The 288358-nt window shown below is 38.4% G+C and overlaps 2 protein-coding genes across 4 annotated transcripts; both read right to left on the bottom strand.

Annotated features, from left to right (window-relative positions):
* Positions 1-64796: 64796 nt before the first annotated feature.
* On the bottom strand, positions 64797-69126 carry LOC131060231 (putative disease resistance protein At5g47280). The gene is made up of 6 exons (XM_057993406.2): positions 68982-69126; positions 67760-68820; positions 66957-67366; positions 66499-66854; positions 65904-66112; positions 64797-65747 (listed from the first exon to the last, which is right to left on the bottom strand). Exons 2-6 carry the CDS (start codon positions 68634-68636, stop codon positions 64969-64971), a joined length of 2631 nt encoding a protein of 876 aa, XP_057849389.2. The 5' UTR covers positions 68637-68820; positions 68982-69126; the 3' UTR covers positions 64797-64968.
* A 60201-nt stretch (positions 69127-129327) lies between these two features.
* On the bottom strand, positions 129328-271776 carry LOC131060230 (kinesin-like protein KIN-7L). Of its 3 annotated transcripts, none has more exons than XM_057993403.2 (20): positions 271205-271776; positions 270896-270985; positions 253133-253251; positions 252926-253039; positions 252737-252818; positions 252525-252592; positions 252320-252397; positions 252052-252197; positions 251824-251926; positions 251663-251743; positions 213782-213850; positions 213634-213693; positions 213390-213542; positions 213177-213233; positions 212353-212646; positions 199586-199675; positions 181026-181163; positions 131208-131495; positions 130374-131060; positions 129328-130176 (listed from the first exon to the last, which is right to left on the bottom strand). In XM_057993403.2, the coding sequence occupies exons 1-20, from the start codon at positions 271347-271349 to the stop codon at positions 129820-129822; spliced, it is 3219 nt and encodes a 1072-aa protein (XP_057849386.2). In that variant the 5' UTR covers positions 271350-271776; the 3' UTR covers positions 129328-129819. The 3 variants fall into 3 exon arrangements, with proteins under 3 accessions (XP_057849386.2, XP_057849387.2, XP_057849388.2); XM_057993404.2 differs by having other exon boundaries at positions 130407-131060; XM_057993405.2 differs by lacking the exons at positions 253133-253251; positions 270896-270985; positions 271205-271776 and having other exon boundaries at positions 252737-252799.
* Between the last annotated feature and the right edge of the window lie 16582 nt (positions 271777-288358).

Genomic DNA, 288358 nt, shown 5'->3' with positions numbered 1-288358 from the left:
AGTTTCATCCATAGGAATAGGTTGGTAATCCTCCTTAGGAGGAAGATTAGTTTGATCCATCAAGGGAAGAACCTCATCTTCAAGAAGGATGGGAATATCAATTGTTGGAGTTCTAGGTTGGCTTAAGGATGGGATCATATCTTTCTTTCACTTTTGATAAGATTGAAAGAGAGCATCGCTTCTCAGTGGACGAGATTGAAATTGTTGAGGCCAAAAGAAATCGGTAGGAACACCTGGGCTTCTTTCGCTTGCTCGAAATAAGCTATGATTAATAATTATGATTTATCCCTTGTGGGGAAATTTCAAACACTTATGGATTGGAGAAGCAATAGCCTTCGGGTAAGTGCACCAAGATGGTGAAAAAAAAGAGGGGTATAAGTGGCCACTTTTTTTCTGAAAACAGGTAAACCTGAACTTCAAAGAGATATTTGAAGGTCACGCACTCAAAACTAGGAGTTAAGAAAAGAATAAGAATTGTAGTACTCTAAATCTAGTTTCTAAACTACTAAAGTTTTTTAAAATTGGATAAGATTAAGAGGGACAAACCTCTCTCGCATGAAAAATTGTTCTTGATTTTTTCAGAAAAACATAACATAGCTGTTTTTCGTGCGTTGCACAAAATATATAATTCGATTTAGTATTTTGCAAAACCCTTTGGTAGGATGATAGGTAAGATTGAGATCTAGAAGTTGTGTATTTTTTTGTAATTTTTCGTTGAGTATTTTTTTTTTATGATTTTTTGAAGTGACCGCATCCTGAAAATTTGGTACCTATTCGTGCACTGGGCATAACTTGCATCAAAATAATCGAAAATAAAAACTTTTTTTTTAATTGTATAGACTATAGTGTAGAACAATAATATGTAATTTATTTTGAATTTTGTCAAGTATATCAAAAGTTATTAAAAAAAATGGTAGACATATGTCTGTGAGGACTGTCAAGGCACTGTTAAAGAAAATTAAAGTTTACTATGCTAATAGTGTCTAAAAATAGAAAAAATTATATGGTCAGAAAGATGAGAAGATGTGTGAGATTATGGTGGTAATTTTAAAGATACCCACTTGATTATTTGTAAACCTGATGATGATAAAGTCAAGAAATCACGTTGGAAGATGAAAAAATGTGTAAAGGGACAAAAATGGAGGGAAAATGGGCTTGCAAGCCTTAGGGTCATTTTCCAACCCTCTTACCAAGCCAAAACCCGCACGGGTTCTGATGTGCAAGATAACCTGCTCAAGTTTTGAAAAACAAAAAGTACCATTCATAGTTCTACATAACCCGTACGGGTTATGTAGAACTAAAAACCATCATTTTGAATTTCACAAAACCTGTACGGGTTATGAAAAACCATAATTTTGAGTTTCACAAAACCAGTACGGGTTATGAAAAACATCATTTTGAGTTTCACAAAACCCGTACAGGTTATGAAAAACCATTATTTTGTTTTTCACAAAACCAGTACGGGTTATGAAAAATATCATTTTGAGTTTCACAAAACCCGTACGGGTTATGAAGACATCAAAATGTATGCTTGTAAACTTAGCATATACTACACATATGTATAGACATACATATATAATATGTGTTTATGTATGTATATATGCATATATATAGTTATATATACATATATTTATATAGATATATGTATATATGTTTGTATACATGCATGTCACTCTCTTTTCCTCTCTCTCATCTTCCTTCCCCCATCACCATCTCTGTCTATTTCGAGCCCTAATTATCCTCCTTGAGTTCTATCTCATCTCTCTCCCCCTCACACTTCTCTCTATGTCGAGTGTCTCACCCTCTTCTCCTTCTCGTTCTCTCTCTACCTCATGTCTCTCACCCTCTCCTCCTTCTCCTACTCTCTCCTACTCTCTCCTACTCTCTCTCTCTCTCTCTCTCTCTCTCTCTCTCTCTCTCTCTCTCTCTCTCTCGCTCTCTCATTATCCTATCCTATTATCACCCTCTCCCCCTTATCTCTCTTTCTCTCCCCCCTCCCCCTTCCCCTCCCCCTCCCCCTCTCATTATCTTATCTTATTCTCTCTCCTCCTCTCCCTCTCTTGACCCTATTCTCTCTCTCTCTCTCTCTCTCTCTCTCTCTCTCTCTCTCTCTCTCTCTCTCTCCCCATCTCCACCCTCTCTCCCTCTCCCTCTCTCCCAATCTCCTCTCTTCCCCTCTCTCTCCCTCCCCCTCTCCTTATCATATTCTCTCCCTCTCTTTTTATCCCCTATTCTCTATCTTACCCCCTCTCCCCCTACTCTCTTTCTAACTACCTTTCTCACCCCCTCTCCTTATCCTATTCTCTCCCTCTCTTCCTATCCCCTTCTCTCTCTCTCAATCATATTCTCACCCTCTCCCTTCTCTTTCTTTCCCTATCTCTCTCTCTCTCTCTTCATATCCCTCTCTCTCTCTCTCTCTAACTCTCTCTCCCTCCCCCTCTCCTTATCCTATTATATTGCTCTCTTCCTACCCCCTACTCTCTCTCTCTCTCTCTCTCTCTCTCTCTCTCTCTCTCTCTCTCTCTCTCTCTCTCTCTCTCCCCCCACTTCTTCTTTGGTTCCTATTTCTCCATAACCCGTACGGGTTATGCAGAACTAAGGCCAAAACTTCATTTTTTGCATAACCAGTACGGGTTATGAGAAATTTTGTATGGGTTTTGAGGAACTTTTTGTTTTTTCTTATTATTGAAGAGGGAAAAAGAGTGGAAGGTAGATTGGATTGTTAATATGCAAATCAAAAACATAAAAACATATGAAACCAAAAAGCATAAATCAAATCACATAAAAAAACATGAAGACAAATGCTTATACCTTACAACCTTTACCTTCTCCTTCGGATGGAGCTTGGATGGAGTTGAAGTGCACCCAAATGCCTCCAACGTGATGTCGATTTTGCTCCTAGATTGCTTGATGTGGTTGGCTCTCCAACATTGTGCACAAATGGATAAAATGGATTTTGAGGGATGAGATGGATAATTTTGGCATGGTGAGGATGCAAATGTGATTTTCTAGGCTCAAACTAACAGCATGAACTTGCTAAAATTGGAGATGATAAGTGAGGGGATGGAGTCCTCAATTTATAGGAAGAGGAGATGGAAAATGGAGGGCTAGGATTGACCCAAGATGGAGGGTCAGGATTTCTTGTGAGCTCACACAAGACCCAAGAGGAGGTGTGGAGACCAAGAGATATGCCTTAAAGGCATTTCTTGAGTCCACACTCCTCAAGGTACACTAGGAAGACTTCCCAATGTGCCTTGAGAAGAGCAAGGGATGGGACATTTCTTGAAGAATGGAGAGGAAGAATTAGAAATTCTTCAAAAAGGGATGATCATGGGGATTGGAGGAATAAGAAGGAATTAAAAATTCCTTGGAAGATGAGATGCCTAGAGCACCTAGGAAAAGGGCATTTAAGGAGAGTGGTTGGATGGAAGGGACAAGGAGTTGACTTTGTGGCTAATCACGATGATTAGCCACTAGCAACTCATTATGAGGGAGATTAGAGGAAAGGTTAGGTGGGATTAGGATAGATAAGATTTGTAGGAGGATTTGACTAGGAGACAGAATGAGTGGAGGGAATTAAAAATTAGAAGAATAATACTAAGTGAGCTTAGAGAGTTTCTAGAAGAATTTATTAAGTTAATGATGGATTAGGAAAAGATGATTTGTAGGAATCACTTAGGTTAACTAATTAATTGAAATTAATTAGTTAAGAAGAGGATTTTGAGAGGATTTAATATTGAAGATTTTTAGAAGAATAAAAGGGGGTTGATTTATTAAATAAATCAATCACAGACTATAGTGACAATATTAATTATAATTAATTAATATTGAGGAGAATTAAAATTGGCATAATTAATAAATTAATTATGTCAGAAATTAAAAAATAATTAAAATAATTATTTTTAAGTGTACATTTTGCCCCTCTTTTACGCAGCAGCAAATTTGGCGATGGGTAGAAGATAGAAGAAGAAGAAACGGATGCCCCAGCGTAAAGCGTTGGAGGTCTATGCCCCCTCAAGAATTTTGTAGAAGAAAATTGATGAAAAATTCTCGAAAACAAAGAAAGAAGAATTTAGTGGAGGAGATAAGTGAGGAAGAAATATGAAGTAGATGCAGAAAATCTAGAAGGAAGAATAGAAGATGCGAGACCGCGGAGGGAAGGGGCCCTCGCAGGGGCCCATATAAGCCACAAAGGGCCCAATGAGGAGTCATTATTACACACAAGCCTTGGAGCCACTCAGAGCGTATAAGAAGAGAAGGAGAGATGGAGCGCATTCCCACCCGTGATCATCGCGCCAAGAGGATCCAATGGTTCGACAAACCCACTAGCTATGGACCACCGATATGTAGGACCATCCCATCTTTTGGAATTTTTAGGTTAGGGGTAGAATTAGGGCTAATTTTAGGGCCTGGAATTAGCGAGGCGCATGCGTTGATCGTTGTTTCAGCGTGCACGCCCCTGGGTTAGCGCGAGCGCTAGCGAATAGCGCAGGCGCTCGCTGGGAGGGTCGAGTAGAACAAGATTTTGGGGGGATGGGGGGGATTAGCGCGGTTTCTCGCACTTTGGCATGGGCGCTCGCGCTTTGGTGCAATCGCCCAAGGGTTTACGTGGGCACTCGCACTGGTGCGCGGGCGCTCACGTTGATGGGGTTGGAAGGAGGGCTAGGGAGGTAGGCTTTTATTTGTTAGCGCGAGTGCCACAGTTTTGGCGCAAGCGCTGGATAAATCAACGCGTGCGCTCAGGAGGGGGGAGGTTAGGTTTAAGTTTAGAATTTTTGGGATAGGGTCAGGGTATGGTTGGTTCTGGCAGGTAGAAGGAAGTTTGTGGACATGGAAGTAATGATTTGATTTGCTGGATGCAGGCGAAGATGGGGTCATTGGCTTCGAGGGAGCATTGGCCTGCTACGATGAGCTTATATCGGGAGTTAGGCCATGATGAGCTGGAGGTGCTAGCCGCTTTTGGATTACATTATGTGGGCAGGTGGCCGAGGATACGGGCGCATACTGCGATGATGACAGCGTTAGTGGAGAGGTGGGACAGTAGGTATAACACCTTCCATCTTCCTACTGGGGAGGCGACAGTGACTCTTTTGGATGTATGGAGGATCTTGAAGATCCCCATTCGTGGTCTCATCCCAGAGTATCAGTTGGATGCAGCGGATTTCTACCTTCGGGAGATTTGTGAGTATGAGACCCCACCGATGCTAGACAGGAGCAAGATGCATTTGGGTAGGGCGATGGGTATTCGACGGATTCCTCAGGTGGTATTGGTCATTTATGGATTTTTGAGCGGGTGGATTATTCATGATTTGAGCATGCATGGATTTCCTACGGGATGGAGCAGGTGCCTATATTTCATGGTCCATGATGGTGTGCAATATACGTGGGGAGCAGCGATGCTAGCTCAGTTATATCATGATATGCATCTGGTAGTGTATAGGGAGTATGCCAGTTTGTCTGAAGGAGTGACACTTCTTCACATTTGGGCTTGGGAGCACATTGCAGTTACTCGACCAGTGGGGGTACAGGACAAGCAGGGTTGACAACCATATGTGGATAGATACAGGGCATTGTTGCATTATACGCAGATAGGGTTTGTATGGTTTTGCCGGAGGATTCTAGATGAGCTTATGAAGTTTACATGGCGGCCATTTTTGGGTTGTGAGAGATGGAGGGATGACTGGCAGCTGCACTAGGATGGGGTAGAGATGTGGATGTTTGGTAGGTCCGTGTATATTATGGAGTATTATGTACCATTCAGAGTGGCCAGACAGCTCGGGAAGGTACAGGATATAGTGGGGGACATCCCAGTGTATCCTCGGATTACACAGGAGGAGAGATATTGGGGCCTGACGATGAGTCCCTTGGAGGGCAGGACCAGTTTCCAGACAGCATTTCATTTGGTCTAGGATGAGCGGATGGGAGAAGGTGAGGATCCAGGTACTACAAGTGGATACAGGAGCTGGTGGGAGGGGCACTTGTCAGAACACCTTACCATTCCTGAGGTTTTGGAGGAGGAGGAGTTGCAGTCAGGGGTAGATCAGGTGGTCGGTGGTGAGGATGATGGCCCAGGGGAGAGAGTTGTGATTGGTGTAGGGCGTGGTGCGAGCAGACAACAGAGGAGAGTCTGGGTAGTATGGAGGAGGGATCCAAAGGAGGGAGAGGGAGAGGATGCCCCCATAGGAGAGGCCGCAGAGGCCGTGGTTGGTAAGGGAGAGGAGGTTGTAGCTATGGATGCTCCTGAGGCACAGGTGGAGGAGAGGGGAGGGGTGTCATAGGATGACTTTGACAGAGTATGGTGCGGGATACTACTCAGGTGAGGCTCCATTCTCTTGAGGATGAGCTACAGATAGAGAGGGCTGGGAGGGAGAGTATGGGGGCAGAGGTGGAGCGGCTGATGCGGGAGATATCTGATTTGACGGAGAGCCTCCATACTGTGAGAACAGAGGTAGATGCCTTGAGGCAAGAGAGGGAGGAGTCAGAGAGGATGATAGAGGAGGCTCGGACAGAGACAACTATAGCGGGTCTTCAGGATGTTATACGTCGACAGGGTGCCGAGCTAGAGGGGCTCCAAGCCAGAGTACAGAGGGAAAAGGCAGATGTCACACAGCTGTGGGGGAGAGGGATGCAGCCCGCGAGGTGTTGGTTCCTGTAAGGATTGGGCAGATTTGTGCTGATATTATGCAATAGCGGGATAGGGCGGAGAGGGCAGCTCGAGAGGCAGAGTATTATAGGGGTCTATATCACGGAGCAGTACCTGCAGCACAACGAGCGGCCTCGTACATTGAGAGTGTGCGATCTCACCGGACCTAGAGTCAGCAGACAGGTGGATCGATGGGTTTTTGGCCACCGAGAGGAGGGGAGGCAGGAGGATCAGGTGGAGGAGGTACAATAGAGGGGGGTGGAGAGACAGGAGGGGAGGGTTAGCTGCATTTTTGGCTTGTGTACCATATTTTGACCCTTCGGGGCAATCATTGTATTATGACAGACATCTTCATCTCTTTAGATATATATATGATTTTGTGATGATGGATGATGTGTGTACCTTTTATCATGATGAATTCTCTTTATTTTTCTTGTGATGTAATGTATGGATGCAATAATGGATATGTTGTGTTGACCTATTTGTGATGCAGTGTGGATGCTTATATATGTATGCCTATGATATGTTGCTGACACGTTTTTGGATGCAAGATGAGTGATTATGCTTTTTGATGTGTATATATGCAGATGTATGATGGATATGTAGATGTAAAATGATTTGTGATGCAATCTAAATGAATGTAATGTTACATGGATGAATTAATGTCGTTTATTTATGTGATGAAATCTAAGTACAACCTATGTGATGTGAGTAGTGTAATGAAATGAATAAGTAATGCAATCTATATGAATAATATGACCTAAATGAATAATACAAAGAGGGAATATGTCAATAATAACACAATGATCTTAGATAGAAAATAGAAGAATATGGAATAGATGGGGAATGGAGGAAATTGAGAACTCCATGGGGTTATTAGAATTAGGATTTTATGGAATGGTGGTGAAAATTGTGCACAAAAAAATGTGGAGAGCCAACCTAGTTTGATATTGCCTTGGGTGACTTGCACCACTTATTATAGGAATCAAGATGCCATGAGAAACCGAAGGCGTGGACTGACTCATAGACAAATGGGAATTCCTTACACACAGCTATGCAAGTGTTGAGAAACACTAATACAAAGTTGTGGGTACGTGCAAGGAAACCCTCAAACACATCGATACCTTTTGTACACGAGAGGGTAAGTGTTGATAAACACTAGTACCAGGTCGCCAGTTTATACAAGAGAGATCCAAAACATGCCATGCTATGAAAATATGCCCCAGTATGCACCTATTGTAAACATACCTAGATATGGAAAATCCAGGAAGTCGTAGATAGATGCAGTCGTAGGGCAAAAGATGCAAGTCTAAATGAAAAATCCAAGAAGTCAAACAAGTTATTCATTCATGACCAACTGACACCTCTTGCCAAGAGTAGGATTAGGGTGGAGGATCAAGTTGCCAGGTGAGGGAAGGAGTCATCCCTAGGGCAAAGTGGACTTTTGGATTAGGCAAGTGATCATATGGCTTTGAAGATTAACTTGTGGACTTAGGACTATTCTCAAGACTTCATGAAGCTCACACAGAGGCACACAAGCTCATTTTGATGGGACATTCCTTATTCATGATTTAGGCGAAGACTCATCATCATATGCGCGATTTTTTGGAAGGTGGAAGGGAAGGAATGTTGTGATGGGTGGACTGGATGGGTGGGTGTTTGCAGTATCGACCTGATAGACAATGGATCCAGTTTTTATTTACCTTGGCGCCTGGATAGAGGTTTTCACCAAGGTACTTGTCCATAGCACCACAAAGTGGTTTTCGCTAATCGACGAATTTTTTTATTTTTTTTTTATTTTTTTTTTGTGTCACAGTGTGCCTGTTTACCAATTTTTCACCAAAGTGACGATTTTTTTAGGATCTTTTCTCATTTTTTTATGTATTTTTCTTGATTTTTTTTTTTTTTTTGACAATTTAAGACTTCTTGAGGACTAGGCATAAAATCTTTTGAGGTGCATGATATTCATTGGATCATCCAAAGGATCGCCTTCAAGAGTAGTCAACTGATTAGCTCCTAATCCATATTTTGTTGTGATTACATATGGTCCAAGCCAATTAGGCTCGAACTTGCCTTTCTTTTCTCTTTCTTGAAGGTTTTTCTGATTCTCCATGAGGACAAGATCACCAATTTGGAATTCCCGGGTTCTGACTTTCTTGTGATAACTCATGCGTAGATGGTTCTGATATACCGGGATATGGTTCAAGGCCTTGAGGCACTTTTCATCTAACAATTCTAGCTCTTGTAAGCGAGCAATTTTGTATTCTTCATCTGGTAGGATATTTTGTAGCGATACCCTTAGAGAGGGGATCTCGATCTCAAGGGGAAGGATGGCGTCGGAGCCAAAGACCAGGGAATAAGGGGTGGCGCCTGTGGGGGTGCGGATGGAGGTGCGGTAGGCCCACAAAGCAAGATGGAGTTGGAAGTGCCAATCACGACTAGCTTCATTGACTGTCTTTTTTAGGATTTTGATTAGGGTTTTATTAGAAGCCTCAGCTTGACCATTGCCTTGGGAGTAATATGGGGTGCAGAAGCGATGTTGGATGTTGAATTTTTGGCAGAGTTCTTTGACATCCTCGTTTTTAAATTGTTTGCCATTATCTGTAATGATAACTCTTGGAATGTCATATCGACAAATCAGGTAGTTGAGGATGAATTTGGATATCTGCTTACTAGTGGTAAAAGTAAGAGGGATAGCCTCTACACACTTAGTGAAATACTCGGTGGTGGTGATAATGAATTTATGTCCGTTGGAGGAAGAAGGGTGGATTTTCCCAATGAGATCGAGCCCCCACTATGATAAGGGCTAGGGTGTAATGAATGGCTGCAATTATTGTGATGGTGCATGAATCTTGTCGCCATGTTGCTATCAAGGGATGCATTTATTCACATAATTATATGCATCTACTTCCATTTTAGGCCAATAATATCTTGTTCTCAAAAGATTTTTAGCCAAGGTGAGCCCACTTGGTGTGCCCCACAGATGCCCTCGTGTACTTCGCGTAATACCTATTCCACCTCTTGTTTATCTAAACACCTTAGGAGGGAACCATCAAAATGCCTTCTGAATAGGGTGTCTCCAAGGATGGTGTAATGAGCACATTGGCGAATGAAGGTTTGTTGTTGGGTTTTGGTGAGGTGTGGGGGAATGGTGTTGTCTTTTAGGAAAGCGAAGGTTTCTTGGTACTAAGGAGACTTGGGACCAACGAGTACACACACTATTTCAGACTCTGGTAGGTTATATGCCGGTATAAATAGTTTCTCAACCAAGAACTCACACTTCTTACTGTGTGTTGGCATCTGAAGGAGGGAGCCGATGGTGACCATTGCATCTGCAGCCCTATTGTTTGTTCATGGGACTTGATCAAACTTGATTGTCGTGAAGTGTTTCTTAAGATCTTCAACCATGGTACGGTAGGGAAGGAGTTTGTCATCTTTTGTTTGGTATTCATCATTGACTTGTTTTATGACAAGTTGGGAATCACCATAGACTTGTAATTCCCTTATTTTCCAGTGGATAGCCAAGCGCAATCCTGTAATGAGTGCCTCATATTCTGCGATGTTGTTGGTACATGTAAAAGCTATCTTTTACAATTTTGGGATGCCATCTCCTTGAGGTGTGATCAGTAATATTCCTACCCCCAATCCATTTTGGGTGCAAGAGCCATCAAAGTATAATTGCCATGTGGAGGATGTGGTAACAGTCATAATGAATTCATCCCGTAATTCTGTGATAATAGGATGGTCACCTGGAAGTGGAGCGTCCGCCAACTGGTCTGCGATGACTTGTCCCTTGATTGCCTTTTTGTCTACATATTCAATGTCAAAATTGCTTAAGAGCATGACCCATTTAGCGGTTCTGCCAGTGAGGGCGGCTTTTGACAAGAGATATTTAAGCGGGTCAATCTTAGCAATTAGTTTTGTTTTGTTGTTCAGCATATAGTGTCGGAGTTTCTGTGTGCTAAACACCAATGCCAAACATGCTCTTTCAATGGGGGTATAATTGAGTTCATACCCTACTAGTGTCCGACTGATGTAGTAAATGGCATGTTCCTTCCCTTGATCATCTGTTTGTGCCAGCAATGCCCCCAATACCACCGCAGTAGCACATATGTACAAAATAAGAGGTTTTCCAGGAGTAGGAGGCATCAGCACTGGAGGTGATGCCAGATATTCTTTTAGTTTTTCAAAGTACTTTTGACACAAGCAGTCCCATTTGAATTTTGTGTCTTTGCGCAACAGGTGTGCAAATGGATGGCACTTATCTGCCAGTTGTGAAATAAAACGTCTAACAGATTGGAGTTTCCCCTAGAGACTGCATAGCTATCTGAGAGTTTTTGGTGGAGGCATTTCCATGATGGCTTTTACCTTTGCAGGATCAACCTCGATGCCTCTGTGGGAAACAATGAAACCTAATAGTTTTCCCGATGTGACCCCAAAAACACACTTCTTGGGATTTAGGCGCAATTTGTATTTTTCCAATCTTTCAAAGATTTGTCTTAGGATAGGGATGTGTTCATGTCTTGTCTTGGATTTGCCTAGCAAATCATCCACATAGTCCTCCAAAATTTTATGCAAGAGGTCATGAAAAATTATTGTCATGGCACGCTGATATGTAGCTCCAGCATTTTTGAGGCCAAAAGGCATGACCCGGTAACAGAAAGTCCCCCATGGTGTCATGAATGCACTTTTATGTTGATCTTCGTCTGCAATCCTGATTTGGTTATATCCAGAAAATCCATCCATAAGTGACAGCAGCTCATGTCCTACTATAAGATCCACAATCATATCTATGTTGGGGAGTGGGAAATCATCTTTAGGACAAGCCCTATTTAGATCTCGGAAATCAGTGCAGATGCAGATTCTCTCGATGGGTTTGCCGACAGGTAAAATGTTAGAGACCCATTCAACGTAGTCTATTGGTTTGATGAATTTTGCATCCAACATCTTTTGGAGTTCTGCCTTGACCAGGAGTGCAATATGCGGGTGCATTTTGCGCAATTTCTATTTTACAGGTTTTGCATCTGGGCAGACAGCGAGATTGTGAACCACCAAGGCAGGATCCAAACCTGGCATATCGGCATAGGACCATGCGAAATTGATTTTTACCTCTTTAAGGAAGTTAATGAAGTCTTGTTTCTCTTTTTTTGTGAGGGACTTGGCAATGGGCACATTTTTCGGAATGACTTTGATTCCCATGTTGATACTGTTTGTTTCTTCTATAAGCAAATTTGATTTGTCTTGTGGAACGTAACCAATGGTAGGGAGGTCAAGTCCCTCATCGTCAAGTGCCTTTTTTAGGTTTTCACTTTTGGATACACCCTTTGTTTCTATTTTTTCTCATCCAAAGGTGCCTCGGAGAGGTTTTCACCTAGGGAATCATGTTTTTTGCTTTGATTATCCTTTTTGCAACTAAGGGCATTGACCTGTCTACCAAAGTATCTATTTTTCATGTAGTTGAATACCATCTACTCTGTTACAATCTTCCAAATTTTGCACAATGAGGAGAGTAATGACAGCATTATCATCGACGCAAATATCTAAAGTGGGTTTGTCTCGTTGGCCCCAGTCTATGAGTTCAGGATGGACAAGATGTAGCTCGTGTGAAGAGGGAGTGGTTATGGGGGTGATGGCATTGACGTGAGTGTCAAAGAAGATATCATTTTCATATTCATAAGGCATTTCGTGGAACTCCTCTTCGTCAGTGCTTTCGATATCCAAAGAAGGACTTGAAGGGCACTAGCGATAGTAATCTTAGGCACTGGGGTGTACCCCAAGCCTCTATTGTATTTGTAGGAGATAGTATTTATGGGTGTTTTTCTTCCTTTTTCCTCTGGTCCCAAGCTGTGTCCTTTGTAACCCATTTTTTCGACTATAAATGATGCTTTTGGGTACATCTTTTTGGATATTTTTGTTGGGTCTTCATCTTCTTCCCAGTACAACCATGAAGAGACATCTATGTCGAGGCTTTCCTCATCAAGTGGGCCCCATTGCTGGAAGGTGGTCTGGTTTTTTTTTAGCTCTTTTGGTTTGCCAAATGATTTAGGAGACAGGGGGAGGTTGCATATTAATAAGACATCCTCCAATTTGTATTCTCCATAGCCATTATCCAAGATCTTGATTTGTGTGTCTGGTTGGGACGAGGTGGAGGCAAAATTTGATGTGTCAGATGGAGGCGTTGGCAAGGGTCTATTTAGTGGGCAATGATATGGATGTTTCTCCTCTAAGAGTTTGCAATATTGAAAAGGTTGTGGATCACCTTTGATAGTGATCTCTCTTCCATTGAAGGGGAATTTGATGCATTGGTGATAAGTGGAGGGTACAGCTTGCAAGGAGTGAATCCATGGCCGACCGAGGAGAATGTTGTAGGGGAGATCAAGATCTAGTACTTGGTAAGGGGTTTCAATTGTAATAGGGCCCACTTGAAGAGGTAAGGTGATCATGCCCTTCGAAACTCTTTTCGCATCATCATATGCTTTTATTGTGATCCTTCCTGATGTGTCTATCAGGTCCTCAAAAAGTCCCAATTGTTTTATTAACTTGTATGTACACAGATTGAGTCCGGATCCACCGTTTATCAAAATATGTTTGACCTTGTGCTTCTAGATAAGGGCTTCGATGTGCAAAGGTTTATTGTGGTCTTCATCTGTAGGAGCATCATTGGAGGTGAATACAAGGTGTTGCTGAGCAGCAAGGTTTCCAATGAGAGCTTGGAATTTGGTAGCATTGATATTATCAGGAACACGAGACTCAAGGAGGGCTTGTTCCAAAATTTCTCTATGGACAGGGGAAGTCTTGAGAAGTTCTAGAATGGAGATCTGTGCAGGGGTCTTCCCAAGTTGGTCAAGGAGGTCATATCGGTGGGTGGAAGACATGGGTGGGGGGTTTGGTGGGGGAGGAGCTCCTTGGATGGTAACTTTACCTCAGCGCATGGTTACATTGCAGTCATTCTGGGAGTAGGGGGTGGAAGGTGTAGCACCTTGAATGACTATCCTAGCAGGATTAGGTCTACTTTGGGAAGGGGGAGGATTAACCCCTTGGATAGTTATGACATTAACATGATTGTCTGCGAGCTCAATGCGACCTACTAAAGAGTCAAAGTCGGTTATCTGATTAGTGTAGTCATATTTCACTATGTTAGATGATGAGCCTTTTCCTTTATCATGTTTCGGGAAGGGTTCTTGGTACATTTTGAGTTTGTCATTGTTATTACCAGGTTTTGCATTCGCTACTTCAATTTCACCCCTATCAATGAGATCTTGTATGTAGATTTTAAACTTCATGTATTTTCATGTATCATGTCCCTTGATACAATGATACTCACAATATTCATTCTCATTATACCACCTAGGTTTAGGTTGATTGGGATCAAACGGGTGAGTGACCGGAAAAACCACTACGTCTACTTGGATCATTTTTTGAAACACCACTTCAATAGGCTCAGCAAGAGGAGTGAAGTCTCTTGGAGTCCTGTTATTGGATCGGGGTGGTCATCCCTGGACTGAGACATTGTTGTGAGGCTTTTGGCATTGATTTTGATTGTTTTGATTGTTGAATTGATGATTAGTGGTGATGGGTTTTGGGGGAGTGGCCAAGGTCTGGACCCGTTTTGCATCAGTTACACCGTCATTGACTACGTTTTTGTTTTTAGACCTTAATTTTGGTTTATCATTATGATAAGAGGAAGAAATGTGAGTCAGTCTTTGGTAATGTTTCAAGGTTCCTTCCTCCAGCAAGACACATTCGAGGGCGAGGCCCTTATCAGTCAATTTTTGGAAGGATTTAATACATTGAGATGTAAGAGGTTTTGAAAGTTCAGGCACCAAGTTCTTTTGAAATAATTCAATTTGATGTTGTTCTGGCATGTCCCATTGGAATTTCTTGATAAGATGTCACCATGTTTGCAAGATGTTGGCGAAAGTCTCTCCAGGCCTTTTCTTTGTTTTACACAGGTCCATCATGGAAACATCATTAGCCATGTTGTAGGCATAGTGAGCTACAAACTTCTCTGCCAAGTCTGGAAAGGAGACAATGGAACCTCATGGTAGAGATGAGAACCATGTCAAGCATCTCCTGTGAGACTCTTGGGGAAGATTCTTCGAAGGTATAGGTCACTATAGGAGACTTCTTGGCATAAGATGTGAAATTCCCGGACATGGTCGCGGGGGTCTCCTTTGCCTTCATACTTGGTGAATTTAGGGATCTCAAATCCTGGGGGGTAGGGTGCAACTGATATAGACGGGTCGTAAGGACAAGGACAAAATTCCTCAAACGAGTAAGGTTTCCTCTTATTAGTCCCTTCTTTCATGTCCTTGATGATATTTTTCATGTCTTGTATTTCCTTAATGAGGTCTTGTTATGGATTCTGGTAATGATGGATTGTATTTGCCCCTAGAATCAGATGAGTCAAGGAAGGTGCACCACCACTAATGTATTGACATAATGAGGAGGCGGGAATGTGAGATGTGATGACCGATGTTGCAGGGATTTGAGTGATAGTTGGTTGCGGCCCACAAACTGTTGTGACGGGATTGAGTGTGCCCCGGATAAGATTTGCAACATTGTTGACAGGAAGTGAAGTTTGTGGAATAGAAATATGAGGTTGAATGGAAGAAGATGGTATAGAGGCATGTTGGAGAATAGATGAGATTGGATTTGATAGTGGTATAGATGGTAATGAGGAAGAAGGTGGGATGGAGACCACGGGGGGAGGTGTCGCGGGTGGCATTGATTGAGTTTGGATGATTGGTGGGGCTGTAATTGATTGAGTTTGAATAACAGGTGCAACATTCTACGTGGGAGAGAGGTCTCCTTGTGGTTGTTGGCCAAGAGTGGATTTATCAAAATTAAGTGGAAGTTGAGCTCCATTTTCAAGGAGGGTCTTTAGAAGTGTAGTAGGATTGTGCTGGATAAATTTTTCAATCATCTCTTGGTTACAAGAATCTGCTAGGAAAGTTTGCACTTCCGGAGAGAGTTCATCTTCGTTAACCATATTAGGATTTTGGGTTTGATCTTGATTGCTAGGTTTCACACTTTGTGTAGGATCTTGCGTAGGATCTTCATATAGGAAACTAATGTCTGGCATGCCATATTGTTGGTCAGCCATCTTTTTCTTTTGAGATCAAGTTGTGACCATACAAGAATAACCTTAGAAAAGCTTGGAGGAAGAAATTTTTTATGAGGGGACTTAGCAAGACTTTTAAATTCTTTGGATTTTGTCTTTGATGACAACGGATTTTGCTGATTGGCAGGGTCCTTGGATTAGAACCCGGATTTGATTAGGATTTGACACCTTAGTCCTTGGATGAGGATCTTAGGTGGTATACGAAACCGCAAGCAAGGTAATGACCAAGTTGGGTAGAATTTATACCTTGGAATGATGATTAAGGAGCCTCTTTTCCACCAAGGGTTGACTAATGACCCTAAGCAAAGCAAAGGCACAAATCAAGAGTCTTGATCGACTCAAAGGATGAGGCAAAAGGTACTTGGAGAGGATTCTTCTTCAAGCACAAAAGCCAAGTGATTAATGATGAGGTCTAAATGGAACTTCACAAGGCATGCAATGTTAATGTGAGGTTAAATTATATTAAAGGATGGTTGGATTTGGATTTTGAGAATTGACTTGATAATGGAGGGAGATTGATTTTGTGATTGATTGATGTGCTAATTCTTTCGGAAATTGAGGATGATTGATTGAGGAGGGATGATAGTGATGATTAGAAGAAATTTGGTGACTAGGTTATTCTTGGCATGAACATGACTCAATAGATGATTGGTTCGGATGGCAAGTTGTATGAAGGGACACGACCACCCCAATTTTGACGATAGTTGGTGTTAAAAGACAAACCTAAACCTTGATGGAGGGCACAGACTCTTAGTTCATCACTAGAATCAAACTCATTGCTATGACCATGGACGTAATCGTGGTAATGGTGCAAGAATGTCCTATGTTTGAGCAAGAATTTATGGTTGGTATACCAAAACTTTCAACGCCTAATGAGTTGTGCTTGTGTGAGCTTCTTCTTCTTGGTAGGTCGGTGAATTGACTTCTTAGGATGTTTATACAACTTAGGCTTATGAAACATGAGACGGATGGAGTTTTGACGCAATTTGGAGTTTGTGTGGGTAATGACTTGGATGATTGTTTGCTTTTGGACAAATGTTTTTTGCAAAAGTGTTTGAGAATAATGATGTGTTTTTAGTCTACTCTTGGCAAGCAAGTATCAAGCAAAGAAAACACAATGATCAAATGAATTTTAACTCAAAGACACTCATGCTCTTGTACAACATTCTTAAGGTTGGCAAGGACAATATTCATTGGATCCCAATTGGTTTCCTAGCTACGCTTACCCAAAGTGGACACTTACATGCTTGACCCCACTAGCTCCCATCCACGACACTCACATCTCTGGGGCAGCCAAGTATCAATTCCCATGAAAACTCCTCATGGCGAACTTTGTGTCTCTACTAAGGGTCATAAAAATATGGGCGGCTTCGGAGGTCCGACCTCCTGCACCAATGACTAGAAGGTTTTTGGCCACTATGCACAAGGTGTTTAATATGGCTTCCTATTAGGAGCTACTCTTCGCAGTTACGCAAGCGCAATTGAGGCCTATAGCCCAATGAAGCACCAAGAACTTAGTAGTCACGCAAGCGTGATTGAGATCTCTAGGATCCTACCAAGCACCCAATGTGAGAGTGAACTCTCATATAGCCCCAACCATTGACCCTTTCATCATCAATGGCCTATTTATTATAGTGAGTTGGGAACCCCAGGTCCGAGTGTACTCACTTGGGTCATTCCCCTCTTACCTTCTCAAAGAGCAAATTGGGAGGGCAGGCCCGCTAAGGGTAAGCATGCAGCAAACATGAAAAACTTGGAGGGTCTGGATTTCTGATCGTCTAGCTAGACGAGAGTATACTCTCCTACCTTTACGCTTTTCACAAAACCCACAAGACAATAGTTCATTTACCCTTTAATTAAATCTAAGTGCCTAGTTAAAAAAAACAAGACACAATATTTGGTTGGAACTCCTAGGCAACCTGAAAAATAGTTCACATTAGTAGTTTTTTCTGTTTTCTAGGTCTTGGACGATCGAGAAAAGCTGCAACACTAAAAAAAGAAATTAGTACTCACTGGTCTGCACATACAGCGCACACGTTGAAGAGCCTGCGCAAGAGCCAAAACGCCTGCGTACGCGCTGCAGATAATAGAAACAACAACAAAAAAAATAACTTAACGTAGACCAAACTGGGATTTTATACCTCTCTGTCACGCTGCTCTAGATCGGTCGTGCTGAAACACTTGCGCTCGCGCTGAAACGCCTGCGCCCGCACTAAAATCCTGAAAAACAAAGACATAACAAGTTAGTGAGTTAAATTTTGAAATTTAAATTTAAAAACCAAATTTTTGTTGAGGGCAAGAGTTTTTGAAAAATGGTTGCGCTGGTTAGAGTTCGCTCCCGTCGAAACGCGTCCGCCCGCACTGATGCACCTGTGCATGCGTCAAACAGACAGACAAAGAGTAAAAATTTTAAATTAAAATAGAAGGAATTTTTTTAAAAAAATTTTAAACAGTCATGCTGATGTGTTTGTGCTTGCGTTGATGCGCCTGCGCATGCGCCGAAGGAGTCTATCTGTCGCGTAGAACCCGAATCACTCGCGTTGATTTGCAGTCTCTTGCGTTGTTCCGATACCTGCATCTTACAAATTCACAAAAACAAAAAAAAACATTAATTTTTAGGGACGTGGATCCCACCGGGCATGCCAGAATGAAGAGGGGAAAAGAGTGGAAGGTAGATTGGATTGTTAATTTGCAAATCAAAAACATAAAAACATATGAAACCAAAAAGCATAAATCAAATCACATAAAAAACATGAAGACAAATGCTTATACCTTAAAACCTTTACCTTCTCCTTCAGATGGAGTTTGGATGGAGTTGAAGTGCGCCCAAATGCCTCCAACGGATGTCGATTTTGCTCCTAGATTGCTTGATGTGGTTGGCTCTCCAACATTGTGCACAAATGGATAAAATGGATTTTGAGGGATGAGATGGATAATATGACTAAGTATGGATGAAGGATAATTTTGGCATGGTGAGGATGCAAATGTGATTTTCTAGGCTCAAACTAACAACATGAACTTGCTAAAATTGGAGATGATAAGTGAGGGGATGGAGTCTTCAATTTATAGGAAGAGGAGAGGAAAAATGGAGGGCTAGGATTGACCCAAGATGGAGGGTTAGGATTTCTTGTGAACTCACACAAGACCCAAGAGGAGGTGTGGAGACCAAGAGATATGCCTTAAAGGCATTTCTTATCTCCACACTCCTCAAGGTACATTGGGAATACTTCCCAATGTGCCTTGAGAAGAGCAAGGGATGGAACATTTCTTGAAGAATGGAGAGGAAGAATTAAAAATTCTTCAAAAAGGGATGATCGTGGGGATTGGAGAAATAAGAAGGAATTAAAAATTCCTTGGAAGATGAGATGCCTAGAGGAATGTGAGATTTTGAAAATCTCACATTCACCTAGGAAAAGGGTATTTAAGGAGAGTGGTTGGATGGAAGGGACAAGGAGTTGACATTGTGGCTAATCATGATGATTAGCCACTAGCAACTCATTAGGAGATGGATTAGAGAAAAGGTTAGGTGGGATTAGGATAGATAATATTTGTAGGAGGATTTGACTAGGAGAGAAAATGAGTGAAGGGAATTAAAAATTAGAACAATAATACTAAGTGAGCTTAGGGAGTTTCTAGAAGAATTTATTAGGTTAATGATGGATTAGGAAAAGATGATTTGTAGGAATCACTTAGGTTAACTAATTGTATATGGTGAAAATGGATACAATAATAACAATATTGAAAGGCTAAATGAATCCAACCACAAAACCCTAGCCTAACAACAACAAAGATCCACCATAACATATGAAGATTACCTAAGACAATGCAAATCAAATGAAATCACAAAGATTATACCATCACATGTCCAATAGGGTTTTGATCTCCATTCTTCCTATCTCCATTGATCTTGCTTGATATATTTGCTCTCAGATTTTATGTGCACAAGAGCTCAACAAATAATGGAATGTGGTTGCAAGTAGGATCGTAGTGTAGTCAATTGCATGAGTTGATTAGAATGCATAGAACGATTAGGGTTGATAATGAAGGAAGCATCTCCTTATATAAGAGACACTATATGAAATGGAGGGATAAGATTGAGAGGTGTAAAAGGAGGTCGGCTATGATTAGAGGGTAGGTAAAAGAATTAATAAAATAATGAAAGGGGTAGGTAGTGTATGAATTAAGAGATGAATGACATGTGTCATAGGTAGAAAAGGTTAATGAATTAATTAAATAAATAAATATTTATTTAATTAATAGAAGAAGTGGGATCAATTAAATAAATAAGATATTTATTTAATTTAGGAAAAGGATAATTTAAATAAATAAATGAATAATTTAAATGAGAAATAAGGCTAGAAGAGGATAAATGAATTAATTAAATAAATAAAGATTTATTTAATTAATAGAAGAATTAAGCCTAGATAATTAAATAAATAAAGTATTTATTTAATTAGACATGACAATTTTGGGTGTCTACATTTTGCCCCTCTTTGAGACAATGTGGCTTGTCGCGTTGTTTCAAAGAAGATAAGATGAACTGATACAGAGTTGCCCTAGGATGGGAATGATATGCCCCTTTGAGAGATTGGATGAAAATGTCTGAAAAGATCGCAGACAATCTCTCGATAAGAAAGAAAGGCTAGAATGGACTGACCGGATAAAGTGACAAAGTCACAGGATAAAGAAGACTGACTCGGGAAACGAAGGCGAGGGCTAGGAGTAGTCTATAAGATAGACCGCGGGGGAAAATACATCCTCATTGTCATCTACACATCCACGAGAGCAGATTGCAGAGCGAAAATAGAGCAGCAACAGTCAGCAGTGATGGCCTTCACTCATAGATTCGACCGCGTTCGCCGATTCCAGAGGCCAGTAGAGGCAGGAGAGCCGATAAGTACCACCAAACCTCCTCGTACTTTGACGCATTTAATTTTGTCATTAATGCATGCTAGATACGGTCATAAATGCACTTAGACTAGGGTCCAAAAAGTGTCAAAAACGTCCAGGCGCGTCTGCGTTGGTGCCAGGTGCGTCTGTGCTCGCGAGGCGCGTCTATGTTTGTGCCACGCGCGTCTACGTTGGAACCCGCGTCTGTGTCAAATGTGACTGCGTCTGTGAAGTGCAAGCGCGTTTGTGCCAAGAAGGCACGTCTGTGTCACCCAGGCATGTCTGTGTAGAGCATAGGCACGTCTGTGTCAATCAGGCGCGTCTGTGTTGTTCAAGCGCGTCTGTGCAGTCTGAAAGCTCGTTTATGTCAGGTAAGCGCGTTTGCGTTTGAAAAGTATGAATTTGCATCTTCTAGGTCAAATCGACAGTTCTGTGATGAACATACGCTGTCGATTGGATAAGCTGCTGAGAGGATACACTCAAGCAGGTCCTCTAGGAAGATTAGGATAGATCAAGGCACTTTGTGATGAACAGTGAGTACCAAGATAGAGTACTTTGTGATGAACAGGGAGTACTAGAGTATAAGCAGCACTTTGTGATGAACAGGGAGTGCAAATGTGAGTAACACTTTGCGATGAACAGTGAGTGTCACACACGTAGTACTTTGTGATGAACAGGGAGTACCACTAGGATAGAAGCAACACTTTGTGATGAATAGTGAGTGTCACTAGGATAAATAGCCATATGCATTTAGATAAAAAGTAGCATTTTGTGATAAACAGGGAATGCCACTATGACTGACATGAGTTATTTGCTTGACTGCAGGAGTATTTGCCAATGCTAGAGTCACGGGAGAGATTCCTGTCTACTCAGAGGTTGCGACCTGAGTTGATAGCCGAGGAGTGAGCTGCTATTGAGAAGATGGGACTGAGACATGTTCTGTATGTGCCTGAGTTTCGGGCGAACATGGGACTGCTGACTGCATTAGCTGAGAGATGGCACTCTGAGACGTGCACATTCCATTTGTCGATGGGTGAGATGACAGTCACCCTAGAGGATGTATACAGGATATTGAGGATACCGATCGATGGGGAGCTAATCCCATACGATCGAGATGGAGACAGGGAAGCCCTGAGATGGGTATTCCAGGACCCAGGACTGGAGATGAGGGTAGGACACGTGGCATGGGACACCATGATAGCCACAGGATTAGCATTGCCGGCAGTGGTAGGAGGAGCTATCAGTGGGTTCCTGTGTCCGGATAGGGCGACACGGGGTTTGGCTATGGGCTGGGGAGGAGCACTGGAGACGCTGATGACGCAGCACACCAGATATGCCTGGGGACCATGTGTGCTGGCCCATTTGTATTATGAGCTTCATCAGTTTGTTTATCATGGATCAGTGGGATTGGGCTGCGGAGTTACATTGCTGCAGGTATGGGCCTATGAGCATCTGTCGGTGACCCGACCGATACACTTCAGGGGCAGAGGACATGGATGCAGCTTTGTTCATCTGTATGATATGATCACATCGCAGCCACGGATTGGTAGGCTGGAGTATTGGCGGCGAGTGATAGACGATATTGATGAGGTCATATGGAGACCATATCTGGGCTGCGAGCAGTGGGAGGATGACGCAGTTGAGTTGTCGTACACCTTCCGAAGCAGGTACCTGATTGGGCGGACGCCCTATGTGCTAGAGAGGCAGCTAGTAGACAGGATTGGCCGACAATTTGGCCGGATTCAGAGGATGCCCCGAGGCTCAGGCATGTATGCCCGTATAGTTAGAGATCAGGCACAGTTTGGGCCCTTGCTGTCGTATGATCAGGCAGTGACACAGCTGATAGAGATGATACCTCTATCCTGGGACATGTGGCTAGAGATCGAGGACGTCGGCATGGATGCCGAGTACACAGCTTATTGGGCAGAGCATCCGTTCCCATGGTTGACAGATCTAGGAGAGGCATTGGAGGGAGATGGGGGGGAGATGATGAGGAGGGTGGAGGTGATGGGGGCAGAGGCCGACAGAGGAGGAGGGGAGTAGTTGGAGAGAGGCGGGTTGCACCTCAGAGGGAGGGTGGAGAGGAGAGGCAGGCTCGGGTGGTGAGAGGTCGCGGTGGATTGCCGCTACAGGTGCCAGCAGCACAGGGTCCCAGACAGATACAGATACAAGGACAGGGACAGAGACAGGTACCTGTACAGGCACCAGTACAGGTATAGGTACAGGCACAGGGGCAGGCACCCATACAGGGGGAGCCACAGGTAGAGGCAGAGGGGGTTGACCCAGTGGAGGATGAGCTGCTAGATCTGAGGGAGATCTGCCAGGGCCAGGCAGATGAGATCCAGGAGCTAGAGAGGGAGAGGGATCGGCTCAGGACGAGGCTCAGAGATACTGAGCGGGAGCGGGATCAGGCTATCCAGTGCTATACAAAGGCTGAGACAGCGCTGAGGGCAGGGAGACAGGCAGCGGAGGACACAGGGGCAGGGTATGCTTATGTCCTGCGGGTAGGGGAGGAGATAGCCTACTGGAGAGACCTCTACTATGGTGCAGTGCCAGCAGATTAGCGGGCGAGGAGCTTCCATAGACCGTCGCGTACAGCGACAGCTACGGGAGGGAGCCGAAGGAGACAGGCATCGAGTGGTGGGGTTATGGGTCCTCCACCACCACCAGATAGAGGGGATAGGAGGGATGATCCTGGGGTGAGTCCTTCAGGGGCTCAGATTCCATTGAGGCTAGAAGGCTCCGAGGGAGGGAGTTCATCATAGCCATAGAGGGCTCCCTTTGTATCATTTTTGTATCATTTTTGTATTGTAGACACCTGCGGGTGCTTTGTAGCCATATGATTTTGACATCATTGTATCATGACACTTTTATGATTATATATATGAGATGATTCATCTTTGCGGCAGCTATATGCATGTGTACCTATGTGATGAGATGCTCTTATGTGATGTTTGTTTATGAAATGGATGCAAATATGTATATGATGCAATGCAGTATTTTTGTTCTTTTATGTTTTATCTATGTATGCATGATGCAAATGTGAATGTATGTAATGCAGATGAATATGATAATGCAAATGTAAATTGTACTAACAGGTATTGTGTGCAGGATGTGATGCAATTGTGATATATATATGTATGTATGAAATGCGTATATGTGGTAATGCAGGTGCAACTACGTGAAATGCAAATATTTTTGGTGTGTCATTATACTCAGTCATGTGATAGCAGGCTACGTGAACTCGAGAAGGACGATGGAAGTCAATCAAGAAAGGGGGATGAAAGACAGAAGATATGAAACTGAAAGAGCTTCTTGTGCGTTATCATCATTGAGCTTTATTATGGCAAGTAGGTTATGACAATCGAGGCATATGTTCGACCCAGAAAGTCATTGTACCTATTTGCATGGAGATAAGACAGTCACAAACAAGGAATTCCCCAGTTCACACTAGACTCACAATGTCCTCATATCCTTGGACAAGTCATAGCATTACTAAGAGACAATCCACAGACAGCAAAGAAAGATAGGTGATGATACCCCATCCTCGCCTTTCTAGTCAAAGACATCCTGGAGATATAATCTCTAGTCAAAGACATCCCGGAAAAGCTAAAAGACATGTCACCAAAAGATAAAATCAAAAGATAACCAAGACTCGACACCAACATCCACTGTAGTCCTCAAGTTTAGTGTCTCTTGTCACTTGTATAAGTCTTATTTGATTGTGGTCACAATGTTTACTTTCACAGAAAGGATAGATAGCACTGAACCATATGTTGTCTGAGTCTGTTGAAAGATTTGATTTGTTGAAGCCCCTTGTTGCTACTGTGTCTCATCTGAAACTGACTGACTCCATGAAACTGATACTTTATTGTGGAGAAGATGAAACTTTATTGTGAATCTGTGATGCAAATGTTGCTTTATTGCGGATTGTGCGCGGATAGACTGAAGGAAGCTGGAAGAAACTGTACTCCTCGAAACATGTGATGTTCTCAGTTCCACACCCGTTACTAGATGTAGGATTTGCCTTAGCCACAGATAGGATCTGATTTATTATGGATGGAAAGGGAGGTGTATTATGAATGGCTAACCAATCTTAGGTAGATCAATAACAAGCCATGATGGGAATGGGTAAGTTTATTATGAACGAATAGGTTGTGAGTGTGTGCAAAGTGAAAGGATGAAAGTGAATCTCGATGGAGGGAGGAGCAATGTCTCTACGCATGGCGCTAGTGACCCAGTTTTCACCATGGTACTTGCCCAGGGCGCCACCGAAGTGGTTTTCACCGTTGGACGAAATTATTTCTCTTTACTTTTTTGATTTTTCAATGTTTTTGTTTTTTTGTGTCACAAGGCGCCTGTTTGCCAGGTTTTCACCAAGTAACGATTTTTTTGTTTTATAATTTTTTTTTATTTTTGAAATTTTTTAATTTTTTTTTTGTATTTTTGAATTAGGATATTCCAAAGAGCTATGTGTAAAACCTGCGAAGGTGCATGCTGTTGATAGGATCCTCCAAAGGTTCACCTTCTGTAGTTGAGAGCTGATATGCACCAGATCCATATGCTGCTGTAATGATGTAAGGACCAAGCCAATCTGGTTCGAACTTGCCCTTCTTCTCTCTGTCTTGTTGATTTTTAGGATTTTCTCTGAGAACTAAGTCACCTACCTCAAATGTGCGAGGCTTGACCTTGTGATTGTAGCTGCGACTCATTCGTTGTTGGTAAGCCTTGAGATGATTAAAAGTAGTTTGTCTTCGTTCATCCAGTAGTTCCAGCTCTTGTAAGCGAGAGACCCTATAGTCTTCATCACTGATGATGTTTTGCAAAGAGACCCGTAAAGAGGGTAGCTCGACCTCAATAGGTAAGATAGCTTCAGCGCCATAGACAAGTGAATAGGGTGTAGCTCCTGTAGGTGTGCGGACACTTGTGCGGTAGGCCCAAAGTGCAAGATTAAGTTGGATATGCCAATTACGACCAGCATCGTCGACTGTCTTCTTTAGGATTTTAAGGATTGTTTTGTTAGACGCCTCAGCTTGGCCATTACCTTGGGGGTAATATGGTGTGGAGAAACGATGGGAAATATGGAAGCGGTCACAGAGTTCACGAACATCCTGATTTTTGAAGGGATGCCCATTATCAGTGATAATGGTAACAGGAATACCGTATCGGCAAATGATATAGTTGAGGATGAATGTAGCAATCTGTTTTCCAGTGACTTGTGTGAGAGGCACGGCTTCAATCCATTTTGTAAAATACTCTGTGGCAGTGATAATGAATTTGTGACCATTGGAAGAAGGAGGGTGAATCTTGCCTATGAGATCGAGTCCCCACTGACAAAAGGGCCAAGGAGACGCAAGTGGTTGAAGTTCTTGTGCTGGCCCATGTATGAGGTCTTCATGAATTTGACATTGCTTACATTTCTTGACAAACTGATATGAGTCTTTCTCCATATTGGGCCAATAATATCCAGTCCTAATGAGTTTCTTGGCCAAGGTAGGACCACTAGCATGTGGACCACATATCCCTTCATGTACTTCCCGTAATGCAATCTGAGCTTCGTCGCTTTCTAAACATCTAAGAAGAGTGCCATCTAGACCTCGTCGGTATAGGATATCAGCTAAAATGACATATCGAGAGGATTGGCGAATGAAAGTGCGACATTGGTTATTTGATAGATCAGGAGGTAAAGTATTGTCACGTAGGTATGTGAAAATGGAACCACATAACTAGGATTCGGGACCAACAACACATAGCGTCTCAGTAGGCATGATCTCATATGAAGGGACCAAAAGGTTATCCACCAAGAACTCATAGCGGGTCTCGTGTAGAGGTAGATCGATCAGTGAAGCAATTGTAGCCATGGCATCTGCGGCGCAATTCTGCTCCCTTGGTATCTGCTCAAAGTCTATCTTTGTGAAGTGTTGTTTCAGATCATCCACCAGTTGTTTATAAGGCATTAACTTTTCATCTTTTGTTTGGTAATCATCAGTTGCTTGATGGATGACAAGTTGGGAGTCCCCAAAAACATGAAGTTCCTAGATCTTCCATTGAACTGCAATTCGTAATCCTGTTGTTAATGCCTCATATTTCGCTATATTGTTAGTGCAAGGAAATGATAAGCGGTATGATTTTGGTATAGAATCCCCTTGAGGAGTTATGAAGAGGATGCCCGCTCCTGCCCCATGCTGTGTGTATGAGCCATCGAAGTACAGTTGCCATGGCTTTGCATGTGACATTGTCAAAATGGATTCATCTGGAAATTCTGAACTTAGAGGAACATCATCTATCATGGGAGCATCTGCTAATTGATCTACAATGGCTTGTCTTTTTATTGCTTTTCTGTCCACATACTCGATGTCAAATTCGCTCAGGATCATTACCCATTTGGCCAGTCGCCCAGTAAGTGTTGCTTTATTGAGAAGGTTTTTCAATGGGTCTATCCGTGCAACTAACTTAGTCTTATGAGTGAGCATGTAATGTCGTAATTTCTGCGAAGCAAAGACCATGGCGAGACATGCACGCTCAATTGGTGTGTAGTTTAGCTCGTATCCCACCAGTGTGCGACTGATATAATATACTTCTTTTTCCTTGCCTTCAGCAATTTGTTGTGCTAAGAGTGCCCCCAGTGCTGTTGGAGTAGCTGATATGTATAGTAACAGAGGCTGATCTGGAACTGGTGGCATCAGAACTGGCGGATTTAGAAGATAATCTTTGAGCGTCTGAAAAGCCTATTGACAGTTGTCATCCCATTTGAATTTGATGTTTTTATATAGCAGGTGCTGAAAAGGATTACACTTATCTGCCAGTTGTGCTATAAATCTTCGGATGGACTGGAGTCTGCCTTGTAAGGATCGAAGTTGACTGATATTTATTGGTGGTTGCATCTCCAAGATGGCCTTGACTTTTGCTGGATCAACTTCAATTCCCCTTTTGGATACAATGAATCCTAGGAGCTTCCCGGAGGTTACTCCAAAGACACATTTCTTGGGGTTTAATCTTACTTTGTATTTTTCCAACCAATCAAAGCCGACTGAAAGTATGTCTAAATGTGTATTTTTGTCTATTGATTTGACCAAGAGGTCATCGACATAGTCTTCTACAGTTACGTGCATGAGATCATGAAAGATAGTAGTCATGGCTCTTTGATATGTAGCACCTGCATTCTTTAGCCCAAAAGGCATGACATTCCAGCAGAAAGTTCCCCATGGACAAGTAAAGGATGTTTTGTGTTGATCCTCGGGTGCGATCCTTATTTGATTATAACCAGAGAATCCATCCATCAATGATAACATTTCATGACCTGTTGTGAGATCAACAATCAAGTCAATATTTGGTAATGGGAAGTCATCCTTTGGACAAGCTTTGTTGATGTCTCTGAAATCTGTGCAAATTCTGAGACTGCGATCTGGTTTACTAACAGGTACCAAGTTGGAAATCCATTCAGGATAATCAATTGGGTGTATGAATCTGACATCGAGTAATTTCTCAAGTTCTGCCTTGACTAGTAATGCCACTTGTGGATGCATTTTTCTTAGTTTCTGTTTTACTGGTTTTGCCCCCGGTTTGACTGTCAAATGATGCATTACCAAATCCGGATCCAATCCAGGCATATCAGCGTATGACCAGGCAAACTTGATTTGTCGTTCTTTGAAGAAATTTATGAATTTTCACCTTTCAGACTCTGTCAGTGATTGAGCTAGGAATATGTTGTGTGGAACCTCTTCTGTACCAATGTTTGTTTTGATAGTCTCCTCTACCAACATGGATGACTTTTCCTCATATGATGCTGGGAGAATGTCGAACCTTCCATCTTCAGGTGCCTCAGAGAGGTTTTCGCCCTCAGATACGTCCTTTCTTTTTACTTTTTTGGGGTCAGATAGCGCCACAATGTGGTTTTCGCCATAAGACCCTTGATTTGTTCTTATTTTCATATTTTTGCGACTGGAAGGTCCGACACCCTCACCAAAATATGCCACGCTATTGAGTTCTATAGTATATCCCGCTTTATGGTCTCCAAGGGTAAGATCATCTCTTATGCCCAGATAGTTCTATAAAAGCTTTATCATTTTGGAATGTATCAAACTGTGCAGGTCCTTCATGATCCCAGTCAATGAGTTGGTGGTGAACAAGGGGAAGGTCGTTAATGTCTTCGAAGTTAGCGGGGCTAAGAGTGAAGATGTGGTTATATTCGGATATGTCAAGGTAATTATTGAGGTCATCGATGGCACTCTCCTCATCAGTCTCGATCACGAGCGAATCCAAATTATCATCACTAGTAGCGCACTCTGGGATAGGTGTTCTCATCCTATGTGATTTCAACCTAGAACCTTGAGACAAGGACTGTGTAGACTCCTCATGGGTTGTTTCTTGACCAACTCTGAACTTGTTATAAAATTCCTCTTCTTCTGTGGGTTCATCTGGCTCTCTGAATGTCTCAGTGAGTTCGTAGTCACTAGAAGACTTGTCGGAACCCCATTCCCATTCGTTGGAATCTGTGGAGTAGCGATCCTCTTGTTGCATTTTGGCAACTTTGATTTGTAAGGCTTCTTCTGTCCTTTTGGTGTGGACCTTGGAAGTTGAGAAACCAAGTCCTTTCGAGCGTTCCTTCTTGAAAGTCAATTCAGGTTGTAAAGGTTCAATGATGCCTTCCTTTCGTAACCCCAGAGGGCTTTTTCCATCATACCCAAATTTTTGTAGAATTTTGAAGCCATATTTCTCACATGGTAGATTGATGTGATTTTGTGTTTCCCCTTCATTGTCTCTGAAGAGCATTTGGTATAAATCTTCCTCTTCTAGTTCACCCCATCTTTGAAAGGTAGTAGGGTCCCATTTAAGCATCATGATGGAGATTTGTTTGTTAGGATGTGGTCTTCCATATTCTTTTGGGGAACTCATGACTTGTCGTAAGTACATGGTCTGATTGAAAGTATATTCCCCCATGCCTTTGTCCTGAAACTTGCCTTTAAGCTCACCTTGTTTTGATGTCGAAGGTTTTAATGACTCAGGATCAATGTATGCCGAGGAAGGAACAGCCTCACGATTACTGGGAATGATGGTCTCAGTCTTTGATTTCAGGTTATTGCAATATATGAATGGATTAGGGTCCCCGTTAACTGTTACTTCCACTCCATTATGAGGAAATTTAATGCATTGGTGATATGTGGATGGGACTGCCCTCATTTCATGAATCCAAGGACGTCCTAGCAATATGTTATAAGCAAGATTTAAATCCAGGACTTGACAAACCACATCCTTTGTAACTGGCCCAACTCTGAGAGGTAAGATGACTGTGCCCTTGGATGAACGCTCTTCATCATCATATGCTTTAATGGTGATTTTGTTTGTAGAATTCACAGCTTTATCAAAATATCCCAATTGTGTAATAGTGCTTAATGTGCAAATGTTTAGACCTGCTCCTCCATCTATCAGGACTCTTTTTATTCGATGTTTGGGTATGAAGGCTTCAATATGTAGTGGTGCATTATGTGGCTGACTTACGGAGGTGTCATCGGCTTTTGTGAAAGTAAGTGAATGTGGAATGGAAAGGTATCCCACCATGGCTTGAAACTGGTCCACGTTTAGATCAGTAGGAACAGCAGTATCTCTCAAGATTTTATCAAGAATGGCTTTATGTGCGGGAGATATGCGTAGGAGCTCAAGGATTGAAATGAGCACGGGTGTCTTCCCTAGCTATTCTACAAGGTCATACTCAGGTTTGGTTGATGAGGAAGCGATGTTTTTAGTTGGAGCACCTTGCAAAGTGATTTTACCTTGACGGGTTGTAACATGACATTCAGAGGTAGGTTCAGAAGAAGATCCAACACCTTTTAGGACAATCCTGGGTCTCTGGGTAGAATTCTCAGACGCTTTGTCCTTGATGATAATGGTAGAGACATAATTGTCCATTGAAATGTGATTGATGGTTGAATCATAATTGTAAGATGCTCTGGTATAGTTGGTTTGATCCTCTGTGGCTTTAGCTTTTCCCTTGTCATGTTTTGGGAATGGTTCCTTAAACATCTCATGTTCTTGATTAGACGAATGTCCCTCAATCTCAATGTCACCTCTATCAATGAGATCTTGTATGATGTTCTTCAGTCGATGACAATTTCCTGTCTTATGACCTTTGCTCTTATGAAATTCACAATATTCATCATCATTCCACCAATTTGGTTTAACCTTTGGTTCATATGGAGGAAAATCTAGAACTGTGATTACCTTGTTTGCCACCAGCTTCTTGAAAACTGACTCAAGTGGTTCTCCCAATGGAGTGTACTTCCTTCGTGATCTAGAAGTTGTTTGAGTATTCACTTGATTGTTTGTAGAACTTGATCCTGAAAAGATGACTTTGGGTCGCACTGTGTTGGCATCCACAACACCATCATTGACTGTGTTCTTGTTTTTATTCCAAAATCTTGGCTTGTCTTTTCCTTTAAAGTCATCTTTGTTTTCCTTGAATATCTTAATGACTCCTTGTTCAATTAGGACCTTTTCTGTCGCTAAGCCTTTTTCAATAACGTCCTTGAAGGTGGACAAACAAGCTTTTCTTAGATCATAGCCAATGTCTTTGTTAACATTTTGGGTGAACATTTCTACCATTTGTTTTTGTGGAATTTCACAAGAGCATCTGCTGGCTAGATTTCTCCATCTTTGTAAGAATGATGCAAAAGACTCTCCCTCTTTTTGCTTGGTGTTGCACAAAGTAGTGACTGATATGTCTGTCTCTATGTTGTAGGAGAAATGTTGAATAAATGCCTCTGCTAAGTCACCCCATGACTTAATTCCAGGTGGAAGTTGGGAGAACCATTCCATAGCTTGATCACCTAAGCTTTGTGGGAATAATCTCATCAAATATGTCTCTTCTGCTGCTACCTCAATGCAAGCTGTGAAAAACTGTCTTATGTGTGCCTTAGGATCCCCTTTTCCTCTATACTTATCAAATTTAGGCGTCACAAAGTGTGTAGGAAAAGGAGGCATTGGAATGCTCTTGTCAAATGGATAAGGACATATGTCTCTCATTGTGTATGTTGGCTTTGGTGCATTTATGTCCTCCATTTTCTTTTGTAATTCCCTGATTTGTTGTTCCAAATTGCTCTTAGGTGGAGATCGACTTCTTGGACCATACCCCATGCTTGAGGCACCAATTGGAGGAGGAACATGTTGCATATATGGATGACATTGATCGTACACATGTTCATATGGAGGAGGTCTGTAATGATGTTGCGTATATGGACCACTTGGTATAGACTCATGTTGAGGAACACCATATCTATTTTGCGCATGTATACCATACTCTACAAGCATGTCATGTTCTATTGTATTGCCCCCAAATTTGACACGAGGTTTCCTTGTGTCCAAATTTTGAGCATGCCTTTGAATATCCCATTGCTTTAGTGGTTGATCCTTAGCATTGACATGTGATTCAACATATTTCTCTCCATAAGACTTCCATAATGGTCTGCGAAGGTGAGTATCATATGTTTGACCATGTGTATGTGGGACTTCTGGTTTTTGAAGCAAAGCTGATGGTGATTCGGGTACCATATGTGGTCCTCTATTTCCTCCACTATTAGGTCTCCTTTGATCCATGTTGGAGTGAGGTTGTTGTAAAGGTTGATTTTCCATTATTTGAGACATGTCGAAATCATGAGGTATCTTGGCTCCACTTTGTGCCATCATTTGTAAAAAGTATTGTCTATCCCTTCTCATTATTTCCTCAACCAATCGATTGAAATGGGGATTCATAATGGATTCTTCCACATCTGCTGAATGTACTGAAAAGTTGTCCATATTGTCATTATGTGTAGCATTGTTGTTTGTAATGTCCATGTTCTCAACATTTGGAATGTTTCTATAGGCATCCATGTTAGGTAATGTAGTATGATCAAAATTGAAAAATATCTCATTGTCATACTCATAAGAACTCATGTTTGCGGACTCTTGAGCCTCTTTAGTTTCTCTCCTAGATTTTTGAAGATGGGTTTCAACCATGAACTAGGTATTGACCAAGATGTGTGAGACTAGATGAAAAATGGAAAGAGTATGGAAGACCAAGAGTTGGATGAAATGTAAATGAATTTGAGGTGTACTTGCAATGTCCAAAGTGTAAGACCAAGTATGTATGTAGTAGAGTAGGTGTGACTTCCAAAGAGAGGATAGTTTCTCTTGATGAGGTAAGTTGACCTTGACTCTAAGTAAGACCAAATGAGACCCAAAGGTAAGAAACCTTGATGAGGGACCACTTAGCAAAGTGTTGTTGTATGTAGTAGGTTGACAAAGTATGATGAGGACAAGCAAGTGACCTTTTGACTCAAGTTTAGACAATTGTGAATGTAAAATGAGATGTGAAGCAATGATGGATTTTGTGAGACCCAAGGACAGGTTGAATGCTAGATGAAACCCTGGAGAAATGACCTAGGAAGCTCAAGAATTCCGAAATTGACTGTGTTTGTTTGCTGGACTGTAACAGTTTTTCAATTTTGGACACAGACGCGCCTTTATACTTCACAGACGTGGTTTCCTGACGCAGACACGGCTCTGTTTAACACAGACGCGTTTCTGAGATTTTTTGCAAAGTGTAATGTTGACTGTTGGAACACAGACGTGATTCTGCCCTTCACAGAAGCGGTTTCCTGATGCAGACGCTATTATGACCGACACAGATGCGGTTTCCTGACACAGACGCTATTATGTCCAACACAGACGCGTTTCTGTAAAATTTGTGCAATTTTTTCCAATCTGTGAAGTCGTTTTGTTGTGACCAAATCTGACTGTTTGACTATTTTTCGTGACAAGAGGACACAGTGTTGATGAAGACCCAATGTTTGCAAGTGTCTAGACTCAAGATGACTCCAAGAAAAGTGTGTTGTTTGATTGAAAAAAAATGTTTTGCATACACTTGAAGACACAAAAGACACAATGTTTTGTTGTTTGGTCTTGAATGTTTTGAATGTTTAACATAAGTCAAGCACAATTCTTATGGCTGGCCAAGACAATAGTTGTTGATCCCACATGGGGTTTTACCCCCGAGGCTACGTTATTCAGAGCGGATACTTAGATGCTTGACCTCACTGGCTCCACCCTCGGCACTCACTTCTCGGGTCAGCCAAGCATCAGTCCCCACGAAAACTCCCCGTGGTGAACTTTGTATCTCTACTAAGAACCGTATGTGTGTGGGCTGCTACCAGAGGTCCGACCTCCTGCCCCAACAACTAGAAGGATTTGGGCCTCTAAAACAAAATGGTGCTAGTAAGGGCATCCGCTCGTGTGGCTATACATGCGGCACTTTCAGCTCTGTAAATACAGAAGGCTCCTAGCCGGTAGGGGTTACACCCTACAACTGATCAAATAAATTTGATCAAACAGGTTTATGGGGAGACATAGTGTCGGTATGAACTAATCGGCACACGTTATTCATAGTTTTCACCATGAATACATTTGTTTATAGTGGTTCGGATGAGGTGGGTTTTCCTCGCTACCACTTGGGTCGTTCTCTTCTCACTAGTAGTCCTAATGACCACACGGGAAGACAGACCCTCTAAAGATTAAACAAAAAGAGCCTATTGCTCAAGACACAAAAGACAATGATTCAATTTTAGTGCACCAATTGAAGTGTTAGCTAGTCTATGAAAACAAGGCACACAATAAAAATCCAAAAACCCTTGCCAAGGACCTGCAACAAAGATTTGTTAGTAGTTTGGGTTGTTTCAAATAATCACCCCTTCCTGCAAGCACACAAGTTAGGTAAATTTTAAACCCAAAAGACTTTGTGAAAATAGGGGCCTTCAACCAAACGATTTAGCCTTCAAGACAAGCTGCACCAATTTTGTTAGCTAGATTTGAAAATGTTAGCTCAAAATAAACCAGATCTGAAACCCTAAATGCCAAATCCAAAAAACTGAATCAATGAAAATCCAAAATTTGAAATGGGCGAGCACAAACGCGGTTACCCTCAACGCAGACGCGACTGTATAACACAGACGTTGTTCTGTGAGACATAGACGCGGTTCTATGAGACACAGACGCGGCTACATATCACAGACGCGCTTCCGTGACACAGACGCGGGTTAAAACGACACAGACGCGACTTCACAACACAGACGCGCCTTCCTGAAACCTGCAAAATAAAATATTGCCAAAACACAGACGTGGATCCAGATGTTGCAGACGCGCCAGAAAATCAAAAACGCGATCCGAAAGTATGCAGACGCGGAAATAATAAAATGCTGCCGAAAACGTCGGATCTGCAACTTCACATTACAAAATCTGCAACAAGGATGTTAAATGCAAAAGGGACAAGAGTCCCACAAGGCGTGCCAAAATGTATATGGTGAAAATGGATACAATAATAACAATATTGAAAGACTAAATGAATCCAACCACAAAACCCTAGCCTAACAACAACAAAGATCCACCATAACATATGAAGATTACCTAAGACAATGCAAATCAAATGAAATCACAAAAATTATACCATCACATGTCCAATAGGGTTTTGATCTCCATTCTTCCTATCTCCATTGATCTTGCTTGATATATTTGCTCTCAGATTTTATGTGCACAAGAGCTCAACAAAGAACGGAATGTGGTTGCAAGTAGGATCGTAGTGTAGTCAATTGCATGAGTTGATTAGAATGCATAGAACGATTAGGGTTGATAATGAAGGAAGCATCTCCTTATATAAGAGACACTATATGAAATGGAGGGATAAGATTGAGAGGTGTAAAAGGAGGTCGGCTATGATTAGAGGGTAGGTAAAAGAAATAATAAAATAATGAAAGGGGTAGGTAGTGTATGAATTAAGAGATGAATGACATGTGTCATGGGTAGAAAAGGTTAATGAATTAATTAAATAAATAAAGATTTATTTAGTTAATAGAAGAAGTGGGATCAATTAAATAAATAAGATATTTATTTAATTTAGGAAAAGGATAATTTAAATAAATAAATGAATTTATTTAAATGAGAAATAAGGCTAGAAGAGGATAAATGAATTAATTAAATAAATAAAGATTTATTTAATTAATAGAAGAATTAAGCCTAGATAATTAAATAAATAAAGTATTTATTTAATTAGACATGACAATTTTGGGTGTCTACACTAATTAATTGAAATTAATCAATTAAGAAGAGGATTTTGAGAGGATTTAATATTGAAGATTTTTAGAAGAATAAAAGGGGGTTGATTTATTAAATAAATCAATCACAGACTATAGTGACAATATTAATTATAATTAATTAATATTGAGGAGAATTAAAATTGGCATAATTAATAAATTAATTTTGTCAGGAATTAAAAATAATTAAAATAATTATTTTTAAGTGTCTACAATTATTTTTGGCTAGACACCAAGCCTAGCACATTTTTGAATTTCATAGAACACGCACGGGTTATGAGAAATTTCATTTTTTTTTGCATGTGGCCACTTTTTTGTTCACCATCTTGGTGCACTTACCCCTTCATGGAATATAGCCAAGGGTAGCCCAACTTCACACGGAATTGCTCAGAGGAAGGAATGATAACAAAGTTGACATCCATAGATTTAGTGTGAACCTCAATAGGAAGTGTGATAGAACCAATGGTAGGACAAGAGAATCCATGAAATAACTTAACAACCATATTAGTGCTATCATACATTGGTTTATGCAAACGTAATGTGAAAAGATACTCCTCAATGATGACATTAACCATGCAAGAGGGATCGATAAGCACACCACGACAAGGTATTTCCTAAATCTTCACAACTATGTATAGAGGTCCATCAGGTGCTCTAATGATCTCACTAGGGTCAAATGTGATACATAGATCCTTAGGTTTTCTTTGTTTCTCTACCATATTCACCAAATTTTGAACCGTGGTAGTCACATCAATAGGAGAGAAAGAGGTATGAGAAGGGAAAGGATCAGTAAAAATCTTAAGATTTTGATTAGGAGGAGTTGTTGATTTGTTTCCCTTATCATTCACACCTGCCACAGATATAGTATTATTATCAATCAAATCTTGAATATTACTTTTTAATGCAAAACATTTCTCAGTATCATGACCAGGTTGATGATGAAATTGACAAAAAGAATTATTATCAAAGTAAGGTGAGGTTGCCTTAGAAGGGTCAACTAGTTTTATTGGAGGAAGTTTGATAACATTCATTTGTAACAACTAAGACATAATGCTATGTAAAGATTCATTCAAAGGAGTAAATTGTCTTTCTCTTTTGAAAAATTTAGAAATAGGAGGCACACCTGTTGTAGCATTCACATTGTTGTTGTTGATGGTGTCATTGAATTTGATGAATCCTTTGCTTGGTTTGAACTTCACCAACTGTTGTTGATCACTGTCACCCTTATCACTCGGAGCTATAGGAGTGGATTGCTCTAGTTGACTCACAGTCAGTTGATAATTGTGAAGTGTTGCGCACAACTGCGAAAAGGAAGTAAACTCAGAAAGGAGAATTTTTTCTCTAATATCTTTTTGCAAATTAGAAATGAAAATTATTTGAATATCATTATCAGGCACTTGAAAAGAGATTTGAGAACACAAATGCTTATATCTACCAATGAAATCAGTCACTTTTTTTTTAACGCCTTGTTTACAATGCATTAAATTAGTCAAAGTGATTTTAGGACCTATGTTGTTTTGAAATTGTTGAATAAAAGAATTTTCTAATTGTTGAAAAGAAGTAAAAGAATAAGAAGGCAAAGAGAAATACCATTGTAAAGCCTTATCTCTCAATGTTCTAGTAAATAATTTGGCAAGCAATCTCTAATCATAAGCAAAGTCAGTACACAAAGTTTGAAATGTCTTGACATGTGTTAAAGGATCACCTTTTCCATTATAGAATTCCAATTGAGGGACTTCAACGTGTTTAGGAGGGACAACTCTAACAATATCAAGAGAAAATGGGCTCACAACATCAAACGTGGGCACACTAAACTTGGATTGACTCATAGAAGTGATTTGTTGTTGCAATGATGACATAGTTTGAGAAAGATTATTAATGGTTTCTTCGGTTGAAGATTTTATGTTAGACATGTTTGATTGAGAAGGTGGTGTGATGTTTTTGAAAGAAGGCATTGATTGAGAATAAGGTGGAGGAACACTATGGTAAGTAGGCATAGCAGATGATTGAGTAGGAAATGGTATACTAAAAGGAGGAATAGAATGATTGGATGAATTGCCCCCTTGTGTTACATTGATTGGGTGAGAGACAAGGGGAATATTTATTGAAGGCATAGGTAAGGATAAAGGGTTTATTGACGAAGAGGGATTTCCCCCATGACTAATGGTTGTAGGTATGATAAGTTGAGTTGATGTAGCCATAATATTTGAAGTGAAAGTAGGGATACTATCCATCGGAGTTATCAGAGGAATAGAATGATTGATTTGTGTAGAAGTTTGTTAATAACCTAAGTTCTCAGCACAACTCTTTATAGGCATGACATTAGAATCGACAATATGAGCAATGCCACACAATATATAAATTCCATTCTTATCACTTTGAATAATGCGCTTTAGGCCTTCAATTAATGGAAGAGATTCACTATTAGGGCATTCTTGGGACATCCATTGTTGAAAGTTGTCAAATTGATTATCCAATTTTGAAAGTTGATCTATGGAAACTCTAGTCAAAGCTTCTTCTTCATCATTAGAATCATCAATTGGGTAAATAGAGATGTTATTAGGATGGGAAGAATTAGCATTATCCTCATTGAAAAAGTCACCCAAATTAGGCTCCATCTCCTCAACAATTAAACCTTGGGAAGCCTTAATTCTATTGCTTCGTCTAACGGGGATAGTGTAGGTAGGGCTAACAGTGGTAAAACTCATGCACTAGAGGGAAAATTTGAATTTTGAAATTTAGGAACAAAGTTTGCAAAATTGATTAATGCAAAATTCACACAATTTGAAATTTGTTGAAAGGAGAATTGACACAATTTCCAAAATAATTTAAGAAATTGAGATTTTAAAATTAGGGCTAATGGAATACCACTTAATTTCAAAATTAAATTTGCCAAAATTTGAATTTTTAAAATCGGGGCAAAATATAATGAACCACTTAATTTCAAATTTTTCTTTGAAAGTTGTGAGACTAAAATTGGGAAGTATTTTTTATTTTACAGAGAGCACAATTTGAGAAAATCAGCCAATTTTTTGGATTTAAGCAATTAAATACAGTCATAACAGTCTCCCGAAATTTTGATAAAAAAGCCAAGGACCGTGTTGAAAGTGCACATGGTCCTCCCAACTTTTTCAGAAATTTTCAAGGATGAAAGTTACGATGATTTTAAAGCTAACCCCAAAAAATTTGTTGATTTTACGAAGTTTAGATAGGCAAAATTGAGGTTTGAATGTGAAAATAGAACCCTATTAAGGTTTTGAAAAAGACAAGAAATTGAATTGCAAATTTGAAAAAGGTCAAACCTAATGGATAAAGCCACCTTAAATAATGTTAAGAAAACTGAAATTGATTGAAATTTGCACAAAATCCAATTAAATTTGAAAATTAGGGTTTTAGGACCTAACCACTTAATTTTAAAATTTTGAATTTTGGAAAAGGGAGAGAAATTGAAAATTTGAATTGTAGGCAAGAAGACAAATCTGAAAATAGTTCCAAATCTGAAAATTAAATGTGAATTCAAGTTTTGCACAATTTCAAATTGGTTTTTAAAAATTAGGGTTTAGACAATTAACCACTTAATTTTGTAAATTTGATTTGCAATTTCAACAAGACAGTGATGAAATTGAATTTGACAAGCAATGCAATTTTCAGATCTAAAACAATAGATAACAATTTTTACAAGACACGAGTTCAATTCCATTTTTTGAAAACTAGGGTTTTGATTGAATTAACCACTAAGTTTTGTAAATTTGCAAGAAAATTAAACTTGTAAATGAAAAATATGCAATGATTTGAAATGTCAAGCATGCAAGACATTGGGTTCACCAAAATGTAATGGGGTGAAAAAGGGTGATGGCGAGATCAAGAGGAAAGGTTTTCTCTCCTCAAGAAAAGGAGTGAAAGTTTCACAAGAGATTCCCTTCAGCCTCTCATGCACATTACATTTAAAAGAGGGGGCAAGAATTCACTAGATCCAATCTCAATAGAAAGAGATTGAATGCTAAGTGAATTGACAATGAATTTGGAAACTGAAAATAACCCCTCTTTTAGAATGGATAAGTTGAATTATGCGATTTAAGACTAAGTGTAAATGTGACAAAGAAATGATTATAACTTGAGATAGAAATGTGGGATGAATTTGTGCACCTAGAATTAGTAGTAAAAGGCCGAGATGAAGCTCCCTTGCAAATTTGGGAGAAAGTTGTTGGAACCGTGTTGAAAGTGCACACGGTCCTTCAAAAAATCCATGCCCCGAAAAGGGTTTTTTTGCCTCTAAAAATGAAGTCCAAATCTATAAATATAGTTGTGCACCTGCAACCTACACACAGAAAAGAGAGAAAATGTTGTTGGGATTGGGGGTTTGCCTTCAGGTCAAACCTCGGTTATGGAATTAACCAAGTGATGAAAAGTACTTGCAAGTAATGAAAGTAAATGACTAAAATGGAATTCACCTCAAGAGAGGATGCAATTGAAATGTTGATAGAGTTGTTTGAAAGGATATGTAGAATTGAATGTCAAGAGAGATATCCTCTTCAATGGTTGAATCCTTCACTTGAATGCAACACCTAGCCTTGAAAGGAGACTTGAGAATGCTCAATTATTGAATGTTTGATTTCGCTTAGGATCGCAATTTCCACTTATTGAACTCATATCAACTTATCCAAATAGGAGAGAGGAATGCATCTTATATATTCGTCAATTAGGATTAATTGACTGATTTTTTGTTATAGGCCGACATAGGGAAACTTTTCCCGCTTCAAAGTTGCAAAGCTCAATGCAAGATTTGAGTGGAAGGGGCCAAAAATAGGACAAGGACAGGGGTACATTAGAGCACCTAATGGCCCTTTATACATAGTTGCGAAGGTTAAGGATATCCCTTGCCGTGGTGCCCTTATTGATCCCTCTTGCATGATTAATGTCATAACTGAAGAGTATCTTTTCACTTTACAATTGCATAAACCAATATATGATGCTTCTAATGTGGTGGTGAAGTTATTTGATGGCTTCTCTTGTCCTACCATTGGTTATATCACCCTTCTTGTTGAAGTTCATACTAAATCCATCAATGTTGACTTTGTTATCATACCATCTTCTGAGCAATTCCGTGTGAAGTTGGGTTATCCTTGGCTATCTTCCATGAAGGCTATTGCTTCTCCAATCCACAAGTGTATGAAATTTCCTCACAATGGAGAAATCATAACCCTGAACCATAGCTTATTTCATCCATCTGAAAGAAGCCCCGGTGTTCCTATTGATCTCTCTTGGCCTAAACAATTTCAATCTCTTCCATCAAGGAACGATGCTCTTTTTCAATCTTATCAAAAATGGAAGAACGATATGATCTTATCCTTAAGTCAACCTAGATCTCCAACACTAGAAATTCATATTATTCTTCAAGATGAGGTTCTTCCCCTAACAGATAGAACTAATCTCCCGCCTAAGGACGATCGTCAACCTATACCTATGGATGTGACTTTACCTTCTCTTAAGGAGAACAACAATATTCTTCCTAAGGTTAGACCTATACCTCCTCCTCATGATGGACCTGGTCTCCTTCCTACACCTAATATTCCTCTTTCTATGGTGCAATTCCACCTCCTTCCTCTTATCGAGATAAGAGGCTTGCTTCTCCTATTGTTCAACCAAAAAGAGCTCAACCTAAACCTTCCACTATCAAGGAGAGAAATATTCCTACTTTTTCAAGTGTTCCTCCTTCTCAGCCTTCCACTAAGACTCGACGGAATCGTTGTGCGAGAGAATGCTAACGATGACGTCTTGTTTGAGCTCGTGAAGCTATCCCTCAAAATACTGAATCTCCTCAGACTCTGATAGTTGACATGATTCTCTTTTCTCCCAAGCAAGATGTTAAACCTACATCTCCAAATCATAAGTTGCACAAAACATGTGATGGTTTTACTCCTATTCGTTTTCTTGCTCCTCTTTCTCTAAACTTTGATGAAGAAATGGGTGAAATGTTATTCATAATGGCAATACAACTCCTAATGCTTCTGCTAGTGAGTATGAGTATGTTGATGTGGACAAGCATTTATTAGCTGAGTTTTCACAAACCCTAATCCTAGCTCCTAGAATCAAACGAAGTGACTTACAACATGAGCATAGTCATTGTTTGGATCTTGTGATAGCTCCATCTACAATGCTCGATGTCGCTCCTCTGGCATGTTGTTCGCCTTCCGGAAATAGTGATCAGCAAGATCGGGAGGTGGATGTCATGCTAGATTACCAATATTAGCACTCCAGATCTTTCTCCCTCTCCTTTCTTTCTCTTTTGTGACTATTCTTCTATATGTATCCATGTTCTTCTATTGTTCCCTTAATGTCTACTTGGGGATGATGCAAGGCATTGAGATCTTTTCTTGGTCTCTTTCATGTTGACTCAAAAGACATCCTCTCTTCCCTTTCTTCTAAGGTAGTGTCCTTCTTTGGGGAATGAAGATGATTATATGCATATACATACATGATATACATGAGTTATCATACAACATACTAACCCTAAGGAAAGTGACACTACCTCGTGTTTTGTGTTCATTATCCTTGGGTTTATTCCTCGATTGGGGGCTAAATCCTTGCGATAGCGTACTCCCTCCTTCTCTTTCTCTTGGGTGTATCCTACCTTAAATCAATCGCTCTCGATAAGGTGCATGCGATCACTGTAACGTGGGGGCATACACTCCACTCATATTTTCCTTCTTTGATACTTAGAATTACTTAGTGAACTTTGTTTTTCTTTGTAATATTTGGTATCCTTACTTTCATGACTCATAGTGAAGGGAACTTTGCTACTTGCAGTCATGGTTCTCCCCTTCTCGATCTTCCCTTTTACTTTTTCAATCGAAGTCATAAGATCCTAAGTCCACTGGAGGCTTGGCACATATTGCCTCCTTGACGTGGTAAAAGTATTTCAATCTTATTTCCTTGAACTTTACGCTTATACTCCCGCTAAAGTGGGGGATAAATGTAGTGTCATAAAATTGTGACCCTAGCAATTTTTGACTGCATTAGGGTCCTCATGCACGCCTTAGAAATAGCTTTTTTCTTGGCCTCTGCATCACCTCGTCTACACTTTGCCCTGGAGAAAGGGGTAGGACAGGGGTGCGGCGCCACTATCCCCCCTTTGATAGGGGCATGGAACCCTTGTCCTCCTAGGATAGGGGCGTGGCGCCCCTGTCCCTGCCCTATTTTGGGGCAGGACCCTTCCTAGGGTTGCATTGTTGGTTGTGCATTGGGCGGAAAACTCCCCTGATGTCGACCTGTGACGAAAATCAAATCCACTAACATGTATTTAAGGGGAACTCATCCTCTCAATTGCATAAGTTGAAGTTCAATAAGTTGGATAAGTTCAAGTTGCATGAGAGATCGAGCATTCAATAGCATTCAAGCATTCTTTTCCAGCATTGAACATTCTCAATTCTCCCTTCAAGGCTAGGTGTTGCATTCAAGTCAAGGATTCAACCATTGAAGAGGATATTGATTCCAACATTCAATTCCACACAAGCATTTCTATAAACATTGCTATCACAACCTCCCTTGAGGTAATTTACAATTCAATCTTTCATTTACAGCTACTTGCAAGTACTTTCTTTCATTACTTGGTTAATTCCAAAACTGGGGTTTGACCTAAAGGAAAACCCCCAATTCCAACCCATTTTCCTCTCTTTTCTGTTTGTAGGCTGCAGGTGCACAGCTGTACTTTTGTATTTGGGCTCTATTTATGAAGGCGGAAAAACCATTTTTGTTTCACAGATTTTTCAGAGGACCGTGTACATTCCCGCCACGGTCCAAGCAACTTTTCCTCAAATTCACAGGACAACTTTGTCTTGACATATTACTGCCAAATCCAGGTGCACAACTTCATCCCATATTGCGATCTCAAGTTATAATCAGTTCTTTGTCACTTTTGCACTACATAATTCAATCAATTCCTTTCCATTTCAAATAAGGAAGAGGGGATCAACTTATCATTCCCATTTCATTCAAAATTCAATCTTCATCTTTGAAGGTTGAATCTAGTGAATTCTCCTCTCCTCTTCCAAATGTAAATTGGTGAAAAGTGTTTGAAGGGTAATCAATAGTGAAACTCTCATCTCTCCTTGGAGGGAAATGGTATTTTTCCTCTTAATCTCATCATTCACCATTTTTCCACATTACAGCTAGAGGATGTGGAAATGGAAAGAGAAGGAGATGATTTGTTAATGAGGATTGCAGTAGTGGAGGTAGAGTGGAATGCATTGGTTGCAAGTCAAAGAGATGGTGTGGTTGCATGTCTTGTTGAAGGCGTGAAAGAAAAGAACAAAGTTGAATTTATAGCAGAGGTTGATCAAGGACCTAATGAAGATGACTTGTTGTGTGGAGAAGAGATCGCTTCAAATGAAGAGAATGAGAAAGAAAATGACTTACCTGACAAATTTGTAGTCACATTAAGAGGTGATGAAGAAGAAGTTGCAGTAGAAGAGGTAAATCTTTAAGAATTTCATAATAAATAATTTGAGAGGGATTTGTGTGTTGAAGTGACTGAGAAAAAGGATGGTCTAGTGACAAGGTAGAATACAAAAGTTGATTTTTTGTATGTGGAAGTTGTGAAAGGTTGTTCAAGTGAAACTTGGTGGAGGTGGTTGATTCATGGTGGATTGAAATCCACAAAGGAGAAGAAGAGAGGAGAGAGAAATTGGTGGAAGAGGATGGTACATGGTGGATGCTAATCCACAAGAGGAGCGAAGATTGGTAAGCAATTTTTTGAGACAAGGGTGATAGTTGTTCCAATGATATGCTTGAAGAAGAGGAAAAAGAAATAGTTTCACGTGCAATTGTCACAGCAATGGACTTTTTGTAGATTATTTGCAATATCGAAGGGTGATTCTATCACTCAACTCCACCTTGTGAGCCTATGATCTCAAAATTTCTACCAAGTGTGTCTGGTGCAAGAGCATCTAGCAAACAAGGTATGGTCATCCATCGATTTATAGAGAATTTTGTCAGAATATGTGCAAAATGGATGCAAATCATTATCCTCCTATTGGTAACTATTTCTTTTAGGAAGAATATTATGTCCACAATCAATGAAGGATAAAATACCATTCATCAATAACCACAAGGAAATTGTCTCCAACCGAGTAAGAGAGTAAAAAATCTCTTCAGTTATTATGCCACCTATTGAGCTTAAGAGAGAATGGGTGGAACATGGACTATTTGATGAGATGCCTCAAAGAAAATTAGCATCATGGAATGCAATCTTGGCTCCATTAGAAAGGCATTGGAAAATTTTAGACAAATGCATTTGACAAGTGCTACCTTCTTAAACACCATCGTTCAACTATGAATAGGATCGATAGTGAATGGGAATGAAATGCCTTTCATTGATTAAGAATTTAAAAATACGTAGAGGAAGAATGTGAATTTATGCAAAGTGTGTGATCCACCCATTATATAGAGGGGGGCATTAATCATGATGTGGTATAGGTACCAAGGAAGAAGCAACCCAAGAAAGTGTTCACAAAAGTTGGTAAGGATGGTGCAAGGCAAATGCAATGGTTTTTGGGTTGCACGTAAGGGGGAGAGGGGTCCAAGATAAGTGGAAGGTTTCATAGAAAATCTTGGAAAAGATGACATCGATTTTGGGTATTGTCTGAAGAGTAATGTGTGGGCATTGACCAAAAGAAACAAAGGAGGACGTTATAGGAAATAAAAGTTGCAGTGAAGGAAATGTGAGGTGGGTTGCAATACAAGAGAAATAAGGGTTGCATAGATATAGAGGAGAGGAATATGGATTTGGGTAAGGAGATTAGAAGAAAGAACATGTGTGTATTAATAGAGGATGAATTGCAAAACCAAAAGATGGAAACTGAGTATTTTTGTGGTAATGTATAGCAAGAAAGGTCATTGATAGGCCATAACAATTAAAGTTAATCTTGCAGAACTGATGTGTTAGTCTATGAATTTTATTTGAATAATATTTAATTTTCTTTGTTGCAATATTTGTGTTGATCTAAAATCAAAGAATCTCTACATATCTACTTATGTTGGGTTAAGTTTTGGAGTTGCAAGTAATTTATTTCCCTACATCAATGATACTTATACCCTATACCCTAAACTCCATCCCTTGACCCTCAGCCCTAAAGCATGTACGATAACCCCCAATAGTGTACACTTAATTCCATACCCACAACTAATATATACCTTATACCCTCAACCCTAAACCATTTGTTGTACAATGGCAACCCTAAAACATATACCCTATATTGTCAACCCTATACCTTGTGCATTAAACCCTAAAACCAAATGTTAATAATTTAACAAGATAAAACCTAAATAATTACATTTATACCTTAAACCCTCAATTCCCAATCCTCCACCATAAACTAACAACTGTAAACCATAATCCACGTGCCTTACATGCAATATTGTGAACAATTAATAGATAAAGGGAGAGATGGAAGAGAGATAGAGAGAGGTGAGATAAAGAGAAGAGAGATGGAGAAAGAGAGAGATATATGAGATAGAAAGAACAAGAGAGAGGGGTAAGGAGGGAAGGAGAGGCAAACAAGGAAGGATGAAGGGAGAGGTAGAAAAGAAAGAGAGAGATAGAAATTTGACATAAAGAGAGAGAGAGGTAGATAAAGGATGTGGAGAGGTAATATAGAGTAAGGTAAATTGTAGGCAAGACATGTATGTGAGATAGAGAATAGTGGAGAGAGAGAGATAGGGAGAAAGAGGTAGGAAGGGGAGATATATGATATGAGAGATAAATATGATAGGTAAACCCTCAACCTTCCATCATCAACTATAACTCCTATAGCCTAAAAATTAGGAGATGCACCTTGAACCCTATACACTAACCCTAAACCTAATATTAATAATTTAACATTAAAGCCTATACGCTCAACCCTAAACGATATACTCTCAACCCTTAATCCTAAACCTTAAACCCTCAACTTTAAACCTCGTATCATCAACCCTTGACCCTAGACCCTATAGCATCAACCCTAACCTGTGTATAGGCTCAACCTAAAGGCTATACTCTCAAACCTTAACCCTAAATATTTTACTCTTAACCCTCAACCCTAAATGCCAACTACTCTCAAAACTTATCACTAAATGCTATACTCTTAACCATCAACCCTAAACTCCAAATTCTCAATTCTTAACCCTAAATACTATACTCTCAAATCTCAACCCTAAATAATATATACTATTAAACCTTAACCCTAAATGTTATACCATCAACCCTAAACCCTTGGTACTAGAGAGAGATAGATATCTAAAGAGGAATTAAGATAGAGAGGGGGGGGGATAGAGAGAGATAGAGGGAAAGAGAGAGGAGGAAGGGAGGGAAATTAGGGATAGAGAGAGGATGAAGGGAATGAAATATAGAAAGGGTATATGCAACAAGTTGTGGTACCAAAAGGGGGTCTTAAGATGCCACTTTATTTTTTCTAAAATTAGCAAAATTTGTACTTTGATGAGAAACAGAAGATAATTACACTCAAAATTTTAAGATGTGTTCAAGAACAATAACTACAGTGCTCTAAAAATGGTGGAGATTAAGGGTCACACAAAGTGGTCCTATTTTTATTAAAAATACATAACCTAATATTTGTTGTGGTCCCCCTAAAAAAAAATTTTTTTAGAATTTCAAAAATTGCTCTAATGAGAAATTAGCTAACAAAAGTATATTGACCATGTGGGATTTGTTAATGTACTTCTACAGTTGTTTAATGTATTTTTGGACCTGAATTGCCAAAGAAATTGTGACTTCTTTAGCATTCGCCTACCAGTTGATTGCCCTCGATGATATTATCATGGAATTCTTTCAATTTTTATTGTGATGACTTTGATAACAATGCCAAAATCAAATCACATATATCTTGGATGGTTAGCAAAAAAATCTTCATAATTTCTTCAATTTTTTATAAGTAGACAATTGAAAACATGATATAGATACACACACATTTTGTGAGCCCCTGGTAAGGCAACTTCCAAAACAACTCCCCTAACCATCTCCATCATTGTGAAATTGATTTACAACCAACAAAAGATGAGATGACAGGTTAATAGCAAGTGCAGGTAAATGTCATAGAAATGAGGGAAAGTAAACTTATAAGTTACGCCAAACTTGCTTATTTCATTACAATAACTTATTAATCGAGGTGTGAAAGTACAGAGAACTTATAATGAAAGTAACAATAATATTGGGTATCGTGTCTCTTTACTCTAGTATAAATCTATCCTCTACCTTTTTTAGCATTAGGAAAATCATATCATTGATACTTTTTACATAATATTATGAGAGAAAAGCATATATTCAAGTCTGCAAAATAATCATATATAAATATCAACGATGTACTATAATATAACACAAGATATATCTTGTTGGCTGAAAATTTTGTAAACTACAAAGGTTTACAAAATGTGGGTTTCAATCACAGTGTGTGAGATTAAATCTCTCCTCACAAAGGGGAGGTTGCCTTCTTATTGGCTCTCCACTGAGGAACTAGTATCTATTTTAAAATCAACTATCTATTATATCCAAGGGTGTTACAATCATTCAATTATCTATTTTAGAATGAATATTTTCTTATTCTCTTTTTTAAGAATAAGGGGGATCTATTTCTCTAAATACTCGGAACCTTCAAGACACTATTATGAGAAATAATAACCGATAAGAGTTAAGCTGAATGAAAGAACAACCTAACAATGTACCAATACAATTTACACAATTTAGAAACTTGTGTAGCACAAAGACTTCCACAATTTCTTATCTAACTTCAACAACAAAGATAACAATATATTGAAGCACAAAGACTTTCAGATATAATATTACCTAAAACATACGAGAGAAAATTTGTAGCTCAAAGACTTATCAGAATTTTCTATCTCTTGACTTTGACTTCTAACTTTCAAACTTGATATTGCAGCTCAAAGACTTGTAAATATAAAATTCAAACTTCTTTTAAAACTCACAACAATAATACTTCAAATAAATTCAAGGTCATATAATTGCATTGACATAAGAACACTACACTCATATGAAATAATGCTTCAACACAAAGTTTGAAGGCACAACTACTCCTTTATTCACTAGAAAAATTTGTATGTGTGTGTGTGTGTGTGTGTGTGTGTGTGTGTGTGTGTGTGTGTGTGTGTGTGTGTGTGTGTGTGTGTGTGTGTGTACATGTACATGTATATGTATATGTATATGTATATGTATATGTATATGTATATGTATATGTATATGTATATTTGTATATGTATATATATACATATACAAATATAAAAATATACATATATACATATATACATATACAAATATACATATATACATACATATATGTATACATATACATATATATACATACATACATACATACATACATACATACATACATATATGTATATATATGTACATATATATACATATATATATATACATATATATACATACATATATATATGTATACATATACATATATACATACATATTTACATATATATATATATATATATATACATATATATATATATATATGTGTATATACATATACATATACATATATATATATATATGTGTATATACATATACATACACATATATACATATATATATGTACATACATGTATGTACATACATATATATGTATATATGTATATATGTATGTATATACATGTATGTATATATACATATATACATATATACGTATATATATGTATATATGTATATATGTATATATATATACGTATATACATATAGGTATATATGTATATACATATATGTATATACGTATATATATACATGTATGTATGTATGTATGTATGTCTGTATGTGTGTATGTATTTGTGTGTGTGTGTGTGTGTATGTGATGGGATATGAGAAAAATTAGGAAAAAGTACAACTAACTATGACTAAGTCAAAAGCAAAGTCCTATTTGACTTAGGAGTTGTATAATCACACATGCAAAAATATAAGTGTTGATTACCATCTACAAATTTGCACCTACAGCTACAAAGTATGAGAAATGACTAAGTGTCATCAGACACTACATTTTGATCTTGTTTTGAGAACTCTGCAAATTTCTGCAGAGCAATCTTCATTTGGGACTTATTGAGACCTTGAGTATTACCGATGATGACCTTGACCCGAGTAATAGAATCTCCCAAACCAATATAACATTTAGTATGTTTCTTCAGGAGAGATCCTAAATTATCTAGAATGACTTGAAGGTCTACTAGTTTGTCAATTGAGGATATGGAAAAATATTCTTTATCAACATCTACACTGACTAGAAAATGGAATTCCTTGATGATTTCATCCACATGAATAATCTCTTGGTTTTCATCTAGGAATGTGCATAGAAATTATGTTATCTTCTTTACAATTTATTTTCCCTTGTCTTCACATTCCTTCTATGTTTTATGCATATCTTTGATGAGTCGTTCTAGGGTGTTCATCTGATGTTCCAGCACTTCCCATTGTTCGGTGTACATGTCCCAAGTGGGGAGCACTCTGTTGTCAACCAATATTTGCAAATCAAAGTCTTATAGATTTAACCAAGCATCGAAGTCCTTTTCCTGTGTTTCCAACTCATGTGAGCTAAGAAGATCGAGTGTTTTGTCCACTTCAGACTTTACACTTTCTAGATTGTTAATTAATGTAACTACAAAGCTCAAAAGATGTATTCCTTCACTTATCATTATATCCATACATTCACTTACATCCCTACCTCATGAAGTGATCCACTCAGCTTGCTTTATCACATGCTCATCAACTAATGAAGTTATTGGATTAATTATTTCTAAAGATTTTGTTATCTTTATCGGCACAGTGGTGAGTCATTCCACTTCTGCCTTAATCTTATCCTTCTTGATCTTATCTTCATCATATCTTGTCACAAGGGTATCAAAATCCTCCTGGGATTCTTCTATAGTACCATCATGAGTTTGTTTTCCTAGTTTAATTATGTTGATGACAATCTGCAGGTTGAATTTTATTAATGTTTGTGTCTGGAGGAGGTACAACAATCTCAACATGCTTGTTCTTGGACTTGTCCACCTTGACTCAAGAAAGAGTCTTGTCCCTCTTTGGAGTCTTAGGCTTAACAAGAACTAAATGGCTAAAGTTGAATTCATCTGGGGAGATGGCTTGTTTCTTCCTCTTAGGAGTATTTGAGAGTAACCAAGGAGGTAGGGAAGAATCATCTTCAACCCCTACAACCAATGTTTGTGGAAGAGTTTCCTATCCTTGCATGGCAGTGGTTATAGTAGGATTGGGTGGGATTTCTATGATGGAAACGTTTAGATTGTGTGGCATCTCTAACATGAATTTATCAAAGTCAACAAGCATGTAGTAGATACTTCAAACAAGTTTGGGAGGGAAGAAAATACAGTTTTGATGTTTTCCTGAGGAGTATCTAAGGTTGACTCACTGGTGGTAGAAGGAATAGTATGGACAATCACACTAGTAGCTATCGGGGTATATGAGATGGTGGACCTAAAAGGCATAGACTCAGAAGTAGAAAAATATGGAGGAGTTGTAGCTAGAACAAGATTTGTTACCTGAGGAATAGACTCCTGGTTATCTTCATGTTGAGGAACTTCAAGAGTTCGTGGGAATGTTTCCTCGTCATATTCTTCTTCTTGTTCCTAAGACCTAGTAGTCTTTCTTCCTCAGATTGCTTCATCAACAGGTTCATATTCTAATTAGCTTTCTTCTAGCTCCCTTTCTTATTGAACAACTTAAGTAGAAGGCTCACCTTGATCTTTGCCTTTAATCTTTCCCATAGTAAATTTTTATTTTGGAGCCTTTTATGGAGTTGTAGGATCTTGCCTATTCTTAGATCTAGGATTTTTTTCTTGCAAATAGGTCTAGAACAATATCATCTCCTGACCTCGTCTTGAATGTCAATTGAATCCCATTTTGTAATAGCCAAACATTGGTGTTTGTGAGGATGTTATGGAATATGGCTCTTATGGAAGACTCTTCCTTCTAGGACCATTGAATGAGTGGAAATGGTGTTTCTACAATATTTTTGTCCACATACACTACATTTAGGACATTTCCATCATCCTTCAGCCCTTCAAGGATGTCTACAAGATTAAGATTTTCAATCTGCTCCAGAATAAGATGACAGAAGTGTCAAGGATCTTGATATCTTCTTTAGTTCTACAATCTACCTAGATATGCTCTATGCAGTGCACATGAGTGTAGCTCTTTCTCAGTTTGTTCTTCATTCCCCTATAATCAAAATCTCTCTTGGCTTTGAAAATTTTCATTGTGACTCTTCTCACTTATTCATCCTTTGCCTTGTCTTTGTAGATGGAAGAAATAGAATACCTCCAAATGGTCAAGGTGAATTTGAAACTAGCTTTATGGGAACTTGATTGATGTTCATGAACTACAACCATCTATCAAGCCAACTCCATGAGAACAATTTTATTGGAAGGATATGTCGGAAGCATGAAGAGTTGATCATCAAAACATCCTACCCTGAGGTAGGTGAAAGTAGGAAACTATAGATACATACACCCATATTGGTTGGCCACATCCCAGGCCTCATCTAATACTCTCTTCTTTTGAATGTCTTTTTCAAACATACATATGTAATGATAGAATAAATCATCATTGACTGTCCTAAAATGATTCAAGTTGTTCTTTAAAAGAAGTTGGGAGTAGTACTCATGAACTGGAACCTATCTTCTATCTCCCTTTGTGGACAAACATGGAAAGTGTCTCATTGATGTTACAGCATACACCAAGTAAGAAATCATATAAAACTTCAAAGTGGTCGGTACCTTGACTGTAAGCTAGTCACATAGTGCATCACTTATCTATTTTCCCTAGTATATCTTTCCCTTGTTCTGCCCAATGACATGTATGTATTGATACATCCACTCATGGTATGTGTCTGAAATAGGAAGTCATTTTACTCTACTGAGAAGAGTAACCAAATAATTTACCTCCTCAATGAAGTCACTATGATGAAAGGTCTTAGGCCATCTAGCAATGGTGAGTCTTCAAGCCTTCAACCAATTATCATTCATATTTGTTTGGTACTTATCCAAGTGTTTCTCATAATAATATTGGGGATTTTGTATGTCTATATTAGCATATCTATCAATGTTAAGACATTTGAAGATAGTGCCAAAGAAGTCTTCATCCAGCCTAATGATCTTTTTACCATTTGTATCTCTAACACTTTTTTCAGGAACAAAATGGTTGGCCATTGCGAGCACAAATTTTGGATTTTATGTAGACATAGGAAAGGATTAAACCAAGTGGATATTGTTGTTAATGGTTGACTCCATTTTATAGTACTGAGGTAGCTCCTTGACTCTTTTGAGATATTCCTCCAAGTCCACATGACCTATTTCAGTGTCTCTTATATTATCAATATTAGACGACACTGAAGAACAATGAGGATCTTGCTTTTTGAATTTCATGTTTCTCTTTCTACGAGATGGCTCTATCATTTGTTAGGAAGATGAAACTACAACATTTGGTAGAACAAGTCTTCTAGAGTTAGATAGAAACCACCATCATGCCTTGAAAAGAAGCTCATAAGAAACATTCTTCATTTGGAACAACTGGCTTGAAGAAGATCATTCATGAAAAAATTGAGTTCAAAAACCCCAATTTCACTTTGGAAATACAGTGGTGGAAATAAGGTTTACAACCCTGATTTACACTTAAGAAAAATTAGAATTACAAAATGTATTGGTGTAGGTCGGGGTTATAAACCTGAGCTACACTGGATTATGAATAACAAGTTTTGGTTTATTTTGGATTTATAAACTTGAACTACACTTGACTACAAGTGAAAATGGTTAGTGTAGTTCTTAAGTGTGGTTCGAGATTATAACCCCAAACTACACCTCTATGATATTTCGGGAGTTTGGTGTAGTTCGGGGTTGTAATCCCGAACCACGCCAATTTAAAACAATGCAATATGTTCAGTATAAGTCGGGGTTACAACCCCAAACTACACCCAAAGGGAAGGACCCCGGTGTAATTCAGGGTTGTAACCCCAAAGTACATTGTTTGATACAACTTCGACAAACATGAAGGTCAGTGTAGTTCGGGGTTATAACCTCAAACTACACTAAAAGGCATTAATTAAAACAAGAAACAAACATAATATGCAATTCGACGTTTGCAAGTCCAAACTACATGTTATGTATTGTGTAGTTTGGGCTTACAAACACTGAACTACACTTGGTATTTGGAGTGCATGAAACAAGTGTTGTTCGGGCTTGTAAGCCCAAACTTCATCTAAACTATAATAAAACATCACTTGGATGTGGTTCGGACTTATGGGCTCAAACAAAATCTCTTGAGGGGTCATCCAAGAAAAAGAAAATGACAATCAACACAAATTTACATGAACATAGAAAACCCTAGAAACAAAACTAGGGCATGACATGCGACCATTATCAATATGAATGAAAAACAAAAGAAAGGAAACCATGACTTACTCGATAAACAAGATGCAGAGAAATTTGTTTGAAAGAGTATTTGATCTTTCTCCAAATCACACAGGGCTAGTGTATGCTTAGACAAGAAGGCACGAATGAAGAAGAATGTAAAAAAAGGAAAGGAAAAAGATAAAATTGAAAGAGAGAAACTAATTATAATACAAAAACTTAACATTTAATGCAATTTGTACCACATAAAGGTGCATTTCGAGGTTATAAACCCAAAATGCACTAAGATGTGTATTTCAAGTTTATAACCCTGAAATGTACCTTAGACACATAAACAGGTGTAAAATCGAAGTTACTCTGAAAATACAATTAAAAATAAAAACTAACTCTTTTAAAGAGCACTTTGTCAATTTTTTGAATTGACAACTTAGACTCAAATTGAGGAATTTTTACGAGGATTGAAATGTTGACAAGGGGAGTGAAAGTTCACCTTGATTTTCGTGCTTAGAGCACATGGGCTACAAATTTCAAAAAAAAATTGTAGGGGTTATCCCATGTTTGCGCAATAGCTGAAAATGGGGATAACATATCTCAAGAAAAAATTTAGGAGAAAAAAATTCAGCCTTTAAAAACATCCATCCTAATATATTATCTCATCAACAAGGATTGTAATACATCTTTGTAGTCTCAATGAATTCTCTAGAGCATCTAGCTATCCACATGCACACCATGTGAACAAGCAAATAAGAATGATGTAACCACACGTCCCAATCCATGCTTTCTCTTTTCACATGTGAAACCTACAAGAAATGCTCAAACAAACCAACAAACCCAAATAGATAACCTCAACCACTATACATGTGCTTGCATTTATAGAATCAAGCTCACACAAATACAACTAAGTGGTAAGGTAAAACCATGTGCCTCAAAACCATAAGTACACAAAACTATTGATTCCGCTTTTTTGTACTATGTTTTTCAAATATTAAATTTTTTCTCATGTGTAACTCACACATAAAATATGTAATCAATGTTACAAACAACTTTACAAGTGGATGCAAATAAATATTTAATGTGTCTATACACATCTAATGATGCACCGCAAACAATAACTAAAATAATTTATTCTGAGGTCAAGTGTATAACACCATTTTTTCTAATGATTTTCCACTTTTATGCATTGCATAAGAGTCCATCAATGAAATATATCATCATAGCCATCAACAAAACCACATGAATCTACAACATGCTCTATCAAGGAAACTACATTAACATTCAAGATCTCCACCATATCAAGAACTCATCTCATTCTCCAAAGTGTCACCTATGGAAAAAAAAGAGCAAGCCAAGGTTTAGATGCATTAATCCAAAGAACATCAAGAATCAAATTTAAGTGATAATAAAATATCCAAGCTATTGTGAAATGATGAAAACATTCACATGTTTGAAAATAACAACCATACCAAATGCTAATCCATCCAATCATTCATGGCTTATTTAGGTATATAAACATCGGTAGAACTCATGCCAACAACATATTCATCTTAAAAACCATAATCATGAGCTCCCTATATAAAATATGTTCATACACATTCAAAAACTCCCAATGCATCTGTGATGTCAAATCTGAAAATCTATCGTTCTACATACCAAGTGTACCAATCAACACTCATATCATAGTGTGTCTTATATTCAAAACTATGCAGTACCGAGAACAATGACATTTTTTTATCCACACGTGTAACCAAAACCATCATATAATCTCCCTCAACATGTCACTGTAACTATTTCAAATCATATTAAAATTGAACCCCCAAAAAGTAGCTCTAGAATAAAGAGAGAAAGGTTATAAATCATATCCCATAACATGTCCTACCAATGCCTCAAATTGCTAAGTTGTTTAAAGTAAGATCTCTTTCACAAATTGAAATTAAAGGCCTAAACAACACCCAATTGTTCAATCTCCAATATCAAACAAACTATATATGTATATCATAATACCAACATGGATGCAAATCTCTCTAACCAAGAAAGATCAAACTCAAATTCATTCTCTAATAAGGAATAATCTGAGTAACATCTCCTAAACTCATCATAAATGGATAACATCATAGACAAAATCATATGTATAATGAGATAATCATGCCACACATACCTCAAATGAACCCTCCTAAACTAGCAAGTACAGCTCAAGATACATATCCTTGAGATGGGGCAAAGGGGAGAGAGATATATACCTACATAGTTTCAAAGACAACCAAAAGTATCACTACTTGTGGCTTAACATGGGTAACTTTTGCATCATATTTGGAGCTCCTTGGTATCATCAATTTTATTTTATTTCCCCCCAAATGTATGATGTAGGATCCTTGACTCAAAGTAGTCTATGCAAAATCACTATCTACTTTGCCAAAGATGTAGCTTATTTTTGGGAATGTTTGGGAAACATACTCATAAGGTTATCTATTTATTTTTACGAGCTCATCATGCCTTTTCAAAGAGTGGCCTAAATAGCCCAATGAACTTTTTTTGCTTGCATCTTAAGGCTCACAAATGTTGGAGTTATTAGAGCCAAATGGGTGGGGTCTTGCGATTTTTATCTAAGCATGTTATGGAACGATATTGGCCAAAGAGGGTGGTTGGAGAATTGCTTAAAAAAAGTTCAATCAAACCACTACTATTTTCAATTCCTTGTGACATTTGTGATTCTTCTTATTCTTCTTTGACCATGTTCGTAATTACAATGAAAACTCATCTCGGAATGTTGCTTGTTTTGTAACTAGATTTCACAAAGTTGTGCTCTTCATCCCAAAGTTTTTCTTAAGTTCCATTAGTATGAACTTTTTGTAGCTATGTTCTAGTTGAAATTTCTCTTGCCTATATTTTCAATAGGTTGTAATCTCATCTTCACTTTAATCCATGTTTCTTATGTCTTTTAGATGTCTTGTTTCATGATTTTTATAGGGTTAAAGATGTAAAGAGGTGTGTAAAAATCTTCCTGAGGAGGAAGCTATTGGAAACTTGGAGAATGTTGCCTATGATCCGTTGTGTTGTAATTCATGTCAAACTTGTATGGTTGTTTGTCACAGTTAGTTGTAAGTGGAAATGAAGTTGTTTTAGATGTTCAATAGTGTACATAGTGTTGGAAACTTGGAGTTGTTGGCAATATATGTTGGACATCATTGATGTCAACCTAATGTCTGACAATGTTTGTTGTCTATGATTAATGTTGTTGATGAGCTTGTATTGGTATTGCATTGTCATTATTAGTAGCATGTAGTAGTGCAAAAGTTGTAGTAGATTGTTGTAGATGTTCGGGTGAAGTATAGTATTCGGATTAGTGTGATCAGATGGTATCATGTTTGATGTTTTCTTATTGGTATCTCAATTAGAAGTAATGCTAAAATGTTGAGGTAAAGAATTGACAATAGTAGTTGTTGTTGTCCAATAATGTGCAGAAGGGAAGACGGAGTGAAGAGACTATTGATTAGTTGTATGGATGAGATATATTGTCAAGCAATGTGTAGTCAAATGTTGTGCATACATGTGGTGTTTCTAGAAGGTTAGCATAACAGAAGTCTCAATATGCAAGAAAGAGTATTTAATGTCTCAATGGAAGAATGTTTTATATTCCTCCAAATTGTGAAGAGTATGTTATGCGGATTTGGATACAATGTTAATGTTTTGTCAGTGGTGTACTATTATATTGTAGGTCCTCTAATTTCTCAAATGATGAGATTAGTTATTGTTCCTTTCTGACAATAAGACTACCTGTCAGACTAATCCAAAATATTCTTGGTGGCTTTCGAATATGTGAATTCAAGTGTTGCAGTTTTGACAACATGTTTATTTGTTTTTTGTAGTATTCCAGTTCAATTCTCTAGTGGTGTTTCTATTATGTAAGTGAGTTATGTCAGTTTGTGCTTGGTATGTTTCAATTGTGTTATGTTTTCAGCATGCCCGATTGGATTATCTTGTTTGGATCTTGCTTTTTGGTTCAGATATGCATTGGAGGTTGAGTTAGAATATTGTCATGGGTCTCACCATGGTGTGTTGAGATCCACATTAAGTAATTTGTATTGGAAGATATTTTGGGTTGACTGGTTACAGAGTTTTATTGTTTATCTACACATTATGTTTAGTGTCGACTTTGGAGGATGTGTCAGTGTGTGTGATTCATTGGATTCAACTTGGAAGAATGTGTTGTGATTGATTTGGGTCCCCTCTATCTCTTGGAGTGGACTTCATTGGGTGGACTTCATTGGGTGTTTTTGGTCTAGGTGGCCTATTTTATGTGATATTGTATACTTTGTTTGTGGCTTACCCTCAATTAGGTTTTTGATTATCTAACTTGTATTTAAGGAGTGTGGATGTATGAGTTGAGTATGAAAGGAGACTGAATTGATGTGATGTGAATTCAAATTATGTGCAAGCAAATTTGGTACCACAGATGTGTGAAAGTCTGTTTGTGAAGAGCTTTGATCATGATATATTCAGTGTGATAGTGTTTTAAGACAATGGTTGGTGTTAGATGTGTTTTCCATGATATCGATCACTCGACACAATGGTTCAAGGATAATTTTATGATCGGGATATTCTTTTCATTTCAATTCTACTATTCTTTATGTCATCAGAAGATAGTGAGTCTCTTGGAATCTCTTTGTATCTTGCCCTGAAGTAGTGAGTTTCAGTTGTGCAAGTCAATGTATCTTGCCCTAATGTTGTGCACCTTAGCCTTGAAAGTTCATCAGGTGCATTTTGCTCCTTTGCAATGAGCCTAAAACATTGTAATCAATTTTATTCATATTGTGAGTGCGATTCTCACCGTGGTTTTTACTAGTTGGATTTTTCATGTATATCTAGTGTTCATGTGTTAATGGTTGATGTTTTCACTATTGTTGTAAAATAGTTAAATGTTGGTTAAATTTTGATAGATTAGTAATTTAAAAGATCCAGAATGATTCACCCCCCTCTTAGTTGTCATGGGTTCAACAGAAGCAACTTAGTTGAGAGCTCATATATCTCCACATATGAATTAAGAAATTATTTTGCCAATTTTTTCATCATTTCTATACCTAGCCTACCTAGATGGATGAATCTATATTTATATTAAGATTATTTAAGTAATGAGCCATAAATCTATTTGTCTCATAACTCCAAAAATCATCAATAAACTCCATTCCAAGATCTGATTATTTGAACTCCTTGATTTTATAAGAAACTCTTATATGTATTGTCACTCTTTCAAAGGAGAATAAGATGTCATAGAAGGCTCTCTCTTTTTCTCCTTATGCGCCATTCAAATTTGATGACATCTAGCTTGAAAATATCCAATACCAATATTCTATTAGCAATAATTATTGGGAGTTTGAATACCTCCCTTTTAAAGCCATATAGCCTAAGGGTATGTGCACCAACATTGGGAACCAAAAAAGGGTCTTAAGATGCCACTTTTTTTCTCTAAAATCAGCAAAGTCTAAACTTCAACGAGAAATTGAAGATAAGTACACTCAAAATTTGAAGATGCAACAAGAACAACAGTTGAAGTGCTTTGAATCTACTTTCTAAACTACTAATTTGTTTTGAAAATGGTGGAGATTAAGGGTTTCAAAAAGGGGCACCACAATTATTGGTTCTATTTTTTTCAGAAAAACTTAACATAGCACGAAATGTGGTGCCCCTAAAATGTCAACCTTTTTTAGAATTTTACAAATCACTCTGCTGAGAAAGTAGCTAAGACATTGAAGTTTATGCCGAATTTTTCGGCTAATTGTTTTATGAATATTTGATTTTTTACGAATTTTCGAAGTGGACAGATCCTGGAAAACAAAAATTCAAGCTTGCTCCCCCAAAAAATTTGTGAAAACTAATCAAAAATCAGATTTTTTTTTTAAATTGTGTAGAATGGAGTCTAGTTTCTAAAAAAGTATTTTTTTTCGAAATTCAATAAACGGGTAAAAAATCTATGGCTGAAATATGACATGTTGGTTTTTGACAAAAAGCGGACACACTAACAAAATAAATTATCAATGAAGACCTTAACATTATCAAAATTTGAAAAGAATTATGTGGCTAGATAGCTAAGAGAGAGCTTGATGATTGTATGGTGTATTTTTTTGTTTGCATAGAAACACGTGCAAACATGACAAAGAGAACGAACAAAAAAGTTAGAACATTTTCAATGTTTTTTGGAAAACACGTCTTAGGCCTAAGAAGGGCGTCCAAGCCTTTGGGTTGGATGCCCAAGGAAAATCCAACCCTTTGGCTTGGTTTTTTCCAAGGCAACAAGTTTGGTGCATGCCTAGTGCCAAATGAAAAAAAATTCAAAAACCCATTTGGCATGCGGCTTATTTGGTGTGCGCCAAATGTATTCCATAGCAATTTTTCATCTTTGAAAGCACAAAGTGTTCTATCTCTTAGAATATATACATAAAATATAACATTTATGTATAAGTTCTTATACTTTAAGTTATATTTTATGTATATATTGTCAGGATGTTTGAGAGTGGTTCCATATCTCTAGGAGTTATAATGTAGATTCTAATTTTTAGATTATTCATATAAATTTCAAACTTAGTCAAATTTCAATAATCAGTATGCTCATATTAGCATATCTCTCTGGTCTCTTTCTTGTATTCCACTACTTCTCTCTCTTACGTCTCTCCCTCTCTACTTTCCCTCTCTTAGGTATCCCCCATCTCTTTCCCATCTCCCTCATCCACTCTCTCTCTCTTTGGTATATTCCTCTCTTTCCCTCTTGCACTTGGGCTTTCTCTCCCTCTCTGAAGTATCTCTCTCTCACTCTCTCCCCCTCTCTTAGGTCTCTCTCTATCCTCTATCTCTCTCTCTCTCCCTCCCACTCCCTTTCTCTTTCTCTCAAGTCTCTCTCCCTCTCTCTCTCCCTCTCACCCTTAATCTCTCTATCTCTCTCTCCTCTCTCAGGTGTCTCTCTCTCCCATTCTTTCTCTCTCTTTCCTTTGTTTCCCTCTCCCCATCCCATTCCCTCTCACCCTCTCTCTCTCTCTAACTCTATTTCCCTCTCTTTCTCTCCCATTCTTTCTTGAAGAACACAAATGGACACTGAGAGAGGGGGTGAATCAATGTATTTCAAAAACTTTTTAACTTTAAGTGCTAATACTACTACTACAAATTAATTGAGAACGCACACACAAGAGCATATCACATAACACCAGATGTACGAGGAAAATCCAATGTGGTAAAAAAACTCGAACCTCACAATGGATAACACATTACAATGTTTAGGGCACCAACCCAAGGAGCACCAACCCCTAGTTTTATGAGCACCTACTTAAAGGAGCACCTACCCCAACTCTGAGCACCCACTCAGAGATTTACAATGATTGATCAAGTTTACAATACAATGACAAAGCCTTGTTACAAATGGATTTTGTAACACTTACAAGTTTCTCATATCATGAGAATGACTTTCTTTGCCTGCTGAAGGTTTTCCTCTGTTTCTCCTTCTTCCTCTGTCTAGTTAACTTCTTCTCTTTGCTACAACATTACTTTCCAGAATCCTCTGTTCTTGCTTTGTTTTCTCTTGGCAGCAACACACACTCTCTCTCTTTCAATACTCACTCCACTCTTGGCAGCCACACATTCTGTCCTTCATCACTCTGTTTCTGCAACTGCACTCTATCTAACTCTCTCTATCTATCTTATTCAGCAGTGCACTTTTCTTCAGCACGTAACATCTCTCTACATCAAGAGATGTCTTTAGTTTCACTAATATCTCTTTCTCATCTACTCCCATCGAATCATAGCATATTGCTATGCCTACTGTCAGCTCTCTTTTTCAACAAGATCTTATTCTCTATCTACATAATGATTTGAGACTGGTTGCATACAATAAATGTGTTTCATTTATCTTCAAGTCGATGAGTACATAGATTACTAAACTTAGTAATCTTAATCTTCTCTTCAAGGAAACGGTCTGCAGTAGATTGGATTTCCTTCTTAGAATCGATCACATGCATTGAATGACCCTGCTATGTTTTCTTCTTTTTGGTCTCTATATTGTTCACCTTCTGCACTAGGTTGCTATTTTTAGCAAACTTGATCTGCCCAGCAGATCTGATCCAACCATTGTTGATCATCTTGAGCCCATCAATAGACAATAATAGGTTCGCCATTAATGCGTCCTTCATCCTCTAGCAACCTACTCTAAAAAGATCAACACCAACTTCTATCATCACCGACTTCTGCATATCGGATTTCATTATCAACCACTTGGGGATCACTTGTCTTCATTTTCTGCATCCACATCACTTGGTCAATGTCGATCAGCTGCCACATAAGCCTCTACATCTATCGACATGCATCTGTGGCATCAAATTTGTCGTTCAACATTTCTGGTCACACTTGGTTGACTACCATGTGGATAATCGAGCTCTTCATACTGTGGCCGATCTTCGTGTTATACACCTCAAGTGATAAGATTTGTCTTTTGCCTCGACAAGCAATTCGTTATCCCGTAGCCCTTTCCTTATCCCCACAGAGATGCTCGGCATAAGGAAGCCTTTCTTTTTCCCTTATACTCTTATCCCGCAAGCATTTTCTTACTGTTGTGAACCCTCATGGGATAAGGGTTTTCTTAGTATTCTACGCTTTTTCTTGTCCCATGGGAACATCGCCTTGTCCTACTTAACGTCGCGGGATAGCGGGATAATGTCTTCTTCGTGGCATGCTTCGCTTGTTAGCTCGCGCAATAATTTGTGTGCATCTTAGCCCATGCGAGATAAGGGAAACAACAATCTTCCCTTAAGTTCCTTATCCTACGTGACTTTTGTTAGTCACTCTTGACATCACGGGATAAGAGAGAGCATCTCTCTGCTTTGACCTCCTTTGACTATCATTATCCCACAAGGCCATAAGTCCTTGTTCATTACGCCACGGGATAGTGAGAGGTCTTTGACCTCCATGAAACTCTTGTGACTTGTCCCGCACGACTTTCAACACTCAACCAACATGTTGCAGGATAAGGGAAACACCATCTCCTTTACATAGGAGTTATCACGCACGATCACTCCCCTACTCATGAACACACTGCGGGACCCACACAAACATACTCTCAGCATGAGTAAGCCACTGAGTTGCCAACACATGCACATATGTGTACACCTAGATGGATGGGGACCACACGAATCCAACTCTGCCATACCAGTCAAATGCAATACTTTGAAGAGTGACATAGGCTGTCGAATCGAACCGCCATACTGATCGAACTGCCATGAATCAACATATTTGAATCTGTAATCCCCATGAATCAAACCCGATTGGTCCAACGCACAATATGGTATATATAGATCAGCACCAACGCTGACTTGTACTCTGTAACCCATGTTCGTCTGCAATCTACAACATTTGTGTAGTTGTATAGCATAACCTGCGTGTTATGCACATTACTTTCTACCTGCTTCTTTGCAACCTCTTGACATCCCTGTAACACTGATTAACATCAATGACAATAATACTAACATTTCTCTCATAAGTTTCTCTCCCTCACAGCCTCTATCTCTCTATCTCACTCTCCTCCTCTCTCAAGTGTATCTCTCTCGCATTTTCTCCCTCTCTCCCTTTCTCATTATCTCTCTTTCTCACTCTCTCTCTCTCTCTCTCTCTCTCTCTCTCTCTCTCACTCTCACACACACACACATTATGTCCATCTCCCTCCCCATCACTTTCTCTTTCTCTCTCAAGTCTCTCTCTCTCAAGTCTCTCTCTCTCTCTCTTTCCCTCTCTCCCTCTCAATCCCCTTCTCCCTCTCATATAACCATTTATCATTAAGATGTGATGAGACAAATAGATGTTTAGTTGGTGGTGTAACATCTAAGGAAATAAAAATGTGTTTTAGGATTAATCTATTAGAAGTTAATATTTCTTATAAACTTATGTTTGAAATTAAAATTAAAATTCCTTTGAGGAATTTTAAAATCAACAAAAATGGTTGAGATTTCAAAAGAAGAAAAAAAAGCCTTTAGAAAAGGTGAAGTGAAAACATGCAAAATAGGTAGAAAAATATAGTACACATATACAATGGAGATGGAACTTCCACCTTACTCATAGTGCTTGAAATATATCCCATTGACCAAGACATTAGGGATCACACCACCACTATTAATGAGGTCAAAATAATTATACTCTTTCCATGCTGCAATGGTGTAGGGACTGTTCCAAAGAGAGTCAAGCTTAGAACGGCAACCGAATTCGGCCACTCTTTCATCCTATTTAAGGTCTAAAATGTTTAAAATTGGGTTTCAAGGAGAGCTTGTTAATGCTGGTCAATCAAGTCCGTAGCAATTTTCCTTTCCTCTTCCAGTTCAAATAACTCTGTTGTCCTTAATTTCATAGCTCTATCTTCCTCTATTATCATTTGTTTGATCATCTGAAATGCTAAGAAATCTAGTGAAATTAGGAGGATCACTTCCTTGACAAAAAAACAAAGTGCATGAGGATGTCCTAATTATTTTCTTAGGAGTGATCTGATCATCCCACAAGGATAATTTCAAGTCTTGACGCTGTTCTTTCTGCTGACTACTTCCATATTATAAAATTCAAGCCATCTAGAACTCCAGAGGAAAATGCATTGACTACTAGTGATATTAGAAATCAACTTCAATCACTGACAAATGGTGAACATGGCAATAACTATAAAAGCCAACTAAAGGAATCTATATTGCAACACCCTAACCTTTTGCAAAATAGATGCAATGTACATTTGGAATGATTTATCTATGGTGTACATATCAAAACTCTAATTTCCTCCCTTCCCAATCCAGCCAATCCAAATTGGGTTCTTTCTCCTCAACAGCTTGAACTTTAAGATCGGTCCTGGAGCTTCTTTTGAACAGCCACTCATTCTTCTTATCACAAATCACCCGTTTAAGGGATGGCAGTTTGGCTACTTTTTGAAGAATCTCCCTCAATTCGCACCCCTTGTTCACCTTCAAATGTATGCACGATGAGATGTCAAGGAGTTTTAGCTTTTTAAGACTGCAGATGGAGGATGGCAGTGCTTCCAAGCCTAGAGATTCACACAATCTTATTTCCTTAACTGATTCAAGCTTATCCAGCTCATCAGGTAGCTTTTCAAGGCGATGACAATGAGTAACTGACAATGTTTTCAGGGAAGTTGAAGAACAAAGTCCTGCTGGCAACTCCTCAAGATCAATGCAGTAGTTCACATTAAATTCCAAAAGCCCAGGAAAGTTGAACGTTTTATCCCTACCAAGGCCCTCACACAAACTCATGTATATTTTCTCCGAACTCTTCAAGAACTTGCATTCCTCAGGAACTATCAGCTTTTCAAGATGCAGAGCTTTAAGTTGAGAAATTTCTTTAAAACCAACCACTCCACTGAGCTTACTTCGTTTCGCTCCGTCATTATTGTGAATTATCAGAACCTTGAGATTTTTCATTGTGTGCAAAAATGTTGGAATGCAATATTCACTTGCAGTGAAATATAAAACCAAAGCTACCACCTCAGGGAACTCCATTTCGGGCCAGTCTGTGTCCTTCATTGCCCCTAAATATTCCCAACAAACATGGAAGTCAAAGCTATGCTATGAATAATTTTATTTTAAATAAATCTATTTGTTATAAATTTTCAATATTTTGGTGTAGGAAGCAAAATAACAGGCAAACTTGAATTACAATCTAAAAGACCAGCTGTAGCAGCTACCCGTGTAAATGGAAACAATCTGGGCTTTAGATGAAAGAACTCTATTTGCTTCCCACTCGAGAGGAAAGCAACTTTCCATTTTAGGCATAAATAGCCTCCTACACTGAGTGCTATTGTCCTGGTTCGCCAAATACAGGGCCAAATCTCTCATTACATCATGTTGGGAAAAGGAATATACATCCATGCAGTCATCTGTATCCTCTGCGGTCCTGGCATGACATGCCAGGGAAACGTTTTATTAAGAAATTCTGCTATCAGAAACGAAAAAAATTGATTATCACAACATGTTTCAGCTAGTAACAAGGTTTAAATAAAAAATAATCTGGCGAAGGTTACAAAGGACTCTAGTTGATTTCCTCCAAATGAAGATATGTTCTTCCACTCAAATTGAAGTCCCAATTTCTGTGCAATTCAATAATCCTAAACTCCCAGATCTTAAAATAAATTTATACCTAAACCATTCAAGAAGTTTCGAGCTTGTCTATGGTGAGGCCAAACTTCTCATTTCGAAGTTGGTCTGAGAACCCCTTCCTCTAAGCACAAAGAGACATAATGAAGATAGAATACAGTTTTTTATAAGTAGAATGCTTCTTACCCCGGATTCTTCTTCAAATCTAATAGATGGCGTTCTGCAAACTTCCATAAGAGCATATCGGCTTTGTCCGAATTCATTTTACGAACATAAACCCAAATATCTAGCAATGCCTTTGCAGGAATGGCTTTTCTTTGTGGGAATGCACCCAGATCTAAGAAGCACCGCTTTTCATTTTCATCGAGCACATCGATGCTTGTTTTCAATGTATTAAGAACGAAATCCTTGTGATCATCCTTAAAAGGTTCTCCAGCTGAAAGCCTTTCCTCAGCTCGTTCCCAAACAGAGTCGGACTCACCATACAGAGAGCTACCAATTACTTTAAGAGCCAATGGCAGACCATTACATTCTTGTTGCACCTGCGCGTGAATACAAGTAAATAAAGAATTCAGACCTGGCGAAAACAGTTGAAGAGAGCAAGTAAATGAAGAGCGGATGAGGTATTGTAAGTAGGAGGCCACCTTTATAACCAGTTCTTTATCACGATCAATTGGAATGAAAGGTTTGCCAAAGGCACAGTGACAGAAGAGCGACAGAGCATACTCCGGTTGCAGCGACGGTAGGTCATAAATCTGTGTCTTCGGCCCCTTTGGGATCACGTATTTATCTCTTGTGGTTACCAAAGTCTTGTAATGCTTCTCTTCAAACAGCAGTTCCTTCAGGTGGAGCTTCGACCAAATGTCATCCAAGACCACCAGAGTTCGTTTCTTTAGCGACTTTATTTGCAATTCCAATTTGTTATGTGCATCCTCAACATTTGTAAAATGAGGTTCTGAGCCACCAACAATATTTCTCCACATTTCTTTCAGGATACTTAGTAGATCTGGTCTTTCTGAAGCGACAATGTATATTACTCTCTGCTTGAAGTACTCTGCAAATCATGGGAAAGCTTAGAAAGATTCCTTTTCCTCTTTGGGAGTTACAACTTTAGGGTAAAACTGAAAGGGCTTAAATCCAATTTGTGCTGGGTCAACAGAGTCACATTTTGTCACTGCTAAGTGCTCAACTGATTGGGTGTCAAATTAATAAAAGCTTTACTTTTAAGCACAAATCTGATACAAATGATCGATCTATGACAAATGTAATGAGAATGAGATACTCACCAAGATTGACTATGATGATTTCATGTTCTCCAAATAAGCATTCATCAAACTAGTTATATACCAATTCAGTAATGGAAAAATGCCATTCAAACATTTTATCAAACAGTTGGATTATGTAAAAAAATTGTGCAAATTGTAAAGAGCGCAAAAGCTGCCGTTACCTTTGATATCATTGTCTTTACAAACGGCCTTTGCAAGTGTTGATTTGCCCGCACCACCCATGGCTGTAACTCCAACCACATTCATTCCATCCTCCACAAAATACTTCTTCAATGCCATTATGTGTTTCTCAAAACCTAGGAATTCGCTCGGCGTGTCTGGGGTACCACAAAGGCTCTCATCCTGCTGTGATTTCTCAATATGTTGTTCCTCAATTTTACACATTAAATTCTTTACCTCCTGATGCACAGATTCCACCGCTTGATGCAGAGTTCGCACCCCCGTTTGCACCCCATCACGCACAGTTTCCACCGCTTCACCCACACTTTCCACCGCTTTACACATAGTTTCCACTTTTCCGCGGACAACTTCCACTCCCTTACGGACAGCTTCTACTCCTTCATTCACAGATTCCACTTCGGCGGAGAGAGAAACCTGCGCATTCAGCATGACGTCCTGAAGGTAGCGCACAGTTTCCAGTCGGCTCGAGAGATAAGCCTGCGCATGCACCATGACGACCTGAAGGTCATTTTGAATGAATTTGTTAATAGACTTATCCAGCTTCTTAACGCGTTCATTGATCTGGATTTTCCGGAAGGGATTGCGACTTTTTCTGTGCTCGTCTACCAGCTGATTGCCCTCGGCAAGTTTGTCGCGAAATTTTGGGAATTTTTGCAGCGATGAATTCGGTAACGATTCCGATTTCGAATTGCATATCTCTATGACAATCGGGGATAAACTATTCACAATTTGTTCGAGTTTCTTACAATCCGAACCGTTCAAACCCTTATAAATGAATACACCTGCTTTCCAAATCCCTTTCAAGCCAAACTCCATGCCAAGCTGCATGGCAGCTCCCACGGCAGCCATCTCGGCCATTGTTGTTAATTTACCTCTTTACCACCAATTGTAGGTTATAGGATATATAGCAGCTGAAGCAGGGCAAGTACAGGGAGATATCAATCCCTTGGAACCATCTCACAATGGCAAGGAAGATTCTCAGAAATTATGCACGACTTTTCGCTTTCTCATTACAATAATTTAAAGTCTTTTGAGAGTGAACCTGCAAAGAAAGTCATAGGAATAGGAAGAAACATACAAGTTACGCAGAATTTGCACTGCATCATAATAAATTCAAAGTCTTCGAGAGAGGACCCACAGAAATCATAAGTCAATTCTGGGGAGATTGGAGATGAAGGAACGTAGAAGTTGCGCAGAACTTACGATTGATTGGAACAACCGAGAGTGTTGTCAGCTGTGTTTCTTCCGCGAAATCTTTGGAACGACGGAATCGCCACGTACTTAAATTCATAATATCCATTTCTTCCTATTTTCTTTACAAAATAGCATGTCCATCACGATACAAGTTTCACCATTCTAAACAGTATGTGACAGACAAAAAGTGGGATCCAGCAGACGATGACGGAGAAAATGCAAGACACGGCAATGTTGACATTTAACCGTGAACATTTTTTTAATTTGCTACGTACAATTTTCTTTAAATCGTTGTCCCTCCCCTCCAACATTTTAGTCTTTTTAAATCCGGCCCAACACTTTCAAAAGGCTTTCCATTCCAAGTGGTTGGACGACTTTGATTGATGCAAGGTTGTGGGATCAGCCACGGTTGGAAAAAAATTCAATCCACCTTCTCCTCACAACAATGCTTCTCAAACCCCCCTTTTGTTCTTCGCTATTCGACAACTACCCTAGAGATTTGTCTTTGACAATTTTTCTTTCTTGTGATAGAGAGGAGTATTTATAGGATCATGCCCTTATATGCATATTTATGAAGGTATGGCCAAAATTATGTGATCTCCATTCTTGGATAAGTTTGAATTGGGAAGAATATTTGAAGGAAGAAATCAATATTTATCCTTGTGTAAAGGGGTTTTTCATCTTAGAATTTGAATCTATGGAAGACAAAGAATTAATGCTCAATATTGGGTTGTGGTTCTTCTAGGAAGATTTCTTATGCATGAAAACTTTGTTACCTTCATTTGACAAGAAAAAAATTTAGTGGTGAATAATCGTCAATTGGCGAATATTTGGTATCAAAACATTTCAAAAATGGTGAAGAAGTTGGACCAATTGAGGTGGCCGGATTGCCCCGACTGTATAAATTTTTGGTCAAAGGCATTTCAATTCGCCTTCATTTTCCTTAATTATTTGTGACGATTTAAAGATTTCGCCAATAAAGTCTACGTTTTCACAACGGTCTATTTAATATTTTCACCTACATTTTCGGAAATGTGCCTTAATGTACCGGCCTAATTCACCAATAGCCATCAATAGTTCAATTTACATGAGGACCCAATTCGCCCAACATTTTCAAAAGAGTGTCTTAATTCTCTCCAATATTCGCCAATACCATTAGTCGTTCAATATTGTGGGAGGATTGATTTCGCCAATTCTGTTATAAGTCCATCCCAATGGATGGTCCATAATCGCCTAGTAAATTACAACGTATATGTTTTGTCAATGTTTCATTCGCCCTATGTTTCCATAAGACATGTTAGAATTAAGTCGGATTCACCAAATTTTTTGTATACCATTTAAAATTCCTGCAATATTTGCCAAATATGGATTGGTATAAGATTGTATGAAAGATCAAATTTATTTTTACACAATTTGGTCGGTACTCGGTTTAGAGCTCTCAAATCGGATCAATAGCCTAGTTACAGACAGGAACAACCATTGTTGCATTGTTGTGTACTAGTGCTCTGTGAAACTTTCTGAGAATCTAAAGGTAAGTGATCATTTCTTTGAAGTGTTATAATATTATTCATCTTGATCTGTTAGCAATTTTTAGATCATTCTTATTGAGCAGGGAGACCTTAGACATCTAGATTCTAGGCCCTAGGGACAATGAATCTTATAGTCTATTATTGCTTCTTAAACAAGTAGATAATTTTTTTGCAACCTTTATTTCATCTGAGATGTCGAACAGGAAGAAGGGTAAGACTCTTGAATGTGGTGAAGGGCAAGAGAGGGCAGCAAAACGTAGAACCTTCAATTCATAATTTAGCAATGTTTGTGGTCAAATAGATGATCATGAAGGTACATCATCACAACTACCACAACCACATTCACAACTTACACTGAATATTGAAGAAGGTGGCAAATGCGATATCTCAGATGACAATGAAGAAAAAGATCCAGTAGATACCCAAGGTAGCGGGAATATGATAATCGACTTGGTTGACAATGTCATAGGTAATGATGATGCAGGAGAGGGGAAAAAAAATCCAAATAAAAAATGGGTCAAGAGTGGGATATGGCGAGGCATTTTCAAATTGAGTGGGTGTCAAAGTATCCATTCATTGAACCAGTGGAGAATCTAAACAAAGGTGACCCTCTAATAGAATGCAGGTGTAATATTTGTAGTTGGAAATATAAAAAGGAGAAGAGGTTGCAGTTGAAACTTGACATCATTGAAAAGCATATCAGCAAAGTTTACGAAAAGAAAATCATAGATGGAATTGAAAAATCAATGATAAGATGGAAAACAAAGGAGCAATGTCAGCATGTTAGTGTGCCTTAGAATATGATGTGCATTTGAAAAGACGGGAAAAGCTTGATGAATCTGGAGGTTCTCTTGAAACTATTTTTGGAAAGGCAATGGTAGTAGCACAACTGGGAAAAATTGTTCAGTTAAGTGTTGTTTTTCATATTTTGACCACAGGGCATCATATGACTGACTATCCATAAATTAGTACTTTATTATACTTTTTGGGCGTTCCTAACTTTCCTAATAGTCATTGGTCAGTAAACAGTGGTTGGGAATGGGCAAGTTGTTTTGTTGAGGTTGAAAAACAAGATATAAAGGAAATAATTAGAGAGTCAAACTTTATTGCACTGTCTTTGGATGAAGTTACAACAATAGATAATATGTCTTGGGTATGTATGCATGTTTATACCATAAAGAATCATGTCTGCCAACCTCATCTACTATGTGTTTCTAAACTGAAGGAGAGTGTGACAACGGAAACTCTCTTTCAACTAGTGAAGAATTCATTAATTGAATATAGAGGTATGGATGACTTGATAATTGCAAAAAAGTTGGTATGTGTAGGAGCGGATGGAGCTTCAGTAATGCAAGATCATAAGAACGGTCTTTGCAAAAAGCTACAAATTTCTTATTTGTCCTACATGACTTCCATTCACTACATGGCCCACAGAATGAATCTGGCTTTTAAATTTGTGAGAAATTCTCCTGTAGTAACAAATGTTGAAGATTTAATCAAAGAGCTCTACTCATACTTTTGTTCAAGTCTCAAACGGTTTTTGGAATTTCAAAATTTTGTTGATGGAATAACCAATGGGAATAAGCTTCTTAAGAAAGTCGATACCAAATGGATCTCCTTGCATGGTCCAGTTCATCGAGTTTATTCAGAATATCGATCCTTGATTAGAGTAATGTACAAACATCACCACACAGTAGACAAAGCTCCTGATCTACTTTGTAGGTTATGTGATATAGACACAATCCTAACTTTAGTAGGTCTTCTCCCCATGCTAGAGGAAATGAACCATCTTGTGAAAAAATCCCAAGAAAGAGCTGTGTATTGCAAAATATGCTAAGCTACGTAAAATGACATGCATGACTCTTGATAATCTTTATCAATAATAAGAAACATTTGTAGATGTAAAATTTGCTAGCTAGAAGACATTGACAGATTTCAACAATGCTAACAATTTATTTTTCGTTTAATGCAAATAGGGAGTTATGTGTCAGTGTACGCGGATTTGAGATACCAATGCACCACCTTGCCATGATCACGGAACCAGGAAAGCGCTCTACGAAGTAAGAAGTAAGTGTCATGAGGGAAGATTTTAGCAAGATTGTTGATTCTGTGACTACTAGTCTGAAGAAAATCGCTTTTGTTTCCTCGAAAATTAGAAAACGATTTCCTCGTGATGAGTTGCTTGAAGTCATGTCTATTATGTTTCCTCAATATTGGAAACTCAACAATCCAGCTAATTTTTTGTCATAGGATAATAACTTTGATAAACAATCTTTACAAATCTGTAGAAATCAATGGACAAACAATAGAAGGAATTTTAAATGAAACAATTCTTAGAGAGCAAACAGCTCATTTTGCATTAACTATGAGGCAACAATTTGAAGAATCGAAAAAAGTGGAGAACCCCTTGGAAGAGAGATCAATAACAAAGGTTTGGACAAAGATAGGTCAGAGCGCACAATTGGTTGATTCATTATCAAAGTTTCTCAAACTTGTTGATTTATGTCAAAACATGATATTGGGTTCGGTGGACGATGAGAGAGTTTTCAGTGCCTTGGGGTTCTTAAAATCAAAGATAAGGAACAAACTAGACATGAATTTGGAGAATTGCTTATGGTTGTATACATTGAGGTATGATGTCTAAAGTTTTCCTTATGGAAGGGAACTAGGAATCTAGAAGTCCAAAACTGAAAGAAGAGGGTTGAGCAACACTACAGACCAAAGTGGGATAATTGACAGTGAAAGAATTGTTGAACACAAGATGCCACTGAGAGGGGGGGTGAATCAGTGGTTTCCAAACTTTAACCTTTTAATCCTAAGGGTGTGGGTACCAGTTAGCAGATCTAACATAAGGCAAACATATCGGTGAGATAAGAAGATGACACAAATGCAACCACACACAAAAGAGATATCACATAACACCAGATGTGCGAGGAAACCCCAACATGGGGAAAACCTCCGTGAGAAATGTTGTTGGAGTCTACTGCTCCAATTCAGTCTCACAATAAACACATTGGTTACAACATTTAGGACACCAACCCAAGGAACACCACCCCTGCTTTTAGCGCACCAACCCAAGGAGCACCAACCCCTGATTTAGGGAACCAACCCAAGGAGAACCAACCCCTGCACCGAGCTCCAACTCAGTAATCTATAATGAACATTATCAAATACAAAATTAATAATCTAATTACAAGTGAATCTTGTACTAACCACTGCATACGCTTCACCCTGTCGGTTTCACTTCTCCTCTGCCTTACCGGTTGACTCCTCCTCTTCCCTTTGTCACTCTACCTTTGTTGTGTTCTCAGCCAGTTTTATGTCCTCTCCTTTCTTCTTCTCACTTTCTCTTTCTACTTACATTCACCTACTGTCGTGAATACACCGGTTCAAACTCTACCGATTGTTTGTCTCTGCAACTGGTTACTGGTTCCTTGTTCTCTCTGTCTCTTCTCCTTCTGCTCTGCTTATGGTATGTCGGCTCTCTTCCGACACTCACTCTTCACCGCTTCACTCTCAGCAACCTTCTTGTTGGTTCTACCGCCACTGGTTGTCTTCACTGATGCACACTTGCAATTTTACCGGTTACTGAAACCTTACCAATTGAACCCCTGTTAAACCTTCTCACTAGCTGTGTCTCTTCTACACTCTCGCTTCAGTGTTTAATAGTCAGATAATCTAACTGGTCAATCCTTTTCTTGCACACCCCTCTCACTTGACCAGCATCATCTATTTTCCTCAGTCTTTGATCAACATATGTAAAACAGAGCTTTCCCACCAAAGCGTGAGTTTGAACTTTGGCGCACTAAGGTTTCCACCATGCACTGAATCCGCATCAAATCTGATCGGATCTCATCTCCTTGAATGAAGATCTGCATAACATCAATCAACACCACCGTCTCCTCGCCTTCCAATGTCTGTTTTCTATTTTTGGATGTCTACAACATGTTTTTTGGTGTTGCTCTGTCAATCACCATTAATGGCTTAGTTGTTTCCTTTAGCCAACAAGCACAAGGATCAGATCGTCCTACAAAATCAAAATCACCTTGCCACTTTGTCACCCTCGAGCCACAACATTATGGGTTCTTCATTAATGATGACCTACTCATCAACTACCACGTCGATGAACACTTCATCGACCTTTGCGTTCTTGCCACCTGGTGTCCACCAGTCATCCTTGTCAACATCCACCTCTGCTCAGACAACAAAGTTGGTTTGGCATAATCTTCAAACTGCTATATTGGTTTGACATCCTTCACTAACCAAGACTCACTACCGGTTAAACTTTCCTTATTGGTATAGCCTAACCTCATCGGTGGACCTTCATACTTGCTAACATAGATCCTCTATCGGTGGATCCACTTGACCTGCCATCAAACATAGTCAAACACATTGGTCCATCAACTAAGATTATTTATCGGTCATCACATTGTTTACTGGTTGACATGTTTTTGTCTTCATACCGGTAATGTGCATAATGTCTTTGTTGGTATTTTGGATATGTTGGTATGGTTATGTCATTGATGTCAACACTTGTCAACACTTATAAGCACTTGGATATTGTTGGTTATGTTCACTGACATATTTAGTAACTTATACACACTCACAAGCATTTGGTTCACCGGCAGGTTATATTGTTCACCGGCACTTGGAACGACTTGGAAATTACTTTGGTTGTGTCAAAGAAATTGTTTGGATACTTTGTTATGATGATTTGTTCATTGGTTTAATCAGGTTTGCATATTTGTTGTTGCCAACAAATAGGTCCAGGTTATGCACCGACAAGCATATCTATTCTAGATTAGCAGGACACATCATGAAGATGATTTATTATTATTGTAAATGCATTGAGCCGACATGATGCATCAGATATAGATTCATTTGTAATTGATTTTATTGTAATATCTTTTAGTGAGCCGACCTACTCAATTGGTCTTAGGTTATGGTATAAATGTAAGATCTCATTTGTGAGATTGATATAGAATTGGGAAAAGAATTGTAATAAGGTATATGTGAATATAAGCAGAGCTATTCATGCAGACATCATTCAAGATTGAAGGAAGGTTTCAAGAAGGCATATTAGAGCTAAACTGGTACTGAATCCAGCATATGAAGATGCTATTTTGAGCAGTACATTATCTTTGGATTTAACCATCCAATTGTAGTCAGTGTGACTCCCATTTTTGTGATTGACCAGTGAGCTCTAGGCAGTTGACCTTTCTGCATGTGTAGACTCCATATTGTACGCACATACTATCTGTAGTAGTATCATCTGATTGTGGGTAAGGTTTCCCACCGTGGTTTTTCCCCTTACAGGGTTTCCACATACAAATATTTGTGTTATGTGTTGTGCATGTTATTGTCTTTCTATTTCATGCATTAATCTTTACTGGTACTGCAATTAACTGATAAAATTGTCTACCGACATAAAGTTTGGTTTATCGGCATTAAGCATTAAGTTTGGTTAAGTTTGTTTTGGTTTGAATTTATTGGACAAACGATTCACCCCCCCCCCCCTCCGCTCTTAGTTGTCTTTGGGACCTAACAATTGGTATCAAAGCCTAGTCCTCTTTTTGCAGAATTTTAATAGCTTGAGGAAATTCAAATGTCTTCTAACTATTTCAGGAAGGACAGTCTGAAACTTGATGGAACTAACTACGACATATGGAAGATCGGGACGGAGACACGTTTGAATTGCATTGGAAAGGACATATGGGATGTTACAAAGAATGGTTATGTTTCTCCTACTCAAGGTCAACCTAATCCACCATCCTTGGCTAAAGATGAGGAAAATGATTGCAAAGCTAGAGAAGCACTTTTGAGCGCATTGTCAGATCAACAAATCATGGGATTATCAAATAGATTTACTACTAAAGCTATTTGGGACAAATTGGAAACATTGAATGAAGGAGATTCCACAGTCAAAATTGCAAAACTTGAATGCTTCTGGGTCAGGTATGAAAATCTGAAAATGGAAGATGAAAGGATTTCTGCTTTTATGGAAAGAGTAAATGAAATTGTTTTGGGTATACAATGTTGTGGAGGAACCTTAAGTGAAAATGAGATTGTTTCTAAAGTTTTAAGAGCATTGACACTGGCATATAAAATGAAAGTAACTACTATAAATGAATTGAGAACAATGCCTAATACATCAGTATCTAGAGACACTTTGGTTGGAAAACTTTCAGCTTATGAACTTGAGGAATTTGGTCTTGTTGCTACTATAAAGACAAATTTCGCTTTCAAGGCATCAACATCATCTGTAGCATCATCATCATCATCAGATAAATCTGATTGAAAAGCTTTTTATGCAAGAGAACTTGAAGAAATCAGGAAGGAGAATGAAGAACTTGAAGCACTATTTGCAAGAAAAATGCCTAAAGGTCCAGTTGGAAGTAAGTATGAAGGTAAAGCACCATTTAAATGTTTTAACTGCAATAAAGTTGGTCACATGGCATCTAGGTGTCCTGATAGACATGCAAGATTGAAAGAAGAAGCTAAAAGAACATATAAGCCTAACCCTGAATATCAAAGATACAGATTTAAGAAGAATAGAGACAAATCTTGTTACTATGTTGATGAAGGAGTTACTGATGATTCTGATGAGGAACCGGTAGACAATGGATGGGCTTTTGTTGCTATAATAGAAGATCAACCGGAACCTACTGTTCAACCAGTAAAGCAGGTACTGGCAGCTAAAATTGAAGATAAGGATGAATGGATCATTGATTCAAGATGTTCACATCATATGACTGGTGATAAAAGTAAATTCTTAACCTTTCAGGAATACAATGGAGGTCTAGTAAGATTTGGAGATGATAAAGCTTGTTTGATCAAAGGAAAAGGCACCATATCTTTTGATAGTAAGCACAATACTGATAATGTTTACTATGTTGAAGGTTTGAAGCATAATCTTTTGAGTGTTGGGCAATTAGTTGAAAAAGGTTTCTAGTTACAATTCTAGAATGGTAAATGCAAAATCATGAACAAAACTGGTTTGGAAATTGCAACCGGTAATCAGACTAGAGGTAATATCTTTCATTTGAATAACTATGAGAAGGCATGCTTGATTGCACATATTGATGAAAGTTGGTTATGGCATAAGAGACTTTGCCATGTAAATTTTGATTGCATTGTGAAAATCAGTACAAGTAGGGCAGTAAGGGATTTACCTAAGATTGTTAAACCTCACAATTCAGTATGTAAGGAATGTCAATTTGGAAAGCAACTTAGAGCATCTTTTAAGAGTATTCTAGAAAAATCCAATAATGTTCTTGACTTAATTCACACTAATTTATGTGGTCCAGCAAGAACTAGAAGTTTATAAGGAGATAGATATTTTATGCTAATCATTGATGACTATTCTAGAATGTGTTGGTTACTTTTCTCAGGGAGAAATCAGAAGCTTTTGGGAAATTCAAAGTATTCAAGGTAATGGTAGAGAATGAAATCGATAAGAAAATCAAATGTTTGAGATCAAATCAAGGAGGTGAATTCACATCTAAGGAATTTAATACATTTTGTGAAGTGAATGGGATCAAAAGACAATTATCAGCACCCCAGACACCTCAGCAGAATGGAGTTGTGGAAAGAAAGAACAGAACTATTTTGGATGCAGCTAGAAGCATGATATCAGAAGAAAACCTACCACATATATATTGGAGAGAAGCAGTGAATACAACAATTTATACATTCAACAGAGTTCACATCAAAGGTGAAACCGATAAGACCCCTCATGAACTATGGTTTGGTAATACTCCTACTCTTAAATATTTTAGAATATTTGGAAGTAAATGCTATATTAGAAGAGATGAGTATATTGGCAAATTTGATCCTAGAAGTGATGAAGGAATATTTCTTGGTTATTCATCTAAGAGCAAGGCATATAGATGTTTTAACAAGAGATTGCAGAAAATTGTTGAAAGTGCAAATGTGAAGATTGATGAACAGTTTAGAGGAAATTCAAGGTACATGGACTCTGAACTGGAAATAGAGATAATAACAAATGAACCTACAATGAGTACATTGGTACATAATGTTGATCCAGTCACATCGGCATCATTTGAGGATTCAACAGTGACTGAGGCACAACAGCAAGTAAAAACACCCTGGTATGTAAGATTGAACCACTCTGAATATCAGATAATTGGAAACAACTATCAAGGTGTTATGACTAGAGGAAGACTGGCAAATGAAGAGGTATGTCTTATTTCTCAAATTGAACCAGCATCAATTAATGAGGCATGTGAAGATAAACATTGGATTAAAGCTATGGAAGATGAATTGGAACAAATTGAAAAGAATAACACATGGACATTGGTTCCCCGACCTAAAGACAAAAATGTAATTGGAACTAAATGGGTATTCAGAAATAAACGTAATGAAGATGGTAAGGTAATTAGAAACAAAGCAAGACTAGTGTGTAAGGGATATTATCAGAAAGAAGGAGCTGATTATAATGAAACCTTTGCACAGGTAGCTAGAATTGAGGCAGTTAGATTATTCTTAGCCTATGCAGCACATAAGAACTATAAAGTATATCAAATGGATGTTAAATGTGCATTTCTGAATGGTGATCTTGAAAAATAAGTTTACATTGAGCAACCTGATGTATTTTCATTGACAAATGACAAGGACATGGTTTGCGGGTTAAGGAAAGCTTTGTATGGACTAAAGCAAGCTCCTAGAGCTTGGTATGCTAGATTGGACAAATACCTTCTGAAGATTGGTTTCACTAAAGGTAATGCTGACAACAATCTATATTACAAAGTGACTAATGATGACATCTTGGTTATAGAAGTTTTTGTTGATGATATAATCTTTGGAGGAGAAGATGGATTATGTAAAGACTTTTCTAAAAAGATGCAAGAGGAATTTGAAATGTTTATGATTGGGGAGATAAAATTCTTTTTTAGGATTGTAGATTTCACAGACTGATAAAGGTATATTCTTATGTCAATCTAAGTACTTGAAGGAATTACTAAAGAAATTTGGCATGGAGAACTCTAAATCGGTAAGCACACCTATGACTACAACTAACAAACTATCATTGAAGGATGAATCAGCACCTGTTAATCTGATTAGGTACAAGTCTATGATAGGAGGTTTACTGTATTTGACACAAACAAAACCTAATATTATGAATGCAGTATGTATTGCTTCAAGATTTCAGAGTAATCCTAAAGAAAATCATGAATCAGCAGTGAAAAGGATTTTCTGGTACCTACAAGGCACTATAAATCTTGGCTTATGGTATCCTAGAGATGAAAACTTTGATCTATGTGCATATACATATGCAAATTGGGCAAGAGATGTAGATGACAGAAAAAGTACCACCGATGGAACATTTTTTCTTGGTAGCAGATTAATTTCTTGGTTGAGCAAGAAACAAAGTTGTACATCTTTATCAACAGTAGAATCAGAATATGCAGCAACAACTAATTGCACTCAGGCATTATGGATTAAACAAATGTTGAAGGACATAAAGGTAAAATGCAAGGAACCTATAACTATTTACTGTGACAATTTGGCAGCAATTGATATATCTAAGAATCCGGTATTTCACTCAAAGACTAAACATGTTTCTATCAAATTCAACTTTCTAAAAGAGAATGTTGAAGCAAAAGAAGTGAAGTTGGTTTATGTGAATACTAAAGAGCAGATTGCGGATATTTTTACTAAGCCTTTGCCTAAGGAAACCTTTGAATATCTCAAAGAGCAGCTTGGGGTTATACCCCCACCAGTAGAGACTTAGACAGTTGATGATTGTCATCAACCGGCAGAATTAATAGAGAAATCTTTATCTGGCTTTGATGAGGAGAGCTACTTCTCAGGGGGAGTAGTTGGGTAAATTGATAAGTTGGTATTTTGTGATAAGATCTTTGAATCTGGTTTATGTATTGCTTTGGCATTTGATGTCAAAGGGGGAGAGATTGTTATGGAAAAACACATTATCTTTGGGGGAGAGATGGTTACTCTCTGTATCTGTATTTTGATTTTTGGTTAATGATCTCTTTGGGAGATTGTTAGTTTTTGGTTTTTGGCATTTCTGTTTTGGCACTTTGATGGTTTTTCCATCTTGTGTTGCCACCAATGCCAAATGGGGAGATTGTTGGTATTTTGGATATGTTGGTATGGTTTTGTCATTGATGTCAACACTTGTTAACACTTGTCAACTTTTATCAGCACTTGGATATTCTTGGTTATGTTCACCGGCATATTCAGTGACTTATACATAGTCACTGGCATTTGGTTCACTGGCACTTGGAACGACTTGGAAATTACTTGGTTATGTCGAAGACATTGTTTGGACACTTTGTTATGATGATTTGTTCGTTGGTTTAATGGGGTTTGCATATTTGTTGTTGTCGGCAAATAGGTCCAGGTTATGCACCGGCAAGCATATCTATTCCAGATCAGCACGACATGTCATGAAGATGATTTATTATTATTGTAAATGCATTGAGCCGACATGATGCGTCAGATATTGATTCATTTGTAATTGATTTTATTGTAATATCTTTTAGTGAGCCAACCTACTCAATTGATCTTAGGTTATGGTATAAATGTAAGATCTCATTTGTGAGATTGATATAGAATTGGGAAAAGAATTGTAATAAGGTATATGCAAATATAAGCAGAGCTATTCACGCAGACATCATTCAAGATTGAAGGAAGGTTTGAAGAAGGCATGTCAGAGCTAAACTGGTACTGAAGTCAGCATATGAAGATGTTATTTTGAGCAGTACATTATCATTGGATTTAACCATCCAATTATAGTCAGTGTGACTCCCATTTTTGTGATTGAGCAGTGAACTCTAGGCAATTGGCCTTTCTGCATGTGCAGACTCCATATTGTACACACATACTATATGCATTAGTATCATCTGATCGTGGGTAAGGTTTCCCACCGTGGTTTTTCCCCTTTCAGGGTTTCTACGTACAAATATATGTGTTATGTGTTGTGGATGTTATTGTCTTTTTGTTTCATGCATTAACCTTTACCGATACTGCAATTAACTGATAAAACTGGCTACTGGCATAAAGTTTGGTTTACCGGCGTTAAGAATTAAGTTTGGTTAAGTTTGTTTTGGTTTGAATTTATTGGACAACTAATTCACCCCCCCCCTCTCAGTTGTCTCCAGGACCTAACAGTCTTCATGCCATCCATCTCCAACTGTTATGCATCTGTGGCAACACCTTGTGTGCAGCTGTAGAGCCTCATCTTCATTTGACCGGTTCTCCTTTCAACCGGTTTGCCAAGATGGCAAACTCATCATCTCAACTCTGCCTTCTCTATCCTGGTAGCACATCTTAACTTCACATGCTGATCTAGTGTACATCTCAGATCTCAACTTCTAAAGGCTTCCTTATCTTCCACTTTGGTCATCTCGTCTATGCATCCAATCACCTACCTTTGCTTACTCTGACTATCTTATTTTGGAGAATCATGATGTATGACATGTATACTATGGAATAAGCAAGGTATTACCACTTACTGGTGGGAAGAATAGACAAATGCACTTCAACTACCAAACACCAGTGGAGGAGGTTCTATGTCACCTGCTAGTAATAATGTGACTTCACTGAGGAGAGGATACATCTTCAACTTGACATATGTCCCGGTAGCTTTTCCATATGTCATCTTTTCTTGCTGAAAGAACACACTCTCTATCAACCTTCTCTTCATTCGGTGGGAGTCCTGCTAGTTGACAACATACTAGCGTATCAGTTGCATTGTTGACCCTTCATTAGTTCATACTGCAGAAAACTCTACCGGTCACATGCTTGCCAATTCACATCACTCATCGTTCATTTCTCTACCACGCTTTTTCAGCATCAACATGCATACTCACTAAACAGTTCCTTCTTTCCCAACACTGACATGTAAACCGGTGACTCTAACTTGGTTACCGGTTGGCCTCAACTGCACATACTGCCAGTTAACATCCATGACAGTAATACCAGTTGACATCAATGACAACACTGCACATGCATCTCCCATATCGATTGCCATCCTATACCGGTTGACATCAATGACAACACAATGCCAACAATCTCCCCCTTTGGCATTGATGCTAACACATGTAGTATCCGACATACTACAGATTCTTTCTCCCCCTTTGACAATAATGGCAAAGGTTCTTGACATACAGTAAACTACAAGCTCTCTCTCCCCCTTTTCTATCGGTTTATTCTTCCCTTTTGACCACTACGCTCTACAACCTCTCAACTGACAGCACTTGAAATGGAGATCTCACACACCAACTAACACCAATTGTGTATACCGGTCTAATACCAATTGTTGAAAAGTGTGTCAGTGAATACTACTTACCTGTCGGTCAGACTGCATCTTCCCCATCAGATACTAATGATATATTCTTCCTCTGAAGGGGTTGCTCTAACACCAATCTGTTTGATTGTTGGAAACAATCAGATATCTATTTGACATATTCTCCTCCTGTGCAGGTAACTCTCCCTTGCTGCAGACAACACTCTCGGTGGTCTAGTTGTGATTTCAATAAAGTACAAATTGGATAGACATTGAAATACCTCACAACCCCGGACCGATGAGCACATCCAAAGACACAATCATACCGGTACAACCATAGACACTTTCTCTCCCCCTGTGTCCAGCAAGTCTTATACAAATCAAAAAACATGGCTGTGAACTCCCCTTGAGTACAGACTTCAGGTCATCTTTGTCTGTTGGGTTCTAAACCAGTTTTCCAAACTGCACCTTATACAGTTGTGCATGTGTGATCAACTGATGATCTTTCAGCTCCAAGACATCCATCACAACTTATGACATGATCTTATATGAACACAATGCCATACCTCATCACTATCATGCCAAAAATATCAAACCGGTTAGCCCAAAAAGATACATGTATACATGATCAACTACTGGGCCATCATATGTCATTTAGGTCTTTTCCAATACCACCTGAGACATAATCACCTCAATCCATGCTACCAGAGTTATTGAAATAATCTCGGACCTCATTGACTTACATAACCTGTAATAGCAGTCAATATTCATACTGGCAAACAGCTGCACATACCAGTTTCCTATACCGGTCCGTTATCTCCACCAGAGCACTTTCTCTAACTCTTGTCTTCTTGTGTCGAGTGCCTCTGATTCCAAATGCAATTTAAACCATCCAATGACACATGCAGCAGAAAATCATCTCTCATCTGTAGATGTGTAGCCAAGGCAACAACTACACACATTGCCATCTCATCTTCTTCCTTTATATCGGTAGCAGCTTGTCCTCTTCCATTATGGGGGTGAATGATATAATCAACCTATAATTCCCCCTAAGGTCCTGTATCTCCCTTAATCCTTAGGAGATATCACCTGTGCATTGAATGCACAGCGTCAGTCCATGGTCCTACTCTATTCCTTCTTCCTCCATACGTGCTTGATCTCATTACTCTTCCCATTTGCAGTCATCGGAGCAGGTCTTACCTTCTTCTGTTGATGGCTCCTTGCTCTACCGGAATCTGCAACATAACTGGGAGCATTGTTGTAGAAGCAAATTATGTTCATGCCATACGCATGCTTGGGGGACCTTTTATCAAACCGGTTAGACCATCTTCTTCTAGTCATGTTGTTGTAACTGGCTACTGAAACTGGTGGACCTCTTGATCCTGCAAGGGAATTTCTCATTTTGTTCCATATAGGTCTTTGACCTCCATATGCTCTATATCAATTTCCATGTTTAGCATAGTTGCTATACTGGCTACCATACGAGTGAACTTTCTTGTTCCTGTACTCATGACTTCTATGGCCAAGTCCATTGCGGTTATAACATACATAGCTTGCATTTCTTGAGGCAGTAAATGGACTCTTCCTATTATGCATAGGAGCAGAGCAACATGACATACTATGGCAATATGCCATACTTCTTGGACAGACTACATTCTTATTTCTAGACCTCTTTATGCATTCATCTACCCTATGACCATAATCTTTGCAAGAGAAGCAGTAACTGGTAAAGAATGGCATATGACTTACAAATTTATTCTCCCATGCATGAGGAGATCTTATTGGTTTAGTATCTCCATTTCTGCTTCTCCGGGGGTGGATCTTGGATTGTCCATGCTTTGCAGTTCTTTCATATGATCCCATCTTTTCCCACATATGCTTTGTCTTGTGGGTAGAAGCATTTCTTTGTCTTCTATGTTGTTCTCTTCTCAAGTTCTTGCTACCGGTGAAGTTGCCTTCTCCCATCTTTCCTTTTCCTTTTGGATCTACATTATTCCTTCCTAGAGCATCAGTCTTCTTTAGCTTTAACTCTTCACCAATTGTGGTTAGATCAACCTTCTTCCAGGGAGTATTCCGGACAGTGAAGGTATGTCCCTTGTTATCTCCATTAGAGGAGACAAATAGAATATCTTTGTGGGGGACATTCTTGCTGGTGGATCATTCACCGGCACCACAACCTAAGCCTCTGGTATCCTTGGAGTGTTTTTTTCTTTTTAAACATCTTGTCCAAGGCATCACTGCTACCATCAAACCGGATCCTCACCTTGAGCTCATCTTGACACTTCTCAAGGTCTTTTCAGAGATTCTCCATTTCTCCTTCTAGTTGTTGATACTCTTTATCCTTGGCCTCTAGCTCAAACTCTAGATCTTTACACCTGCATTCCTTGGTGTCTTCTTGTTGAGTCTTCAACTCGGAGATACATTTCTCAGATTCTTCAAGGCATTTGATTAACCGGTTTTGTTCCACAATAGAAGCATTCTTGAACATTTTTATATTATTTTCTAACTCTGTTGAGTTCATCAAGAGAACTCACGAGTTCTCCTTCAAGATCTACCTCGGCTTCATCTTCATCATCGCTGCCAAACACATCTTGCTGGTAGGAATGATTTGCATGATCTCTTCCAGATGTGTGCCTCTCATTTTATGATTCTTGAGCCATGAAGAGATGGGTTTCCTCTTCATCATTACTGTTGTTGACAGACCTGTCTTCATTTACAAACACAAGTGACACATTTCTCTTATTGTTGTCACAAATCGATTTTGCAGTGCTAGGCTCATTTCCATAGAGCTTCTTCAATTTGTCCCAAAGGCTTTTTATCAATTTACATATGTCCACCTGTGAAGAAACATCATCCGGAGCCCATAGAGTATAGCCTTCATTGCTACATCATTACACCGGTAATTTCTTTTTGCATCTGAATTGGTGGGAGGATTGACTTTACTAGGGAAGCCATTTACTACTGACATCCATACATCAAACCCAAGGGAGGACAGGTAGACTTCCATCCTACAACTCCAAGCAGAAAAGTTTGAACCATCAAACATCGGAGTAGGGCGTGACACTAAACATACCATTGTGTTCAAATACCAAAATCTACCCAATCTAGAGAAAGCTTATCAATTGGGAACCTAGGCTCTGATACCATTTGTTGGAATCACCGCTGCCATTACGCCAAAAGCTCGAGCTATTAGTGAACGGGAGAGAGGCCAAAGTTAAGGATCCACGGGAGACGAGAGAAAGCCATGTCACGAACTCCATGCATCGCGCTTCTCGGGCAATGGCGTGACCAAGGGTGACACCTTGCAACAATCCCCGCCAGCTCAAGCGGGGAGGTTTGAACCCGCAACCTGGCGCTTTGATACCATTTGTTGAAATCACCGTCATTGTTACACCAAAAGCTTGAGCTATCAGTGAACGAGAGAGCGGCCAGAGTTAAGGATCCAGGTAGGTGGGAGAAAGCCATGTCACGAACTCCACGTGTCGCGCTGCTCGAGCAATAGTGGGACCAAAGGTGACACTTTGCAACAGACAATCTTAGCAACAATATAATAGTCTATTCATTAAGTAAGTGAAAAAATACTGAGAGAAAGTGTACATTCTAATTTCTTTCACCATGAAACCACCCTACACAAATAGACCTAATAAAATTTTAGAATCCTTCTTTACAACCTTGGTATTCCTTTTATAATCATAAGGAATACAACAAGCTACCGGTCGTTTACAAGAATGTGTAACTTGTATTGCATGTATAGGATGTCGTAAAATCACCAGACCAGTATACATGAAAGCTTTGGTGTTGAGACATAGAAAGCTTCCATGAATGCGAACTACCTTATGAGTTATGCCTGTCGCACATTGGTGGTTATTGATGTAAAGGATACCATAATACAACATTCTCATTACATTTCCTGGTAGGGGATAACTTCGAGAGTTTTGATCAAGCAGGGATGCTTGACTCCAAAAACATATCTCCAGTGTCTGCACCCAACTTTCTCTTTGCATTCTACCCATTATAAGGGGGAAATTGTGGTTGCCAGAGAGATCAGAATTATTTGCAACTATAGGTGAATCTTGGAGTTGCACTCAAGCCTTTTAAAACCCCTTTGGTTATCTTTGGCTATTTTAAAATCCCTTTGTCTACAAGATAAGTCATCAATCTACTTTACTTGATGGCATCTACAAACCTTCAGCCATATCTCCCTGTGCCAAAATTCAGTTGCACCTTCTATGCACTTCATTTTAAAACCTTCGCAAGCAAGGCAACAACACTTCCTAAAAACTTATCTCTAGAGATATGTCTATCTTCTACATTCTGAAATACAGCATACAAATAATGACCCTATTTCTCGATTTGTGAAGTGGCGGCAACTGACTGTCGGGTCTATACTTAAGATTATTCTGCATACTATATTAATATGTGTGAGATACACTTTTCTGTCATATCTTGACATAAATATACCACAAGAAAGCTTGCATTCCAATACTCCAGACACCTATCAACACAGATTAATATTGGCAGCTTCTCATTGAATATTAAACCTATGTTATCCTCCATATTTTTCTTCCTCTGACAGGAGCAATGTTTTCTATACAAAAAGCATAGCAGATAATCTTCGATGAAGATTTCATATGTGTGAAAAAACAACTTTCTTAAAGATTTCATACAGATATGCAGGCCACTTACAACTAAGATGTGATGTGTTTTCTATATTATTTTTTTTCTCCAATAAGTAATGGAAGATTTGCCTTAATTATTCTACAATTTTTATGTGACTGAAAAAAATTAGCCAATGTAATTATTATTTTCCCCCAAAAGTAATTAAATATTCGCCTTAATTTTTCTACATTTTTCATGCAATATGAAAAAAAACACCAATTTAACTATTATTTTCCCCCCAAAATATTCACCAATAAAATTAATTTTTTTCCCAAAAAGAATGAAAATTTTGCCTTAATTTTCATACAATTCTTACGCAACTGAGGAAAATTCGCCAACGAAATTTAATATTTTTTCCTTATTAAAAAAAAATCGCCAACAAAATTAATATTTTTCCCCAAAATAATCAAAGACTCACCAGGATTTTATACCTTTACCCAGGGGGGTTCTTAAAGTTATCCCTGCATTTGACCCACAAACAAAGACATTTTCTTCATCATTTTTGTGGGTACATTTACCTTACCTTCCCCTACAATTTTGGGAAATAGCTTGTCTAAAGGCGATTAGCAGTGACCTAGGAAAATATCACAGCGTTTCAAAGGAAACAATCAACTTTGAAAATTCAAATTTTGTGTGCATCATGTGTGTTGAAATAGATGTCTTGAAAGGTCTTCTAACAGAGATTTATTTTAAAGTAGGAAATGGATATTGGTGTTAACTAATAGATTATGAAAAAATTGCCTTTAGGTGCAGAATTTTTTTTGTAATAGAATATGTTGTCACACAATGTGGAAGGAGACATGTTGTTGAGAGGGATAATGTTGCCCCTAACAACAAGCCCTCTTGGTGGGACAAGGTTGAATCCTACCACTATTTTATCTCTCCTTCTGAGCAAAATGTTGTTGCCTTCTATTCCACACTTCATGGAAAGGATCCAACTCCATGCACCCCTCTAGTAGATGTACATGACTAGTCTTAGGAGGTCGTGCCTAATAAGAATCCAAAAGATGCTTTCATGGAAGCTTCTCTTTGCAAAAATCAAATTTGTATCACATGGACATTGATTTTTAATATATATCATCAGTTACTCTAGCGTCTAGCAATGCCAAGAAAACTTTGAATGTGGGAAATAGCTATGAACTACATCTCCCCCTCGAAATAGAACACAAATGGATAGAGGTGAAGAGGAAGAAAACATCATCTTCAAAACAAAACCATCTAATAACCTTAAGATCCTCTAAGAAAGTAAAAAATTTGGATATGTAATTTAAACGCACACCCATTTTGAGGTTGATGCAAGACTTGTTTTTTATTCTTTGGAATTTAATAAATGAGATCTACTACAACCAAAGCTTACCTTTAGAAAAAATAAGGATCATATTTATTTTGATGTTTTTGATTTTATTTTATATATCATATTTATAAACAATAATATTTTTATTTTATATTATATTCATAAATGATTATATTTATACTATATAATAAATATAAATATTTGTGTTATATTATAAATGATTATATTTAATTTGATGTTGTTTTTTATTTTATTTTTGTTTTTTGGTTAAGCATTGTTAGAGAAGGTTAGCTCCCTATATTGATAAAATAAAAAATTTACGTCATTCGTGAGTTGGTATGGATACCATCAGCCAATAAATTTAAACGCTCCAATTGTTGAGAGAAAAACAGGTCCTCAAAAACACAACATAATTTGTGAAAGGAGTCATTTCGCACTTATCAATGCACTCGAAATCTTCCCTCTTTTGGAGGGCACCAATGAACCTTACTGCATGGGTTACGTGTTTTGATTATAGTGCCTTGAGGAGGTTTTAGCTTGGTCCATTTTTTATTTATTTTGTTGGAAACATAATCAATTTTTTTACTAACAACATTTGTGTTGACTTCCTCGTAGATTCCATCTTTTTTCCGAAATAACTAACTCCATTGATAATGTTTTGTCGAAGAAGATGCTCGTTACATTCCTTCCACATTTTACACACCGCCATAGAGGGAGCAGCAGTCCAAATGTCACCCCATAACGATCTTTTACCATACACAAGCCATCCGCTTAAGAAGGAAAAATGTGAATTCTGGTGGACTGCAGACCATCTGATAGGGTCAATGAGCCAGTCCCAACATTGTCTCGCAAAAGGGCATATCAATAGAAGATGGTTGGTCGAATCCTCACTGCTAAACATATGGGGCAAACACTTGGCCTCTCAATGCCAATTGTGTTAAGCCTGTCAATAATGGAGGATAATCCATAGGAATGCACTAGCTCTAGGAAAACAACATTTGTTCCAACAAAATGTCGAAAGTCGATCTGTATTATTAATCTGCTTGCATTGTATTGCATATCCGAGTTTGGCTGAGTATTCACCATTCTTAGATGTGCAACAAATGATTTCATCATCTTCCTTCTTCGCTTTAGAATCTCTGCCACTTTGGAACTAACATCCTTAGGGATATTCTTTCTTCAACTACTCGTCATTCACAATCGAGATTTTTAGACCCCCTGATAATAGCATAATCTAGAACACATTCTACTATACTGGCATTCTAGTTAGAATTTAGTTTTGAATTGTGATCCAAGCAAAGGACTTGGCATTTGCTAGTGTACTGGCATTCCAGCATAAATGTTGCCACTCACACCATTCAACCTCCATTATCGACAATTCATAGTCGAGCCTTGGGGAGTATGCTCTCATTTTTGCAACACACCAAATGATTCCATCTTCCTCGTTCCCACCAATATATGTCGCCTATTCAATTCTTCCAATAGTGTTTCTTTGCTAGCAGGATCAAGAAAACTAAAACCTCTCCCTTTTGCTATTCTATGATCACCATTATCATGGAATTCGATATAGCGGAAGATTGCCTATGGTTAAGATCTTCTCTGGTGTAGCTTTACCCAAATACTTATTTCTTTTAACTACTGCTCATAAAGCCACATATTCACTGTACATTCTCCAAATAAATTTTGCCTCAAGAACTCGATTACGGATCAAAATGTCCCTAATCCCTACTCCACTTGATTCCTTGGGACATTTCACAACATCCCATGCCAATAATGGGATTTTGTCTTGGTCCTTAGCTCCATCCCAAGGACATTTATCTAAAAACTAGTAAACCATCAATTTTTTAGTGATCTCCAATGTTAATAGAAGGTAAGTCGAAATTGCAAATAGGAGTGACTTGATCATGGTAAGCCTACTCGCAAGGGACAACCATCCCCCCTTTCAGTTCTCTGTCTTATTCATAAACTTCTCTATGGTCTCACTCCACAGATTGTTCCTCGATATTCCATTGAATAGCAGCACCTCGAGATAAGTCAATGGAATCTTTTTGATAGCAAAGCCCAAAATGTTGGAAATACATCTCAACATTGATGACCACGTATTAATGACAAAAAGGTTAGACTTATCCTTATTAATTGATTTACCTAAGGCAAGGCAGTAACTATCCAATAACTACTTGATATATGATGCTTTCGCGATAGAGGCTTGACCATAAAATAGTGTGTCATTGAGAAAATTTGATGTGAGAAAGGTGGCATAGATGGTATTATACAAATTAAATCTAGGATCTTATGGCACAAGATTCAAATAATTCAACATCTCAAGTTCCTGCAATAAACATACATATGCAAATGCAAATATCTAAGCTAAAATACACATGCATGCAACAAAAATTCACTCCATTGTTCTCCTACCAACCAAGCTCTTGTATTTGAAATATGGGTGCTCTCAGAAGCACGTGTACAATAAGCTATAATGGACGGATATGAAGATTATCAAATTCAAGCAAATCAAGGTGAAAATCAATGAAGTGATGAACAAAATGATCAAATAAAAAACTAGAATGCAAAAGAAAAGATTCAAAGATGAAAGTATGCAAATGATAGAGAGATTTGTCAGGCTTAGAAATGAGGAGGAGAAAGGTATTTATAGATGTCCTCTAGACTGAATCCAAATTGGACAAATGTGGCATAAAAGATTGGATTGGAGATGTTGGTCCCACATGCCTAGCTGAGTGTAATAGGTGGATATGAAAAATGATAAATATAAGATGAAATAGATATGAAAGAGATTTAGGAAATGCATGAAAATGGATTTAATAAATAATAATGTTATTAAATGGATTTATATAATATATGATATAATAGGAATATTATGATATAGTGAGAAATAATGGAATAGTGAAAAAATGAATATTGTGAGATAATGGAGAATAATTAGATATAATATTATGATATGAATATTATAATGAAAAATGGAATAAGGAGGAATAAATAATAAGAATATTATCTAATGAGTGTTGAGACATGGACCAGCTAGGACTCGAACCTAGGACCTTCCATACGTTGCTGGAGTGCTCTACCACTGAGCTACTGGCCACTCTTGGACCAGTCCATTGTCAGTCCGTTTGTGGCTTATTTCTAACACCAACACCCCCTCTTAAGCCACACCTCCCGTGTGCTTGGGGCTCCTAGCCGACCTGGCTCTGATGCCATGTTGAGACATGGCCCAGCTAGGACTCGAACCTAGGACCTTCCATACGTCGCTGGAGTACTCTACCACTGAGCTACTGGCCCCTCTTGGACCAGTCCATCGTCAGTCCGGGTGTGGCTTATTTCCAACACCAACAATGAGGACCCACACGATAATGGGATAAATTAAGTTTAATTAGGAGGACAAATTTTATGTTTCTATAGGTATAACCTTTATTCCATTCCAAATTCCTCTATGCAATAATGTTTTGATCTTTTTGCTCACAAAATCTGCCGTCAAAATAAATAGAAGGGGGGAAAGGGGATCCCCATGTCTTGGCCCTCTAGCTATGTGGAAAATACCTCATGGAGCTCCATTTACTAGTACTGAACACCTAGGAGAGGATATGCACCCCCAAACCCAATCGATCCATTTTATATAGAAACCATCCTTTATCAAGATTAGCAGTAAAAATATTCATTGTAAATGATCATAATCTTTCCACACATGGGTATGTGCACAAAGATGGTGGTCAAAAAAGTGGACACCACCCAAAAAAAATATGGAAAAATAAGCAGCGCGTACGCGGTTCTAAAATTTGAATTCACTACGTACACGCTTAGGTTTGTTGTTCTCGAAGCGCGTACGCGCTACGCCTGGGAAAATGAGTGCGTACGTGCTAATTTAGGAAAATGAGTGCATACGCGTTAATAATCCCAAGATAACCGTGTACACAGTGCTTGTCAAAAAAAGTTTTAAAAAAAAAAGTGGGTCTCATTTTCCCATGAATAGCGCGTTTTTACTTCGTTTTTTCTTCATTTTCTCTCCTAAACCGCGAACGGGGTGCTAGATTTCTCCTCCAGACTATGGATCAAGGTTAGTTTTTGTTTATTTTTGTCTTTCTTTCCCATTTGTTCAATTTGTTTTACATTTTGAATTTAATTTCATTAATTTTGATTAGGTTTTTTCATTTTTAGTTTCAAAAACCAGATTCTTCTAATCCACAACATGAACAACCAAATGCACCTCCTGAAAACCCACAAGATACACCCCCAATTCCTCCTTTTGACCGCACACCCAAAACACAGGAGCAATTAATTAATCAGTTAGGACAAAATACGTCTAAAATCAATAGACTGATTGTTAAATTGAAAACATCTGAACTTGAGCATCATCAATCCCTCGCCACTAGCCTAGAAACATTAGTTAGTGGTGCCATAGTTGTTTCCACACAAATTACCAAATGGGGAAGCTTTAGGGATATGTTTCGTCAATTCTATGTCGATGGGATATCATACGAGGGAGTAAAAAATAAAAATATTAGTAAACAACAAATATGTGCCCTTTTCATTGATCCCAAAATTGGTCAGTCATTACCTCTTAATGCAAAGAGGTTTCCCATACATTGGTGTACCAATGTGCAGATGAAGAATATTTTTTGGCAAAGGTGGTGAATGGTCTTTGATTATCCACCTTGTAATAATTATGAGGTGCCATTATATTTTTTGAGAAAAGTATATTGTGAGTTTGTGTTCAATGTGCGCCCAAACTATTTTGACATGAGAGAGTTCCATGGTAGAGGTGGTTGCTCTGCCCAACATAGACCTGGAGCTCGTAGGCGATTACCCGTGGAGAGTCACCGCCCCCTAGCACCCAAACCCAAGGTACATCAGGTTGCCCCAGTAGAGCTGAAAGAGTTGATGGAGCTACAGAATCTTCAGGTAGCCACAACGTTGACCGGTGCCATCATCCAGCATGGGACATCATTAGCACACCCTATTGTATTAGATGATGAGCCATTAGTTGCTCCATGAAGCGACAGAGAGCCCATCCAGCATATGTGTGTCAATTGCTCGAGGATATGCTCAAGGATAGATGATGCAGCCGGTGTAGATGGATCCTCATCTCATATGTGCATGATTTGCGGGAGTAGATGTCAGGCCCACACGGCTGAGGATTTCGTGCTGATAGATGAGTTGATGGACATGGTGTTTGCCCATGAGCGACAGACACATGTGTGTTGATTTGAATTCATAGCATTTTATTTATAAGTCACTTTAAATTTGTAATTACATAAATGAATTTTCATTTATGCATCGATTTAAATTGAGACAAATAATATGCATTTTAGGATGCAGCAGCGATATCCCATACTCCTCCCTCAGTTACTATAGCTGCAACTTCGATGCCTGAGGTATAAATTTTGTAACATGTTAAAATAGAATAGTACACTTTGAATTCAAAAAAATATAAGATATACTAACCATCTTTAATGATTGGTCCAATTTTTGGTTTGTAGGTGGTGACAGGGGACCAAATGTCCTAGATTGATGACATCACGCTCTCAGCGATTGATTTTGGCCTACAAGGCTATACGGTATCATATTTTGTACAACCCTTTTTATGTATTGTTTTGATGGAATATGCAAGTCATTTCATTTTAGATTTTTAAAATTATATTTAATTTATTATCTATACTAATATCTCACGTTAATTTTGTTTTTTTAGGGTACCCCCTCCGCGTCTAGGGCTAGTCCTAAGAAAAAGAATTCCTCGAAGACGCCAAAACGTGGGAAGAAGGTAATTGAACACATTTTTAGTTGTACAATTGTTTGAAAATGTTGAAATCAAGTATTAGTTGGGGTTTTTAGATTGATTAGTGTTTTTTGTCTATTTTACATGTACAGCAACCATTGAGCTATGTGGATTTGTTGAATGCACCTGATTCGCCCATGGATCAAGAGAGGGCGGAGGTATGTATCTCTACTTTATTTTCTTGATTTCATGATTATATGCACGTGTACATGTGAACTTGTGATATATTATAATCTTATATTTTTTTCATACAGGAAATATCCATACCTATTTCATCAATGGCGAACCCTCCTCCATGCACTGGAGAAGCATCTCAGGATCCGGTACAGTTTTGTTTGATATGTAAAATTAATTGTTTTTAACCTTCAATACTTATCATTATATTAATTGTCTTTAATTTGAACATTTTTTGTATAGGTAATAGTGACAATTTCTCCATCGATGGTGAGCCATCCTCAGTCCATTGGAGAAGCATCTCAGACACAGGTACGTCATTGTTCTCTATATTATATCTTTTAAGTGTTTTTGATATATTTATGTTAGTACATTGTATTAATTGTACATTTAATTTACAATAGACCCCTTGGCAGTACAACCATAACGTGGATCCATTTAAGTATGTCTTCAAGAAAACTCCTAAGAGTGACAAGGAGAGGAGAGCGAAGACATTAGCTCCTAGATCAGTCGATGAGGTAATCTACATTTCAATTGCAAAGGAATTCTAGTTAAATGCATTGTTATGTTGTTAATTGTGACCTATTTTCTAGAAAAGAATTCTAACTTGGCTTTTGAATTGTGGTTTTGTAGCCATCTACAGAGCCGCGTACTGCATCGAAGAGGGATAATTTTGATGATCCACAACAAGTTTAGGATCATATAGTGTTAGTTTTGGTCATAGAATGACCAATACATGTAGATATATTCTACATTTTTATTGTATATCGATTTGGACATGGCATATGCCATATTTTTGTAATACTTGTATTGACTTGGCAAACATGCCTTTTATATATATATATATATAAATGTCAATATCCGATCCAATAAATGTGTACTGAGTTCATTATTTTGTATTCATTGTATTTTGTGGTTGTCCTTTTATAAATTTAATTGGTCATTTGCCTATGCAATCAACAATATGAATATAAACAACAAAAATATATGATATAAAACATTGCAATCGTGGAATATGATTTGATAAAAGTTCTAAAATGTTTAATTAACCCTACATAACTCCTTGTATTTAGTTCATTATTGTGTATTTGTTGTATTTGGTGGCTGCCCTTTTATAAATTTAAATGAATATTTGCATATGTAATCAACAATATGAATATAAACAACAAAAATCAACAATATGTGTTTGGTACGAGAGCACCCTCATGCTCGCAATGGTCAAATTTTGTTCATCGTGTGCACAAACCGATATCGCGAGTGCGTCCAGGTGGGCAATTTTACGTAGGCATGCCCCTTTCGTGCATCCCAAAGTGCTGGAACGTTGAGAGTCATACCATACCGGTGCGATCTCTCAAGTGCCCTGAGTCCAAAAATTATCAAAATTTGACGGATTGTTTCTTCAAATCTAGGACACATATGGTCGATCTGTTTGAACCCATGGGGTCGCATGAGGCTCCTCTATAATGGCCTATCTCGGTTTTTGACGACTCAAAGCCATTTTCAATTGGTAGCATTTTTTTGCCTGTTGCAAAAATCATCAGTTGCATGCAATGCAAAGTTGCAAGATTGGCTAGAATTAATTCGGTTCATCGTGTGCACAAACCAACATCGTGAGCGTGTCTAGGTGGGCAGGTTTACGGTAGGCATTCCCTTGTTGTGCATCCCAAAGCGTCAGAACGTCGACAGTCATACCATACCAGTGCAATCTCTCAAGTGCCTTGAGTCCAAAAAATTGTCAAAATTTGACAAACTGTTTCTTCAAGTCTAGGACACATATGATCGATCCGTTTGAACCCTTGGGATCGCGTGAGGATCCTCTACAATGGCCTATCTTGGTTTTTGACGACTCAGAGCCATTTTCAATTGGTAGCATTTTTTCGCCTGCTGCAAAAACTATCAGCTGCATGCAATGCAAAGTTGCAAGATTCGCTAGCATTAATTTGGTTCGTTGTGTGTACAAACTGACGCCACGAGCGCGTCCGGGTGGGCAGGTTTACACTAGGCATTCCTCTCTTGTGCATCCCAAAGCGTCAGAACGTCAAGAGTCATACCGTACCGGGGCGATCTCTCAAGTGCTCTAAGTCCAAAAAATTGTCAAAATTTGACAGATTGTTTCTTCAAATCCAGGACACATATGGTCGATCTGTTTGAACCTATGGGGTCACATGAGGATCCTCTACAATGGCCTATCTTTATTTTTTATGACTCGGATCCATTTTCAATTGGTAGCATTTTTTTGCCTGCTACAAAAATCACCAGTTACATGCAATGCAAAGTTGCAAGATTGGCTAGAATTGATTTGGTTCATCGTGTACACAAAGCAATGCCACGAGCGCATCTGAGTGGGCAATTTTATGCTAGGCATGCCCCTCTTGTGCATCCCAAAGTGTCAGAACATGGAGAGTCATATCGTACCGAGGCGATCTCTCAAGTGCCCTAAGTCCAAAAAATTGTCAAAATTAGATGGACTATTTCTTCAAATCCAGGACACATATGGTCAATCTATTTGAACCCGTGGGGTCGCGTGAGGCTCCTCTACAATGGCCTATCTCTATTTTTGACGACTCAGAGCCATTTTCAATTGGTAGCATTTTTTCGCCTGCTACAAAAACCGTCAGTTGCATGCAATGCAAAGTTGCAAGATTGGCTAGTATTGATTCGGTTCGTCGTGTACACAAACCAACATCACAAGAACGTTCGGCTGGGAAGGTTTACGCTAGGCATGCCCCTGTCCTGCATCCCAAAGCGTCGGAACGTCGAGAGTCATACCGTACCGGGGCGATCTCTCAAGTGCCCTGAGTCCAAAAAATTGTCAAAATTACACGGATTGTTTCTTCAAATCCAGGACACATATGGTCGATCTGTTTAAACCTGTGGGGTCGTGTGAGGCTTCTCTACAATGGCCTATCTCGGTTTTTGACGACTCGGAGCCATTTTCAATTGGTAGCATTTTTTCACTTGCTACAAAAACTGTCAGTTGCATGCAATGCAAAGTTGCAAGATTGGCTAGAATTGATTTGGTTCATCGTGTGCACAAACCGACATCACGAGCGCGTCCGGGTGGGAATTTTTATGCTAGGCATGCCCTTGTCGTGCATCCCAAAGTGTCAGAATGTCGAGAGTCATACCATACCGGGGCAATCTCTCAAGTGCCCCGAGTCCATAAAATTGTCAAAATTTGACAGAATGTTTCTTCAAATCCAGGACACATATGGTTGATCCGTTTGAACCCATGGGGTCGCATGAGGCTCCTTTACAATGCCCTATCTTGGTTTTTGACAACTCGGAGCCATTTGCAATTGGTAGCATTTTTTCGCCTGCTGCAAAAACCGTCAATTGCATGCAATGCACAGTTGCAAGATTGGCTAGAATTGATTTGGTTCGTCGTGTGCATAAACCGAGGTCACGAGCGCGTCTGGGTGGGCAATTTTATGCTAGGCATGCCCGTCATACATCCCAAAGTGTCAGAACGTCGAGAGTCATACCATACCGAGGCGATCTCTCAAGTGCCATGAGTCCAAAAAATTGTCAAAATTTGACGGACTGTTTCTTCAAATCCAGGACACATATGGTCAATCCTTTTGAACACGTGGGGTCGCATGAGGCTCCTCTACAATGGCCTATCTTGGTTTTTGACGACTCAGAGCCATTTTCAATAAGTAGCATTTTTTCGCCTATTGCAAAAACTGTCAGTTGCATGCAATGCAAAGTTGCAAGATTGGCTAGAATTAGTTTGGTTCGTCGTGTGCACAAACCAACGTCACGAGCACGTCTGGGCTATACAAGAATTAAGAATTCTCATGATTTACCAGGGACACATCACATATACTCAAAACATAGTCACAAAATATTGACACACAAAATAGTCACAAAACATTGTCACATATTATTCAAAAATTTGCCTCTAAATATGGTCAAATCAGCTCTTGGCTATTTGATTATACAAAAAAATGTCTTACAAATCATCTCATGGGCTTTTATACAAAATTTTGCATTACAATATGTGCGATTCAGCTCATCGCCATTTTAATATACAAAATTTGGCATGTACATATGTACAAATCATCTCATTGTCATTTAAATATACAAAATTATGCCCCTAAACATGTAAAAATCAACTCATGTGCATTTATATATACAAAAAATGAATATAGAACAATTTGTTGACGATTTATACAAAATCATTCTACTCTGAACCATAGAATCAATCAAGTGAGCCTTTAGGATCGACTCTAACCTGTGTTGTGTCAAGTATTGCCTCGTGGTCAGATTCATGAACTTTCCATAAAATCTTTTTATGAGGTCTACCACGATACTTCATCAAATGAATATTTGTTGCAACAACAAGGTTAAAGGAATGAAGAATATGTCTGTGTTTTTCAAAGTCCTCGAACAACCAAACATTAGAATTCTTGATAGGGTATCTCTGAAGCCATGTTCCTGTCACGACAACAGACCCTATTGGGTACTCAATACCCTCTCTGTCAATGATTGTGGTTGTCAATTTTCTTTTTGGCTCAACACAACGACACAAATAGTAATTTGTTCCTTCTTCATTGTTCTCTTCTGCAAAAACTACATACACATGACCTACATTTTACAAAGTGTTAATTAATACCAAAAATAAAGTATGATGTACAACAAAATGAACCAAAAAGAATACTTGCAAAAAAATTAACTCAAAAAATCACCGAAATCCACTACGCCGGATACATGGTCAAAATCCACTGATGTCTCCATCTGGCTCAATTGTAGTGCTTTGGGAATTTGATATGAATCAATGGGAACCAATGGTCTACAAGACCATTTGTCAACCCACTCTTGTGATTCACATTCTTCCCACAAACAATACATGCATGAAGAGCAAAAACATACCATCTGTCTCGTATAAATTACCAGTGAACTTGAATTTGAACTCATAAATGAGTGCATGTCACCTGATCCTGCAACTGTACAACAATCTAGATAGTTTTCAATGATAGATTCAGTGATCAACCAAAAATATCTACGAACCATTGACGTACCTAGATTACCTGGACCCATCGTAGACTTACACCATCACACAATTGTTTCTACATCTATCAACTCAGCACCACCTTCGTACTTCAATTCTTCTTTAACTAGGGCTCTTTTCACACATGCTCCTGCACCATCGTGCTCTCCCTTACCATGTCCAGCCTCAGTGAAATTCCAAAAATGTTGTACACCGCTTGTCATGTGCATCCTTGTCAGCCAATAAAACATCCTTGCATTCTTGAATTGTGCGGTGCAATTATCTGACCATATTAAGTGTCGGTTGTATCGTATGTTCCTTTCCCTTAAACTATCATAGAAAACTTTAAAGCATCCTTGTACAAACTCCGATGAATGAGTACGATCATCACTTATGTAGAAGTGATACTCTCTTACAACCTTTCTATCCTCCTCTGTGCTATCATCTGCATGCATGAATGCTATGTGTACAAAAATAGAAACTTGTGTAGAGTGATAATACATAGATTGCACTTCATTTTGAGGTTGTAGTGTATAATTTTCAGTTAAATCAACGATAGAGACAATGGTGCCAAGAGGAAATGTGTCCTTACATAACTTGAATTGCTCATCTAACCATCGAGCTCTATGTGTATGCATTATGTACTAATAAACTAGTTTCTCTTGAAACATTTTCATAAATTCAGCTACATATATATCATTTTTCACTAGCTCACATATCTTCAAATCTTTTCCATCTTTAACTCCATATGTGACAGTCTTGTATTTTCTGAAAGAAACTAGTTTCGTACCAATTAAATGTGTGCTCTCCAAATGTACACATCTTGGTAAACGTTGCAAACCACCACATATAGCACAATAACCTTCCAAACAAGGCATCTTATAATAAATGCAACCAACATGTCTATTACATAGCACACTTGAAATAAATTCTCTTACCGACTTAGGAGGTGCTTGTATATTGCATTCTTGCAAAACATCGTTAGTGTGCAAAGTAGAACAAATATGACAAAAAATATCATACTGCATGGAAAATTCAATATGCATCCTAGAACAACACGTGGTGCATACATAATTAATCTTAATATAAAAAGGTTTTGCCATTTCAAAAAACTTTTGAGAAATTCTTATTGAGGAAACTTTTCAAGGAATCTTTCATAAAATTTTGTTTGAGTCATATGCAAAAAGTTTTTGGCATGTGGCTCACGATTTCAAGATGCGATTCGCCTTCTAACAGCATCTCTTTGGTTGGGCGAAACTCTTGTGTTGTCGTACCCAAAATTTTTAATTAATGTTCTTAGTGCATCAACAACAACCTTGTCTTTGCATGTTAGTCTACCTGAGAATGCCCAAAGAGAATTATTGTTAGGTTCCTCTATTTTTTCTCCCCTCTATAATGCTTTACTTAATGTTGTTCTACTAACATTTAATGACTTACTTGTTTTTCTTATCAAACGATCTTTTTTTATTTTCTTGCTCATTATGGTTCATGTAATGACATGTCGAGTAGCATTAGAATCTTTAGTACGTGATTTTGAACCAATAGCTTGATATGCATCAAATAGATTTCTCACAATAGTTCTTTCACTTTTACTTTCAGATGATCTTAGGCCTAGAATTTTCATTGTCTCTCTAAAATTCAAATTTGTAATCATTTGAACAATTAATTGACATCTTGCGGTTTGATTTAAGTTTTCAAAATAGTTTTGCCATATTCTTTTAACCATTCTCCTACAAGTTTGTTCATTCATTTTATGGACATCTGCTTCAATATATTCTCATCAATATCAATTAGATACTTTGGTTTCCTACGAATGATTCTAGGAGGTGTTAACATTGGTGCATTATCTACATTCAATTCGTTAAATAGAGAAAGTGTGTGTTCATCATTTAATTGATTATTCAATGCGGTATTTTCTTCAATTGCATTAGGTGCATTATGTTCGTTTGGTAAATTGAATTGAGATGTTGAGGATGACATACCTTCTTCTCCCATTGTTCGTATGTCATGCAATTTCTTCATACGCTTCCTTTGTCTCTCCTTTTCAGCCTCTCGTTGTTTCATCGTTCCTCATCTGTTCTTTCCAATGGTTGATATCAGTTGTCCTAAATAGAATCATATTAGATATATATGTAAACAAAAGTTCATAAACAAATAACCATAAATATGCACCTTATCACTAATTTTTGGAATCAAACTATTAAACAATCACAATAATATTGACAAAACTAATAAGAACAACAATTCAATCATTTGAAATCATGCAAAAACAAACAATTCACTTACTTCTATGTATAAAACAGTGATAGAAGTGCAGACACAATTCCAGTGGGGCATTCAACGACCTCAAAAACTTCTTTTGAGGCCGTTGAGGCTCTTGGGAAACTAAAACTATGTCTATGTACCGCGTACGTGTTGTTAGTCCATAAAATGTTGGCAAGCCCAATGGTATTTTTTTTCCCATTTTGTAGTAATAAGTAGAGCGTATGCGCTCCTAAGCCTAAAAAATGTTATCGCAGGGTAACGAATAATGGGCTCAGTACCCTGTACACGCTTACAAGTAATAAGTATCGCGTACGCGCTCCTACGCCTTAAAAAGTTATGGCAGGGCAGTGAACTAATAGTTTCAATATCCCATACGCGCTATTGGTAGTAGAAAAAATGTCAATAAAAAGGGAGGGAGGGATAGAGAGAGAGAGAGAGAGGGAAAGGGAGGAGAGTAGGGGGCAGGGAGAGAGGAGGGGGGGCAGAAGGGAAGGAGGAGGAGGGAGAGAGAGGGAAGGAGGGAGAGGGAGACAGAAAGGAGGGGAGGAGGGAGAGGAAGAGAGAGAGAGAGGGGGGAGGAGGGAGAGGGAGAGAGAGGGAGAGAGAGAGAGAGAGAGAGAGAGAGAGAGAGGGGGGGGGGAGGGAAGCTAGAGAGAGGGAGAGAGGTAGAGGGAGGGAGAGAGGGAGGGAAGGAAGGAAGAGGGGGGAGGGTGGGAGAGAAGAAGGGGTATGGAGGAAGGGATAGGGAGAGTAGGGTGGAGGGATAGTGAATGAGGGAAGGAGAGAGAGAGAGAGAGAGAGAGAGAAGAGGGGGGAGGGTGGGAGAGAAGAAGGGGTATGGAGGAAGGGAGAGGGAGAGTAGGGTGGAGGGAGAGAGAAGGAGAGAAGTAGGGAGAGGGAGAGAGAGAGAGAGAGAGAGAGAGAGAGAGAGAGAGAGAGAGAGAGAGAGAGAGAGAGAGAAGAGGGGGGAGGGGGGGAGAGAAGAAGGGGTATGGAGGAAGGGAGAGGGAGAGTAGGGTGGAGGGAGAGAGAGAGAGAGAGAGAGAGAGAGAGAGAGAGAGAGAGAGAGAGAGAGAGAGGGGGGGAGGGAAGGTAGAGAGAGGGAGAGAGTTAGAGGGAGGGAGAGAGGGAGAGAAGAGGGGGGGTGGTGGGAGAGAAGAAGGGGTATGGAGGAAGGGAGAGAGAGAGAGAGAGAGAGAGAGAGAGAGAGAGAGAGAGAGAGGGAGAGGGAGAGGGAGAGGGAGAGAGAAAGGAGGGGAGTAGGGAGAGGAAGAGAGAGAGAGAGAGGGAAGGGGGAGGGGGAGAGAGAGATAGGGAGAGAGAAAGGGGGGAGGGAAGGTAGAGAGAGGGAGAGAGGTAGGGGGAGGGAGAGGGAGAGAAAAGGGGGGAGGGAGGGAGATAAGAGGGGGGAGGGAGGGACCTATAAAGATACCAAATAGCACACCATAGGACCTATAATGACACCAAATAGTGTCCTAAGGGGTCATATGGCATCCTATGACCCCTCAGGACACCATATGGTGTTGTTATGTGTCGTATGGTATCTTAAGGGTTCGTATGGTGCCCTAAGGGGTCACATGACACCATATGACCTCTTAGGAAATAATACGACCTCTAATGACACCTAAGGGTTCATATAGTGGGCTAATAGGAATTACAGAAGAAGAGAAAGAAGGAGGGAGAGAAGAAGAGAAAGAGGGATGGGGTATGGAGGAAGGGAGAAGGGGAGAGAGTGAGAGAGAGAGAGAGTGATGGGGTATGGAGGAAGGGAGAGAGAGAGAGATATATATATATATATATATATATATATATATATATATATATATATATCGAATCCAGGACACAATATGACCCTTAGAACACAATATGACCCCTAACAACATCTAAGGGGTCATAGGGTGTCCTAAGGGGTCATATGACACTATATTATCCCTTAGCACACCATAGGACCTATAACGACACCAAATAGTGTCCTAAGGGGTCATAGAACACCATATGACCCTTTAGAACACCATATGGTGTTGTTATGGGTCATTGGTGTCCCGAGGGGTCATATGGCATCCTATGACCCATTAGGACACCATATGGTGTTGTTATGGGTCGTATGGTGTCTTAAGGGGTCATATGGTGTCCTAAGGGGTCACAGGACACCATATGACCTCTTAGGAAACAATACGACCTCTAGTGACACTTAAGGGGTCATATGGTGTCCTAAGGGGTCACGGGACAACATATGACCTCTTAGGAAATAATACGACCTCTAGTGACACTTAAGGGGTCATATGGTGGGCTAATAAAATAATATATTAAATTTAAAGTTATGAATAGAACATCATACAATGAGACTCCAAGCGAACAAACAACGAGGCTTCGCTAAAAAGCAAGTGTAAGAGCTTGACCTAACCCTAAGAGTATTGCCTAAGTTCTAAAACATATGATGCTATTAAATTTGCAAGGTTATAGGACTGATCTCGATTGTGACTATAGGAATTACACACTTGATTTCTTTCATGGGTATGTACTATTCCAAGCCATTTGACAACTGATCATCATCATATACTACCACGGCCATGCATACAACAACCTTTAATTTCTTTAGGTGACAGGCATTGTGTAACAACATGGGAACTCTCGCATACCCACCACTATCATTCTCCAGGACATCATCTGTGTTACTCTCCCTCTTTCTCTTCCTACCGGTTGTTTCCTTCTGAAAAACATATTGCAGGTACTCTGACTCATCATGTTGCTTTGCTGACACTATTTTCCACATCTGCTCTGCTCATTAAAAACACATTCGAGAAGAATATTGTTGCAGGTTTCCTTGTTCGTCACAGTAATATACCCATGGTTCAATTTCAAACCCTATTCCTCCTATTCAATATACACACACAAATCCATCAGTCAATTTTCTTAGGAGATCATACATGATAAAAATCAAAGAGGAAGTTGAAGACAAGAAATAAATTCACTTACTTCTATAGAAGTACAGACACAGTTGCAGTGGGGTATGGATGGAGGGAGGGAGAGAAGAAGAGAAAGAGGGATGGGGTATGGAGGAAGAGAGAAGGGGAGAGAGCGAGAGAGAGAGGGATGGGGTATGGAGGAAGAGATAAGGGGAGAGAGGGAGGGATGGGGTATGGAGGAAGGGAAAAGGGGAGAGAGAGAGAGAGAGGGGGGAGAGAGGGGGAGAGAGGGAGAGAGAGAAGTAGAGAGGCACCTTGTATGCGTTTGAGAGGGGGAGACAATACACTTACATGTGTATATATATACTTAATATATTATATATTATTATATACATATATATATATATATATATATATATTATATGTATATACACATATTATATATACAATATCATATTATACACATATTATATGTATATGCATATATTATATATATAATATCATATTATACAATAGCGTGTACGTGCTATTTATAGTAAAAATATCGCGTACGCGCTGCTTATAGTAAAAAGAGCGCGTACGCAATGTTTATAGTAAAAAGAGCGCGTACGCACTTCTTACACCATAAGTACCTCATACGTGCTTTTTAAACCATAAGTACCCTGTATGCTCTTTTGACTGTTTAGGCTTGGAAATAGGCCTGGGTGACAAAGCTATGGTTTGGAAGTTTGATTTCCCTCCATTTCTCTCATTTTTGACGTGTTTTATTTTATCAACTTGGTTTATCGACTTTGTCATCATCAGGTTTACACTTCATCAAGTGGCTATTTCTAAAATTGCCACCATAATTTCACTCATCTTTTGAGCTTTCTGACCATATAATTTTTTTTCAATTTGAACAACAATAACATATTATTATTGAATTTCTTTTACCAGTGTCTCCATAGTTCTCACAAACATAGGTGTACCATTTTTTGAATAACTTTTGATATACTTATCCAAATTTAAAAAACTTTATATATTATTGTAGTGCACTTGATTCTTTACAATTAAAAAAAAAAATTGTATTTCCGATTTGTTTAGTGCAACTTATGCTTTGCGCACGAACAGGTACCTAATTTTCAGGATGTGCTCGATTGGAAAAATCATAAAAAAAAAATACTCAATAAAAAATTACAAAAAAATATACGTCTTCTAGTGCTCACTCTTAACTATCTTTCTGCCAAAGGAATTGTCAAAATACTAAATCTAACTATGACTTTTTTTATGCGTACGTCAGACAATATGTTATGTTTTTCAGAAAAAATCAAGGTCAGTTTTTTGTGTGCAAAGGATTTGACCCCCTTAATCTTATCCAATTTTGAAAAAGTTTAGTAGTTTGGAAACTACATTCAGAGTACTAAAATATTTGTTGTTTGATTATCTTCATATCTTGAGTGGATGACATTAAAATTTTGTCTCCAAGTCCAGGTTCACCTGATTTCAGAAAAAAAAAGTGTCCACTTATACTCCTCTTTTTGACCACCATCTTTGTGCACTTACCCACATCCAGATTTAGAATCATACCTTTATGTTTGTGTTTCCTAATTAAGTGTAGTACCTTGTGAGCAATTATTATACGATCTACAATGTTTCTATCAAGGATAAAATCGCTTTGCTCCAACAAAATCAATCTTGGCAAAAGTATTTTTAATTTGTTATCCTTTACCTTTGACACAATTTTGTGTATTGTTTTGCAAAGGGAGACAGGCCGAAAATATGAAAAGGTAACCACATTTTGTTTCTTTGGGATGAGTGCAATGTTGGTGTTGTTCAAATCTTTTAGAATAACTAATTTCTTCCTAGATTCCTCCACCACCTCATGGATGCCAAATGCCATGAAGCCCCAACAATGTGTTAAAACCATCAAGTCCAAGAGATTTAGCAGACCCAAGTTAAAAGGAGGCTAACTTGACCTCTTCAAGTGCTATGACAACATTCAAAAATAGGTTATCCTCCTTTGTAACCAAATGTGGAATTTTTATTAATGAAATCACAATTAATCTTTTATGAGCTTCCATCTTAGTCTAATACTTTGGTAAAAATATGACACACCTTATTCTTGATGTCAACACCATCTATTAAGATTCTCCCATCCCTATCCTAGGGAAAACTCTATTCCAACTTATCATTTAGTAGAATTGTGGAAAAACTTGGTGTTAAGATTGCATTCCTTCAACCAATCCTCCTATGACTTGGATTACTAATAACATTCTTCGTGTGTCAGGATTTCATCATTTTCAGAGATTAGTTTCTTTTCACATATTGACTCAATAGGTCCATCTTCGCTTCAATCCTTATCTTTTCTTAAAAAAAAAAAAAAAAATCTGCTCGTATTTCGATCCTTGAGATTTTCTTTCAATGTTTGAAGCCTCATAAAAAATCTAACATTTTATGTTCCTTTGATGTGCCTTGATTCCACCCACATATCCTTCATAATTTCAATCAAACCAATGAATTAAACCACATTTTTTCAAATCTGAACAAATTCTTAGAGGGGGGACCCCTCAATGTATATCAACTCTACTGAAAAATGAGATCAGAGATTGGAATTCATTTTACAACAGTATTTGGCTAAATATTTATGCTTGTGAGACATCTAATATGAGGAACTGGTCCAATCTCTGTACAATGTTCAAGTGAGTTCTCCTCCTATTTGTCCATGCGTATTTCCAATTGGTTGAGACTACATCCACCATATCGTTGTTGCTTACAAAATGTGATTGCACTTGCCTCATATGCCTTAAACCACCATGTTTATAACTCGATAGGAGAACAACAATAAATTCTCCACCTAAAATGACTTTCTCATCATGCCCTAGCAAGTCACCATAAATTTTCTTCACAATTCTACTTTCTCTTTGGTCTTTATTGGTCCACATATATTGTAAAAAATGAACTGTAGATCTAATACCAAACTAGTCACCTCCACTTTCAACCAATTCTACTCCACACGAAGCAAGTTGACCCCAACCTTCCTCCCTTGGACTTGGTCATGTATGTTCTAATTGATTTTTGTTTTGGCAGCAATCCATTTGCTACCCTCTTTTTTACAACTTATTTTTCTCCCAAAATCCTAATCTTGTGTTTCATGGGTACCATCATTGGTGTGCTTGTCATAGTTCTATCTTCTATGATATCCAGTTCATCACCTCTCTCATGTCGATAAATTGAGAGTAGATTTTTTTGCCATAACTACTTCATCTTCCTTTCTTTGTTGTATTTTTGCATCCATGAGTGCACTCACCCTGTTTACGTTTGTGGCCATTGCCTTCCCCTATTATGGATGTCCCCTTAACTAAAGGGGATGTAGGAGGATTTGTATTTATTGTGCATCCCAATGACTCTGTGGAGTTAACATTTTTATGCTTTTTAAAACATCCTGGTCCACCCACACCTTCCTCCTTTTCATCTTAGCACTTCCCCTTCTGTTTTCACTTTGGTTGTCACACCATATTTGGGTGAATCCTACAATTTCCTTCATTATGATTCCTTCTCCTACATTGGGAGCAATAGAACTTTTCTCCCTTAGATTTCATTATTTTTGCCCATGTTCTTGTCGTGATCTTTAGATTTATTACTTCTGCTAGTTTTGAAATTCCAATTATCTAGATCCTTGAGAATACAATTATATCATCTTCTCCAATGCCTATGTCTAGGGTTTGCCCTAAATTCTCTCCTATCGCCTATAGCCTATCTTCGCACCAAAATTCGACAGGTAAATTGTATAACCGAACCCAGCAAGGCCTTTCCATTGTTTGTGAAGAGAGGAAAACGAGATGAAAGGTCAAATGATCAAAATGACAATGAAATAAACAAGAAAATCATAAGACATCAAAAGATCATTATATACCTTTGCCATTTTACCTCTTCCTCGGATTGAGCCTTCGATCAAGTTGAATAGCGCTTCTCTTCAACTTGATTGGATGGGCTCCTTCTTGATGGATGTGCAATGCTCTCCAAATGCTCAACAAGGTAAGTGGATTGTTGGATTGGATTTGGATTGAAAGATTAAGGATGGATGGATTTGATAGAGGATTTATGAAGAGGATGAGAGAAGATATAGGCAGCATGACAATGCATGAGAAGTGAATGATTTGTGAGGAGAATACGCTCCAATTTATAGATTGGAGAAGGCCAATGGAGGGCCAAGATTGATTTGATCATGAAGGGTTGAGATTGATTTGATATAGAAGGCATGGATCAAGGGTGCCTTGGGAAAATAAACAAGAATATAAAATTCCTTGGGAAAAGTGGGGGAGAAATTTGAATTTCAAACATGAGGAATTAAAAATTCCAAAATAAGGATGCATTGAGGGATTCAAAGAAATTTGAATTTCTTTGAGAGACTCAATGTTGATGTGACATGAGTGGGAATTAAAAGTTGAGGGATAATGATAAGCATGATTATGGGAGATTATAGAAGGATTAATTAGGCTAATGAGATTAGGAAAAGTGATTTGTAGGAATCACATGACTAGGTTAATTAATTAGAATTAATTAACTGAGTGGGTTTAGAGGAAATGATTATTGGAGGGGACTTTAGAGGAATAGGGGAATAATTAATTTATTTGATAAATTAATATTTGGACAATAGTGACATGATTAATTAAATTAGATTTAATTGATTCTGAGAGGAATAAGGATAACATAATTAAATTAATTAATTATGTTGATAGGCTTAAATTAATCAAATATTAATTTTAGGTGTCTACATTTTGCCCCTCTTTGATATAGCATCATGAAATGATGTTATATCAAAGAAGAATAAAACATAGTGGAAGAAAAGGATAAGGACTAGTAGCATGATGCCCCATTCATGAGATGAAGAAAAGGATAAGGACTAGTAGCATGATGCCCCAGTCATGAGATGAGGAAGAATTATGAGGAGTAAGGATGACGAGGAAGCAGTGGTATGCCCCCTCGAGAGGACATGCGGGTTCGAAGAACACTGGTGTGCTCTCGAAAAGGAATTAGAAGAATAAGTGATGAAAGGATGAAGAAAATGAAAGAGGGAAGTAGGATGAGTTGGAGTGTTGTGAATGAAATGAGACAAAGAAATGATAAATGGACTGGATTTCTTGTTGAGCAAGTATAGAGAGCAAACCTAGAATTGATATTGCCATGGATAGTCTACACCACTGATTATAAGAACCAGGATGATATGAATATCCAAGGCGTGGACTGACGCTCAGTCAAATAGGAATACCTTGTACACAATCATGCAAGTGTTCATAAACACTAATGCAGGGTTGTCGGTTCGAACAAGGAAGACCTTCAAACACACCATGCCATGAAAACTATGCCCCATTATACACCAGCCAAGACATACCAAGATATAGGATGATCAAGGCAATCCTGAACAAGTATAGTCCTGGGACACAAGATGAAAACAAAGCGAAAAGCTCAAGAATGCAAACAACATGCACATGACCAACCGACATCTCTTCCCAAGAGTAGGACATGGATTTGGATAAACTGTCGGACTAGGGATGGAGACATCCCAATGGGCAGGTGATGGATTTTGATGGATGACAAAAGACAAGATGGATGTTCAAGATCTGCAGATGAGAGGATTGTTGCTTGGAATTTATTAGCGTAGTATGGATGGGTGCTTGGATTAAGCACAAGTCAGTACGAGCTCAGGTAGATGGGGAAAGTTCAGTTTGATGGATTGGCTAGGATTGGAAGAAGGATAAATGATTAGATAGGATGAAAAGGGGGATGGATGATTGAATAGGATTGGATTGGGGATGGGATTATTGATTGAATTGGAAGAAGGTAGATTTTTTTTCCATAACTGCTTCATCTTCCTTTCTTTGTTGTATTTTTGCATCCATGAGTGCACTAACCTTGTTTACGTTCGTGGCCATTGTCTTCCCTTATTATGGATGTCCCCTTAAGTAAAGGGGATGTAGGGGGGTTTGTATTTATTGTGCATCCCAATGACTCTGTAGAGTTAACATTTTTATACTTCTTAGAACATCCTGGTCTACCCACACCTTCCTCCTTTTCATCTTAGCACTTCCCCTTCTGTTTTCACTTTGGTTGTCACACAATATTTGGGAGAATCCTACAATTTCCTTCATTATGATTCCTTCTCCTACATTGGGAGCAGTAGAACTTTTCTCCCTTAGATTTCATTATTTGTGCCCATGTTCTTGTCGCGATCTTTAGATTTATTACTTTGCTAGTTTTGAAATTCCAATTATCTGGATTCTTGAGAATACAATTATATCATCTTCTCCAATGCCTATGTCTAGGGTTTGCCATAAATTCCCTCCTATCGCCTGTAGCCTATCTTTGCACCAAAATTCGACAGGTAAATAGTATAACCGAACCCAGCAAGGCCTTTCCATTGTTTCTGAAGAGGAGAAAACGGGATGAAAGGTCAAATGATCAAAATGATGATGAAATAAACAAGAAAACCATAAGACATCAAAATATCATTATATACCTTTGTCATTTTACCTCTTCCTCGGATTGAGCCTTCGGTGAAGTTGAATAGCACATCTCTTCAACTTGGAGGGATGGGCTCCTTCTTGATGGATGTGGAATGCTCTCCAAATGCTCAACAAGGTAAGTGGATTGTTGGATTGGATTTGGATTGAAAGATTAAGGATGGATGGATTTGATAGAGGATTTATGAAGAGGATGAGAGAAGAAATAGGCAGCATGACAACGCATGAGAAGTGAATGATTTGTGAGGAGAATACGCTCCAATTTATAGATTGGAGAAGGCCAATGGAGAGCCAAGATTGATTTGATCATGAAGGGTTGAGATTTATTTTAGATAGAAGGCACGGATCAAGGGTGCCTTGGGAAAATAAAAAGGAATATAAAATTCATTGGGAAAAAGGGGGGAGAAATTGGAATTTCAAACATGAGGAATTAAACATTCCAAAATAAGGATGCATTGAGGGATTCAAAGAAATTTGAATTTCTTTGAGAGACTCAATGTTGATGTGACATGAGTGGGAATTAAAAGTTGAGGGATAATGATAAGCATGATTATGGGAGATTATAGAAGGATTAATTAGGCTAATGAGATTAGGAAAAGTGATTTGTAGGAATCACATGACTAGGTTAATTAATTAGAATTAATTAACTGAGTGGGTTTAGAGGAAATGATTATTGGAGGGGACTTTAGAGGAATAGGGGAATAATTAATTTATTTGATAAATTAATATTTGGACAATAGTGACATGATTAATTAAATTAGATTTAATTGATTTTGAGAGGAATAAGGATAACAAAATTAAATTAATTAATTATGTTGATAGGCTTAAATTAATCAAATATTAATTTTAGGTGTCTACATTTTGCCCCTCTTTGATATAGCATCGTGAAATGATGTTATATCAAAGAAGAATAAAACATAATGGAAGAAAAGAATAAGGACTAGTAGCATGATGCCCCATTCATGACATGAAGAAAAGGATAAGGACTAGTAGCACGATGCCCCAGTCATGAGATGAGGAAGAATGATGAGGAGTAAGGACGACGAGGAAGCAGCGGTATGCCCCCTTGAGATGACATGCATGTTCGAAGAACATGGGTGTGTCCTCGAAAAGGAATTAGAAGAATAAGTGTTGAAAGGATGAAGATAATGAAAGAGGGAAGTAGGATGAGTTGGAGTGTTGTGAATGAAATGAGACAAAGAAATGATAAATGGATTGGATTTCTTGTTGAGCAAGTATAGAGAGCAAACCTAGAATTGATATTGCCATGGATAGTCTACACCACTGATTATAAGAACCAGGATGATATGAAGATCTGAGGCGTGGACTGACGCTCAGTCAAACAGGAATGCCTTGTACACAATCATGCAAGTGTTCATAAACACTAATGCAGGGTTGCCGGTTCGAACAAGGAAGACCTTCAAACACACCATGCCATGAAAACTATGCCCCATTATACACCAGCCAAGACATACCAAGATATAGGATGATCAAGGCATTCCTGAACAAGTATAGTCCTAGGACACAAGATGAAAACAAAGCGAAAAGCACAAGCATGCAAACAAAATGCACATGACCAACCGACATCTCTTGCCAAGAGTAGGACATGGATTTGGATAAACTGTCGGACTAGGGAAGGAGACATCCCAATGGGCAAGTGATGGATTTTGATGGATGACAAAAGACAAGTTGGATGTGCAAGATCTGCAGATGAGAGGATCGTTTCTTGGAATGGATTAGCTTAGTATGGATGGGTGCTTGGATTAGGCACAAGTCAGTATGAGCTCAGGTAGATGGGAAATCTCAGTTTGATGGATTGGATAGGATTGGAAGAAGGATAAATGATTAGATAGGATGAAAAGGGGGATGGATGATTGAATAGGATTGGATTGAGGATGGGATTATTGATTGAATTGGAAGAGATGGAGAATATGATTGGATAAGATAGGATTGGATTAGAAATTGGATTGGTGGATAGGATTTGATTGAATGTATAGGATTTGATTGAATGGAACCAATGACAAGGGAGAACCAAGGATTGGTAGAAGGATGGATGGATGAAAGGAGGGAGTTATTGTTTGGATAGGAGACAGATGGATGGAGTGGATCTATATGTATGGGATATGGAGAACTAGAGGGAAGGGTGATGGAGACCCAAGGACTATGCTGCAAAGGAGTGCAATGCCCCACACTAGAGGTAGTGGAATTAAGGATGCAATGAATGGTGGATAAAGATGTATGAGGTGGGAGGATAATGTGTAATGGATATGGATGGTAGTAAATTTAAGGCTTGTGTGCTCCAAAGCATGCATGCATATACATTGTTTTGCCTCTTATATGATCAAGACAAAAGATAGGAATGGTGGATTCATTTTGATAGGATGAGGGATATGAGATGGAGGATCTGGATATGATAGTCAAGATCAAAGATAGGAAAGGAGAATGGATTTCGATATGATGTAGATGGATGGGAGGATTACATGGATGAAGCTTTACCCCAAGTGTAGAGTGCAAGGGGATGAGGGGATTACACATGACACTTGTTTGCCAAGTGTTCATCATGGTACTTACCCAAGGCGCCACAAGAAGTGGTTTTCACCATTGGATGATATGATTTTTCTTTACTTTTTTTTGTTTTTGTTTTTGTTTTTGAATTTTTCTTGATTTTTTTATTTTTTTTTATTTTTTGAATTTTTGGAATAGTTTGGATGGAGAAGGATAAGGATGAGTGGATATGGAAGATAGTGGATGCGTGAAGGAGGAACGGAGGACTCAAGCATCTAGTTCCATAGATGGTATCACTTAGTATTTCTTTGAACTAGAGGTATGCTCATAGATGTTGGTAACAATAATTGGGGAGATGAAATGGATAGGGGATGGAAGATAAGGGTTTGGAAAGGATTGGACTAACGGAATGGGATTGTGAAGAATGGATGGTGGATAATGGATGGGGTTTTGAAGAATTTGTGGAAGATCAACATTGGCACACACCTTGAAGGGTGGTGGAGTAGTGGGGTAGAGTGTTTTGAATTAGATGGGGGATAAAGTGTAGATTTTGGGAAATGACGACCCAAAATAGAAGAAGGGGATGATGGAGTTGGGATGGTGGATTTGGGGACATAGGGACCCAAAATGGATTCTGAAGATGGAGGAGTGTTAGATGGAGGATTGGAGAACTTATGAATGGATGGAAATTTTGGATTAGCAAGTTTGGATGCCAATTTTGATTTTACTTTGGGATGCATTGCTTCTTTGGGAATCCACATAGTTTTTGAATTTTTCTTTTGGGGCCTTTCTGGCCTTTTTTATTTTTCTTTCTTTCGGATCACATTTTTCTTTCGAGCATGTCGTTTTGAGGGGACATGTTGATCCTTTGATTTTTGTGGATTTTGAGCTTTATTCTTTTTAGGTTAGGCATCCAAATTGCTTCCAATAGCAATGGGATGGGTGCATGAGGATGAAGGATTGATGGATTTTATGGATGGGATTGTGGAAAGAGAGTGTTGGGAGGCATCCAAGGATGTGTGCCTTTGTTGATCTTGCTTAGGGATTATTTGAGGTGATGGAGTGGTGGATGGAGGGATGTAAGGACCCAATATGGATGGAAGAGATGGAGGATTGAGCATCAGAACATAGGGGCCCAAAATGGATGGAAGGAATGAAGGGTTTAACTTTGGAACATAGGGTCCCAAAATGGATGCGGAAGATGAGGGATAACGGGATTTTGATTTGTAAGAGGGAAATTTGGACTTAGGAGGAATAGAGGATGTACCAACATCTTGAGCATTATGTTGAGGACCCTTATTATTTCGGAAACAAGATGCGAGTCCATTTTGAGGGGGATGAGATGTGGAAGGAAGATTAGGATCTTTAGATGGATTGGGATCATGACATGGAGATTAAGGGATACTTTGATCTTGACTAGGGAGGGTATCATGAGATGGATTAGGAGGGGTGATTGGATCATGAGATGGAAGAGGATCATGTGATGGAAGAGGAATCATATGATCATGAGAGGAAGTGGAGGGAATGGGATCATTAGATGGATGGGAGGGAGATGCATCATGAGATGGAGAGGATTCTATGCTAGCATGCTTTGGAATAATCTTTTGGCATGTTTGGAGTTGTGGGGATTGTGTGTTGGAGGAAGGTATGGAAGATTTGATATGAGTAGATGGGGAAATGGGGTTATCATGAAGTGTGAGGGATTGGGATTTGTTTCGAGGTGGAGGACTTGAGGACACTTGGCCACCTTGCTTTGAGCTGAGGATTTTGTCTCCTTTGCTAGCATGTCTTGGATAAGATTATGGATGATGGATTTGGAGGACGTGGACAATATGGATTTTGGAGGATTAGGATCAGATGGAGAATTGGGATTAGATGGAGGATTGGGATTGGATGGAGGATTAGGATAATGGATTGGGGAACAAGGATTAATGATTGAAGGAATATGGATTAAAGGATTTTGATGGGGAGTAGAGGTAATGAATGCGTTGTGAAAGGATGGGGATTGAGATATGGATGGGAGGGGAGATGGAGGTATACCTATTTGATAAGAGGAGTATGTGGATGAGGGATAATATGGAGATATGGATGGGGAATAAGATGGAGATATGGATGGGGAATAAGATGGATTTCCCTTATCGAATGTAGAGGTAGGATAAGAGATATGGTATAGATTGGGATTGGGAATAATGTGTTCAGATGGGATGGATGAAGGTATGATAGGCGAGTGGGTGATCATGGGATTTACTCGGTAGGCAGGTTCATGAATTTCCATGAACATCTTCTCATACCAAGCTTTGAAATTCTGGGTAGTCATGTTGAGAGTGAAGGATTAGATTGGAATTGGATGAATATGTTTTAGAGGGGAAAGATTATGAATATGATGTTAAATGAAGATCAGGATTAGGACTTGGCTTGAAATTATGATGCATTAGATTTGATTGGATTTTGATTTGGATTGGAATTTATTTGATTGGATTGGTCCTTGGATTAGGACTTGATTTGATTGGATGATTGATTAATTGGGTTGAATTGGATTAGATTAGATTTGACTTGATTTGATTGGTCCTTGGATTAGGACTTGGTTTGATTGGACTGGATTGGATTGAATTGGATTAGTCATTGGATTAGGACTTGGTTTGATTGGATTTGGATTGGATTGAATTGGATTAGATTTGATTTGATTTGGATTGGTCCTTGGATTAGGACTTGATTGGAATTGATGATGAATTGGATTAGATTTGATTTGATTTGATTTGATTGGTCCTTGGATTAGGACTTGGTTTGATTGGATTGGATTGGATTGAATTGGATTAGATTGAAATGGATTAAAGATTTGATGACAAAATGGAATTTGGAAAGAGGGATGATTGATTGGTTGTGGGGGATGGACTTGGCAAGAGATGTCAAGTAAAGAAAACACAATGGTCAAAAGAAGTTAGACTCAAAAGACCCCACTAGCTCCCCTCCATGGCACTCACTTCTCCAGGGCAGCCAAGCATCAATTCCCATAAAAACTTCTCATTGTGAACCTTTTGTCTCTACTAAGGGCCATAAAAATATGGGTGGCTTCGGAGGTCCGACCTCCTGCACCAATGACTAGAAGGTTTTTGGCCACTATGCAGAAGGTGTTTAGTATGGCTTCTCGTTAGGAGCTACCCTTCGCAGTTGCGCAAGCACAATTGAGGCCTATAGCCCAACGAAGCACCAAGAACTTAGTAGTCACACAAGCGTGATTGAGATCTCTAGGATCCTACCAAGCACCCAATGTGAGAGTGAACTCTCATATAGCCCCAACCATTGACCCTTTCGTCATCAATGGCCTATTTATTATAGTGAGTTGGGAACCCCAGGTTCAGGTGTACTCACTTGGGTCGCTCCCCTCTTACCTTCTTAAAGAGAAAGTTGGGAGGGCAGGCCTGCTAAGGGTAAGCATGCAACAAACATGAAAAACTTGGAGGGTCTGGATTTCTGATCGTCTAGCTAGACGAGAGCATACTCTCCTACCTTTACACTTTTCACAAAACACAAAGGACAATGGTTTATTTACCTTCTAATTAAATCCAGGTGCCTAATTAAGAAAAAATACAAAATGTTTGGTTGGGACTCCTAGGCAACCTGCAAAACAACTTGATTAGTAGTTTGAAAATGAAGTCTTCAACAAGCAACCTGCAAAAGGCAAAAGAATGACCAAAAAAAAAATTGGGAATGAGTAGAAAAACAAGAATAAAAACTTTTCTACTAAAGACATGTGGATTTGGAGGAAATTTTGATGGGTAAATGGGGTTTGACTAGGTTTTTGACACTTTCTAAGGGATAGGAAAGCATAAAATGGGGATTTTAGAGGCGAGATGAAGGAATGGAAAAATTTGTCCAAGAGGGACAAAGAAGCAAAAATTTGGGATAGACAATATGGCAAAATTTGGAGGTGACTGGATAAAAGTGGAAGAAGTTATGGAAAACCCTAAAAGTAAAGAAATGTGGGATTTCGGGCTTCAAAAAGTGGAATTTGGGATAAGGCCCTCACGAAAGGAAATGTACAAAAAGAAATTGTGGGGGATCTAGTGAAGTTTGGAGGAAAACAGAGTGAAGATAAAGAAGATATGGCGAAAAAACAGAATAAATTTTACTGCGGCCGCGTTGATTAGTAGACAGTCGCGCTAATGCGCGAGCGGTCGCGCTAACAGACAGAATATTAATATTAAACAAAGCAGATAACAGAAACAAAAAAACAAATACAGTCGCGTTGATTAGTAGGCGCTCGCGCTGATGCACGGGCGCTCCCGTCAAAACAACTAGAGAGCGCCCAAAAATTCAAATTTAAATTTTTAACAAAACACTCGCGCTAATCGCATAGCGGTTGCGCTGAAGCGACAACTGAAAAAAGATAGAAGTGAGAAGATAGAAGTGAGAAGATAGAAGCGAGAAGAACAGAAAGAATGAGGAGATAGATGAATTTTCGGGGCGGTCGCACTGAAGCACAATGTGGCGCCAAAAAAACTTTCAAATTTCATGCGGTCGTGACGAAGCCGAGACGGTCGCGCTGATTAACAGGCAGTCGCGCTGATCTAGAAAATAGTCGCGCCAATGCGCGTGTGCTCACGCTGGACGTGAATCTACAAGAAACCTTCACAAAAAACTCAATATTTTGTTAAATTCGGGACGTGCGTCCCACCTAGCGTGCCAGAATGAAGAGGGAAAAATGGGATAAAAGGTCAAATGATCAAAATGACAATGAAATAAACAAGAAAACCATAAGACATCAAAAGATCATTTTATACCTTTGCCATTTTACCTCTTCCTCGAATTGAGCCTTCAGTCAAGTTGAATAGCGCCTCTCTTCAACTTGATTGGATGGGCTCCTTCTTGATGGATGTGCAATGCTCTCCAAATGCTCAACAAGGTAAGTGGATTGTTGGATTGGATTTGGATTGAAAGATTAAGGATGGATGGATTTGATAGAGGATTTATGAAGAGGATGAGAGAAGAAATAGGCAGCATGACAATGCATAAGAAGTGGATGATTTGTGAGGAGAATAGGCTCCAATTTATAGATTGGAGAAGGCCAATAGAGGGCCAAGATTGATTTGATCATGAAGGGTTGAGATTGATTTTAGATAGAAGGCATGGATCAAGGGTGCCTTCGGAAAATAAACAGGAATATAAAATTCCTTGGGATAAAGGGGGGATAAATTTGAATTTCAAACATGAGGAATTAAAAAATTCCAAAATAAGGATGCATTGAGGGATTCAAAGAAATTTGAATTTCTTTGAGAGACTTAATGTTGATGTGACATGAGTGGGAATTAAAAATTGAGGGACAATGATAAGCATGATTATGAAAGATTCTAGAAGGATTAATTAGGCTAATGAGATTAGGAAAAGTGATTTGTAGGAATCACATGACTGGGTTAATTAATTAGAATTAATTAACTGAGTGGGTTTAGAGGAAATGATTATTGGAGGGGACTTTAGAGAAATAGGGGAATAATTAATTTATTTGATAAATTAATATACAATAGTGGGGTAAGTGCACAAAGATGGTGGTCAAAAAGAGGGGTATAAGTGGACACTTTTTTTCTCAAATCAGGTGAACCTGAACTTGGAGGCAAAATTTGAATGCCATCCACTCAAGATATGAAGATAATCAAAGAACCAATATTGTAGTACTCTGAATCTAGTTTCCAAACTACTAAACTTTTTCAAAATTGCATAAGATTAAGGGGGTCAAATCCTTCGCGCACGAAAAACAAACCCTGATTTTTTCAGAAAAACATAACATAGTGTCTGACGTGCGCATCGAAAAAGTCATATTTAGATTTAGTATTTTGACAAACCCTTTGTCATAAAGATAGTTAAGAGTGAGCACTAGAAGATGTGTATTTTTTTGTAATTTTTTGTTGAGTTTTTTTTTTTATGATTTTTCCGATCAAGCACATCCTGAAAATTAGGTACTTGTTCGTGCACGAAGCATAAGCTGCACTAAAAAAATCAAAAATGCAAATTTTTTTTTTAAATTGTAAAGAATCAAGTTCACTACAATAATATGTAATTTTTTAAAAATTTGGATAATTATATCAAAAGTTATTAAAAAAATGGTGCACGTATGTCTATGAGAACTATGGAGACACTGGTAAAAGAAATTCAATAATAATATGTTATTGTTATTCAAATTTAAAAAAAAATATATGGTTAGAAAGCTCAGAAGATGGGTGAAAATATGGTGGAAATTTTAGAAATACCCACTTGATGATGTGTAAACCTGATGATGACAAAGTCGAGAAACGAAGTTGATAAAATAAAACACACCAAAAAGGAGGGAAATGGAGGAAAATCAAACTTCCACACCGTAGCTTTGTCATCCAGGCCTATTTCCAAGCCTAAACTGACAAAAGCGCGTACGGGGTACCTACGGTATAAAAAGCGCGTACGAGGTACTTATGGTGTAAGAAGCGCGTACGTTCTATCTTAACTATAAAAAGCGCGTATGCGCTATTTGTACTATAAAAAGCGCGTACGCGCTATTTGTACTATAAAAAGCGCGTACGCGCTATTTGTACTATAAAAAGCGCGTACGCGCTATTTTTACTATAACTAGCACGTACGGGCTAAGTTTGTTTAAATTTTGGGAGTGTGTATAATATGCTATTGTGTGTGTATATATATATATATATATATATATATATAAAATATGTGTATATACATATAATATATAATTTATATATAATATAAACAATAAAAAATATAATATATATATATATATATATCTGTGTGTGTGTGTGTATAATAATATATAATATATTAAATATATATACACACATATGTGTGTTATGTGTATTGTCTCCCTCTCTCCCCCTCTCAAGTGCGTACAAGGTGCCTCTCTCTCTCTCTCTCTCTCTCTCTCTCTCTCTCTCTCTCTCTCTCTCTCTCTCTCTCTCTCTCTCTCTCTCTCTCTCTCTCTCTCTCTCTCTCTTCCTCTCCCTCTCTCCCTCCCTCCATCCCCTCTCTCTTCCTCTCCCTCCAATATATCTTCTTTTTGTTTGCATATATATAAGGTGATAAGAAGATTGACAAGGTGGTCGGTTTTCTTTTTTTTTAAAAGAAGATAGGATATAAAGTAGAACGTTTGAAGAAAATGAACGTATTGGTTTCTTTGGATCATGTGGATGTATTGGTTGGATAATATTTATGGGTCGTATGGTTTACTAAGCATTCATATGGTGTATTATGACCCCTTAGGTGTCGTTATGGGTCATATGGTTTCCTAAAGGGTCATATGGTATTCTATGACCCCTTAGGATACCATGTGATCCCTTACATGTCATTAAAGGTCATATTATTTCCTAAGAGGTCATATGGTGTCCTATGACCCCTTAGGACATCATATGACCCCTTAACACACCATACGACCCATAACGACACCATATGGTGTCCTAAGGGGTCATAGGATGCCATATGACACCTCAGGACACCATACAACCCATAACAACACCATATGGTGTCCTAAAGGGTCATTTGGTGTTTTATGACCCCTTAGGACACTATTTGGTGTCATTATAGGTCCTATGGTGTGCTAAGGGATCATATAGTGTCCTATGACCCCTTAGGATACCATATGACCCCTTAGATGTTGTTAGGGGTCGTATTGTGTTCTAAGGGTCATATGGTGTCCTATGACCCATTAGGACACCATATGGTATCATTATGTGTCTTATGTTGTCGTATGACCCCTAGGACACCTTATCACCACTTAGGACACCATATGGTGTCATTAGGGGTCATATGGTCTCCTACAACCCCTTAGGACACTATTTGACCCCTTAGGACTCCATATGGTGTCATTATGGGTCGTATGGTGTCCTAAGAGGTCATATAGTGTTTTATGACCCCTTAGGACACCATTTGGTGTCATTATGTGTTGTATGGTGTGCTAAGGGGTCATATGGCATCTTATGACCCCTTAGGACTCCATATGACCTCTTACGTGTCGTTATGGGTCATATAGTGTCCTAAAGGGTCATATGGTGTTCTATGATCCCTTAGAACTCCATATGGTGTCATTATGGGTGTATGGTGTCCTGAAGGGTCATATGGTATTCTATGACCTCCTAGGACACCATATGATCCCTTAGGTGTCTTGAGAGGTCATATGGTGTCCTATGACCCCTTAGGACACCATATGACCCCTTAAGACACCATACGACCCATAACGACATCATATGGTGTCCTAAGGGGTCATAGGATGCCATATGACCCCTCAGGATACCATATGACCCATAACACCACCATATGGTGCCCAAAAGGGTCATATGGTGTTCAATGACCCCTTAGCACACTATTTGGCATCATTATAGGTCCTATGGTATTCTAAGGGATCATATAGTGTCCTATGACCCCTTAGATGTTGTTAGGGGTCGTATTGTGTTCTAAGGGTCATATGGTGTCCAATGACCCATTGGACACCATATGGTATCGTTATGTATCTTATGGTGTCGTATGACCCCTAGGACACCTTATGACCACTTAGGACACCATGTGGTGTCATTAGGGGTCATATGGTGTCCTAAGGGGTCATATGGTCTCCTACAACCCCTTAGGACACTATTTGACCCCTTAGGACTCCATATGGTGTCATTATCGATCGTATGGTGTCCTAAAAGGTCATGTAGTGTTTTATGACCCTTTAGGATACCATTTGGTGTCATTATGGGTCGTATGGTGTGCTAAGGGGTCATATGGTGTCTTATGACCCCTTCGGAATCCATATGACCTCTTATGTGTCGTTATGGGTCATATGGTGTCCTATGACCCCTTAGGACACATGCATGGATCCTTAAGATACCATATGACCCCTGAGAATACCTTATGACCCTAGAGAGGGAGAGAGGGAGATGAGAGGGAGGCAATGGGAGAGAGATAAACCAAAGAGAGGAGGAAAGTGAGATAGAGACTGAGAGGGAGAGACAAGAAATAAGTGAGACAGAGAGAGGGGGGGGAATAGAGGGAGAGATAGAGATAGAGAGCAACATAGAGAAGGGGACTCAAAGAGAGAGAGAGAGAGAGAGAGAGAGAGAGAGAGAGAGAGAGAGAGAGAGAGAGAGAGAGAGAGAGAGAGAGAGATTGGGAGAGAAAGAGAGACCTAAGAGGTGAAAGGAGGAAAGGTGAGAGAGAGAAAGAGAGGGTAAGAGATAGAGAGAGTCTGAGTGAGAGGGAGGAAGGGGTGGAAGGATATTACAAGAGACCAGAGAGAGAGGTGCGAAGAGAGGGAGAGAGTGAGAAAGAGAGGTAATGAGAAAGGGAGAGAGGGAGGGAGAGGGGAGAGGGAGAGAATGAGAGAGAGACACCTGAGAGAAGGAGAGAGTGAGATAGAGAGAACGAGGATGAGAGGGAGAGACTTTAGAGATAAAGAATGAGGGGGAGAGAGAGAGAGAGAGAGAGAGGGGGGGGGTGGAAGGATATTACAAGAGACTAGAGAGAGAGGTGTGAAGAGAGGGAGAGAGGGAGAGAGTGAGAAAGAGAGGTAATGAGAAAGGGAGAGAGGGAGGGAGAGGGGAGAGGGAGAGAATGAGAGAGAGACACCTGAGAGAAGTAGAGAGTGAGATAGAGAGAACGAGGATGAGAGGGATAGAGACTTCAAAGATAAAGAATGGGTGGGAGAGAGAGAGAGAGAGAGTAAAATAGAAAGGGAGGTGGGGAGGTAGGGAGAGAGTGGGAAAGAGATACACTTGATAGAGGAGAGTGAGATAGAGAGAGAGAGAGAGAGAGAGAGAGAGAGAGAGAGAGAGAGAGAGAGAGAGAGAGAGAGAGAGAGAGAGAGAGAAGGAGAGAGACTTGAGAGAAAGAGAAATGGAGCAAGAGGGGGAGAGATAAAGAGAGTTAGAGGGAAAGAAATACTTGACAAAGGAAGAGAAAGGGAGGGGGAGGGAGAGAGAGAGAGAGAGAGAGAGAGAGAGAGAGAGAGAGAGAGAGAGAGAGAGAGAGAGAGAGAGAGAGAGAGAGACACTTAATAGAGGGGGAGAGAGTGAGAGATAAAGATATTTGAGAGAGGGAGAGAAAGAGAGGGATTTATGAAAGAGAGAAAGAGGGTGAGGGAGATGAGAAAGAGACAGAGAGATACCTAAGAGAGGGAAGAAAGTAGAGAGGGAGATACCTAAGAGACAAAAAGGTAGGGGTTAAGGAAGAGAGAGGGGGAATGTAGGGAAGAGATGAGAGACATAATGCTGATATGAGCATGTTGATTACTGAAATTTGACTAAGTCTAAAATTTATAAGAATACTCAAAAAACTAGAATCTACATTATAACTCTTAGAGATCTGGAACCACTCTCAAACATCTTGACAATATATACATAAAATATAATACTTAAATGTTATATTTTATGTATATATCCTACTAAAAAACCTAATGGAATGTAAGTGAATTGCATTTTATTGACAGACAGAACCGCGTACGCGGTTTTAGTTTTTAAACCGCGTACGCGGTTAGTATTCTTTAAACCGTGTACGCGGTTAGTATGTTTTAAACCGCGCACGCGGTTTAGCTTTGGTTAGGCTCGACAAAACGAGCCTAAACGCGTACGGGGTTTTTTAAATTTGAAATACCCCGTGCGCGTTTTGGTGTTTTTCATGTTTTTTTTTGGGTGCATCCACTTTTCTGACCACCATCTTTGTGCACTTACCCAGTGACAGGATTAATTAAATTAGATTTAATTGATTCTGAGACGAATAAGGATAACACAATTAAATTAATTAATTATGTTGATAGGCTTAAATTAATCAAATATTAATTTTAGGTGTCTACAATTTCCATTGCTTTTGGGTCAAAATTTGAAACCCACCTCTGTAAAAAAATAAGAATCTTCATGACGCCAAAGCCCTTTCACCAAAATTTCATTATGATCTTCTTCATTTTAGAAATCCACCTTGAAGAATTGTTTTTACATAAAATAATTTTCTTTTCACATTTCTCCAATTTGGTTTCACCCATTGCCTTATTTCAGCTGAATCTTCCAATGATCATTGTGTGGCAAAGGGAAAAACTATCTTTGTCAACAATATTCAATAGATCTATTTCGATACTTTTTAGACTTTTACATTCCTTAGGGTTTGGTTTTGTACAATCTCCCACGTTTTTCCATTCGTATCCATCTACATTTCCCTACCCATTTGCTTCCTCACCATTTTTCGTGTTTATGCGCTATTATATACTATTATTGTAATTATAATTATATAAATCTTGAATTAAATTAGAATTATTTTTTGAAAATTAAAAAAAAATTATTTTTACTATAATGTTTATATTATATTATAAATATTAATACTATTTATTGAAGTGATAGTTATAATTAATATTACATAAATATATTAAAATAATATGATTTTAAAATATCAATAATTCAAAATTATAATAATTAAGAACTATAGCAAATATCTTTATTACAATATTATGAAGACAAATACTTGCCACTACGTAACACTTTTTAAATATATAAGATAACCCATAAATTTTAAATTAAAATAAATAAAATCCACATACTCAGAGAAAATATTATCAAAATTTTCTATTTTAATTGTATCTTTAGAATTGCTTATCATGTGCTAAGTTTTCCCTTTTCATTAATAAAACATTACCTTTAATAAAATGAAACTATAACTTTGGAGATAATGCTTTCTTCCACATCGACAAATCTTTTACAAAGGCAACGAAAATCCAAATATAAAATAATGATGTTTACAACAACAAAAAATTAAATTTTACTACAGTAAAATCAAAATTCGTCAATGAGGAAGTGATTAATCTATATCGTCCAAATAGTTTCAACAAGGGAACACACCTACGTGCATGTTTTCATATCCATCAAAGAAATTGGCCACTATTCAAAGGATAATTTTCATCTCCAACTCAACCTTCCCCAAAAATTTAATCAAGCATTAAGTAAGTGATATTAAATTGCTCATTTATGTTTTTAAGTTTATTATCTCACAATTTTTTGTTGCTCACTTTATTTTTCACTTATATAATGAATTGTTTGCTATTATCAATTCCCGTCGGAATATTAATGCATTCATCCAAAACTATTAAATGACAAAGCATCAATTAATCAGAATCACAAATTAAAATGTAAATTTTTTTCTTAATATTTTTATTCACTAATATTTATTTAAAATCTATGAAAATAAATATTTATCTGTGATTCTATTTGCAGTGTAAAATAATATTAGGATATCTAGACTACCCCTACCTCGACTGCCACCCTTTAACTAGTTCAATTACCAGTTCTCAGTTCTTTCATGCCAATTTTCAAGACCCTTACCTCGGGTCAAAAGGCATAGAGGCCTCTGGAATAAGCCTTCTGAACTGTCCCCTTAAGAGTGAGCCCATCCTTTCCTGTAGAACTCATCCTTCACCTTGAATTGTTTTGTCAAAAAATTTATGCATTTTTTAAGTATTATTCATTAATATTTCAATGTGGACAATAATGTTACTATTTACAAATAGTCTTTAAGTGGGTCATTTGTTTTTTTGGAAACCAACTAATAATTTTGAAATTATTAAATTATAACTTTTATAATAAAAATAAAAAATTTATCGATTATTCTATTGGATAATAGCACTCTACACATATTAGGATGATGTCAACATTTCAAATCTCAAAGCATCAATCAATGAGAAGCAAGAATAAAAATAGTTTGATCAAATTTCCTAATGTTTGTATTTTTGTTTACATTTTCATACAATAGTATTCTACAATCATTTCACTAACATCATAGTGACAAGTTTTATCTTCTTTTTTATGATAATACAATGAGAGATAAAGCCACTTGGTTTTTTTTATAATAATTTAAACTTTTTTCTTTTTTCTTTTTTCTTTTTTCTTTTTTCTTTTTTCTTTTTTCTTTTTTCTTTTTTCTTTTTTCTTTTTTCTTTTTTATTTTTTATTGTGCAATCCAATTTTTTACTTTTTTCTTTGAACCATATTAATCATTTCTATAATTCTATCAACAAGACATGGAAAGAAATCTTAAAAAATCTAATAAAGCGTACAAAATGTTCTCTTCTTTAAAGCAAAAGACATAAAGACTCAATCAAATGTAACCATTTGTTTTAGCAATCCTCACAAATCTTATCTATTGAATGCAGGTAAGTAAATAATAAAAATATTATTCGAGGTAGAAAATGGCATAGAACTATTCACTCTCCAGAGCAATTTTCTATGCAAATCAACCATGAAAATAAGTCGTGTTGTTCTCGTACTTCGAACTAAGGTTAACATCCTTTGTGTTGTTAAATGCAATTATCTACATAATTTGTTCGTTGTCTTTCAATTTCATTTTAATGCAACAAAACAGAAAAATTGTGTATTCTTATGCGATTTGACGTATGTGATGATGAGAATTCCAATTTGTAATGAACAATATAAATCAAAATAGAATTTATCCAAGATTGTTGCAATTTATGTGTCACCTATGTGATTGTTTTGAACAACAAAGCTCACTTTTTGGAAGCAAGGTTCCTTTTTTATAAAACAATTTTCAACTTGGCGAGTAGACAAAATGCCTACTAGATTACAACATGGTTCCAATATCGTTGAATACAAGCTGGAATTTGTGTAATTTAAAATAAAAAAATATGCCTTTAGCTAGGTCTACAACTTCAAAATCCGAACTCAACTTTGTGATTGTCCAACTACAAGTCTGGCAATTTGAGGTTATGATTGTTTATAAATTATTGACTCATTAACATTTTTTCATGCCTTTTCCTTATGCATGCAAAATGTGATAAAGCGATGCCAAACATGCAAGCTAGGAAGTCAATTGAAATTTTCTTCTATTTTCGATTCATTTGTGTCTATTTTCTTCTTTTATTTTATTGCCTCCTTACATGTGTTTTTCCTTGATTCCACATGATTTTTGTTCACAAAATTAAGTCCTTTCTCTTGTGCTCATTACTCTAAAAGATTAAACCCTTTAAAACTAAAAACCATGTGCCACGTAGTGGCAAATACTTATCGTATATTGTAGTAGAAGTAACAAGTACAAGAGTAATAAATATAATAAAATAAGTATATTATAGTAGAAGTAACAAGTAAATTCTAATAAAAGTAATAAATATACTAAAATAAGTATTGAGTAGTATAGTTGGTTAATTCCATAATTTAATGAATTAGTCTAATAAGAGTTGCAAACTTCAATTTCAAATGCATATCAAATTTGTAGTAATGAAAATTAGTTATAAAAAATATTTTTTAGTTATAAAAAAAATTGATTAATAAATTTTTTTAATATATATCAAATCTAAAACTAAACACTCGTAAATTTAAATTTATTATTCTAAATTAAATTGATAATAATTGATTTCTCTATAATTTATGTCAATTTTTTATTTTTAATATAATTCTTAATTATGAAAAATAAAATAAAAATCATTAAATTTTACATCCATTAATTCAATTTAATTGATATTATAAATTTAACAATATAATAATTTTATTTCTTAAAATAAATATAAAATAAAACTATTTTAAAAATTAGTTGATGTTTTTTAAAAATAATGTTTAAAATATAATAATAAAATAATTCTACAATTTTACACCTTTTAATGCAATTTAAATGATATTATGAATTTCACAATATAATAATTTAATATAAATCTTAAATTAAATAGAAAATAAAACTACTTTTAAAAATAATATAGAAAATTGTGATAATAAAATAATTCTACTTGACTTTTAAAATTATAATAATTATATTGCATTTAATTTTTAACATCAAGTAAACAATCTTAAAATTAAAAATTTATCAATTTTTTAAAAATCACAATAGGAAATAAAAAGTTGATTTATTTCCTATAATTTTTCCTAAAAATATGGTCTATCATGGTGAATCCCTATAACTTCTTGCACAAGAGGCAAATTATTTTGGCCAATGAAATAGACAATGTGTTTTTTTTTTAATTATTGAAAAAGTTAAAAAATATGTATATATTTTATTTATAAAAAAAAAATTTAGTAAAATAACACAACTAGATTGTAATTAGTTCAAATAAATAAATAAAAATCTAGTTAAACATAAAAGTGAAAATTCATTGCAATAATATTATGCTAATAATAATTTCTAAATACATTTTCATGTTAGCATTATGAAGAGTAGATGCTTCTCAATAACTATTTTACTCCATTATCATTTAAATACTTCAAGACTAAACTTTCATCAATGCTAAATGTAAAAAAATTTACATTATTACTACAAAAGATGTCATTCAATTTTATTACTACGAAAGATCCAACTTCAATAAAAAAACATTATGACATGACTTTAACATGGATCTGAATGTTGTTAGCCTGCTTTATTTGGAATGGATCTGGTATCTAGAGTTGCTTGTTGTCTGTACAAGGCTCTAAGCCAATCAACCCTAAAACAAATTGGAGCATTTCGAAGAAAGGATTTGATAGATATTGTTGCTAGTAGTCAGGCTAAAAGCACGTGTCCCAATTTATATAACGCTATTTTGATTCTACTATGTTAGTCTCCACAAACATCAGAAAATGCAAAATGTGAAGGTCTGAAAGGAAGCACCTTCCAATTTTTCCACCAAATAGGCTGGAAAATATAAATACACACAACAATGTTTTTTGTCAGAACTCCAACCCCAATCAAATCATTTTATGTTACAGATATCAAATTACAACTCCCGTCAGCATCAATTTGATAATAACTGCTTTCACTCAGCGTTTTCTTGCAATCAACCAAGGAATATAATGTAAATCAGTGGGTTCAATGGATGGTACTGGACCTGTCTTCAGTACCATGAAATTTGAAAGAAAGTTCATATGAATGTGCCGACAGTCCCAGCCCCTGTTGAAAGGGGTCAGCAACTACGTCAAACGGATAGAAATGTGTGCTGTCGTAGCACTACCAACGACCATGAACTTATGTTCAAGCACGATGAACAAACAAACAGAATTATGATAGTAAACTAAATGATCTTCTATTCTCTAAGTTGTCCTCAAACTCCCTGATTCCAGAACAAATTGATGCAAACACAGCATCCCTTCCTGCCATTGCTGCGCTCAATTGGCTAAGTTCGTGTACAAGTAACTCGCTAAATCTTTTATCAAGCTGTTTTTTCTCTTGCCTGCTAAGTTCATTCTCCAGAGCTTTTGAAATCGCATCCTTCTCTATATTCAACAAAGCAAGCTTATTATCAAGAGATGAAACATGTTCTGCTGACATTTTTAGCCTTTCCCATAAATTCATAGACTCTTCTGATTGGAAAATATTCCCTTCAATGTCGACTACATCTCCGTGGGTGGTAAGGTCCTGCACAATTAAGAGATAATAGTTGGATAAGTCTTTCATACTCCAAACGTCCAAGAGTGTATTTAGTAAAACCATCAATAAATTTTAATATAACCGACATCACATCAACTCAAAGCCTTGCACAATTAATAATAATGAATACTACATTTCTAACAAACACTGCACATACAATAATCAACATCAGAGCATCAAAATACCTTTTCCCCACTTTGAGCGGTCGAAGGACATACCACATCTAGGTTAGAATTACTGTTGCAATGTTCCTTTTCAACGGCTGCCAGATGAATTTCAGAAGCAACTTTAGCAATCTCCTTCAGGCAGATCTGCAACCCTTTGAAGAGCTTGCCTGTTGCTGGATTCATTTGCATACAGTTAGACACAAAACAATTGTGATCAGGTGCCAGACTCTTGAATTCTTCAACAAGCCATTTAGCAAGAAGGATAACATTAGCGATTCCAGAGTACATGTTTGTTGATTTCCTATCGTAGACCTCATCACAAATAATTTTCGAGTCATATTCCAAGCATTCCTTATTTTGAACATTCTCGTCACATTGATTTCTCTTATTGTTTTCCCCTTCCACGTCCACAAATAAATTACCATCCTCTAGCTTATCAGATTCTTTGCACTGTATTTGCATAATAAAATTGATAGCTGACTTTGAATCTGACAAATCATCTGCTGGAAGATGACAAAATGTATTCTCAATATGTGAACATAATGCATCAACATTTATGAAAGGAATTCCACCCAAGTCATTTTCCATTTTGCAAACTTTACTGGAAATCTGTCTTAACCTGCCACTCAAAGGTACTGGCAATATTCTTGAACTACTATCAGCTGATTGCAAAAAGGATGTAGCTGTGTGACATTCTTTTGAAACCTGCAAATATAAAAACAAGGAAAAATACAATTAACTGTGTGGTATTACCAAAATAAATATCCATGCTACATAGTTTACATGAAATATCATATACCAATTCAATACAAATGCCTACAAACTTAACTTTTATCTTGGTTATCTGTTTACCTTGAGCCCTGTAAAATCTGTGCCATACACATGTTCCTTATTCTGAACACTTCTGATTTCCTTCTCAGTACAGCTGTCAGTGGTTAGAACTAGAGATGCTACAGCATGATTTAATTGTTTATTAAGCATCTGGCATTGTTGGTGGAGTTCAGAATTCTCTTTTTTATACCAATCAAACAGATTTACGAACTTCGTAAATTTTGCCTTCAAACTTGAAAAATCATTATCTTCTGCTTCTGTAGCTGATACGCATGCACCAATAACAGACTTTTCTTGAGGAAAAGGGGCCTGTTTGAAATTCAAATATTCAATATATCAGTATCAATTGTTTAAATCATCTTAGCAAAGCCATCTAAGACTTGTCATCAAAAGGATTTAGAATTTTGCCACAGCCAGCTCAGGATTCTAATCAATACTGAGTAGAATTTACTTTAACTTCATTGGCAGCAATCAACTTTTCTTAAGTAAGCTACATGTAATCAAAACTCTAAAAGTGGTAAGTGAAGTGAATTGAACACTGTATTTCCAGAAACTTGTTTTGAAAATGAATAGCTGTGTACGTAATCTTAAATATCTAGTTAAGTAAAACTCTTAACAAGTGATTTAAGGCTGTTCAATTCTTAAACTGCAAATGTCAACTATAAGTAAACAAAATGCTTTGATACCATTAAGCAATACCTCACAGATTTCTGGATGAATTGTGTCAAATGTACTACATGGAGGATTTTTTGGTAGACAATGAACAGTCAGAACCTCGAAACTGTTTTGCCCCCAAGGGGTGTGTGTGCATTCAGTGCATAACAGTACAGAGATATAAAAAATGTAACAGTACACAAAGATGCAAGTGAAAACAACAAATGTGTCTGTATTCAATGATTCCAAAATGCCAGTACATTCAAAACATAGTTTCCTTGAGCACTATCTCCACTGAAATACAAACCCAAGTACATATATATAGGTGTCGGTACAGGGTGCCCAGTGCCAACTGCCGGCAACCGTCAAGTAACCACCGACCCTTAACACACTTAACATTCTAATTACGATATGACATAACTACCCAACAACATCATCCCCCGCAAAAAAGAAGGTCGTCTCCTGAACGAATTAAAAAAAAAATGGGGAATGACGCCAAAACAAAACAAGAAAAAAAAAACAATTGTCTCTCCCTAGATTTTTTCACCATAAAAACCGCTACCATGAGCTCCTTCTGCTTTCCATCCAACTCCTCTCGGGTAGATGTGAGACAGGTCTCAAGGTTGTCCTTTCTACCACCTCCTCTGCTCACCCCGCCATCTCCCAGGCCAATTTTGCCTTGGCACGAGCCAACTCTTCCAGACTGGTCGCTCAGGCGCTCTACTGTGCCAACTCCATCTCCATCGTGTGCAGGCAAGTGACTAGCTCCTTCCGAGTTGTAATGGCCACCAACCACTCTGTCTCTACTGCAGATGAACTATGTTACCCATCCCGGAAGGCTTGCTCTACCCACTATAGAAACAAGTGTACTCCACTAGCCCCACGTGTCTCCTCACACCTCCATTCCACCAACATCTTTGGAGTCTCCACAACAGGCCAACCCCTAGCCTCAAAACATCTCCCCAACTCTTCAGCACACCCTCGTGTGGCAAAGCCAAAGAGACCCTCAACGACAGGGTGACCGAGAGCCCACTCCTGAATAGAAGTTGCCAAACTCCGTGCAATGGCCTCTACATCCATTGCCATTCTTTCCGTACTGGCTCCCATCTCCGCAAGAAACATCTCCATGATCACTGGCTGGCTCTCTCTAGTGGCCCTCATCTACTGCTGGATCTCGCTCGTTTCCTCCCCAAATCCAACGGTGTCCTCCAAGAAGTCCATCGCCACCTCCTCCCACCCCTACTCCTAATGAGAACTGTTGACTCTAAATTTTACTTTGGGAAACAAACAACCTTATGGGAAATTCAGTGATGGGGGACCTACTGCACGAGATTCACAAAATAACCTCTGGATTGAGAAGCCGGCTCTTCCTTGGGGGGGGGCTGGAAAAGGGAAAAAAAGGAAACTTAAAATAAAATGATATATGCTATTGAGGCGATGCGCCAAAACATTTCATAAAAAACAGATAGCATATAAAACCAAGAAACACATGGTTTTAAAGCCCATTCAACAATCTACATACCCGAATAGGACAGAAATTAAGATACAATTAAGATTCCTCTCAAAAACATAAAGAAACATATATCATGCATCCACCAGATAACAAGTGCGGAACATAGTTTAATCGGCAAAGTATTAGATAGATATTTCTGAAGTCACCAAGCTTATAAGAAAATGCACAAAATCTTATTTAAGCATCCAAAAAAAGGTAATCACGAAGGCCGCAGGCACAATCTTGATTTACCTTCCTCCTGAGAAAACTATAAAAGTTCCAATTCTAAGATCCTTAATTGTTTTTCTTAAAAGTTCTGAACCCCGACAACAGAGAAAAAAACAAGCATAAATAGAGCCTGTGGCTCTGCTAACAACTCCAAAATACACCAAACATGCATAACCGCCCCTGAACGGAAAAACCAAGCCATGTCACCTAGCGAGGTCACACCCAACAAAATGGTACCAAGGCTTTGCTTCTTGCCTGCTGCGATGATCTTCATACCGGCCCAAACGAAAAAGATCTTGCTAACAGCAAAAGAAAACACGATGCCCCTTGACCCCAACTTGGGGGCACTGCCCCCAAACCCCCGTTGAAAAATATAGGGGGAAACCACGCCGATAGAAGTAGGGAAAACCTAACCTCCGAGTCTGATTAGGCTCCATATAACAACACAACTTAGAAATCTTGGTATTTAGATTTAGTATTTCAAATTTCCTATAGTCTCATTTCAAATGTAATTCTTATACTATAACACTGTCATACATCTTTTCAAAACCAGTTTTTCAAGTACTATATGTATATGTATAACTATATCAACACCACTACCCCGCCACCCCCCTCCCCCCCCCCCCCCCAAAGTTGACTTTGCCTAAAAAAAGACTGGACTCCTTTTTTGTTGACTGGAAGGGGGAGATCTTTTATGGCTTTGACTCTGTCTGGGTCAATGAAAAAACCTTTTGATACCATATGCCCAAGTAACTTGCCTTGAGGGACACCAAAGATGCACTTCTTTGGGTTCAGGGAAATCCTGAATTCAAGACATTTTTGGAACACTAGATCGAGATGATCAAAATGATCCTCTCGGTGTTTGGAAAATACAGTCAGGTCACCTAAGTATATCAAAATGATCCTGTTAACGAGTTCTTTGAAAGCCAAATCCATGGCCCTTTGAAAAGTCGCTCCAGCATTTGACAACCCGAAAGGCATCTTCTGGTATGCGGACGTTCCCCATTTGGTGATGAACGTTGTCTTGCGCTCGTCTTCTGGTTTTACCAGTACCTAGTTGTACCCCGAGAAACCGTCGAGCATCCAAAACATTTCAGACCCCGCCACTGTGCTCAGTAATTGCTCCATTGATGGAAAAGGGTAGTGGTCTTTGAGAGACGCTCGATTCAGATCTCGGAAATCTACATAGAGTCGGATATCTACATTCTTTTTTCTTGAGGGCACTAGATTCAATACCCATGTGCTATGTTTTATGGGGTAAACAATCCTTGATTCGATCAGCTTCTTCAACACCTGAACCATGAGACTTGATTTTTGGGTTGACCGGCCTTTACTTCTGTCAGACCGGCTTAGCTCTGTCCGCTAGCTCAATGGTATGTTGGATGATGCTAGGATCGTATCCTTTTAAATTTTCGTAAGAACAAGCCAGGACACCTTCATATTCGTCACAGTATTGGGCCAATCTCCTTCGGTCTTTAGGGGAAACACCTTTTCCTACCTTGAGAACTCGCCCACTTCCTACTGACATTTCGACATAATCTCCTTTGCTAGTCGTGAGCTTCCGCTTGTCATTCTTAGCGTCATCATGGTCAAATAGGTTCTCCAGAGTGATCAAGTTGTTTGGGAGCTTGTTGGATTTCAGCTGGATGATGTGATCTCCATAGGCTTCTTTCACCTTGGGTTGCAGTTGATCTCCAAATCCTCTTGAGTTTTGGATGAATAAAGCGATCTGCTCATCACTCTCAAAAACTTGCCAGTGAGTATCATTATAAGGAATAGCCGGACGGACGACTACACAGACTGCTTGGGAACCGATGAGTAAGTCAATGGCAGGGTCAAAATGTGATCCGATCACGGCCATCCGGTCAGCAAGAGCATTTAGTTTCCGGGGGATGCTTACAATATTGAAAGAATCGAAACTCTCTATTAGATCCCACGTTCTAGCACGATAGGATCTCATACGGACATGTTTGGCACTGGATATTCCTGGAACTTGATGGACAACCAGCTCAGAGTCGCCCTGGACCTTCAATTTTTTAATGCCCATCCTTTCTGCTACGCTTAGGCCTTGGATCAGTCCCTCGTATTCTACTTCATTGTTGGAACATGTGAATTGTAACCGGAAAGGTTTTAAGATTTGTTCGCCTGAGGGAGGTGTGAGGCAAATTCTGGCTCAGCAGCCCATCCTACATTTTGCAACGTCGAAGTGCAGGGTCCACAATGCTGAAGAGAACTGCTCTTCAGAAAACGGTTCTTTAGTAAGCTTCGGGATGATCTGGTTTTCATCCAAAATGCAATAGGTACCTAGGCCGGTGGCGTGGTAGTTAGAAAAGGGATTAGAATCTATGAATTCATTCAGCAAAACTTCCTACTCGGGTGGGATTTCCCCAATCACTTCTTCATCTTCTAAGAGCTCTACCACTTTTCTTTCCTTGCTTGATATAGAAGTGTGGGTAGGCTCGAAATTAATCATGGCCTGGTCAGCTACATGCTCAGCGTGGAGGGGTTCTGAAAGAACTTTTAGCTCTAGGTCGTGTTGGGTGCGAAGGATGAGATGGGACCAATCTAAGGATAGATAGCCTCCTATTTTAGCAGTGAAGTCTTGGGAAAGACACAGACCGAAAACAAGAGGGATGTCGATGAGCACTACTTCTTGCGACACCGTAACGCTAGGACATGCGAATAAGGTCAAAGGAAGGCTATTAATAAGACCTACGGTTTGAACTTTGTTCCCGTCAAGTTGCATAACCCCCTTGTTCAAGGTTCATACTTGATGTTCAGCACCTCGGCGATTTGCTTAGGCATGACGATGGTGCTAGCTTCGGAATCTATCATGGAATTATGTAATAGTTTATCCCCAACTATAAGGGTAAGGTAAAATGGGTTTGGTTTGGGCTTACCATCTAGTTGAACCTTAGGAGGCAGGACCTGATTAGCCAACACGGTCGGAGGGTGTGACTTGTTTGTTGCGGGTTGGAAACTCGTTTCGTTGATTTATGGAGATTTGGAAGCGCTTCCGCTGCCATCTTTTTCACCATTAGACAAGGCCTCTTTCACTCAGTTCTTTTGCTCAGGAATACTCAAAAGGTCCCACAGAGAGACATGAGTCGGAGCTTTCTTCAGTTGTTCCACCACGTCTACTATTTGGGGTGTGGGAATCTTCAGCTCCTTCGGCTTATAGGGGACAAACTCTTTTCTCGGATAGGCATAATTGATGACTGGCCGTTCAGGTGACTTGTCCGCGGGTGTTCCTTTGGGAATGTCGGCATTCTCCCCTATGAAACGCCTTTTAGAGCGGAGGTTATACTCCGACTGTACGAAGGGGGCTTCGTCTTTTGAAGTGGGTGCGTTGTTGGTGAGCACAGCAACCTCATCCTCCATCCACGAGAAAAGCGCATGATCTGGGGCAATCTCTGCTTCTTGCTGCAATGACATTCCTTGCATTTGGGCGACAAAAGCCGCATAATCCATACCTGGAGATGTATACACAGATTCGTCTGGCATCACGCCTAGACTTCTTTGTTCTGCGACCTTCTGCTGCAAGTTCCCTCTTGGGTAATTTCTCGAGGCATAAGCATTATTACACGGAAAGCACAAGGAATTGGCATCATCCGCAAGGTTATTTTGACCCACGGTCACCTCTTTACAAGTGGCTGGATAGAGAGATTGCGATGGATTCGGGACTGGAACTATCTGGCCATTAAGTTGGGAAGGTTTGTCAATACAGTGATTTGTATGCTGGTTATGTTGGTATGGAGGTCGATTCCCTTGGAAACTTTGCTGGAAAGGAGGCTTGGCAGGCGAAACCTAGGCTCTCTTTAGATTGACAATCTCATTGGAGAAGGATCTCAAGAGGTTCTTCATATCACTGACCTCAGCAGCCAAAGAAGACAGCGGGGAAGCAGGATATGAATATATAGACTGTCGAGCAGATGTACTGGGACCGACTTCCTCTAAGCTAGCAAGGAGCTAGCTTCCTGACATCAATTAGGTTGTTTTCCACTTGGACCGCTATGTCGAATGCTTGCAGAAGCGTGTTGCCTCCCAGGGATTGGATCATCACTGATATGTTTGAATTCAAAGCTTTTAAGTAGAATACGAAAGCCATATCCATCGAGGGGCGAGCAGACAAAGGTATCCTCTGCCAGGTCCGCCAAAACCTTAGATGAAAATTTGTTAGTGCTTCCTGAGGGGCCCTCTTTATTGTGATCAATTGATGCATCAAAGATGATCTGTCCGCCTTATCGAAGAATCTCTGAAAAAAAACAGTCTCCCAGCTGATCCCAATCTCCTATAGTGTTAGGGCCCAACAATCTGAACCAATCCAAAGCTCTTCCTTTGAAAGAAGCTACAAGCAGTCTTAAGGCCACGTTTTGTTTGGTAATCTCGTGGACAGTGCAAACAGTGGCTACATCTTGTAAATGCTCCCCAAGAGTTTTATGACATTCTCCAATAAACTTGGGAACGACTTTTAGTGCGGCTGTAGGGATAGCTCCCCAAACCACGGGTGCAGTTGGGCGAATGAGAGGGCTCTCGTTGTCCCAAGTCACGAAATATCTGGGGGGAATGTGTGCCATTGTTGTGCGGGTGACTGCAAGGAAAGTGGGAAAGCTCTACGAGGATGGAGATACGACTGAATGAACGGTCACCAAAGGTGGCAGGAGAAGGTGAGGATTTAAAGTTGTCTGAGTCCTGGTGACACGCCTATGACTCATAATCTAGCTTAGAATTATATTTGAACATGAAGTCCCACCGGGCATGCCAGAAAAAGAATTGTATACTCTAAATTTTCCTTTGGTAAACAAACAGCCTTATGGGAAATTCAGTGATGGGGGACCTACTGCGCGGGATTCACTGAATAAACTCCGGATTGAGAAGCCGGCTCTTCCTTGGGGGGGGGCTCGAAAAGAGAAAAGAAGGAAACTTAAAATAAATTGATCTATGCTATTGAGGCGATGCGCCAAAACATTTCATAAAAAGCAGAGAGCATATAAAACCAGGAAACACATGGTTTTAAAGCCCATTCAACAACCTACATGCCCGAACAGAACAAAAATTAAGATACAATTAAGATTCCTCTGAAAAACATAAAGAAACATATATCATGCATCCACCAGATAACAAGTGCGGAACATAGTTTAATCGGCAGAGTATTAGATAGATATTTCTGAAGTCATCAAGCATATAAGAAAACGCACAAAATCCTATTTAAGCATCCAAAAAGAGGTAATCATTAAGGCCGCACGCACAATCTTGATTTACCTTCCTCTTGAGAAAACTATAACAGTTCCAATTCTAATATCCTTAATTGTCTTTCTTAAAAGTTCTGAACCCCGACAACAGGGAAAAAACAACCATAAATAGAGCCTGTGGCTCTGCTAACAACTCCAAAATACGCCAAACATGCATAACCGCCCTTGAACAGAAAAACCAAGTCGTGTCACCCCGCGAGGGCACAGCCAACAAAACAGTCTGAAGGCTTTGGTTCTTGTCTGCTGCGATGATCTTCATACCGGTCCAAACGGAAAAGATTTTGCTAACTGCACAAAAAAACGCGACAGGCGCGGAGGCCTCTTTTGAAAAACCTCTTCAAACAAAAACGCATCCACCCTCTTGAAGGTTCCAGGTGTCCCTTTCCGGCTTGAGCTACAAGGTGGGCTCTGGAAAAAGGCCCAGTCAGCAAAACTTCTTGATTTGTCGTCACCGCGCTACTTCACTCCTTCAACGCAAAACACAGACCGCTGGGGGCAGCACCGAGCTGACAACTGTCCTGCACGCCACGCACTGCTCGAAAACCGAGAGGGAAAAGAAGATACTCCGGCCACAAACCTGCCTCGAACATTTTAATGTGAACAAGAATACCCTCATCTAGGTCCAAAATCTCGAGAAATGGACGTGGTTGGGGTGAGGCAAGTGAGGGTCCTAGTGGTGGCATAGGAGGCATCTCATAGCGACCCAGCCACTCATTCATGGTCGCATCATCATTTGTGGCCATTACAGTCACTGTGCCCTCCGGTGCCTTCACCTTTGTGCGTATAAGCTCCCTAAGTACGGCAAACTCAATGCAAGGAGGTTCCCTAAGAACCGATGATACTGTTGGAGCTCCCTCTCCCACATTTTTGCCTGAACCACTGGTACGTCTCCTGTCAGAACTGTTGTGGTGACACTTAAGGGTGTCGACAATCGAGGTCGAGGTCTCGACTGCCCAAATCCTGGAATGGGCACAACTGGTTTTGCTCTCACCGTCACCCCGGAAGCCAGAAGTGGTGTCAATCCTCCATCCGAAGTCAATACTACTAGCACAAACACCAAGCAGCCCACTCCCACAGGTCGCACTCCACCCGTCGGAATTCCACGGATACCTCTCGACACGTGCCCAAAAGACACCATGCGGCCACTACTCTCTCACGTCTCCTCTGTACCACGGGTTTTCTCTGCTTCTTTTCGGCTAGCAAGGCGAAATGCATTGTGACTCTGGCTACTCCTAAAAGAAGTTCATCGAAATCTTCCCCTTCCTCTGCACTACTATCATCCTCTTCTTCAGCCCCTTCCTTTGCATCTTCGTCAATTGTCTCTTTCTCCTGCTCATTGTCTGATACTACTACTTGTGTTGGTCTCCTTCGCTTCCTTTTGGAATGGGCTTCGGCACTACCTGTGACAGTATCCAGGTGGGTCCAATAGAATATGGCTGGCTATGAAGATTCCAACGTCTCCCGAGGTTTCTAGACATGCCTCTCCAAAGAGACTTGTGTGCGTACAGCATCAAGGAATAACCCAATGGCATGGAATGGCATGTAAAAAGCCTTGTGTTGTAAGGTCAGAAATTCATGAATTCTGTCGAACAAGACTACAAGCCAGTTGTACATCGTCCCATTCCTCTGTCCATTTATGAGTGCAATTATGTGTACCATCGTGTCTGATGCCCTGCTGGCTCCAATAAGTCTGCTTTTCATAAAATCGAGCAGGCAATACCATTCTCCTAGAACGATGTACGATTTTTTCAATCCTCTGCCCTTAGGTGCCTTAATTGTTGCCCATTCCTGTTCTGAGAGATCACTTCGACGGATCAGTTGTAGCAGTTGCTCCTTCCTCTCTGGCGACATCTTATTGCCATTCTTGTCTACTTTCTTCCCCTGATTTGGTATGCCAAAGACCCTGGAAAAATCCTCGGGTGCAAATGATACGATCACCATGCTCTGCTGATAAGAGAATGTCGATGCCCTTGTTGCCCTGTCGTATGTGGCCACCATCATTCGCAGACATGGCTCAAAATCCCTAATCACAAAGATGGGCATTTGAATTGCCCAGTGCACCCGTGCTTTCCTGAAAACTGCTTAATCAAATTATTATCTGAGGTCTCCAGCCACCAGGTTCTACATACACTTCCACTTAATCCTTTGAATGTCATAGTGTCAGATGTGATTTTTACTGGCATTATCTTCTTCTTGCCCTTTCCTGTGTCTGTTTGCCCTGCAACTTTTACTCCAGAGTGCAATACTCTCTTTCCCTTGTCCATGCTTGTCGTGCTTGCTTCTGCCATCTTTCCAAACTTAGACGGTTCCTCTAATTGCTCCAACCATTTTCGCCAATCCAGCTTCCCCAATCTTGGTTGTCCTAATTCCATTTAGGTGATTCTTTGAATTGCCAAAAACACTTATAATATTTTTCAAATGTCGTTACTTTTCTTTTGCCGGCTCTAGCGATGTTGGTACGGCTTTGTACGAAATGCTTTTATGCTCCTGTACGGTGTTCTTTTGGCGATTACTTCTCAAGATGCCGCTTGTCTGGATTGTAATGTACGGCCCCTTCACTCGCGTTTGCCGCCAGTTTACAGATTTCACCCTGCAACGTGTATGGAATTGTTGCTTGACCATATGGTTCTTCCCTGGCATCAATGTCATGGGATGTACGACTCGATTTAATGCACATTCATACGTTTTCCATTGTACGTCCTTCGTCTGTCCGATGCTTTTCATCACCCATGTCATTACAATGCTCCTCCCCTCGCTAGTCGTACGGTCCTTTTCGTCACCCATATCGGTCGTATGGATTTTTATCCTTGCTGCCACTGTACAGATTGACCTTCAATGTCTCCTACAACTTCGTCGTATGGAATGTAGTCCTGCAGTTGTCACCACGATATAGTTTTGTATGGATTTGGTTGTCCTCCTCCCTATGATTGTCCTTGTATCGTACAGATTCTGCAGTACGGATTTCTTGTGCCACCTTGTGTACGGCTCCCACTTAGTGTGAGTGTACGGATTTGAGAAATGAGGTCCGTACAATTTGTTTTCGCTTTAAATGTTTCGCACTTCTTTTTTTTCATAAAATAATTACCTTTTCAAATTGGCTAACTAGGCCCCGCCTCCAGACGAACTAAGTCATTCTACTGCTCCCTGCGGTGGTAGACTTTTAATTTTGACCCATTTACCGTCTCGTTTATCGGTTGGTCGTCCAATGTGGACAACTTAATCCCTCCATTCTCAACTACGTCGCGAATTTTATATGGCCCCAGCCATCTGACTTTAAACTTTCCAGGTTTGATTTCATTCCGCCCATTATAATTCAGCACCCACTGACCTAGTCGAAACTCCATGCATCGGATATGCTTACCGTGCCAAAATTTCTGTCTTTGTTGGGCGGCTTCAGTGGCCCATTGGGCCATCATCCTTCGTTCGTCCAACTTGCCTAACGCGTACACTCACTCCCGCAAGCTTTCCATATCTCCTAGCGGGTTCTCAATTGCTATCCTTAGACTCGAGACCATGAACTCTTCCGACACAATGGCCTCTTGGTCGTACATTAACTATAAGGTTGCCTGACCCGTTGTGACTTTGTAGGTGGTCCAATATGCCCATATTACGGATGGCTATTTCTCTTCCCAATCTTCCTATTCAACTCCACAGGACTTCTAGATCACAGACACCAATATTTTATTAGTGGCCTTGGCCTGCCCGTTGGCCCTTGTGTAGTACGAACTTAACAAGGAATGAAAAATTTTGAATTCCATCATGAGTAGCTTGACTACATTGTTCACAAAGAGTGCACCACAATCACTCGTGAGTTGAATTGGAATGTCGTAGCTTGTGATCATTTGTTCATAAATGAACTTAGCCGTACTCGAAGCTGAAATATCCGGTAGTGCTCGTGCCTCAGCCCACTTAGTGAGGTACTCTGTCGCCACCACAATGAAACGACATCTTCGTGTTTTGTTGGCCTTTGAGGGTGCAATGAAACCACACCCTAGCGTTCGAACAACTCTTGTGCATGGGATGGACTGAGGGGCATAAAGTCCCGCTTCAATGGTTTTCCTGCCCTCTAGCAAGTATCACAGCCCACCACCCATTCCCGCGCATCATTATACAAGGTGGGCCACCATAGTCCGACAAGCAATACTTTGCATGCGCTGGTGTTTGGACCCATGTGGCCTCCTGCGGGCCCTTCTTGTGCTTCCTGTAGCACTTCAGTTATCTCTTCTTCCATCACACACCTTCTGACGACTTGGTCGGGTCCCATTTTGTACAGCAACCCATTAATTAGTTGGAATGTCCTGTTTCTAAGGACCAATTTCCGTCTCACTTGGTAACATATTGGCCGGGATCCGAGAAGTGGACAAATATTCTCCTATGTTCGCATACCACGAAGGTAGTGCAGCAATTTAAAACATATGTGCATTGGCAAAGTCATCATTGACTACCTTCGGTGGCTAAACCGACTTAATCCGGGACAATTGGTCCGCAATCACATGCCTCTTTCCTGGCCGTACAATTATTCTGAATGTAAACTCCTGAAGGAGTAGTACCCACCTGCTTATTCTATCTTGAATAATGGGTTTATTTACCAGGTACATCAACACCTGGTGATCCACATAAAAAGTGAAAGGTGTTGCCAGTAAGTAGTGCCGAAATTTTTGTACGACATAGACCATTCTGAGGGCTTCCCTCACGTTCGTGCTATAATTCTTCTCGACTTTCGACAACAAGCAACTTGCAAACTATAAGGGGTGGTCCAACCCATGTCCTCCATCATATGCTAGCATAGCCCCAATGACATAGTTCGAGGCATCCAGATATACATGGAATTCCCGGTCCCAATTTGGATAGGGTAGAAAGGGTGCGGCCACCAATCTCCTCTTGAGTTCATCAAATGCTTCCCCTTGTGTCGGTCCCCAAACGTACGGTTCGCCCTTCTGTGTCAGCTTGTCCAATGAGAATGAAAGTTGACCAAAGTTCTTATTGAACTTCGAGGAATATCCTATATGTCCTGTAGCGTCCTAAAATTGCGACACTTGCAATTTCGACTGCATTTGGGTGTTCACGATGGCGATGCAACACGGAACCTGAATGGAGACCCCGAAACTTGTTCATGACATCAAAAACTGCATTTTTCAGCACCCTGGCCTGATCCGCCTTGCACCCTGCTGCCCCTGGAGGTGGGACCATGGCGCCCAACACCCTAGTCCTTCAGGACTAGGGCGCCCAGCGCCCTGGTCCCACCTCCAGGGACATGGCACCCAGCGCCTTGGTCCCTGGCCCTATTTTGGGCCCGGTCTCTTATGGGGCTTCGGGTCTTTAAGTTTGCAAATTGGAAAATAATCTTCCCAGGTCGGCCTAAGGTCGGTAAAATCAGTCCTTTAAACCCTAAATTGACAAGTATATAAACTACATTTCCTCTCCCATTTTGGGGGATGAAAAAAAAAAAAAGGCAGAAGCAATATTCAAACATTCAAGCATTCAAGCATTCCTTCAAGCAATTGATCATTCTAAGTCTCCATTCAAGGCTAAGTGTTGCATTCAAGACAAGGATTCAACCATTGAAAAGGAGATCACATACAACATACAACATACATTACACCTTCGCATGTAAGAATACAAACATTCTTACAACAAGGTATCAGTACTTGTTTACATTACAAACATTTACATTTACAGCATTCTCATTTCTTGGTTAATTCCAAAACCGGGGTTTGACCTAAAGGCAAACCCCTCATTCCTAACACCCCAATCGTCCTCTCTTTTCTATGTGTAGGTTGCAAGTACGCGGCTGTAATTGAAGATCTGGAATCCTTGTGCAAAGACGAACAGATCCACCTTCGTTTCGCGGATTTTTCGGAAGACCGTGTGCACGCCGGGCGCCATCCACCCGTCAACTTTCGCTCAAATTTGCAGAACAGCACCGTCTCGACATTTTACTGCTAATTCCAGGTCCGCAGCTTCATCCCATATCCCTATCTCTGTTTATAAACGAATCTTTCCTACTTTACATGCATTCCTAGTTCAATCATTCTTTCCACAATTCTTTACAAAAGAGGGTATCCTTGATGTCACGACCCTTGAAACTCATTTCGAATCCAATCTTGCATTGCGTGGGATTGGATCTTGTGGGTTTCAACCCCTCTTTTGGATGTAAAGTCTCCCCTAAGTGAAAACCATCAACCCTAGTGACTCTCCCTTCTCTCTCTTTGGAGTTGGGGAGGGGAGAACGACTAGGGTTCGATTTTTCCGCTTTACATTTTGGTGAACCCGACGTGAACATCCTCATTCTGATTATTCATGGTTAGATCTGAAAAATTTGTTTCCTTAATTACATTTCCATGTTTGATCTTTTGCAAATTTTAGAGGTTGATTGCATAAAAAACCCTAAAATTTTCTTTTTAGTAATTGAGCTTGTGAAATGTTTAATTGTTAATGCTTGTTTCAAATCTACCCTTCTATTGCAAATTGTCAATTCATATTTGTGCTTTAATTCTGAAAATTAAGAGGTTAAATGTCAAAACCCTAATTTTTAAAACCTTCTTGATTCAACCTTTGACTGATGATTTCACTGATCAAAACACTTCCAAATCGGCTGTAACTTTGGATTCCGCAATAAAATCACAATATCTTTCATCCCTGAAAATTTGGAAAAAAGTTGCGAGGACCGTGTGCACCACGAGCGCCATCGTCCCCGACATTTTTTCCGAAATTTCAGGATCTAGATCTTACTGTATTTTTCTACTAAAATCCAAAATTTTGGCTGATTTTATCAATTTTAACACTTTCAAAATTAAAGTCAAAGTTGGTCTAGTAATTGCTTGGATTAAAGCTTCTAATCATTCAAAAATTGTTGAAATTGAAATTTTGTGTCAAAATTGTGTTTCTTACTGTCCTAAATCTGAAAAGTGTGTTAGCATTCATCCGACATTTCAGTGCTTTATTCAAATTTTTGCAGTTTGTAACTTTTGAAATTAAGTGTTTAATTGCAACAACCTTGATTTCCACTTTCAAATTCGAATTTTGCATGAAATCGAGTCAATTTTTAAATTTCAAAGCTTGCATTGCTTTCAGCATTCCCTCTAAAATCATAAAATTCAAAATTTCAGTTTCCCTCTCTTTTTCAAAATTCAAATTTTACATTTTTCAACAATCTTGGTAGGGTTCAATTTTGAGATTGCAACTTTAATTTGGCCTATCTACAGATCGTAAAATCACTGAAGTTTTTCAGATTAGCTTTAAAATCATCATAACTTTCATCCCTGAAAATTTCGAAAAAAGTTGCGAGGACCGTGTGCACTCCGTTCGCCACGGTCCCGGACATTTTTTTTGAAATTTCGGGAGATTGTCCTAATTGCATTTAACAGCTTAAATCTAGGAGATTGGCTGATTTTATTGAAATTTGCTACCTCTAAAATTCAAAATCTTCTCTCTCTCTTTAGTGCATGAGTTTTACAACAATAAACCCTACTTACACTATTCCCGTTAGACGAAGCCTTAGAATTAAGTCTTTCCAAGGTGTAATTACCGAAGAGATGGAACCTAATTTGAATGGCCTTTTTAACGAGGACATGGGTAATTCCTCTAATCCTCTTAATGATGAAGAAGCTCTCCACGAGGTTTCTGTAGAACAACTTTCAAAATTGGATAACCAATTTGATGATTTTCGACAATGGATGTCTCAAGAATACCCTGATAGTGAAGCTCTTTCATTAATTAAGGGTCTAAAACGTATGGTTCAAAGTGATAAGAATGGAATTGATATTTTGCGTGGTATTGCACACATTGTGGATTCGAATGTGATGCCTATGAAAAGTTGTGCCGAAACTTTAGGTTATACACAACCTCCTACTCAAGTCAATCATTCTATTCCTTTGACAACTCCTATTGCTAGTATACCTACTTTTAAATCAAACATAATGACTACTTCAATACAAGACATTCCTCCTATGATCACTAATCATGGGGGCAATCCCTCTTCTTCAATCAACCCTCTTTCTTCAATCAATCCAACTTCTTCATTCATTCCTTCAATGAGTGTTCCTATTATATCACCACAAATGAACATGACGCAAGGGGGCAATTCGTTTAATCATTCCATTCCTCCTTGTAGTGTTCCTCCTTTCCAATCATCTCCTATGACTAACTATCATAGTGTCCCACCACCTTACTCTCTACCTTCTTTCAATAACATAACACCTCCATCACAATCTAACACGTCTAATATGAACTCTTCGACTGAAGCGACTATCAACAATCTTGCACAAACTGTCTCTTATTTACATCAACAAATTGCCTCTATGAATCAATCTAAGTTTAGTGTGCCCACATTTGATGTTGCGAGCCCACTTTCTCTTGACATTGTTCGAGCTATCCCCCCTAAACATGTTGAAATTCCGCATTTGGAGCTTTATAATGGTAAGGGTGATCCTCTAACACATGTTAAGACCTTTCAAACAATATGTACCGATTTTGCTTATGACCAAAGGTTGCTTGCAAAACTGTTTACTAGAACATTAAGAGATAAAGCCCTACAATGGTATTGCTCGTTGCCTTCTTATTCTATTTCTTCTTTCGAACAACTTGCAAATGCTTTTATTCAACAGTTTCAAAACAATATAAGTCCTAAAGTCACTTTGATTGATTTAATGCATTGTAAACAAGGTGTTAAAGAAAAAGTGACTGATTTCATTGGTAGATATAAGCATTTGTATGCTCAAATTTCTTTTCCAGTACCTGACAATGACATTCAAAGAATCTTTATTTCTAATCTACAAAAAGATATTAGAGAAAAACTTCTGTTTTCTGAGTTTACTTCTTTCCACCAGTTGTGCACAACTCTTCACAATTATCAACTGACTGTGAGTCAAATGGAACAAGCAAATCCTATGGCTCCGAGTGATAAGGGTGATAGTAGTCAACAACCATTTGGGAAGTTTAAACCGAACAGAGAGTCCATTAAATTCAATGAAAACATCATCAACAACAATGTGAATGCAGCATCAGGTGTGCCTCCTATTTCTATGGTTTTCAAGAAAGAAAGAAAGTTTACTCCTTTGAATGAATCATTGCATAGTATTATGAATAAGTTATTGGAACAAAATGTGCTTACCCTTCCTCCTATAAGGCAAATAGATCCTGCAAAAATTAATTCACCCTATTTTGATAACAAATCTTTTTGTCAATTTCATCGTCATCCTGGGCATGATACCGAAAAATGTTTTGCTTTGAAGGGTAAAATAAAAGATTTGATTGATAATAATACTATCTTTGTTTATGGTGTGAATGATAAAGGCAACACATCTATAGCTCCTCCTAACCAAAATCTTCAGATTTTTACTGATCCATTGCCTTCTCATACCTCTAATGCGATTGATACTACTGATTCCTCTGTCTCACCTGATGATCTTGTGTCTATGACTCCGAATGTGATTAACTTTGTGGAGCAACAGAAAATCCCTAAAGAACCTTCTATCACATTTGATTCCAGTGAAACTATCAGGGCACCTGATGGTCCTTTAAATATAGTTGCAAAAGTCAAGAATACACCTTGCCGTGGAGTGCTTATTGATCCTTCTTGTATGGTTAATGTCATTACTGAAGAATTTCTTTTTACTTTGCAATTGAATCAAGTGATCTATGATGAAACAAATGTGGTTGTGCAACTATTTGATGCATTTTCTTCTCCTACAATTGGTTCTATTACATTACCTATTGAGGTCCATAACAAATCCCTTGATGTGGACTTTGCTATTATTCCATCATCCGAACAATTTCGTGTGAAGCTAGGCTATCCTTGGCTATCTTCCATGAAAGCTATTGCTTCTCCTATTCACAAGTGCTTGAAATTTCTCCATAATGGTGAAGTTGTTACTATCAATCGTCGTTTCTTTAAACCAGCTGAAAGAACTCCTAGCGTTCCTATTGATTACTTTTGGCCTAAACAATTCCAATCTCTTCCTCCGCAAAGTGATCATCTTTTCAAATCTTATCAAAAGTGGAAGAAAGATATGATCCTATCTCTAAGTGAACCTAGAAGACCCAAACTTGATATTCCTATCATTCTTGAGAAGGAAGTTCTTCCTTTGAAAGATAAAACTAATGTCTTTCCTCAAGAAGATTCCCAACCCATCCCTATGAATGTGACTATGCCTATGACTAATAAACTTCCTAAAAGTAGACCTATACCTCCTTGTCATGATGGACTTGGTCTCCTTCCTAAACCAAATATTCCTCCCTTATATGGAGCAGTTCCTCCTCCTTCCTCTTATCGAGAGAAGAGACCTTCCTCTTCTCCTATTATTCAACCTAAGAGACCACAACCTAAACACCCAAGTGATAAGGATGAGAACATTCCTCCTCTTCAATCTTCTAAACTTCCTACTAAGACTAGACGAAATCGTTCTGCACGTGAACGCCGACGAAAGCGTCGCCTTAGAGCTCAGGCAGCTGCTTCTCAAACTTTGCAATCCCCAAAAACATCTGCACGTGAACGCCGACGAAAGCGTCGTCTTAGAGCTCAGGCAGCTGCTTCTCAAACTTTGCAATCCCCAAAAACACCTTCAACTAATATTATTCCATGTTCTCCTCAGCTGAAAATTGAGCCGAAATCTCCTAAACATAAGATGTATGATGGTCTTGATCCTGTGCGAGTTAAAGATCCTATTTTTATAAATCTTGATGATGATATAGATGAAAATGTTATTCATGATGAAAATGTTACTCCTGTTCATTCTGATAGTGAATATGAATATGTTGATGTTGATAACCATTTATCTAACGAATTTTCTAAAGCACTTATCCTAGCTCCTAGACAAGAACAACGTGGCTTGGAACATGCACATAGCCCTTGTTTGGATCTTGTGATAGCTCCATCTGCTGTGTTGGATGTTCCTCCTCTAGCGTGTTTCCTACCTTCCCGAAATATTGATCAGCAAGATCGGGGGGTAGATGACGTGCTAGACTAGTTTCATTAGCATAGCAGACTCTCTCCTCCTCTCTTGATCTCTTTTGTTACTTCTTCTATGTGTTATTCTCATTCTTCTAGTTGTTGTCCTTAGTGTTGTCTACTTGAGGACGATGCAAAGCATTGAGATCTCTTGGTCTCTCTCATGTTGACTCAAAAGACACATGTGTTCCCTTCTTCTAGGTGACCTTCCTTGATTGGGGAATGAAGAACAATTATGCATACGTACATATGATATACATGAATTATCATACAGCATACTGACCCCGAGGAAAGCGAAGTCACCTTGTGCTTTGTGTTTGGTGTCTATTATCCTTGGGCTTATCTCACACTTGGGGGCTAAATCCTTGTGATAATGTGCTCCTTTCCTTTCTCATTTCTTATATGTATCACTACCTTAAAGCAATCACCCCCAGTGAGGCGTGTGCGATCGCTTTAACGTAGGGGGGCATACATCCCGTTCATATCTTTTCAAGATAGTTGAAAATTTCTTGACAAATTTAGCTTTGCCTTGAAAATTTTTGATATCTTTCTTGCATGACTCATAGTGAGGGAACCTTACTACTGACAGTCATGGTTCTCCCTCGTGATCTTCCCTTTTACTTTGTCAATCGAAGTCGTAAGATCCTTAGTCCACTAGGGGCTTGGTGTATCTTGCCTCCTTCACGTGGTGAAAGTTTTTCAATGTTGTTTCCTTGTACTTTACCGAAAGTATGAGCGTACGGTTATACTCCCGCTAAAGTGGGGGCTAAATGTAGCGTCCTAAAATTGCGACACTTGCAATTTCGACTGCATTTGGGTGTTCACGATGGCGATGCAACACGGAACCTGAATGGAGACCCCGAAACTTGTTCATGACATCAAAAACTGCATTTTTCAGCACCGTGGCCTGATCCTCCTTGCACCCTGCTGTCCCTAGAGGTGGGACCATGGCGCCCAACGCCCTGGTCCTTCAGGACTAGGGCACCCAGTGCCCTGGTCCCCCAAGACCATGGCGCCCAGCGCCCTGGTCCCTGGCCCTATTTTGGGCCCGGTCTCTTATGGGGCTTCGGGTGTTTAAGTTTGCAAATTGGAAAATAATCTTCCCAGGTCGGCCTAAGGTCGGTAAAATCAGTCTTATAAACCCTAAATTGACAAGTATATAAACTACATTTCCTCTCCCATTTTGGGGGATGAAAAAAAAAAGAAGGCGGAAGCAATATTCAAACATTCAAGCATTCAAGCATTCCTTCAAGCAATTGATCATTCTAAGTCTCCATTCAAGGCTAAGTGTTGCATTCAAGACAAGGATTCAACCATTGAAGAGGAGATCACATACAACATACAACATACATTACACCTTCGCATGTAAGAATACAAACATTCTTACAACAAGGTATCAGTACTTGTTTACATTACAAACATTTACATTTACAGCATTCTCATTTCTTGGTTAATTCCAAAACCGGGGTTTGACCTAAAGGCAAACCCCTCATCCCTAACCCCCTAATCGTCCTCTCTTTTCTGTGTGTAGGTTGCAGGTACGCGGCTGTAATTGAAGATCTGGAATCCTTGTGCAGAGACGAACAGATCCACCTTCGTTTCGCGGATTTTTCGGAGGACCGTGTGCACGCCGGGCGCCATCCTCTCGTCAACTTTCGCTCAAATTTGCAGAACAACACCGTCTCGACATTTTACTGCTAATTCCAGGTCCGCAGCTTCATCCCATATCCCTATCTCTGTTTATAAACGAATCTTTCCTACTTTACATGCATTCCTAGTTCAATCATTCTTTCCACAATTCTTTACAAAAGAGGGTATCCTTGATGTCACAACCCTTGAAACTCATTTCGAATCCAATCTTGCGTTGCGTGGGATTGGATCTTGTGGGTTTCAACCCCTCTTTTGAATGTAAAGTCTCCCCTAAGTGAAAACCATCAACCCTAGTGACTCTCCCTTCTCTCTCTTTGGAGTTGGGGAGGGGAGAACGACTAGGGTTCGATTTTTCCGCTTTACATGTCCAAGGAAGGACTTTACTCTTGTCACATCAATGGGCGGCTCCATCTCCAACATTACCTGTACCTTGTCTAGGTCAGTTTTCAATCCAGCCTTGCAAACAATGTGGCCTAGCAACTTCCCTTGCGGTACCGTAAATTTGCATTTCTTTAGATTCAAGGCCAACCTGGCTCTCTGACATCTCTCCATGCATTCCCGCAGTGGCACCAAGTGAGTCTTCGCTACTAAAAATAGACCAATCATCCAAGAAGGCCTTAAAGTTTCCCACAAACATTTTGTCAGCGATGTGGAGAACTATTCTCTGAACTGTTGTCGGAGCATTGCACAAATCGAACGGCATTCGGTTGTATGCATATACTCCATCCTCCACCACAAAGGTGGTCTTTAACTTGTCCTCCTCAGCTATCGAAATTTGATTGTATCCCGAGAAGCCATATAGAAATGTATGGTATCTGTGAAAGGTATAGGGAAAGGATCCTTGACGGTGACTACATTGACGCACCTAAAATCCACACAGATGCGGATCTGGTTGGCTTCCTTCAATGAGATCACAATCAGCGAGACCCACACACTAGTCTCCACTCGAAATATGATGTCAGCCGCCAGCATTCGTTCGATTTCTTCGTTCACCTCGGCCACATAGTTTTTATTCGTGCAGTACACCCTCTTCCGTACCGGCTAGGCTCCAGGGACCACCGTTATCTGATCGACACAGTTCGGGTGGGACTCGTTTCAGATCTTTGTAGGTCCAAGCAAACCTGTCCTTGTATTCCAAAAAAAATTTGAAGGCTACCGCCTTAAGCAGGGGATCCTAATCGTCTCCCACAGAGATATTTCAAGGGGTTGCAACATCCCCTAGGTTTGTCTTCTTTAAGGTGGGCTCTTCGTACCGCATCGGTTTGTCCTTCCCAACCTCGTACGCCAGGATGTCATTCACGCTAGCGTCTCCCTCATACTCCCTTTATTTTGGCGAGAACTCATCTTTCTCGCCTAGCTCCTCTTCAATTTGCAGCATGTGGCACGCAAGATGGACGACTTCATAGTTCTCCATCTGCCAATGGAATAGCCCATTCAACGAGCCTACCTCATCCTCGAAGCAGTCTTCTAATTCCAGGACACCTTCGTTGTTCTCATCCACCACAGAATCCCCATCGGAGTCCAAATCTGAAGAACCATCGGAGTCCAAATCTGAAGAAGAGGCCATTTCTTCACTCACCATCTGTGTCTAGAGGTTGATGATGAATTTTGGACCCCCATTCTCCATGGACAGCATGTTTTTGCTTCCAGTTGTGATTTGCTTTGGCTTTAATCAACTAGCCTCTTCCGAGGACTGCGTCAATGCCCCTTTTCTTCAAGGGGATCACCACAAAGTTGAGAACGAAGGGCTAAGTGTCGATCATCACCTGTTGAACCATGAGTGTCCTGATGGGTTTGATACCATGTTGGTCGGCACCCACCAGGTTGAAGGTCGACGACCATAGTGTTGGCTTTCCCAATTTACCCCAAGTCTCCTCGAGAAGTACATTCTCCCCGGACCCTCTGTCTGTGATGATGTCGTTGAGGATAATACCCAATGTGACCATTTCCACCACTGTCAGGTGTCTCCCATTGTTCACCACCAACAGCATGGGGCCAGCTTAGGGGCTAATTGGCACCTCTATGTGAAGTGTTGCTATATGGATCGACACTTATATGGCATTATCGCTTCTCTTAATCTGGGCATGGTGTTGAGGAGGTCCTGGAGTTTGATAGGTACTTCGGTCTCCAACACTTGCTGGAGGATGTTCCGTTTGGATTCAGCAAATGTATTTTCGGAGTTTCTCGAGACTCCTTCCTCATTTCCCATTCAATATAGCCCTTGGCTGCCCGTACTCGTTCCTTCTCCATACGAGGGTCAGGATAAGAAGCCTTCTTAATTTTTGCTCTGGTGATGGCGAGCGTCTCCCTTTCATTGGACTTTTCAATTGTTAACAAATTTATTGCAGACTTTGGGCAACTCTCGTCGTCGTGATCTCTCGGCCCATACCACCAGCACATATGCTCAGGGGTGTCTCCCTTGGGACAATCGCGTTCATTGTGTCCCCATTCATTACAAGCTCGACAATAGATCATCGGGCAACCTTTTGCATCATACTACACTCAACGAGTGCTATTGTTGTTATTCTTTCCTCCTCGTCTATGTTTTTGTACCCGTCGGAAGATTTTGTGGTATTAGCCGATTGTTGTGGGTTAGCGGCTGTCGCAGCTGTAGAAGGTTGCTCCTAAGTCAGATTCACTTGGGCGCTTCTCGTTCTTACAACTACTCCCCTTGATTGCTTTGAATTCTCTCGTCATCCTATGCATGTACTTCTGTAGAACGTGGACTATCTTGCTTGAGTCCTCGTCACTGCTGTTGTCAGAGGAACCATTGTCTCCCGATGATTTATCCTTCTTCTTCAAGGTCTTACCTTCGCTCTCGAGGTCCATGGCTCGTTGTATGCGTCCCCGTATGAGCTAGGAGGGACAATCTTCATCTTCTTCCTGAGGGACGATCTCAGCAACGGAATGACCTAGTTCATCTGGAGGCAGGGCCTACTCGGCCAATTTGAAAAGGTAATTATTTTGTTTTTAACAAGAAAAAAAAAGGTTGAAAACATTTAAAGGGAAAATAAAACGTACGGACCTCATTTCTCAAATCTGTACGGTCACACCAAGTGGAAGTCGTACACAAGGTAGCACAAGAAATCCGTACAAAAGAATCTATACGGTGCAAGAACAATCTTCAGAAATCACTACTACAGAATCTGTACAATGCGAGAACAATCTTCAGAAATCCGTACTGCATAATCCGTACGATGCGAAAACAATCCTCAGAAATCCATATTGCAAAATCTGTACGGTGCAAGGACAATCAAAGGGAAGAAGACAGCAAAATCGTACGGTGGTGACAACTACATGACTAGATTTCGTACTGCCCTGTACGGTGGCAACAGGGATCAAAATCCGTACGGCCAGGGGTGACAAAGAGGACCATAGTGCCAAGGAGGGGAGAATCATCGTACGACAAAGGGTGACAAGACCATCGTATTGACGAAGGACGTACGGCGAAAACCGTACGAATGTGCATTAAATCGAGTCATACATCCCTCATCATTGGTGCCAGGGAAGAATTTCGTACGAGTTCACAACAATTTTGTACAATGTGAAGGGTGAAATTCGTACAGCGTTGGCAAATACAGGAGGTCGTACAACGTGTCGTACAAGGTATAGAGTAGGAGGGAGAAGTTGTCGTACAAGGCAAAGCATAACGGAATTTAACAGTTTATTGAGTGTTGGTACTACTAATTAAAACAAGTTGATGGAGTTAGGAAAACCAAGAACGGCGAAGCTGGACTAGCGAAAACGGTTGCAACAATTAGAGCAATCGTCTAAGTTAGGAAAGATGGCCGAAGCAAGCACGACAAGCATGGACAAGGGAAGGAGAATGTTGCAGTCTGGAGTAAAAGTTGCAAGGCCAACAGAAACAAGAAAGGGAAAAAAGAAGACAATGTCGGTAAAAATCACATCTGACACTATTACATTTGAAGGATTAAGTGGAAGTGTATGCCGAACCCGGTGGCTCAAGACCACAGGTAATAATTTGATTAAGCAATCCCTCAGGAAAGCATGGGTGCACTGGGCAATTCGAATGACCATCTTTGCGATCAGGGATTTCGAGCCATGTCTGCGAACGATGGGGATCACATACGACAGTGCAATGAGGACATCGACATTCTCTTATCAGCAGAGGACTGTGACAGTATCATTTGCGCTCGAGGATTTTGCTAGGGTCTTTGGCATACCAACGAAGGGGAAGAGAGTACACAAGAATGCCACTAAGATGTCACCAAAGAGGAAGGAGCAACTATAGCTATGTCAAAGTGATCTCTCAAAATAGGAATGGGCAGCGATGAAGGCACCCAAGGGTCGAGGGTTGAAAAAGTTGTACATCGTTCCAAGAGAATGGCAGTGCCTACTAGATGTCATGAAAAGCAGACTTACTGGAGCCAGCAGGGCGTCAAACACAATGGTACCCATGATTGCGCTTATCAATGGATTGGGGAATGGGACGATGTACAACTGGGCTGCAGTCTTGTCTGACATAATTCATGAATTTCTGACCCTACGGCACAAAGATTTTTACATGTCATTCCATGCCATAGGGTTATTTCTTGATGTTGTACGCATACAGGTCTCTACAAAGAGGCATGTGTAGAAAACTCGGGAGACGTTGGAATCTTCGCAGCTAGCTCTATTCTTTTGGACCCACCTAGATACTGTCACAAGTAGTGGGGAAGCCCATTCCAACAGGACGCTAAGGAGACCACCACAAGTAGTAACGTCAAAATGAGCAAGAGACGAAAACAATTAACGAAGATATAGAGAAAGAGGTTGAATAAAAAGATGATAGTAGTGCAGAGGAAGGGGAAGATTGTGATTATACTTCTTCTAGGAGCAGCAGGAGCCACGACAGTTTCTACCTTGATAGCTAAAAAGAAGTAGAGAAAACCCCTGGTGCAGAGGAGAGTAGTGGTCGTGTGGTGTCTTTTGGGCAAGTGACGAGAGGTATCCGTGGATTACCAGCGGGTGGAGTGCGACCTATGGGAGTGGGCCGACTAGTGTATACACCAGTAGTATTGACTCTGGATGGAGGACTAACACGACTTTCGGCTTCCGACGTGACGGTGAGAGCAATACCAACGGTGCCCATTCCAAGATTTGGGGTAGTTGAGACACCGACCTCCCTTCCCGACACCATCTAGTGTCGCCATAGAAGTTCCGACAGGAGATGTAGCGGTGGTCCAGGCACAAAAATGTGGCAGAGGGAGCTCCAGTAGTATCATCGGTTCTCAGCGAACCTCCTTGCACTAAGTCTGTCGTACCGAGATAGCCTGCACACACAAAGGTGACAACAGTAGAGGGCATGGTGACCGTAATGGCCACAGATGACAATGCCACCATGGATGAGAGGTTAGGTTGGGTTTCTATGAGATGCCTCCTATGCCACCACTGGTACCCCGGCCTACCTCACCACAGCCACGTCGTTTTCCCGAGATTGTGGACCTAGATGAGGATAGTTCTCATCAGGAGGAGGGGCGACAGGAGTTGACAATGGACTTTCTGCAAGACATCGTTGGGTTTCGGAACGTGATGAGACAACATGTGAGGGCCACTAGAGAGCGCCAGCAAGGGATTATGGAGATCTTTCTAGCAGAGATGGGAGCGAGTACCTAGAGAATGGCAACAGAGGTCGAGGCCAATGCATGGAGATTGGCATCCTCTATTCAAAAGCAGGCTCTTGGGCAACCAACGGTTGAGGGTCTCCTAACCTTTGCCACAAGAGAGTGTGTTGAGGAGCTTGCGAGATGTTTTGAGGCCAAGGGTTGACCTACTATGGAGACTCCGAAGATGTTGGCGGATTGGAGGTGTGAGGAGACAACCGGGGCTCGTACTATTAGCTCAGGCGTACCTAGCATAGTGCATCTGCAGCAGAAACAGAGTGGGTGGCAGCCATCACATCTCGAGAGTAGCTAGTCACTCGCCTGCACACGATGGACATGGCGTTGGTACAGCAGAGGGCTCGAGCGACCAGTCTGGAGGAGTGGCTCGCGCCAAGACAGAATTGGCCCAAGAGACGGGAGGGCGAGCATAGGAGGTGCCAAAACAGACAACCCTTAAGGCTCGTCTCAATCTACCCTCGAGGAGTTCCACCTTCCATTTAGCCTCCACTTCTTCATCAATGTCGTAAGCAATATAGCCTTTGCGGAATACTTCGTATGTATCCCTCTTCCTCCAATGTCTCGTGATCCTTATCCATGTTGTCGGATCATCGAAATAGGCGTTTGTTGGGAACTAGTGGATTCTGGGTACCCTGATGCATTCAACTTGCTTCAATAGAAGTCACTCTTCCATGAATGTAAGCGGCTTAGCCCAATCTTCATAATGTTTGTAAGGTTCTGCAGCGACCACAAGATCTTTATCTACTTTCTTATTTCTTACAATTGTCCAGTCTCCCTTCGTGGCGTATCCCAACATGTTGATTGATAGGACTAGTTTATCACATTCCCGATACAGTTTTAACTTCGAGCCGTTTACAAGGTCGCAGATTCGATGATCATCCAGGGTGGAATGTTTTACTGCTCCATTATTCCCCACTTCCCTTATCTTATAGGGCCCAGACCAACGAACTTTGACCTTCCGAAGAGGACATTTGTTGCCGCCGTTATACTTGAGGACCAACTGTTCAGGAAGGAAGTTTGTTTGTCGGAGATGTTTGTTGTGCCAGTACTTCCGCCGACGTTGGGTCACTTCCATCGCCCATTGTGCCCTCATCCGACGTTCATCTAACTTAGTGAGGTTCATAAGTCGAGCATGCAAACTCTCCTCATCTCCCAAGCGCTTGTCAACAACAATTCGTAGGCTTGGAACGGTGTTCCCCACTGGTACCACCGCATCTTGGCCGTACACTAGCTAGAAGTGTAATATTCCCACTAATTTTGTTTGTTTTTTTAGAGCAATATCACAATCACACCAATCACCTGTTAGGCTTAGAATAATGAAATCAAAACAACTCAAAGGAACCCTACACTTTATGATCACAAAGAGCCTAGATTGGGAGGGTGAGAGCATACAGTAGCAGGGGATCGTTAGAGATAAACTACTGAAATACAATAATGGGCGGCAAGCCAACCCCTTTCGCTTATCCAGCGGTAAAGCAAGGAACTTGATGATAAACCAGCCAAGAGAACAACACTTCAAACACAAATCACTCTACCGCAATATTTCAGCGAGAGGACTGAATTACAAAACTACTCAACTCGACCGCTTATGCAACAGGAGGACTGAATTACAAAATAGCAGATATAGGCGACAAGCCAGCCTCTTCCACTTTTCAGCGAGATATGAAGATTACAATCCAAAATGGTTAGTAGTAATACTACTTAACCTTACAATAGAGAGGAAAGACAGAGTGGAAGTATATTGCTGAACACAAACTTACAACATATACCGCCAATAGCATACAGAAGGTTTGTGCCAATACCCAAAATGACCAGTCATTGAGGCAGGGAGGTATGATCGAAAACTTGCTTCATCCAGAGGAAAACAAGCTACTCCAAAAAACACACACCACTTCGAAAATACTCAAATATGCACTGAAAATGTCACAAAATACACCACACAGCTAGGTACTATATCTCAAGTATGAAACTAGTAATGCTAGGGAGCCGCACTCCGAAGCTTCACAGTTCATACGCCAATCCAACAACATAACGATGCAATTTTTCAAGATGCCAAAATGAGAGCCCAAGGCTCATATTTATAACTTCATGCTCCCCCAAATTCAAATGCAAATGGTGCCCAAACTCAACTCAAACTCCTTACATTTCATTTAAGGTCTCCACCCAACATAGCGAACACTTTGCTCTTCCTAGGTAAAGTTGGAACTTTAACTTTGGTGACGTTTTTTGCAACATAAAAATATAAAACAAGACATGTTTTATCATTCCAAATCGCCACCAAAGATTGCGCCATTTACTTAGGAAAATAACACATTGATATCAGATAATTATTTTTCCCTAAGTCATCCTCAATACATTTAATCAGTAAATACAAATATTTAAATATTAAACCTTAGAACAAGGGAATAATATTTAATTAAATCACTTATGACTCCCATACTAATCATCAACAAAACCAGGATGAAGCGGAGTAAAGAAGACCATAAAACTGTTGTAGGATCAGGACCCTGTCCACTGCCAAAAATAGAAATGCTCCATACAGCCACTTACACTTCTTCGAAAAGCATGATCTTCGCACCTAGAGACAGAGCTTGGAAAGCTTAGTAAGATAGAATCATCCAAGAAGCCACCCCCTAACTTACTAAAAATAGTAAGTTCTCGCTACACCAACGCTTGAAGCCCTAATTCTCCATTCCACATAGCCTACGGATCTCCAAAATAGGCCAATGGACCAGTTACGGCACATCATTGAGAAGGGGACATTAGAAGAGCAGTGCATGGTCTATGGTTATCTTGTACGTGGTACTGTAGACCTATAGTACCGTTGGCAGACATTCCACCCAATGCTCCTGTTCCACTCCACAAGATTTATAGATGATAAACACCAACACTTTATTTGTGGCTTCCACCTAACCATTAGTTCGGGGCTAATACGGGCTTGAAAGGTTGTGAGATTTTGAATTCCACCGTCATTGTAAGGATCACTTGATTGACTAAATGAACTCCTAGATCACTCGTGATTTGGATAGGAATCCCAAATCCGCTTACGATGTGTTCGTACAGGAACATCCTCGTACTGATGGCAGTGTTGTCGAGGAAGAGCTTTGGCTTTTGTCTTGCCAGTACTATCTTCCGCGCTATGCCATCAGGTCCTATATGACCTCGAGCAAGCCCAATCTGTGTCTCCTTCAACACCCTAGGAAGTTCTTCTTCCATGACACATCGTCGAAGCATTTGGTCAGGCCCCATCTTGTAGAGCATGTCATTGGTCAATTGGAATGTTTTACTTTTCAATGCCAACTTACGTCGTTCCCTCGGTGGCATGTTCCGAGAGAATGTCGAGGTGGACGGATACTCACCAATGCTCTCATACCAGGGAGGTAGTGCGACGTTTTGGAACAAGTGAACGTCTGGAAAGTCCTGATTTACTCCTTATGCCAGTTCTCCAGATTTGATCCTTGACATTTGGTCGGCATTCACATGACTCTTTTCAGGTCATACCACAATGGTAAAGGTGAATTCTTGGAACAGTAACAACCATCGATTTAGCCATCCCTGGATTATTGGATTATTTACCAAATACATCAAAGCTTGATGGTCCACATAAAAAGTGAATGGTGTTGCAAGGAGGTAGTGACGGAACTTCTGTACGGAGTACACAATTCCAAGTGCCTCCCTCTCCATCGTGCGGTAGTTCCTCTCAACCTTGGAGAGTAGTCGGCTGGCAAAATAAATAGGGTGATCCAATCCATGTACGCTAACTTGTGCCAGGGTGGCACCAATGGCATAATTGGAGGTGTCAACGTGAACGTGGAACTCCTTGTCTCAGTAAGGGTGCGCGAGGATTGCTGCACTCACCAGTCGTGATTTTAACTCCTTGAAGACTTCTTCCTGCTTCGTCCCCCACTTGAACTGTTCTCCTTTCCTTGTCTGCTTGCCTAATGGATAGGATACTTGCACAAAGCTGTTGATAAACCTCTTGTAGTAGCCAACATGCCCGAGAAAGGACTTCCCCCCTTACATCCACCGGACTTTCCATGTTCACAATCACCCATACCTTGTCGGGGTCCGTCTTCAACCCTTCCTCGCACACAATGTCACCCAATAGTTTACCCTGTGGTACCATGAATCGACACTTCTTGGGGTTTAGGACCATCCGGGCCCGCCTACATCTTTCCATGCACTCCTCGAGTGTGTTCAAATCGGTTTCATGCCTGTTGTAAATAGACCAATCATCCAAGAATGCCTTGAAGCTTCCAACCGAAATCCTATCAAAGATGTGCAATATAATCCGGTGCAAGGTGGCAAGGGCATTACACAGTTAGAACGACATGCGATTGTATGCATATACTCCATCCTCCACTATAAATGTTGTTTCCAGCTTATCTTCTTCGACAATGTTGATCTGGTTATATCCAAAAAATCCATCCAAGAACAAGTTAATCTTGTGGGCTGCTACCTCCTCCAAACTATTGTCAGTGAATAGAATTGGGAACAGGTCCTTGATAGTCACAGCATTTAAGCATCGGAAGTCCACACATCTTGATCTGATTTGCTTCCTTCTTTAGGGAGATGACAATTTGCGATACCCAATCGCTGGTTTCTATATTAAAGATGATCTAGACCTAGAGCATCTTTACAATTTCCTCATTCGCGTTTGCTGCATAGTTCTTATTCATTCTGTACGGCCTCTTTCGTACGGGTTGGGCACCTGGTACGAGAGGTATTCTATGTACGCACAATTTCAAGGGTATCCCTTTCAAGTCCTTGTACGTCCACACGAACACATCCTTGTATTCAAGGAAAATTTTAAATGTTGTCGCCTTCAGCTCAGGGTTCCAATCGTCCCCAACCAAGATTACCTTCGGATCGCCATCATTCCCCAAATTCACTTTCTTCGCATTGGACTCCTTGTGTTTGATGACTTTGTCCTGTTCGAACTGGTGCGCGGGTGTATCATCCACCTATGCTTCCCCGTCTCGATACTCCCCGTACTCTGGGAGAAAAGTTGCATCTTTCGTACTTGCAGTTAATTCCCTAATCTCGTAGATCTGCAACATGTGGCAATCGTGGTGTAATACTTCATAGTCACCCATCTACTAATGGAAGAGCCCGACGAGGGAACTTGTTTCATCCTCTAAGCATCCCTCCAGTTCCCAAACCCCTTCATCATCAAGTTCCACCCTTTTCCTCCCATTCTGTGAGCCCCAATCCCTGTTGTGCGAGTTATCGAAGACCGAATCGGACAGCACCAATTCCTCGCTTACGGCTTGATCCCTCTGGTTGATCATGTACTTCCCGCCTTCACTCTCGATGGAGTGTTTTCTTTCCAGTTATGGTTCGCCTTTGCCATAATCAACCAATCACTCCCTAGAAGTGTGTCATGGGCCTTTTTTTCCAATGGTATGACAACGAAGTCGAGGAAGAAGTGTTGGGTACTAACAACTTTTTGTGCCATTAGTGTCCCCAGGGGCTTGATTCCATGTTGTTCAGCACCGACCAGGTGGAATGTTGGCGGCCAAAGAGTTGGCTTGCCCAGACCCCTCCATGTCTCCTCTAGTAACACGTTCAATCCAGAGTCGTCATCAATAATGGTGTTCGTCAATTTCTATCTCATTATCTCCATCTCATCCAAGGTCAACTTCCGACCAATGCTTACAGTGAGCAACACGGGGTCCATAGCAGACATACCAGGTAATTTTGTTGCCGCCATGGGGTATGTGCCTGATGGTTTTGTTGTCATCTGGCGATGTTCCTTTTTGGCAATGTTCTTACCGACTATATTTGTAAGAGCCATCTTCAATTGTGGCATTGTCTGCAGAAGGTCTGACACACGTACAGGTACAATGGTTTGCAACATCTATTTGATGATAGTTTTCTCAGACTCTGACCGGAGTTGGGTACTAGCAGTATTGTGTGAGGCCCTTCGTTCTTCTGCCATCACCCGTTCCACATCAACCTTAGCTTCTCAGAGTCTTTCTTTCTCCGTACGGGGATTGCTCTATAATCTTGTGATTGCCAATACCTCCTCGTCTGGCTCCTTCACGTCCAACATATTTACTCTGGTTGTGTGCCATTGTCTTCGCCTAGAGGGTTTTATGTGCCACCTGAAAGGTATTATATGTTGTCTGAAAGGTATCTTACACGCTCGACCCGATCGGACCGTACTGCTCCATGCACGAGTTTTCTACGCATCCACCATCGTCTTCTATGCCTTGGTCACCCTCCCTCCTATAATCCCCCCTTCCCAAGGTTTCCGGTTTTGGCCGTCCTATTTTTTATTGTTCCACCAAAGACAAATTTCCAATTCGGTACAGGTTATTCTCAAAAAGTTCGGCGACCTCACCCTGCAGGTCCCATACAACCTCTTGGTGGCATATTGCTCTTAGACTGAGTTCTGGATTTTCCATTCGACATCAAGTGAGCGGCCTGGTCAGTGAGATCCTCCTCTGCTATGTCCGGCAGTTGCAAGTTCCTGGCAACCCCTACCAACCCATTCCATGTACATGATTTATATCTCTCCCGACTACGACTCCGACTCACACTCTGACTCTTGCTTCGCCTTTTCGGACTCTTTGGGCCTTTAGCAATCTCTCGCAACCGACGTCTCCATTAGTTTTGTTCTCTGATACGTAGAGATCTTTGTACCGACCCCTTGCCTTTCTCTCTGTTGGTACCAGAATGATGTCAGTCTTTAGTGGGACTTAGGGGCATTAATTGTTGGGGGTACCACATCTCCTCCTATCCCTCTTCTCTTCCCTACGACTTTGTTCTTCGTACCGTTGAAGGATTTGTTGTCAACGACGTTCACTGTTGGTCAAAGGGAGCCAAATCGGGGTTCTTTCTCAAATTGTTGTAAACCTAAAAATTACTAAGAATGGCACCACTCCCAATCTGATATAAACCTGACAAATTACCGAGTTAAACTCAATGAATGGAAGACCAGATGAGCTCCAATAGCAGAATTGTTCAACACGCTTGATGTTGAGAATGTCTCCAATATGAGCCCAAATGAAACTAGTCTTTGGCCACCAATGAAGCCCAAGTGAGATGACTGAAATATCACCTCCTCAACAGAACCCCTCGAGAGATCTTTCACTCGCTCAGTTGTGCTTGCCAATGGGAGTTTCCGTTCCCAAAGACCGTAGTCTGCAGACACCTCTCGGTTCTACAAAACCAATTCAACTCAAATATCAATTCTCCAATCTCCCTTAAAGCTTCTTCTTGACCTCCCTTTATACTTTTTTCACTCCAAAATCCATAAGCTTCTAGAAGATTCCATTTGCAATAGAATTATTTTATTTTATTTTAGTGACTTCATGATTTAATATTTTATTTTAGTCACTATTTAATTAAATTAATTAAATATAAAGTCACTTTTAATTTTAAATTTATTTTAGTGATTTTATAAGAAATTAAATTAATTAGTTTCTCCTTATTTCTCTACTTAGCCAAAAAGGCTAAAACTTCAGAAGAGGCTAGAAAAATGGGGACATTACACATTGTAATCATCTTAGTATACCTCAAAAGCATATTTCATTAGATTAGATGGTAATTTTCAAGTTTTAGTAATTCATTAGGGTTTTAGCGATTTTATACACTCCTAAGGAGGGATTACGAACCTAGATGCATTTTTTAAGATGTTATAAGCATTAAACTCAAATCATCACCCTAACTTGGACAACTCTCACAAGTAGAATATGGAAAGAGTACGACAAAATCTCATCAAGGAGAACTCAAAAGCAGAAACGATGGAATCCAAGATCGCATCATTTTTGGGTAATGAAGGAGACGCCAACCTTAGCCAATTCAATACGAAGAAATTTCAAGGACCATTACATACCACCAAGCCTTTCGGATATTCATGGATGATGATTGAGAGCGGAATAGTAAAAGCAATAAGCTTCCCTCCAGCTATGCAATGAAATGAGTTGATCGTTGAGTGCGTTAGGCACTATGATGCGAGCAAAAGGATAATAGTGGCACCTGATGGTAGAGAACTTTCCTATCCATCTGAGAGAGCTAACTTGCCTATCCATCTAAGAGAGCTATTCATGAAGCTTTCCACATACCTAAATTCAACGGCATGATCTACTAGAGCAAGGAAGCAATATAGGCATTCTATGATGATGATCCTGACAAATGCCTTGGCATAATCAACAAATATTGGTTATTCAAGAGCAGGCTTGGCATATCTAAGATACCCGCCAAGCTCCATAGGATTGACTTCATGGAGGAATTCAGTGACTTGATCACTATGCTTAACTGAATTATAGGAGCCCCTCAAGCATCTCACTTTGAGAAATGGATGTTCTACTTCATGGTGATCATATCAACTACAAAGGAAAGCATTAATTGAGCAAGCATTATAAGAAATGGCATTGGTCTACAGCTTAAGAGACTTGTGCAAACGAGAACATACTACATGAGTTCATACATCATATATTGGCTTGCTAGAGCTCATGAATATGCAAGGTCAATCTATTGAGGTCCAATTGGTAATTGAGCTAGAGAATTGAGAGCATGCAAGTCATACATACAGCTACATTACCCTAGCAAGACACATTACAAGAGAGTGAATGATGCCTTCACTATGCACATAACAAGAACTTTGCAAGGTGGCATTCATCAAAGACTGTCCCCAAAAGAAAAAGAGCTAATAGAGAAGTTTGGTGCTTGGTTTATTCAATTTCCCATGTTCAACTACATAAGAATGCAAAGATGTTCTTGTCCGCCCTACATGCTACCAAGATATCCTACTGACAAGTTAGTATTGCTTAAGTTGGTGAGGCAATTGATGGCATACAACAAAGTACAAAAGAATAAACGTAAATCAAGAATTCCATTTCTTATTTTAGTTAGATAGTCATTGAAGGTGTGTCCATCCTTGCAAGTTGCAGAGAAGATGGAAGAGGAATTGACGTCTCTACTTCTTATCCCATATTTTCCTAGAAACAACATTGATTCCTAAGACAACATCAAGAGACCTAGTGGAAGAAGACACAAGCACAAGTTACAATTGGAAGATCATTCAATGAATGCTCAAGATGATCTAGACATAAGAAGAAGAATGTGTTCGACACTACCGATTGACATTGTCGGAGCATGCAAGGTCTTTGCCACTCCCGATCAAGCACAAGACAGTGGACGACACCTCCTACCAATATATGAGCAAGAGAAAGACAAAGAAGTAAAAGTCAATCAGATTGATGTAGAAATCGCCAACTTGAAAGATCTGATGAAGCCAATCTTAGCATATACAAAACAATGGTAGACATACAAATCCAAAATTGAAGAGTCAAGAGACCTAGTTGACATTAGAATTAAATGGAATGGTAGAGTCCTTTGAAGATGATACAGAAAGTGTAAGCCAGACTGGAAGTGACACCCAATCGGCTCATTCCAAAGGATCTAAGAAGAAAGAAACCAACAAAGAGGAACCCCCGAAGAAGAAACATAAGTCAAGTTCAAGCCACCCTTCTACTAGTGTCTCTTTCATGCACAAGATAGAAACGAATCAAGCTGCTGTCCAAGAAAATCGTCCACCAAGAGAGAGTATTGATCATGCAGTGAGTAAGTCAATACAGTCTACAATTCAGAACAGCAGGAATGAAAGGATAGACAAGGCTAAGCAATCACTTGGTCAAGACAAGCCAATCTCACCTGAGCTAGTCAATGATAACGCAGGCAATGACATATATGTGAATATTGAGGATGAAGATCAAGAAGTTGTAGAACATAGGTTTACTACCGAGAGGGGCGGGGTGAAACATTAGTAAATATAAGTTCAATCCTTATCAAAAAAATTCTTAAATAACTTAAACTGTTACAATACTACAATCGGAAAACTGAAAGAAATGAGAAGAGATGCACAATAAAGACAATGCACAAGATTTACGTGGAAACCCGAAATGGGAAAACCATGGTGAGAACGCTACTAGGATCTACTCTCCCAATCCAACCTCACGATTGAAACTTCAATTACAATGTTTAAAGGCACCAAACCTAAGGAATCACCAAATCCCTCTTCCAAGAGCACCAACTCCCTACAAAATCTCAACATAACAAACTGAGCACCAACTCGATGTTTTAGGCACCAACCTTAAAAATGTTTTCAATACAACTAAAAAACTTTAATAAAATGCAAGTTAAACAAGACAGTATAAATTTCAGCAGTGGTAGTTGATCCAATTGTAACAACCTGCAAACAAGTTCTTCACAACTTCTGTGTTTAGCACTAAACTTCAGCAAACCTGTTAAAACAACCTCAGAACACCCATGAAAGCTTATAACTATCAATGATTTTCAATATGTGAAAGTTGTATCCAAACAATTTCATATACTTCTATTAAACTTTGTTGGTATCCAAACAAAGTGTCCAGCTTTCCCATAGTTCAAACACTAGAGGGGTAGTTTCTCTTTGTACTTTCTAAAACCCCTTTTAAGTTAATCAATAAGTTCTGCAAGCTCTTCATTGTCATCACTATTTAACTCCGAGCTTTCTTCTTTTGCCTTGTTGCTTTGAATGTAGTTTCTCTTTTGGTAGTTTCTTCATCAACAGCTCTCATCACATAAGCAGTTAGAATCCATGTAAATCATCAATACTAATAGTTTTAAGATCCCTAACTTCTTTGATGGCAAAAATCTAACCATTATACCTTGAGGGTAATGACCTTAATACCTTCTGCACAATTGCTTTGTCCTCCACTTTCTCCCCAAGGCCTGTAATAGCATTCACTCTCTCATCCAATCTTAACAAATACTCTACAATTTGTTCTTTCATCTTCAACTCTTCAAATTTGGCTTTGTATGTCTGTAATTTTGTTTGCTTCCCCTTATCATCTCGTTCATACATGCTTTTCGACCCAGTCCATAACTCCTATGTTGTTTGACAATGCATAACGTTCACAAACTCAAAGTTAGACAACCCACAAAGAATAGCATTTTTTCCCCTAGCATTGTTTTCATAGTCTCTTTTTTCAACAGGATTAGTTATAATATAAGTTGGCATAGTATAACCATTTACTATTGACATCCAAACATCAAATCCTAGAGAAGACAAGTAACTCTCCATTCTTATACTCCAAAACACACAATTAATGCAATCAAATAATGGTGCCTTATTAGAAGATGACCCTTGTTGTCAGGCTATGTGTTCTAATACCATAATCTACTTAGACTAATTAGGTCTTCACACAAGCACTGGCTTTAATACCAATTGTAGAACACATTTTTACTACTGAGAGGGGAGGGGCAAACCAGTAGTAAGTATAACTTCAATCCTTATCAAATTAATTCTTAAATAACTTAAACTAGTAATATGCTTCAATCTGAAAACTGAAAGAAATGAAAAGCGATGGACAATAAAGAAAATGCACAAGAATTATGTGCAAACCCAAAATGGGAAAACCACAGTGAGAACGTTCCTAGGATCTACCGTCCTAATCCAGCCTTGCGATTGAAAGTTCAATTACAATGTTTAAGGGCACCAACCCTAAGGAGTCACCAAACCCATCTTCCAAGAGCACCAACTCCCTACAAAATCTCAACATTACAAACTGAGCACCAACTCAGTGTCTTAGGCACCAACCTTTTTTCAGAATCTTTTCAATACAACTGAAAAATTTTGATAAAATGCAAGTAAAACAAAACAGTATCACTTTTCAGCAGTCGTAGTTGATCACATTGTAACAACCTGCAAACAAGTTCTTCACAACTTTTGTGTTTATTACTAAACTTCAGCGAACCTGTTAAAACAACTTCAGAACACCCATGAAAGCATATCACTGTCAACACTGATTTTCAATATGTGAAAGCTGTATCCAAACAATTTTGAATACTTCTATTAACTTTCAGATCTGCAATTCAATATAATATAGGCAAGGAAAGTGGTAATCTTTTACTTCGACATTTCTACTATAGATGACACAATGAATGCTTTTCACCCTTGTTATTTTCAGTGATAAATCACAGCAGTCAATGTTCAAAAAAAAATTTCCATTACTGAAAATATCTCTGCCCTCTCGAAATCAACTCCTTATTGCTCAGAAAAACTTAAAACATGCATATATGTTATTTTCTTTCTCAACTTGTTGTCACCTCTCTTTGCCTTGAATATGTTGTTATGAAAATACCAATCAAAAAACAAAGGTCACAGTTATACCTGAATGTCTGAACAAAGAATGATACCTCATTCGAACTTTCTTTTTCACACGTATTGTCAACAGCTCTTCATTTGTATGGCAGGGATCTTCAATACAATCAACAGGTGAATATGGTTCTACTTATCTTGCTTGAGAAACATTGAACCTCATACTCATTTCCAGAATTTGCATTAACTTGTGCACACTTATCACACACTAACCTTAAGCAGACAGCATGTTTTAAATTGAAATTACACATTACACAAGCATAGTCTTCACACTATTATTCAATGTCAATGACTTGTTATTAAATAGACTCCTCCTTTAGATGCACGGTTGAGAAGTAGTTGTATATGTTTGAGAGGTAGTTGAAACTACTTTTAACCAACCCCTAACTAATAACTAATAATTCTGATTTATGAAGGAAAAGAAAAGTTAATGATCAGTTCATCTAACCGTACCATAACCAACAGAAACTATTTCACCAAGTATATATTTTTGTAACCTTGTGAGAGCAACCAATACCATTATCTCCATGCCTTCAACACAACCGACGAGAAATAAACTGAGGCCATCAGAAATGCAGATTTGCCTGCTTTACAGAGCCATGAACCATTTCAACTATCATTCGTTCTGTATGCATATAAGCAGGCACAATAATTCATTAGTACGTTTTCTTCTATTTATCACCATTTCACTTTGCAACATCTGCAAAATCTGGGCTATATTGAAAATCGTTATTGTGTTTTTTCAGATTATATACCAGACCCTACACAAAAGTAGAAAACCACATATCTGTAAGTGACATCAATGGCAAACACACCAACAGAAGTAACATCTCCACCCTGAGAAGATCAGCAACTAAATGAAGTGCAAGTAGGAGAAGAGAAATCAGCTATCCCTATATGGCTTAGGGAGAGATTAGCAAAGGAAGTGATAGTGGAGGAGGAAGATCCTATTGATTTGGACAACTTCTTGGATAGAGAACTCAAGAGACCGTTGAAAGAAGAAAGTAGTGAAAATGTCAAAGATGACAAAAAATGGTGAAGGATCTTCAATAATACAAATTGCCACTCCAAGAGTAGATAATCCCGATGGGGATATCACGGTAGAAGAGCGTGACTTGGAGATTTGTCCTTCCCCCACTGATCAAGCATTAGAAGACATGAATGGCATAGTGAAAACAATTCACGACATGCTAAAGTTGGAAGTAGAGAATAAAAAAAAATTGTAAAGAGAAATGAATGTATTGAAGAGTCATCTCCAACAGTTCAAGCAACCGCTGAGGCAGCATGATCCTTTAGCTACAGCACCACCATTGCTTCCTTTGGACTCAATTGACAATTTTAAAAAGATGAAAACTTCAACACACCTGATGGATATCTCGATGAATAAGACTTTCAAAAGGGTCAATGCATTTATAAAGGAACTAGTGAAGATATTTGATAGAGCTATGAGTGTTCTTTAAAGAACTCAAGTTCTCATGATAGCATATGATACTTTCGTTTGCACCAAAGACTTTGACATACCCATATTGCAAGTAATGAAGAAGATGTTGAAGCAAACTTTGGTGAATGAAGGAGTATTGAGAGATTACCAATCGCCTGATTTTCAGAAGTGGTGTAATTTGCTTCGCATGAGAAAGGTCATATATAAGGATATCAACACAGGATGCACCCGAGTTGATGAACCAATAAATTTCATGCATGACAAGATCGTGGAGGCAGCTGAGATCATTCTTGAGAAGGACATGAATGGATAGATCTACATAGATGCCGATCAGTTAGCTGAACTAGTCAAGATCGTTCTGAGAAGCACTTAGATGATATACACTCATTTATTGTACTTGCCAACAAGACGAGATTTTCAACCAAGATGGGAGACAATTTTTGCTTCAGCCTTGAAAGAAGTCAGTTACTTGGAAGAATAGTTGAAGAACCTACCTATAGTTCCAATAATTGACATTGAATCCATGACATCCAGATTCGTTAAATTTGCAAAATGAGAAAAGGATAAAGGCAACAAGATTCTAGAAGATAGTTTGTTATGATCGTGTGTGGTCTTGTTTCGTATTGGAGGAATTTTCGTCATATTTTGTGCCAAATGGATGTCACATTATCATTGGTTGTTATTTAAAAATTTCCAATAATAAGATATTTTGTTGTAAAAAACCCTAATTAGGGTTTAGGTAGCAAAATCTAGGCCCTTTATTCTGATTTAATCTTGGCCATTCATTGTAATTGAGAGATCTATATAAGGTCAACTCATTTCATTTGTAATGGATCAATTGGAAGAGTTTTGAAGAATTGTTGCTCAATGCTGCAGAATTAATAAAATAATTGAGGTGTTGGTGATTTATTGAGTTTTGGAGCATTTGCTTGTTTCTTCATCCTTTTATGAGAGAAGGTGATATCAAAAAGAAAAGAAAAAATAGAATAGAATTTCCTTTTAGTATTTTAGATGAATGAAAGATGCACGCGCATGATTGATAGTGAATCTCATTGTTCATACTACTAGTTGTTTTCCATCGATGGTGAAGTATCTCATGTAGTCAATTGAACTCAATTTAGCCAAAGATTAACTTCATTTGCTATTCCACCATTGGTATGCTTTACCTTGAAGGTATCTATCTTTGTACTACTGATCTGAAAATCACCAACCTATCCCTAGAAGATCTTACTAAAGTTGTGGAGATTTTCATGGCATGCCAAAGCAAAGTTCAGTTGAGCTCACTTGAAATTATCCATTGTCTTGCATTCCCAGTTGTTGATGTGTTTTTTATGCACATGCGAACACAGAATAAAATACCAAAGAGTATCTTATCCTCTCTTGAACAAAATCTTTCAAATGTTGAAGATTAGCTTAAGGATCACTTGAGAAAACTCCAAGATTCATGAATGTAGGGTCACTACGTGTGGATAAGCTCCATTGGTTGATGTGATTATGCTGGAATCACAAGGGGACTTACATTCGAATGTCTGAATGCTTGGTTCGTTGGAACTTAGATAATCCGATGTTACAATATGGTTGATGCGTTTGGTCCTAAACCAGCTAGAGTTTGAAAAAAAAAATAGCAAAAGATGAGAGGTTGACAGAGTCTATTCTAATCCTAAGAATGCAGGAAGATGAATAAATGATTAGATTGAATCCTACTGAGCAAGGTCTCACCATCAAACTGAATAATTTGACACAAGCTCAGTGCAATCTTAGAACGACGTTTCAAAGATGTTCGAATCAATACCATCAAACATTGCTCACCATTCAAGTTAATGCATAAGCAATGAGCGTAGAACGATACGAAGTTAAGCTCATATCATTCCAGTTGACCACACAAGGCACACTTACAATCAGCAAGAGGCTAGTGGTATGGACAAAATGGATTCGACACAAATACATTCAACAAATTCCTCCACTCAATTTAATCAACATGAAAGCAAATTGAGAAGCAAAGACCATGTGAATTGTTGAAGTAACAAATCAAATTTACCATAACTTCGATGAAATCAATTGTTCTTTACAACATGGTTTCGCAACAATCTTTGCCTTCTCCTACTCTAACTTCTATTCTAATTGCTATTATATTCACTATTTGCTAGCTACTAGCTATTCTCCTCACTATTAACCTTTACAAATGAGAGATTTGAGCCTTTTATAGAGAGCTCCTTTACAATGAACGGCCAAGATTGAATCTCCATCAATGGCCAAGAATTTACAATGAAACCCTAATTAGGGTTTATTACAACAAACTCTTCTTAGCCAATGAAAGAATTACATTCGGAGAATGTGGACAAATAGATATTAAGGGTAGTTACATTGGATTTTTTGCCTTCATGTATGAGCTTCATTCATTGAACTGGGACGTGTTGATGTGGACTCCTCGGATTGGTGGAAGGGATGACTGGGCTGCCACCTCAATCTGGCACTTGTAAACTTGATTTGATTCATCATCATGAAGGGATGTTGAGAGATATCCCTTGATACTCAACATTATTCAGTTCCTCAATGTCATGATGATGATGAGAAGCAAACTTTGATTAACTCTTCTGAAACTATATGATTCTTCAATCATGTTCCATGTAGGTCTTGTGATGACTTTAGCTGATCCTCCTTCGTTTTTTTTGACATACTTGATGAATGATGCAGCTGAATTAATGTAGCTCCGCGTTGTACTGACTTCGATTCTTTAGATTCCCGAAGGGAATTCAAGATTGTAAAACATCCTTCCATCATATAGGTTATCCTTCCTCGATGGTCTAGTGCCTTGAGGTAGTTAGATGATTTCTCCTTTGCACTCGTGTGATCTTTCCATGTCAATGTGATAGAACAAGAACCTTGAAGATATCCCACTCTATTGCTTACAGCTATTAAACATTTGAAGTCTTTCAACCTAGTAGCATTTTGAGTCTTCTTCATGCAATTGAGGTGGTGAGAGTCCTTAAACACTTTGAGATCTTCTCTTCCTTGATGTTCTTGTGTTTGCTGACGAAGCTTCTTGAAGAGGTTCTCCTTGTATCTTGCATCATCTCCTGCAAAACAAACAAGCGAGTGTCAAATATACTTGATATATAGATTTAATAAGAACATATAAAGAGAATTTGCCCTAATGAAGCGACACTTGAAGTTGTTCTAGCACTTTTTGGAGAGGAGTTCTTGAAGTTTATTCCACCCTTGATGTTCATTAAGTTGCCCTCGTCTTGCCTTTAAATTTACTTTCATTCTTGAAATTCACTTTTGCAGCTCAGAACATGAAGTTTGCTCCCCTCTGTCCATTCATGAAGTTCACTCTTGCATGTTGAGTTTGTGAAGTTCAATATGAAATTCGCTCATGCATGCTAATTCATGAAGTTGAGATTTGCTCATGTAGGTTTGAACATGAAGCTGAGATTCACTTGTGTATGTTTGAAGATGAAGATTGCTCTAGATGGTGTACATGTGAAGCTTGTTTCAATCAATTCTCTCCAATCTTCTAAGTCATGAACTTTACCTTTGTAGAAATTCGCTCCAAATCGTCAACTTCTGAAATTCGCTCCAAACCTTGAACTCATGAAGTGCATTTTGTGTAAAGTTCACTTCTAATCAGCAACTCATGAAGTTCGTCTTTGCATGAAATTCGCTACACTTTCTTGATTCAAGAAGTATGAATCTCGCTTCGTATGTCTCCAACATGAAATTCGCTGTACCTTGTCAACTCATGAAGTTTGTTTGGGATCATCAACTCATGAAGTGTGTTTGAAATTTGCTCTAGGTGGTGTGCACATGAAGTCTTATTTCAATCGCCTTCTTGCTAAGCTTGGTTGTTTGTTCCAAACATGAAATTCACTCTGAATCTCTCAAACCTGAAGTTCGCTCCAATTCCTTAACTCATGAAGTAGCTCCAAATGTTGAGTTCATGAAGTTCGCTCCAAACACCCAACTCATGAAGTAAGAAATTCACTCCAAAAGGGAAAGTCATGAATTTCGCTCCAAACTTGCAACTCATGAAGTTCCCTCCAAATATTGAATTCATGAAATTCTTGTTCATAAATTTGCTTCATTCCTTTATTCGCAACTTCACTCATGAAGGCTTGGAGATGTAATTCGCTCCAACCTCCTTATTCATGAATTTTGCTCCAAAAGTCCAACTCATGAAGTTCAAGTTCACTCCTAGAGGTGAAGTCGTGAAGTTCGTTCCAAGTTGTGAGATCATGAAGTTGTGAAACGACTCATCATGATCCCAATGAAGTAGTGCACCAAACATGCCAATGTCAGGATCCCAATTCAGCATGCTCTCACACCAACAAAAAGTGGAGGAATAGATGTCTCTTATCATGCCACCAATGCCAAATGTCCATCTAAATCTGAATGAGTTCCCATGGATGTGAGAAATTATCATTACAAGTGCACAATCAATCATTTCAATCCACCATATGCTGCTGGAAATCCCACTCAAAATGATGTTGCAAGTACCTCTAATGACAAACAATGATGTAATCTCATCACTATACCAACCTCCAACAAAGGAAGAATGGTCCCAATCTTTCCAATTTCTCCAACCACCTGCCGTCCTAAAGAACCAATTTGAAGTCTTTGTGATCAATAGTGTCAAACAACCATCTATCACCATTGTGAGAACTCTAACCCAATGAACTATGGCTGAAAATTCCATGCTCAGATATGTAGAACAACCCTCTATCCTTGTGATGTAACTCAAAACCCAAAGGTTCGAACATAAGTGCTACTGTCCTTTCAACGCTCAATGATGTCTTCTTCATTTACCACATATACTCTCCAAGTGTGATCAAGGAATGATATTGTTATGTAACAAAGGTATAATGCCAAACCTTGTATGCAATGTGGTTCTTCAATTCTTATTGTATGTTCTTGCATAACAACAAGATGAATGTAACCATGTAAAGATGGGATATGGCTGATCATCAACATGAGACTCACCTTTATTTTGTATCTTCCAAGTTTGCCTTCATATATGCTATCAAAGGCTGATGTCCCAAGGTGTGTGACAAACTGAGAACTCCTCTAAAGTGCTGTCAGACTTTCCACATCAAGGCTGCTGTTATAAATCAGACCAGCAACTAAAGTGAAGGCTATGATGTCTGCATACCCATGCATGAGAAAGAAACCCATCTCATACACCTTACCTATCAAGTGAACGTGTCTCCATAAACTCCAATACAACCCAAAAATTGATGTAGATCGAGATAAATCTGAAAATGCAATGTACAACCATGTAGGACAGCCACATGTCAACCAGGAATCCATGAAAATTATGTCACAACCCAAGCAATAAACAACTACATAAGCATATGAAATAGGTGACAATTCCATAGTTGTATTGTAGTTGTCTTCATTAATACCCAAAGTCAGCATGAATGGTTGATCCACTAAACATATCACCCATAAAATCATGATACACCTCGATAAAATTGTCAACATCACTAATTGATTCATGCCCTTCTTCAACTGCTGGTAAAAAATCAGATTGTTGGCAAATTGAGGCTCCAACCTTTACCTCATACTTATCTATCCACTCATGAATACACTTCTTGTCACCACTATCCTTCTTGGATTTGTTCACATGTGACATCACAAGATTGCTGTCCCAACTCAAAAAACCAGAACCTTTCAAAGGTGTCTTCATTGCTCTTTCTTGTATCTTTTGTGAGGGAAGATTGTTCCTCCATGAGTGCTTGTCTATGAGGTGTCTCCTGATGCAATAACATAAATTCCTAGCAGCTAAAGCTGATCTGTTTTTCATTACTAACCAACTCCATGGTGTAGTATGCAAAACAAACCAAACATTATCAAATTGTAGATCTTCCTCTTAAGCAATCTTTTAGTCTCTATAATCAGCTCTCTAAGACAATATGCCTCATGTGATCTTAACAAATATTCCTCCAATGTAATCATGTGTACAAAACAAGGAATATCAAACTTACTAAGGGCAGTCATACCTTTCAAGCATCTTACATCTAGGAGCTCCTTCTTATGCACCTCATTGTTGATTGATCCTAAAGTTGTAACACCTATCTCATGACTGAAATTTGCATCTTCATGTGAAAGTTGCCCCACAGGTGTGGCTGCCTTAGAGAATTGATTTCCTGATTTGCATTCAAAGTCATGCCTCTCAAAATCAACTACCTCCTTGACTTCTTCACCAAATTCCTCTTTTGAAGCGTTATGCCCCACCCAAAAGTCATGATGGCGTGATGCTGAAACATAGGTGGATTCCTTGAGTTCTTCGTGATGGGTTAGGTCTTTCCAATCTGAAATATTGTTATTTTTCACACACTCTTCCACATATTCTTCCTCAACCATAGATTGATCATTCAAATCATGTTGTGCTCGAAGTCTTTGATCCACAAAACCTTCATATGTATGAACAATGTCTCTTTCAACATTGCATAAATCTGAATTTGTACCCATGGCTACTATTTTGTCATTCTTATTAGTCACAACATCCACATTTGTAGATGCATGTTCAGGTAACGGTTCTTGGAAAATTAATGTAGCACTGTTATTATGCATAACCAAATCAGAATTATCTTCCTCCCTTTCAGCAGCATTACCATAGCTGCCACAAGTTTTATGTGCCTCTTCTTCAAGTGAATTCTCAGCATTGGAATGATCTATATGCTCATCTTTAGTGACTTCAATGTGTTCACCGTTGCTATGCCTCTTATCCATCTTCTTAGATTCTTTCTCCAAAAGCAATTTCTCAAACAATAATAACATATCTGATTGACATTTTTGAAATGCTTGAAAGAAGTCATTCATACCATTCATAAGCTTGTCCATATGTCGATCATTTCTTTGTGGACTTATATTATTCCTTCCCTTCCTCCCTTGATGGACTTGTTCCGCCTTTATCCATTGTTGTAACTTTTTTTACACCTGCTGTATGTGACGTTGATTTCGGAAGGAAAGTAGGTGGCAATCTTCCATCTATAATTCTACCCATTGTTGTGACCTTTTATAAACTTGTTGTATGTGGCTGAAACAACTAATTTCAAACTGACATGCAACTGCTTAGAAGCAACATGCAACCATAATTTTTGACATGCAGCTGATTAGAAGCAACATGCAACCATAAATTATGACATGCAACTCATTAGAAACAGCATGCAACACTCAAAATCAACATGCAACTATTTGGGCAGTCGCCAAACTGACATGCAAATTCTGGGTAGTTTCCAAACTGACATGCAAGTTCAGGGTAGTTTCCAAACTGACATGCAAGTTCACCAAATTGACATGCACTAATCTGGGTATTCACCAAATTGACATGCAACACTGAAACTCCAACAAGCTGGCAAGATCATCAGCTCTGATACCACTGAAATATCCCAAACTTGGATATTGCTTCAAATTTGATATGGGTTTTTGTTTTTGCTCATGTTTTGTCACATCATAATGTAATCTTGCGACATGCAAACATGCAGATTGAACATGCAAGATGAACAATATAGATTTTCAAGGAAATCAAACCAGTGAAATACAAAGAATCTAAATAAGCCAATAAAATTCTTTTGATATAGAAATGTATGGCTGTTTACAAACACATGCTGCTGTTGCAAATCAGAAAATGTAGGTAAGACATACTCTGGAATGTCTCCATGCATAAATTAACAAACCCCTTGAAAATCTGCTAGATAGATCATCAAAACTCCATGAAAACTGATCAATGATGTGCAACTGTGAATCCTAAGATGAATTCACCAAGTGGGCTGATCTCGGTTTCCGTCCAAATAGCCAATCCTCTAGGGTTTCCATCCTAGGGTTTACTGAACCTGCATGCTAAAGCTCTCAAGGAAAAGTTTTTGTTTTTTTTTTTAAATAACTCAAGAATGAATCCTCATTGCACTTTTTCCTCCTTTTATAATACTTTTCTGTTTTGAAAGTAATACTTTATTGTATTTCTCTCTAAATTTACTTTTCCCCTCAAAAATGACTTTACTTTATAATTTGTCATTGACATTATTATAAAGTCACTTTATAAAATAAAGTATGTCCAGCTGCTGATTAATTAAATTTAAATAATCCCATAGCACTTAGGACTATTTAACATTGAATTAATTAATTATCACTCGAAGAAAAGGGGACATTACATCTTCTTCCAGCTGCTTAGATGTGTGACTTGTGTCGTCAGTGATTTTGTTATAGAAATCATAGTATGACTGTTTTTCGGTAAATGGATTTTCTGCTGCAATGGTTGTTCTTTATTGTTCTCTGCAAATTCTTCTTGCTTTAGCTGAATAAAGAAAAGTACAAATTTTTGAAGACCCACAATCTTCTTTACATTGATAAATACGGTTTATCTGATTGCCCACTAACTAATATTTAAATTCCCTTCCCATTCATGAATCCAATTTAGAATGAAGAGTAGACAGAATTAAGTCTGATTTTGAGAGAGAGATTCATATCAGTAATTTTTTTGTAAATAGATAATTTGAGTATTAAAAATATTTATGATCATGAAGCTTTTAAGGTTTTTGAAGCGCAACTTTATGTGGAGTGTATTTACACTTACAAATTAGACACATTTTAGTCATTGAATTTTTAATTTTGATTATGATATTTTTAGCATAATGGTTAAAAACACAAGTAGATTGATTAGTAGACTTTTTAAACTATAAAGATTAAAAGAAAATGGAGTTACAAATTTGGATATAGGTTGGGATGGATGATGGGTTGACTTGATTTTGGATGTGGATTAGGATGGAATGGACGCTGGTTGATTTCATATCAAATAATTTTAGGTCATTTAAGAAAGCTCATATATTGTTTCAATGTATTGATATTTTAATCATTGAGGGAGGAGATTGGCCGTAAGACCCCAGTTTTATTTTCTACTTCATACATTTTCTATCAATTAATTATATATATCCCATCTCAAGATATTTCTCAGCGTATTTTACATAAATATTTTTAAATATAGGTATGCTAGTTTAAGAACCTTACATAACTAGAAATATTTTGCCCTTGGCATCCTCATAATGGGATTAAGTGGGCAGTTTCTCAGTGTTCAAATTATGACTCCATGACTGTACAAAGTGGAAGAGAGTAGAGGCAAAGGACAAAAAATATGTACATCACATTCAATACTGGTAAATTTTATGTGTCAAGCACAATCAACGCTGTTACAATATTTGCTAAATAAAGAAATAGGCTGGCAGAAATGTGTGCATCGAGCTATTTATGTACTATTGATTGAACTGCAACCCATTCATCAATGAAGAGCTGAGTTTAGCATGAAGTAGAACAACTAATGACAGCAGCAGGTGCAAGAAAATGGAAGGAAGGTGGTAAGGGTAAGGGTAAAAGGAAGTTGCAGGCAGAAATTAATGAGGCAGAGAATATCGTTGGTGGAGGAAAACCAGACATGGAGAGGACAGCTAGGAGATTTTTCTGATTATATTGTGCACAAGCTCAAGAATCCTTGCATGTGGATTTGGACGTTGAGGCTCTCGGATTTGGCAATGGAGGTGGACAAGGACAATGGAGTGGAGATTCACGAGCTCATGAGGAAGATATTATTGGAACTAGAACAGTCCATCAGCCAACACAATGTCTTCGATGTAACACAATCCCTTTTGAGTGTGTCCTTACTCTCATTGGTAATTCGCAAATTGATGCTTCATGAGGATATGGAGGGCATGAGGATATGGAGGGCATTCAGGAGTGGGAAGAGGCGCACTTGGATTGTTATTTTGGACAAACTTCATACAATATTTCAGAACCAAGACAACCTCTTTAATTGATTTAAGATATTGGGTAACATCCTTCATGTTCAGCTTCACACTACTCTTGAGGTAGAAGAGATTAAGTGATGTGGAAAGGCCAAGCTCATGGAGGCCTACAATGAGCTTTAACATCCCATCTTCAGATACAGCTGGCAGGAGCAAAGGTTTAATCCTTTTTGTGTCATCTATAGTACCAATGTAGATAGTAGCTATTTGTATTAGCAATAGGTTGTATGGAAGGTAATGGATATGCTGTTAAATATGTAAGTTTTTTTTAATTTATAACCATAAGGAAAACTTTTCTTAGGTCTGCTGTTGGGCTACAGCTTATGGGTGGTGTTGACAGGTTAATCTGTCTTTTCTTATGAATTGACCCGGTGAACATCGAGTTGCCAGAATCCAAGTTGCAACGATCTAATTTTGTAGCTCCTAGTTGCCTAACCTAGATATTTTTAGCAAAAACAAATATTGTGCCTCTAGGCAACAGCAAATTCTTCCAGCTTACATATATTGAGGAAAATATCTGGTCTGTTGATGTCCAAGGGTGGAAGGGTATGGTGTATCTTATCTCTTGCAATGTACAATTAGAACAAAAAGTAAAAATCAGTGCTGACCTGAAAAAATGATGACGATCCCTTTTGATCTTCTTTGCAATTCGGTGTAACTTCACCCAGCTTCCGTGAAATTTCTTCAAGATCAGAGACTACCATCTTTAGTTCATCATTCAACATAAGTTGACTTTCAAGACATTTCTACAGTTCAAAAATAGGACAAGTTAAATACAATACAAAACTAGGCAATGAATAAGCACAACTACCTATATAATTTATGCCAGTAAGAAGAGCCTAATCAAAAATTTCAATTATATCATGAACATCAATGTGTCATGTATTAGAGAGCCAAAAAAATGTAATTATAATATTACTGTAAATTACAAACAATGCAACAAAAACATGGATGTAGTACCCTCCTGATGTCTCGAATGAGTTAATAAACCAGAAACAGACAAGAAAAAGTGAGAATACGTCAAAGGCATAGCAAATTCCATGTACAAAAAAGGATATGACAATAAAGTAAATATCTAGCGCAGTGGTGTAGTCAATATTCTCTCATATAACCTTAAAGGAAGAGCTGACAAGATGCTACAAATATAATCCAATAGAAACCCACTTAGAAAATTCAAACGTGTAAAGATCTCTTATTATAGCTCAGAAAATTATGCACAGAAGTAGATGCTGATTAAACACATTAAAAGATTAGAAAATTAGACTATACACCCTAGAATGGAAAACCTTTAAATGAAACATTCAACCAATGCACCAGTCTTCAGCCTTGTATTGTAAAATCATCAGAGCTATGCAATCAGGCCGATCAATGTACTATCAAAATGCATTAAACATGGTACCTCTATACCATCCATATTTCATTCAACTTGTGTTCTTCTTCCTTCCAAGTTATTTTATCATTGGAAACATTTCTCTTCTATACCAACCCATTAGTGCATTAAAATTTTAATGTTGATCTTGTGCCAGCATATCTCTATATCGCCAAAGCATTTGGGCCATTGACAGTCACTACATATGAGGAATTAATAAAGAAAAGTATCAATTTGACTTTGGACAGTTCAGCACAAAAAGAAGTGTGGACTGTTGTTTTTCCTTATCTTAATTTTGCATTGACCACAAGGCGCATAAAAAATTACAGCATGCCTTAAACCTTCTATTTAATAAACTGATGTTAAGTATAATAAATGAGACCATACAATAGACATTTGCTAAAACAAAGTATAAACGCATTTTTCCTGTATCACCCTGGACCTCATATTTTGATATTACAAAACTGGGATTCTTTCATTGGCATGCATTAGATTCATCCCAAAAGTTCAAAAGAGACGAAGGGAGCCATTCAAGCAGACCCTTATGTTTGAGATTCTTTCAATCACCTTCCCACACTGGTTCTATGTGGGACAAAGCGATTGGAGCTGTCTACCTGCCCATGGGTTTCTAGGCTGTGACTCACTAATCCATAGCATGAGCTCTATAATGTCCCCTACTTGACCTATTTCAATATACTAAAATTGATTGATATTCTTCAATTAGTTATTAACAAGTTCTTATTTATTTTCGTCATTAGATGATTAATTTCATTATTCATAGTTTTTAATATAGATATCAGACCCTGCAACTACTTCAGTTTTAAGGGAGAACGGTCTATGCATGTTACCAAAGCGCTTGGAGACCAAATACAATAGGTTCCCTCAAAGTTTACATATCCAAGCCCTTACCTATCTTGGGTCCATACCCTCAAGGCTTATGGGTCGCTGATCCCCACCCTATCTTGGGACTTAACCTATTGCTTTGATTTAGACTGCCGCTCTTTGGAACATCTCATTCCCATCTTCTCAAATACTGACAGTAATAACATGATTTAGACTATAAGTATACTAATTTCTTATGTATTATAAATATATGTGAAATTAAGTATGACTGCCATACATATTGCAGTCCATATTAATATTACTATTAATTCTGCATAAGAACGTTATCAGGTTTCGTATATTAAGCATACCTACTCAGCTCATCCCCATGCATACCACCAAGAACAAAGATTTTACTGCGTGTAGCTTAATAACAGTTCTGATATTATCAATCCATGGTGCTGTTATTGGATGCTTTGATTCTTTTCTTTTATATCTCTCAATGTGAGGGAGAGGTCACACCTCTTCATCATGCATGCCCTTTGGCAAGAGACACACCCTTTCACCATTAGCATCTTTTGAAACAGTGCAACTCTTCATTATTTCTGCCCTTTGAAAGGGACACAACCTTTCATAATCAGATCTGCACTTCTCATTTTTCAAATTCTTGCCCCCTCAAATGAGTTTTTCTTCTCCCTTTTATATCTCACGTTTAAGGGAGTCATAACTTTTCATTTCATGCCTTTTGACCTTTCATTAACTTTAATCAAATTTTAATTATATTTAATTATATTCTTTTATATTTTTATTTTTATTTTTATATTTATTCTTTTGTATTTTAATTTTATTATTATTTATTATTAAATTATATTTCAAAGTAGGGACATTATAAGCTCATAAGCTAATGTAGCTTCCACCTTGCGTGTTTTACCTCTTGATTGCCTACTTAAGTTCTAAATTGCCTTGTTGCACTCATCAACCAGATTTTTACAGGGATAGGAAGTTTTACATTGGCCTAGACCCTAAAATGTTTACGAAAAATGTTTGTGAGCTGTTGGAGATACTCATTTCCCCTGTCCATATCAGTTGTCAATTTGTTCACTCTACCAGAGCAAGAATTTGGGGAACATCACCTCCAAAATTTTAGTCGGGTTGTGTTGACGTGTATTTTGTACACTATCAAACACAGAATAAAATACCCAAGGGTACCTTATCCTCTCTTGAATAAAGCCTCCGAATGCTGAAGATGTCGCGAAAAGGTTCAATCGGGATGACTTCAAGGTTTTTCGTTGTAGGATCTCTACGTGTGGATAAGCTCTCTGTGGTATGATGTGATTTGTTGGAATCACAAGGGGACTTACATTTGATGATTGAATGTCTGATCTGCTTTGAATATTGCTGGAACACAGGCTCTTACTAGCTTTGATTTAAGAAAAAGAAAAAAGATGAGGGCAAGGAAAGGATCTAATCCTAACACTAAGAATGTAAGAGCAATGAATGATCTTTGATGAAATTCTAACTAAGTCTTGTTTTGACATCGTTGGACCATCTCCACAAGGTTAGTGCGATCTTCGAAGGAAAGCTTTATGATGTTCAAATCATCACTGTAGGCATAGACACCATCAGGTTGATGCATATCAATGAAGAAGCGACAATTGAAGTTAAGCTTAAGCTGAATGATTCCAGTTGACTACACAAGGCAAGTCTGCAATCAACAAACTGCTAGTAGTATGGATATACGAATTCCACCATCAATCAAGCACATTTATTCCACTCATCTAATAACACGAAATCAAATACGAGAAGTATAGAGACCATGCAAATTGTCGAATCGACCCATAAATTTCACCATTTCTTCAATGAAGTTACAAGTCTTTTACAACAACATCTTGGCAACAATCTTTGCCTTCTCTCTCTACTCTACTCTAATTGCTATTCTATCAACTGCTAATCACCTTCTAACTACTCTCTATTCACTAACTCTATTCTATTGCTTTCTATCTATTGCTTTCTATCTATTCCCTTTACAAAATGAAGAGTCGGGGCTTATATAGTGCCCACAATACAATTCGATGGCTGAGATCAATTCGAGATCAATGGCCAAGATTTTACAATGAAAACCCTAATTAGGGTTTGTTACAACCATTACATAACATTTAATGCTCGACCAATGAAATAATTGTATTGCTTGGACACATGTCCTCTCTGGAAAATTCCACCAATGGATAGCCGGGGTAAGTACATTGATGTTTGTGCTACCTTCTATGAGTTAGGTACATTGAATCTGGACATTGTTGAGGTGGACCAATCCGACTGGAGGAGTGATGACTAGGATGCCACCTCGTCTGACACTTGTAGCTTGGTAGATATTCAATTTGACGTTGTTGAGAAGCTATCTTTAATTCGTTCTTGAGAAGCTATCTTTAATTAACTCTTCTGAAATTATCTACTTCTTCAATGAACCCTTGTTCTAACTCCTTTTGTCCTTGATTTGCAAGATGATTGATGTACCTCACCTTGGAATGTTGGATTGGAAGAGGTCGCCCTTGTTGATGTTTGATCGAAGAAAGCCATCCTTGTAGATGCTAGACTAGAGGAGGTCGCCCTTATCCTTGCTTGATCTTCTTGGAGGAGACCGTCCTTGATTTGGCTTGATTTTCCTTGAGGAGAGCCTTCCGACTTGTAGATCTTTCGAGCTTGGGAGTCGCCATCTTGATACCTACACAACATTTCACAATTAATAATATATCTTGAAGTGTAGAAATTAGGATTCAAAAGGAAGATTTGAGATTTTAATTAGGAAACTTCATGATAAATCTTGAGTTATCATTTCCTAATTAACCATGTAATTTTCAAAAACTTGAAGTTCAAAATTCAAAATCTCAACATTGGGACTAGGATGATCTCGCCATACCTCCACTTGAGAATTAATTCTCAAAAATGATGCAAAAATAGGGTGAATTTTGGCTAGGTGAAATATAGATCAAAGTCCTTCCTTTAGCAAAATGCGCCTCCTTTAATCTTCTCAAGCATCAATTCCACCACCTTTAGTCTTCAACACTTAAGATAATTCGCTCCAAATAGGCTAGCTTTCGCACCTCCTTCCTTGCTCCTCAAATCGCATTGAAATAATGAATGAATGATTAAAATTGCTCAAAACACCCCTACTATATAGGGCACTCACCACTTCATCTCTCCATAGGCCGACTTGGCAAAATAGGCCAAAAAAATAAATAAATTTGCAAAAACAAGAGGCCGACCTAATAAAATAATAAAACATGATACCTCAAGCGCCCCATTTTCAATTTTAATTTAATAAAAATTAATTTTAAATGCCTTAATAATAAAAAAATCGATTTTTTTGAGGCTCAAAATTAATTTATTAAATGCCATGCGCCTTTATTAAATGCCAATTTAATTTAAATTTTTTCAAATATTTTGAAATTGGTGATTTTGGCATTTCATGCGATTTGGAGGACATCAACGTTGGGATATGGCAAAAAATAAAGAATGCACATGTTAAGCGCTCTGGTCCCTTGGAGAGGGACAGGAGCACTTTTTCATTTTTAGGCTAAGATTCTCAATTTTTTAAAGTCAAACCTTTGTTCACCATGCTTTAGAAGTTCTTTCCTATCTCACACAACTTTGCCTTAGCATAATCTCGGAGAGAATTTGTTGTTTTCATAAAAAGTGCTCTGGTCCTTCAGTGAGGGACGAGAGCATGTTTGAATCCATGTGCAAATTCTTGATCACATTAATCTTCAATTTACCCTCAAGGCGTAGAATATCACATTTCACTCCATCTTGAGCCTTGGTAATAAAAATATCCTTTCAAAATGCAAGGTAAATGGTCATATTTGAAAAAAGCGCTCTGGTCCCTTGGTGAGGGATGGGAGCACTTTTTGCAAGTTGTCGTCAAAATTTGCAACTCTCGCATCTCAATTCCACTTCAAGGCATTTTAAACACTTTTTCAAACTTGCGCCTTGGCCTCAATTTGTCCAAAATTGGCGAGAAAGGCGAGATAACATGTTAAGTGCTCTGGTCCTTCAGTGAGGGACGGGAGCACTTCACCTTGGTCCCTTGGTGAGGGACGGGAGCACTTTTTCAATTTCAAGCTTATCTGTCCTTTGCTAGCTTCCCAAATTATCTTCAATGGGCTAATCATGTCCTCTTCCATTCATTTCAATCACAAGCTTGCCTTGGCCTTGCAGGAGATTCACACCTTTTGGAAAATCGCTCTGGTCCCTTGGAGAGGGACGAGAGCACTTTTTGTAAAATCGCTTTGGCCCCTTGGAGAGGGACGGGAGCACTTTTTGCATCTTGGTGTATTTCTTTGTTCTTTTAAAAGTTCAATCGCGTCCAAGGCATAAAACATCATTAGTCCTTCCCATCCAAGTCAAGTTTTGCCATAAAATATCAAACAAAGAGGAGAAACTTGAAAAAGTGGCATGGTCCTTCAGTGAGGGACGGGAGCACTTTTTGTCATTTGGGTTGATTTACTCCTTCGTGAACTGCTTAAATTATATTCAATGGACAAAACCTGCTTCCCTTAACTTCTTCAAATCATAAAATCACTTTAATCTTGCAAAGATAGTGCGAATTTGAAATTCAGTGCTCCGGTCCTTCAGTGAGGGACGGAAGCACTTTTTGCCCTCTAAGCCAAATTGTCTCACTTTTCACCTCGAAATTCCTTCGCTAGGGAAGATTTCATCTTACTTCATGCTATGAATAGAAGTTAATGTCCAATAAAGGTCTAAAATTGTGCATATAAAGAAAAGTGCTCTGGTCCGTCAGTGAGGGACGGGAGCACTTTTTACCTTCTAGGCAAAAACTTCATCATTTTATTGTTTTCAATCAAGTCTGGATGCTTTATCATGTTCGTTTCGTCCTTCACCAAGCCATTGATGTTTCGATTTGACCAAACAAGGCCAGGAATGGCTCAAATAAGTCTTTTCGCCCTGGTCCCTCAGTGAGGCACGGGAGCACTTTGCCTTGGTCCCTTGGAGAGGGACGGGACCACTTTTTCCTTCAACCTTCAAAATTCACCATTTTTGTGCCTTCAAAATCTTCAAAAGTATCAAGTCATGTCCAATTATCATTCCGGAAGACCCTGCACAAAACAAAATAGAAAAGTCAGTGACAAATATGCATAAAATAACATTTGTGCTCTGGTCCCTTGGAGAGGGACGGGAGCACTTTTGTCCTTTCTGGCTAAAATATTCAAAATTTAGGTCTCCAATCATTTCACAAGGCAGAGTTAGGTCATCATCAAGGTCAGGAATCAGTTAGCAAGCCCTCGCAAAATAAGAAATTGCACTTAGAATGAAATTCGCCCTGGTCCCTTGGAGAGGGACAGGAGCACTTTTGCTGTTTCAAGTATCATCTTGCCTCCGAAAAATGATCAAAATTTACCTAGGCAAGAATACACAATTTCATCTTCAAAATGCTAACACTTAGACAAAATTTGAATTTTCCCTCAAAAACCCTGACTAGACCTAACCTAGGACCTATCTGACCTCCTGACAGACTCACCTTACTTCAATAATCAATCCTTGGAAGGATGCTTAATAACTTTCAAAATTTGACTGGACTCAGCTTGATAAACATCCAAAAGAAACCCCTAAGGTTTAGCCCTAGCCCAAACAGACAACTCACTCATTCAAAACCCTAAAAGCAGAGAGAAGAACAGGCAAAACAAAAGCGAAAAGAGGGGGTCCTCATTTAAATGGGGCGATGTGTGAAAACGTCACAACAGGTTGTTAATGCCTCCAGATTGTTAATAGATTTAACTCTCTAGAGATACTTGTGTCATATCTAGGAGTGAGGATAAACTACCTATTCCTCCCTGGGTTTAAATAGGATTAGGGCTTCTACTGAAGCTCTTACAATCTCAGCTATATTCATTCCAGCTCTTACTATCTCTACTACACTCGTTCCAGGATTGCTACTTACAAAACCATATGGGGTAAAGGCAGGGCCACCTTGAATAAGGGGTGTAGTCACATAAATATGTCCACTTAATTAAATGAATATTTAGTATTTATTTGATTATTTAACCATCAATCAATAATTAATTAAATTAATATATTTAATTAATTCATCTTAACCCTCTTCTCCTATTAATTAAATTAATTATTCAATTTATTTGATTTAATTCACTTAACCAAATTCAAACCATTAATTAAATAAATAAATCATATTTATTTAATTAAATCTTCTCACATTTAAATAAATTAATATTTATTTAAATTCCCCCAAAATCCCACCTCTCACATTTAAATAAATTAACATTTATTTAAATCACCTTTATCCTCTACCCACTTGTATTTTCCTACAAATGCAAGTTGCACGACTATTTTAAATAAATTATTTATTTAAATCATTTTTATCCTCCACCCACTTGTATTTTCCTACAAATGCAACTGGCACAACTATTTTAAATAAATCATTTATTTAAATCACCTTTATCCTCCACCCAATTGTTTATTTAAAATCCTATTTATCCTTACCCACTTGAAACCTTTAATGGTTTCCCTTAAAGTCTTCAAACTTAATGGCTTCTTTTTAGAGTCTTCTCAAGCCTTTAATGGTTTTCCTTAAAGTCTTCAAACTCAATGGCCTCCTTCTATAGTCTTCTTAGGCCTTTAATGGTTTCCCTTAAAGTCTTCAAACTTAATGGCTTCCCTTGAAGTCTTCTTAAAACTTTAATGGTTTCCCTTAAATCTTCAAATTTAATGGCTTCCTTCTAGAGTCTTCTCAAACCTTTAATGGTTTCCCTTAAAGTCTTCAAGCATTTAATTCTTTATCTTCCTTTTTTCTCATTTAAATACATTAATATTTATTTGAATATTTACCCAATGCAAATTACACCATTTAATTGAAACAAATGATTTTATTTTAATTGAAAATCCCAAAATTCCTCCCACTTGCATTCTCCTACAAAACCCACTTGCAATCCTAACCCCCTTCTAGATTCTTCTAACCCCTTCCAAATTAGCCTAATCCATCCCCTAAATATTGTCACATTCCTAAGCAACTTGAAGTCACTTCTCAAAGCCCTCAAAGTCTTTAAAAGGCATTTAAGGCTTTAAGTCTTCAAATGGTTAACCTCTAAAGTCTTCCAAACCATTAAAGGCTCTTACATAACCATTTATGGTTAACTCACCTTTTACCTTTGGTTAGAGACTTTCCTCTAACTTAACCATCCTTTTGACTCATGGGTCTCTTCAAAGCATTTATTTCTTTGACTGGGGTAACCATCATGTCCCCTCAAGCATTTAATGCTCCTTATCTCTCCTCTCAAGCCTCCTCATGGTGACACTTGTCAACATGGGATTGAGTTGAAAGTCTCACATGGATTGAATATCTTTCAATCCTAACCCTTGTTAAAATTGTTCAATCTTAACCCTTCATTTCCCCATTTCTTCTATAAATAGAACCCTTCTCCTCAAGCAAAAGAGGAAGCATTAGAGCATTGTTGTTATACTGGCATTAGCATAGAGCTTTTTCATAGCGTCACTATCTACACTTGCATAGCATTTGTTTATCATATTCAACCATTTTGAATCTCCATATGGCATCCATGGCTAGTGCTAAAAGCTGAGAGCTATACTCATGTGGAACTTGGAGAGGAGAGGAACAAGGGAGGAGCAACTATGAGCATCTTGATTAGCTATTTTATTCTATGTTTATATGCTTCCTATTTCATGCTTAATATCTCTCTTGATATGCCTGTTTAGGATAATTTTTTGTTGCTAACACTAACGTTTGTTTCTTGTGCTCTTGTGTGTGTTGCCATCAAACAGATTTTCTAATCCTTTTTGCATAGCATCAAGGGGTATATCAAATGGGCTTCTATTCCCAATGCTCTCAGAAAGTGTTGCTCAGAAAAATTCATTGTAGGTCCCTGCATATCTGCCATAGAGAAAACCTTAGTAGCCTGACGACGTTACAAAGGTGGGATATCTCTACTCACTTTTCCACTATTTGATTGACACAAATTTATTCGCCTAATCATATCATAATCAGATTAAATCTCTCCATTGTAATTTTTTCATTGTGTTGTCTACCCTGCTATTTTAACAATCTATAGGGCGAGGTCTCTCATGAATGGTGTCCGAGCAGGGCCTCTCTCGTGAATGGTGTCCTTAATCTGGGCAAATATGCTATAAATGTACTACTAGATCTTCCCAAGACTAGGACTAGTGAAATTTTAAAATTTGATGATACAAAAAACAGACAATGCAAAACGTTTGATGTCTATTTGAAATTCTAGACAAGGGGTCATAAAAATGTTTAGAAGACATTTGAAGAACAGCAAAAATGTCCTAGAAGTACAAAATTAAATGATAACCACAGAATTCAGAACACACTACACAACTTATAATAAGTAATAATTTCAGTTGTCAAATAATTAATCCCAACTAGAGCCTTCCATACATTAATAAAAAGAATCATTCCTCAAAAAAATGCACGTTTTTTAATAAATTCAATTCATTCAAAACCACAATGAGACAATGAACCATTAACTCATTTTGATCAGCCGTTTTGTCACATACCGTGACTGAAGTTCACATGAATAAAACGGGCAGAACAAAATTAGACAAAAAACATGTCATTGACAAAGCAAAGATTCTATGTCCATGCCCAAATTTTCTAAATGGCAGTAGGCCAAAAAATGAGCATTTGGATAGTTGTGAAGACAAGGGCAATGGATATTAGAATGTTGTGAACACAATGGGATGTGCAGCCCATTAATTATTATTCAATTTTAAAGCTGGGATATTTCTTGTTTTTAGGTTTTTTAAAATGTGTACCTTTTAATTTTTGTTTGTTGTGTTGAATTTGATTTACATGGAGGAAATCCTAGTGCCACAAGGATGTAATAATCTGGACCAATTTCTCAACCAAATTTTTGCAATTTTACCAAGTTCTACATCTGGGTATTTTTGTTGAATAATCTGTAATAGGATGGTCTGAATGTGTGTGCAACTTGTTTTGAATTGTTTTATAGTTACGCATCAAACCATCATCTTCCCAAACTGATATAATTCATTCGTTCAAAAGAATTTCATGGCACTCCAATCACATGGTATAATGCATTTATTGTTTCACATTGCTTCTATAGAACATAAACAGAGATTTTTCAGCAGAAAACTTAATATTACTAATTCAAGTGCTGAGTTGGACTGAACATAAATTCACAACAGCCTTAGCTTCTATGGCAGCATTAAAGGAGAGTTGCAACTCATTCTTTGGCAATTTCAGCCCTTGGTTGACTCTTTAAAATTGCCATGTCACCTCCAAGGATGTATGGCAGGTCTTTTCCCTATGCCACAGCAACTTGGAATGGGGTACAGTAAGCTTAGGGGACTTGATTCACTATTAAGTACTGCTATTGACTCTTTGACCAGCCTTTGAAGGCTATGCTCAGATTTGTAGATGCAACATTGGACTTTTGCAAAGTCCCTAAACCTTTCTTATTGCACCGATTCTTCCTTTTGCCTGAAATTAATATGGCACAGCTTGGCACATTTGGTACAGCAACCCAAGGGAAGATTGAAACTATTGTTTGAATGTCTTTTTGACTCCTATGACTTTCTTGGTAGCTGGATCGAACTTTATCTTAAAACTTTTAAGCCTTCAATCGAAAATTTCATTCCCTACTTGAAAGCTAACAATAGTACAACCCTTCTTGGTATGAACATATGGGACGGTCGGGGAAGTAGCTCAACATAAATAAAATACTTGATTTTCAACCCAGTTTTTTACTAACCCCCACTGTACTGATGTTTATGAATCCTTCTACCTCTGATACAGATTAAATTGACAAATTTATTTTTGTAGGAAAAGCTTCCATAAATTTGTATAAGATATACAAAAGTAAGAAACTGCAAAAAAATCCCTTATTACTGTGATAAAATGCACCTCTGAACTCTTAAGGACTTCACCTAACTTGGGTCAACAGGGTTTTCATCCAATCAACCAATAAAAAACCCAATAGTTTTCATCCTAGGGTTTGTTGAACCAAAAGCACAAGCTCTCGAAGCTCTCCAACAAAATAACAAATCAAAAATCCAGTGCTTTTTGACTCTCATCTCTTTTATATCCAATCTTTGAAAGAAATAGTTTCTTTTCTTTTCTTTTATTTAATTTTGCTGCTCATAAAGTGATTCACTTTATTAATTTTCCATCAACATAAAATAAAATGACTTGATTAAAATAGCAAAGTTTCAAATTTAAGTTAATTAATTATAAATAATCCTCGAAAACTTAAGTCTATTTAAAATTTAATAAATTAATTATCCACTTAAAATACCCCACTTAACCTATACAAATAAAATAGGCTAACAGTCTCTGATAAATCACTCATTGAAAGAAGGGGACATTATAAAGGATGGCAATGATGATAGCTTATTCTCATGTGGTCCCCATCAAATTTGATTTCCATGGAGGAAATCCTAAAAATTTGGAAAAAATGACCAAAGAAGGAACATAATCCCCATCCCAAGACATACCACATGCTTACAACCTTGCGAAAATCCCCTAGGATGCCTATCTAAGTAATGCGAAAAAAGATTTGACATATCTCACAATTTCTGAAAAATTATCACTAACCACATCTCCTTCACACTCTTCCCCAACTTTGTCTTAAACTGCCTCTACCTTTTCCATCCTTGAGCCATAATCATAAGTTACAAGGACTCTTGTAACTCAAGCATTCTCTCTAGTAGGATAAAGTAGGAAGCAAATCAAGTATAAACAACATTGAGAAATTCTTCCTTCACAAAGGACTGAAACAATGTCAATGACAGGTAGTGGTTGCAAATGAGCATCTACACCTGCCTTAATCCACCGCCACTTTTCTAATACACTCTATTTTTCCAATGTCTTTGATTGCATTGTTTGAAGCATGCACACAAAAGGGGGATCCAATAGATGTGCTTCTATATGGATTGAATTAATCTACCTATTTTCAACCACACATGTTGCATATATAATAGCATGCACTACATTTTGAGGAAAAACCTCCTCAATGGAAACTTGCAATATCTGAATTGAAAATCACCCTTTGTTTTCCAAAGAAATCAATTACCCTCAGAAAGTAATGTCCATGCATAAACATAACTATGATGTTGATGAGAGGCCAATGTCTAATGACCATCCACTCATCCATGATTATGCTGCAACAATGTGCTGTACATTTGGCCCTCCTCTAATTCATAAATTGGCTAACCATGAAATAACATTTTTCGAGAAGTGTGGTTCTCAATTAAGTCTTGCAAAGAGGCAAATAACTGCTACCAACATTGCCTACCTTGGCCATAGCCTCTAGATAATAAGGAGAGTGAGCAATCCAGAAAGTGTCATGTCCCCCTTCTTGAGTAACCAAAATAATTTAATAATTTAATATTCAATTGCTCGAGGTGATATTTAATAATTAGTTCAGAGTAGCAACTAAAGTGCAAAAAGAAACATTATAATAAAAGAAAGAGAAGTATTTTAGTTTGCCTAAAAAAATGTCTTTAAAAGAAAGTATAGTTGGTATGACTTTTCTACATTCCATTAGATAGATATATGCAAGCTTCTAGTTTAAACTGTGTATATTTTTTTCTGATACACACTTTGAACCAGAAGCTTGCACATATCTAATTAAAAGGAGTGTTGGGGAAGAGAAGGCATTCTTGGTATTTTCAGTTTACAAAACCCCAATGAAGAGAGCTGAGCAACAATTCAACTTTTGCCCTAGAACAAAAACCCTATTGCGAAATTGGTTTTGAGGAAAAAAAACCCCCTTAGCCAATCTTTGGTGGATTCATTCGAGATTCACAAGCGCACTTAATATGGTGATTACAAAGATTTAGCAACTGAATCTTCAAGTTAATAACTATTTTAATATTGAAGACTTTCTAGGTATTGCGTTGTAGCTCTTCCCAATTTAAGTTTTCAAAAGATAAAGACAAGAACTATTCCTTTAATACGACTGAAATTTGCAAGAGTTATGAAGCTCAAAAAACAAACAGCACATTCCAAAGTACACAACTGCCATTCTAAGACTGTCGTAGAATGTTAAAAGAGGCGTGGGAAAATTAACACGTTATCGCAGATTTATTTTTTGGGATTCCTATTATCTTTAGGACAATCAAATCCCAGCAACCAATCTTGATGATTTTTGGAACTGTTCAAAAAGTAATGGACTTCTCGTTGTACTTAATTGTCATGTGATTTTTGAGTCACGAGATACTATGTTTTGTCAGAGATAAACATGTTCCTCTTCTTACATTAGATGAAGTTGTATGTAGAGAAAACATGTTCCTCTTCTTAGACTAAATGAAGTTGAATGTTGATCTCAACAACAAAGCATTAACAAACTTGTGATAAGGCTCAAATGGCCAATGTCTATATCAATAATATAGGTCCATACAATTCACTTTGTCGTGTTCCTCCATGTAGGATAGTGGTGGGTATCCATTCCTATCATCCCAACACTTCATGGTTGTTCCTTTACCAACTTTCCAATCGATCACTTGCAACAATTACAGTACAAGCATGTGCTTTGTGATTGTAATGAATTGCAGTTACAATTATATCTATCATGTCTTTTTAGGTATCCTATACATATTTCATGTATAGGATTATCATCTAAGGAGAGGGACAGTTTTCGGAACACCTACACACTGCAATATTTTCGATCCTCAATTCTTATTGTCCTTATTCCCCTTCAAAACCATTTACGAGTAGCTGAAGTTCTTGTTCATTCCTTACCGTAGAATTTCAATGGAGATTAGCTATTTAACCTTGACTGCAAAAAGGCTTTCACGAGGAGAAAAAGGCATATAGGTGCAGCTAGCACAACTGATATGAGAAGCTAGTCATGGACAGAGAAAGAAACTTATTTTGTGGTTCGATTTTTTATTTTGAGCATGATTCTTCTGAAAATTATCTCAAAAAGCCCAAGAATTTTGTTGTCAATCAAACTTCTTTGTACTCCAACCTTGAAAGAATTCATTTTTCCTCTATATTGAGATATTTGCAAAGGCTACACTGGATTTATTATCATTTATTTTCTAGCTTGAGTCCTGTAGATATCGTTCAAGTATTGTTTTGAATTTATAAGACCAGATATACAGAGTGTTCAGCATAAGAATTTCTCCCATGATAACAAAGAAATAAGCCCCTTTTTTTGGCAAGCCACAAAATTTCGAAAGTCGAAGGGATATCCCTTTTCCCTATATTTTGTGCATCCTCAAGACAGTTAGAGGGCAACAAAACATCGCTTGAACTGCTCTGCCTCCTTCAATTCTAAAAACTAACATCCCTGACATTTCTCTAGAAGAAATTTATGCTAACAATTAGTACATAATTTCGGCTCAGTCGATACCAAACTGTAAATATCAGTTCATGGCAGGAGCCAGAATTTTAAATAAAAACAGAAGGTCATTAAAACACAAAACCGAGTATTCTCCTTTGGAAAGTAAATGGTAAACATTAAATTTGAAGATAATGGCTAAATATTGCAACTGCACAGCTAGAGATGTAGAAGCTGTAAGTTTGTCACAGCAAGCTCTTTACTAGTATTACATTTCCTTTGAGGCCAGACACTGAAATAAGTTAAAAATTTCTCGTATACTTAGCTGCTCTCATTGTTAGACCTGTTTTCACAAGCAATTAATTTTGTAGCCTAGGAGATCACAAATTGCAAATAAGTACTATACTCTCAAACTCATTTATAAATGGAAGAAACTTTTTTCCAGATTCTTCCCAATCCTAAAAAATACATCAAGTAAAATTTAGGTTAAACAATTGCAAAAATTTAAGAGCAAATCCATTATAAGCTCGGTAATAAAATTATATGAAAGTAAATTCTATAAAAAAATTCTAAGGTGGAATTTAAATTTTAAAACAAAAGTCAATTTTGTTAATGTTTGTAGCTTCAGTAGAATGATCATTTAGAATACATATAATATATGTTGATTAATAATAATATATTATTATGTTATATTATTATATTATTATTAATCATATAAAATTTAATATTCAATATTAATCTATTATATTATTCTAAATTAATAATTGATTGATGAAACATTATAATATTGATTAAATTATTATAATTAAAGGAGAGACATGTCCGTTCAAGGACATGCCTCTCCAAAGTAATATATATAGTATAATGTTATTCAATTTGAGAACACATAGAATTCCAAGAATGCAAGTATCAGATTGAATCAGATATATACATTAAAATACATCCAATAAAAACCTGGGAAAATCAACATGGTATCAGAGCTCAGGCCTGTGAAGTTTAATTTGGAGAGGGTTGGAGAATTCAGTTTTTTCTAGAATTTACAGTCTGAAATATGCCATTGTACGGCCCTTGGTTGGCCTCAAAATGAGGACTATAATATATGGATGGAAAGATCTGTGTTACTAGTTTTCAAATATGTTTATCTCATCAAATTTGATTCAATTTTGTGCAAGATATGACGACTTTGGTGCAGGTCACTTGAAACCCTACCTAAGGTTAGCAGTTTTGGAAAAAATGTCATAACTTTTGTTTTAACCGTTGGATCTGGATATAACTTGGAGGAAATGTTTGTAATTATATTTTCTAACATCTCACCGAAGGGATTGGATAAATTTGGTAAATTGCAAAAGTTATTAACGACTATGTGTGGCAGATCATAATGAAAGTGTTGATCAAAATTATGAAAATGTTCTACATCATTCAAAGGGAATTATGATGAGAGATGATTCATGCGTGATATTTCTTATATGGGCTCACCTTATGAAAGGAAATGTTTTAAACTTAAGGACAAAAGCACAATAAAATTGAATTAAAGGGAGAAATAAATTGATGCTTATAAACGAATTGATGATTGAGACCAGATGCAGAGGGAGTCTGACATTTCAAAAGAGGACAAGAGGTTGATACAAGAACTTGAGCTTCAGAGGGAGCAGATGGTTCAGTCAACTTGTGACAATTTCGATCATAGTGATTGAGAGGGATTTTCACTATTGAAGGTGAAACAATTATGAGGTAAAACTTGATTCAATTGATTATTATACTAATGAAATCATTTAATGCCTTATGGGCCCTGTGTAAATCATAAGTGACGACTTCCAAATGATTTCCACTTGTATTTTTGAGGTTATTGGAAGGTGACGATCTTACAATAACTTGAGCTTGTGGATAGAATCGCCGACAGAGGCAATCCACATGAGAGCTCGTGGATCAATCCACGTAAGAGCTGATGGATAGAATCGCCGACTGAGGCAATCCACGTGAGAGCTCATGGATAGAATCGCCGACTGAGGCAATCCACTTAAGAGCTTGTGGATAGAATCGCCGACTGAGGCAATCCACGTGAGAGCTCATGGATAGAATCGCCGACTGAGGCAATCCACGTGAGAGCTCATGGATAGAATCACCGACTGAGGCAATCCAAATAAGAGCTTGTGGATAGAATCTCCGACTGAGGCAATCCACGTGAGAGCTCATGGATAGAATCGCCGACTGAGGCAATCCACGTAAGAGCTTGTGGATAGAATCGCCGACTGAGGCAATCCACGTGAGAGCTCATGGATAGAATCGCCGACTGAGGCAATCCACGTGAGAGCTCATGGATAGAATCGCCGACTGAGGCAATCCACACAAGAGCTTATGGATAGAATCGCCGACAGAGGCAATCCACGCAAGAGCTTGTGAATAGAATCGCCGATGGAGGCAAATTCACACCTTGAGACTATGGTCCCTTGTGATGAGCATCATATGGTTGATGCAAATACTCGATATCATAGTGAGATAATATTTTCTCTATTCCATAATTAATCTAGACTTAATGCATTTGCATTGATTTTATCTTCCCTAGCTAAGAGGGAGTGTTAATTATGTTTTGTGTAGCTATGGTGAGGGCCATAAGTGTTAATGTTTTGACATGGGAGATCACTACACATTTTGTCTGATCATCCTCCCTAGCTAAGAGGGAGTGTTAATGTTTGTAGCTTCAGTCAAATGATCATTTAGAATACATATAATATATGTTGATTAATAATAATATATTATTATATTATTATTAATCATATAAAATTTAATATTCAATATTAATCTATTATATTATTCTAAATTAATAATTGATTGATGAAACATTATAATATTGATTAAATTATTATAATTAAAGGAGAGACATGTCCGTTCAAGGACATGCCTCTCCAAAGGAATATATATAGTATAATGTTATTCAATTTGAGAACACATAGAATTCCAAGAATGCAAGTATCAGATTGAATCAGATATATACATTAAAATACATCCAATAAAAACCTGGGAAAATCAACAATTTAAGGTTTCGAACAAAAATCCATAGACTCACCCACCATTAAGTTGGCCCAATCAGCAAAGAGTTATTTTTAAAAATGCAAAAAAATATTGTATTAGTTGACCCCCTCCTTTTGATCCTCAAAATCCATAAAATTGTCAAATGAAAAACACAAGTCATAACCCACTAGAAATTTTGAAGAAGGTTCAATTATAGATAGTGTCATCTAGCTAGGATTTCCAGGTTAATAATAAGAATTTCAATCACAACAATCCACTTGCACAATACCCAACATCTAGAGAAGAAGAGAATCTTCTGGTATAATAGCAATTACAGCTAATTCAGCATAAATTTTTTACTCATAAAACAGAAATGCAATCCTTTCACCAATTTGGATCCCGTATAATTCTCGTGCATTTCAAAACAATGCATGCCATAAATTTTATTGAATGAGTAGTATTTAATAAATAACCAAAATTTTCATTTAGAAATGACTTCTGATGCTCAGGTTCTTATTGAACTGAAATAATCAAGGACAAGACCAGAAAATACCTCCAAATAGCTATTTATTTGATTTTTTATTTTTACAACACATATCTATTACATTGATTGGATTGTAATGCTTAAGAAGAAATGCATCTAATAATTAATGCATACCTCAACTTCTTGTTTATCTTGAAGGGCCTTCTCCAACTGCTCCTTTAAGCTTTCAATTTCTCCTTGGTATTCTTCAACAATGCCATGAACCTATGGGCACAACATTACAACAAATATTTCACTATTCATGTCATCAAACTTTGTCATATATTTGTTGTCATGTAAATCTAGAAAACAGAGATTTTTTCCCAAAGCCACATTCTTTTGTTTGTAAGTGCAATATAGACTTTACAATACAAACCATTCTATTTTATAAATAGTCCCAAATGACAACAGACTAAATGATATGTTATTGAATATAACAAGCTGACAAAAAAATAGTTTGCCTAGTTGGTCAGCTAAATTAATATGTGTTCTCTTGCACAATATTCGTCACTTCATCTAATTATTCTGCTTACAAATATTTGTACAGAAACACAAACTTCATCAATTACAGTTTTGACTTCTAGAAGACAAATTACTACAAGGTTAACTATTTTTCAAAGTTTCATGGAAACAAATATGTCAAATTAATAAATCACCAAATGTCCATAAACAAGACAGACAACCAACCTTGAACTAGAAAAGTCCACACACACTGTTGCGAATATAAATGATAACTTTCTACATTTAAAAAAAAAGCATTATAATCTAAAAACACTGAATTCATGTAATCAATTTCAAAACACAAAATCAAGTATTGTATATTGTGACACATAAGAATATTAAGCACTTAGGTAAAACTTGTACATAGAAATAAGAATAGCATCTTCAGATGTCTCTATTAGATCTTACATTTTTGGTAAGACTGTCAAACTATGGACATCACTTTGCAACAAACTAACATTTGCAAACATTGTACATTACAATCTGCAACATGCAACATGTTATGAGACTATAAACCCAGTATAATAATATTAAATCAATAACTATAATCACCTCGTCAAATAATCAAAGAAATATCAGCCTTGCTCCTTATGAATACAGTTATCGTAGATGGTTTACCTAGGCACTTGTGGATCTTGCTGGAGAGGTTTTCCAAGGCCACTAAAGTTGGCAGGCAATTTGCAAAGCATTGGCTCTTCCTTTGGAGACTTGAGTACCAGAAATTGTTTTAAAGATAAGTTTTTGAAACAAAGAAAGTGTAGGATAAGATTCCTCATGTGAGCTTGAGAAAGCTAACATTAAGGGGATTTCAAAGTAATAATGTCACATTCCTTGGGTCCCCCAACTCTAGTTTAAGGGGTGTGTTAGTGTAAGTAATGAATTGTGATGTGAACTCAATTTAGCCAATCCTGTTGGGAAATTGGTTTGCCAGCATCACTAGGTGTATTGCTTTAGGCCCTAAATAGCTATCATGCTGTGGTATTTATGAAACACATGTTAAGGGTATGTTTTGTACCACTAACATAGGTCCACCTTCTATCACTATTCAGATAATAGTAACAATGGTATGTCACATTAAGTTGACAAAAACTAGTAAATGACTAGTTGTGTTCAATGTCAACTATCTATAGTGGCTGCATATACATCATTATTCATCGAACTGAAATCGTGCTACTTGTTTATAGTTACTTTGAACTTCTTTCGCCTCAACATTTTCAGTGTTTCTTGTGTTCCTTTTCCCATGAGAAAGTTGTTTGAATCTAATGTTGAGACGTTGACCTAAAAATTACAATAAAACACAATTTGGTAATCCAATCTGACTCAACATGCTGTAACAAGTCAGTAATCAGCAGTACTACAGCAGCAATAATGAATTATGACAACCACAAAATCAAACACAAAACAAAGTAAAAACAATTTTAGAGAAAGAAACCTGCCACCAAAAAAACATGGAAGTTATGCCATGTTCCTCTTACAAAAAACTAAATCATAGAAATATAGAGCCACTGTTTTAAATTGCAAATAAAATTTAAAATCTATTCACCTATGGAGAACAAGTGGTTTCCAATGTTGTTTCTAGTGATGGGAACATCATTTTACCTTGGAGTGGCCATGTCAAGGAGTTTTTTTGCATAGCCAATAGAAGCTCTACAACACCGATCACCTTCGTTTCAAAAAGATAAAACATTATTCAACAAGCATGTCTTCATCCCTTGAAAACCTAGTGTTTCCAACATCAGGACATCTCCAAGACATGGGGACTTCGAGGGGGCAATCCACTGCAACCAACGCAATCGTCATTTGGACATCTAGACGACTCCCAAGTGTCTCCCAACAATATCAACCATGCCAAGACATCCCCAAGACGTTCAAAGAACTCCCAAGTGTCTCTTGACCCTTCCTAGGATGCCCGAGCGTCCCATGCAACCAAAAATTCTAGAAGCCTTTTTCTCCAAAAGAATAAAAAACTCTAATTTGATCTTTGTGCCCAAGGTCAAACCCTAATGGCCTATTGATCCACTTAGAGGGTGGGTGAAGGCTCTAAATCATAGCAACTTACAAGAGTCAATAAAGAAATCTAGGGACATGTACCCTAGGACAAACAAAAGCAAGACACCCTACAAGGAAACTCCAAAGCCCAAGGAGCAACTCAATACACCATTCCAAAGGGAGGCTCCTAGAAGAAACCAGCTAGACGAAGCAACTGGCCAAGAACTAAGAAGGAAGCAACTATGCTTCACATACAAGGAGGCATGGGAACCCAATCATAGATGAGTGGGCAAAGGAAAGATTCATTATATTGAAGTAAGAACAAATAGTGATGGGGAAGAAGATGATAGCCTAGATAGCAGTGAATCAGAGGATAAAGCTAGATCACCGTCTACGCCAAGCAAGAAGGGTAATGTTGACATGTTTTTTATGACAACGCCTAACACAGAATAAAGTTGCCTAACGATCACTTCATTCTATCTTGATCAAAGTGCGAATGTATGCTAGGATTGTCATGAGTTCAAACAATCGACTACAAAGTTCCTTTATGCTACGGACGTGACTCAGTTGGCTGATGTGATTTGCTCGTAATCCAAGTGGCCTTACATTTGGATCGTTCTTTCACCTCTTTGTTGTGGCTTGGAACTTCTTCATCGGATATTGATATTTTGTGATGCTTCTGCTTCAAATGGATTCAACCGGAATCAACTGAAACTAAAGGGGAACGGGTTAGAAGATCTAAATCTACTCCTAAGGGCAGTGCTATCAGTGGATAGTGCTCTGGTGGACAAATTCCAAATAAACTAAGCTCTGCTTAGCCAAGTATAACTACAACTCCGTAAGAACCGGTGCAATCTTCTAAGGATGTTGAAGGATTTTCACATTGAGAAAGTGCATTTGAATACACAACACGGCGCAATCCAAACAACTATTCATAATTCAACTTAGCATAAATTTAAGCGCTCAAGCCAACTTTGCACTGCATCTTATAATCAACAAGATGAAAAAAGTATGAACCATGGAAATTCATCAAACACCGTTACATTCTTCATTGAAATCAAAGTAATTTATCTAACAACTGAGAAAATAAAATTCTACTCTAAGTGAGGAAGGTGAAACCATGCAAGTTTTGAAAAATAGCTTAAGTGGACACCATCAAAGAACAATGTTTCATTGTTATTATGTCAAAAACTTATCGCAACAATTTCATATATATCTCCCTCCCCTTACAAATGAAGGGGTCACCCCTTTATATAGGCTTCAACCCTTGGCTACATGCAAAACCCTATTTAGGGTTTCTCCCTAAAAGAGTCCCCACTCATGATGCAACAAGCTCGAAATCAATAATTGATGACCCATCATGCCCATATCCAATTAATTTCACGTGCCCAAAATGGTATCCATTGTGCATTAAATGCACCACTTCTTTCAAATTCGCCCAATGCTTAATAAATGCCCCATCATCTCCTAAATACGATAGTTACATGCAAAAGATGCTTCACCACAGCATTAAGTACGACGGCCGACATGCAATGAATTAGCCGCCACCATGGTCAAATATTCCAGCAATGAATGCACCACTATGCCTTCACACGATGGCCGCATGCAAAAAGATGCTTCGTGGACTCGACATGCGTTGACCCAGCTGCCATTTGGCGAGAAAGCCCTCGAGAGAGAAAACTTTATCCATGAAGAATTTTCTTGAGATTTCGAATTTTCCTTGCCTTGGAGAAGATTTTTCATCAATTTTGCATATTTCCTATGTTTTAGGAACTTTTTCAAATTAGGGTTCCAAGGTCCATGAGAGAGAAAATTCTCACTTTGCAAAATTTGAAAAAATTTTGAAATTCGAACGACTTTTGATGCCTGAAAATGGATTTTTCAAAAAAATTCCAAAGGGGAAATTTTTTTCTCTTTTAGTTCATCCTTGATTCCTTCTTTGCCTTAGAAATTATACCTTCAATCCATTCTTGGGTATGATTTCTTCCTTGCTTGGAATTTCATCTTGAAGGAAGGAATTTCCAACACTTATTCAATTTTTTCCACTTTCCTGGAATTCTGTCTCGAAGGAATTTCCAACACTTAGTCAATTTTTTCCACTTTTCTGGAATTTTGTCCCTAAGGAATTTCCAACACTTTGCCAAATTTTCACTTCTTCCAAGAATTTTATCCTGAAGATAGGAATTTTCATCACTTAGCTAAATTTTCACTTTTCCTGGAATTTTGTCCTAAAGGAAGTAATTTCCAATACTTAGCCAGATTTTCACTTCTTCCAATAATTTTGTCATGAAGGAATTTCCAACACTTGGTGAATTTTTTACTTTTCCTACGTTTTAGGATTTTTTTCAAATTTGATTTCTAGGATTCAAATTTGATTTCTATGATCTAGGAGAGAGCCAAAAGGAAGGAATTTCCAACACTTCGTCAATTTTTTGCCTTTCCTACTTTTTAGGAATTTTCCAAATTTGAGTTCTATGATCCAGGAGAGACAAAATTCTCTTAGGCAAATTTGTCATCATCTTGAGGTTCGGGTCAACTTTCATGCCTGGAAGAGGATTTTTCATTTTTTTTCCCGAGGGGAATTTTCTTTTCCATTTCATCCTTGACTTCACATTCCCATGCCTTGGAATTCATCCCTCAATCTTGGGCACTAGAATGACCCTATGCAGGAATTTTCCTTTGGAAGGAAATTCCTTCCCTTCCCTTCTTTGGCACTCCCCTTTATCCTTGGGCACTAATTCCATACAGTGGAGGAAAGTTGACTTCGTTGATTTTTCCTTGACACCCCTATTTTGGCGCCCAACTTCATGTCTGAGCGGAATTTTGGCATGATGAAGGAAAAAGTGGTGTGGAGGAAAATTCCTCCACACACCAACTTGAGCGCTCTATCCAACAGTTGGGCACTATTTTGGCAGTGTTAAGGAAAAATGGGGGTGGAGAATAATTCCTCCACCACCCCAGTTTAGCGCCCTCTTGCACACTTGGGCGCTATTTCCACTAAGTGGAGGAAATTCCTCCATGACCTTGACCTGGCACCCACCTCTTTTTGGTTTGCATTTTGATGCCTAGGGAATTCTTCATTCGTTTTCCATCCAAACTTAGTCATTTTTCAATTGTTTCAAGATCGGGATGACATTTTGGAATTGAAGAGTTTGTTCGCCAAACTGAGAATTTTCCATGCTTGCCATTTCCGTATTTTGGATTTAGATTATTCTTCAAAAACGTTCAATCTCCAATGTCTGCTTGTGAAGAACCTGCCAAAATAGACTTTCCAAAAATATTAAGTGTTTCAAAATGTTAGGATTAGGGCAAAACACTAAAAATAGATACTTACTAAAAATAGAACTTACTAAAAATAGTAAGTTTGATTTTTGGCTAAATTAGACCAATCAAGGAGGCAGTGAAATCCCTAAAAAATAGAAAGTTGCACAAAATTCACTCAAATTTCACATGTAGGTTCCTTAAAGGGTCTTGATTTTGATGCAACTTTCAGTTTTTCCACAACCCTAAAGGAAAGGCCTCAAATTCAAGTCTAAAGGGCAAAACCCTAAAACCAACAAAACGAGCTCCAAACTTAGCCAAAATTGCTCAAATAGAGCTGCAAATTATATCAAATTGAACCCCAAACACTTGCAAACTCAGAGGACTGACGAGACTGTTGTGAAAAGACCCAAAAAAACAAAGCGAAAAGACCGAGAGGACCTAAAAAGTAGGGGGTCCCCATTTGCAATGGGGTAATGTGTGAAAATGTCACATGTACCCTAACCATCATTGTGTGATCTTATGATCCTTCCACATTTAAAGTTCAAGGATACCTTCACATACATCCCATTATTATACTTATCAATAGTGGAGCTACACACAACTTTATATATTCCTCTCTCCTACAGGCACAAAGATATCCACTTATGAGCAATGAGGATTCCCCATAGTCTTGGCAAATGGAACCAATATGAAGTGCCACACCATAGCACCAAGGTTGGAAGTCACGATCGGAGACTATAGGCTATGTGATGATTTCTATGTGTTGGAATTAGGAGGCATAGATATGAGCTTGGGAATACAATGGATGAAATCCATTGGTCCATTCACTCAAGACTTCAAATCTATAATTTTAAAATTCAAGGTTAATGGAGAAGAAGTCAGATTACGAGGGATACAAGATAGAATTCCACACAAAAGAACAAGACCAGGCCATAAGGTAGTAAGGGAAAGAAAAAGGGAAATGCCCAACTTTCTTCAACACTATATGCATCAACAACTTGAGGAGAATAAGCAATTCACAAGTACGATTCTTTTATAAGCTAATCTCTCAAACCTATCCAAAAGATTATAGAAAGCATGCAAAACCTCGCAAGAATGGTGGAAACCCAAGGGACCGAGCATAAAGGAACATGATGAAACCTTAAAGAAAGATAGAAGACAATATTGTAAGGAAGTCGAGTAGCGGAACTTCCTACACTAACCTTGAGAGGAGGGTAATGCAAAAACTTTTACACATCGTTACAACAGTTACAGAAACTTAACGGAAATACTCATAAATAACATTCATACCACAACACAATGATTTATGTGGGGAAAACCCTTTCGGGAGAAAAACCCCATACTCCAGAAGCCGCACAATATATTATTCCGCAATCAAAAACACATTACAATATACATGCAAAGCAAGCTCTTCACAATAGTACTACTAATCAAACTTCGCATGTAACTCAATAGCCATAAGACTCTTACACCCAACCTCTATCTCACGCACCTCATATATAGAAGATACAATACAATAAATTGTCAAACGGTATTACAAAACCATGGGCTAAAACCACCCAATAAGGTGTAGCCGACCTTATCTCCCTTCTAGATGCCCTATGACGCGTCCCTCCCTTTTTACAGCTCATTTATGTGTCTGATCTATTTTATATTTCCTATTTTAAAAGTATAAACTCCGAAGGCCATAACTTGAGAATCGTGTGTCCTATTGACAAACCGTTTGAAGCACCGGAAAGCTTGTGAAGTGCTCTATTGCCACGTAAACCGCAAAGTTGTTTACACCCACTTTTCAAGACGTTTTGAGGCCTCTAAAGTCCTCAAAATCAAATTTAAACCTTTCATTCTCCAAAACGAAAAAAATTTAATATCTTCAAAACTAGCTGTGATCTTGCAACATAACTTTACCGGAATACTTATCTAGCCAACTAGAAGCTTCGAGGAGAATTTCGTACCATTTCGTGCTCAAATGAAAGTTTACTATAAATAGTAACCTCATGTAAATGCAAGGTTGAGACACCGTTTTCCCAACAATTATGAAATGCTTGTGCACAAGCATCTCCAAGAAGGGAAGACTATGATGCCCCCGTCCTTACACAAATGATACCTAAACAATTAAGTACACTTTTGTGATCAAGGAATGGTTGTTCTTGATCACCAATGTCTAGTTAATAGGAACATAGAAGTAGATGTACATAGTGAGTTGTTAGTAGAGGAATAAAAGAAGCCGGGAAAATCAAGAAGTCTTATAAATAAGACAATTTCCCTTAGAGATACAAGGGAAAAGACAAATAGTGATCATTGTCCAAAGTGATGATGATTAAGCAATGAACTAATTGAGGAACTCAAGCTAAGCGGCACTCCAGGAACCTCTTCGCAAGAATGGAGAGACAAGGGTTTTCAAAAAGGGAAGAATGGGTGGTTCAAGAAAATAGCAACTACAAAAGTGAATGCCTCAAATAACTTGAGATCGAAGCAAGTGAAGGATCAAATGCAAGAGCCGAACAATACTAAGGGGCAAGACATCAAGGGCAAAGGCATTTTGGATGATGGAGAGGGACCCTCTCGAGGATCTGAGCTAATTGTCTGTAGGTCCCGAGAAGATCCCCCCTTTTCATTATTCATTGAAGAGTATACATTAAGGTAGAATAAAGAATTTCTAGAGAAACTAGGACTTTTTATTTGATGGGGAGGTAACAGTAGGAAAAGCTAAAATGAAATTAGGTCATAGTGTTATGATCACTGGGGGAAGAACACTATGATTAAGTTAGTAGCGAATGGATTTTACTTGGTCTTCTTTGCTTCCCATGAAGAAAAACTCAAGGCAAAGAGATCAACACCTTTGTTCTTAGAAGGAGTTCAAATGCACCTTGGAGATTGGAAACCAAATTTTAACCCCTAGACTATCTCGATAGTTGAAAGGTCATCATGGTTTCACGTTTACAACTTACCAACAAAATATTCGGGAAAAGAGTGTTAGAGATATTGGGAGGAAATTGGGCAAGTTTCTCTTTATGGACAGGCCTTTTGGTGCAAGAGCACCTAGTTTTACCTAGTTTTATTGATGCATTTTCAAAATTTTGGAATGATTGATCATGTTTGGGATCGATGAATGAATAATGGACTGTTGATAGGTCCACAAGTGTGTTTTGGAGTTATTTGAAGTGTGTTTGTCACCAAGGTGTGCTTGTTTTCTCAGGTTTGGCCAATGTGCCCTTGTAAGCCAAAAATGGTACTATTTTGCAAAATAGTGTAAAACTCTTTGTAAGGCTTGATTAGGCGTTTGGTCATGTTAGTTCGCCATTAGGGAACCATCCTAGGGGGTTTAGAGTGAGTAGAAATGCATAAGTTGCAAAAATGCAAAATGGAGCGAAAGTTGTCATTATTGCTTGACAACTTTTTGCAACTTTTGGAGCAACTTTTCAATATTGATCAAATCGGTGGTTAAGAAACCGATGGGGGGTTGGTTATGAGCAAGGAGGCATATAAAATGCTCTTGAAATGATTATAAACAAGTTGGAAGATCTATGAGCAAATTTTGAATAATAGTTGAAGGCAACTTTCAGATTTTCTGCATAAGATTTGTAATTTTGGTTATAGCAGTCCATACCAAATGGTTTAATCTTGGTACTGTCCCTTCTTGGTGGTTTAGTATATGTTGTTGTGGTGCTCAGGAAATGATTTTACTCTTTCTTAGTGCAGGTTTAGTGTTGGTTTACAAAGTTTCTTCAACTGCACTGCCCTTGATCTGAGCAAGGGACTAAGACCCTAGATATGGCTCCAACTTGAAATCCCATTGTGTTTGTTCAATGGCCCTTGGGATTCAAGTCATGGAGCCTGTGTACAGTGTACATATTCTTTTAAATGTTCTGGAAGTTGTTTTGAAGCCATTTGCCATCATATCCTAGGCGAGCTGTACCATAGCCCGACTAGGGATTACCACTGTTATTTTTATCATTGCTTGTAGGGCAGATCAAATGTGGTTGTGCCAAGTGTTTGGGATGGAAGAAGGAAGTCTAATGGAGTCTTAGTAGAAGCAAGGAGGTGTGACAAGGTGTGGAAAGCAACAAACCCTACTGGACAAAACTCTTAGCCTCTTAAACCCTTAAAAAGAGCCTTTTTGGGGTCTGTACCTGTAGGGACGTATCAGAGAACCTTATCTCATGATTTTCAAAGAGTGTCCAAAAGAGTATTCGAATCACAAAAGCATTTAAGGGGCTCTTCGGAAGATTTTTGAGTAATTGGGCAAAAACAGTGAAAGTAGGGCTAAAAGGGGCTCTTAAGGCTACTAGGCCTAGAAAAGAGGAACAAGAGAAAGCGATGGGGAAATGGAGAGAAACCAATCAAAGACCTATATAAATGGAATTGAAACACCTTCTCTACAACCTCTGAGACCCATGCAAGTGTATGTTGGGGATTTTGACAACTTGATGGTTGGATTTACTCAGTGAATCACAGCCATGCTTTTGAGTAATAGGAGCAAACAAGTTGATAGGGAGCACTCCAAAGGAGTTTAGTTGTTTGACTTGATATTAGACAAGAGCAGGGTGTGAACAAGTATGGAAGGCCACTACAACATCTTTTACCCACCTATTAATCAAGGTGCAACTCTTTTGTGAGTTTCTCCCCATCACCTTTAGAGGATCGGATGCTGGGATCGCATTGCAGAATGTGAGTGTGTTACAAATAACGTTGAGATCCCAATTGAAATTGAATTGCTATCCGATTCAAGCAGCTAGAAACAAGCAATTGTAAGCGAGCATATGTTGGATCTATGCCCTAGATGCAAATCGGTGATCCATGGTGGAGACAAGTGCTTCTCCTCAGTCTCAGTGAATAGCCTCAATAAGTTTTTTCAAATTGGGGCAGGTAAAAGGGAGAGGGGCATTAGAGGCCCTTTATCAAACATGGAGAAGGAATTGATTGATTTGATTTCGCCCAAAATGAAGGGGCTGGAGCCAGACGGGGGCTCGTCAACAAAAGACTATGGGGAAGGATTAGAACCATGGGGAGAAGATATTTTAAACAATGAGGAAGGTAGCACTATGTTCAATACAATTAGCAAAGCTAGAATCAACCGAGAATTCGAGGTCGATGGATACCCGAGCTTATCAAAAATGTCAACCAAGATGACTCTGAGGTTTCTATAGTCAAGTTTTGACATGTGGATAACTCAATTGGTTGATGTGATTTTTGGTAATCCAAGCGGACTTACATTGAATACTTGAATGCTTGAATGTTCAAATGTTGCTAGAACTTAGATTGTAACAACTTGCTTGGAAATAAAAAGGGTAAAAGATATAAGGTTTAAGGATTCTAACTTAATCCTAAAAATTTAGGAATGATGGACAATCTTTGGCGAAACTCGACTAAGCCTTTCTTTGACATCCAAAGCAACAATTCCACAAAGCTTAGTGCGATCTCCTAAGGTAAACAAAAATGATGTTCAAATCACTATCAACAACAAGGATACCATCAAGGCAACGCATATCAAAGTGTCAATAGCAATTGAAGTTAAGCTCATTTAAGGATTCCAGTTGACCACACAAGGCAAACTTAGAATCAGTAAATTGTTAGTAGTCTTTGTCTGTGGCCCAATCTGATTGAGAAATTGTTCATTTAAGTTGCTTGCAGAAAGAAGAATAGCTGGACGTTGGTAGTGGTAGAGTGAAAGGCAAAGCCTTACAAGGATGGTCACTATGTGTTTCCTGCTCCTGCAAATGTAATTTCTGAGCATCATTTAATGACAGAATAAGATGGATTTCGCAAATCACATCAGTTCTTCATATTTCTGCTACTCTCATTGGTAATTTCTATTGCATGCATTATTCTGCAATTCTGAGCAAATTCAAATATCAACTGCCATTTGCTAAACTGAAACTGTTATCCAAACCAGTATCAAACAAACTGTTTGACAACATCATTCTGAGGAAAGAGTGCAAAATTTGGACACAATTTGGGGGGAACATTACAATGTATTGTTGTTTTTACATATATTTTCTGCACAGGCAAACCCAGTATAAACCCACACCCAAAAATTATTAGCCCGATCCATGAGCCTGAACAAGGATCTGTACCAAAACTAGCAAAATAGATCTCAAAAGACGGATTATTTAAATTGTTAAAGACTCTAAAGAAAAGCAAATGGTAAACAGAAAACCACAAAGATCGTCTGATTCAGACTGGATTTAAATAAAAGCAAACGTTCATGGACTTTGAAGCAAAATTAGAAAGCATGAGCAGCATTCCACCAAAATGGCATCTCTTCACTTAAATATTTAACATGATTGTCTCATTTTAATGCATCCTTCAAACATTATTTTACCAACTCCATTCTTTCATGGTTCAGTATGCAATACACTGAATATTTTAATATTAGTGTTATATCGATCATTTCAGCTTCCTCTCATTTTCAATAAGCAACAAATATATACTGAGGAAATTTTAAGCGGTAATAGAAATTTTGTACTGAACTAAATTATTCGCTGTTAACTGCTCCAGTCAGAGGCATGTTTTATTCAAACAGAATAACCCTGTTTCAATTTGGATCATTCAAATAAATCAATTTCAACATTAAAGGATATAATGGGAGTACTAATGATAAGACAAACAGAGAAGAGGCTCCATTTCATATTCCTTTTACCTATACAGTGAACAGACTTCTACATATAATTTATAAAGTATAGTTTAAAAATGCTACCTGAAATAAAAGCTACCAACCCTCAACGCTGGTTTCAGCAATCATAATACTGAAACCGACAACATAAATCCAAAATAGTACACAAACAAACAAGAAAAATACCAAATAAAGGTGCTTTTCCCAGTGCCATCAATAAGGAAAATTCAACCAGCTTTTTCAACAAAGCTTCTTACAATTATCATGGATTTTCAGTTCATTCATACGAATCCATCCCAAATAAATTGATGAATGCTTCAATGATTACTTGTCCATGGCAGAATACTTACTACAATTTTAAGAGTGTCGTGAGATACATAGATACCAAAAATAAAGTAAAAGTAAAGTATATTTAAATTTTTGTATCATGTATAACACAATATACAGCAAAAGAAAAATAACATACATAGTTTAAACAATTTTAGAACAATTTAAACATTAAAGAATATTTGATGCTGGTCATAGAACTTACTGAAGACATGTAGCTTGGCACAGAAGAATGATTTCGATTAGGAGTGGACTGAAAAAAATCCAGCTCAGCTGTCACATGTCCTTTATTCATATTCATCCACATATCTTCATCTGCTACATTACCAAAATCAGAAGGAAGAGGACTCCCATCTGGAAGTCTTGAAAAACTATGTGGCTTCTCAGAAGAGCCATCTAATACGGACTCAAAAGTAGGAGTCTGAAACTTCTCCTTTCTTAAAGTAACACGACGGCCCAGTGAACCTTCCCTGCAGCCGTTCTTTGTCGATCTCCCTTCCTATTCATAGTATCAAAACAATTAGAGAATTACTGATAGCAAAAAAAGCAAGACCATGCTTCAGACTTGTCAAACTATATTTGAGAGTAAATGCAATACACTTAACCAAAACAATATGACATTAAAAATGAATGTATGGCTTCACATTATCACTGCGTTATTGCCTATGATGTACTCAATGTCAACACCTTGTTTTCCCCACAGGGAATGATCATTATTGACCCACCAAGACTGAAAATGACGTGTGTTAATAGAGCACAAAATAAAGCATCAGGATCTTTCACATTTTTCCTTTTTACCTAGATTATAATTTGTAGAAATCACCAATGCCTTTAATTTTACATATAAACATGCTGACTATCTTTTACATCGTTATTTTTTCCACATTAGCATTTCCAGAACAGCAAAAGGTTTCCAGCATATGACTGGACACTAACATGATGCCCACAACTAAAAAATAAACTGAAAAAAAAAAACTTTTCTTGCATGCTTCCAGGAAATTGACACCTGTAAGGATCTTTATGTCTCACCTGATTCAAACTCTCCAGGCTCCGTCGAGGAGGAAAACTATGATCACAGCTGTTTAACTTTACAACAATAGTAGTATATATTCATATAGAAAAACATTAGTCTAATTTAGGGCAAGTAGAAAATGGTTAAATAACTTGTTTAATGTAGCTGACAGATATTATCCCAAACTATAGATAGAATGTCAGAGGAATCACTAATTTGCATGCCCGTACCTTGTATGAGTTCCTATCTTGATCCGAGTTGATAACCAGGGTACTAAGGTTTTCTATCTTTTGCTGCTGCTCCATGATACGACGATCACGTTCCAATTGTGCCTTTCTTTCCTCCTCAAGTTCCATAGCCAGTTTTTCCCTTTCTAGTTCAAACTGCAACCAAGAATAATCATGAAAACATCTGAATATTAAAAATGTATAGCTCCAAGGCAAATAAAATTTGGCAACAAGTGTCTAAGGAAACCTTGAGCATATCATTGCGTAGTTTTAGAATTTCCTGTTCTAGGACTCCAGAATGTGATCCCTGCAACCCACATGCATAATCCTGTCAAACTACAACAAATAATACGTTTTTCCTTTAAAAAGAATACAAAAGCCAGATAAACTTGAACCTGCAGCTTTTTACGCAATTCTTCAATCTCCTTCTTTTGGCGTTTTAGCAAGGCAGCATCTGTCATTATCTGCAAAATGCAGGGCCCCATTAGCCAATAAGAAAGTGATGAAACCTGTATTTATCAGCTTTCAGAATTAAAAAGGTCTCAGTTGTCGACTAATGATCATCATCAAAAAAGCTGGTTACTGACATAAAAGCATGATATTTGAGATATTTCTTGGCTTTCCAAACTACTGAAAATTTAATCAGTATTAGTTTCAAAAAACTATGTTGGAGATGTTGCTATTCAATGTGTACAATTTCCCATGTCAGCGGTTATAAACTGCAGCATATGTCAATAAAAATCTTCAATCGTTTCGAGTCATTCGGTTCATCCCCATACCAGTTTAGTTCAATTTGTTTCTTGTGGCATATAACAAATTTTCAGGTCAGGGCATTACATGCAATCTCAAATACCAGCTTTAAGTTGGTAATTTGTCAATGACAGATGTATACTTTATGAGTTTACTCTATCAACAAATATAATTACTTCTGTGCCCCAAGGCAGTTCCCCGCATTTTCAGATCCTTACCCTATAGGGATATTTAGAATTTTTAGGGATGCAAGAGTAAATCAGAAATGTTACTCAAACATGTCCAATTTGGAGAAATTCTAAAAACATCCTTGGGACATCTTTTAGTTTTCTGGAAAATGGCAGGGTATGGCAAGGGATGGCTAGCTGTGCCCTACAGCCAGGTCAAAATAAAAAAGCAATTTAAAAATCAAAACACACAAAATTGGAAACACATAGGGATGGGTAGCCTGCAAGAACCCCCATACCCTTTTACATCAACCCTAAACGTAACGCAGACACAAAAAAATAAAAACAAAATACAAGCTCATTTTGCTATTTTCAATTTTGTGAACAAAACAACAAAACAGAACAGCAGTGAGAAGAAAAAAGAACAGAAATGAGAACAGAATAAAGCATCGAAACTACATCATTTCGTGTAATTTTACTACTCTACTCCTTTGCACATATTCTTTTGCGTTTTTTCTTTCTTTTTTTGGTTTCACATTTGCATTTACAGCTGTGTTTTTAGTTTTCGACAAAAAAATAGGGAGCACCACTGAAGTTAATGACGTGAGTGAAAATGAAGATGTTCAAATTCAACAAAGAATCTACAGAGGCACTACCAAGGATTCTTCTAAGTGGGGAGTGTTGCAAAGAATATAATTTCAAATAACCAATTTGAATACCCTTTTGCTGTCTTCAAAAAACAAACAAAGGCCCCATTTAGTTCTAAATACCCCTGTTCAAATTCGCAACAGACAGAGGAAAACAAAAGAAAAAGAATCAAAGGGAGTAGACTGCGGCTATGTCTTTTGTGCAACAAGGATTGTACTACACAAAGGCTTACTCTCATATTTTGTGATGACAGGACAGGGGATAAAAAGTGGTTAAAAAATCATCCTACCCAAGAAAGCTAAGCCCACTGCGTTGTACATGGAGAGTGAGGCAAGAACGAAAGGAATTCCAATAGAAACTAAACAACTAGTATGTCAGAGAGTCAAAAGGAAGAGGGTTCTACCGAAAGAAACAAAAGGCGTACTAGTGTTGCCTTGATGTTCAATATATCAATTTTTTGTTTGCCCATTCCATAACATTTCATGTGACAGTCTCCATATTTCAAACAAATATTCAAAGTTGTAATTGAGTTTGGTCACTCATTTGCCAGTTCGAGATCATAAACTATGCACTAACTTTCCTAATAGAAATTATTCTAAGGTGAGTATGGTAAAGGAAGAATGAGGTGAAATTGGATAAGAGATACTTTCTTTATCATCATGGATTGGTGGACACATATAAGACATCACATACTCATCAACATCATTGTCGCATTGTCAAATGACTTATTTTCTTAGAGCTATTGATCGTTTTGAAAAGAAGAAGGTCAAAAACTTCCAAGTTCAAATTTTGAAGGATGCCATAGAAGAGCTTGGATTGGTAGTGTTGTCCAAGTGGATTGCAAACCTCCAATTTCAAATTTTGAAGGATGCTTATAAACAGGTTGGATTGGTAGTGTTGTACCAGTGATGACCAATTCAACCTATGTATGTGAGTTAGCTAGCTTCAGGGTGAAGAGTGCTTACAAACACATTTTATGGACCCTATGTTGTGTTTATGCATTGAAACGCATTGAGAAGATAGATTGGGTGAAGGCAAAGATGACAAAAGTTGGAGATATTACACCTCACTTTCGCTCTTGATATTTTCAAAAAAAGAAATTGTCAAGTCCAGGGATATTAGATATGCCAATTACTTTATTCTGTTTGAGAGTACGTGCTAGCTAGAAAATGAGGGAACACAAACAAAAGTACTGAGCCCCAAACAATTTCTATGTGTTCTACTTATACCCTAGACTCAATAGCACAAGAGGAATTAGGAGTTAGTCTGTGATATGCATTAACTAGTTCACATAATGAAATAAACAAAAAACTGATTGTCATAAACCATAATGCATAATAAACGTAGCTCCATATCTGTATATATTTTTGGTTATCCATCATGTGCATATGCCAAGGATTCACCTTGCTCACAATTCCTTCTCCTATAAAAGATCTACTTATCTATATTTCTAAATATATTTATCCTTCTCTATATCCTTATTTCCTCATACCTCTCCTTATTTGTGTTACATTGCATCCTTTCCTATACAAACATCTAATTGGTAGCACATTTGCCTGACATTTCACTATTACTTTGGAGGGTGTTCCTTCAGCTAGAAGCTCTACAACTTCTATGTAGTGGTTTGCATTAGAATCCCCGTGACTATTCTAGTTCTAGCCCATCCCCTACTAACATCATCCCCCCTTTCAAAACTCTGTCTTGCCCTCAAGACAACTCTTATCCGAATTTGTACGATAATGTTTCAGTCTAGCCTCGTTGACATAACATTGTAATACTGTTCCATCTAATCTTCTTATCTGGATTGCCCCAAACTCTAAAATGTCATCAATTTTGTAAGGAACAAGCCATTGAACCTGGAGTCTATCTTCTTGAATTTTCTATCATATAATTAAACCATGTCATCTTTCTTAAATCGTTTGGAACTGATATTGCAATTGTGCAATGCTTTTTGTTTTTTTCACTCTATGAGTTGGTGGCGCTTCCTGAGTTGTCTATATTCATCCATCTTTTCCATTCTTCCAACCTTTGTTCGATTGAGTCTTCTAATTTGAACCTCAAGGTGACTGTAGTGCGGAGATAATTAACAATGAAGATTATGGGTAAGTTGCCCTCCATCCCATAAACAAGCTCGAAAGATGTCAACCAAGTAGATTTGTTGTAGGTAGTCACGTAATTCTACAACATCGCTGGTATCTTGATATACTAATCTATTTTGTTTGCATCGGACATCTATGTTAGAGTGGCACCTATAATTTTATTCATTGTCTTGCTTGCACCATTGGCTTGTCGGTGATATTGTGTCCTCAAGTTATGGGTTACCATAAAGTTTTCAAGTAATTCCTTGATAACCTTGTTGACAATCTGTTTTAGTTCATCATTGGAGATATTTAATGTGTTGGTGTTGGAAATAAGCCACACCCAAACCAACGATGGACTGGTCCAAGAGGGGCCAGTAGCTCAGTGGCAGAGCACTCCAGCAACGTATGGAAGGTCCTAGGTTCGAGCCGGTTGACGTGGCGAAAGTCGCGGAACTACGACTTCATCCGGCCAACGCAGAATAGAAATGCTAAGAATCCTATCCTCTCTTCGGATAAGGAAATCCCTAATGTTGTGCTAATTTGATCAATGGAGATTACCTCAATGTTTCAGTTGTCACGTCTTGACTGCAGGATAGCCTAGTAGTTGATGTGTTTTGCTGGAAACACAAAGGGGACTTACGGTTAGACGGAATTGGTTTCGTACAGGTTCCCTAAAGTTTTACAATCCTATATCATCTGATTTACTTCTAATTGATGTAATTTCAGCTTGACTGGTGGGCTTCTTTAATGAAAAAGGGAAAAAAGGAGGGACAAGGATAAAGAGTGAATAAGAACAGCTAACTAATTTAACTAAGACAGCATATTTCAGCACATAGACGGAAGTCTCAAAATAACTAGAAATTACTTTGCCAACTAATTAGCACAACTAGGTAAAAACCAGTGCAATCATCTAAGGATTTTGAGTTTCAAGCTATTAGATACGAATGATAGACTCTTACACCCAGACATCCAAATCTAATAACCGAACTTAGCACAAAGGGGGCTCAGACTAACCATGCAGAGGAAACAATAATTAACTATTTCCTAATGGTATGAAGCAAGATTTTCCATCAAATACATGCATAAATAACCGTCTAAAGTAAATACAGTTGCAGAAATATGAAATAAACGGAGAAGAGGACCATGCACTCACAGTAAAACAAACACAGCTTTAACATCCATTAAATCCTGTATATATTTCGCCCGAGTTTTTGCAACAATCTTTGTTTTCGGCCTCTAACAAAGGAAGAACTAACTCCTTTATATAGAATTCCCAAAAAAATGGATGAATGGCCAAGATTTAAACTTAAACAAGTGGGCCAGATTCATCCTTTATCAAAACTGCCCATAACCATAAATGGGAGGCAAAATATCAGCAACAACAAAAGCAGAAACAATAACTACCAAAAAGCTAATCAATAACTACCCAAAAAGCTGCTCCAAAAAGTGCACATGCACGGAGCTCAAGATTTACAACTGTTTTGGTAGTTAGAAATGAACTTTATGTCTGAAAAGTGCTTTTTAAGATTTCAAAAAGAACTTTGTATTTTAAGAAAGCACTTTCTCTTTTCCTACTGTAGACTCATTTTCAATAAATTCGACCTCGTCGCGCAAGTACTTTCCCCAGATATCCTGATCGGTTGCACGCTCTACCCGAACGTAGTCCTAGAATCTTAGGCACAGCTTGAACAGTTTGGTTGTAGAAGGCATACAAGGATTAAATATTTTATAATGAATACCTTCTAGGAGGCTATCTAGATTCTCCAACTCTTCTCTCCAGTATGATCTATGATTTTCAAAGCACGATATATCTGCCTATAGCCCACTAGCAAAATCTAGGTCCTCCATGGAGTAAGTGACCCTGGTTTTAAGCCTGTCCTCTCACTGTGGTTGCGCCTCATTATCTATCATACTGCTTTTCCAACCAAGAACCATTGATCTGAGGATCTTTTCACAAAGATCCTTCACATTTGACAAAGCGTCATCGCACTTGTCTTGCATTTTATTGATATTATCCTTCATGTCATTCTTCATGCTGAGAATCGAATACCATTCCTTGAAGGTATTGACATTATAAGGATCCAGGATAATATCAATTGTGGGGATTTGAGAGCAGGTCCAAAATAGATCCCTTATGAGGGGTAATGCCTTGGAAATCACCTCATGAGTGTTATAACATTCTTTCCTTAGCTTACACATTTTGATAAGAGTGGATTCACTATGGAGAGTCATTTCTCGCAAATCTTTGAAGATTTGCTCTCTGTTTTCCTTAATGCCTTGAATCCATTCCCTGACGGCTTTGGCGGTATCATGCACTCCGTCAAATTCAATTGTGGTTCTTTGTGTTAATGCTAATGGTGGATCATGGGATTCAGTGGCATGTTGCAGCGGCCTCAGCAGGTGATCAATATACCCCTCAGCTTGCTCAGCACGAGCTTGGTACATGTCTCTCTCACTTGTCATTTCGTCGAGCTGTCTGAGCATAGTCTGCACAAGAATCCTTGAATTCTTCCCTTTCTTGCTCTTTGGTGGCTCGCCCGATTGGGATGGTTGCAATATTATAATCGGCCAATGCAATCTGATCGGTTGGCGTATCTGTAGGCGGGGTAGCGATATGAATGGTGTGGTTCCTTTGCTCATCTTTACTGATCCGAGAGTAGGTCTTGGGCTTCTTCTTACCTTTGGATTTTATCTCTCCTATGCGAGAGAAGATATCCTCCAAGTTGATAGGTGGCTTGACAGCTGCTTTCCGCTATGCACGAGCAATTAACCAGTCTTGAGGGATGGTTTGTCCGAATGTTATTGCCAAATTCCCAATCTGTTCCTTGGACGATTCAGCTGGCTCACTACCTATCTGCAATTGATCGATCATAGAAGGAACGGACACAATATCCAATCCCTTACTTATGGTTGAGTTTTCCCCTAGCTCGCTGAACAACTGTCGAGTATCCCCTTGTGATGGTTGCTCTTCAGTTTTGTCGGGCTCCTGGGTCTCATCCCCCTTTTGTTCTCCCTCAACGACGGTGTCATCTTTGTCGGCGCTATTCAATTGCAATTCATGTCGACTTCCCTATGTCAGCTCACGCTTACCAGCCTCTTGATTAGGTGGAATTTCTCCGTCCTCAACTTGGTTTTCAAGTTCATCGGAGCCAACGAGCCCTACCTTTGCATCTGGCTCACCTTGTGTCGGAGGATTACTAGCCTTGAACGCATCAACATCACTCTGGGAAGGCGGAGCAGGTATATAGTCAAGTTCAACTACATCATCCTCCGAACTGGGGTCCCTGCATGACGAACTAACTTCCGACCTCCTGATAGGGATCTTTTCTCTTTTGGTTCTTTTTGATGTCCGAGTCCGTCTATTGGCTCTGGCTTTCTTCGTCTTCTATCTAGGTTTTTCAACCTCTTCTTTTGGTGCGCTTGAGGTTCCCTCATCCTCCAAAGACTGGGAATCGAGACTGCCCATCAGGTTGTATGTAAATTGAATCAATTCATGGGTCAGTTTCTCAATTTGTTGGGATAACCAGTGATCGGTATACATTCTTGGAGCCTCCATGACCACCTCAAAATCAGTAATTGCATCTTGAGTCCAATCAATGCCTAGCGAGAAGTATTTAACCACCTCAAATTATTGGACTTGCAAGCAATTGCCATAATCTGTTACCCGATCTGGGACCCGACGATACTCATAAAAACGCATTTGTTGCACACTTAGTGTAGAGTACACACGTCGTCAAACCTCATAGTCATCCGAACAGTTGCTCTAATAATCCTCAATTGATGCCTTCGCTCTGTAGTGCCTTCCATAGGATCTCTTGCCAAATTGTCATGATCAAAACACTTCCTCAGGAAATGTTCCTGTAGGCCATAGGATGCTAATTCAGCAAATGACCCATCAGCTTGCACCAAATTTTTGAAATGCACATCAAGGGCACCCAAGATCATGGGGAAGGTGAATCCGGACTATTTCTTATCTCTGAGTAGGCTGCCTGTTGGGCGTGCCTGTCTTGCGACTTCCATAAGGACTATTTTGTCTATCGGATAGCGTGTAAGTCGGAATGGTGCTCCCTCAAAGCCTGCTATCCTAATATAAGTGAACCTAGGGAATTGGATAAACCATGCACCATATTTCTGTATCAAAATGGTAGCCTGCTCTGAAAACCTTATGTGCAATCCTCCTTGCATTAACCTGACTAGGCACATTGTAAAGGCGTCATTGACACGCTCATACTGACCAATTGCGTAAGCAATGTTGTTCTTTTCTCTTTGAGCTATGTCGTAGTAATGTAGTTGAGGGTAGCATTCATACACCTTTACTTGATTTGGCCCGTTCCCGATCTCACCTTTCTTGATTAACCCTGTCAGTGGCTGGTGTTGGGCAAACATGTAAATCAGGTAGGAAGTCATGGCGAAGTGTTTCTTTTCTTCAAGCTCGACCAGCTGTGTATGGATATTATCACTGATGATCTAAGCCCAGTCGAACTTGGACTTCCCGGCAAAGACCTTTTCAATGAAGTAGAACATCCATTCCTCAAAAAAATTAGATTGAGGGAGTCCCATAACCCGGCTGAGTAGGGTGACCATATCGCCGTACTCATTATAAAAATTACTTTTGGGGGTCTTTTTACTAATCCTAATGCTCGGGGGCCTTCTTTCCTTGTACCATTCTTCATTTATCAATGTTTTGCATTTAGCAAGATTCATGTCATAAGCAACCTGCACCTCATCAATAGTTGTAGCAACAGGATTATCGGGAAATGGGATATCAAATGCCTCCCCAATGGCCTCACGTGTGAAATCAGCTAGCACCATATTTTCTAGGACGACTAATTTGGTCTCTGGCTGATAATGTCTAGCAGCCTCAACTACTAGTTCATAATTTTGTACGGACTGAGGGAAACCTGCTGCCTGAGCAATACCACTCTCCATCATTCGCCTGGGCTTACCATAGGCGTTTGGAGAGTAGACCATGTTCCTAAAATCCTGAACGTCTATGTATCCTAAATTAGTATCACCTACATTCTCCCATATGCTCTGGACTTTCGACTCCCTAACTCCTCCATTCTGGTATTGGTACTTCATTTTCTCGCCTCTACGGGGAATGTCAGACTTGGAGACCCGAGATGTTCCGGTTGCACCAGGTGTCTTTGAGTATTCTAGCACCGATCTAGGCATTTATTATGCACAACCGGACACGGATTACCAGACGAGATGAAGGAAGCGAACCGGTTAGCCAAAACAGAGGATGATGTTAACACATAAAACCAATGATCAAATCAAACTCGAAAAAGCATGACGCTTCAATAAAAGAGCTGGATTAATTGGAAATGAAACGCTACTTGAAACAGGAAATCAAGCTGGCTCTATTTAAAATTTGCCACTTGGAGCGAGTTCCAAAAAGTGCCACTTCGAACCAATTACTATGGTAAGGCAAATGTTCAATTTCTAAGAGCTCGGGTGTTTAATGATTGCCAATTTTCGCACTTGGAGAAGAGTTTTGCCTAAGTTCAGTTTTTTGAGATATTCAAAATTTCCCTAAGCCTCAATTTATTTCAACGATCAATTTTCCTGGCAGGTTTTGCTTTGTGATATGTTTAATGCTTTGTAAAATTACAACCTACGAAACTTCACTCTCCAATCCACTGTTTAAGCATTACGACCAATTTTGCGCAAATTAATGATCTAAAGGAGAGAGCCAAATCTTACATGGCGAATTGCCCAACATAGGATGAACTTTGGAGACTTGGGAGGTGTTGCAAAATGTTGCGCCTTATCTACTTCTCCCCTTTTGCGCGATGTTGGACCACAAGAATTTATGCTAGGTTGAACGCCTTTCAAATTTTCAAAAACTCGCGTTTTCGGGCTGGAGAGGCTAAATGAAAATGCAGAGATAAAACCCTACCACGTGAATTCGGACTGGGAGAACCTTTTGCAATGTTCGAAGAGTCACAAGGCCTTATTTTGCCTTCGCGACTTTCATGTGTTTGCCAATTTTCGGAGTGGAACCACTAAAACGCATACTTAAAAAGTGACGCCATGCCCTATGCTTTGCACTTTCGCGGCGAAATAACGAAATGCAAACCCCACGAAAAAAGACGCTCTTCCCTATGCCTTGCTCAATTCTTCCCCAACAGTGGTGGACGCAGTCTTCAGAAAAAATTTTAGAGTTTCGCGATTTAATCCTTCCTCGCTTTTTCGGGATGGAAGGGTAAAATGCAAACTTCACAACGCCTTTTATTATTTTCGTGATCTAACCCTTCCTAGCTATTTTCAAGATAGAATGATCTTTTGCCAATTTAGTAAAACGCCTTACTACTTGCATTTTCGGGGTAAAAGGCAACTTTGCAAAAGTGTTTTAAAATTTCGCAATTTTCAATGCTTGCCCAATTTCGGGCTAAAACAACTTTACGCTTTACCTTCTTTTCGGGGTAAAAACTCCCTTTGCAAACTTCACACCTTACTACTTTTTGGTAGGGGAGGCATTTTGGCAAAACGTTTAAGTTACCCGATTTCACTTAACTCGCAATTTTCAGCTAGAATCACCTTTTTGAAAATTTGCTCTATAAAAAACACCTTCCCAAAATTCGGGCTGATAATGTCTTTTGAAAAGTTTTTAAAATTAACGCTTTTCATGATGTATTTGCATTTTCAAGGCTTAGGGGCGGGTTTTGAAAAGTTTGTTTTGAAAGTGAAACGCACTTTCTATTTGCAATTTCGAGCTAGAGGACCCTTTTGAAAAGTTTTCAAACTAAGCGCTTTACTCCTCATTTTCACCTAACTTGCCCAATTTCGGGCTAGGAGGATAAAATGAAAAGTTTGACATTAAAAGCCAAATTCGGCCCTAAAAGCGATTTTGCAAACCCAGGGACAACTGACACTCTTGCCTATTTCGCCGATTTTCAGGCTTATGCTAAAACTTAGTCTCCCTTGGAAGAAATCTTGAATATATCAGATGGCGAGACTCTCTGCAAATTGACCCCCTAGCCTTGCAACTTGAATTAGCAGGCGCCCCAAAACTTAAGGGTTGCACAGCTCATTGCTTCACTACCACCTGCTGGATCTCAAAATGGCGGGTAAAAATCAAAATCCTACACCGAGCGGGCTGAAGACTAGAAAAGAAACGAGGGGGACCCTGTCGGCAACAGGGAGAGTGTGCAATGCACAACAGAGTCCTAAGGGCCCCAAGCACACAACAGGTGTGGCTTAAGGGGGGGTGTTGGTGTTGGAAATAAGTCACACCCGGACCGACGATGGACTTGTCCAAGAGGGGCCAATAGCTCAATGGTAGAGCAATCCAACAGCGTATGAAAGGTCCTAGGTTCGAGTCCTAGCTGGTCCATATCTCAACATAATGGGCATCGAAATCTTGCGACAATATTGTGTATAGGAAATTTGTGGCAATTTGTGTGCTATAGTCTTAAGTCGATTCTTCCTCGACCCATTTTGTCAAGAAGTCTATATTGATAATGATAAATCTAGCCTTAGATAGCTTTGCCAAAGGGTTGATGGATCCGATGAAATCAATAGCCCATTTTTTAAATTGTGTTTGGGCTAGTACCAATTGTAGAGGCATTTCATGCGATGGGTCTCTCCCAATGATTGTCTGACAAATATCACAGTTTTTGGCATATTATTTTGCATCTCTATGTAATGTAGACCACCAAAGCCTCGCTAGTTGAACATTTCTAGCAATAGCTTGTTTGGAGTTATGTATTCTAGCTATACCTTCATGTGCTTCCCCTAATGTCATTTCTTTCATGTTCATATACAACTCATCAAAGAATATCACCCTTTCCCTTTTTGCACAATGCTCCCTCTACCAATGTCAACAGGAGTTTTGCAATAGTAATTGTTTGTCATGTAATGATATATCACTTGGATATTCACCAACAAATAGTACTTAATGTGGTTTTATGCACTATGCATTACAAAATAAAATAGTAAGTATTTTATCCTCTCTTGAACAAAATCCTCCCAAGTGCTAAACTACACGATCAAATGGGATGACTCCAAGGTTCTGAATGTCAGGCATTGGCGTGCTCTTGGATGGACTCAATGTGTATGATGTGATGTTGCTAGAACTTAGAATTTCAATTGTAATCACAAATACAACTCCCAAATACTAAACTCAAAGGCCTGTGAAGCTCCAAACTAAATCCCACAACTTCGGATTGGGTCCCAAACCACCCTGCTGACGTACAGGACCCTGAATAGTATGTCAACATCCACAAACTCTGAGATGCCTAAGGAAGCGGCATTACAACACCGAACTTGAATGCCATATCTTGAATTGATGTGATTTGATAGGTGATGACTAGGCGCCACTTCAACTAGTTGTACCCCTTGTAACTCATCACAAGTTGTAGGTGATTGATGCATATCTTCTGAAACTCAATCAACATTATCAACCACCTGCACTGAAGTGCATCATCTTTCTGACTTGATCACCTTCACCCTAGAGCTTCCATCTCTGATTATTCTTGCTATACTGGCAATGATTCTTGGATTTCCGAAGCATATTAAGGATTGTGAAATTTTTCTTCCATTAGCATGTGCATTCACATGCTTGCTCTTGCATTCATCTCAATCTATACTTTCTTCATCCTAACCTCTCAAATGTTGCAATCAGCTTAAATGCACAGATCTTGTCCTGAGCATTTAACTTTGATTACTCTTGCTATACTAGCAATGATTCTTGGATTTCCGAAGGATATTCAAGATTGTGAAAATTTTCTTCTTTAGCATGAGGCTTGGAGTACTACACTGTCTTGAATGGTGTGATCCTAATGTTGTAAGTGAGTTGATGATTCTACACATTTCCTTTCCATATGCTTTGCCAACTTAAGCATGCTGCTCAAATTTCCATCCAGTTAGACTTGCCTTTTGTGTCTGATTTTGAGTTGAAATTTTGATTTGAACTACTTCAGCTCTTAGGCATGGATTTAGGCATCAACTGGAAATCTGAACAAGGATTTGGCATACCACAGGCAGCTGATGTGAAGGCAGGTCAAAGATCTTACCCATAACTGGAAGTTTGGACTTTCCAAGGGTCACTAACAATGGCAAAAGAGGATCAAACTTTTGGAGGAGCACTAGCCAAAAATGATTGGACTTTTTGATAGGCACTGACAATGCTTGCAACAAGTTCAGGTTTTTTGAGACCCCACCTACAATGGATGCAATCAAGTAAAGGTTTTGCATGGGCATTGACAATGACATAAAAGTGTAATTTCAACTAGCTCATTTAGCATTTCACCACACTTCCACCTTCCATTGTTCAACCTTCTCCATTTCAAATATCATTAGCTTCAAAATTCTAAGGCATTGACTTCAAGGAACATTGATTTCATTAAATGCATAAGTCTCCCAACCTGAGTAGGCAACAAGAAATGATCTTAAGGCAAATCAGAGTTCTTAACACCAACTAGCAGTGCTAGAAGAGGTAGGTCGGGGTTTTCTGCAAGCACAAACAAGAAGTGGTTCGGTATTTAGGGTTTCAGTGACCGAAAGTGGTCGAGCATTTGGATGAGCACTGACTAGAAATGGTCAAACTTTTAGAACCCCATAGGATGGGTATAAGGCAAGTCGGAGATTAGAATGAGCACTGATTGGAAGTGGTTGGGCCTTTCGTAGGGCAGTGATGGTGGTCATGGCTAATGTGGCATATCCCTTAGATAGTAATCGATGTACCCTGAGAATGTTTTTACATATGGTGTTGTTTTAGGTGGTGGCAATTTCATTATCAAAGCAACCTTCATAGAACCTATCACTAATCCTTCCTTGGAAATAATGAGGCCTAGTAATGTTCCAAATGGTATTGCAAATATGCAATTTTTGATGTTCAATGACATTCGCATTCTTTTGCATCTTTCCAACATTGTGCGAAATGATTGAATGTGATTTTTAATCAGCCCATATACTACACAATAATCCAAGTATACATCCAAAAAGTCTTGAATAAAATGATTGAATGTGTTCACCATTATTAAACTAAGTACTACTAGGACATTCTTTAGACCAAATGGCATTACTTTGTACATGAATAAACCCCATTTTGTCACAAAGGTGGTCTTTGGTTGGCCTTCTTCTCTAATTCTAACTCGATGGAATCCAAAGAATCGATCAAGGGATGAGTAAAATTCACTTCCTGTGACAAATTCTAGTGTCTCTTCTACCAAAGGAGCTAGGAAGGGATCGTGAATACAAGCTTTGTTTAGTTCGTAAAAATAAGCACATATCGTTTTTTTGCATGTCTTTTTATTTTGGAATACCATGAGGCTCATCCATTTTGAATGAGCTTATGATTCTAACTACTAACAATCTGTCCACTTTTGTCTTAACACTCTTTTTCATATTGGGACTGAGCATGGATGGTCTTTTTTTCTTGTTGTTTACCTCCTTTCATCTATATTTCTATATTTCTATCACTCCTTTAATTCCCTTGATTTGTGTGATGTCCAAGGAAATAAGTTTTCATACTCGAATAATAGCTCAATTAGTCGGAAATAAGTCAAGATGCAAATCTACTTTTCAATAGCACCCCTCACCTCTAAGCTTGGTAGAGCTAAGGACTTCGAGCCAAGATTTACTTAGACTTATATAATTTAAACTTCAAAAAAAAAAAAAAAATTGTACATCACCTCCACAGCTGAAGCTTTATTTGTCTATAATATATTTATAAAGAAGAAGAAATTACAACATCTAGATCATAAGAACAAATCCTAAACCAGCACAATTTATTGGCAAAAGATTTTCAATACTTTCAACAAAAGATGAAATTCCTCTAAAATCCAATTTACAAATGCTAAACCAGATCAAAAGAAAGGATATCAAGCGATCATAATCTATAAGATCAAAAGCAATATGCTTTCCCCCATCCACAGCAATCAGTTTAAGATACTTAGTGATGCATTTCCATGGTGAAAAACACTCAAAGTAAATATACTATCATAAGGGTCATCTTGGAAAGTGAATTATCCATTAAAAAAAGGGTCATCTTGGAAAGTGCATTATCCATTAAAGCAAAAATTAATGCTAAAATGAAATACATGCCCTCCATAAAATCATCTTATTGCTAGTAGAACCATCCAAAAGCACAAACACCTCACATTAAATATTGTACCTCCTCATCTACTTGGCCCGGAGAGTCTAAACTCAAGGATGGGTATGTTCTAGAGGATGAAATTGAAATATGCCTTATTAATGTATACATTGAATCACAACAGGAATTATTTGGCAATGATTTAGAAAAGAAGAGTCGGCAAAATTTTGATTAAAATTTAAAATATCAAAAACCAATTGATAAAAAATTTATTAATGATATCAAGCTTCCGCAATCCATATTCAATTAATGCAGCTATTTCTCAATTCGATTGTGTAAAAAAAAAAAAATTTCATCAACGTTTTGGATCACACTCTGTGATCCATCATCAAGATGAAAAAAGAGAGCTCAAGGATATCAAAAAAATTTGCGTACCACAAAAAAATTTATTTGTTTTCATGAAATAATTAAGAAATGTGTTTGTCAAACACTATCAAAATTATAACCAAACAAAAACATCCTAACAAATGGAGATTTAGAAAGATTGTTCTAGTCATAATTGAAAAAACTGCAATAAAGTCACAAGAATTTCAAGTCCTCACATGCTATTCATGGCCGCAAGCTACTCACAGTTTAACTCGCGTCCGAATTTTTGCCTATGTAATGCTCCCTTGTCAATGTACGCAAGGGTGTGAATGTACGGGGTGTGACCGTACGGTGAGGGTGTACGGTGGAGGTGTGGTTGTAAGGTGATGGTGTTGTGTACAGTGAGGGTGTGGAACCGTACGATGAAGGTGAGGGTGTACTGTGGGGATGTACAGTGAGGGTGAGATGTACGGTGGGGGTGTGGTGGTGTAACCGTACTGGCACTTGTACGGTGGTGTGAGGAGGGGCAAGGGGTTCTATGCTGGTGTGAAGAGGATTGTACGGTGAAGGGGTTGTACAGTGGTATAACCGTACGATGGACTTCAACGTGTGTGCGATGAAGGGGTTGGTCTTCCATAAGTAATGAACTCTGAATGTTAGGAATCCCTTAACTTAGTTGGCATGCATGTATACCAGATTATCAGATATGTAACTGGAAATAATATTTGATTCAACAATGATGAGATTATAGATTTGCCAGATCTGGAACAAGTACACAGAACAGAATAGGGTGAGGGATGAATCTCACCGAAACTACAAATACCAAATAGGGAGGGTCTTTCACCTCCGAAATGGCGGATAACAGAACTCCAACAGGAATTCGCACAATAGAGAAAAATAACAAATTCGCATACCAACACAAATGACAAACTCGGCCATAAATATGGGCTTCGGGAAATTTCCCAAAGGGTTCCAAATGGGCCAACACGACCAAACTAAGACTTGACTAATCTAATTTAATAAAGGGCCCGAAAGATTTGTTATTAAATTTGGGGCCTTACAATAAAGCATTTAAATTTATTATTTAATTATATCGGGGACATCACAATCCTCCAGGGCCAAAAAATTGCTTGCCCTCAAGCAATTGCAGACTTGGATGCTCCAGGATTTGCTCACCTTCCCAAGTGGCATCCTCGATGGGTAGATACTTCCAGCGCACAAGGAACTCCTTGACTGTGCATGCTCTCAACCTCTTTTCTCTGACGTCGATGATCTCCGCCGATTCCAGAATAAGTTTTCCTTCTTCGTCGATGGGTGGCAGATCCTTGGACACTGTGACGCGCTACCCGACCGCCTTCTTGCGACATGACACGTGAAAAACATCGTGAATCCGACTCCCCTTAGGAAGCTCCAACTCATAGGCAACTTCACCCACCCTCTGGACCACCTTGTATGGTCCATAGAAACGCGGCTTCAACTTCTCCTTACCACTTGTCTTCAAGGAGGATTGTTTGTACGATTGAAGTCAGAGGTATACCAGATCACCCACCTCAAAATTTGGCTCAACCTGGTGTCAGTCAGCATACATCTTTTGTTGGTTCTGAGCCCTCTGCAAGTTATCTTTCTGAGATGTCAGGATGTCTAAACTCTCCTGAAGCCAACTTTGGCCCTCGGTGCACGACTATCTTTGAATGCCGAACCAACAAATGAAGAAGGTTCATAACCGTACAGTGCTTTGAAGGGTGGCATGCCATTCGACATGTGATAGGTGGTGTTGTAACAGTGTTCACCTAAATGTAGCCAGTGAACCCAAGCCTTCTGATGAGCTAAGATGTAGTTCCTAAGATAACCTTCCAGCCATTTGTTCACAATCTCGGTCTGTCCGTCTGTCTCCGGATGGTAGCTCGTGCTAGGCAACCACTCTGTTCCTGCAAACCGAAATAACTCCATCCAAAATGTACTCAAGAAACGGCTAACCCTGTCACTGACTATATTTCGCGATAGACCATGTAAGCGGAATACCTCACAGAAGAACAACTCGGCCACTTGAACTGCTTGGTATCCTGTGGGGATGGCAAAAAAATGGGCATACTTGGTCAAGCAGTCTACTACAACGAAAATGCAATCCTTTCCTTGCACTCTTGGGAGCCCAGTAATGAAATACATCGAGATGCTATCCCATTTCTAGTCAAGGATTGGCAGTGGTTGCAACAGTCTGGCCGGTAAGGTGTGCTCAAATTTGTTTTGCTGACACGGGGAGCATACCCACACATACTGCAAGATGTCATTCTTAAGTCCCTTCCAGGAAAACCTTTCTCAGATCTGTCTGTACGTTTTCAAGTATCTCGGGTGTCCGACCAAGAAAGAGTCGTGCATTTCCTTCAAAATCTTTTCCTTCATCTTGGACTCGAGCACTAGATAAATTATGTCCTTGTAGTAAATGATGTCGTCAACCACCTTGTATCGGTCATCCTACACTTGACCATCCATCAGTTCGCAAGCAAAAGTATTCTTAGAGTATTCAACCAACAGGTGTTCCTTCCAATCCGTCGAAATCTGGGATAGAGAACATATGGCAGGCCTTCTTGATAGGGCATCGGCTACCATGTTATCCTTGCCCTTCACATACTCAATGTCGAAATCAAATGCCTAGACTTTGCTCACCCACTTACATTGTCGCTCGTTCAGATCACTTTGCTCCAAGAAATATTGCAAGTTGTTGTGGTCTGTTCGTAGGACAAACTTTGCCCCGACAAGGTACTCCCGAAACTTCATTAGTGCATGCATGATGGCGAGCATCTCGTTGTCATAGATGGAGTACAACCACTCAACTCTCGAGAGCTTTTGACTCTCGAACGCAAAGGGGTGATGGTCTTGCATCATCACCGCTCCAATGCCTTCTCCTGAGGCATCGCACTCCAGGATGAAAGGGCGATGAAGTCTGGTAGTGCCAGGACCGGACACGTACTCATAACTTCTTTTAATTTGTCGAAGGTGTGTTGCGCCTGCGCATTCCAATGGAAGGATCTTTTCTTTGTCAAATCTGTCAGTGGTGCCCCAAGCTGTGAAAATCCCTTCAAAACCCTTCTATAATAACTGCACAATCCAAAAAATCCACGCAGCTCCAAGAGAGTCTTGGGTGCAGGCCAATCCAAAATTGCCTGAATCTTCTCATGGTGAATTTGTACCCCCTGGGCGCTGATAACGAGACCCAAGTACAAGACCTCGATCATTCCAAATTCACATTTCGACCTTTTGGCATACAATGATTGGGATTTCATAATCCCCAATACTTCATCCAAATGTCCTAGATGTTTCTGCTAGGTCTTGTTCTAGATGAGAATGTCATCTAAAAGCACCAGTAGGAACTTACGAAGTTGCTTGTTGAAGATGTGGTTCATGCAGGACTGAAAAGTGGTTGGAGCATTGGTTAATCCAAACGACATGACCAAGAACTCATAGTGTCTGTAATGGCAACAGAAGGTTGTCTTTTCCACATCTTGCTCCCTCATACGGATCTGATGGTAGCCGGAGCAAAAGATCATTTTTGGAGAAATAGATTGCACCATGTAGTTTGTCCAGCAGCTCATCGATCCTGGGAATCGGTTATCTATTCTTGATAGTCTTCTTGTTCAATGCACGGTAGTCAACACAAATTCTGAGAGTTCCATCCTTCTTCACCAGTACCACCGAGGACGCAAAGGGGCTAGAGCTGGGTCGGATCCATCCTTTATCGAGGAGTTCCTGGATCGTTTTCTCTATCTCTTCTTTGAACTTCTTCAAGTGGCAATAGGGTGTGGTGATAACGGGTTTTGCTCCTTCCTCCAACTCAATGGTGTGCTCAAACCCTCCATGTGGGGGTATATCAGGTTGAATATCAGTGAAGACCACTATGCTTATCCAAAACCGACCGGAGTTCCTCATCCTGGTAGTAAGTTGGTTGCCCTTTCACAGTTTTTGTCGAAATCAAGCAATCTGTTGCCCAAACTACTTCATCATGTCTGAAGATGGCTTCCATTCGTTTGGCGGAAATATCCCTCGGGCCGCCATTTGACATTCCTCTAAGAACCACCTTCCTCCCATCCACCTCAAATTAGAACTCCATCCTTTTGAAGCTCTCTGTGTACTGATCGAGGGTCTCCATCCATTGAATGCCCATTATGACATTCGTGTCATCCAGATCTACTACAAAGAAATCGTCGATCACCGTGTAATTTCCCATGGTGATGCTCAATTGCAGAACCAAGTGAGTGCATGATAGGAGATTGCCTCCTGCCACCTTGACATCGAACCCTCCATGCTCCTTTGTACACAAACCCCTTCAAGTGACGAGTGATGAGTTTATGAAGTTGAGCAAGGCCCCATTGTCGAGCATAACAAGCACTCGTTGCCCGTGAAGTGTACCATGTACCCTAAATACACTGCACCTTGGGGCACGCGCTAGTGTGGCAATGACGCCTCCCCTCCGTACCAATGTGGAGATTCTCTCCGCCAGGCTGTTTTCTTCGGCAAATTCTTCCCTTGGTGGTTCACTATCCTCATGCACCTCTTCTCCATTGGACATCACCTCAATGTAGTGAATCTTTCCTTTGCCCAAACATCCCTGTCCTGGTTTCCATAGCTCCTTGTAGGTGAAACAAAGCTTCTTCCTTCTAGGTTCCTTTTTTGTGGCTTCATCGAGCGATGACCTCTTTGGAAAGGGTTTATTATCCTTCTCCTTCGGAACGAAAGGTGGTTTGGTATGTATAAAATTTCTGGAAGAGGAAGATGTTGCCATGTTACGGGCTTTTTCGATTCCTTCCGTGAGTGTGTTGGGGTTGAACCCTTTCACCCAACCTTTCAGTGGTTCCATCAATCCGTCCATGAACAAGACCACCAATCTTCGCTTTGAGATGTATGTTACCAACACGGATAGCCTCTAGAACTCTGTGATGTAACTGTCCACAGGTCCCGACTGTTTTAGTTGCGTCGACTCCTTGTAATTGAGTTCTGGATCCTTCCCCTCAAATCGATCTTTGAGCCTCTCCGTGAAGTCAGCATAGGAAGTTATCTGGTCATGGCCAAGAGTGACCATTCCATGATGCCACCATTCGTCAACGACTCCTTCCAGGTGAAGTGTTGCAAACTTGATAGCTTCATATTCAGGAATTGGGTTGAGTTGGAAGTAGGTATCTGCTTTTTGAACCCAACCTCGTGTCGAGGTTGCGCTGATTCCATCAAAGCATGACAGGTTGATCTTGCCAACCTTCCGCTTGATGTCATTGTTATAGTGTCCATAATCGCCCCGACTTCTGTCGCCTGAGTATTTCATCCGAAGCTCAAGTACGATTGATCTTGCAAGTTCGAGTACGATATATGCCCCCCGACTTGGCGAGTTTGCCATAAACTCGCCAAACTTGGCAAGTCCCGTGCCTAGGATTCGGCCGACGGCAAGGCCCAAAAAAGGCCAAAAAATTAGCATTTTTTAAAGTTTTATAATTTCTTTTTTTTATGTTCTTTATCCTCCAACCCTAAAAGTGAACTTCACTTCATTCATTTGGAAAAATAGGAGGAGAAAAGTGAGTTGTGAAGAAAATGAAGGGTGCGTTGAAGAAAAACCAGCAAGGAGGAAGTTCAAGATTTCTTCAATTTATCACATTGAGGCTGCATTGTGTTTGGATTTGGTGCATCAAGAGTTTGCAGCTCATTTCAAGCTTGTTGTAAAAGGTAAGATTGTTTTTTTAAGATTTTTTTGTTTCTTGTATGCAAAAATTCCATTTTCTATTCATTTATTTTGAAAGTTTTACATTTTCTTCCAAAATCTTTTGTATGTTTGTATATTTATTATGTTTTATTGCAGCAAACTTCACTTTATTATTTGCCTCAACTTCAAGTTTCACAAAACTATCCTACAATGTCTACTTCAGCCTCTAGACCCCCCATTAGAAAGGACCCTGCTCCGAAATATCATGAGGATTTTCCAGCGCAAGGAGAGGGGCAAACAAAATGTACATTTTGCAAAGCAATATTCTATCGAGGTATATATGGACTGAAATACCATATTTCTGGTGTGCGTTGACATTATGCCGAACCATGCCTAAAAGCTCTCACTGAGGCCGTACGTGATTGTTATGTAATGGTTGAAGAAATTGAAAGGAAAAAGAAACAAAAGGAGGATCGAGCGGCCATTGGGAGAGAGGCAACTTTAGGAAGAGGGACACAGTTAGGTTGTGTTGGAGTCCCTTCTTCCTTACCTCCATATCGTCCCACTCAATTTGCTACTGCTGGTGTTGGTGTTGGTGCTTCCGCTTCTACTTCTGTAATTGGCAGTGCCACTGCCGCTTCTCATGTTCCTAGCACTAGTAGTTGTAGTGGGATTGTTAGCATTGGACCTAGGATTCGTAAATCTAGGTTGGATACCTTCTTTGTGCCTTGCACTACTCCTGGGTCCCAACAGTTGCTTGAGGGCATGGGTTGGAACACGGAGGTTCATGATACCGCTAAAATTAGCAATTGGCAGGTTTTGGGTCTACAGCAGTGTTCCATTCTTTACAGCCAGGTAAATGTTTTATAACTTTTATGTTTGATTGTTTTAATTTTTATACTTTGATTATCTTCGTTTTATTTTTTCTCGTACATACTACATAGTACATAGAACATACTTAACTTATCTCATTGATTTTATTTGTAACAGGTCTCCTTATTGGCAATAAATGGTTGATGCCCTTACCATATGTGGGGCGGGGTTCAAAGCCCCTACTCAGTGTGATTTGAGGGGACCCATTTTGACTCAATTGGTGAATGATGTGAAGAAGGAATTAGGTGAACAATGCCAGATATGGAGCACTAAAGGTTGCACCATCATGACTGATGGTTGGACAGATAGGAGAAATAGAACTCTCCTTAATTTTCTTGTCTCTTCTGCAGGTGATTGATTAATTTTAGTTTCATTTAGTCCTTAATTTTTTATTTTTTATTTAATGGTTTACTGAAAGATCATTGATCTAGCTTTATTTTTTTATTTCAGTGGGCACCGTTTTCATCAAGTTCATTATTGCCTCTGCACATTGCAAGTATGCCACCTACCTGTTGTGACGTTTTCACACATCGCCCCATTGCAAATGGGGACCCATGTTTTTTGCTCGTTTTGTTCGTTTTCGCTTTGCTTTTTTTTAGGGTTTTGTTAGTTTGTTAGTTGTCTGGATTTAGGGTCAAGCCTTAGGGTTTTAATTACCGTCTTTTCGGACCAGAATCCAGTCGCTTTTGAGAGCTTTTGAGTTTCCTTTTCTAGAATGCAAATTTTGAATGAAATGAATTCGCCAGAATGGTCTAATTTTCAATTGGAATGTTGACGCAGAGTCTAAATTCGTCTAAGTGTTGATGATGAAACATGAATTTTGTCCAATTGAGTAATTTTGACCAAATTTTGACTTTTTTGATTTTTGATCCTAGGCATTTCAAATGATTTGTTTTCGCCTTGTGAAGTGATAAAATGTGTAAAATCATGATATTTTGGCCTGTAGGAGCAAAATCGCTCCTGTCCCTCAGTGAAGGACGGGAGCTCGTTTTCAAATATCTCATCATTCTTGCAGAGTCCAGACAAATTTTACGTTTGAAGTGATGGAGAACGGCGAGATCTTTCCATTGAATATAAATTGAAGATTTTCATGAGCACAGAAATGCCTCCAGGGGGAAGATCGCTCCTGTCCCTCAGTGAAGGACCGGAGCTACAAATTCAATTTCGCCTTGTCCTTGCAAGATTTTGAAAGTTTAATGATTTGAGGACGTCCGAAGGAAGATACTTTGCCAAATGAATATAATTTGATATGCAAAAACGAAGGAGAATGACCTATATTGACCATATCGCTCCTGTCCCTCTCCAAGGGACCAGGGCGAGGTACCTTGTAGCTCTCGTCCCTCTCCCAGGGACCAGAGCGATTTCCTTCATTATGCAAAATCCAGACAAAGGTCAAGGCAAGTTTACGTTCAAAAACAAGGAAAAACATGAGATAAATGCGTTGAATATAAATTGAAGATTTTTGGGACGTCCATAACAGTGCTAATTGCCTAAATCGCTCCTGTCCCTCAGTGAAGGACCGGAGCTACAAATCCAATTTTGCTTTGTCCTTGCAAGATTTTAACGTCTTGACGATGTGAGAAGGTCCAAAGAGGTACATTTTATCAAATGAATATAACTTGAAGTGCTGTCGGGGAGATCAACAGGGTAGCAAGTCCGGCTTGAGTGAGGTCCTGATCCTGAAATTTGGCTAAGTCTGGAATGCCCTGATCCTGAATTTGACTAAGTCTGGAAACTGAAAAAACCTCCAAAAACTAGATTTTGCAATATAACTCCTGGAGGTCTGAAACCACTCTCAAACATCCTGAAAGTATATATGGAATATAACTTAAAGTATAAGAAAGAAGAAACATAGAAGGAAATGTCACTTATACTTAAATGTTATATTCCATTAAAATTGTCCTGATCGAGAGTGCGACAAGTCAAATTTCGCTCGTGTCCCTCACCAAGGGACCAGAGCGAAAATGCTTAGTTGAGCCATTCCTGACCTTGTTTGGACGAATCGAGACATCAAAGGCATGGTGAAGGACGAAATGAGCATGATAGAGCATCCAGACTTGATCAAAAACAATGAGATGATGAAGTTTTGCCTAGAGGGTCAAATTCGCTCCTGTCCCTCACTGAAGGACCAGAGCGAAATTCTTCATAAGGTACGATCTAGGCAAAGATCAAGCAAATTTTATGTTCGAAGGCAAGAAAGGAGGTCAATCGAACCCGTTGAAGACAAATTGAAGATTATCAAACGTCAACAAAGGACCAAAATGCTTAAGTTCGCTCCTGTCCCTCAGGAAGGGACCAGAGCGATTTTTGTTGTGGATGACTTTCTTGCACAGTTTGAACCGATCTCAAGGCATGGATGAATAGAAGAGCACATTACGAACCCGTTGAATATAAGTTTTGAAGGTGACAAAGTGAAATAAGGCCCATAGAGCTAAAATCGCTCCTGTCCCTCTCCAAGGGACCAGAGCGAAATTCTTATGAAGGCTTAAAATTTGAAAGTTTATCAAGCATCAAGTGATCACGAAGGATCAAGGAACTTTATTTTGCACGATGATGGTGATTGCAAGTTGGAGAACGCAAGCATGAACCCAAAGACTTGAAGTTCGCTCCTGTCCCTCAGGAAGGGACCAGAGCGATATTGATTATAGTTGCTAATTCCTTCAAAAATCACGTTAAGTCAAGGTTTTGCAAAGGGGTAAAAGGTACAAGGTGTCTTTTGAAGATGATATGCAAGAGTTTTGAACGTAAAAGTGTTATCAATTAAGTTAAAGGACTCATATCGCTCCTGTCCTTTGGACAAGGACCAAGGCGATTTTTACTAAAACACTCATGTTCCGACAAAATCAAGACAATGCAAGGATAGCTAAGGTCAAGGACGTCCTTTAAGAGGCAATGAACGAGGAACCAAGGATGAAAGATGACACGTTTTGGCTAGAGCTTCAGGATCGCTCCTGTCCCTCTTCAAGGGACCAGGGCGATATCACATCTAAGGGACATTTATTTGCAAGACAAGTCACTCAAGTTTGAAAATCCTAGCGAAAATGCCAATTCCAACGTGAGGTTAAAGGCTTTGAACGTCAAAAGTGCAAAAAATCAAGACCAAGTGATGGATCGCTCCTGTCCCTTAGTCAGGGACCAGGGCGATGAGGTACATATTTTCCATGTTTTTTAAAAATTTTGGCGCTCAAACGCATTTTTGAATTTATTTAAATGCTAGGAAAATCGATATTTAATTAATGGCATTTAAATTTAGCGCTTGGTATTAATTGATTATTTTTGCCTTGTAAGAAAATCGAATTTATTAATTAAAAATGAAGGCATTTAATAATTGATTATTAATTCATTAAAAAATTAAATGGAGCGCTTGGTATTTATTTGTTTTATGGAGGTCGGCCCTTGTTATTCATTTAAAAATCATTTAAATTGCTTTATTTTTACAAAGTCGGCCTAAATGGTGGTGAGAGGTGTGAGCGCTATAAAGGGAGGGGTAGTTTATTTCATTTTCACATCATCATTTATCATCTCTCATATGCGACTTGGAGAAGGCAAAGGAGGAACGAATTTCATTTCAAGCTAGAAGGCACTAGTAACTATCCAAAGGAGAGGCGAACTTGAAGTTTCTATTTGAGCGAAGTTGCCTAGGACGTCAAAGACATATCAAAGATGGCGAAATTGCTAACTTGAAGAAAAGATCACGTCCAAGGCTTGAAGGGTGGCGAAGTTGATAAGAGGAACGTTCTTTTGAAGATCACATCAAGACTATCGAATTTCAAATTTTGCCTAGGCGAATTCCTTTATTTTGCATTTTAGAGTTAAGCTCTCAAGTAAGGTATGGCAAGATCTCTTGTTTTAATTTCAAATTTTGATCGTCATTGCCTTAATTTTGAATTTTGAAATTTTGTTTTGCCTTAGCTCAGTTGTTTTTAGGAAATGATTAATAAAGGACTTATCATTAAGTTTCCTAAAATTTGCTCTCTAATTTATGTTATGTATTGCAAAATCATGTTACTAATTTTGAAATGTTGTGTAGGCGTCAAATGGAGGTCTCTTCAAGGAAAATCAAGCCGGATCAAGGACGGTCTTCGCCAGGACGATCAAGCCAAGACATGGGCGACCTCTTCCAATCCAGCGTTCCAAGGCGAGGTACATCATCCTGCACATCAAGGACAAAAGGAGTTAGAACAAGAGTTAATCAAAGATAGCCTCTCAACGACATCAAATTAAATATCTAGCAAGCTTCAAGTGTCAGATGAGGTGGCGTCCTAGTCATCATTTCTCCAATCAGAGAAGTCCATCTCAGCATGTCCAGATTCAATGTACTTAACTCATGGAAGGTGGCACAAACTCCGATGTACCTACCCCGGCTATCCATTGGTCGATTTTTCTAGAAGGGACATGTGTCCAAGCAATACAATTTTATCATTGGTCAAGCATTAAATGTTATGTAATGGTTGTAACAAACCCTAATTAGGGTTTTCATTGTAAAATCTTGGCCATTGATCTTGAATTGATCTAAGCCATCAAATTGTATTGTGGGCACTATATAAGCCCAAACATTTCATTTGTAAAAGGAGAATTAGAGTGAAAGAGATTTTTAGATAGAATTAGAGAGATTTGTAAATAGTTGAAAGTAGTTAGAGAGTAGAATAGGAGGACAAGGCAAGAAATTGTTGCCATTGATTGTAAACAAACTCCATTTTCATTGAAGTAATGGTGAAATATGTCGTTTTTCTTGCAATTTGCATGGTTTCTTGTTGAGTCTTCAATCTTAGATGGTAGATAATTAGATGAATGGAGGAAATGTGATTGATTGATGGTGGAATTCGTACATCCATACTACTAGCAGTTTGTTGATTGCAGACTTGCCTTGCGTAGTCAACTGGAATCATTCAGCCTAAGCTCAATTTCAATTTGTTGCCTCTTCATTGATATGCATCAACTTGGATGGTATCTATGCCTGCGGTGATAACTTGAACATCATAAAGCTCCCCTTAGAAGATTGCACTAGTCTTGTGTAGATGTTCCATTGATGTCAAAACAAGACCTAGTTAGAGTTTCATCAAAAGGTCAAGTCATTGCTCCTACATTCTTAGTATTAGGATTAGATCCTCTCTTCGCCCTTATCCTTTTTCTATTTTTTTTAATCTAAGTTAGTAAGAGCCTGTGTCCAGCAAAGCAGATCGGAAGTTCAATGTAAGTCCCCTTGTGATTCCAGCAAATCACATCATACCACTGGAGCTTGTCCACACGTGGAGACCCCACTAAAAGAACCTTGGAGTCTACCTAACTGATCCTTTACGCGAATCTTCAGCAGTTAGAGACTATTTTCTCAAGAGAGGATAAGATGCCTTTAGGTATTTTATTCTGTGTATGATTGTGTACAAAATACACGTCAACAGAATTGGCGCTAGAAGGAGGGCTGAGCATTTGAAAGTCCGATCTTGTCAAGAACTTTTTACCCTCCTCCACGCTCGACAGATTGAATTAGGAGTGCTTGACAGTGAACACGAACTCTTGAATCCAAGGAAGATCAGTGGAAAGCTTTTTCTCAAACACTCGAAGGAAGGTGACTGCTGGATCGTTAGTTGGACTTACGCAAGAAGGAATCAAGCTGGAACCAGTTGAACGTTCAAGTTGAATCCGAGATATTCAAGATCTCTCTTATTCCAGAAAATCCAAAAAAAAAGCGAAAAATAGAAAATCCAAAAAAAGTGAAAAATAGAAAATCCAAAAAAATCAAAAAATCAAAAAATCAAAAAGAAGGATTTCTCAATGGAGCGACAACAGTTTCACGAGGAGCAACAAGTTGATTTTCCTGAACTTTGGTGGAGGTTAGATACACAACTTTATCCACGTAGATTGTCCGAGTTTGCAAGACCAGGGCAGTGTCGAGTTCACGAGACAGAGGAACATGATGAAATGCATTGCTTGAAGTACTTATCAAGGATGGAATCGGCAGCACAGGGAAAAATCTTCTTTTGGGATGTCCCAAGGCCAGAAACGGAAGAAGGCAACTTCAGTGTCCCAGAGACTAAAGATCCTCTTCTAAGCTTCATGTGGATGATCGAGAGTCAACTCGTTTTGGATGGTGAAATGCGTCTGGAAAACATATTGCTACCATTGTGGTGTAGAATTCACAACTCACCTCACTCGGAATTTACTTGCTTAGTATGTGAAATGGCTATCAATCAAGTCATAAACCAGTTTGGAATGCCAACTTTGTCCGAGGAAGAATGTATCATGAATGGATCTTGGGGTGCACATCTCGCAGCCGAATTTAGGAGAACCTATGAACAGGACATTGCTCCAACATCTGAATGTGAGAAGGATCAAGTGTACGTTGACAATACCAATGCACCTGATGATCAATGTATTACAATGGATAGCCTGCCATGCCTTGCACCTGAAAAGGAATACTATGAAACAAAAGTTGAAGAATCAGTTGAGAATATTCAAGCAATAATAAAGGAAGATCCAGGAGTTGAACAAGCAACTAAAGGAAAGGACGACTCATTCCTTGAAGAATTCTCACTTATGCTACAAAAGGAGATCCTTGAAATTGAATTGCAAGAGTTTTCGAATGGCCTCATTGAAGAAGACAATCAAGTTGAGATATTGAGTGAAGAGCTACAAATTATCATAAGTGAGCCCAGGTATGAAGAACAATTCAAAGGGGCGCTTGAAGATTTTATCACCATTATGCTATTTGAGGAAGCATTGAAAGATTTTGCAGAGGAAACACAAATGGAATCACTGCCAAAATTTTTTCTAGATAAGCAAGTTACTGGGAGTGATATGATCCATCATCAACTTCGACCTCCCGAGACTATACTTGAAGAAGAAAGGTCACCTGAGATTATCTTTGATCCACTAGAGGAGATGTTTGAAGCTCAATCTATCAAGGAGACTCTCATTTTTGAAGATATGCTAACAATATTTCATGAAGATGCCTGGTTTATGCAAGATATCTCAGTGAAAACAGAGAATCTTGAGCTATTCGAAGGGGCGCTGAGCTTGTTTCAAGAGGAATTTCCTAATCAAGATCAATATGTTGTGGATACTCGTGGAATGATTCGTCATCAATGGCGACCTCCTGAAGCAGTTGGTGACCTCGCTTCCGACAATACAATGTCGTCTGAGCCTGAAATACGCCAGGTTGTCTCTTTCCTTAGTCCTAGCCTTGAAAGTTATTATGATTTTGATTATGGGGATTTTGGGAAAACAACTTGCATCTGGATTGATCATGGTCCTAACGAATTACCTCAGTTGATCATTTTGAGTGAAAACTTGCTTGAGTATGAGATGTGCATGGTGAGAGTTTGCCTTTTTGTATTTAAGGATGAATTTGCCCGATTGAGAACCATCACGTTTGCCATGCTCCTGTTGCACAACCTGAGAAATCATGTAAAGTCATGTACATATTTTGCTTCTTTGAGTCGTGTCGAGTCTAGGACTCTTGTATATAGGTTTAGAGTAGGTTTTCTTTTTGTGTTTTTAGATTAGAGGTCTTTTGAGCCTTGTTCTTAATTTGCCTTGAGTCATTTGACTCATGATCTAGTGTGGCTCAGGTAGTTTAGTTGTTTTCTTTTGGTGTGCGTTTTAGTTTAGTTTGCTTTGGGTCGGTTTGTCGGTCGGTTTGCTTTAGTTTAGGTGTCTTGAGTGGGAGCCTCCATCTTGTGAGAAGGGCGTTTGTGTTGTTGCCCGCACCCTGGCAATATCCTGGATCTTATGTTAGACTCATTTCTTAGATATCTATTCATGAAGTGCTCGGAATCCGAGGTTGTTCCTCTTCAGCTTTATCATCTGATCAGGACCTGTATTTGACTTGGAAGGGAATCATTTTCTGTGTCTTGATGCCGACATCTGTTGATTACTATATCTTCACACATTAATAGACTCCGAGTCATTATGGTTTTTAGGCAAAGCTGTGATTGGTGAAAAATCTAAAATCTGGCTTCAGCGCCACCGCAATCCTCAAACCCCAGTAAGCTTCACTGCTTACAAGCCAAAGGAATTGACGAAGAGAAAAAGCAATATCAAAAGGAAAAAATGAGAAAAAAGAGAAAAAAAAGAGAAAATGAAAGAAAAAAATGAAGAGAAAAGTGAAATGAAACGAAATATCAAAATTGGCTAAAGGGAATATGCGAGTAACTCCATCGGGGCTATAGACGCCTGGCTGGCAATGGAGCAATGTTCGTGAGCTTGCGGCGATAACCTCGTCGGGACTATGGACGTCTGACTGGCAGCGAGGCTCTATCCAGGATGCTTTTGAAGTTCAGATATACTACGTAGCCTATCACAGGGGAACCTGAAAGTCATAGTTGTCTTGTCGAGAGGAATGAATACACTTGCACACACCTGGGTAATCAAAGACTAAGTGTCTAGATATGGTTAAGGATTCTCCTTCTACTTTGAGTACATTTTCTAATCTCTTGATGAGCTAGGTTGAATTTTCCAGAGGTTCTAGGTGTCGATTGAGTCTTTATCTCTGAAATGTTTTTCAACATTTATTCAAGGTGGCGCTAGATGTTGTGACGTTTTCACACATCGCCCCATTGCAAATGGGGACCCATGTTTTTTGCTCGTTTTGTTCGTTTTCGCTTTGCTTTTTTTTAGGGTTTTGTTAGTTTGTTAGTTGTCTGGATTTAGGGTCAAGCCTTAGGGTTTTAATTACCGTCTTTTCGGACCAGAATCCAGTCGCTTTTGAGAGCTTTTGAGTTTCCTTTTCTAGAATGCAAATTTTGAATGAAATGAATTCGCCAGAATGGTCTAATTTTCAATTGGAATGTTGACGCAGAGTCTAAATTCGTCTAAGTGTTGATGATGAAACATGAATTTTGTCCAATTGAGTAATTTTGACCAAATTTTGACTTTTTTGATTTTTGATCCTAGGCATTTCAAATGATTTGTTTTCGCCTTGTGAAGTGATAAAATGTGTAAAATCATGATATTTTGGCCTGTAGGAGCAAAATCGCTCCTGTCCCTCAGTGAAGGACGGGAGCTCGTTTTCAAATATCTCATCATTCTTGCAGAGTCCAGACAAATTTTACGTTTGAAGTGATGGAGAACGGCGAGATCTTTCCATTGAATATAAATTGAAGATTTTCATGAGCACAGAAATGCCTCCAGGGGGAAGATCGCTCCTGTCCCTCAGTGAAGGACCGGAGCTACAAATTCAATTTCGCCTTGTCCTTGCAAGATTTTGAAAGTTTAATGATTTGAGGACGTCCGAAGGAAGATACTTTGCCAAATGAATATAATTTGATATGCAAAAACGAAGGAGAATGACCTATATTGACCATATCGCTCCTGTCCCTCTCCAAGGGACCAGGGCGAGGTACCTTGTAGCTCTCGTCCCTCTCCCAGGGACCAGAGCGATTTCCTTCATTATGCAAAATCCAGACAAAGGTCAAGGCAAGTTTACGTTCAAAAACAAGGAAAAACATGAGATAAATGCGTTGAATATAAATTGAAGATTTTTGGGACGTCCATAACAGTGCTAATTGCCTAAATCGCTCCTGTCCCTCAGTGAAGGACCGGAGCTACAAATCCAATTTTGCTTTGTCCTTGCAAGATTTTAACGTCTTGACGATGTGAGAAGGTCCAAAGAGGTACATTTTATCAAATGAATATAACTTGAAGTGCTGTCGGGGAGATCAACAGGGTAGCAAGTCCGGCTTGAGTGAGGTCCTGATCCTGAAATTTGGCTAAGTCTGGAATGCCCTGATCCTGAATTTGACTAAGTCTGGAAACTGAAAAAACCTCCAAAAACTAGATTTTGCAATATAACTCCTGGAGGTCTGAAACCACTCTCAAACATCCTGAAAGTATATATGGAATATAACTTAAAGTATAAGAAAGAAGAAACATAGAAGGAAATGTCACTTATACTTAAATGTTATATTCCATTAAAATTGTCCTGATCGAGAGTGCGACAAGTCAAATTTCGCTCGTGTCCCTCACCAAGGGACCAGAGCGAAAATGCTTAGTTGAGCCATTCCTGACCTTGTTTGGACGAATCGAGACATCAAAGGCATGGTGAAGGACGAAATGAGCATGATAGAGCATCCAGACTTGATCAAAAACAATGAGATGATGAAGTTTTGCCTAGAGGGTCAAATTCGCTCCTGTCCCTCACTGAAGGACCAGAGCGAAATTCTTCATAAGGTACGATCTAGGCAAAGATCAAGCAAATTTTATGTTCGAAGGCAAGAAAGGAGGTCAATCGAACCCGTTGAAGACAAATTGAAGATTATCAAACGTCAACAAAGGACCAAAATGCTTAAGTTCGCTCCTGTCCCTCAGGAAGGGACCAGAGCGATTTTTGTTGTGGATGACTTTCTTGCACAGTTTGAACCGATCTCAAGGCATGGATGAATAGAAGAGCACATTACGAACCCGTTGAATATAAGTTTTGAAGGTGACAAAGTGAAATAAGGCCCATAGAGCTAAAATCGCTCCTGTCCCTCTCCAAGGGACCAGAGCGAAATTCTTATGAAGGCTTAAAATTTGAAAGTTTATCAAGCATCAAGTGATCACGAAGGATCAAGGAACTTTATTTTGCACGATGATGGTGATTGCAAGTTGGAGAACGCAAGCATGAACCCAAAGACTTGAAGTTCGCTCCTGTCCCTCAGGAAGGGACCAGAGCGATATTGATTATAGTTGCTAATTCCTTCAAAAATCACGTTAAGTCAAGGTTTTGCAAAGGGGTAAAAGGTACAAGGTGTCTTTTGAAGATGATATGCAAGAGTTTTGAACGTAAAAGTGTTATCAATTAAGTTAAAGGACTCATATCGCTCCTGTCCTTTGGACAAGGACCAAGGCGATTTTTACTAAAACACTCATGTTCCGACAAAATCAAGACAATGCAAGGATAGCTAAGGTCAAGGACGTCCTTTAAGAGGCAATGAACGAGGAACCAAGGATGAAAGATGACACGTTTTGGCTAGAGCTTCAGGATCGCTCCTGTCCCTCTTCAAGGGACCAGGGCGATATCACATCTAAGGGACATTTATTTGCAAGACAAGTCACTCAAGTTTGAAAATCCTAGCGAAAATGCCAATTCCAACGTGAGGTTAAAGGCTTTGAACGTCAAAAGTGCAAAAAATCAAGACCAAGTGATGGATCGCTCCTGTCCCTTAGTCAGGGACCAGGGCGATGAGGTACATATTTTCCATGTTTTTTAAAAATTTTGGCGCTCAAACGCATTTTTGAATTTATTTAAATGCTAGGAAAATCGATATTTAATTAATGGCATTTAAATTTAGCGCTTGGTATTAATTGATTATTTTTGCCTTGTAAGAAAATCGAATTTATTAATTAAAAATGAAGGCATTTAATAATTGATTATTAATTCATTAAAAAATTAAATGGAGCGCTTGGTATTTATTTGTTTTATGGAGGTCGGCCCTTGTTATTCATTTAAAAATCATTTAAATTGCTTTATTTTTACAAAGTCGGCCTAAATGGTGGTGAGAGGTGTGAGCGCTATAAAGGGAGGGGTAGTTTATTTCATTTTCACATCATCATTTATCATCTCTCATATGCGACTTGGAGAAGGCAAAGGAGGAACGAATTTCATTTCAAGCTAGAAGGCACTAGTAACTATCCAAAGGAGAGGCGAACTTGAAGTTTCTATTTGAGCGAAGTTGCCTAGGACGTCAAAGACATATCAAAGATGGCGAAATTGCTAACTTGAAGAAAAGATCACGTCCAAGGCTTGAAGGGTGGCGAAGTTGATAAGAGGAACGTTCTTTTGAAGATCACATCAAGACTATCGAATTTCAAATTTTGCCTAGGCGAATTCCTTTATTTTGCATTTTAGAGTTAAGCTCTCAAGTAAGGTATGGCAAGATCTCTTGTTTTAATTTCAAATTTTGATCGTCATTGCCTTAATTTTGAATTTTGAAATTTTGTTTTGCCTTAGCTCAGTTGTTTTTAGGAAATGATTAATAAAGGACTTATCATTAAGTTTCCTAAAATTTGCTCTCTAATTTATGTTATGTATTGCAAAATCATGTTACTAATTTTGAAATGTTGTGTAGGCGTCAAATGGAGGTCTCTTCAAGGAAAATCAAGCCGGATCAAGGACGGTCTTCGCCAGGACGATCAAGCCAAGACATGGGCGACCTCTTCCAATCCAGCGTTCCAAGGCGAGGTACATCATCCTGCACATCAAGGACAAAAGGAGTTAGAACAAGAGTTAATCAAAGATAGCCTCTCAACGACATCAAATTAAATATCTAGCAAGCTTCAAGTGTCAGATGAGGTGGCGTCCTAGTCATCATTTCTCCAATCAGAGAAGTCCATCTCAGCATGTCCAGATTCAATGTACTTAACTCATGGAAGGTGGCACAAACTCCGATGTACCTACCCCGGCTATCCATTGGTCGATTTTTCTAGAAGGGACATGTGTCCAAGCAATACAATTTTATCATTGGTCAAGCATTAAATGTTATGTAATGGTTGTAACAAACCCTAATTAGGGTTTTCATTGTAAAATCTTGGCCATTGATCTTGAATTGATCTAAGCCATCAAATTGTATTGTGGGCACTATATAAGCCCAAACATTTCATTTGTAAAAGGAGAATTAGAGTGAAAGAGATTTTTAGATAGAATTAGAGAGATTTGTAAATAGTTGAAAGTAGTTAGAGAGTAGAATAGGAGGACAAGGCAAGAAATTGTTGCCATTGATTGTAAACAAACTCCATTTTCATTGAAGTAATGGTGAAATATGTCGTTTTTCTTGCAATTTGCATGGTTTCTTGTTGAGTCTTCAATCTTAGATGGTAGATAATTAGATGAATGGAGGAAATGTGATTGATTGATGGTGGAATTCGTACATCCATACTACTAGCAGTTTGTTGATTGCAGACTTGCCTTGCGTAGTCAACTGGAATCATTCAGCCTAAGCTCAATTTCAATTTGTTGCCTCTTCATTGATATGCATCAACTTGGATGGTATCTATGCCTGCGGTGATAACTTGAACATCATAAAGCTCCCCTTAGAAGATTGCACTAGTCTTGTGTAGATGTTCCATTGATGTCAAAACAAGACCTAGTTAGAGTTTCATCAAAAGGTCAAGTCATTGCTCCTACATTCTTAGTATTAGGATTAGATCCTCTCTTCGCCCTTATCCTTTTTCTATTTTTTTTAATCTAAGTTAGTAAGAGCCTGTGTCCAGCAAAGCAGATCGGAAGTTCAATGTAAGTCCCCTTGTGATTCCAGCAAATCACATCATACCACTGGAGCTTGTCCACACGTGGAGACCCCACTAAAAGAACCTTGGAGTCTACCTAACTGATCCTTTACGCGAATCTTCAGCAGTTAGAGACTATTTTCTCAAGAGAGGATAAGATGCCTTTAGGTATTTTATTCTGTGTATGATTGTGTACAAAATACACGTCAACACTACCTATGTGAGCAGATAGAGGAGGTGATTGATGAGGTGGGTGAGGAGAACCTGGTACAGGTGGTGACCGACATTGCACCAAATTATGTTGTTGCGGGTAAACTTTTGATTACAAACTAATTTTGTTTGCAAATTAATTACTATTTTGTAACCCCATTAATTACAATGCAACAAATTATGTTGTTGCAGGTAGACTACTTATGGAGAGACACCCATCTATAGTTTGGACTCCATGTGCTGCCCATTGCATTGACCTCATGTTGGAGGATATTGGAAAACTCCCATGGGTCAAGAGATGTGTAGAAAGGGCGAGAAATGTGTGCAAATTTGTTTATAATCATTCATGGGTTTTAGCTCTTATGAGACAATACACAGAACAGAAGGAGTTGGCTCGTCCAGGAATCACAAGATTTGCCACAAACTTAATCGCATTGCAGTCCATGCTTCGCTCTAAGTCGGCCTTGAGACATATGATTGTTGGTGAGGAGCGATCTTCCTCATCCTATGTTGCCACCCTTGCAGGGAAAGATATGGCAGACTGCATTTTTGATGAGCGAGACTTTTGGGTCCCTTGTGATGAGATAGTGAAGGTAAATTTTTTATAAATTCTACAATTTAACTTTTTGTTTTATAACTTATTATATATATTCTCTTATTTGCTTATTTTTATAAATTACACAGTATTTTCAATTTTGCAGTTTGTTAAGCCCTTGGTGGTTTTGTTGCGAGTTGCGGATGGAGAAAAGCCCGCAATGGACTACATATATGAGGGCATGGATAGGGCGAAGGAGGGCATCAAATCCGTCTATGGAGGAGATGAGAGCAAGTATGGTCCCATTTGGGAGATCATTGATAGGAGATGGCATCATCAGCTTCATAGGCCCATCCCTGCAACAGCCTGTTATCTGAATCCGGCATTCCATTTTATCCCTTCTTTCAAGGCTGATGTGGAGGTCCTTAATGGGCTATACTCGATCATGAAGAAGATGGCACCTGTTGGTACTACTCAAAATGAGCTTATTCGAGAGCTACAGTTGTTCTCAAATGCACAAGGGGAGACCTTCTCTCGTCTTGTCCCCAAAGACGGTAGGACAACTATGATGCCAGGTAAAATAAATTGTAATGCTTAATTTTAGTTTTATTGTATATTGTTAAATGAGTTCATGAGTGAGACTGATTTTATTTATTTTACTCATTTCAAACTCAAATAATTGGTGGAGCTTTTTTGGCCCAATGACACCAAATATTCAAAAGTTGGCCATTCGCTTCTTAAGCCAACCATGCAGCGCATCTGGTTGGGAGCGCAATTGGAGTATGTTTGAGCACATACACTCCAAAAGGCGCAATAGATTATCTGTGGAGAACATGAATGATCTCGTCTTTGTTCACTACAACCTCTGCCTGAGAATGAGAAAGAATGCATTAATTGACATCTCTCCTATCAGTCTAGATGAGGTTGATCCTGAAGCAGAGTGGGCCACTTGGACAGATATTGTGGTTGTCTTTAGTGATGATGACACTGATTGGATCGACCAGGTAGATATAGAGGCTGAGGCTGTAGCCATGGCAGAGGTGGAGGAGATAGCACGAGCATAGACAGGAAATTCAAAGGCAGATACTGAGAGTGACACAGATGTTCCTGATGTTGGTGAGCATGGCATGGTGTCACGGGGAGCAGCCATCCGGGACCTACCTTAAACGCCTTCGCAGGGGGGCGAGGCGAGAGGGTGCACGCTCCTCTAAGCCATAGGCTTGTAGTTGTATTTACCTTTGGTATTTGTGTGGAACATTTGATGATGATCATATGATGACATGGATTTTTTATTCCATGAGTTTTGTAATATTGTATACATTTGACAATATTTATATATCTATGTTTGTTATTTCCTTCATCTAGAATTTGTGTTTATGCTTATGTGATTGATGCATACTTGTGTATGTAATCAAATGAGCCAAGTTTGATGATGTTATTGTGTCTTTAAGGTGTATTCAACAAAGGGTGCATGAAACAAGTTTTAAATCTTTAAAAATCTCTAAATTTCTTGAGTTTTTCACTTTCCCGAGTCCAGCCGAGTCTGACTCCGAGTCCGGGTCGGCCTTGCCGAGTCTGAGTCTCGTTTCTATGATTAAGACAGAGTGAGAAAGGTATGAGAATGGTTCACTAGTTTAAAATAAAATCACGAAAGGCATAAAATAATTTGAATATATTTTTAATATATAGTCTATTTTTAAATATATTTTTTTGGTTTTCTTTAAATTAGTTTTATTTAATTGTGTAATTCAATTTGTATTTTATTTTAACCTATTCATTATTAGGTGTACATTATTTTATTTTATTTTATTTTAATTGATTTAAAAATATGTTATGATCGTTATGTAACTAATTCAATATTTGAAATATTATATTTTTTTATTCAATATTTATAGGTATTTTATAAATTTGAAAAAATGAAGATAATTGTTATAACTTATATTAATGTCTTTTAAGGATTATACTTATCATCACTAATATATATATATGAATGATATCTTATTTTGATTTATATATGATGGAAATAGGTCATATGTTCTACAAATCCAATAATATGTATCTTCTAGAAGATTGTTTTTAAACCTTTATATATTTTCAAATGTTCAATAAATTTGCCATGTTTTTCGTCGAGTTTTTGGTGAGTCTTGAGTTTTTAAGATTTTTGGACCGACCAAGTCCCAATTTTTCAACTATGGTTCTAGTAATTAATGCTATGGATATTCTAAAGAGTTACTTTCATATAATTCAAGACAAAAGTCTACAATGAAAATAATGTGCCTTAGATTAGCACTAGAACAAGTCATAACCCAAAAATAGGTTACCTATGTCTCAAATGACTAAAGTGTGTTTGACCAAAGACTAATCATTCCAAGTTATTTGAGATGTTGGTAGGTTCACCTAAAAAATTTCAGAGGTATTGTCAGGTTATAGCATGGACATAGCCTAATATTTAGGAAGACCAAGATAATTAGCAACTACAATTCAACCATGTATTCTCCTATTGTACTTTTGAAGCTGCTATTTTACTTTGTTGATAGGAAATTATATTTTTGGGGAAGTGATAAGCAAATCGCATTTATTGGTATAAAAATCTATCACACAAAGTGCATTACACAAATTAGTTAGTTATTTTGCAAAAATTTGTTTACCAAAACAATGAAACAACTATATATACACCATCACACATTTAAAAAACTAATGGTACAGATCCAAGAAACACCTCGTTGACTTTTGCACAATTTGTGACTCGTTTAGCTCTGCTTGCAAATTGAAGGGTTCCACGTGTTTCATCTGTATGAATCTACAAAAAAACATTAGCATAAACATCAGAATAAGAAAAAATATCCCAATCACCACAAATATGCTCACTGATTGTTTTACCTCTTCAGGTGCAATAGTACAAATTATAGCAGTCTTGGCATTCCCACCTAAAGCTGGCTGTAGGATGCGAGTCAGCTTACTGTCACGATAGGGAATATGTCCTCTACTCCCAGGAAAAAAAAAACTCTGATGAGTTAAAGAACTCAAACTTGCCAAACAATAAAACCACCCATGGTTTAAAGAATTAGTAGAATCAACAATCACAACTGTAATTACAAATTGGCACACCTTTGTTTTCCACCGCCTTCACTAAGCTTATTGATTACAGTACCAAGACTCATCAAACTTTTATTAATGTGAGTTCCTTCTTTGAGACGGACTCCACCTGCTCCAGTCTTAGCAACTCGCTCAGAACCAGCCAAATCTACCAAATTCTACAAAACAACAATACTCTTTTCAATTTATGTCCCTTCCAATCCTAGCACAACCTTTTCTACCTAATGTTTCATGCCAGATAAAGTGAGCTTGAATTGATAACAATCCACAACTTGCTCACCAAAACAGAAACTCTGACGGCGTCCTTGTCATATGAACTCCCATTTCTCTCAGCATCCTTCACTCTGCTTTCTATGACCTTTAAGTTCAATCCAACAAAATTAGAATCAAACTGAACTGAATGACACAAAACCAAAGCATGAAGTAATGAAGAAGTTCTTAATCTGCCAAAAAAAGATAAGAGTAGTAATATACTCCACACTTACCATCCTGAAAATTGAATGAGACCTGCTACTTCTAGCATTCATGTTTGTCTCCCCAACATGTCTATGTACTGCAATTAAAAATCAAATTTGAAAACAACTTTAGTAACTCATTTCATATGAGCTAATTGTGACAACAATTAAGATTGGTTTCCACATACAAAGAAACCAAGCTGTTAACAAGCATTGCCTTGACAGAAAAGCAAGTATAATACCTTCTCCTAGCTCAACAAGCTCAAATACTTGATCTGGGCTATTTACAATTTCCTCTCTTAAACCTGCAACAAATATACCACGCTGAAGACACCCCTTTGTGAGCACTTAAAATTCAAGTCTGTAGTGTGAGCAATAATCTGAAGCCAGATTTCTCATAGTAGGAACACCAAAATAACAGTGAAGCTTACCTCTAAGTTCTCATGAACTTGGAGTTTTTGGTTTTCATGAGCAAGTAAGTCATTGATCTCTTCATTGTAAATCTCCATGTATGAAACTCGAATCAAAAACTCCCGATCAGTTATCTGCCCAAATTGGGGTAGAAAAATATGTTTTTTAGTTTTGTATATCTCAATGAAAAAAAACATTGTAAACAAATAGGCTACAGCATTGCTTACAAGCTCAATATTTTTAAAAACATTGTACACAGCAAGGCGGATAATGCCAGGATCCTCAGGGGATCCTTGCATGGTGTAGGTCTTCCCGCTGCTTGTTTGCCCATATGCGAAAACAGTGCCTACTCAATAACCCCCATGGTTGGTATTAGTTGAGAAAACAAAAGAAACAAAAAATAACCATTAACTGCAAATAAAGCAAAATACACTATTTGCAATCCTTATATTAATAAATAAAATTAAAAAAGCTGGAGAATAGTACATGCATAGAATGCACAAAGAAGAACTTGAATAACTTTTCAGAAAAAATAGATAATTTTCATCTTTTCCTGGAACCATTTAACATAATATCTTTTTCTACATGAAAGATTGACCCCCTTGAAATAACTCATTCTAACACTCTTGGTATTTGCCATCTTCACCTATGCTGAGAAATGCGTTGAAGCTTGTCTATATTTACTAAAAAAAGGCTTTCTTACCATATGTAAGTCCAATTAAACTTTCATTTATCCCTTAGCCTTATGTTTCAGTTCTTGCTGTGTATGACTGGTATCACCCATTTGTGAACCTCAAATTTATACTACAAATAGTCTTTGAGATTATATCTGTCTTAATGATATTAACCTCACATGATCCTCATCTTTTTTCAATTCCTTGAGATATTGTCTTCAACAATTTATACTCAACAAATTCCTAGGAACAATCATAGTAAGTCCACACAACTTGTTTCAAACGAGCTACCTGATTAATTGTTTCATCTTTGCTTTGAGAATGCTTCTAGTAGTTATTTTAACTTTCTCAATGCTTAAATACCATCAATATGATTGTACATAGCACATTTTAGAATCTAAACCCATAAGTCAATAAGAGATGTCCATCGCATTCCAATCTTAGGAGCAATCAATTGATATTTGATACGGACAACAAGAAGACCTAACATTAGAGCCCTTTCGCATCTACAATTCCTAATTCAAATTATTCAAAATTTGTTAAGCATGTGTAGTCACCAGTAATAAATGCTTCCAATCTTTAGTTTATATTAACACAAAGACATGCCTAGGTGCTTGTTTTGTGGAAGCAACTTAAGGAATTTGCAATTGCTCCTATAGTAGAAGATAATCCAATTACTTGAATCCCATAAGACCTTACAATTTGTATAATACCAATAGCATATGACTTGGAAATAGAGATAAATAAGGCTAAAATTACTCCTCGTACCTTACATTATCAATATAGACATTAAACAATGCTAGTAACAGACAACAACAATCTTTTACATAAGCTTTGCTGCTGAAATCTTTTGTAAAGTCCTCATTTAAATTATTTTATTTTGATGAACAAAGCCTATGTATTGATATCAAAAAATTAATAGTTACAAAAATTCTTTCAAGGCACCTTAAGCTTAGAACTCCAAGAGACACAAAGTGTAGAGAACTATAGCAAAGATTCTAAAAGGAGTACATACAAGAGTTAAAATCCCATCATACAAGACAAGCCAACATTATATCCAATTATTTATTTATAAGAATTATGAACAAAAAGAGGCTTGAAAAGACCAGCAACTACACAATAGTATAAAAGTCAACAATTAGTAGCATATTGGTGCTTCCCTAGAGCTTAGAAAGGCAAAAGCCATCCCTCATTTCACTGAATTTAGGCATTTCGTCATGTAATTTTGGCATTAAACACCCAGGATTTTTAGCTACTATAAGCTCTTTAAAGCTACTCCTACTTAATGTTAACACATAAACATCTATTTGAAATTGGAAACTCACAAAACAGCAATGAAGTTCTTGAACATCCTTGTGTGCTTTGTAGGTCCCATTGCCTTCAAAGTTCAAATTGTTCACCAATATACATAAGTTCAAAACATCATAGAGAAATAACAACCAATTGATAATAGTCATAAAAATGCTGACTAGATAACATTAAAAATATTCACATGTAGTGAAAAATCCAACAAAATAAAATATCTAAGCATAACTTTGTCACAAGAATCACATTAATCACGTGCTAAATGACAATGACCAAAAGTTCACAATTGCCTGATATCATCTCTCTAGTATCCACTTTCGCACTCAACCACAAAAACTTTAATTACCAATTCTCATATGGGTTCAATATTTTTCCCCAAGGTTCAAAAAAACTAACATGTATCACTTCGTCCATTTGAACTACAAGTAATTGTGATGCTACTCCCACTAGCTACATCCTGTGTAGGAGACTCCTTGTCATTTAAAGGGATTATGGAATGACAACAAATCATAATATATATTTTCTTTGCATTTCTCTTGTTCATTGAAAGTGGTGATCGAATGGTTTGCCCTCATGATGCTAAGTACTCAAATTGTCTCATCCTTCATGAGTCCTCCAACTTGCTTGTAGCTTGATGCCCTAAACACCACACCAAACTTAGTAACAAAATCAAAATGACACCTATTTTTCTCACCTTCATCTATCATCAAATCTCACGGTGTGATTGTTTTCATTTGGTCCTCAATTATAGTGAAATACAGCTTGGCGAATTGATGTAGCCAATTCAGAACATGAAAGACACCATTAATGAAAACACAAAGAGACACCAAAATGGATCAATTTTTCCTTCCCTATTCTTCTCCTACAATATATTTTTACAACCCAAAAGAAATTACAATATCAAGTAATCTGAAATTACGCTTTTTTGGTAGTAATTGACAACTTTCAAAATTTGCCTTTTTTTGGTGATTTCCAAACTTATCCAAAAAATCCTGAAAACTTCAAAATATCTAAAAATCAAAACTTTGACAGAAATTGCCAACTTTCTAATCATGAGCTCAAAAATAACTGAAAAATCAAATTTCTAAAATCTAGGAAAAAACAAAAAATGCTCCTTTTGAAGCTCCTGCTGTTGATGATATAGCGTCGGTAGAAATCCTACAGGCCGATTCAGCAAGATCAAATGTGTGAATGGCCTATTCGCCTTACACATTTGATGAATCTATCAACTTATATTAATCCTTTAATGTCTTTATCAAGTCACATATGCATTATCAGGTTTAATGATTAAACATACATTATCGATTTTGACCTATCAGATTTGTTTCAAAGGGGCCGACATTTGGTTAAAGTCCACCACCCCTCATTTGAAGGCATGTGATGCTTCATTAAGGTCGTGCCTCCTTGATGAGAGCCGACTCTTGGATATCTCTTTTCGACGGATATATATGGACGTGGTCTTCCTTGCTTATCGTCTATGGTTGGGAAGGCAATAGATCTAATGTTTGGCTGTGGTTAACGAGCACTACCTTAAAATCAACATGGTATCTGAGCCAGCTTCCTTCTATAAAGCCTAACCGCTTGAAGGTAGATCCTGTGTTCTCAAGGGAAATTCAATCAGAAACAATTACAGATTTAAGAGCTCTTCCAAATCGAAAGGCGATGCAGCGATTACACTCGTTGACCTCCACCCTTCACAGTGGCATCGGTCAGGCGTCTAAACAAATCAGGTGGCAATCAGGGGATCAAGTCTCCCCAGGCCTCAAGAACAAGTATGATGGCCCAAAATCCTTTGCGTCTGAAGTTCCGTGGGGAAACGCAAACAGCAACCTATGCAAAAAGTTGTCTGCTGCCCAATCACAAGATTTCGCCCAAGATTTCAAAGCTCATCAATGTCAATGTTGAAAGATGTTGGCTTGTGACTCGAACTCGGGTTGCTGTGGCTGGAGAGGTTTTTGTGCTCGATACAAATTCTTTGAAGAAGAAGAAAGGGCTAGAGACGGAGCCCGCAGCCCTGTGGAATCGGTACTTGGATTGGCTTTATCACCACAAGGAGCTCAGATTGTATATCAATGTTAGCCGAATAGGGTTTACGGATGAATTCGTGGAGGCGATGGAACCCAAGTTTCAAAGCGCTTTTAAGGCCTTGGAAGAGCTTGAGGCTGGTTCGATTACCAATCCGGACAAGGGTCGCATGGTCGGGCATTATTGGCTCAGTAAGTCTAGTATTGCTCCCATTCCTAATTTGCGGCAGCAGATTGATAGAACGCTTGACATGGTACTAATTCTCTTTAGGAGAAATTCTTTCTACCATCATGCAATGCCTTCCGATCATATTGCCATGGTCTTCCCAACAACACATGGCATGCATCCATTGGAATGACTTTATATGTCTTTCCTATTAAAAACTTGACCAAGCATCTCTTATCAACAGCAATTTCATTTCCCTTTTTAAACCATGCAATACGAAAAGGATGGGAATGATTTTCACACTGCAAGTTTAGTTTATCTACCATTTCTCTACAAACCATATTGTCACAACTGCCACTATCAATGATAACTTGACCTACCTTTCCACCTACAGTGCATCTAGTTCAAAAAATATTTGTTTGAAGCCAAAAAAATTTCAAAAGCTCTTGGTTTTTTGTTTTTTTTTTGCTTCTTCATAGGGATAACCATTGCTCATCCCATCATGAGATTCCCCCCACATTTGATGAAACTTGAGATTCAATTCCTTCTACAATTTCAGCTTGAGCTAAGTTCAATCCATGCTGCTCTCCCTGTTGTTGTTCTTGTGTGTTATAGTTTGAGCATTAAAATGCACTATGTCCCTCTTCGCCATAATTAAAGCAAGAAAAAGGCTTGCATGGGTTTTCCCACCATTATAACCTCTATCCCTCTAAAACCCTCTTCCTCACTGATTTTGCATATATTTTTCTTCTTCTTGAGACGATTCTCCTTAACTGTAATTTAAATCACCCTATAATGGATATTGTATACCTCTTTTTTCCTCCTCTATTCCTTTGAAAATATTGTCTATTGTGCTTTTCTTCTGCCTTTCAAGCTAATTGGTATGCTTTCTCAATACTATTAACCCTATACATACTCAATTGATCTTGAATGGAAAATTTTAGACTATTCACATACCTGGCACCAATCTACTCATCAATCTCTTGGTTCTCCACACGAATGGACAATTTGTAGAACTTGCTTGTATAATGTTCTATAGTAGACAAATATTACTTCAGGTTTTGGAATCTTTGAAAAAGAGTTGTGCATAGTCTACAAGTAGAAACTTCTCTTTTTGTTTCTTCTCCATCTTGTCCCAAGTTTTTATTATCTCCTTTCCTTTTCAAGTTCTTTCTTTCTACAAATCATCCCACCAGATCCTTCCATGACCCTTTAACTTGGTGCATGCAAATTTTAACTTCTTTTCTTCTATCATGGACTTCCACTCAAAAAAATTCTCCATGCTATTCAACCAATCTACTAGCTCCTCTAGTTTGAGACTACGTGCATAATCACAAACTTCAATTTTAGTTCCTTCAATTTTAGTTCCTTCAATTTCATTTCGCCCTTCTAATGCTCTCGGAATCCTTTCTTCAAAGGTTAGACACTCTAACTATTCTTCCTCTTCATAATCTCCATGTTGATCTACATCTCTTTGTCTTGTTTCTAGATCAAAATTATTTCATCTTATTCCTTGATTTGCTATCATGTCTACAAGATATGCTACTTGTATCTATAGATTTTGCATATCTCTACGCATATGGGCAAGACCTCTTCCTCTTCCTCTCCTAGCCATCTTCCTACTCTGATACCAAATGATGTAGCCAATTCAAAACATAAATGAAACCATTAATGAAAACACAAAGAAACACTAGAATGAATCAATTTTTCCTTCACTATTCTTCTCCTGCACTCTATTTCTACAACCCAAAGAAATTCCACTATCAAGTAATCGAAATTACCCTTTATTGGCAGTTTTTGACAACTTTTAGAATTTGCCGTTTTCTTTTTTGTAATTTCCAAACTTATCCAGATTATCATGAAAACTTCTAAAAATCAAAAAAATGATAGCTTCAACACAAATTGCCAACTTTCTAAACTAAAAACAATCATGAGTATGAAAATAACTGAAAAAACAACTTTCAACTTTCTACAATCAAAAATAACTAAAAATCAACCTTTTAAAATCCAAGAAAAAATAGAAAATGCTCTTTTCGAAGTCCCTGCATCATGAATACATCCATTATCCTATGGTGTCCATGTTGGCTTCTCCTATACCTCTCATTCATGCACCTAAAGTCTCCTTCAAATTACTACAAATTGGCCCATCAACAAAATCGTCAATCTTGGAGGAAAGGAATTTGAATGTTTTTGGCTTAACCTTTATTTAGACGATGTGTATCCTTGTGAAGTTTTCTTCAACCATCGGTAAGGAGGCAAAATAGCCGAAAATTGTGGCATATTTTCAGCAACTCTCTAACATGTTGTAGATCCTCATCATGCATCCCATAAACCTGAGAGACCTCATCAATAGGATGTGTCAACATGCCAATCCCAACAAAAAAATCACCACATACCTCACGCTTGCTGCTTGTCAAGCTTAGCTATTGCTCTATCCCTATATAAGGGATGAAAATACACAACCAAGGGTGGGCATAGATCCTTTAAGGACAGCATCCCAAATCCCACAGCATTGCCTATGAGTGTCCTTGATCTTGGAGGAAGGAACCCTTATAGTCTGATTTGTAGGGTAAAACCTTCATCTCTCCAATATCATTAGTTTCTTTTTTATGATCATCATTCCATCCCTCTAAAAATTGGAGGATTTTTCTTGGGCATCATTTGCAATTCTTAACAAATATTGGACATACAATATCGACTCTTTATTAGGAGCAATGTTCCATCAGTATTGGACCTCGCTATCATTTTTCATTGAGGTGTTCTCCTGTTCTTCTTCGATGACTTCTTGCGACTACTTCTTGCGACTAATTTTTCTTCCTGCTCTTATATCACAACCTCTCTCTTAACCACCTCCTAAGATTTTAGCTCTAGTGTACTCTTCAATATTTCAAGCTCTAGTGAAAGGTCGAGAGGAGGGAGTTAGATGAATCGCAGCCATAATGTGCAACAAAGGAATTTCCAAGGTTTTCCGATTGCAGAAAAGCCGACAGTGCAGTTTGGGGAAGAGATAACCAACGAAGTTAAAGAAAATGAGAAATACTTTTTTGAGTTGGGTTTGATCGGGAAATTCAAAGGTTTTTTGCCAAGCTTGAGCAAGCTTCATCAATGGATCACAACGTTCTAAATACCCATTCTTGGGGGGGATGTCTAGATTTTCCTAGGGGCGCGAGGGCATTTGTGGTTGTTTTCAACAATGAGTCTAATTGAAGGATGGTCCTCTAGGAATACAAATAGAGTTCGCGGGATAAATACATGTTGCTCTTGAAACCGTGGTATCCATCTTTCAATCCCACAATGGAATCCTTCGAGAAAGTTCCAATATGGGTAAGACTTACATACTTCCCTTTGCAATTCTAGTTTGAGTCCTATATGGATGCTATTAGAGATGCATTGGACAAATTCCTAGGAGTGGATGAGGAGACCCTGAGGTTTCAACACATGACATTCGCTCGTATCCTGGTTGAGATGGACACAAAGAAGTGCTTCTCGGATGATTTATCCTTGAAGTCTAGCGATGGAAACTAGCTACAACCAATGGATTATAAAGGCATCCCTTTTCAATGCCGCTGATGCTTCCAACTTAGTCATAATGTGAAAGTTGTGGGCAGAAAAAATCAAGCGAGTAGGGTATGTGGTGGAAAGATGTTTTGGATTCCCATTATGTGGTGGAGAATGGCAAGCAAACCGATTCCCCTCAAGTATCTAAAGAGATTGAGAACAGGCATGCCACATCTCAGAGTGTTGGCACCTCCCTTTATGAGCCTAATCTTTGGTGCAGGAGCACCCAAGGCACCATCAAGCCTCTATGAGGCAATTATGAGTCTTTTGTGTTTTGAAGGTTGAGAGTTGTAAATAAGGCCTTTTAAGACAATATGTGATGTAATAAGGTCATTGAGACCATTGGATGTTAGGTCAAGTCCTATTAGGGTCGTATTGTTAATATTGCTAAAAATTGTCAAATTGTCAAAAGTTGTCATTTTGTGAGAAATAGGTCTAAATGGGTCAAGATTGATGTTTAATGGTATGTAAGGGTTTTTTTGATCTATTTGGACTTATCTAAGTGAGTTTGAGTCATGGTTTGGTCTAGGATCAAGTTTTAGACAAAAGTTGCTCATATTGTCAAAAATTGTCAAAATCAACTTTTTGTGTTTGAAAAGGTAATTAGGTGTTTGTTAGTCATGTTGGTTCAAAAGGTGGTTATATCAGTTGGGAATCCTTGGAGGCATTCAAATAGGCCCTTCCCACAACCAAAAGAGGTTGGATACAAGATATTGTATGAAGAAGAAAAAAATTAATAAGGAAAGAATTGAGTTTCTGCAATTTCTGAACATAACAGTCTGTTCTTGAGCATGTTTCTCTATCAAAACTTGGTCATTTGACTTGGGAACTGATTGGAAATTGTGTGGGCATGAATCTAGTTTAATTTTCCTTCTGTCTCATCTGATTTAATGGAGTTTTTGAAAAGTTATAGCCATTTTAGTAAAAACTGTCCAAACCCTACCTTGGGATGACAGCAAGCATAAAAAAATGTAAAACTTTATTTCTATTCAATGTAAAACCACTCCAATGAGTGGAAAATATCTATACATATATGCTTTCTATTTCCTATTTCTTGCAGGGGTCCATGAAGCATTTTCCACGTGTTATTGAAGGACACAAAATCTGATTTTGTGTCTCAGACTGTGGACAGCAATGTATTGTTGGTGTTTTGAAGGTGTTGGAGTGCAAATTGGGCTCCCGGAGGTTGGTTGAAGGCTTGGAGAGGTGTGAGGGGTTAGTGAAGACCCTAATCAAGTGTTTGTGGCCCTTGATTGGCCAAAATAGTCACCATTTTATGACTGTCCAAAACTGGGTATGTTGCTGTCCTAGGGAACTAGTAACCTGAGATATTATGAATATGATGCAAAGAAAGGGTTTGATGAGTGGAGGAAAATTGGGGAAGGTGTGTGGGAGTCTTTACTAACCCTTGGAAGTGTTAGGAAGCCTTGGTGAGAGGATTTGACTCAAATTATTATGACTGTCCTAAAGCATGTATTGGCTGTCCTAGAAAACAGTGTGTTGGTTGTGAGTAGTAGATAACCTTGTTGGATGGTTGGGAGGGTAGAGAGAGCCTTGTTTATGCACGTGTTGAAACCTTTGAAGGGATGTCCAAGGGAAATTAGGTTGTGAGAATGCATTGCGTGATAAAAGTGGAGGTTGGAATCTTGACAAAGCATTAATGTTGAATAAGAGACTATGAGGGCGTTGATGATGCAAGTGTTGGAAAGTTGTCAATGAGACTAATTATGTTGTTTTGCCCATTTGAGAATGTGCCAATGGTTGGAAGAGAATCAATGAATGAAGAATGTGTCCTTAGGGTGTCAAGACCTTGTGAGTAACCTACAGCCTTGTAAAGGGTTTGTGAGTGAGTGAAGCTTGTTCCTATTGGAATAGGTAAGTTGGGAGAAAGGAATCCCAGTTTGGAGTTTAGTGTTGGATGCTCTGCATCAATGTTGTATCTGGGATTGTGGATAGTGCCAATGTTGATATTGGCTCCAAGATTGATATTTCAGGTAAGGGTAGCAAAATTGGTTGCCTAAAGACAAGTGATGTCACTGGGTCAGAGAAATCTGAAAACCAAAGTTATGTAAGAAGCTAGAAGGGTTGAACAATTCTTGTAGATGGATTGCAATAGTCTAGTGTTTACCCTGGTTCATCAATGGGGTCTGCTAAAGGGGTGATTATTGAATGCCCTATTGGGCCGCAAAATCTGGAGAAAGGAGGGAAGGATGTTTTTGGTATTCCCAATTTGAAGTTATTGGAGAATGCCAAAGAGGAAGGATGGATAGAGGTGAAAAGGAAAAGAGATAAGAGGGCTTAGGATGCGAATTTCAATTTGATCCATGGATCTAAAGAGAAAGGAGAGTGTATTTAGCAATGTAATTACTGACCTCTTCAATGGTCAGTTCCCTATCTTGTGCAAGTCCAATCACTAACCCTCGATGATCCTCTAGTGTGCATCAACCTTGACCCCAACAATTTCCTAGGCTAACAACCCCTTATCCCTTTTTTGAAAAAATGACAACACAAAAATATTTTATGGATGTTGTGTACAAAGTGTTTGATGAAGTGTCAAGCAAAAATTCGAAACATTAGATAATTGGAACAAAACAAAAATTCAAAACATTAGATAATTGGAACAAAATTTTGTGAATGAAACATTATAGTGTAACCCTAAGGCATTTAGTTTAGAAAACTAACTGAAAAGAAACAGCATACAACGCTACAATATATTTTAAAGTAATTAAATACATTCAAAAAAAAAAATTTACAAAAGCTAGGAAGCTTGGAAATTTTTGAAAAGAAAAAAATTAAAACTCAAAATGAACTTACCTTTGATAAATCTCCTTGGGGCAATCTAGTTGTCTTCTATAGCACTTAGCAAACAAACTTTATGTATTTGCAATCCTTCACCACTTAAAAAAGCAACAAACTTTAGCAAAGAAAAAATGGAAGTTGGAATGATAATAGACATTTTTGTCTTGTGTTTATCAAATGAGGGCTTTTGAGTGATTTTGCGATTTTTAGTCAACTTATGTTCCAAAATGTATTTCAATTAGAATCACTTTGGTTTCTTAAACATGTCAAACCCTTTTAGAATTATTTTCTTAATCGATGTTACATTGTGGATGAGAACAACCAAAGGATTGAGATTTCAATTTATAGTGTATTAAATTGTATCCGTTTACATTTCCACACTCTATTTGGGCCCCAACTTTTTCTTATATCGTTTTACGCCTATTTGGGCCCTATTCTACCCTACAACTTTAATTAACAATACTACGATTTAACTGTCAAACTAATCAAATTAGGACCTAATTTAACATCACAAACTCCAACACTATTGAATCCCTTTTAGAAGTCCTATTTTGGTGGCACCAGGATGCCCAGCAACCCTATCTTACCAAAATTCCCTGAAATTGTAGCCAGTGTAAGTGTCTACCATCAAAATTTGAATTTTGGTCTCGATTTTCATACTTGACCATTTTATGTCGGCTTAAACTCAAAAATACCTTGTGAACCCTATAAAAAGAAATCTTTTATAATTCATAAAGTTAAGTTCTAAGATCAAGCATTCCAATTCAATTCAATCAAGAGCAAATCTAAGCAAATAGAGTAACAAGCTACAACAACTTACATTCAAGTATGATTTCATGTTCATGTTGATTATGTTTTGTTATCACATTATTACATCAACACTTGAACAACTTGTCCAAAGAGCATTGCATCGTCACCTTCATGTGAAACTCCATAGGAAGGTTTCATACCTAAGCTATAATCATTTCATTCTAGCATTTCCATTATTACAATCACTCTTTTCACATCAACATAGCTATTGTGGAGGTGGGAACACCAACACGGAGTTTGACTTAGGCAAGCCCCTATACAACACAACCATTTTTCCCCGTTTTCATGCGTGCAAGTTGAAATCCAACAACAAAAACGGTTACAGATGTACAAAGTAGACTAATACAGACAACTCCAAATTTTGAATGGGCTGAAACATCAAGACTGGAGCACACTCCAACAATGCCCAATGCTTTTTGGCAGGAATTTCGGGAAACAAGCTTACAAGACCTCCTAAATACATTTTTCAACCTTTATGTCAATTTGGACACCCTTAGAACTAGAGCACCCTCCAACCGTGTATGGCACTTTCAGTTCCAAATTTCAGCAATAGGTTCCTCTCTGTGTCTCAATTCCAAATCTGACTTACTATGTTGGTCTTCAATTTTGTATTTGATTGTTATTGTTGAAAGTTGTCATTTTGCTAACCTAGTTCATTCACACACACTTCACAATCTCAAATCCACTACAACAATGGAATCATAAACCCCATAGCCTTTAGCTTTCCTATTAGGACTATAGCTGAAGCTACTTTATGTTCCCAATGAAATGCCATGAAAATTTGAGATCTTATTTTACATTCCTAGGCTAGGATCTCATTTTCACAATTTATCATTTCTCTATTTATCTACTTATACATTCATATAAATAGAAGTATTATTGATACACAAAATACCACCAACAAAAGTACAAGTCTAGTAGAATTGAACCAGATGCTTTCCTCTACAACTTAGAACAAACACCAAACCAAATAGCGAAAGTCATCTTCTAAATAAGGTTCCAAACTAAGTTTTAAATATTCTTTACTTTAAAAGGCATCTTTATTAAAGTAATATTGTTATATTTAGCTATAATGGTCATTTAAGTCGATTAATTTCTTTTAAGTAGGTTTTCTTTATTTGTTTCAATTCTCAATCATTTTCATTATGGAAAGATCTTATAATTTTCTCTATTTAAGGAGTTTTCCTCTCCTTGTATATTAATCAATTATCATTTCATGGTATTAGAATAGTTTATGGAAAATGTTTTACTTGAATTATTTTTAGAAGTTTTTGTATGATTTTCTATAAAAAACAAGGAAATTGTTCAGATACAAATTACAACTTTTGTTTCAAAGAGAATCACATAGGTGTTTTTGCTAAGATCAAGGGTTCAATCTTCTAAAAATCATGTTTGTTTTTTGAACGATTTAAAAAAAAAACGTGGGCATTTATTCTTGTTGGCATGACTGGGGTTTATTTCGTGTCGCCTTTGCATCTGTGATGTGACCAACAACTTTCCTATTCCAATTGCTTTAAGCATGGGTTTTCTCTATCTCAAGCCACGCTACTCCTTTTTTCAACGATTTTTCAAATAAAATCATGGGCTTCTGTTGTTTGTTGGCTGATTTTTTTGACCAATTTTTTGAAACCAAAACAGGGTTTTTTTTATCAAAACAGATATCTAAATCATGGGTTTCTTCAAGCAGATTTTATTGCATGATCAAGTTTTCTTTTTTTTGACTTATTTTTGCCACAAAAAATGTGAGTATTCCTCATTTCCAGGTATCATAATTCTTAAGTTAGATAATGGGGGTGAATTTTGTTCTAACGAATTCACCAACTATTGTATTAAACGTGATATCAAGCGTCAGCTTACCACACCCCATACCCCTCAACATAATGGTGTTGTTGAGCGAAGGAACAATATTGTTACAAAAATGGCTTGTTGTATGCTAGAGAACAGAAATGTTCCAAAGAAGTTTTGGGCTAAGGGAGTGTATACTACAATGTACATTATCAACTACAATGTACATTATCAACCGGTCTCCCACACAGACCTTGTCAAGAAGATGAAGTCAAAGGAAGCTTGGTCTGGGAGGAAACCAAAAATCAGCCATCTCAATGTTTTTGGTTCAACAACATATGTTTGGATTCCAAATGCAAAGAGGACCAAACTTGATTCCAAATGCAAAGAGGACCAAACTTGATTCCAAAACCCAAAAGTTGATGCTTACAAACTACAATGAGAATCATAAAGCCTATAGATTGATTGACGTGGATACTAAACGTCTCACATCCAATAGAGATGTTTTTTATCAATATGAAGAAGGTGGGCCCAATCAACTCTCTTCTCCCATCACAAGTCTAGAAGATTAGCCTCTGCAAGCTAAAGATTTGGGTGTGAGGCTTTTATGAGCTCCACCTAAAGGGAGGGTTTCTGACGACTCAGAATTTGTGGAATCTCCTAGGAACGAACCTATACCAACAGATTTCCCTTAGAACTACTTGGATCAACATCTAAATGAATTCATTCCATGCAGCCCAAGTTGTTCTGATAATTTGGAAGAAGGTGTTTCTACCTTACGGCCTAAGTGATGGGAAAAGCTCATCAGTGATGTTCAAGATAATGAGCTTGTCGAGGACAAATCATCCAAAGTCAAGAACAAGCAAAGTATAGTTAACATTGCTCTTATGGCCAACATTCAAAATGTTTATGAGCCCCAAGATTATTCATTGACAAAAGGTAAACCTAAATGGGAAAAGGCTATGGAATTTGAACATCATAGTATTTTGAAGAACAACACTTGGGTTCTATCAGATCTTCCACCAAGGAAGAAACCCATTGGCTACCAATGGGTCTACACAGTGAAATATAAATATTAAAACCTATGGAACTCTTGATAAATACAAAACTAAATTGGTGGCTATAGGGTTCTTGCAAAGAGAAGGCATTAACTATGAGGAGAACTTTTGCTCCTACAACAAAGATAAGCACCATCAGTCTTTTTCTGGCCATTGTGGCACAGTTTGGCTAGAAAGTCCATCAAATGGACATGAAGAGTGCCTTCCTCAATGGAGATTTGGAGGAAGAGGTACACATGATGCAACCTCCGAGTTTCAAGGTTGCAAGCAAAGAGCACTAGGTATGCAGACTGGTGAAGTTTCTTTATGGCCTAAAGCAGACCCCCAAGGCATGGTACGTCAAGATTGACAAGTATTTGGATGCATAGGGCCTTTAGAGAAGTCCTTCAGATCCCAACTTGTATGACAAGAGCACTGGTAATGCATCATTCTTCATGTCATCTATGTGGACGATATCAACATTACTAGTAGTGGGGCACATTTGCTTGACCGAATCAAACTAAATTTGTGCCAACCTTTTAATATGACCAATTTGGATCTTTTGCATTATTGCCTCGATGTAGAGGTTTGGCTAACAGGAGGCAATATTTTCATTTCTCATTCTAAGTATGCCAAGAGTTTGTTGGACAAGCTCAAGATGGAAGATTATAAAGTCTCATCTATACCTATGGAGAAAGGGCCAAGACTTTAAGCCAAATTAGACTCATTAGTGGTGAATGAGTTAGCATTCAGGCAACTAGTTGGCAGCCTCATCTATCTTACAACCACTAGACTTGATCTAAGTTATGTTGTAACATCTCTCGCTTCATGACAGCCCCTAAGGCAAAACATTGGGTTGCAATGAAATTTGTACTGAATATGTCAAAAAGACACCTAACTTTGGCATTCTATATAGCAAAAGTAAAGATCCTCAACCGATTGGTTTTACAAACTCAAACTAAGCAAGTTTTGTTAATGACAAGAAGTCTACCTTTGGATGCCTTCAATCTTGGCATGGGTGCAATCACATGGACCGATAAGAAGCAACAGGTGATAGCTCTTTCCGCAACCAAAGGAGAGTATCGAGGAATAGTTAAAGAAGCATGTGAAGCAAAAAATGCTTTCAAACATAAAAATGTCTCGAGCAAGGCCTTCAACCATAATTTGTGACAACCAAGGGGTGCTAAAGCTTACCAAGAATCCAATCTTTCATGAGCGAACAAAGCATGTTGAGTTTCATTGTCACTTCATACAACAACTTGTTGAAGATGGATCTATGATGTTGCAATATGTTCCAACTAAGGATCAAATTGCAAACACTCTAAGCAAGTCTCTAAGCCTAGACAAGTTTGTAAAATTTAGGGGGCAACTGTAGTTAGTAGAATAACCATTAAGGGAAGGTATTGAAGTAATATTGTTATATTTAGCTATAATGGTCATTAAGTTGTTTAGTTTCTTTTTAGTAAGTTTTTTTTCTTTGTTTCAGTTCTCAATCATTCCTATTATGGAAAGATCTTGTAATTTTCTGTATTTGAGAAGTTTCCTCTCCTTGTATATTAAGCAGTGTTCCACGGGCATTGGGGACGGGGGGACGAGGGGGACGCGTTTCCGGGACGAGGGAACCAAGGGCCTAAGTTTGGGGACAGCGGGGGGACGGCGGTAGGGGGGTGGCGGGGTGGTGGTACTGATATAGTTATACATATACATATAGTACTTGAAAAACTAGTTTTGAAAAGATGTATGACAGTATTACAGTGTAAGAATTACATTTCAAATGAGACTATAGGAAATTTGAAATACTAAATCTAAATACCAAGATTTCTAAGTTGTGTTGTTATATGGAGCCTAATCAGACTCGGAGGTTAGATTTTCCCTACTTCAATCGGCGCAGTTTCCCCCTATATTTTTCAACGGGGGTTTGGGGGCAGCGCCCCCAAGTTGGGGTCAAGGGGCATCGCCCCTTGCAAGGTCAAGGGGCAGCGCGTTCCCTGTCGCGATACAAGGCGGGGTCGAGGGGCAGCGCCCCGCAAGGCCAAAAATACTTTTATTATTTTCTAAAGGCGTCGTGTGTTATTTTTCTATTGGCCCACGTCCAATTAGAGTTACCCCTTAACCCTCAAAAAACTTAAAAAGTCACTTTTTTATTAAATTTTAATTTTAAACATTGCATATACGTGGGAGCGATAGGAGACGTCTGGGCATCCCCCCGTCCATGGAGAGACGTCTGCACATCTCTCGAAGGACAGGGAGACGCCCAAATGTCTCCCAAGGAGACGTGGAGGCGTCTCCCTGTCTCTCTGGGAGACGCCCAGACGTCTCCACGTCTCCCTGGGAGACGCGGGGACGCGGGGACGTCTCCGCGTCCCGGCGGCACTTGGGTGGCAGTGGTAGGACAGCGGGGGACGTCGCATCCCCATCCCCCCGTCCCCGAGACGTTTCTGACAAGGGGACGCGTCCCCGTGGAACAATGATATTAAGCAATTACCATTTCAATCATTCGAGTTGTTTCATGTACTTAACCCTAAGAGAAGGCTTCTCTTCACATAAATTATATGCTAGATGAGAATAAACAAGAGTTGACAATTTCCCCATATCATTTCTATTTTACCTACTTTCAAATTTAACTGCATAGAAGCATTGTTAATACACAAAAAATACATTACAGCAAAATATGTCTAGTTAAATATAAGGGCGTGGAATCCTCTTGCTGATTACAGAATTAAGGATATTTGATTTGTACTCTTTGCAAGGTAGATTGCAAATCCTCCTGTGATTAGGCGCGTTCCCCCAATTATCTGGATTCTGAATCACCTACCTCTAGTCATCTTTATATATCCATTACAAAAAAGCCTTTTCACAGCCAAGTTTCAAATTAAACAGTTGCTTAGAAATTCAGTTAAAATTTACCTCTCAACTCACCAGATGCAAATTAATGAGATGCTTGATGTTCAACTTTATTTTATTCTTCTCCTGTATTTATAATCTTATCATTACATCAGGTCAACACCCATTACCTCATTTATTGCATTCACAATATTTCATTTCTGACAGCATGGATGTTGTAAGTTGTAGATGCAGTAATTTGATTAAAATAACCATGCAGCTCAATAGCTTTGTATTTGGTGTGCATCATAAGGTTCTTGGTTACAAACCAATTAAGCACGAGATAGTGTGTAGAAATATCTACCATTACGAAATCAATTTTTACAAATCAACTTCAAAAGAAAACAAGTACTCTCTTAGTGAACAAGAGATTTCTACACCTATAACATAAATTTATAAGAGCCTATGAAGAAAACTGCATATCTAAATTTTATCAAGATCTATGATCACACTCTCTGACCCTTTTGTCTCACAATCCTAATGAAAGATCACTGAGTATGACCTGAAATGTCGATGAAATGACAGTTTTCCAAGCACTTTATTTTAAATTTTTAACAGCAGTCGCATAAAACTCATATTGAGTAGAGATTTCTGGATTCAACTGTATCAGTGTAAATCATTGGGCACAAAGTACACAGTTATAAAATAGCTTATTGCACTTACATCCAGAACTCTCAGCCAAAATACAGCGCTCCAAACACACCCTAAAAGATTTACAGTAGTCCTTGACAGTATTCCTATGACCGCAGTGTAAAGTAATCCCTAATTTTCCATGCATAATATAAGGTTCTTTAAAAATGTATAGCACGTTGAAATGGAACAAAGCTAGTACTCTCCGAATTTCTCGAAAACGATGGAGTATAAAAATCTAAGAAGCCAATGTTCGGTTCAAAATCAGCTTATAAATGTGTGTCTTGCCTTTAAGCTTTAAAAATGTCGGAGATCTTACCATTAAAGCCATTAACGGCTGCCTCAATGAGGTCCTTTGTGTGAACCCCGTAAATGCTTCTGTTTTTTGAGTCGTATCCGAAAACATGATCTGCCAAATATTGAATGTCACAATCTTTCTTCAGTTTCTAGGTGAATTTAAAATAAATATATATATATATATATATATATATATATATATATATATATATATATATATGCTAATTCCAGAAATACTTATACATACCAAAAGCATAAGAATAACCGAAGATTGGCAACTGGGCGATTTTAAAAAATAAAAATCTGCACGTCCAGACATGATAATACTTACCGAATGCATAAGAATAGCCAGATATTGGAGTCCCTAGAGCATTATGAAGCGAAATTTGGTTGTCTTCCACCCTCCAATAGTTTCCTTTCACTGGTTCCTCTTTTGTCGGAGGTCGAACCCGCACCGCCACGCAAATCCTCTCCATTTTTCACTAACCAAAGAACTTCAGAAATGTGGGTAAAATTTCGACAACCCTCGCACGTATGTGTCAAAGCCGCTTGATTGCTTCGAATCAAAATGAATGCCAGTCTTCCGAAAATAATTCAGAAACCACTTCTTCTGCAAGAATTTCTAAGAAATGTTCAGATTGAGCTGCATTTCGGTGCTTAGCAAACATTGACTAGGGTTTGAAGGATTATAAGTGTTGGAATTTATGGTTTGACAGATGCAGCAAAGTGCAGCGCAGAGGACGAAGAATATAAAAAGAACGGATGATGTATTTCAAATTTTGACGCAGCCTTAAAGTGCCCGCCTTAATTTTCAAACTCAAAAGTTAGTGCTATGCATTGAAACTGTTACAAAAGGTACAGATAATCCAGCTATGGTCCCATTAGTGGGGAAGTGGTTTCTAGGAACTACTTCAGAAAAAATAGCTTCAAAAATTACGATATTTTATTGTAATATACTAAAAGTAATTTTTTTAAAGATAACTTAAATCTAATTTGTACTTTTTAATTATATGGAGATGAAAAAAAATCTTTAAATTCGTAGGAAATTCGTAATAATTCTAGTTCATGTATCACAAGAGAATAGGGACTTCAATGTCTTAAAACAAAATTATATTTAATTACTCAACTTCAAGGGCTAGCCTTACGTGTGAAATGGATTGTTCATGCCCTTTTTATTAATAAAGCCTAGAAGATTCTTCTTCATCATTATATTTCTTCAAGTCACTTGATCAATAGACCTACCTAGAAGGGGATGGGGTTTCAAACCCTTCTCTTAAAAAAGGATGTTGTTCATATCAAGGGCATTTTTGTTGTCTGGAGCATTTGTTGTGCTTGGGAAGTTGTTAAGACTTGGCTATGCCAAGAGGGGTCTAATATTTGAGATGACCTCTTCCTTAATCAACATAATCTGGGGTGGTCTCCTTTTCTGTAGAATTAAGGTCTCCATCAAGACTAGCTATCAAGGGTTAAGGCCTTATGATTTCAAAAAAAAGGCATCCAATGTCCTCGAGATTTATTCATCAAAACTTCTATGAGTCGTGTATCCCAAGATCAAAAGATATTTGATACAATTATGGGGGTCATCCCTATTGATATGGTGTGTGTTTATCTACAAGGCCTTGGTGGAAAGATTCGAGGTGGAGGTATCACTTTTGGGTGGGGCCTTTTGAGGACAATGGCATGTCAACAAATGCTACTCCCAAGTGACCTATTGTTGATTCTTCAAATTGGTTCCCTCAACTAACTTTGGCAATTTCTCTAACTCACACTAATGCTCAAGATAAAGACAAAGACATGAATGGAGGTTGAGATATCCCTATCATTGAACTTCCAACTTCGTTGATGTATAGGGTAGGCTGAGTGATTGGAACCCTTTATCTAGACTCTAGTGCTACTATGCTCACAACTTAACAACTTTGTTTAATAAATATTTTATTCCATGACCAACCTCATATAACTTTAGGGGTGTTGTATGCAGAAAATTGTGAATGTAAACTAAAGAGACTAAAAAGATAAACTAAACAATCAACAAACACGTATTTTGACCACACTCAAGATTAGGGTGCTAAGAAGGAAGAAAACTAGATAAACAAAATAAAGCTAATTAAAGTTCAAACTCTATATTCCTCCTTTGATTTGATAGTCCCCTAATTTGATGCATGCTTGCTATATGGTAGATACTTGAGTATGCTCCATGATAGTGAATGCAAGATGGATAAGCTAAAATGAGATGTGCAGACGTATAAATTTGACCACCTACCTTTTTAAATATTCAATATTTATTTAAACCGCATCCCCCTGTTAATTAAATCTTATTTAATTAATTTCCTCATTTTTCATCTATTTGGTTAATTCAATTATTTAATTTATTTAATTAAATTCATCTAAGCCCTTTCTAGCCTTTAATTAAATAAATCGCTTTAATTAAGTAAATCTCCCTTTCAACATTTTAATTAAATTTACATTTAATTAAATTGATCCTTGCATATAAATAAAGCAAAATTATTTATAAAATCCCCCCACTTGTATTTATGCAAGTTGCATATATTTTTGGTTGAAATTTTTTTTTTTTTTAAATTAAAATCCTATTTCTCCCACTTGCCCCTTCCTACATTTCCCACTTGCCTCCTAAGCATTCTTCTAGAACCTATCTAATCTCAATCACTTAGCCTTAACTCCTCCAATCATATCACATCCTTAAATTTGAGGAGGTCACTTCTCAAATTTAGAAGAAAGTCTTCTAAATGCAGTAAAGACTTTATTTCTTCAACAAGTTAACTTGTTGAGTTCCCTAAATTTGTAAGGACTCTTACAAATTTGTCCCCAAAGTCCTCTTAACCATTAATGGTTAATCCAACTTCTCCTCATGATTAGAGACTTTCTCTCTAACTTAACCCTCATCTAACTCAGGGGTCTCATCAAGCACTCATGGCTTTGACCCTAGTTACCCCATCTAACCCTTGCACAAGAGTTTGCCCCTTGGGTAAAAGCTTTATCCAATGGAATACCCTAACGTCACCATAACCCAACCTTCTAAGGTGACCTTCATGACTTCTCAGGCATGTAGTACCTCTCGCATCTCCTCTCAAGCCACCTCTTGTTGACAATTGTCACCATTTCATTGGTGAAAATTGTAAACATGGATTGAGTGACTTCCAATCCTAGCTATTGAACTAAGATTATTCAATCTTAACCATCCATTGCCCTATTCCCTCTATAAATAGAGCTCACATTCTTCATTCTCTGTATCCAAGTTTTATGCATCTACATTATAGTCTAATTGTGTCAAGAATTTTAGCCTCTCTTTGTTAGAATAACATTGTAGCATTTAGGAGCATTTCATATCATAGCATATCCATGTTAGTATATCATGTTAGTGTGGTTTGTTAATATCTTTATTTTATCATTATCTTCATCCTAGCTTAATATCATAGTTTGAACATATCGTATAGACCTTAGAATGCATTCATGTATATAGATCGAAATATCACTTGTTCGTGGAGTTGGCATTTGCTCAATGATCTGAGAGCAAAACATTGACTTTAGGGATCCTATGTGATAGAGAACAATGAGACATATCTTGGAGAAGTTAAACTAGTTTAAATTAATTAATCTTTGTACTCAAAAGTCTCATTTGTATGTTGGTCCTTTGATCTCGATGTTGATATTCTGATCACCACAAATTCTAGCACACAAGATGCATAGATGGTTGCTAAATGGATGCGAATGTGCAAAAGGTGAGTGAACATTTCTACATTACGAGGGTATGAAAATGAAAGTGGATGGATTGTGAAGGAAAATGAGGGGTTTAAATAGGCTTTAATGAGAGACTGGGGGGCGTGAGAATGAGACACATGTCCCTGAGAAGGTCAAGTGTCATGGATGAGAATGACATGTGTCATTGGAAGGAATAATGTGTGTCCCTTAGGACACATGCCCATTCGGGAATGAGACACCCAAATTGGAAGGTTCTATTCCAAAAGAGATTACAAAAGAGGGAAATTTCCATGTTATAGGATCTTTAGGATATTTTCCCACATTTTAGGAGATTTTCCACAAATTCAAAGACATTTCCCAAATTTTAGGAAATTGAGATATTTTGGGAATGTGCACACATATGGCAAGGGCTAAGGGATAAGATTGACTAAAACCCATGGTTAGATAGGCAAATTAGTCTAGAGTAAGGGTTAGATAGGGGTTAGAGCAGGAGACATGTGGGGGAATTATATTAATTAATTAATGAGATAATTTGAGAGGAAAAAGTCAACATGAAGTAAATAATCAAATTGCATAATTTGACATATTTAATAGAAGAAGAATCAAATTCACTCAATTAATTGATTTTAATTGCCAATTAATTAATCAAAAGAAGACTATAACATATGTATATGTATATGTATGTGTGTGTGTGTGTGTGTTGTAGATCGAGAAAATATCAAACCGACGACATAATCTGAAAAGAAAATAACAAACATTATTATCAACTATGTTGGCCTATATTGATCCTACCAATAAAGACACTACCCCAATTACTCCATGCATTTTAATTAAACTAACATAGTATCCATCTTTTTTATATAATATATATCTTACAATTAAAATTGGTAGGTCATGTGTAAACTTTGTTAGTGGACTAATCCGGTTAAACTTCTCCATCTAGATTTGTGGCAATGTAAACAACCTATGTGTAATCTCATTCTTACTCTTTATTTGTTGTACGTTATGGTTTGTCATTAGTCACAACTTTCTGTAGTTTTAGGGTCATAAATGTGTAGAATCCTCAACAATCTCAGTTTCATCCTGTAGCACTCCTTTATTGGCCAATAGATCAGTCACCTTATTGGCCTCTCTATATACATGTGTAATAGTTGCATTCTCAAGTTATTCAAGGCAACTCCCTATCTTCTCCACCCAATGTTTTGGTTTCTAATTTTGAACTCGATTTTTACTAATAGCATTGATACAAACTTGTGAGTCCCTCTCAATATCCATGTTAACCAATCCTTTCACTTCACAAAACTCAAAAACCCCAAGCTAATGCTTCCAAATTTGCTTCATTGTAAGTCGTAACACCCAATTTTCTAGATAATGTCCATGAGCAATCTCCCTTTTTTGCTTTTTATGATACAACCAACATCGGCTTGTCCTAGGTTCCCCTTTCCTACATCATCAAAGTTAATTTTGTATCTAACAATCTCTAATACCGTCCACTTGGCCTCATGTCTATTGTTGTTTTTACTTGAAATGTTCCCTAAGAGAGACTTTAACCTTCCCCTTTTTTTTGAATTTCGTTATCCCATTTGGTGAAATGAGAATTAGTCCTAGTTCTTGAAATCATAATGCCTTTTTCATACATGCCCTCCTCGATTGTCCTAATAACTTCCTCCAACTTTAGACTTTGTTAGAAAAAAATCCTCATGTTTTGATCCTATAACTATCAAACTACCATCAAGGAGCAATAGTTTAGATATCACTACATGTAGCACTTTACCTCCTTTGAGGCCAACTAGATATGAACTAAAAGAGATGCTTTTGTAAACTACCATGGAGGAGTAATAGTTTAGATATCACCCCATGTAGCACTTTCCCTCCTTCAAGGCCAACTAGATATGAACTAAAAAAGATCTTTTTTTTCCTTGCAGAGGACCATCCAACCAAACGCATCAATTAGTCCTAACATAGAGAAGAAAAGGAACATTCAAGCAATAAATGATCAGGTGTTTCTTCATCCTCAAAACATAAGTGACATGTCAACCACATTGCATAATCTATCTCTTCTTAATATTGGCCTATGAAGAGTCGTCCACTTAATGGCACCAATCTTGGGGAGAACACTCTTATGAAAAAAAAAATTATTTGGCCAACCCATATCATTCCGTCACATCTTCTATATTGTACAACCCAACTTGACTATATAGTTGTTTGTTTTTTAGCGACACTAAATCATTTGTCATCCTCATCAAACAACATGATCGTTATGATCGTTATTCGTTGAAGTGCTTCTATTAGAATCATTTTCACATCCTCAAGAATGGGAATCCACGTCTATCCATTCAAAACATTCTCCAACACTCACTGTCATTCTCGTAATGTAAGTGTTTGAACCACAATTAGCCAAAGAAAAAAGATGAATGATAGGGACTTCATCGTTCCACGAATCAATCCAAAATTTTACCTTTTTAAACCAGTGCATACCGTCCACGAAAAATGTTTTGTAATAATTTTCCTACTTTTCCTATATAAATTTACACATCATCGATCCACTATTAGTGTTGACCAAAGTTAGTATTTGGCTCGAATCATTATCATCGAGATATTTTTTGGGTATAATTTTGCACCATAATTATTAGGTTCCTCGTACATTTTCCACAATAGTTTGGCCCCTAGTGCCATGTTTTGCATTTCCATTTCCCTCCATCTAGCTCCACCTAAGTTCTTAGGAAGGCAAGTTGTGTTCTAGTGTAACAGAGGTATTATCTTCTTGTCCTTAGATCATTCCTTTAATACTCCTTCATATATAACTTTATGTGTTTGAGATATCTTTACTTGTCATCTTGAAACATGACATAACTGAAATTGGAATAGTTGCTAACATTGATATAATCTTAAGATTTGATCAAGGACTACCACTTACTTTTCATGCTATCACCTTATTTGTGTAATTGTTTAATGCATCTTCCCAATGCAATATTATACACATCCCCAAGAATAGAGGATCACCAAAGTACTTGGAGGGTACAACCGAAATAGAAAACCAAGTAAATTTGCCATCTTCCTCTAAACCACTTATTAAGAATCAAGAATATGACCTGAAGAGGAAGAATAGTTGTCTAATCCTACTTAATAACTTCAGTGAATCGTGGCTTATTGAATCCAATTCATAAGCAACTTTAAATCCATTCCATAACTTTTCCTCCCTAAGCTGTCAAAAATAGTGACCCGTCACTTCAACCATAATCACAAATAAAAATGATGATATTGGATCCCTTTGCCTCAAACCATTAGTGGCCTAAAAGAATTTGTGCATGGAAATGTTGACAATCATCGAATATTGGGTGTTAAAATACATGAATTGTTATCTCCAACAAACAGTCATTAAAACTAAACTTTCACATCATAACCACCAAGAAATCCAATCAAGTCCTATGATATGATATACTAACATCTAGTTTAGTAAACATACCTTTAATCCTTTTCAATGTGATGGTGTGTAGTGTTTTAGAGGTTACTATAATATTGTCTTGAAATGATATCTCTACCCAGTGGTAAAACCATTATGTTATTCCAAGATAATTTTCACCAATGTCAATTTTCATTTGTTTGTTAACGCCTTGGCCCTAATCTCGTATATATTATTACAAAGTAATATTGGCACGCATTTAGCACAGGTCATAAAATTGATCTTTTTTGGAATCAAGACAACAATAGTATTATTGATATTTTTAACAAGCTTTCACCTCTTTCAAATGTCTTTATCCAACTTTCATACTTCAAAGCCAACAAAATTTCAACACACTTGGGTAAAATTTAGTTGGAAACCTTTCCGGACAAGGGGTTTTCTCTAGGTGCAACTAAAATATTGCTAATCTAATCTCCTCCACTGAGAATGGAACATTCAACATTTTGTTAACCTCTTCACTAATTCATTCTTCAATGTTAGATAAAATTGAATCATCCCAACCATCATGTTGCGTATCGCAATTAGCCAAGAGATATAAAAAATATCTAGCCTCTTTATATTTAATAAAAAATATGTCAAGCAATAGCATCCCATCAACCAACTTAACACTATCTACCCAATTAAATCTTGTCGTGCCCTCGTAGAAGCTTGGAAGAATTGGGTATTAACATCCTGAGCCTGCAACCAATTTTCTCTAGCTTTACTCTACCAATATGTTTATTCCTTGGTCAAGGGTTTAGCATGTCATGCTTATAATTTTATTTTGTTTTTATATTCATCTATAAAAATTTAAAACTTAATAATTTTTTCATTATGCAACTCTAATTTCATGTCTCCATTCTTCTTTTCTTGAAAAATATTCTTCGAACTCTTTGTTCTAAAATTTGAGTTTATTTTGATATAATTTAATCTTATCATAAATTGGATGATGATAGTGTTTATGTGGTTGCAACTTCCAACTACAAATATTTGAGTTTTCCTTTAAGCGTAGGATCATACTACCACATGTTTTCGAACTTAAAGAATCCTTTTACTGGTCTTTCACTCAAGTGCACCTCAAAGGTTACTGGAAAGCAATCAAAGATAGAGGTTGTAAAACACTATAATCTAATATGTATGTATCTCTCATCCACAATCCTTCACTTACATTGGATTATGTGTACAAGTTGTTATTTGGAGCGTAGTCTACTACTAAGGAGTTTTTGATGAAATTTATAAAATCAATCATAATCTTATTAGCCCTATTTGTTATCCTAGTCTTCCCTAGAGGACCTGCTTGAGTGTATACTCTTAGCAGCTTATCCAATTGACAGCGTATTTTCATCACAAAACTGCCGATTTGACCTAGAAGACACAAATTCACATTTTTGGACACAAACGCGTTTTCCTGACATAAATGGGCATTTATTACTCTACCTAACATGCATTTATGACAACAATTAATGCGGCAAAGTACAAGGATGTTTTGCGGTACTTACTGGCTCTCCTGCCTCTGCTGGCCTCTGAAATTGGCGAACGCAATCGAATCTGTGAGCCATTGCCATCGCTGCTGACTGTTACTGCTCTATCTCGCTCTGCACTTTGATCTCTTGAAGGTGTGGATGACAATGAGGATGTATTCCCCTCGTGATCTATCTTATAGACTACCCTAGCCATAGTCTCTTGTGTCAGTCTTCGTTATCCCGTGACTTTGTCACTTTATCTAGTCAGTCCATTCTAGCCTTTCTTTCTTATCGAGAGATTGTCTGTGATCTTTCCAGACATTTTCATCCAATCTCTCGAGGGGGCATATCATTCCCATCTTGGGGCAACTCTGTATCGGTTCATCTTATCTTCTTTGAAACAACGCGACAAGCCACATTGTCTCAAAGAGGGGCAAAATGTAAACACCCAAAATTGTCCAGTCTAATTATCTAAGCTTAATTCTTCTATTAATTAAATAAATCTTTATTTATTTAATTAATTCATTTATCCTCTTCTAGCCTTATTTCTCATTTAAATAAATACATTTATTTATTTAAATTATCATTTTCCTAAATTAAATAAATATCTTATTTATTTAATTGATCCCACTTCTTCTATTAATTAAATAAATATTTATTTATTTAATTAATTTATTAGCTTTTTATACCCATGACATGTCATTCATCTTTTAATTCATACACTACCTACCCCTTTCATTATTTTATTATTTTCTCTACCTACCCTCTAATCATAGCTGACCTCCTTTTACACCTCTCAATCTTATCCCTCCATTTCATATAGTGTCTTCTATATAAGGAGATGCTTTCTTCATTATCAAACCCCCCCGTTGACTACTTGACTACACTACGCTTTTGAACATAGGCGATCCTACTTGCAACCACATTTCGTTCTTTGTTGAGCTCTTGTGCACATAAAATCTGAGAGCAAATATATCAAGCAAGATCAATGAAGATAGGAAGAATGGAGATCCAAACCCTATTGGACATGTGATGGTATAATCTTTGTGATTTCATTTGATTTGCATTGTCTTAGGTAATCTTCATATGTTATGGTGGATCTTTGTTGTTGTTAGGCTAGGGTTTTGTGGTTGAATTCATTTAGCCTTTCAATATCGTTATTATTGTTATCCATTTTCACCATATACATTTTGGCACGCCCGGTGGGACATGTATTTTTGTTAGATCTGTGTTTTTTTGCAGATTTTTCTAACCCTATATTGTTGTTTTGTAAAACAATTTGGAGAATAATCTTGTGCAGCTAGGGTTTTGGACACAAAATCAAGATCTTGGAGAGATTTGATCATATCTCACAAACGGCTTGGAAATTTTGCACCAATTTTTTTTTGCAGGTTGAAAAAAGTATCAGGAGCTTTCAATCCAAAATTTAGATTTTTTGGAGCATATTTTCATTTTCTATGAATTTTTTATGATTTTTCATTAAAAAAAATTAATTTTGAGAGCAAATGAGATAATTTTTTGGATTTTCTTACATTTTTTGAAATCTCTCATAATTATACACAGGATCTGTTCTTTGTGATTTTAAATTTGATGCAAAATCATTCCTCAAAAATCAGATCTTTGAAAATTAGGGTTTTGCATTATTTTACTCATATCTCACAAACTGCTTGGATTTGTTGCGGAAATTTTTTTATGCAGGTTTGGAAGACCATCAGGACTCTCCAGTAAAAATTTCAGATTTTTTGGATCGACTTTGCATTTTATATGAATTTTTTGTGATTTTTCATAAAAAATTAATTTTTGGAGCAAATTAGCAAATTTTTTGGATTTTCTTACATTTATGGAAATCTCTTGAAATTTTACAGGTGGTCTTTTTTATATGCTGAATTAGATCTTTGAATTGGTCAACAAAATGCATTGTTGAAGGCCCCTATTTCACAAAGTCTTTTGGATCTAAAATTTACCTAACTTGTGTGCTTGCAGGAAGGGGTGATTACTTCAAACAATCCAAACTACTAATAAATCTTTGTTGCAGGTCCTTGGCAAGGGTTTTTAGATTTTTATTATGTGCCTTGTTTTCATAGACTAGCAAACACTTCAATTGGTGCACTAAAATTGAATCATTGTCTTTTGTGTCTTGAGCAATAGGCTCTTTTTGTTTAATCTTTAGAGGGTCTGTCTTCCCATGTGGTCATTAGGACTACTAGTGAGAAGAGAACGACCCAAGTGGTAGCAAGGCAAACCCACCTCTTCCAAACCACTATAAACAATTGTATTCATGGTGAAAACTATGGATAACGTGTGCTGATTAGTTCATACCGACACTATGTCTCCCCATAAACCTGTTTGATCAAATTTATTTGATCAGTTGTAGGGCGTAACCCCTACCGGCTGGGAGCCTTCTGTATTTACAGATCTGAAAGTGCTGCATGTATGGCCACATGAGCGGATGCCCTTACTAGCACCTTTTTTGTTTTAGAAGCCAAAATCATTCTAGTTGTTGAGGCAGCAGGTCGGACCTCTGGTAGCGGCCCACACACATACAGTTCTTAGTAGAGATACAAAGTTCGCCACAGGGAGTTTTTGTGGGGACTGATGCTTGGCTGACCCGAGAAGTGAGTGTCGAGGGTGGAGCCAGTGAGGTCAAGCATCTAAGTATCCGCTCTGAATAGCGTAGCCTCGGGGGTAAAACCTCATGTGGGATCAACAACTATTGTCTTAGCCAGCCATAAGAATTGTGCTTGACTTATTTTACACATTCAAAACATTCAAGACCAAACAACAAAACATTGTGTCTTTTGTGTCTTCAAGTGTATGCAAAACATTTTTACATCAAACAACACACTTTTCTTGGAGTCATTTTGAGTCTAAACACTTGCAAACATTGATTCCTCATCAACATTGTGTCCTCTTGTCACGAAAAACAGTCAAGCATTCAGATTTGGTCACAACCAACAACTTCACAAATTGGAAAAATTTTACAGTCCAACAAACAAGAGCAATCAGTTTCATAATTATTGAGCTTCCTAGGTTGTTTCTCGAGGTTTTCATCTAGCATTCAACTTGTCTTTGGGTCTCACAAAGTCCATCATTGATTTACATCTTGCATTAAATTTACATTTGTCTAAACTTGAGTCAAAAGGTCACTTGCTTGTCCTCATCATACTTTGTCAACACACTACATACAACAACATTTTGCTAAGTGGTCCCTCGTCAAGGTCTATCACCCTTGGGTCTCATTTGGTCTTACCTAGAGTCAAGGTCAACTTACCTTATTAAGAGAAACTATCCTCTCTTTGGAAGTCACACCTACTCTACTAGATACATACTTGGTCTTACACTTTGGACATTGCAAGTACACCTCAGATTCATTTACATTCCATCCAACTCTTGGTCTTCCATACTTTTTCCATTTTCATCTAGTCTCACACATCTCGGTCAATACCTAGTTCATGGTTGAAACCCGTCTTCAAAAATCTAGGAGAGAAACTAAAGAGGCTCAAGAGTTCGCAAACATGAGTTCTTATGAGTATGACAATGATATCTTTTTCAATTCTGATCATACTACATTACCTGACATGGATGCCTATAGAAACATTCCAAATGTTGAGAACATGGACACTACAAACAACAATGATGATATGGACAACTTTTTAGTACATTCAGCAAATGTGGAAGAATCCATTATGGATCCCCATTTCAATCGATTGGTTGAGGAAATAATGAGGAGGGATAGACAATACTTCTTACAAATGATGGCACAAAGTGGAGCCAAGATACCTCATGATTTTGACATGTCTCAAATAATGGAAAATTGACCTTTGCAACAACCTCACTCCAACATGGATCAAAGGAGGCCTAATAGTGGAGGCAATAGAAGACCACATCTTGTGCCTGAATCACCATCATCTTTGTTTCAAAAACCAGAGGTCCCACATACACATGGTCAAGCATATGATACTCACCTTCGCAAACCATTATGGAAGTCTTATGCAGAGAAATATGCTTAATCACATATCAATGCTAAGGATCAACCACCAAAGCAATTGGATATTCAAAGGCATGCTCAAAATTTGGACACAAGGAAACCCCGTGTCAAATTTGGGGGCAACACATTAGAACATGACATGCCTGTAGAGTATGGTATACATGGACAAAATAGATATTTCGTTCCTCAACATGAATCTATACCAAGTGGTCCATATATGCAGCATCACTATAGACCTCCTCCATATGAACATGTGTATGATCAATATCATCCATATATGCAACATGCTTCTCCTCCAATTAGTGCCTCAAGCATGGGGTATGGTCCAAGAAGTCGATCTCCACCTAAGAGCAATTTGGAGCAACAAATCAGGGACTTACAAAAGAAAATGGAGGACATAAATACACCGAAGCCAACATACACAATGAGAGACATATGTCCTTATCCATTTGACAAGAGCATTCCAATGCCTCCTTTTCCTACACACTTTTTGACGCCTAAATTTGATAAGTATAGAGGAAAAGGGGATCCTAAGGCACACATAAGACAATTTTTCACAGCTTGCATTGAGATAGCAGCAAAAGAGACATATTTGTTGAGATTATTCCCACAGAGCCTAGGCGATCAAGCTATGGAATGGTTCTCCCAACTTCCACTTGGAATTAAGTCATGGGGTGACTTAGTAGAGGCATTTATTCAACATTTATCCTACAATATAGAGACAGACATATCAGTCAGTACTTTGTGCAACACCAAGCAGAAAGAGGTAGAGTCTTTTGCATCATTTTTACAAAGATGGAGGAATCTAGCCAGCAAATGCTCTTGTGAAATTCCACAAAAACAAATGGTAGAAATGTTCACCCAAAATGTTAACAAAGAGATTGGTTATGACTTAAGGAAAGCTTGTTTGTCCACCTTCAAGGACGTCCTTGAAAAAGGCTTAGCAATAGAGAAGGTCCTAATTGAACAAGGAGTCATTAAGATATTCAAGGAAAACAAAGATGACTTTAAAGGAAAAGACAAGCCAAGATTTTGGAATAAAAACAAGAACACAGTCAATGATGGTGTTGTTGATGCCAATATAGTGCGACCCAAATTCGTTTTTTCCAGATCAAATCAGGTGAATACTCAAACAACTTCTAAATCACGAAGGAAGTACACTCCATTGGGAGAACCACTTGAGTCAGTTTTCAAAAAGCTAGTGGCAAACAAGGTAATCACTATTCCAGATTTTCCTCCATATGAACCAAAGGTTAAACCAAATTGGTGGAATGATGATGAATATTGTGGATTTCATAAGAGCAAGGGTCATAAGACAGGAAATTGTCATCGACTGAAGAACATCATACAAGATCTCATTGATAGAGGTGACATTGAGATTGAAGGACACTCATCCAATCAAGAACATGAAATGTTTAAGGAACCATTCCCAAAGCATGACAAGGGAAAAGCTGCAGCCACAGATGACCAAACCAACTATACCAGAGCATCTTATAAGTATGATTCAACCATCAATCACATCTCGATGGACAATTATGTCTCTACCATTATCATCAAGGACAAAACCCCTGAGAATTCTACCCAGAAACCCAAGGTCATTCTGAAAGGCGTTGGATCTTCTTCCGAACCTACCTCTGAATGTCATGTTACAACCCACCGAGGTAAATTCACTTTGCAAGGTGCTCCAGCTAAAAACACCGCTTCCTCATCAACCAAACCTGAGTATGACCTTGTAGAACAGTTAGGGAAGACACTCACGCTCATCTCCATACTTGAACTCTTGCGCATATCCCCTGCACATAAATCCATTCTTGACAAAATCTTGAGAGAAACTGTTGTTCCTACTGATCTGAACGTGGACTAGTTTCAAGCCATGGTGGGATACCTTTCCATTCCACACTCCCTTACATTCACAGAAGCCGATGACGCCTCCGTAAGTCAGCCACATAATGCACCATTACACATTGAAGCCTTCATACACAAACATAAAATAAAATGAGTCCCGAGAGATGGAGGAGCTGGTCTAAACATTTGCACATTGAGCACTATTAAACAATTGGGATATTCTGAAAAAGTTGTGAATTCTACAAACAAAATTACCATCAAGGCATATGATGATGAAGAGCGTTCATCTAAAGGCACAGTCACCTTACCTCTCAGAGTTAGGCCAGTTACGAAAGATGTGGTTTGTCAAGCCCTAGACCTAGAGCTCACATACAACATATTGTTGGGACGCCCATGGATTCATGAAATGAGCGCAGTCCCATCTACATATCATCGATGTATCAAGTTTCCACATAATGGAGTTGAAGTGACCGTCAAAGCGGATCCAAATCCATTCATATATTGCAACAATCTGCAACCTCGATCAGAAATAACAATACCAGTCAATCGACAAGCTATTCCTTCTTCAACATATGTGGATCCAGAATCCTTGAAAGCTTCTACATCAAAACAAGCAGAGCTAAAAGAAAAGTTCAAGATTAAAGACCTAGGATGTGGTGAGTATATCTTTCATGTTGATCAACTCCCACTATCTCCTAACACATTTTGTCGACAGGGACAATCTACAAGCAATATGCAAGAGCAAGGAATTGGGTGTGAACCACCTAGTGTTGTGGCTACTAAGTCCGAGTGCAAATCTCCTCTAGTGGTGCAAGCAACTCTTGATATCAATAGTCCTAAGAGTGGTTCCAACGAAGAATCTATTGAGCGCATCACCAGCCCTCTTGAGAACTCACATAGCTTTACCATATCATCCACTCAAACCATTTCCACTCCACTTCCAGACTTGGATCAACAAGAATCACAAAATCCCTCACTCATCGGGGATCAAAAATCAAGATTCGAAAAGAAAAATCTAAAAGTCAAAAATAAAGAAAAGTCCTTCAGTCCAAATCAAAATCAAAAGCTATTGGACTTTGCAAAAATCAAAGTCAAGGATAAAAATCCTATGAAGCAAAAAGAACAAGAGTTGATCTCCCCTAATACCAAAATAACTGGGGGCAAAAGTTCTACAATTTTAAGTCAAAAAACATACTTGTTGATCCTAAGTCTCCATCATGCTATCCTACTTTCACTTCTTTTCACAATCATAAGCCTTCGTAACTCATCCACTTGTTCTACACATTCTTTCCCTTCTGGTGATACATCATGGACCTTTAATGGAGCTTCCTCAAAGGACTTTGTTATCAAGGATTCCCAAACTTCTTGACGTGACACGCATACGGGCATGTGTAGTCCACACACTAGTAATTCTATCTCAGTTCCTTTATCAAGGAAGACAATCACTCAGGCTACGCATCATTCAGTCAAGGAACAATGCAACTACAATCATAAGATAAAGCCTCAGACACTTGAGGTGGGTGACTTGGTTCTTAGAGAAAACCCCAAAAATCAGCAAGACAGAGAGAAGAAGGGCAAGTTCGAACCAAATTGGCTTGGTCCTTACATCATTACAGCAGCATATGGATCTGGGGCATATTAGCTCTCAACTACAGAAGGTGAACCTTTGGAGGATCCTATCAACAGCATGCACCTTCGCAGGTTCTACGCGTAGCTCTTTGAAATATCCTAATTCAAAAACTACAAAAATTTCAAAAATACAAAAAAAAAAAATCAAAAAATTCAAAAATACAAAAAAAATTATAAAACAAAAAAAATCGTTACTTGGTGAAAACCTGGCAAACAGACGCCTTGTGACACAAAAAACATTGAAAAATCGAAAAAAGTAAAGAGAAATAATTTCGTCCAACGATGAAAACCACTTCGGTGGCGCCCTGGACAAGTACCATGGTGAAAACTGGGTCACCAACGCCATGCGTAGAGACATTGCTCCTCCCTTCTTTAGGATTTCATTTCATCCTTCACTTCGCACACACTCACAGCCTATCCATCCATAATAAAGCTTACCCATTCCCATCATGGCTTGTTATTGATCTACCTAAGGTTGGTTAGCCATTCATAATAAACATTCCTTTTTCACACCTTTTCCATCCATAATAAATCAGATCCTATATGTGGCTAAGGCAAATCCTATGTCTAGTGATGGGTGTGGAACTGAGAGCATCACACATTCTGAGGAGTATAGTTTCTTCCAACCTTCTTCAGTCTATCCGCACACAATCCGCAATAAAGCAACATTTGCATCATAGATCTGCAATAAAGTTTCATCTTCTCTGCAATAAAGTATCAGTTTCATGGATTCAGTCAGTTTCAGATGAGACAGCAGCAACAATGGGCTTCAACAAATCAAATCTTTCAACAGACTCAGACAACATATGGTTCTGTGCTATCTATCCTTTTTGTGAAAATAAATATTGTGACCACAATCAAATAAGACTTATACAAGTGACAAGAGACACTAAACTTGAGGACTATAGTGGATGTTGGTATCGAGTCTTGGTTTTCTTTTGATTTTATCTTTTGGTGACATGTCTTTTAGCTTTTTCGGGATGTCTTTGACTAGAAAGGCGAGGATGGGGTATCGTCACCTATTTTTATTTGTTGTCTGTGAATTGTCTCTTAGTAATGCAATGACTTGTCCAAGGATATGAGGACACTGAGAGTCTAGTATGAACCGGGGCATTCCTTGTTTGCGACTAGAGATTCTATCTCCAGGATGTCTTTGACTAGAAATGCGAGGATGGGGTATCGTCACCTATTTTTATTTGTTGTCTGTGAATTGTCTCTTAGTAATGCTATGAATTGTTCAAGGATATGAGGACACTGAGAGTCTAGTATGAATTGGGGCATTCCTTGTTTGCAACTATCTTATCTCCATGCAAACAGGTACAAAGACTTTCTGGGTCGAACATATGCCTCGATTGTCATAACCTACTTGCCATAATAAAGCTCAATGATGATAACGCACAA

This window comes from Cryptomeria japonica, chromosome 9 (assembly GCF_030272615.1).
Source record: "Cryptomeria japonica chromosome 9, Sugi_1.0, whole genome shotgun sequence".
In the NCBI taxonomy this organism is placed as follows: domain Eukaryota; kingdom Viridiplantae; phylum Streptophyta; class Pinopsida; order Cupressales; family Cupressaceae; genus Cryptomeria; species Cryptomeria japonica.
This window is presented reverse-complemented; position numbering and strand designations above follow the sequence as displayed.

Coding starts and splice junctions, on each gene's coding strand:
- LOC131060231 (XM_057993406.2), bottom strand. CDS start 68,636: ATGGCCGAGATGGCTGCCGTGGGAGCTGCCATGCAGCTTGGCATGGAG. Junction 67,367..67,759: donor TAAAGACAATGATATCAAAG/GTAACGGCAGCT, acceptor CATGATTTGCAG/AGTACTTCAAGCAGAGAGTA. Junction 65,748..65,903: donor GATTGTTTCCATTTACACGG/GTAGCTGCTACA, acceptor GGGAATATTTAG/GGGCAATGAAGGACACAGAC.
- LOC131060230 (XM_057993403.2), bottom strand. CDS start 271,349: ATGGAGAGGATTTGCGTGGCGGTGCGGGTTCGACCTCCGACAAAAGAG. Junction 253,252..270,895: donor AGCCGTTAATGGCTTTAATG/GTAAGATCTCCG, acceptor GTTATTGAGTAG/GCACTGTTTTCGCATATGGG. Junction 213,851..251,662: donor ATTGTGCAAAAGTCAACGAG/GTGTTTCTTGGA, acceptor TGCATTTTGCAG/ATAATGACAGATGCTGCCTT.